The following is a 228147-nucleotide window of genomic DNA, read 5'->3' as shown; positions in this document are numbered from 1 at the left end:
CATGTTCTACCCGTTAGAATAAGGGGAAATGGACATTCTAACACATTACTGCCGAGAATGCAGAATGTTGCTTTATTAGAAGGTAAGTTTAACAATATTGAAAAAAGCTACATATGCACTTAACCTTTAACATGGTAATCATATTTCCAGAAACTTGCCCAGAATACACACTTCTAGCACTACAAAAATACATATATAAAAAGTTATGGCCTTACTTGTAATTGTGCAGTGTGGAAATATCTTAATTATTCATATATAGGAAACTCTTAGACTATGATAAATTCACAGAGTGTAAAAAGGAATAAGAAGGGTCTCTGTGAACTTATAGAAAGAGATCTGTTGTCTATCATGTTAAGTGGGGGAAAGATGGTACAGAATATAAAAATATAAGTTATATAAAATGTGCTGACTTTTGTGAAAAAAGATGGAGAACTATACATATATGTACACTTTGTTTTTCAAAAAGAAACAAAAGGAAGGAAAACCAAAAATTACAAGTGTATGCTAGGACAAAGGAGGGTAAGCAAGATAAAGGAGATGAAGAGGGAATAAAAATTTTCTAAATATTTCTTTTTGTAAAGTCTGGGATTTTTGAACCACATTAGTGTTGGAATAAACCTACCTACGTAGGCAAAAGACCTGTACTCAGAAAACTATAAGACACCAATGAAAGAAATTTTAAAATGACAGAAACAGATGGAAAGATATACCATGTTCTTGGGTTAGAAGAATTAATATTGTGAAAATGACTACCCAAAGCAATCTACAGATTTAGTGCAATGCCTATCAAATCACCAATGGCACTTTTCATAGAATTAGAACAAAAATTTTGCAATTTGTATCAAAATACAAAAGACCTTGAATAGCAAAAGCAATCTTGAGAAGAAAAACACAGCTGGAGGAATCAGGCTCCCTGACTCCATGCTATACTACAAAGCTACAGTCATCAAGACAGTATAGTACTGGCATAAAAACAGAAATGTAGATCATTGGAACAAGATAGGAAGCCCAGAGATAAACCCACACACCTATGGTCACATAACCTATGACAAAGGAGGCAAGAGCATACAATGGAGAAGATGGCCTCTTCAATAAGCAATACTGGGAAAACTGGACAACTACTTGCATTAAAGGCCTAAATGTAAGACCAGACACTATAAAACTCTTAGAGGAAAACATAGGAAGAACTCTGACATAAATCACAGCAAGATCCTTTTGACTCACCTTCTACAGTAATGAAAAGAAAAAGAAATAAATAGAACCTAATTAAACTTAAAAGCTTCTGTACAGCAAGGAAACAATACACAAAACAAAAAGATAACCCTCACAATGGGAGAAAATACTTGCAAATGAAGCAGCTGACAAGGGATTAACCTCCAAAACATACAAACAGCTCACGGCAGCTCAATATCAAGAAAACCAAGCAACCCAATCAAAAAATGGGCAGAAGACCTAAACAGACATTTGTGCAAAGAAGACATACAGATGGCCAACAGACTCATGAAAAGATGCTCAACGTCACTCATTATTAGAGAAATGAAAATTAAAACTACAATAAAGTATCAACTCACACAGATCAGAATTGCCATCATCAAAAAATCTGCAAACAATAAATGCTGGAGAGGTGTGGAGAAAAGGGAACCCTCTTGTGCTATTGATGGAAATGCAAATTACTGAAGCCACTATGGAGAACAGTATGGAAGTTCCTTAAAAAAACAAAAAAGAGAACTACCTTATGACCTAGCAATCCCACTACTGGGCATATATCCTAAGAAAACTACAATTCAAAAAGACCATGCACCCCAACAATCATTACAGCACTATCTACTATTTACAATAAATAGTCAGGGCATGAAAGCAAATTCAATGTCAAGTGAAAGATAAATGGACAAAGAATACATAGTATTTATAATAAGTGGAATAACAGCCATAAAAAGGAACAAAGTAGGGTCATTTGTAGAGACATGGATGGACCCAGAGAGTTAGAGAGTAAAATAAGTCAGAAAGGGAAAAATAAATATCATATATCGAAACATGTATATGGAATCTAGAAAAATGGTGATGAACCTCTTTGAAGGGCAGGAATAGACATAGATGTAGAGAACAGACCTGTAGACATCGGGGGAGGAGGGGTGGGATGAATTGGGAGATCAGGGTTGCCGTATATACACTATTACATGTGAAATAGATAGCTAGTGGGAGCCTGCAGTATAGCAAAGGGAGTGCTCTGTGGTGACCTAGAGGGGTGGGATGGTGCAGGGAAGAAGGTCCAAGAGGGAGGGGATATATGTACACATATAGTTGATTCACTTCATTTTACAGCAGAAACCAACACAATATTGTAAAGTAATTACACTCCAAAGCAAATGATGCTATGCAAAGGACATAACAGAAAACTGAATAAATGCATGTTGATAAATTGAATAACTAGAAGAATTGGGTGAATTTATAAAAACATACAGCCTACCAAGACTAAAGAAATAGAATAAACAGAAAATCATGAAGAAATAGAAAATCTGAACAGATCAATAACAAGTAAGGGGACTGAATCAGTAATCAAGAATCTCTTTACAAACAAACACATTGGACCAGATGGATTCACTGGTGATTTCTATCAAACATTAAAGAAAGAACTAATGCTAATTTTTTCTCAAATTCTTCCCCAAAATTAAGGAGGAGGGTATACTATGAAACTCTTTTTATGAAGCCAGTATTACCCTGTTACCAAAGCCACAAGAACACCCCAAGAAAAAAATTATAGGCCAATAATTCTAACGGAAACAGATGCAAAACTCTCAACAAAACACTAACACACTAAATTCAACAAGACGCCAAAAGGAATATATCCATGACCAAGTGGAATTCATCCCTTGGGTGCATGGATGGTTCAATATATGCAAATCAATGAATTGTGACACATGACATTAACAGGATGAAGGATAAAAATTATACAATCATCTCAAGAGATACTGAAAGGCATAAATGAAAGACTTAAACATGGAACCTGGAACCATAAAGCTCCTAGGAGAAAACGTAGGAAAAAGCTACTTGACACTGGCCTATCAGCAATGATTTTTTGGATATAACAGCAAAAGGACAGGCAACAAAAACAAAAGTTAAACAGTGAGATCACATCAAACTAAAAATCTTTTGCACAGCAAAGGAAACAATCAACACTAAGGGAAAAAAAATATCTAACAAAGGGTTAATATTCGAAATATACAAGGAATGCATGCAACACAATAGTAAATAAATAACCTGATTAAAAATGGACAAAGGACATGAATAGACATGGCTCCAAAGACATACAGATGGCAAACAGGCATATGGAAAGGTACTCAATATCACTAATCATCAGGAAACACAAATCAAAACCCTAATGAGATGTTACCTCCCATCTGTTAGGATGGCTATTATGAAAAAAAAAAAGAAAACAAGAACAGTGAGGATATGGAGAAAAAGAAATCCTGGTAAACCATTTGGTGGGAAAGTTAAATTTGTATACCCATTTTGGGAAATAGTATGGAAACTACTAAAAAATTAAATATAGAATTACCATATGAGCCAATAATCTCACGTCTGTGTATTTAGCAAAAGAAACAAAAACACTAACTCAAAAAAGATATATCCACCCCCATGTTCACTGCAGCATTATTTATAATAGCCAAGACACAGAAGAAACAGCTTAAGTGTCCATCTATGGATAAAAGAAAATGTGATAGATAGATACTATATAGCCATGAACAAGAAGGGAAAAAGAAGGCAATTTGATTATATACTCAGTGTAAAGACGAACTACAAAGAAAATCTGAATTCCATTTAGCAAAGTTGCTGTCAGTGATGGTGAAGAAGTATTCTGAAACTACTTTAAGTGTGTGATATAATTTAACAAATGTGTAAACAGAGTGTGTGTCAGTCATCCAGTCAAACTCAACTTTTGCAACCCTATGGACTCTAGCCCTCCAGGCTCCTCTGTCCATGGGATTTCCCAGGCAAGAATACTCAAGTGGGCAGCCATTTCCTCCTCCAGGGGATCTTCCTGACCAGGGATTAAACCTGGGTCTCCGGCATTGCAGGAGGATTCTTTGTTATCTGAGCTGGAGCCAAGGTCCTCACAGTCAGAAAAAAGAGCTACAAATAAGGAATGCGTGTGCTAAGTCGTTCAGTCATGTCTGACTCTTTGCGATCCTATGGACTGTAAGCAGTCAGGCTCCTCTGTCCATGGGATTCTCCAGGCAAGAATACTGGAGTGGGTTGCCATTTTCTCCTCCAGGGGATCTTCCCAATGCAGGGATTGAACCCATGTCCTCTGTGTCTCCTGAACTGCAGGTGGATTCTTTACCCACTGAGCCATTGGGGAAGCCCCCACAAATAAGGAATGGGGGAAAGTAATGAATAACCTTGAAGTGGCTTGGACTGGAATTAGAAGTATCCATATGAGGAGGAAAGAAAGGAAGAAAGAGGATCATAAAGAGAGACAGAAAAAGAGATAAATAGATTTCCTATCTTATTCTGCACATACACACACACACATTTAAAAATAAGTGACACTGCAATAGCCATAAGCATAGCAAGTCCCTAGATCTTGGTGTACAAATATCTTCCTCTACTAACAAGAACCAGAGATCCTTGGAATATAGCATTCCAAGAATGCCTTTTTTGTTCCACAAAGTAAAGAAGTTCTCAAAAACTATAGAAATACGAAAAAGAAAAGAACTTAGGAATCAGCTTAAAGGGGCTCCCATCAGCCAAATCTGGGACAATTCAAGCATTAAAATGAATAGTGTTAGCAGTTGATTATAACGAATTTAACTTTAAAAATTTGTAAGATCATATTGCTAATGACATAAGATGATAGAAGGAAAATTCTTCTATGTATTAAAATGCCAGTTAATAACTATTAAAAGACTGATTTTGTTATAAAATATTATTTTACAAATATCATAGAAATGACTGATACACATAAGAACCACAAATAGATGCTAAAGTGAAAGCTTAAAGGGGAATAGAATATCTACAATGTCTTATATTATCTCCCCACAGATAAATTATTAACTAAAAGAGGGAACACCATAACTACACAGTGGAGAAATTAATAAACATCACATTAACTGACCAATTAAATTAATATCAGCAATAATGATACAAACTGACACTGTGCATCCCAGTGTGATACAGTGGGGGACACAACAACAGATATCATACTTTCGATAAAAATGCATAACTTAGACATGAGAAAACAGTCAGACAAATCTTAACTTGAGGAATATCCTTCAAAACAACTGGACTTCCGTCTTCAAAATAAATGCCCATGTTGTGATAAAGACTGAGTCCTGAATCTATACTAGGTTAAACCAAGCTGAAGGGACCTGATATCTGAATGCCATGAAAGATTTTGAATTAGATCCTGAATTTGAAAAATTAAGGCTATTATTTAATTAGCTGACAAAATGTGTATATGCTAGATAACAACATTGTTTCAACATTAAATGTACTGAATTTGATCATTGTACTGTATTTTTCTAAGAGAATTTTCTTATTCCTCAGAAGAAGAGGTTGACGTTTTAAGAAATACAGAGGAATGATAACTGCAATGTATTTTCAAATTGATCAGAAGAAACTATACAAGCAGTAATAAAATACCTGTGTGCACTTGTGCACGTGTATGTGTGTGTGTGTGTATGTGTGTGTGTGTATATGTCTGTAGACAGAGAGAGTAATAAAATAGAAGGGGCAAATGGTAACAATTGGTAAAGCTGGGGAGAAGTTCTACATGAGATTGTTGTATTATACTTACCTTTTTCAGCTTTACTGAGGTGTAACTGACAAACAAAAATTGCATATATTTGAGGTACACAATATGATGATTTAATAGACTTCCCTGGTGGCTCTACAGTAAAGAATCTGCCTGTAATGCAGGAGACACAGGTTCCATCCCTGGGTCAGGAAGATCCCCTGGAGAGGAAAATGGCAACTCACTCCAGTATTCTTGCCTGGGAAATCCCATGGACAGAGGAGATTGGTTACAGAGGGCTACAGTCCACGGGGTCGTAAGACTCTGACATGACTTAGCGGCTAAACCACCATACATTATGAAATGATTACCACAATCAAGCTAACACACGCATCCGTCACCTCAGACACTTACTTTATTTTTGGTATGTACAGCTTTAAATTTACTGTGCACTTGAATTTTTCAAAATAAGCAATTACTTTCTAAAAGAAAGCAATCACTTTCTCAGAATGATGGAAAGATGTTAAATAATTACACATGAGGAATGAGAAAGACACCGGGAAGAAAGAAGATGAAGCAAGACAGTTGTTGTTGTTTTTTTTTTAATCCACTCCCCCTCCCATGAAAACAGACACAGAAAATAGAATGGCAAAACCAAAGGCCTATAGACGACATCTACAACAAAACTACGTGATAAGGTATCCTCAGGAACTCCAAAAGATGAGTGGGTGTGGGTGAACACCATCACTGTAACATCAGCTACGGGATCCCTGTGGAATCAAACACAGTCTAAGGAGAAGCAGAAGGAAGGCCATAGGGATTCTCAGAGCTTCGGATGACAAGACTCTCCGACTTTCCCAACAGTAAATGCAGTGGGGAAAGATGAGAACAGCCACTGAAACGGGAAGCGTGTGCTACAGAATCCAACTCGAGGGTGAATGCAAACAGACAGCAGGAAGTTCCGGTGGTGCTAAAACAGTCTTGGCCCAACAAACTATCAAAATTAGTATACCGGATCTCACTTTCAGGACAAAAATCCCACATCAAAAAAACTGCTTGGAGTAGAATCTAACTGAGCAGGATACAGATCATAAGGGCAAAAAATTAAGAAGGACAAGATAAAAGTGTGGCAGATGAGCAGAAGAAGAACTCAGGAAGTATGGAGAGATCACAGTAAGAAAAAACAGAATGCTCAGAGCAGTGAAGTTAGAACAGATATCAAGTACATAATAAAGTCTTGAAATTATAAGAATATACCATAAAAAAGCAGCAGTAAAGAGTCATGCTCAAATTTCTTTTATGGAAAGTTATTTTATGGAAAAAATAATAATAAATAATCAAAGAAAGCATGCCAGAAATATATGTTGACAAAAGAGATAAAAATATAGTAGAGTAAAAGGAATTAAAAGAAAGGACAGACATATGCTTGAAAAACAAATAAGAATTAGGAAACCACACAAATGAAATGACTGAAGGAAAGGAACATTTGAAAAGAGGGGTAGCAGAATTTGGGAAAAAATTAGAAAAGGGAAAAACTGAATTTTTAGATTTTAGAACATTAGACACAAAGGCTAAATTTTAAAGGATGCAAGAGTGGGGGCTTCCCTCATGGCTCAGTGGTAAAGAATCTGCCTGCCGATACAGGAGACACGGTTCAGTCCAAGGTCTGGGAAGACCCCACATGCCTCAGGGCAACTAAGCCCATGTGCCACATCTACTGAAACCGCGTGCGGCAACCACTGAAGCCCGTGCACCGGAGTCCAGGCTCTGCAGCAAGAGAAGCCACTGCAATGGGAAACCTGCACATGGGAACGAAGAGCAGCCTCAGCTCAGCAACTAGAGAAAGCCCACACAAAGCAAGGAAGGCCCAGCACCGAAAGACTCACAAATAAACAAATATCATATGGATAAACATACTTGTTGTAAAAGTATGATGAACTGTATCGAAATAATAACCTCAGTTTCAGAACTGTAGCCACCTTTGGGATTAAGAGGAGAATGCAATGGAGGAGGGATACTCAGGATTCTGTAATATTTTATTTCTTAAACTGAATGACGAGTACAAATGTATTCTGTAAATTATCATTTTGATATAAATTAAATATTTTGCCACTCATTTTAATTTAAGAGGGGGAGGCTAGACTGAGTGATTCCAAATCCAGAGGTTACATCTGATGAACAGGCAACAGGAAGTCACTTTCCATCACAATGTAGGGATTCTGGGAGACAGCAATGAGCAGAGCTCCCCAGACAGACCTCAAACGGTGAGGTTCTTCCCTAGGGCTTGAGAAGTGAAAAAGAAGAGAAAACTCAAGACAGTTCGTGGCCTCTGTCCTTTTACTTGTACCGCTGAACTCTTCTTTACACTCAGAAGCACATTCTGAGGAAAACTCAGCCAAGGGGACACTGGATAAACTTCACATGCCAAAATCCAGCAGGGCTGTCTCATGTCATTTAAAAGTTGCCTCAAGGGAACACTAACAAATAGGAAACTTCTCTGCTCCCTCCAACCTGGCAAACCTCAAGCTTTAGACTGTGCCCTTTTTATTTGGGGTGACAAATATGTTGAGTTTTATTACTGCAGCGCATGACTTTTCTACTCTGCCAAGCACATAATATTAGTTTATTTTATACCTAACCAGTTGGTAGTGACTTCTGTTCTCAGCACGGCTGACTAAAATTGAGAGTTCATGCAGAGTATGTCTCTCCCACCCAAGCTAGCCTCTAGCATTCCTGCTGTGAATTCCCATCTATAGAGACATTTGCCTGGGTCTTTGCTTTCTCCGTATTAGAGTTGTATGTATGTGTGCGCTCAGTCATGCCCAACCACATGTGACCCCATGGACTACAGCCCACCAGGCTTCTCTGTCCATGGGATTCTTCAGGCAAGAATACTGGAGTGGGTTGCCATTTCCTTCTCCAGAGGATCTTCCCAACCCAGAGATCCCACCTGGGAAGCCCACAGAGCAGTATATGTAGTTATAACACATAGTTCTTTTGCTATGAAAAACTTAATAGTGTTAGACTTTTCTCATCTTTGTAGTTAGAAGGCTGGACTTGAATTAGATGTTTTAAAAGGTTGCATCCAGCATGAAAATTATATTTATTAATTTCTGAACTCTGCAGTTTATAGTTGTCAAAACATTTTAGAATGTATTCTCTCATTAAATCCTAACAATATGCCTGACTAGGCAAAGAGCACTTATTATCTCCACGGTCCTCATGAGAAAACATGCTACAACCCACTCTGCAATGTGGACTGAATTACAGCATAGAAGAGCCTGGAGCCCACCATTTTCAGGTCCTAGACCCAGATCTTTCCACCATACAGAAATTTATGTATTGAATTCTGGGTCTATACAGAGACCCAACAATCAAGGAAATGTAGCTTTACCAGTATTCAGTGCTTGCAATTGACTTAGATACTAAGATTAGACAGTCAATAGTCAGGGCTGCTGAGAGACTGTTCTGGTGGGGGCGGGGGAAGGTATGTGTCTTAAGGGGTGTGGGAAACGCTGTACCCCGAGGAAGAGGCTGAAATCAGAAACATGAAGCCAGATGTGGATTGATACTCAACATCATCAAATCAAGCCAAAAATTTGTACCACCGGCCCTGATGCCCTAACTGCACCTTCCTCCCATACAAACACCTGCAGACAGTGTTCTCTGCGCATCCTCTAAGCAGAGTTCCAAGACATCCTGTACAGAGGGAGGAATGAGTGAAAAGCCAAAGCTTGGGGGATGCAGGGAATAAGTAAGGAGCATTTGAAAACATTTGGTGCTCTGTGTAAGAAATACAGTGAGTACTTGCAAGTCAGTACTGCTGCAATTAAAGTTTGCTTTCTAACTGTGTCCTTAACAGCTGATGAGTGTGTGAGTGCTAAGTCACTTAAGTAGTATCCAGTTCTTGCAACCCCAGTGGACCACAGCCCTTCAGGCTCCTCTGTCCATGGGATTCTCCAGGCAAGAATATTGGAGTCGGTTGCCATTGCCCTCCTTCAGGGGATCTTCCCAAACCCAGGGATCCAACTTGCATCTCTTGTGTCTCCTGCATTGGCAGGCAGGTTCTTTACCACTAGCACCACCTGGGAAGCCCATAGAGATGTATATGTAGATATAATACATTTGCCAACAAGTGTCTGTTGACAGTGAAAAAGTAGGTTGAAATTTTATGAGGTCTTTTTAGACTGCTTTTGAGATTAAAATAAACTTTTGTTATCATGAGAAGTGGACGGTTTGTTACCTATGTTTGATTTTAAAATTTAAATAAGTAATGGGCAGTTCAGTCACTCAGTTGTGTCCAACTCTTTGAGACCTATGGACTGCAGCACACCAGGCTTCCCTGTCCATCACCAACTCCCAGAGCTTGCTCAAACCCATGTTCATCAAGTCAGTCATGCTATCAAACCATCACATCCTCTGTCATCCCCTTCTCCTCCTGCCCTCAATCTTTCCCAGCATCAGGGTCTTATCCAATGAGTCAGTTCTTTGCATCAGGTGGCCAAAGTATTGGTGCTTCAGCTTCAGCATCAGTCCTTCAAAGGAATATTCAGGGCTGATTTCCTTTAGGATTGACAGGTTTGATCTCCTTACAGTCCAAGAGACTCTCAAGAGGCTTCTCCAACACCACAGTTAAAAAACATCAATTCTTTGGCAATCAGCTTTCTTTATAGTCCAACTCTCACATCCATACATAACTACTGAAAAACCATAGCCTTGACTAGACAGACCTTTGTTAGCAAAGTAATGTCTCTGCTTTTTAATATGCTGTCTAGGTTGGGCATAGCTTTTCTACCAAGGAGCAAGCGTCTTTTAATTTCATGGCTGCAGTCACCATCTGCAGTGATTTTGGAGCCCCAAAAAATAAAGTCTGCCACTGTTTCCATTTCCCCATCTATTTCCCATGAAGTGATGGGACCAGATGCCATGATCTTCGTTTTGTGAATGTTGAGCTTTAAGCCAACTTTTTCACTCTCCTCTTTCACTTTCATCAAGAGGCTCTTTAGTTTGTCTTCGCTTTCTGCCATAAGGGTGGTGTAATCTGCATATCTGAAGTTATTGATATTTCTCCCAACAATCTTGATTCCAGCTTGTGCTTCACCCAGCCTGGAATTTCACATGATGTACCCTATATATAAGTTAAATAAGCAGGGTGACAATATACAGCCTTGACATGCTCCTTTTCCTATTTGGAACCAGTCTGTTGTTCCATGTCCAGTTCTAACTGTTGCTTCCTGACCTGCATATAGGTTTCTCAAGAGGCAGGTCAGGTGGTCTGGTATTCCCATCTCTTTCAGAATTTTCTGCAGTTTATTGTGAGCCACACAGTTAAAGGCTTTGGCATAGTCAATAAAGCAGAAATAGATGTTTTTCTGGAACTCTCTTGCTTTTCCGATGATCCAGCGGATGTTGCAATTTGATCTCTGGTTCCTCTGCCTTTTCTGAATCCAGCTTGAACATCTGGAAGTTCACAGTTCATGTACTGTTGAAGCCTGGCTTGGAGAATTTTGAACATTACTTTGCTCACCTGTGAGATAAGTGCAATTGTGCAGTAGTTTGAGCATTCTTTGGCATTGCCTTTCTTTGGGATTGGAATGAAAACTGACCTTTTCCAGTCCTGTGGCCACTGCTGAGTTTTCCAAATTTGCTGGCATATTGAGTGCAGCACTTTCATAGCATCATCTTTTAGGATTTGAAATAGCTCAATTGGCATTCCGTCACCTCCACTAGCTTTGTTCATAGTGATGCTTCCTAAGACCCACTTGACTTCACATTCCAGGATGTCTGGCTCTAGGTGAGTGATCACACCATCGTGATTATCTGGGTCATGAAGATCTTTTTTGTATGGTTCTTCTGTGTATTCTTGTCACCTCTTCTTAATATAATCTGCTTCTTTTAGGTACATACCATTTCTGTCCTGTGTTGTGCCATCTTTGCATGAAATGTTCCCTTGGTATGTATAATTTTCTTGAAGAGATCTCTGGTCTTTCCCATTCCATTTTTTTCTCTATTTCTTTGTATTGATCACTGAGGAAGGCTTTCTTATCTCTCCTTGCTATTCTTTGGAATTCTGCATTCAAATGGGTATATCTTTCCTTTTCTCCTTGCCTTTAGCTTCTCTTCTTTTCTCAGAAATTTGTCAGGGGACTGGAATGCAAAAGTAATAAGTCAAGTGATACCTGGAGTAACAGGCAAATTTGGCCTTGGAGTACAAAATGAAACAAGACAAGGGCTAATAGAGTTTTGCCAAGATAACTCACTGGTCATAGCAAACACCCTCTTCCAACAACACAAGATAAGACTCTACACATGGACATCACCAGATGGTCAACACCGAAATCAGATTGATTATATTCTTTGCTGCCAAAGATGGAGAAACTCTCTACAGTCAGCAAAAAGAAGACTGGGAGCTGACTGTGGCTTAGATCATGAACTCCTTATTGTCAAATTCAGACTTAAATTGAAGAAAGTAGGGAAAACTGCTGGACCATTCAGGTATGGCCTAAATCAAATCCCTTACAACTATACAGTGGAAGTGACAAATAGATTCAAGGGATTAGATGTACACAGAGAGTTAGTGCAGCTAAGACCACCATCCACTGGTTGAGTAGTGGTGACAGCTGATGAAGGGATGACACCTTGAAAGGCAATTTTGTGTGTGTTCTGCCGCTCCGTCATGTCTGACTCTTTGCAAGCCCATGGACTGTAGCCTGCAAGTCTCCTTTGTCCGTGGAATTTTCCAGGCAAGAATACTGGAGTGGATTGCCGTTTCTTCTCCAGGGCATCTTCCCAAACCAGCAACTGAACCGAAGTCTCTTGTATCTCCTGCACTGGCAGGCAGATTCTTTACCACTACGCCACCTGGGAAGTCCAAAGGGCAGGTTGACCCCTAGTGACTGGACTAAGCCACACCCCACCCTGCCACCCTACACTGTAAAATATTCAGCCTTCAGCACCTCAAGTTAGTACATTGATGGTGTATTGATTATGTTGATCTAACAATCACATGAAAATAGGATGATTTTTACCGTAGATGAGAAAACCAGAATCTAAAGTGTTCTATACCACCTGAAATGATGGCCCTCATGCAACAAAATTTTGTTTTATTAGGGATAAATGCAAACTCATTTATCCATCAAACATGCATTTCCTAGATACCTTGCACCACACCCCCAGTGCCTGTGTTGAGGGAAATCCTGATCTTCACTGCTGACATTTTCTTCCCGGTGGAGGCACATTCATTCATGTAACATCTCTGATCTCCCTCATCTCCTGCTGGGTGGCTGAGTTACTTTTCAGTCTGATGAGCTTGGAAGGAGTCTCATGTTTCCTGCATTGGCAGGCAGGTTCTTTACCACTAGCGCCTCCTGTGTAGGAAATACAGTGAGTACTTGCAAGTCAGTCAGGTGCAATTGGTTTGTTTTGTGTCCTTAAAAGTTGATGAGTAAATCCCGGAATGAACGACTGAGGGTTCAGGGCATCTTCCAAGTCAAAGGAAATATTTAGAGTATCATGATCATGATAATATCACTAGTTTGCAAAGGATATCACCTGCAGGCCTTTCTTCTTAACCAATGCTCTGATTAAGATAAAGGTGATTAGAAAGTAAACTTACTGGACTTTCATAATGGTAAAAATAAATAAATAAAATATCATGTTAGAGGCATATGGAAAGCAATACATGGCATCCATACCAATAAAAAAAAAAAAGCTGCACATTTTTGCAAAGACTTCTATATAAAATGGGAATGCACATTACCATTTTTTAAATGTTTTCAAATACACTTCTCACAGTGATCTCATGAAATAGCAGGAATTTGAGGGAAGTTTTTTAACTGAGCTACAAATATAACCAGGAAAGTACCCAGATTACTGGGGCATCATGCAGGCTGAGGAATTTTCCCAAAGGAAACAGAACTGTGTAAATCACCACCCCAGTCAAGTAAGAGACCACTGGCAGCACCCCAGAAGCTGCACAACAACTCAAGTGTCTCCCGACACTTCCACACCCAGTAATTCCTGTCCTGACTTCTCACAGAACAGCTGCATTTTGTCTTAAAACTGAGGAAACAGGGATTCAGAAAACTGCAATGCCCTTTCCACAGCTACACAATTCTTTAGCCACCCAGACCTGTGATTCCCAGCTGCCGCTCTGCTTTTTATACTGTCCTGCTACATTTCCCTTCAATTTCCTAAAAGAGACGTCATTCTTGTACCCTTTGTTGCTCATGTGCACTCAAAAGGAAAGGCAGCTGCAACGATTAACATCAATATGGATGTCAAAATACGATTTGTTATAATATTCCCAGCAGCAGACACCACTCCTGGTTGCCGCCTTTCTGGTGGTGGTTTAGTCGCTTTAGTTGTGTCTGACTCTTTGCAACCCCATGGACTGTAGCCTGCCAGGCTCTCTGTCCATGGGATTTTCCAGGCAAGAATACTGCAGTGGGTTGCCATTTCCTTCTTCAGGGGATCTTCCCCACCCAGGGATTGAACCTGGGTCTCCTGCACTGCAGGCGGATTCTTTACCAACTGAGCCTTTCTATTCTATGTTATAAATGGACTCATACTGAAAAAATAAAATATCTTACTAATTTTCAGCCCTAGGTCACACAGCTAAATAATTACATTCATGTCATCTTCAGAATGCCACATGTTGCCAATATATTCTTCTTTTTCAAATTCTGGTGAAATAGCTATGAAAATGTTCTAAATTTGATTGCAGTGATAGTTGCAAAACTCTGAAAATAATCGTTGAATTGTACAATTGAACTGGGTAAACTACATACTATGTGAATTATATATCCATAAAGCCATTACACCCCAAAAAATCCTGGTGAAATAACTCTAATATTTTCTAAAGAGGAAAGACTTCCTAGCAAGTACAAGAGAAACATAAAAATAGCATAATCCTGATACCTACTGATAATAATAGTCTCTATAGAGAAATAATTCATTTCTTTAGAAAAGTTAATGCAGGGATTCCCTGGTGGCTCAGTGGTAAAGAATCCTCCTGCCAGTTCAGGAGACATGAGTTCAATCCCTGGTCTGGGAGGATCCCACATGTCATGGAGCAACTAAGCCTGTGAACCACAACTATTGAGCCTGTGTTCTGATAAGCTGGGATTCCCTGATTGCTCAGTTGGTAAAGAATCTGCCTGCAATGCAGGAGACCCCAGTTCAATTTCTCGATTGGGAAGATCCCCTGGAGAAGGAATAGGCTACCCACTCCAGTATTCTTGGGCTTCCCTTGTGGCTCAGCTGGTAAAGAATCCTCCTGCAATGCGGGAGACCTGGGTTTGATCCCTGGGTTAGGAAGATCCCCTGGAGGAGGGAAAGGCTACCCACTCCAGTATTCTGGCCTGGAGAATTAGATGGACTGTATAATCCATGGGGTCGCAAAGAGTTAGACATGACTGAGTGACTTTCACTTTCTGATGAGCTGACATTTAAACGAGTTGATCTCTCTCTCTCTGATTTTCCCTCAGTGTGATGAAAAAGAATTTGCTATGACATGATGGTTTTTCAAAGTTATCACCTTACAACTTCCAAGTACAATAGATAGAGTAAGCTTGGTCCAAAAATCACTTTAAAGAACCAAAATATTTTGTTTGGAACCAATTTATTTTGTTTAGAGCAATTCTGATACCTCAGAATTCAGTCAACAGATCAGAATTCATCTAAGGCATAGTTTTTTAAAAAGAGAAATGATGGCTGTTCTGCTAACACATTTCACACAACCGCAGATAACAAGCCTACAATAGCTGAAGACTATTAAGATTATGCAGGAAAAAATCTCATCCCTAAAAGAGTGGGGAAGCAAAAGGCTTCACTTCCTTTTTAATGTTAGCATCAAAAACCAACTGGAAAATAGAAAAAGTCAAAACAACTTCTGAATGAGGTAATATAGAAACACCATTCTTACTATTGCACTGAATTATTCAAAAATATAATGAAATTCCAGGAAACATCAGATGCTGCAGGTACATGAAGATAATTTTGTTTTTATAACCAATTTCAGGCAGATAAATACTAGAATCCTTTCCAATTTCTCCCCTATGAAACTGAAGTGTCACCAAGATTTACAGCCCCTCAAGTTCCCTTTTCAGAGGAACATTCATTTACATAAACAGATAATCCTAGATAAAAATTTCCATTAGACAAAGGTGAAATGGATCAATTTTCTCTGCCAAGACAAATCTTAAATCTTGAACAGATAGGGTCATTATTACACCAGCCCCATTTCAGAAATAATGTATTTTTAAAAAATCAGCCGATAGCAGCCATTTCCAGCTTTCCAATTATCTTTAAGAAAAGCTTATTCTGTGGACAATAAAGCACATTACTGCACAATATGATACAGTCCATAAAGATCACAATGTTTTATGAAAGGTTAAAGAAAGCTCAGCACATTTAGGGGAATGTCATAACCCACAAAGTCTTTCAAGACTCAGCTACAGCCATGGGCAGGCTGTGCAAATATTGTGATAGGCAATGCCGTATTCCTTTTTCAGTATCAAAACAGTGAAAAAGAAAGCATATGCCAGGATGATTCTATTGTGAAACCTGGGATTCCTACAGATAAGATGAGAGAGGCAATCAAATCACAAGAAATACCTCTCCTCATTTTTGAAGCAACCAGATTGTCATAGGAGAGTTATTGCCTGACAACAAGGCAACTCCATTTTCTTGGTACCCAGTGCCCGCTTTCTTGTTTTCTCTTCAGGAAACTTTTTCATGCTGCTTCATGAATATTAATTAAAAAAAAAAAACTATAGCTATTAAGAAACAGTCTCTGATTTTTTCCCATTCTTTAAAAAATGTCTCAGCAGTTTTAAATGACTGGGAAGTAAGGGATGTGTGCAGTGATATTCACTGTTTTAATTAAGTTGTTTTTGCAGTTTAGTCACTAAGTCATGTCTGATTCTTTGCGATCCCACAGACTGCAGCTTACCATGGGATTTCCCAGGCAAGAATACTGGAATGGGTTGCCATTTCCTTCTCCAGGCGTTCTTCCTGACGCAGATATTGAGCCCATGTCTCCTGCTTGGTAGGCAGATTTTTTTTTAACCACTGAGCCACCTGGGAAGACCAATTATAATTAAGCAAATGTAGTCAAAAATTCTTGGATGCATCACTGAAGATGGTTTTGGTATATGAGCATGGAGATTTGGAGACCAATCCATATTTTCTTCTGTACTAACCAACAACCACATGAAAAAGTTTCAGAGGTTAACATTCTCTTAAATTGAGAGGAAGACCTCACTCTACAGAGAGAACTGACCACCTATTACGGGCAAGGCTACAAGAGGGAAAGGGCATAAAGAGACTTAGTCTCAGTCCCTTGAGAAATTTACACATTTCACGGAGGGTAGGAGTGGACCACTTAAAGGAATGCTGTATTTAGCTTCAAATTAGAATGTAGAAAAGAAGATGGAAAACAATCCAGTCAGATTCATTCCATGTACAAGCACCCTAAAAACAAAGTGACCCTGCAAACACCCAAAGTTATAGTTTAAGGTAAACACTTTCAAGAATCTTGAGATAGTCATTGATACTTATTCCACATTATCCAGGGATGGGAAATACAGCAGCATCTTTTACTTTTATTTTTTATTAATGTTTATTGGCGTATAGTTGCTTTACAATGTTGTGTTAGTTTCTTGCTGCAGAGAAAAGTGCATCATTCGATTTCCTCCCCATTTAGGTCATCACAGAGCAGTGAGTAGAGTTCACTGAGCTATACAATATGCTCTCATTACTTATCTATTTTATACATAGCAAGGTATATATGTCAGTCCTGATCTCCCAATTTATCCCACCTCTCCTTCCTCCTTTGGTAACCATAAGTTTGTTCTCTACTACTATGAATCTTACTTCTGCCTTCCAAATAAGTTCATCTATACTATATATCTAAATTCCACATATATGCAGTATTATATGATCCTTTTTTTTCTCTTTCTGACTTATTTCACTCTGTATGACAGACTCTAGATCCAGCCATGTCTCTCCAAATGGCACTGTTTCATTATTTCATTCCTTTTTATGGCTGAGTAATATTCCATTGTATTCAGAGAAAGCAATGGCACCCCACTCCAGTACTCTTGCCCGGAAAATCCCATGGGTGGAGGAGCCTGATAGGCTGCAGTCCATGGGATCACAAAGATTCGGAGACGACTGAGCGACTTCACTTTCACTTTTCACTTTCATGCATTGGAGAAGGAAATGGCAACCCACTCCAGTGTTCTTGCCTGGAGAATCCCAGGGATGGGGGAGCCTGGTGGGCTGCTGTCTATGGGGTCGCACAGAGTCGGACACGACTGAAGTGAACAGCAGCAGCAGCAGCAGCATTCCATTGTATTATATATATTATAGATATATATTACACCTTTATCCATTCATCTGTCAATGGACATGTGGGTTGCTTCCCTGTCTTGGCGACTGCGGTACAATGAACTTCCGGGTGCCTGTGCTGTGTGTGCTAAGTCATGTCCAACTCGGTGCAACCCTGTGGCCTGTAGTCTGCCAGATTCCTCTTTCCATGGGATTTTCCAGGCAAGAATACTGGAGTGGGTTGCCATGCCCTTCTCTAGGGTATATTCCCAACCCAGGAATCAAACCCGGGTCTCCTGCACTGCAGGTAGATTCTTTACTGTTTGAGCCACTAGGAAAGCATGGTTCCCCCTTGATACATACCTAGAAGTAGGATTGCTGGGTCATCAGATCAGATCAGATCAGATCAGTCGCTCAGTCGTGTCCGACTCTTTGCAACCCCATGAATCACAGCACGCCAGGCCTCCCTGTCCATCACCAACTCCCGGAGTTCACTGAGACTCATGTCCAATGAGTCAGTGATGCCATCCAGCCATCTCATCCTCTGGCGTCCCCTTCTCCTCTTGCCCTCAATCCCTCCCAGCATCAGAGTCTTTTCCAATGAGTCAACTCTTCTCATGAGGTGGCCAAAGTACTGGAGTTTCAGCTTTAGCATCATTCCTTCCAAAGAAATCCCAGGGTTGATCTCCTTCAGAATGGACTTGTCAGATCTCCTTGCAGTCCAAGGGACTCTCAAGAGTCTTCTCCAACACCACAGTTCAAAAGCATCAATTCTTCGGTGCTCAGCCTTCTTCACAGTCCAACTCTCACATCCATACATGACCACAGGAAAAACCACAGCCTTGACTAGACGAACCTTTGTTGGCAAAGTAATGTCTCTGCTTTTGAATATGCTGTCTAGGGTGGTCATAACTTTCCTTCCAAGGAGTAAGTGTCTTGTAATTTCATGGCTGCAGTCACCATCTGCAGTGATTTTGGAGCCCAGAAAAATAAAGTCTGACACTGTTTCCACTGTTTCCCCATCTATTTCCCATGAAGTGATGGGACCAGATGCCATGATCTTCGTTTTCTGAATGTTGAGCTTTAAGCCAACTTTTTCACTCTCCGCTTTCATATTTCTGGACTTGCTATCTCGTTGCATTGGTCTATATTTCTGTTTTTGTGCCAGTACCATATTGTTTTAATTACTGTACTTTGTGGTATAGTGTGAAGTCAAGGAGCCTGATTCCTCCAGCTCCGTTCTTCTTTCTTAAGATTGTTTTCACTATTCAGGGTCTTTTGTGTTTCCATGCAAAGTGTAAATTTTTTGTTCTTATTCTGTGAAAAATGCCCTTGGTAAGTTGATAGGGATTGCACTGAATCTGTAGACTACAGTAGTATAGTCATTTTCATGATGTTGATCCTTCCAATCCAAGAACATGGTATATCTCTCCATCTCTCTGTGTCACCTTTGATTTCTTTCATCGGTGTCTTACAGTTTTCTGAGTACAAGTCTTTTGCCTCCTTAGTAGGTTTATTACTAGGTGTTTTATTCTTTTTGTTGTGATGACAAATGAAACTGTATCCTTAATATCTCTTAGTGTATAGGAATGCAGGAGATTTCTGTGTATTAATTTTGTATCCTGAAACTTAACCAAATTCATTGACAAGCTCTAGTGGTTTTCTGATAGCATCTTTAGGATTTTCTATGTATAGTATCATGTCATCTGCAAATAGTAACAGTTTTACTGTTTCTTCTCTGATTGCTGTGGCTAGGATTGCCAAAACTATGTTGAATATAAGTGGTGAGAATGGAAATGCTTGTCTTGTTCCTAATCTCAGAGAAAATGCTTTTAGCTTTTCACCACTGAGTAGCATCATTTAAAAAACACTGAAAACAAGTTGTCATGGGAAGATCCACTGAAGCCTAAGTTATCATTTTTAAAACTTGGTTGTTAAATAAAATTCAGTTCCTTTATAACAAGTACAGTCTTTAACATTATATAATTAAAACTAGATTTGGTTTGGTTTAGGCTTAAACTAGATTAAGTTTAGGAAATAAATTACCCTTGATATCATAATCCAAGTAGATATTCACGCTATATTTGAGTATTTCATTTAGAGGAAATAGCAGAGCCAAATATGTTCAGTTTATTATTCTAATAACATAAATCACTTAGATGTACCTTAGTCCATTTTGGCTGCTATAACAAAATACCAGACTAGACAGCTTGTAAACAACAGAAATTTATTTCTCACAATTCTGGAGGCTGGAAGTCCAAGATCAGGGTACCAACATGGTCAAATGAGGGTCTGCTTTCAGGTCACAGACTTCTCACTATGTCATCATATGGGAAAGGGGTAAGGAAGGTCTCTTGGGCTTCCTTTTTAAGGGCATTAATGTAATTTACAAGGACTCTGCTCTCATGACCTAATTACTTCCCAAAGACTTCACCTCCTAATACCATCATGCTGGACATGAGGATTCAAACATTTGAATTTGTCAGGAACACAAATATTCACGCTACAGTAAGATGTGAGAAGAAAACGGTAGGTATAGGAAAAATCACTCTGCTCTGTATTTCCAAAAAGCCTTGTGGATAAACTTGGACAAAAGCCTTGGACAAACTTGGACAAAAGCCTTGGACAAACTTCCAAAAGTTTCTATGTGATGGGCCAAAGTAGCAAGGGAGATAGATAGAATGAAGCCACTTGGTTGTCATTTGGATGATAGAGATTTACAAGTTTTAAAACAAAGAGAAAAAAAAAAGATGAGATTGGATTGCGTGTTTCCAGGATTGGCCCAGTAAGACTGACCAAAGACAAATCACTTCTCTTGATTGAACATTCTCACGCAGTGCTAGAGAGAGGAAACCAAAAGACCAGCATTTCCCCTTCTAACAGCTGTCCATCCGAAACTTCCTGCTAGAGTACTATTCTTCCTTCCCGCCTGCCTTCCTTTCTTCACTTGCCCAGAAGAGGTACCACCAGGGGAAAGTTCAGGAGAACTTTCCCTTCATTATAACTGGTGAATGCCTGTGAGCAAACTTCTTAGCAGGAATAGAAAATATAAGAAACTATAAGTCTTCAGTGAGAAGGGAAAAATAACTTTTCACTTAAATTGGCACCAGACTTTTTGTCTGAAGGGGAAAAAAAAAACACCTTGAAAAGTACTTGGAATAAGAGATGAGTCCCCAGGGGGCCAAGCTGTGCTCTGAAAAAGACAAGGAAAGAAATGTGTTTGTTTCAGTGATGGGGGGACACCAGGCTAGAAGGGAAGCAAGTAGAGCCAGGGAAATGGGAGAAGGCGGTAAGGTGCACAAAGTGACTTAGTCTTCCAAATTCTTAGTAAAACCCACAGGAGTGTTAGTTGCTCAGTTGTGTCTGACTCTTTGCAACCCCGTGGACTATATAGCCTGCCAGGTTCCTCTATCCATGAAATTCTCCAGGCAAGAATACTGAAGTGAGTAGCCATTCCCTTCTCCAGGGAATCTTCCCGACCCAGGGACTGAACCTGGGTCTTCTGCACTGCAGGCAGATTCTTTACCACCTAAACCACCAAAGAAGCCCACAAAAACCACACCACAAGTTTAATGTGAGCAGATTCCATATAGAAACCAGTAAAAGAACAAAATAGTAACTTGCAAACATTGAAGGCAAAGGTTGGAACAGACCATATACCAGTGAGCCAATGAAATTAGCAGATACCTTTAGGAAGCCTGAACTCTAAAGGCCTGTGGGTTTGAAGGTAGAAGGCAAGCCCATCTTGCTCTCAAGGTTGAAGAGGTCCCAAGGATCAGTATGGAATAAGTTTTGTAAGCTGCCTTTTGGTTTGTAAGGGATCTTTACAGGATAAGTCAATATGGGAAAAATGAATGAGGAACTTGTGGTATAACTTTTACAACCTCACTTTTCTAAGTGTAGGTGCACCTTAAATGTCATTTTCACTTTTTATGCGCATGTAAATAGCTATTATTTCAGTTGCTGGAATATTAGTCATAACATCTAATGATGTGGAGATTGTTGCCTTATAAAACTCACAGCTGGGTGGCTACATGGCTCAAGGCAAAAGCCTATTTTAAAACCCATTGCTTTAGGAGGAGAATGTTTATTAAAACATTATATCTATTAAAAATATATGATGCATCATTGGTCATTCTCTGTGTTGCAATGCCAACCAGTTTTTCCAGCAAGGCATTTTGAGTTGATACCTGGAAACCTGGCAAGGTCCACAGCCTCATAATTTATCAGTCCATCAAAAAATAAATAAATTCCAATAACCAGAAAGTAAATCACCAAAGGCGCCTGCATAGCAGCCCATAAACTCATGTTTACACAGCTCCAGGGGGGTAGCTCTTGCTGTCAGTCAACTATTTCTAAGCTTGTCGGGAAGTAAATGTTCACAAAGGAATAAATGTTTGATCTCTTTGTAACAGAAGTTGAATGAATTAATAATAAAGATATAGGAGATGGGCTTGATATTTGTAAAATATAGAAGTGAGATGAGAAAAAGACAAAAAGCTAACAACCAAAGTGACAAGGGCTAAAAAAACATTTAGAAATGCTGGAAACTCTGTGTAATTAAGCTAGTTCTACCTTAAACAGTTCTCACAATGTTAAGTTATGGAAGAAAATTGATTTTTCATCAACTTGACAGCAACAAACTATGAATAACTTGCATAAAATTAATTTCCAGAGAAACCCCTGACTTCCTTATTGTGCCATCATTCCAACCCAGCTGCCTCCTTGTACTTAAAAGGAGGTCTTATCCATGGATTTTCTAATACCTAAAATAAATATTTCATGAAGATGTATCTGGTCTGGACTTAGTAGGAGTTCCATAAACATGTCACACTGAATCCAGGTCCTTTAATTGCACTGATTTTCTTTCTGCTATCCAACTTTGTACAATTATGTTTGCTTAATGCTATTTCCTTCCGGATAGACAAAGGAAGGCAGAGATGAAAATGTTCAAAGAAGGTAAATGTGACAAGGCACATGGATACTTTTTTTTTCAACAAGTTTGAAATTTGAGATTTAATGTCAGGTTTATCTTTGGCTTTCAGCTATCTCAATTCTCTATTTTACACCCTCAAGGAGATGCAGAAGCAATGAAAAGGGTTATTACTGGAAAGTGAAACTAAGTAAGTAAGCAACTTTCATTAAGCCAATGGCATAGAAACTATGGGCTTCCCAGGTTGCACTAGTGGTAAAGAACCTGCCCGCCAATGCAGGAAACATAAGAGACAAGGGTTCAATCCCTGGGTCAGGAAGATCTCCTGGAGGAGGGCTTGACAACCCACTCCAGTATTCTTGCCTAGAGAATCCCCACGGGCAGAGAAACCTGGTGGGCTACAGTCCATAGCATCACAGAGTCAGAAAGAGTCAGATATGACTGAAGTGACTGAACACGCATGCACATAGAAACTTATAAACCATTTTTCCAGAATCCAACTGAGCACTCGATATGGTGCTGATCTCAGTCCTCTGCTTTTGCTGTCTCCACATTCACTCACTGTTAAAGGACAGCTCTGGTGCACCACCCAGGTCCTTGCTTCAGGACTGAGCACTCATTTCCCCTGCTCCTTGGATGTGCTGGCTGTGCATACTGCCCTCAGAAAAAGGGAGCTGCATCACCCCAAATCAAGCAAACTTCCCTGGGACATCCACATACCCAGCAACTGGTCAATACAGGAGTACCAAGGCCCAGTCCCTTCATTCCTAGTGGTTCAGATGATAAAGAATCTGCCTGCAATGTGGGAGACCCAGGTTCAGTCCCTGGGCTGGGAAGATCCCCTGGAGGAGGGCAGGGCCACCCACTCCAGTATTCTTGCCTGGAGAATCCCATGAACGAGGAGCCTGGCAGGCTACAGTTCACAGGGTCACAAAGAGTCAGACATGACTGAGCGACTAACACAACACCCCTCACCTCAATTTAGGACCCTCTCTAAAGGGTTTGTCAAGCTTCAGAGTTTCCTGTGGCATCAGCTGAGGGCTCTGTTGAAACTGTATCACAGTTCAACTCTCTTTCTGCCCAACCCTACTTCTCAAACAAGTGTTGTTCCTATAAGACTCTTACAAAATTTGCTGCACACAAATCTCTGCCTCAGAGTTGACTCCCTAGAACCTGATCTACCTGGACTGAAACCTAGAGAGGAAAAACCTCATTGAGAAATACCCAATGGTTATTTTTTTATTCCTTACCCCCTCCTACTGTTCCATCTAAGAGGCGCCCTTTTGCTAACAGCCACCTACCTTTACCAAGGGTGAGAAATCATATTGAACTTTATAGAAAAGTCAGGTTGGGGGAAGGAGATAAGGAATAATGCAGTAGAACAGTAAATGTCTCAATATCACCTTATTCAATACTCAATAGTCTTTCTGGAGCAAGCTTGATCATATTCCTGAAACAGGAAGAGGACATAGAGCTGAAATTGAATAATTCATGAAGATTCCCAACAGGAGACAGATTCATTTCCACCAATTTCCATCTCACTGAATCAGTAACTCCCTCAAGTGAAGCTTTCTGCTTTATCTAGGACCCCACAGTGAATGAAAATTTCAAAGCTTTCATACATCAAAGTGTTGGAAGGTCCAGGTCACCTCCTCCCATCAAGGCTTTTCTCCAACTACTGACTGAACCCAGGTGTCCTGCTTTGCAGGCAGATTCTTTACTGTAGGCACCACCAGGGAAGCCCACTAAGCTGTAGTGAGTAAAATTATCCTCCCATCCTTTGAGTTATTCATCCAGACTTATTTGGGAGGAAGAATAAAGGACTTAACATGTAGAGTTTTTGTTTTGGTAGTCGTGGTAGATTAGTTTCCTATTACTCTTTTACCAAATTACAAACATAGTGGCTTCAAACAATAGAAACTTATTATCTTGCCATTCTATGCTGCTGCTGCTAAGTCGCTTCAGTCGTGTCCAACTCTGTGCGACCCCATGACGGCAGCCCATCAGGCTCCTCCGTCCCTGGGATTCTCCAGGCAAGAATATTGAAGCGGGGTGCCATTGCCTTCTCTGCACCATTCTATAGAAGACTTCATTCATTCAGAAGTTCATTCTGTAGACTTCATTCCAATTGGACTTACAGGCTAAAATGAAGGTGTTGGCAGGGCTGTATTCTTTCTGGAGGTTCTAGGAGAGAGTCCATTTCCTTACCTGTCCAGCTTCTAGAGGCTGCCTATGTTCCTTGGCTTGTGGACCCACCCTCCATCTTCAAAAAGAGAGTGTAGCATCTTCAAACCATCCTCTCTCTCTGCTTGTATCACTACATTATTATTTCCTTCCTCTGACTCTTCTGGTTCCTTCTTACAGTGACATTTATGGTTACATTAGGGTCAATAGATAATCCAAGATAATCTTCCCATCTCAAAACTCTTAACTTATTCACACACAAAATCCCTCTTGTGGTGTAAATTGGACATGTTCACAGGTTTCAGGCATTTAAAAATATGGATATCTTGGGGGAGGAAGGGCATTATGTGGCTGATCATACATGGCTCTTCATTTTTCCAAGGAAATGAAAAAGTATGATCTAAATCCTCCAAGAGAACTTGTTTTAAAGTTCAAGTCACAGTTTCACCTCATTAATACCAGTTCAGTCTCTCTCCCCAGTGCTGCAGCTGCATAATCAAACATCACTGTGCTAATGGAAAGTCATCCATTCAGCTGCCTGGATTCTGTGAACTCAGCTGGGAACCTATAAATTTAGTCAAACTGTTTTTGTGGAAATTTCTCCCAGCTTTACAGGAGTGGAAAGCTAGGGTCACAACCTTCTCCTGGACAAGCAAAAACTGGAACAATTTTGTGACTAAAATTACACTCATTTTCAGGCATAACTCAAGAATCAAAATGATGGATTATAGAATTTGATAACTTGTAGGACTTGTAAGGGGTCTCTTTAACAAATTCTTTCATTTCACCAATGAGAAAACTAAGGAGTAGAAAGATTAAGTCAAGCTCAGCAGTCTCTGGGTGTCAAACCTGAGATATGGCCTCTATACCTTCTGCTCCACTGCCAGGAGGCGATGAAGGGGCGAAGGCAGGAAAAAAGGCAAGCAGGCCAGAAGGAAGGAAGGAAGGGAGAAAGGGAGGGTAAAATGGAGAGAGGAAGGGAAGTTGGAATTTAAAATGATTTTGGTATCCACCCTGTACTAAACTTCACACAAGTCACTTTTCTGCATATTATCTATGTCATCCTTAAAAACATCCTGAGTGACAGAGGTATTGCTTCATTTTTCATCAATCAAGAAAACAAAGGTCAAAGCAATCTGGTATGTCTACTCAAGTTCAGACACCATCAGCTCTTGATCAAGAAGGATAAAGGGAGAGACAAATCAAAGTCATGTATAAACCAAAACCCTGATTAAAACAGAGCTCTTCAGAACCTATTACCAAATGGATTTATATAAACATATTTCCTTGTAATTATTTCTAATATTTAGGAATGCACTTAACACTCCACAGATGTCCAAAAATATAAAAATAATTTTAGTGCAACTCATTAGGAACACTAAACACCACATGTATCACTTGATGAGAGATCACTAAAAGCTTGTTAAAAATCTAATTTCTACTTGCTTCCTAGTTAATCTCTTTTTTCTACATATTAGAACAGAATCAAGTTAGGCAGAGAAGGAGTCTCAGGGCTTCAGTCTCCTCTTCCTTCCCTTTCTGAAATTCCTCTACCCTGTCTTTGTAGTACTTGAATCCACAGCCATCCAGGCTCCCTTTGTCTCTGCTTAAACTACAGTTTCCTCTTTAAGGATCCATTGGCTAAAGATTAGGGTCCAGAACTAATCTGACTGTCTAACTAGTGGGCAGAGGGGTAGGAGGTAATGGTTACCTAACAGCTGCAAGCAATGAAAGCCTTCAGATATGCATTTTCAGTACACTTTCTATTTGATAAAAAAAAGAGAGACCACAATCCCAAATAATTATGAAACGACCATGACTATGTAGCTGACTATTAAAAGACACTTGCTCCTTGGAAGAAAAGTTATGACCAAACTAAACAGCATATTAAAAAGCAGAGACATTACCTTGCCAACAAATGTCCATCTAGTCAAAGCTATGGTTTTTCCAATAGTCATGTATAGATGTGAGAGTTGGACTATAAAGAAAGCTGAGCGCCAAAGAATTGATGCTTTTAAACTGTGGTGTTGGTTTGGAGAAGACTCTTGAGAGTCCCTTAGACTGCAAGGAGATCAAACCAGTCAATCCTAAAGGAGGTCAGTCCTGAATATTCATTGGAAGGACTGATGCTGAAGCTGAAACTCAAATACTTTGGCCACCTGATGCAAAGAACTGACTCATTGTAAAAGACCCTGATGCTGGGAAAGATTGAAGGCAGGAGAAGGGGATGATAGAGGATGAGATGGTTAGATGGCATCACTAACTCAATAGACATGAGTTTGAGTAAGCCCCAGGAGTTGGTGATAGACAGGAAAGCCTGATGTGCTGAAATTCATGGGATTAAAAAGAGTCAGACCCTACTGAGCGACTGAACCGAACTGAACTGAACTAAATGAAGCTGAGATGCGAACTTCACTTTCCAGGATTCCCAAATCTTTTCTTCTTTACAATTCACTGCCTAAAAAGCAGGAAGCAGAAGACGTATGTGCTCAACAGCTGGCTTCAAGGCACATACAAACTCAGCATCATTTTGAATCATGCAACAAAATAGAATCTGAAAGTTGTACACAAAGTGAATTTTCATTAAAAAAAAAAATCACACGTTGCCACTGACTTTGAAGATGCTTACAGAGATACTTCTCAACAAGCCCTATTAATGAGCTTCTCCCTTGGCCTGGAATGCTTCTTCAGCTTCTCTGCCAGCCAGCCCACCCTTCACACGTGCACACATACACATACACACCTTTCCTTGGCAGTGTCTTTGTAGCCTTCCTAATCACTTCATCATGCAAGGCTTCCAAGACCCTCCATATTGAGTTCAAAACCCACCTGATCCTTTCATTGTCTCTACAGTTCTCACAGATGTTAGTTGAGTCAGAATTTGTTAGTAGACTAGAACAGTATTTGGGCACCAGGTTCTGGAGCCAGTCTTTCCTAGATTAAAACATCAGCTCTGTCATTTATTAGCTGTGTGATCTTGAGCAAGTTTCTTAACCTCTGGTGCCTCAGTTTCCTCATCTGCAAATTGGAAATCAGAGTATACACCTCCTAGGATTATTGGGTGGAATATGTGAAATAAAGCAAATGGAAAAATGTTCACCAATGAGTTCAAAGTGAAGACCTTGGGAGGAATGAGAAACTTGATTATAAGGGCTGTTGGGAAAGTCATGTCAGAGACCTAATTTGCTTGTGACTTTCCAGGCTGTAATCCAGGCAAGCGCTTACGTGAGGAGACTAAGTATCAGTAGAAGTTCCCCATAGGCTGCTTGGTCAAACGAAATGAATGCCAAAGCAGCAATACAATGGAGTAGCTTAACTAAACTCTGGACAGATACTTCTCCATTATCTTAAAGGACTGGTAAAGAGGGTTCTCCAAACATATGTTGTGTTCACACCCACACACACTCTTTTCCCCACCTCTCATTATCACTACACTTTTAGATAGTAAGTACACACTGTTTCCGTCCTTTTCATGGGGCTCTGGTACAAATCCAAGGACTCGATCTGTTGCTCTGTCCCTCAATGTGACTCTTAATCCTGTTAAGACAGCATCTTGTACCAAGCCAGGCATCACTACCATCTATTCAATGCAGAATACCCGGCAGCCTCAGCTTTTCTTCTCAATTGAGGCCTACCTATGAGCATATGAGCTTTCTATTCATATTTTTTAATAAACACACAAACATCAATCATTTACCCACCTTATAACTCAATGGTTATCAAACATGAATACATCTGCAAATCTACAGAGTTCTACAGACTCCTGTTTAAGAGCCATATCCCAAACTTTAAATGAGTGAAAAAACTTCAACTGGTTTTAAAAATTAGAGCTAATTAAGATTTATAAAATCAGATTCAATTTTCTCTTTGAAATCTCTTTCATTAGTTCACTAACTATCCATTTAATGCCTCGCACATGGGCTTCCCTGGTGGCTCAGACAGTAACAAATCTGCCTGCAATGCAGGAGACCCAGGCTCAATCCCTGGGTTGGGAAGATCCCCTGGAGAAGGGAATACCTACCCACTCCAGTATTCTTGCCTGGAAAATTGTCATGGACAGAGGAGCCTGGCAGGCTACAGTTCATGGGGTCGCAGAGTTGGACACAACTGAGCGACTAACACAAACACACACTCATGCTGGTTAGTTCGCTCGGCACTGAGGATGCAATGGTAATCAAATACAGACCTGGTCTTAGTTCATGTGGAGCTAAAGGTTTACTTTGTGAAGTGGGCATGTCCAGAGAATAGTTTATCCAAGGCTACAGACAGTAACATGTAGAACTCTGTCTGAAAACCCATTCTTCTGACTTGAATACATGCTTGCTTTAAAAAAAATTTTTTAATTAATCAAGAAGATTGAAATTTAGAAATCATGGAGATGACTGTTCAAACTTAAGACTAAGGGAAAAGCCAGATAATATACAAAATCATAGCTTTTTTTAACCTATCGTGAGAACTGAAAACATAAAGCTAAATTAATTAAAAGTAAGTATGACCCTATTCTAAGAGAAAGGAGACCAATAAATGCTTTCATCTGTGGAGAAGTGGTAGGCGGCAGAATGCTTCATAGAGGGGAAAAGGAGAAACTAGCTTAAAATTAAAATAATAAAAACTATTTAAAAAAAAGTCAAACTTGGTTCTTTGAAAAGATTAATTCAATTGATATATGCTTAGCAAGTCTTATCAAGTGAAAAGGAAAATATATATTATTACTACTAAGAACTAAAGAAGGACTATCAGGATAGATGCTCTAGATTTTAAAAGAATGATACTGGAATATTATAAAAACACTTATGTCAATAAAATTTATATCCTTAGTGAAAAGGACACATGTCTTCAAAAACATGAACTTCAAAATTTACACTGGAAGAAACTGAATACCTAAACAGGCCTATATCTATTAAAGATATTAAATAATGTACTTAAAATCTTTCCACAAAAAAAACTCTAAGCAAAGTTTCCCTGACAGGTGAATTCTACTAAATATTCAAGGAAGAAAAAAATACAAATACAAAAACTCAGAAAATAGAGGTTAACATTCCCAACTCTTTTTGTGAAGAGTTGGGAAGTCAGCACAATTCTGGACCAAAAACCTGACAAATATATTACAAGTAAAGAAAACCAAAGGACTAGATCCTTCATAAACTTAAAAAAAAAAAAAAAAAAAAACCTGAAACCTGCATCAAAAAACAAAAAACACGGTCAAGTAGGGAGTATCCAAGAAAATCAAACCTGGTTTTATATTTAAAAAATAAATCAGCATAATCTGCTACTGGCCATTACAGATTAACATTGTTAGTTACTCAGTCATATCTGACTCTTTGTGACTCCATGGACTGTAGCCTGCCAGGCTCCTCTGTCCATGGCCTTTTTCAGGCAAGAATGCTGGAGTGGGTTGCCATGTCCTCCTTCAGGGGATCCTCCCAACCCAGGGATTGAACCCATGCCTCCTGCGTCTCCTGTATTACAGGCAGATTCTATACCACTGAGCCACCAGGGAAGCCCCAAGAGAGTAACAAGGACTAGATTTATTCTCCTACTTGAAACAAACTATAGACAAAATATATAAAATATATGAAACAATGGTTTGAAAGACACTCAACATCAGGTAATAAACAGGGACTCCTACAGGGGGAAAAGAGGCATGCCCTAGGATTCAGCTATGTCTTAAGACTCAGAATTTTTAGGAAGAGAGACCCCTGGCAGAGACCAAGAGACTCACTGAGTAGGAAGACACTGCTGAGGGGTCAAGACTCCCAAGGCAGCAAGAGTTTGCTGCAGAACACCAGAGAGGAGAGAGCTGCACAAAGAGAAGACCTAAGAGATCTACCATGAGTCATTCTTGTGTATTTATCAAAGTACTTACCAGCACAGACACATAAGGAAACTACCCAAGTTCCAGGAAAAAAAACACACTGAGGCAAAAATGCCTGGTACCTACACAGGACTGTAAATAAAAATGCCTATTCCCGCCAACCAGACTGGAAAACTTTAAGATCCATGGGGCTTTGATTAGACTATATAGAAGGTCTTACCTAAGCAGTGGTAAACAATCCTTGAATGAACACTGTTCAAGCTCACATCTAACAATTCAAGACCCAAAGGATCAAACAGTTTCCAAGTAATTTAATGACATCCCAGAACAACAACCAGGTATATTTTAAAATACCCATTATGCAACAGGATAAAACTCATACGAAATTAAAAAATTCCAGGCATATAAAAAAGTAGGAAATTATAACCCATAATGAGGAAATAGCTGAATCCTAATAAAAAATAACATAGATCATAGAATTAACAGACAAGGTCATTACAAGAGTTATTTAAAATGCATTCCATAAGTAGGAAAAGTTAAGCAGAGACATGGAAAATATAGAAAAGAACCAAATCAAACTTTTAGAGATGAAAAATACAATATGGAGGGTAAAAAATACTTTGGATTGGACTAATGCGGATTAAACATAACAGGGAATAATAAGATTAGTAAACCTGAAGGTATAGATACTATCCAAAATAGAAGTAGAGAGAAAAGAGAATTTTAAAAGACACAAATAGAGCAATAGTGAGCTGTGAGACACCTTAATGCAGTCTGCTGCTGCTGCTAAGTCACTTCAGTTGTGTCCGACTCTGTGCGACCCCATAGACGGCAGCCCACCAGGCTCCTCCATCCCTGGAATTCTCCAGGCAAGAACACTGGAGTGGGTTGCCATTTCCCTCTCCAATGCATGAAAGTGAAAAGTGAAAGTGAAGTCGCAGTCTAGTACATGTAAAATTGGTGTTCACAAAAGACAGGAGAAAGGCATGGGACAGAAAGATAGTTTGAAGAAATTATGGCAAAAATTTTCCAAATTTGATAAAACTTATAATCTTATAGCTCCAAGCAGCTCAAGAAACATAAACAAATTCAGGCATAAGTAACATGAAAAACTACACCAAGGCACATCAAAATCTCATTGGTCAAAATCGGTTTTATAGAGAAAATTAAAAAAACACACACACACTAAATGTACACACATACAAACACACACACATTACAAAGAGTGACACAAAAATAAAGCTGATGACAGATTTTCTGTGGGAAACAGTGCGAGCAAGAAGACAATGAAGCAACATCTTCAAAGTATAAAAGAAAACTGTCAATCTAAATTCTGTATCCAGTGAGCATATCTTCCAAAAACAAAGGTGAAATAGACCTTTTCAGACACAGGAAGGAATTCATTACCAACAAACTGAAAGTTTGGTGATGAAAAAATTTATCACCAACAAACTCACACCATAAGAAATGTTAAAGAAAGTCCTTCAGGAAAAGAAAACTGATGCAATATGGAAATATGGCTCTATTAATACATAAGGGAATGAAAAGCACAAGAAAAGTAACTACTCAATTGAAGCTATTAGATATTTTTCTTATTTAAATCTTCTTAAAAGATAATAGCAATGTAGTGTGCAGTCTACAGAATACATGAGAACAAAATATATGATAACAATAGCATAAAGATTGGGGAATACAAGAAATATACTATTTTCAAATGCTTATACTATATGTGAAATGGTCTGAAAGTGAAAAAGGCAAACTTTTATAAGTTAAAGATGTGTACTATAAACCTTAAAGCAAAACTAAAATTGCAAAACAAAGAGTTATAGCCTTAAGCCCAAACAAAAGGAGATAAAATAGGTTATGAAAAAATGTTCAATTAATTCAAAAGAAGGCAGAAAAAGAACAAAGAACAGGTGGGACAAACAGAAAATATCAAGATAATAGGGTTAAATCTAACCATATCAACAAACTTAATGAAAATAAATGGTCTGGACAAAGTTTGTCAAACTGAATTAAAAAAAAGAAAAAGCAAGACCAAATTAAAACATTGTCAACAAGAAACAATTTATCAAATATGAAGACTTGAATAAGCTAAAAGTAAAAGAATGTAACAAGATAAAATTACTAATAAAAATAAAAGCTGTGTGAATACATTGATATAAGACAAAATAGGATTTAGAGGGAAGAAAATTATCAGAAATAAACTGTTATTTTGCAATGATAAGCAGATCCAATCAGCAAAAGGACATAATAATCCTAATATTTATAGATTTAATAACAGAGGCCAAAATACATAAAGCAAAACTGATGAAACTACAAGGGGAATTAGACAAATACATACTTATAGACTGAGATTTTAATACTCCACTCCCAATAACAGAAAGGGAAATTATATTGAAGATTAGGGTAAGTACAGAGGAAATTTGATCATGGATGAATTTCAAAATATACTGTATGAAAGAAGCCAGACCAAAAAAAAGAGTACAAACTATATAATTTTGTTAAAGCAGAACTTGGGGGAAACTTAAAGTAATTAATATGTATATTACAAACCAATAATCTAATCAATAATCTGAGTTCTTACCTTAACCAACAAAAAAAAAGAGTTAAAATAAAATGACTTAAATAGAAAAAGAAACACTAAATATCAAAAAGTGACATTATCAGTGATGCTATGCATATTAAAATAATAGGGGAAAGTCTAAACAACTTAATGCCAATAAATTTCTCAAGTTAGATGAAATGAACCAAAAATTTTTTAAGATATGACAACAAAAGCTCACTCAAGAAGAAGCGGATAACATGGGCAGCCCTATATCCATTAAAAAAATTAGATTTGTAGTTAGAAACCTTCTGTCTAAAGAAACTTCAGTTACAGGTGGTTTCGCTGGGGAATTTTACCAAGTATTTAAGACAGAAGAATGCCAATCCTAAATAATCTCATCCAGAAAATTGAAAAAGAGGGAATACTTCACAATTTATACTATGAGATCAGCATTACCCTGATATCAAAATTAAAAACATTACAAGAAAATTGCAGACCAATATTTTTCATGAAAAGAGATGTAAAAAATATAAGAAAACTTTAGAAACTGAATCCAATAATATTAAAAAAGATTATATACCATGACAAACTTATATTTATCCCAGGAATGTAACACTGCTTTAACATGAGAAATCTATCCATGCTATTCAGTCTATAAACAAATGAAATAAGATCTTTGCAGAATAGGCACATAAAGCATTTGACAAAACTCATCATCCATTCGTGATAAAATCAAGCAGCAAAGTAGGAATTGAAGGGAATTTTCTCAACCTTATATGATGCACCTATGAAAAACTTAGAGCTAACATCATACTTACAGATGAAAGTCTGGAACAAGACAAGAATATTCACTCTCATCTCCTCTATTCAACTCGGTAATGAGATTCTAGCTAGTGAAATAAAGTAAGAAAAAGAAATAAAAGGCATACAAACCAGAATAAATAGCATATAAAACTGTCTCTATTCACAAAAAACATGATCATCTGTGTAAAAGTTTGATGAAACGTAGAGTAAAAGCTACTAATAAGTGAGTTTATGAAAGTTTTAGGACTTAAGCTCAGCATACAAGAACCAATTGAATACCTATACACCAGCAACAAGTAATCAGAAACTGAATGTTTAAAATGTCATTTATGATAGCATTGAAAATACACAATACTTAGGAATAAATCACACAAAAATGTAGAAATCTCGAACACTGAAACCCTGAAAACATTATTGAATAGAATTAAAGAAAAACAAAATAGAAAGAGATAACACATACATTGATCAGAAAGTATCAAGACAGTGTGTTACTGACTTAAAATGAATATGAACAAACAGAACAGACAGTTCAGAAATATACCTACAACATATATGGTCAATTGATTATCAACAAAGGTGGCACATAAATTTACTGAGGAAAGAAATTCTTTTTTGCAAATTATACTGGAATGATTAGATGTCCATGTGAGAAATAAAAAGGTAAACCTCACCTCCTACCTCAATGCATGCACAAAAATTGACATGAGATGTAACACAGATTCTCACGTAGATACTACAACTACAAAGCTTCTAGAAGAAAGCCTAGGACAATATTTTCATAATCATAGACTTGGTAAAGATTTCATAGAACAAATAAAACTGCTAAAACCATAAAAAGAACGTCTTGTTCTTTTAAAGTAGGAAACATTATGTTAAAAGTCCCTTTACTGCCATCCACAATACTGTCTCCCCACTCTCTTCTTCAATACAATAAGCTCTTTATAATTAATCATTGCTGGTAGTGGCATCAATATTGTGTGTGGTGGTGGCTGTAGCACTGGTGGTACGAAAGAAAGGAGTACTACTAGAGGAAGATACAGAGGAGGAGGGCAAAGAGAGAACAGGAGTTCAGCTGTTCCTCTACTAAGGACTATGAATACTTCCAGCTTCTTATCATTGCAAACAAGCTATAATAAACAGCCTTGTACATGTTTCCTTGTACATTTGAGCTAGTATATCTTTTACAAAAGTGGGATTTAGGGATCACAAAAATTGCTCTCAAAGAGCTTATACCTAATTAAAGTCTATGAGTACCGAAGGTATTTGCTGTTGGGGGATGGAGATGGAGCTTCTGTAATACCACTGCAATTGATTCCCTTCTTAAGAGTATAATAAACGCTTAGCTGTGGTTTTGAAAAGTGAAAGTATTAGTCGCTCAGTTGTCTCCAACTCTTTGTGACCCCATGGACTGTAGCTCACCAGGCTCCTCTGTCCATGAAATTCTCCAGGTAAAGATGCTGGAGTAGGTTGCCATTCCCTTCTCCATGGGATCTAACCAACTGAGGGACTGAACCTGGGTCTCCTGCATTGCAGGCAGATACTAAACCATCTGAGCCTGTGGTTTTGAAAACGTCCACAATTGTGAGAGATAGACAAAGATGACGCTGTGAAAGTGCTGCACTCAGTATGTCAGCAAACTTGGAAAACTCAGCAGTGGCCACAGGACTAGAAAAGGTCAGTTTTCATTCCGATCTCAAAGAAAGGCAATGCAAAAGAATGCTCAAACGACCGCACAATTACACTCATCTCACACACTAGTAAAGTAATGCTCAAAATTCTCCAAGCCAGGCTTCAGCAATACCTGAACCGTGAACTTCCGGATGTTCAAGCTGGTTTTACAAAAGGCAGAGGAACCAGAGATCAAATTGCCAACATCCATTGGATCATCGAAAAAGCAAAAGAGTTCCAGAAAAACATCTATTTCTGCTTTATTGACTATGCCAAAGCCTTTGACCATGTGGATCACAATAAACTGTGGAAAATTCTTCAAGAGATGGGAATACCAGACCACCTGACCTGCCTCTTGAGAAACCTTTATGCAGATCAGGAAGCAACAGTTAGAACTGGACATGGAACAACAGACTGGTTCCAAATAGGAAAAGGAGTACATCAAGGCTGTATGTTGTCACCCTGCTTATTTAACTTCTATGCAGAGTACACCATGAGAAATGCTGGGCTGGAAGAAGCACAAGCTGGAGTCAAGATTGCCAGGAGAAATATCAATAACCTCAGATATGCAGATGACACCACCCTTATGGCAGAAAGTGAAGAGGAACTAAAAAGCCTCTTGATGAAAGTGAAAGAGGAGAGTGACAAAGTTGGCTTAAAGCTCAACATTCAGAAAACTAAGATCTTGGCATCTGGTCCCATTACTTCATGGCAAATAGGTAGGGGAACAGTGGAAACAGTGTCAGACTTTATTTTGGGGGGCTCCATTATCACTATAGATGGTGATTGCAGCCATGAAATTAAACGACGCTTACTCCTTGGAAGGAAAGTTATGACCAACCTAGATAGCATATTCAAAAGCAGAGACATTACTTTGCCAACAAAATTCTGTCTAGTCAAGGCTATGGTTTTTCCAGTGGTCATGTATGGATGTGAGAGTTGGACTGTGAAGAAAGCTGAGCACCAAAGAATTGACACTTTTGAACTGTGGTGTTGGAGAAGACTCTTGAGAGTCCCTTGGACCGCAAGGAGATCCAACCAGTCCATCCTAAAGGAGATCAGTCCTGGGTGTTCATTGGAAGGACTGATGCTGAAGCTGAAACTCCAATACTTTGGCCACCTCATGGAAAAACTGACTCATTGAAAAAGACTCTGATGCTGGGAGGGATTGAGGGCAGGAGGAGAAGAGGACAACAGAGAATGAAAAGGCTGGATGGCACCATTGACTCGATGAACATGAGTTTGGGTGAACTCCAAGAGTTGGTGATGGACAGGGAGGCCTGGCGTGCTGCGATTCATGGGGTCGCAGAGTCGGACACGACTGAGTGACTGAACTGAACTGAACTGAGACAAAGATACAAATGATCACATATGACAGAGTAAAAATTATAGTATAGGCATGTGAAGTAGGAGTAAAAAGTAGGAAACTGTCTGAGAAAGCCAGGGAAGTTTCTCTTTCTCACACACACACACACACACATGCACAGAAAGGTATCTGAACTGAATCCTAAAGAACAAGTGCAATACTGAGAAACAGAAAAAAGAAAGTCTTGGAAGAGGGAGAGGGCAGAACATGTCATGAAAAGGGTGCCTACAACTCTGTCTTCAAATGCCACCTGGATACGGGTTCCCCAGAAACTTCAGGAAAATGTTAATAGGGGTAGATATATCCTTCAACCAATTTTGCATTTTACATATGATGTGTCTGAAGCTCAAGCCCAAACTGATTTTCCCCAGATCATAAGTAAAATTGTTAGTGAAAAACTCAAGTGCAGAATTCAGGTTCACTTATTTTTAGCTCACTATTTTTCCGCTACAATGAGCTTTCTCCATTAAGCAACAAAGAGAACTTAAAAAAAAAAAAAAAAAGTACTTCTTCTGTAATAAATATCCTTTTATTCCAAATTCTTCAGATTCAAAAACTACTACTTTCAAACAACATACCAGCAATTAATACACATATGTGAAATCTAGAAAAACGGTACAAACTAATCTATTTGCAGGGCAGGAATAGAGATGCAATGTGGAGAAGAGGCCAACAGACATGGTTAGGGGAGAGGGCTGCCATGAACTGGGAGATTAGTATTGATGTACATGCACTGCCATGTGTATAAGAGATAGCTGGTGGGAACCTTCCCTGGGCTTCCCTGGTGGCTCAGACAGTAAAGAATCTGCATACAATGCAGGAGACACAGGTTCAATCCCTGACTGGGAAGATTACTTGAAGAAGAGAATGGCAACCCACTTCAATATTCTTAGAGAATTCCACTCCAGTATTCTTGCCGGGAAATCTCATGGACAGAGGAGCCTGGCAGGCTACAGGCCATGGGGTTGCAAAGAGTCAGACATGACTGAGCGACTAAACAACAGTGGGAACCTGTGGGTTCCCACAGGCAGCTCAGCTCAGTTGCTCTGGGGTGACCTAGAAGGGTGGGATGGGGTGGGGGAGGAAGGTCCCAGAAGGAGGGGATCTATGTACACATATAGCTGATGCAATTCGTTGTACAGCAGAAACTAACACAACATTGTAAAGCAATTGTATCTCATTTTTTTTTAAAGCCCTATAAAATTCTAAAAGATTTCTGATTCAGAACATGTTTTATTACTAACAATGACTCGGTTTAATTTTTAAAACTGACAATCCATGAATACTAGTAGAGTAATTTTAGGTTTACCATATTGTTAATAAGTGAAATTTTAAACTATTTATAAAATCAATGCACTGTATTGCATACAGTGTACATTTACTATGTATTGGGTTGGCTGAAAACTTCATTTGGGTTTTTCTGTAAAATGTTATGGAAAATCCCATTTGGATTTGTTTTTTTTTTTTTTTTTTTCCCTGAAAAATCTGATCAAACTTTTTGGCCAACCCCTTATAAAATCAATAAATTACTGGGTTGGCCAAAAAGTTTGATCAAATTTTTCAGGAAAAAAAAATGGGATTTTCCATAATATCTTACAGAAAAACCCAAACGAACTTTTTGGCCAACCCAATACATAGTAAATGTACACTGTATACAATACTGTGTTGGGTGCTCTGGAGCACAGATGATGCAATTTGTCACCTATTACCTACCCTGCAGTTTATTTGTGCTACTTAGTGGTTAACTCATATGACATTCGAAATATCTGGACTTGATGCTGGCTCCACTTACTTGCTATGTGATCTTGGCCAAATAACCAAACCTCTTGAGGCTTTGATTTCCTCCTCTATAAAATGAAGTAACAATGTTACCCAGTTTATGAGCTGTCATGAGTATTAAGTGAAATGAATTCAAAGCAGTCATCATATTGCTTAATACACAGTAAGTGGTCATCAATATGTAATGGCTGAGATCATTGTCATCACCATTTTTATCATTTTAATCTTGCCTGGGTGATTAAGGTCTACACCTTAGCTTGGGTCTCTAGAAGACAGATACTGGATCAAGATTAAGTGCTGGTGCTTTCTTTGGGATGTAAAAAATTAAAACCAAGCCAGTGAAAGCCATACTGGGCTCCCTCAGATGAGCTACGTGGCTGTGTGGTTGGAATTGTTCATGGGAAAGCAGAAGAAGAGGGCAGGGATGTTTACTTTCTCCTTCCCATCTTCAGTTTCCCATGGCTTAAGTTTGTTCCATGGGAATTAGCACATCACACTTCTGGACTGTGTCACCCAGCTCTTTAGGTGGCCACTTAAGATGGGAAGCGCCACACCCAGGACAGTGGGATTCCATTCAAGTCTAAAGTGACGCGAGGAGTCAGAAACTCAGAGTTGTAGCCAGAAAACCTGATTGTACTGCAGCAACCACAGACTGTGACAGCAGTTTCTATCTGAGACTGTACATATCTATGTCAGATAATCTCTGGTTCTCACATACCAACAGGATAAAATCAGATACCTCTAATAAAAGTGCATTAGTTAGGCTTTACTGCAATAATGCTGCATAACAAATAATCATTAAAGTTTAAAACAAACAAAAAAAATTATTTCTTCCACAAGTCTGCAGGCTGGGAGTGAATTAAGTTCAATTTCCAATGGTTATGTATGGATGTGAGAGCTGGACTGTAAAGAAAGCTGAATGCTGAAGAATTGATGCTTTTGAACCATGGTGTTGGAGAAGACTCTTGAGAGTCCCTTGGACTGCAAAGAGATCCAACCAGTCCATTCTAAAGGAGATCAGTCCTGAGTGTTCATTGGAAACACTGATGCTGAAGCTGAAACTCCAATACTTTGGCCACCTCATGTGAAGAGTTGACTCATTGGAAAAGACCCTGATTCTGGGAGGGATTGGGGGCAGGAGGAGAAAGGGACAACAGAGGATGAGATGGCTGGATGGCATCACCGACTCGATGGACATGAGTTTGAGTAAACTCCAGAAGTTGGTGATGGACAGGGAGGCCTGGTGTGCTGTAATTCATGGGGTTGCAAAGAGTCAGACACGACTGAGCAACTGAATTGGAACTGGGAACTGGAAGCTCAGCTTGGCCAACGTTCAGGCTGGTTCCTTGCATCTCTGATTCTTGGACCCAGAAAAAGGGCTGTTGCTACCTATGACCTGTTCTTCTCATGACAGATTGCGGGTGCTTAAGAGAGGCAGAAGGAAGCCTGCCATGCCTCTTAAAGCCCTAGCTCAAAGCTGGCACACTGTAGCTTCTATGATAAACAGAGACGATAACTCACAAAACCAAGCTTATAACCCACATTGTCCTTCTAAAATCCCTAGCAGTGCCCCTAATCAAACCAATCCCTATCTTTGATATTTCCTATTTCTTCAGGATAATCTGTATTTATTAATACCGACAGTTGCATGGGTATTTAACAAATTTGGTTTCCATAATCACATTCTGAATCCTTTGAGGTATCGCATCATCATCTTCCTGGTACTGAAATTTGACTATTGAACACAACTTGAATTTTGCTTCATTAGCCACACCATTTGTTCTTATTAACACCCCCAGAGATAAAGGGCATCTAGAGAAATGCAGAACTCCAAGTAGGATGTATTCATGAACTGGAATTCAAAGTTCCTAAGCAATAGGGTTCTCGATACCAAGAATAGCCTAGCTGTTCCCTAGCCTTCTTCCAAGCCCCATGTGTTTGCTTAGCTAACACACTCAACTTTTTTTTTTTTCTTTTTACTACTGCCAGCATTGCAAAGTCAAAATAGCTGTGGAGGAACAAGCTGTTCTGCCTCATGTCTCATCAACATTCCTTGCTCAGTGTATCAAAACACAGAGAGCACACAGCGCAGAGGCAACAACTCCAAAAAGTTCCCTATTGGGGATTTGCTTCCTGTGAAACTATCCACAGCTGCCTACTCAGAACAGAAGAAGAAAGGTGGGTCTCCCAGTTAAATCCAAATGAAGTCACAGCAAGCAAGTATGGATTAGTCTCACTGTGTCACCTGAAAAACAAAAATCATTGTGTAGGCCCGCATGAACTAACAGCAAGTCAAAACGTGCACAAAGTTTCCTTTCCAAAGAATCAATTTAAAATTATTCAATTCAGTTCAGTTACTCAGTCGTGTCTGACTTTTTGCAACCCCATGGACTGCAGTACACCAGGCTTCCCTGTCCATCCCAACTCCCAGAGCTCCCTCAAACTCATGTCCACTGAGTCGGTGATGCCATCCAACCATTTCATCCTCTGTCGTCCCCTTCTCCTCCTGCCTTTAGTCTTTCTCAGCATCAGAGCCTTTTCCAATGAGTCAGTTCTTCACATCAGGTGGCCAAAGCATTGGAGCTTCAGCTCCAGCATCAGTCCTCCCAATGAATATTCAGGACTGATTTCCTTTAGGATTGACCGGTTTGATCTCCTTGCTATCCAAGGGACTCTCAAGAGTCTTCTCCAACACCACAGTTCAAAAGCATCAGTTCTTTGGCATTCAGCTTTCTTTATGGTCCAACTCTCACATCCATACATGACTACTGGAAAAACTATAGCTTTGACTAGATGGACCTTTGTCGGTAATGTCTCTGCTTTTTAACATGCTGTCAAGGTTAGTCATAGCTTTTCTTCCAAGAAGCAAGTGTCTTTTAATTTCAGGGTTGTAGTCACCATCTGCAGTGATTTTGGAGCCCAAGAAAATAAAGTCTGTCAATGTTTCCATTGTTTCCCCTCCTATTTGCCAAGAAATGATGTTAGGGGAAGTTATATCTGAAAGTTCATTTTTTTAAAAAGTCACTGAACTAACATTCTAACCCAAATCACCTTACAAACCTCAGAAGGATGTTCATTTCAAATAGCATTCATATTGTAAGCCATCCTATGCCAAGTACATAAGTCCATTTAAAGAGAGCTAGGAAGAAAGATTGATAAGATGATCACTGCCATTTTCATTCAGGCCACAGTTAAGCTAATCAACTTTGCCTTTAAGACAGAAAAAAAATCAATGGGAGAAAGACTAATCTATTTTTCCATATTTGAACATATGCACACATGCATGCTCAGTCGCATCCAACTCTATGCGACCCCATGAACTGTAGCCCATGAGGCTTTGCTGTCTACAGAATTTTCCAGTGGGTTGCTGGAAAATACTGGAGTGGGTTGCTATTTCCGACTCCAGGGGATCTTCTTCACCCAGGGATGGAACCCACATCTCCTGCATTAGCAGGCAGATTCTTTACCACTGAGCCACCTGGATAGCCCATTTGAACATATATAAAATTAAATATTCAATTTATAGTCTTTCTCTTATACATGATCTTATAATTCAATGAATATCTATCCCAACAAAATAGTTTCTATTAATATGCATAGTTAAACATGAAATCAGAGTTAGAATTAGGATAACACTTGAACTAATACTTAATAATTACTAATACTATAATTTACAGAGGAGTCACAATGAAAATAGCCAGAGAGAACATTTGTGAGATGGCAGTGATTTTTATAGAATACTGGCAAGAAGTCGCTGCCTTCCCAATAAAAGCCAAGGTGATCTAGACCACCAGTCCCCTTTACCTCTGCTTCTATCTTCCTACATCATACAGAAGAAAACTTTCCCTGGCATTCTTTCCAAACGGCTAACGTAGACAATTGTGCTAGACACACGGGCGATAGCCACATGCCCTACATCAGTCATGCATTAAGGCCAGAAAATGAGAGAGCTATAAGAAGAACTGTATGGTAGGAAAGACAATACACTAAGCCTAAAACTTGTGCAACTGCAGATAGAGAAAATGATAATTCTCTGACCACAGAGGTCATGTTTAACACAAGAAAACATCTACTCAAAGTAGACTATGAGGATTATTATTTAGTACAGTACTCACAAGAGAAAATGGTACAGAGCCAGGTGACAAAAATAAAGAGATTATGAATAAGATAGACCTAATCGTATCCATATTCTCTCTTTGCTCTAAAATGTTTTGCTTACATTTTGGTGATGAAATATTAAGAGTCAATGCTAGTACTTCATAGTGGCTATAACAGCATTTTTGAAATTTGCTGTTTTAGTCATTATGTGGAGAATTCCTCTATTTATTATGGCTAAAAGCTATGCTGCTATAATAAAAACACCTGCATACTCAGTTGCTCAGTCATATCCAACTCTTTGCAAGTGCATGGACTCTAGGCCACCAGGCTGCTCTGTCCATGGGACTTCCCAGCCAAGAATACTAGAGTAGGTTGCCATTTCCCTCTCCAGGGGATCTCCCCAACCCAGAGATCGAACCCACGTCTCCTGCAGCTCCTGCACTGACAGGCAGATTCCTTACCACTGAGCTACCTGGGAAGCCCAATAAAAACTCCTAACAGCGTTTTTATTAACAGCGTTTAATAGCCATTTGTCTTCCATTAAACAGCTCTGAGGACAGCAATGCATTTTGATGGGACAGTTCTGTTCCATTCCATCATTTGAGTTTCCAGACCCCTTTCATTCTGCTATCTCATCATCCTCCAGGGCATCACTGTTACCTGGCATGGTTGAAGCTGGATGACCTGGGATTCCAGTCAGAGGAAAAGGAAAGGCATGAAAGAGGCGCACCCACCACTGACTTCAGGACTGGGGTAAGAGTTTAGACACCTCACCCTTCTTTATCTTCTGTTAGTGAGAACTTAATCACATACAAACGCAAAGGAATATGGGAAATGTGGTCTGATCTTGTTTTTTTAGAGTCACTGTATTATTTGTGGATCACTTCATTATAGAAACTTATCCTTTTACTCTAATTTCTGGGCATGCGAAAGAAGAGGAGAATAAATTTTGTTGAACAACTAGAAATCCCCATATTTATAAAAATAGCATGAAAACAAGATGATTTTTATTTGTACCTTTAAAATCAATAAAAAATCAATTCTATTCACAATCTATTCCTAAATCACAGGGAAAAATTCAATGGAAAGAATTTCAGAGATAACCAGGTTTAAATCTCTAACACATGAGAAATTGAGGCCCAGAGGTGTGAAGTTGCCTGCTTAACTAGCAGTTAAGAAAAACTAGACTGGAATCCATGTTCATACAGTCTCAGCCCAACATTCCTCTGAGAATGGCATGAATTAGCTAAAATATGCACTTGACTAAGTCAGGAGACTTAAGAGATGCAGGTTTGATCCCTGGGTCAGGAAGATCCCCTGGAGGAGGGCATGACAACACACTCTAGTATTCCTGCCCAGAGAATCCCATGGGCAGAGGAGCCTGAAAGGCTACAGTCCACAGGGTTGCAAAGGGTTGGACACAAGTGAAGCCACTTAGTACACACACAAGTCATTTGAACACCTCTAGTCAATTAAAAAAGGTCGGGGTCCAAAGTAGATATTTTTTTCCTCCTAATTCAGTGGTTTGGCTATCTAACAAATTCAGAAGATCCAATAAATGCTATGCATTTACATATTTTATATTTTAATGTAAATAATTTACTTACATGAAAGAGGATTTGGGAAGGACTGGGGACTGTTCTCTATGCATTTAGCAGCATGCTGGCCTCTACCCACCAGATAATAGTATCAACCCTCCAACTCCCCAGTTGTGACAACCAAAACTGTGTCCAGACATTTTTAAATGACCCCTGGGGAGAAAATTACCTCCAGCTGAGAGTCACTAATTGAGCCTGTCAGAGGGGTTACAAAGAAGCAGGACATGGACAAAAGATCTCAGAGAAAGCTGTAAGAATGAACAGGAATTGAAGTAGGCTAGAAAAATAATCCTCAGTAACTGAGTAACTTAAAACAACAGAAACGTTTTCTCACAGTTCTGGAAGCTAAAGTTCTGAAATTAAGATGTCAGCAGGGCTGAAGTCTCCAGGGAAGAATCTTTTTTTTTTGCCTCTTCCAGCATCTGATCGTGGCCAGCAAGGCTGTCCTTCTTTGACTTGAAGATGCATCTCTCCAGCCTCTTCCCCTGCCCCCATATGCACGTTACTTCTCTGTGTTCACATCTTCTACTCTGCTTATTAGAGCTTCCCTAGTCTTTTGACTGCAAGGAGATCAAATCAGTCAATCCTAAAGGAAATCAGTCCTGAATATTCATTAAAAGGACTGATGCTGAAGCTGAAACTCCAATAGTTTGGCCACCTGATGGGAAGAACCCACTCATTAGAAAATACCCTGATGCTGGGAAAGATTGAAGGCAAAAAGAGAAAGGGGTGGCAGAGGATGAAATGGTTAGATAGAAGCACCAACTCAGTGGGTATGAATTTGAGCAAACTCCAGGATAGTGAAGGACAGAGGAGCCTGTGGTAGGTACTGCAGTCTACGGGGGTCACAAAGAGTTGAACACAACTTAGCAACCGAAAAACGACTAATCCAGTATGACATCATCTTAAGTCGATTATGTCTGCAAAAACCCTATCTTCATAGAGGGTTCAACTCAGTTACAGGTTATAATAGTAGTCAAGCAAGCTTTAGAAAAATGAAATTTATCTTTCATCTGCCTGAGTTTGTGGCTTACAGTTTGTACCAATCACAGTCAATAAAGAAAAAAGTAAAGGCTAAAAACTGTATATTCCAGATCTTGACTAATAAACTATGTCTCTACTATGGCTCTGAGGAAAATTTAGAATCTTCTTCCAGCATAAAAGACAGCTATATCCGAACATGTGCTAAAACCATCCACTAATAAAGGAAAACCACTGACAGACATAATTGACCCTTAAAACCTTTTTTGAAAAATTAACTAACTTGAGTTAAAATAAAAAGAAGAAAGTATGAAGAACTTTCCCTCACTTTCTAGCAGAAACTTTTCTGCTTCAATGTGCTTTTCTTCTCCTGTAAAACTGATTGGGAATATCATGGTAACAGCACTAACAGAGGGCATTCACATCTAATATGTGATTTTGAGCAAAGCCCAAAGAAAAAGAGAGAAGAGCAAGACACAGAAAATGATCCTATTAACAAAAACTACACGTTCAGATAATTCATTGGTGGACTCAAAAATATGCCCACATTTACAGAAATTCATATTTCCTTCTATTTGACTCACATCATTAAAAAAAATCATGCACTGTTGAGAATGTCAGCAATGCACCAAGCTGAATTTGATGTGAAAACTCTAATGGAAAAAACACAGGATTTATTACAGTATCCAACCTGTCTTTTTGTCTAGTTTTTAAAATTGTTTGTTGTGGTTAAAGTCACATAATATAACACATACTATTTTAACCATATTTAACCGTGTGGTTCAGTGGCACTAAGTACACTCACATGATAGAACAACTCTCAACGACATGCATCTCCCGAATTTTTCATTTTCCTAAACTGAAACTCTGTCCCCACCCATTATGCACCAACTCCCCATTCCCCCTCCCCACCGCCCATCCCCCAGCCCCTGGCACTTGCTAACGTACTTTCTGACATATACACACTACTATGTATAAAGCGGATGACTAGGGAGAACGTACTATTATAGCACATGGGGGAAAAAAAGAAGGTACAATCTGTGTGTAGGGCATATATATAGTAAGTTAACCTTAAAAAAGGTGAAAAGTGTTAGTTGTTCAATCATGTCCAACTCTTTGGGACCCTATGAACTTTAGCCCACCAGGAACCTCTGTTCCTGGAATTTTCCAGGCAAGCATACTGGAGTGGGTTGCCATTTCCTCTTCCAGGGGATCTTCCTGACCCAGGGATGGAACTTAGATATCCAGGGATCAAACGTGGATCTCCTGCATTGCAGGCAGATACTTTACCAATTGAGCCACCGGGGAAGTCCTTAAAAATGCCTTCCAATATACATTGAAAGTGCGAGTCGCTCAGTCTAACACTCTTTGTGACCCCATGGCCTGTAGCCCGCCAGGATCCCCCTGTCCATGGGATTCTCCAGGGAAGAATGTTGGAGTGGGATGCCACGTCAAACTCCAGGCGATCTTCCTGACCCAGGGATTGAACCTGGGTCTCCCACATTGCAGGCAGATTCTTTAACATCTGAATACACCAGGGAATACATTCGTTCAGTTCAGTCGCTCAGTCACGTCTGACTCTTTGTGACCCCATGGACTGCAGCACGCCAGGCTTCCCTGTCCATCACCAACTCCCTGAGCTTGCTCAAACTCATGCTCATTGAGTTGGTGATGCCATCCAACCATCTCATCCTCTGTCGTCCCCTTCTCCTCCTGCCTTTAATCTTTCCCAGCATCAGGGTCTTTTCCAATGAGTTAGTTCTTCGCATCAGGGGGCCAAAGTATTGGAGTTTCAGCTTCAGCATCAGTCCTCCCAATGACTATTCAGGACTGATTTCCTTTAGGATTGACTGGTTTGATCTCCTTGCAGTCCAAGGGACTCTCAAGAGTCTTCTTCAACATCAGGCAATATATTAGGCAGGGAATATATTAGGTGCAGACAAATACTGTTTGATTCCACTAATTCAAGGTACCTAGAAGAGTCAGATCCTTCTTCTCTATCTTTGGACACAAAGAAGACAAGGCTGAAGAAGACAACTGTCATTCCCCCGCCACCAGGCAGACAGGCGGTGCTGAACAGAACCACCTGACCAAGCCACGTGGCTGAGGGATGCAGAGATCCTGGTCCCCTCCCAGCTCTGCCCTGGCTGGCATGTGGCTAACACCTCCACCACCAAAGACACGGTACATCTGTATGTACATGAGCACAAACTACACAGAGAAGATATGCTTCACACACAGAAGTTTTTGAGTTCCTACTATATACTAGGCTCTGTTTACATAGCTGTAAAAGTGAATATCAGGATGACAGCAACATAGGAAAGAATCGGGCACAGGAGAGGTGGTATGAAGATTGAGCCAGGGACACTGTTGCTTGGCATTGACCCTGAGTCCCCTCACCATTACCTTAAAGAGTTGGGGGTGAGAAGACTAATGTTGTTGGGGGGGGTCAATATTTCAGTTGAATATGAGCCACACAAACCTTTTTTAATTAAATTATTTATTTGTATTATCATAAACTGTTAGCTGTTAAATTCAAACCTTTCATTTTTAAAAAAAATTTATTTATTTATTTTTGGCCATACCACACCACACCGCATGTGGGATTAGTTCCCCGACTGGGGATCAAACCTCTGCCGCCTGCACTAGAAACACTGAGTCTTAACCACTGAACTGCTAGCGAAGTCCCCACACAAACCTTTTAAGGACTTTTCTTCTCCCCTTACTTCTTCATCCCTGATCAGGTATTGCTCTAACCACATGACTTTCTCCCCAAAGGGCAAAGAAATATAAAGAAATCTAAACATAGATGGTTGTGGAGATCATGTCATTTGATAAACCCTAGACAGGATTCTAATAATATTTAGGAGTAATAAATCCTGGGGAACAGAGTTACATAAAATTTCTCGATCATATTACCATTTATTTTTGGTAATCCATCAATCTGGTAGATTGTTGAAAAATGTGGCAAGCTGAATCAGTTTTTAATTCATCCAATCATAACATCTAGATCAATTCCCAGCATCTAGTTGTTTGATCACCCCCAATGTGTTCTTAGTACCCAAAGTATTTACTAAATGGTAACTTAAGATAACCATCTACTCAAAAAGAGAAACACTTACATGATTTATTAATGTATCCATCAATCCAGCAAGCCAGCCAGCCAACAATACTTATTAACCACCTATTATATGCCAGACACTGTGCTAAGCAATTAGGGATATCAATAAGAAACTAATGAGCCAAGTCCATGAGGAATTCATAATATTGTACACTGGTCTCAAATACTTTTTGTCATACACCACAATCAGGAAAGGGCTTCCTGGTAGCTCAGTGGTAAAGAATCTGCCTGCAATGCAAGAGATGCAGGTTCGAGCCCTGAGTCATGAAGATTCCCTGGAGAAGAGAATGGCAACACACTCCAGTATTCTTGCCTGGAAAATTCCATGGACAGAGTAGCCTGCCAGGCACAGTCCATGGTGTCACAAAGAGTCAGACTCAACTTGAGCATGCACGGAACACAACAATCAGGAAAAAAATTTTGAGCACATATACCCAGTACCAAAAATGTATATTTCCTAATTTATAAATTATGAACAAGTATTGGAAAGACTGATGTTGAAGCTGAAACTCCAATGCTTTGGCCACCTGATGCAAAGAGCTGACTCACTGGAAAAGACCCTGATGCTGGGAAAGATTGAGGGCAGGAGGAGAAGGGGGTGACAGAGGATGAGATGGTTGGATGGCATCACCAACTCAATGGACATGGGTTTGGGTGGACTCTGGGAGCTGGTGATGGACAGGGAGGCCTGGTGTGCTGTGGTTCATGGCGTCCCAAAGAATCGAACGTGGCTGAGCGACTGAACTGAAATGAACTGAATACTATAGTAGTAAAGTATGTGTGTGTATATAATACATACTACTATATTCACAGAATGTATATCTATATGTAGCTAGAGAGATAAATTATATAAAAAATCAATTAAAGATAATGAAACAAAAAATAAATAGTTCTAAACTGAGTAAAAGAGAGTTCAGAGGAAAGAACCAGGCCCTTGAGTTAGTAACAGCAGGGGCTAGCCCTGCTCTTTCACAAAGGTAGTCCTGAGCTCTTCTAAGCACTCAGGGGCCCCAGTCTGGCTCCATCCACGTTGGTCCCAGCCATTGCTCATGCCAGTCTGCCCTGTTCCATCATGATGACTGCAGCCTATAAGATGCCCAAGTGTGGGAGGGTAGTGTCAGCCAGTCCTACATAAATGGTTTGGAATAAAATTTGGGGGACAGAGAAAAATAGTTTTGCTTTGGAAAATCCAAAGCCACCTTAATTTTAACTTTGTGCAAAAATTTAAAAGAGATTTCAGGTTACTAACTGGAAGCTTAAGTAGAAAAAAAACAAAAAACAATTTTACCCATGAGCTCTTTTTTGTAGTCATTAATAACACAACAATGAAAAGCCAAATTCTGCCACATTATTGGCAACCATCCTTATATCACTAAAAAGAATGATCTTATCATTGACAGATGCTAAGACTCAGTGGTTTGAATCGCACCATGTGTTACAAATTAAAAGGGCTAAAACCACAATAATGCTAATCTAGAAAAGAACAGGAGAAAAACAATTGTTAGAGGATGCAGGACCAGCATTTAAAAGTAACCACAAAAAAGTTGTGCATAAACATATTAGTCCAGTATGCATTGAGCAAGTCTTGGTCTAGTCTGCACAAACCTTTCAATGGAAAAAAGTATCCATAATATGTTTCTATTTCTATTAAATATTTATAATATGTTTATACATATGAAAACGTATAAGAATATATTGTTGTTATTATTTAGTTGCTAAGTTATGTCTGACTCTTCCAGACCCCATGGACTGTAGCCCACCAGGCTCCTCTGTCCATGGGATTTCCCAGGCAAGAATACAGGAGTGGGCTGTCATTCCCTTTTCCAGGGATCTTCCCAACCTACGGACTGAACCCACATCTCCTGCTTGGTAGGCAGATTCTTTACCACTGAGTTACCTGGGAAGCCCATATAAGAATAAATACTGAACTGTTATCATTATTTGTACATGGAAGGAAGTTGGGAAAATGGAAACTTCTACCTTCTTAAATATCCATGTTTCTAAGTTTGAATTTTATAAGGATAATTTTACTGTGCTTGTAATCTGGAAAAATATGTAATTATTTTCAACAAACAAAACCTATTCAAAGAAATCATATTATGGTGTAATAAAAGACATACTGAACTAGAAATCAGTAGGGCGTGCTTAGTCACTCAGTCATGTCCAACTCTTTGTGACTCCGTGGAGGGTACCTCTCCAGGATCCTCTGTCCGTGGGATTCTGCAGGCAAGAATACTAGGAATACTAGAATAGGTTGTCGTTCCCTTCTCTAGGGGATCTTCCCAACCCAGGGGTTGAAACTGCACCTCCTGTATTGGCAAGTGGTTTCTTTACCATCTGAGCCACCAGGAAAGCTTTGGGTTCAAAAATCAATGCTGTCACTCAGCAGCCATGAAATAGATGGTCATTAATACTGGTGCTGGTGCTAGTAGTGAATGCTGTTAGAGCAAGAAAATTAAATCAATTGACTCCAAAGAACCCCTTACATTTGCCTGAGTCACTTCTTTTGTAATTCAGCCTCTTTAATATATATTGTATTCCAGCACTGCCCTCTACCCACTTATATGCTACATTACAACCTACTCGAAAAGATGGGCTTTTCTTCCACCTGTGATAGAGTAATGCATGTATTAAAGATATCATATAATGAACTTTCATCTTTACAAGACCTCATAGATTTTTCGCTAGAGTATGGGCAAGCAAAACCGCTTGGTAGAAGATAAAACAAAGTAAAAGCTTTAGTCACTCAGTTGTGTCCAACTCTTTGCGACCCCGTGGTCCAAGCCCACCAGGCTCCTCTGTCCAGGGAAGTCTCTAGGCAAAAATACTGGAGTGGGTTGCCATTCCCTTTTCCAGGGGATCTTCCCAACTCAGGGATCAAACCCTGGTCACCTGCACTGCAGGTGGATTTTTTACCATCTGAGCTGTGAAAGATGACATGTATGCACTGAATGGTCATCTCTGGAAAGTGAGAACTATCTTCAAATCCTCACTGGGAGGCTCCCCAGCCAGTGACTCAGGAGAGCACTGCATCTCTCTGTTCTGTTGCAGAATGGCTCCTCCAAAGACCTGAGAAACCCTGGGTTCTAGTCTTGAATCCATTTCTACCCTGTGCAGCACCCAGGAAAGTCCTTTAACTCTGCCTGGGAGAACATTCCAGGTGCATATGTAAAAGTGAGGGTAACTTTTCTGTACCACATGAGTTCATGGAAAGAGATTCCTAGGGAGCTTCTTGAATTTTATTTCAGCAAACATTTAGCAAGTGCTTTTATATGCTAGGTATCATGTCAAGAACTGGACACGAGTGAGACACAGCCCCTCCCCTTAGTGTTCCCTATCATAGTATCTCAAATTGATACATGGAAACAGACATGAAAGACATGCATTTCCATTCATAGATTCATTTCTTCACGTTAAAGATGAAGCATCCCTGGGCCTTATCCTCAAGGAGGTATTTATTATTAATATTTGGTTTACACTGATTTACAGAGATAGAAGTGAGAGTGGGATTTTTGAAACATCGTTTTGTGAGTCAGCATATAGGAAGCACCTACAATGCCCGAGTCACTAGGCTCGAGGCCAGGAATACAAAAAAGATAAAAGTTACTTCCAAGAAGCTGACAGGAATCAAATTAGAGGGTAAGGCAACAAGTGCTGGACTCTGTGAGCAATCAACCACTCTCCTGGTAGACTTGAATTTGTCCCTGAGGAAGGACACAGGATCAGATCTTAAGAGATCATTTCTTACTCGGTAAAGAACAGAAGAGAAGAAGGGTAGCTAAGAATACCACTTGACAAACGGGGCAGAAAAGGAAAAAGGTTAAGAAAAGGTCCTGACTGTGCCAGGCTTCACCTAGCACAAGCATGCTGGAATTTAGGTTTCCCCTGACACCATCAGTTCATGGGAAATAGATGGGGAAACAGTGGAAACAGTGTCAGACTTTATTTTTGGGGGCTCCAAAATCACTGCAGATGGTGATTGTAGCCATGAAATTAAAAGACGCTTACTCCTTGGAAGGAAAGTTATGACCAACCTAGATAGCATATTCAAAAGCAGAGACATTACTTCGCCAACAAAGGTTCATCTAGTCAAGGCTATGGTTTTTCCAGTGGTCATGTATGGATGTGAGAGTTGGACTGTGAAGAAGGCTGAGCGCCGAAGAATTGATGCTTTTGAACTGTGGTGTTGGAGAAGACTCTTGAGAGTCCCTTGGACTGCAAGGAGATCCAACCAGTCCATTCTGAAGGAGATCAGCCCTGGGATTTCTTTGGAAGGAATGATGCTAAAGCTGAAACTCCAGTACTTTGGCCACCTCGAGCAAAGAGTTGACTCATTGGAAAAGACTCTGATGCTGGGAGGGATTGGGGGCAGGAGGACAAGGGGACGACAGAGGATGAGATGGCTGGATGGCATCACCGACTTGATGAACGTGAGTTTAAGTGAACTCCGGGAGTTGGTGATGGACAGGGAGGGCTGGCGTGCTGCAATTCATGGGGTCGCAAAGAGTTGGACACGACTGAGCTATTGAACTGAACTGAACTGAATTGACACTAGCAGTGGGGGCTTTATTCAACCACTGTCTTCTGGGAGAGTCTCAGAACATCTTTAGTGAATAAAGCCTCTGGGGATAAATTTCAACTGAGAACAAGGAATGGGGGAAAGCTCTGAAGATACCCACATGAACAGGGATAGCAGTGGATGCCTAGGACCAAATCAGACTTGTAATCTGGGCTCAGGAACTGAGGGGTCCTGGGAGCACTGCTTCTGAGTGTGTGTGCTCAGTCACTCAGTCGTGTCTGACTCTTTTCGGCCCCGCGGGCTGTAGCTCACCGGGCTCCATTGCCCATGGAATTTTCCAGGCAAGAATACTGGAGTGGAGACCCATTCCCTTCTCTAGAGGATCTTCCTGACCCAGGAATTGAACCTGCATCTCTTGCATCTCCTGCATTGACAGATGGGTTCTTTACCACTAGAGCCATCTGGAAGCCCTGCACTGCTTTTGAGTATTTCTCAAACTTCAGTGCAGAAAAAAAATCAATATAATTTCTTGTACATCCTCCAGAGAATCTGGTTCTATAGTTCTGGAGAGAGGTAAGTCAAAGACTTTGCTTTTTCTTTTTTCCCCTTAACTAAGATCCCCTAGAGTCCGATGCACATGATCAACAGACCACACTCTAAGAAGTACTGCCATCAGAGCTGGTCTGATGGAAGAGGTAAAATTTCCACAGCTCTGAGATATGAAACTCTACATGTTTCAAAAGTGTACAAGAAAATCAGATGCTGTCTCTGTGTATGACACACTGCCTCACCAGAGCTGCAGGGGTAAAAATATTTTGCGCATTTGCCCAGAAGCAACAAGAAAGTGATGGAAGCCTAGAAGAGTGTTTTTGTAAATACCATGGGATAGTCATTTTAAAATTGCTATTTCTGGGCATGCTGCTAACTCTGCTTTACTCTTCCATCCTGTCCTGGCATGTCTCTGAAGGGCTATACCCTGAGCATGGGGCTTCCCAGGTGGCACTAGAGGTAAAGAACCTCCTTGCCAATGCAGGTAGATGCCAGAGACAAGGGTTCAACCCCTGGGTTGAGGAGATCCCCTGAAGCAGGGCATGGAAACCCACTCCCAGTATTCTTGCCTGGAGAAACCCATGGACCAAGGAGCCTGGTGGGTCCATAGAGTTGCAGAGTCGGATATGACTGAAGCGACTTAGCACACACACATAAATCTAAGCACGACTGGTAAAGAATCCTCCTGCCAATGCAGGAGACGTGAGTTTGATCCCTGGGTCGGGAAGATACCCTAGAGGAGGGCATGGCAACCAACTCGGGTATTCTTGCCTGGGAAATCCCATAGACAGAGGAGCCTGGTGGGCTACAGTCCACGGGGTCGCAAAGAGTTGGACACAACTGAGTGACCGAGCATGCACGCACGCTAAGCATCTGCCGCAGCACACGCTGGAAGGTCAAGCTGAGGCCCAGGTGGAGGTGAGTAAGGCTGATGAACTGTGCCTCTACCCAGGAACCAATCTGATTTGACCAGTCATTTTCCCAAGCTCAGTCACACTAGCCCTTCCGAGAAAACATAAATGAGGTGGAGAGGACAGTTCAAAATGAGGCATAAGCAGAGGCCAGAAGCTTTTCATTCATCTGAGCTGGAGCTTGCCTTTCAAAAAAAGTCTTTGTTTCGGTTTTCCTAAAGAAAATAATACAACAAATTATCTTCTTTTAAGCTAAAGGTAAGGTCAAACTGCAAAGCTATTCAAAAAGTATGTGAACTTAATCATCAAGGTTTCTTTTTTTTTTTTTTAATGCCGTTAATTTAACTTTCTAAGGGCTTCCCTGGTAGCTCAAATGGTAAAGAATCTGCCTGCAATGCAGGAGACCTGGGTTCAATCCCTGGGTCAGGAAGATTCCCTGGAGGAGGAAATGGCAATCCACTCTAGTATTCTGGCCTAGAAAATTCCATGGACATGAGGAACCTGGTGGGTTACAGTCCACAGGGTCGCAACTAACTTTCTTAACTTTTAATTTTACCTTACTGTCAGGCTGATTCATATGTAGGAAATCAGCTCAGATATAGGTAATAAATAAATCTTTTTTTTTTTTTAACCTTAGAGTACAAACTTTAAAAACCACTGTTTTCTCAGGCCCTATCTCAGAACAAGGCTCAAGTCAAGGGCTCAATGGGTAACATTCTGCAGGGAAAGACTGACACCTGCAGGAGTACTGTGTCACTACATGGCAGAATCCACAGGAATTCTCAAAAATCTGCCAGTTCCGCAATGTTCAGGTTTCATACTCAGCGTGCTGCCTGGCATACAATGGACTCTCAACAAATGATGGCTGTCATTTGCAAGATGGTCATGTTAGTCATAAATGCATTTTTGCACTTCTTGAAATTAAAAAACGAAAATTTAAAAATCTCAAAGATGAAAAGAGTCAGAGGTTCATCAAATTATTCTGATCATTCTTATTTTTTCATAGAAACCCTTCCAGACAGACAAGAATCTTGTTTCTAAAGATATTACAGAAAGAATTCCATAACCTCATCCATCCACACTGTGGCTCGACAATCTCCAGCAGGGCCAGGCTCAAGCAAACTTTGGTTAGGTACATAAATTTAAGAAGCTCCAGTTCTCTTTTCAGAATAGACACACCTCCCAATTTTAGAACAGGCTTCCCAGTTGGCTCAGCAATAAAGAATCAGCCTGCCAATGCAGGAGATGCAGGAGATGTGGGTTCAGTCCCTGAATGGGAAGATCCCCGAGAGGAGTAAATGGCAACCCACTCCAGTATTCTTGCCTGGGAAATCCCATGGATAGAGGACCTGGCGGGTTACGTCCATGGGGTCACAATGATTCAGACACAATTTAGCGACTAAGCACAATTTTAGAATATCTATTCAATAGATTTGCTGTGCACCTACTGTGTTCCAGGCTTCTCAGTTACCACTAGGTAAAGTACCCACTTGCTAATACAAGAGATTTAAAAGACTTGGGTTTGATCCCTGGGATGGGAAGATCCCCTGGAGAGGAAATGACAGCCCACTCCAGTATTCTGGCCTGGAAAATCCTATGGACAGAGGAGCCCGGCAGGCTACAGTCCATGGGAACAAGTTGGACACGACTAATGCAACTTTGCACATGCTACGTTCCAGGCACTCTGGTATTCAGTCTGTGGTATTCATCATGGTGTACAATGGGAACTAGACATATTTCATGCTCTTGAAAAGTTCCCAGTCTGCTGATCCTGCAAGACCCCAGGGGGCTCCTGCTTCCTTTTCCCTGTCTCCCACCTCTTTTTTTAGCTCCTCATTTGTTTTTCCTTATAAGCACTTGATGCCAGCTTCCCGTAATCTTCCTCACTTTCAACAAAACTAAACTTCCTGTACTTCATTTTCACAGGGCTCCAATCTAGGTAGATACTAGCTGACCTGGTAAACTACTCCAGGTCAAGGGCTAATGGATCCTATCACCAAGGTGATTTGAACATATATTTTAGTGGGGTCTTCCTGCTACTGCTAAGTCACTTCAGTCGTGTCCGACTCTGTGCGACCCCATAGACGGCAGCCCATCAGGCTCCCCCGTCCCTGGGATTCTCCAGGCAAGAACACTGGAGTGGGTTGCCATTTCCTTCTCCAATGCATGAAAGTGAAAAGTGAAAGTGAAGTCACTCAGTCGTGAAGTCACTCAGTCGTGTCTGACTCTTAGCGACCCCATGGACTGGAGCCTACCAGGCTCCTCCATCCATGGGATCCTCCAGGCAAGAGTACTGGAGTAGGGTGCCATTGCCTTCTCCAGGGGTCTTCCTGAAGAAGACTAAAATCACTTAGACCTTTGTGTTGGGCTCATGGAAACAAGTGATGCAGTCCTATCTCACCCATGTGCTAACTAGTTGCCAGAGGACAGAGTCAAACCTTGATGTTTTTGGTTTAATGCCACTATTTAAATCTATTTCTTTATTAGCCTCAATAGAGTTGAAACACCCAATCACTTTTTATCGTAGAGTAGCTCCTTTCTGTTCCTGGTCAATGTCTCTTCTCATTCTTCTTTATGACATACAGAGGCCCCTCAGAGTAATGCAAAGCTGCCATTGAAAAATACAAAATGAGGTCAACTTGCATTTTTCATCAATTACACTTATTTTCCTAAATTCTGCAGAGCAAGTAGTCAGATGGAATGGCTACCACTATCAAATGTATCAATTCAAATCAGATACAAAATGATCGGAAAGCTACTATTCCTGCTTGTTATACATGGTGATCACTCCAAGCAGGTCTTGATCTGTGCTCCTGGCCATTTGCCAAGTGGGTGTTTGTTTAAAATTTTGGCTCTGTCAGTGTTGATCTTGTTTCTGATAGCATGTAATTATTCAAAATAAAAATATATTAGTCCAAATTAAGAAACACAACTCCTTCACTTAGTTGAACTGAATTATAGTGGATATATATTCAATAACAAGAAAAAGAAGTCAAGAAATATGAAAATAGAGTTTGTGTCCCAAGAAGTCAACTTTTTCAATGGTACATAATTGTTTTTCTTCATACTAATATCTACCTTTAATATTAAGAAGGCCCTTTAGCAGATTATACCAGCTACCCTTCAATATTTCCTTGGATTTGATTTTTTTTAACTTACTCTCATATCTCCTGGACAATATGAACAAAGTGTATAAATAAACCTTAGGAATTTACACCTCAGGAAATTAAAAGTGCCATAAAAGAGTCTGGGATTAGCAGATGCAAACTATTATATATAGAATAGATAAAAAAGGTCCTACTCTATAGCACAGGGAACTATATTCAATATCCTGTAAAAACCATTATGGAAAAGATATGAAAAAGAATGTATGTGTGTGAAGCACTTGCTGTATAGCAGAAATTATCACAATATTATAAATCAACTATACTTCAACAAAAAAATTTTTTTAAGATAAATCCAAATTTTTTTAAATGCCATAGGAAAAAGGAACTGAACAGTATTGATGCTTTTTACATAGTACACTTTGTACATGTTATTTCATGTTTCTCTTGAGAGCCCTGTCAAATCACGTAGATTGCTTAGAATTATCCTCACCTAACAGATGAGGAAAATAAAAGCCAGGAGAGACTCTGAAACTTGTCAGTAAGTGACATTGTTCATATTCAGCCTCATGTCCATCTGGGTCTAGATCACAAGCACCTTCCATGACACCCGAAAAACATTATTCTAAGTGCAGGGTATGAATTTCAAATGAAAAGACAGACTTGGTATGAAATGAGAATGCTATCAAGGATGTAGCACCTTATGGTGTCCAGTAGAACACAATAAAAATAGAAAAAATTTAAAGGGCTTTGTGGTTACACATTTAATGTACATTAGTGATTAACAAACTGTGTTGATCATTTGTGGAGGCTTTTAAATGTAATTTTCAAAGAACAGCCATTTAGAGATTAAACATTATAGTGCAGTGTGTGCACGTCATTGGTGAGAAATTTAACCTCACTATTGCTATAAACAGTTTAGGATAAAAACCCTGACTCTGAGAGTAATGGAGAAGCTTATCACATTTAAGCTTTATTGATTTCTGCTCCACAGTATGTTTCAGTGTATTTAGAATATCGTTCTTGTGGCTAATATGATTGATTGTGCAATTAGTTAAAAACAGATTTATTTGATCCTAATCTTCACTCTAAAGATTTTGAACAATGCTATTAGGTCATTCCTTTATCCATTAAAAATTTTTGTAAAACAGATTGGGGTTCCATGCTGCTGCTGCTGCTGCTAAGTCGCTTCAGTCGTGTCCGACTCTGTGCAACCCCATAGACGGCCTCCTACCAGGCTCCTCTGTTCCTGGGATTCTCCAGGCAAGAACACTGGAGTGGGTTGCCATTTCCTTCTCCAATGCATGAAAGTGAAAAGTGAAAGTGAAGTCGCTCAGTCGTGTCCAACTCTTAGCGACCTCATGGACTGCAGCCTACCAGGCTCCTCCAGGTTCCATATAAGCATGCAATTGCCATATGACCATGTCAAACACTGCATTTGGGAGCATTTACGCCCAGTAAACAAAAAAAATATGTTTACCTGAAAATCTGTATACTATTGTTCCTACAGCTATATTTGTAATAGCCCCAAACTGGAAAAAACTCAGATGTCCTTCAGCTGGTAGCTGGTTAAACAAACTGTGGTACATCCATACTATGGAGTACTATTCAACCATAAAAAGAAACAAATTATTGCTGGGTAAAACAATCTGAATGAATCGCCAGGGAATTATCCAGAGTTGAAAAAGGCAACTCTAAAAGGTTACACAATGTATGGTTCCATTTACATAATATACTTAAAATGACACAATTGCAGAACTGGAGAACAGATTCCTGGTTGCCAGAGGTTAAGGAGAGGGTGAGAATAAGAGCGAAGTAGGTGTGGCATTAAAAGACAAGAGGAGAGACCCCTGTGGTGATGAAAACATTCCATACCTGGACGACTTTGATATTATAAACCAGTGTTATCACTGAAGAAATAATACTATTATTTCTTACAACTGCATGGGAGTCTTCAACAATCTCCAAAAAAAAAGTTTACTGAAAAAAAAAGATGCTGAATACCTAAGGCACTGGAACTACAGAAAGAATAAAGATTCCTCAAAGGACACTAAATACCTACAAGAAAGAAGGTAATTCCACAGTTGTGTGGTAAATTCTCTATTCTGCATACATGTCATGGAGATACAGAGACAAAGCACTGTTGAACTTATACATGGAACAGGGTAAATGAAAAGATTTCCAGAGAAGGGGATGCTACAGCAGAGGCTTGAAAAATTACTAGGAGGTATTCTGGCAAAGAAAGGGGAGAAATTGGTGAAGGGCATTCCAGCCAGAGGGAGCAGCAAGTGCCAAGGCAAGGAGATTGGAAACAAAGTAATGCCTTTAGGAAACTATGAAGTTCGGGATGTCCTGTGTCTGGTGGGTCAAGTTGCCGGGAGAGACAAGGCTCGTGTCAGTCCTAAAGCACAGTCCAGGTCTCGAGATATATTATTTTAAGAGGCTTGAAGTATATCCTGTAGGGCATAGCTAGAGATTATAGGTCTGTCTGTCTGTTTATAGCAATAAATAAGATGTAGCTTTTAAAGGCCATGGAGGTGGAGACTGAACTGTGGGCTGATGGTGGGGACCAGAGGTAGCCAGTGATACATGATAAAGATTTAAAATACAGCAGTGACAGGACTTCCCTGGTGATCCAGTAGTTAAGAATCTGTCTTCTGAAGCAGGGGATGTAGGTTTGATTCCTGCTCAGGGAACTAAGATCCCACATGCTGCAGGGACAACCCGGCCCACCCGCCACAACTAAAGAAGTGCACGTGCCACCACTAGAGAGCCTGTGCAGCACAACTACTGAGCCCACATGCTCTAGAGCCCGTGGTTCACAAGAGAAGCCTGTGTGCTGCAACTGGAGAAGTGCCCGCACGCTGCAACGAAGACCCAGCACAGCCAAAAAAATAATCAGATCAGATCAGATCAGTCGCTCAGTCGTGTCCGACTCTTTGCGACCCCATGAATCGCAGCACACCAGGCCTCCCTGTCCATCACCAACTCCTGGAGTTCACTCAGACTCACGTCCATCGAGTCAGTGATGCCATCCAGCCATCTCATCCTCTGTCGTCCCCTTCTCTTGCCCCCATCCCTCCCAGCATCAGAGTCTTTTCCAATGAGTCAACTCTTCACATGAGGTGGCCAAAGTACTGGAGTTTCAGCTTTAGCATCATTCCTTCCAAAGAAATCCTAGGGCTAACCCACAGAGCTTCCCTGATAGCTGAGTTGGTAAGGAATCCACCCGCAATGCAGGAGACCCTGGTTTGATTCCTCGGTCAGGAAGATCCCTTGGAGAAGGGAAAGGCTACCCACTCCAGGATTCTGGCCTGGAGAATTTTATGGACTGTGTAGTCCATGGGGTCACAAAGAGTCAGACACAATTGAGGGACTTTCACTTCACTTCACAGCAGTGACAACAGGAATGTAGAAAAAGGGTGGATCTGAGACACTAAACAGAGACATAATCCAACAGTATATGGTCACCGAGTGTGATAAAGGAAAACTCTAGGCATGACTGAAAATGAGCAGGGTTAGAATGTTGCTTCCCAGCCAAGAACAGACATCCCTAATGAATAATCATGCAAGTGTTGAAAAGTGAAAGTGTTAGTTGCTCAGTCATGTCTTGACTCTGTGCAACCCCATCGACTGTAGGCCCCTGGGCTCTTCTGTCCATGGAATTCTCCAGGCAAGAATACTGGAGTTGGTTGCCATGCCCTTCTCCAGGGGATTTTCCCAACCTGGGAGCAGTGTGTGTCATGAGACATATCCAAGTGGAAATATGTAATAAGAAACTGGATATTTCAGTATATAACTTAGGATGAAAATTGGGACCTGGCATTGTAATAGCATATATGTGGTATTAATAGCATATATGTGGAAATTAAATCAAGACAGTTACAGTCTAACTATAGTATGTAAAAGGACAAGAAAAAAAAGATTAAGAGCAGAACCCTTAAGAACATGGATACAGGAATTTCCTTGAAGGTCCACTGGTTAAGACTCCACACTGCTAGTGCAGGGGACATGGGTTTGATCCCTGGTCAAAGAACTAAGATACCATATGCTGCTGCTGCTACTGCTAAGTCGCTTCAATCATGTCGGACTCTGTACAACCCCATAGATGGCAGCCAACCAGGCTCCACCGTCCCTGGATTCTCCAAGCAAGAACACTGGATTGGGTTGCCATTTCCTTCTCCAATGCATGAAAGTGAAAAGTGAAAGTGAAGTCGCTCAGTCGTGTCCGACTCTTCACGACCCCATGGACTGCAGCCTACTAGGCTCCTCCGTCTATGGGATTTTCCAGGGAAGAGTACTGGATACCATATAAGAGTGTGGCAAAAAAAGAAGAAAAAATGGCAAAGGCCATTCTTTCAAATAAGGTCATATTCACAGGTTCCAACAGAATAAAAAATTTATATGCTACCTGATAATAAAATTATTTTCTGTTAAGTGAATTCCATGTTTCATTTTTAAGTGAACCCATTCACTTACAAAAAAGTAATGTCTCTGCTTTTTAATACACTGTCTAGATTTGTAAGAATATACAAGAAGGAAGGAGGGAAGGAAAGGAAAGGAAAAACATCTCACTCATCCACAATGCTTCATGGAGCCCCAATGTCTCCCCATTCCAGATCACGGAAAGTCATCCTATAAAATAAGGCACAATCTGAGTTTCCCCAAACTTCAAATGCCCATGTGATACGACTTCCCATCCTGTCCCTTCGAGGGCACTGAGATTTCTGCTAGATGCAGCTACGGATGTCCCCACCAGGCATTATTCCTCCATCCGGCATGCCACTGAAGCCTTCTATCAAGCATCATAACTAAAGAGCCAGAGTCCTCAAAGTACTAAAAATCCACTGCTACGTGAGGGGAACTGTGCCCTCTCCCCTCCCTGTTGTCACTGTTAGAGGTGCTCCCAATGCAGCGCTGCTCCTGTTTCCACTGCCTTACAGACCCGAGTGAAAGAACGCTTTCCCTTTTTTTTTTTTTTTTTAATTCACAGACTTCTTTTTCTCTCTAGGATTCAGACATAGATTGTTGTATATCTATCTTTTTATATTTGTCCATTCATTTCAAAAGTGGGTGGTTAAGTATTTAGTGTTAAAGAAGGCTTAATTTAAAAATCAAAACACATAAATATTTAATTAGAACTGACATGAGTTATAAATTATTGAAGTCAGTCCAGAAGTCATTTTGCAGCAGGTCTCATGACAATCAACATAGCTTCCATTCTCAGTGTTTCATTCCAGTGGTCCCACTATTACCATGATACAGTCCTCTGCCTCTGATGATCTCTGGGCATCTTCCTACTTCTGTTTCAAATACTGGGCTGGAAGCACTCTTCCCACATCTCCAGGCCAAATTCCCAAGAAAGAAACTGACTGAAGAAAGCTAATTACCATGACACTTGCATGGACATTTGTGTTACATCTCATGGGCCACTGATCCACCTTTGGGTCAGCTGTGGCCACATGGTAATCTCAGGTGGCACCAGCATGAATACATTCAGAAGAGCCTCCCAGAAGGGGGGCGAGAGGAGAGATGGTTGGATGGCATTACTGATTCAATGGACATAAGTTTGAGCAAATTCCATGATATGGTGAAGGATAGAGAAGGCGATGGCACCCCACTCCAGTACTGTTGCCTGGAAAACCCCATGGATGGAGGAGCCTGGTGGGCTACAGTCCATGGGGTCGCTGAGGGTCAGACACGACTGAGCAACTTCACTTTCACTTTTCAGTTTCATGCATTGGAGAAGGAAATGGCAACCCACTCCAGTGATCTTGCCTAGAGAATCTCAGGGACGGAGGAGCCTGGTGGGCTGCTGTCTATGGGGTCGCACAGAGTGGGACACGACTGAAGCGACTTAGCAGCAGCAGTAGAGAAGCCTTGTGGGCTGCAGTTCATGCAGTTGCAAACAGTCAGATGCAACTTAGCAACTGAATAGCAACAATACACAGAAAACTTCAGCAGAGCTAAGGTACTGGCCACAGAGTAAGTTTTTAAATATTAGTTTTAGCTTCATGGCTTAAAGAAGATTCCCCACATTTCCTTTTACACAATGTTTAAGTCCATTTAGGATTTATTTAAATTTTTCTAGTTTTACTTATAATATATCTTCCCTTGAACCCTAATAATAGATAAAGCTTTTGGGGGCTAACAATATGTTTGGCAGTTTTCTAAGAATGTTTTATGGATTCACTGACTTAACCCTCACAACACAAAGTTCTGTTATTATCCCTATTTTACTAGTAAGAAAACTGAGACACAAAAAGGTTAAATACTTGTACAAGGACACATAGCTAGTAAATGGTTGAATTTAAATTCGGGTAGTTTATAAAGGCTTCAAAGCCTAGAAGTTATAAGTAAACCATACAGCCTTTCAAACATCAACTTATACTACTTGTACAATAACGATACACAAATCACTGGCATCATGAGTGACTGTTACCATACATGTAGCAAAACACAGGCTAAGGATTCTACAAACATGGATGCAAAACTGACGTTCTCCCCAGTTGCCATTATAACTAAACATTCGCATTATAATTTGAAGTCTGTGACGAAGATATAACATTTGCTCTAAGCATTATATAAGCTACACCCCAAATTTTGATATATTCCACCTTTTATCGTTCATTTCACTAGATTTTCTCATTTCATTGCAATTTCTTCATCAATCCACTAAACATTTAGAAGCGTTTGTTTCAATTCCAGACATCTGGGGATTTTCCGTTTTCTTGTTAATTTCTAGTTTAAGTCTATCATGGTCAGAGAAAATACTCCGTGGTTTTGGTGCTTTGAATGTGTTAGGGCTTTCTTTACGGCTCAGTGTATGCTCGATTTTGGTAAAATCCTATGTACATTAGATTTCTCTATCTCTAACTATTTCAAAAGACTGACCTTAGCCGAGAAAACCTCGAAGGTCCCTTCTGACACCAAGTGTGTGAGATGCCAAGAATAAAGTAACCGGTGAGAGTTACTTCTAGTTCTTGTTTTTCTTCTAGTTAGTCTTTTCTCTTTGATTTTCACAATGAAACATATATTGCTTCTAATTAAACACAGAATAAGAAAAAACCCGCTGTACTTGCTATACAGTTTTGCACTCTTGTCAACGATAAGTAGACGCGGCCCGCCGCCCCTACGCGCTCAGGTAGCGGAGCTCCTACGGAGACCCACCTCCCCGGCACAAAGGCGCGCCCGCGCGGACCCTGGCCCCGCCCCCTTTCCTTCATAACCACGCCCCTACACTCCCCAACCACGCCCCCTCCAGTCGCCAACCACACCGATCGAAGCCAGGGCCGAGGGGTGGAGCCCGCAGCGGCGTGCTGACGTCAGAGAGGGCTGCGACACCGCCCGGTCCGCCCGGGCGCTGACGGCAGTGGACGCTCAGTTCGCGGAGCCGGGCCTGGGTAGCGGCGGGGCCGTAGGACCTCGCGCGGTGTCCGCGGGCTCCGGGGCGGGGGCTGCGGCGGCGGCGAAGCCCCCTCCCCGGGGAGGCGGGGCCTGGGTGAGCTCCCCGCTTGGGGAGCGGCGGCGGCCGGGAAGGATGCATCAGAAGCTGCTGAAAAGCGCACATTATATCGAGCTGGGCAGCTACCAGTACTGGCCGGTCCTGGTGCCCCGCGGCATCCGCCTCTACACCTACGAGCAGATCCCTGTGTCCCTCAAGGACAACCCGTACATCACCGACGGCTACCGGGCCTACCTGCCTTCCAGGCTGTGTATCAAAAGGTACAGACTGGCCGCCTCCGCTGGGTGCGCCAGTGGGGAGCGCCGGCGGCTCCTCCTCCTCTAAACCCTTTTTGTCTGGTCCGCCTGCTGCTTTCCCCGCTGTTCTCCGCGCCCCTTGTTCCCTAGCTGCTCCATCCTTTTCTGCCACCTCTCCTCTCTTCGTGATCTTTCTTTCTCCCCCGCCGGGGTACTTGATCCATGGACTAATGACGGTAACAATGATCATAGTCACTAACTCCAGTGGGGCTTTGCTGTTTACAAAGGGTTCACATCCTTTATTCCATTCGGTGTTTATTGGGGGTACATGTTGGAATCGACCCCACTGGCAATGGCGAGGACATACTTGCTCCTATGTATACCTAAGCTTTGTTTATTTTTAAGGCAGCCGTATGGAAATTCAGATATTTGGGGCCAGATAAATGCTGGTATAATAAGAAACAAGTTCACATTGGCATAGAAATTTTTAAAAATTCCTGATTCATGCATTTAGTAGATAGTTTGGAGCCCCCTCAGTATGGCCCTTGTTCTCGTGAATCTACTGAACTCTAGCCTGGATGACACACATTAAAGAGCTAATTACACTATTACGTAATAACCATTGTGAAAAACGCTGTGTGGGAAAAGCACAATGGCAGAGGGGGCCTATAAGGTGGTGCCGCCCTCCATTAGAGCACTATAGAAACATCTTTAAAAAAAGGAGTGTCTTCATCTACATTCTTAAAATTGAGTCCCTTGAAAGCCTGAGTTTAAAAAGAAAACAAAACTGAAAAATTAGCGTTCTAGTTCTTAGACTAGATTTCTGTTAAAACTCACTTGCCTGCATGCTCAGTCTTTAAGTCCTATACAACTCTTTTGCGACCTTATGGACTGTAGCCCACCAGGCTCCTCTGTTCATGGACGTCTCCAGGCAAAAATATTGGAGTGGGTTGCCATTTCCTTCTCCAGGAGATCTTCCTGACCCAGGGATCAAACCTCCATCTCCTGCATTGGCAGGCAGATTCTTTACCACTGAGCCACCTAGGAAGCCCTACAACTCACTATATGTACTTAATTACAGGACCCCACTTTAAGACAATTGAGATACTGATGTTGGTTAGCTCTAGGTCAGTGTAGTGACAGACCCCACTGCTGGAATGTGAGCTATTGAGTTGCTTAAGCAGCAACCACGTGTTTGATTCTTGATCTTCTTTTTGGCACCGTCTTTCTGCTGTTCCTTCACCCTGCCTGTCTTTGAAGTTCTTCTCTAACTCAGAGTCACAAGGTGACATCACTGTCCATCTCTGCTTGGCTTCAATAAATGGCCCAGGGCATTTGACAGTTTGAATCCTGAGTGCCATTTCCTCCCCATCACCTTCTTTGCATAAGTTATTACACAAGAAATCAGAGCTAGCCCCTGCTGTGGATGTGAAGTTCCACATGGATAGAGCGGGTAATGAACTATCTTAAATAATAGCTTTAAACCCACCTCTGCATTCTGATGTTAAGGTCTAAATCTCATAGATCAAGGAGTGAAAATACAGTGCTTTAGATCTCAGGCCGTTGAGTGAAAAAGACTTGAGTATGCAGATCTGCCACTTCACAGCTGTGGGACCTTGAACAAAAGTTAACCTCTCTCTGCCTTACTCTCCCCGTTTGTAAGAATGAGGGTAATTATAGTATCTGCTTCAGAAAGTAGTAAGGACTAAATGAGTCCTTGTGTATGTAAATACTACACCCAGCCTGGCACATAATAAACACTCAGTAAATGGTGACTTGTTAACACCATGACCTTTGAATTTGAAGCCGGATAGATGCTGATGAAGAAATTGATTGTTGATTTTGCAGCTGATCAGAGTATGTGTCTAACTTCTCATTGATTAAGAGTAGCTCCCCTCCTAGGGATATTCTTCTAAGTGCCCTTCCTACCAGCTTGGTGTTTTCCAGGTTCAGCTTTTGCCCTCTCTTCTTTTAGCTGCCTAGAGGGCCAGCTGTGTGTCTATATCTATATAGATACCGATATCTATCTCTTAGATATAAGGAGAGGTTTAGTAGGTCACAGCTGTTCTGCCAGTACTCTGTTAGTTGGAAGGAACGTGCCATGATTGTGCCTCTCTGCTCACTTAACCAGGTTACCCTGGGTTTCACCACATGAAAAGTTCTGAGGTAACGGATGTGTACTGGCTGTCAAACAGTCCTGGGCTTAGATATGTTTCCTCACATTCCTGAATCTCTTCTCCCCCTCCCCAGTATAAGTAGTGTTTATACTTGGAGCTTGTACAGGATAAAGGCTGACATTAATGATACGAGATCCACTCTATCCTTGATATAGTTTGATTGTGTGAGACTCCGCTGTGTTTATGGCATGGGAATATGGGAACCATGGTGACTGCTGCAAATTCTGTGTTAGAGTTATACATTTGCGTGCGTGCTCCCTCATGTCTGACTCTTTGCAACCCCACGGAATGTAGCCTGCAGCCCCTTCTGTCCTTGGGATTTCCCAGGCAAAAATACTGGAGTGGGTTGCCATTTCCTCCTCCAGGGGTTCATCCTGACCCAAGGATGGAACCCAAGTCTCTTGCATTGGCAGGTGGGTTCTTTACCACTGAGCCACCTGGGAAGCCCTATTTAAACTCAAAACCAGTTAGGGCATATTGAAAGATGACAACAAGTACTGATACTAAAAGTTCAGTTTAGTTCAGTCGCTCAGTCGTGTCCGACTCTTTGCGACCCCATGAATCGCAGCACGCCAGGCCTCCCTGTCCATCCCCAATTCCCGGAGTTCACTCAGACTCATGTCCATCAAGTCAGTGATGCCATCCAGCCATTACATCCTCTGTCGTCCCCTTCTCCTCCTGCCCCCAATCCCTCCCAGCATCAGGGTCATTTCCAATGAGTCAACTCTTCCATGAGGTGGCCAAACTATAGAGTTTCAGCTTTAGCATCAGTGTTTCCAATGAACACCCAGGACTGATCTCCTTTAGAATGGACTGGTTGGGTCTCCTTGCAGTCCAAGGGACTCTCAAGAGTCTTCCCCAACACCACATTTCAAAAGCATCAATTCTTCGGCGCTCAGCTTTCTTCACAGTCCAACTCTCACATCCATACATGACCACTGGAAAAACCATAGCCTTGACTAGACGGACCTTTGTTGGCAAAGTAATGTCTCTGCTTTTGAATATGCTATCTAGGTTGGTCATAACTTTCCTTCCAAGGAGTAAGCATCTTTTAATTTCATGGCTGCAGTCACCATCTGCAGTGATTTTGGAGCCCAAAAAATAAAGTCTGACACTGTTTGCACTGTTTCCCCATCTATTTCCCATGAAGTGATGGGACCAGATGCCATGATCTTCGTTTTCTGAATGTTGAGCTTTAAGCCAACTTTTTCACTCTCCTCTTTCACTTTCATCAAGAGGCTTTTTAGTTCCTCTTCACTTTCTGCCATAAGGGTGGTGTCATCTGCATATCTGAGGTTATTGATATTTCTCCTGGCAATCTTGATTTCAGTTGTGCTTCTTCCAGCCCAGCGTTTGTCATGATGTACTCTGTATAGAAGTTAAATAAGCACGGTGACAATATACAGCCTTGACGTACTCCTTTTCCTATTTGGAACCAGTCTGTTGTTCCATGTCCAGTTCTAACTGTTGCTTCCTGACCTGCATATAGGTTTCTCAAGAGGCAGGTCAGGTGGTCTGGTATTCCCATCTCTTTCAGAATTTTCCAGTTTTTGTGATCCACACAGTCAAAGGCTTTGGCATAGTCCATAAAGCAGAAATAGATGTTTTTCTGGAACTCTTCTGCTTTTTCCATGATCCAGCAGATGTTGGCAATCTGATCTCTGGTTCCTCTGCCTTTTCTAAAACCAGCCTGAACATCAGGAAGTTCACGATTCACGTATTGCTGAAGCCTGGCTTGGAGAATTTTGAGCATTACTTTACTAGTGTGTGAGATGAGTGCAATTATGCGGTAGTTTGAGCATTCTTTGGCAATGCCTTTCTTTGGGATTGGAATGAAAACTGACCTTTTCCAGTCCTGTGGCCACTGCTGAGTTTTCCAAATTTGCTGGCATATTGAGTGCAGCACTTTCACAGCATCATCTTTCAGGATTTGAAATAGCTCAACTGGAATTCCATCACCTCCACTAGCTTTGTTTGTAGTGATGCTTTCTAAGGCCCACTTGACTTCACATTCCAGGATGTCTGGCTCTAGGTGAGTGATCACCTCATCATGATTATCTGAGTCATGAAGATCTTTTTTGTACAGTTCTTCTGTGTTTTCTTGCCACCTCTTCTTAATATCTTCTGCTTCTCTTAGATCCACACCATTTCTGTCCTTTATCAAGCCCATCTTTGCATGAAATGTTCCCTTGGTATCTCTCATTTTCTTGAAGAGATCTCTAGTCTTTCCCATTCTGTTGTTTTCTCTGTTTCTTTGCACTGATCGCTGAGGAAGGCTTTTTCATCTCTTCTTGCTATTTTTTGGAACTCTGCATTCAGATGCTTATATCTTTCCTTTATGGCTTCCCTGGTAGCTCAGCTGGGAAAGATACTAAAAGTAACCTCCTGTTATTCCAACAAAGAATAAACTCATGCCACCTGGAAACTAGTTTGATTTCAGAACAACCTCAGCAAAGTTGTTGGAGCATGCCTGTCTTAAAGAACATCTCCGGTGGATCCATTTGTATTTATCCTGCTTGTCTCAAGTCCATTTAACTTTGCACTTGCCTGTTATATATACTGAAGTGAAAGTGTCAGTTTCTCAGTCATGTCCGACTCTTTGTGACTCCATGGACTGTAGCCTGCCATGCTCTTCTGTCCATGGAATTTTCCAGGCAAGAATACTGGAGTGGGTAGCCATTCATTCCCTTCTCCAGGGCATCTTCCCAACCCAGGGATCGAACCTGGGTCTCTTGCATTGCAGGCAGGTTCTTTACCATCTGAGCTGCCAGGGAAACCCAGTGTATACTAAAAAGGTATTTTGAAGTATGCCTAAGCTTAGCAGGTTTTCAGATGCCTATTACTGAATGTCAGACTGTGTTAGCTCGCACCCAGTTTTAATCTGTATGTTTATTTCTGTAGACACGTAGCATCTAATCTGAGCAGGACCCTGTGCTGAGAACAGTGGTATCATAAAGATTAATGGTGCCAGTTGTCAGGGAATTGATATGCTAGAGAATGAGATGGAATTTATACATAAATAACTGAAATGGTAAATATAATAAGAGATGGGAAGGGGAAAAAAAAAACAAAAAACTGTAAGATCCCAGGATTGATGGAGTTGTGGAAAAACTTAAACTAAATGGTACATCAAATTTAAAAAGGCCAAGATGGAGTTAAGGGCTTAAAGTAGCGAGTATTTGATAACGTCCGCCACCAACCAAATTGTCCCTACCCTTATAAATGCCTCCAGTGAGCCAGCAGATCTGAATCTGAGCTGCATGTTTGTCTGTTTGTTTTTCCAGTTTGTTCATTTTATCTAATGAGACAGTAAACATCTGGAGTCATTTGTTAGGTTTCTTCCTCTTCTTCACGCTGGGAATATATGACATGACATCTGTGTTACCTTCAGCAAGTGCATCCAGAGAAGATTTTGTAATTTGTTCCATTTGTCTCTTCTGCTTCCAGGTAAGTCTCGTTTCACAAGCACTATTGTTGCTAAAGAGAACTTTGGTCCCACAGGCTTGGGCAGGTGGCCTTACTCCACACCCACCACTTGCTACAAAGAGCCCCAAAGCAGCGTGTAAGCTAGCTTATTCGATTTCCTAATAGAAGCACCCAAAGTATGTTTTTCTGAGAGTGTATTTGAAATCCATGAAGTTTGAAAGATTGAGAAAATTTCTTTTTTCTTCCTTTCTCTAGACATCTGTGCTATAAGATTAATCCAGAGATAGAAATCTCTCATTGTGTTCTATTTGCCAACTGAAGTAGAACCCTATTGTGTGCTTAAAACTTGTTTGGGAACATTTCTCACCTTTTATATGTCTATGACTTTTGTACTTGTTTCCTTATTGTCTTAATTCTGTTGCCTCGTTTTGCTGGTATTAATCTTTTCTCTCACTTTAATGTTAATCTCCTTTGGGCCTTTTGCACTTTCCTGATTTGAAATACTTTGTTTCTTCTCTGTGCCGTTTCCTCCATTGACCTAACGTGTTGGTCCCTCAGCACTTTTACTTTTCTTCAGCAATCTGTAAAAAGGCCTTTAAAAGTCATGTTTAATAATTTTTCAAACACGAGTTTCTAAAGAAGAAAGCTAATATGGACCAAAATCCAGATGATATTTTTTAAATTAAAAAAAAAAAAAAAACGCAAAGTACAGATAAAACATAAAAATGGAAAGAAAAAAGTATCATCCTTCCTCCCCAGACATAGGCCAGCACTTCCAGCAGTTAACCTGCTGCTGCCTGAAAGGGGAATCCATAAGTCAACCACACAGCTGTGCTTTCGTTGTGTGTTAATCCATTTCAGGCCTTCATCATCTGACTCAAAACTTTGGACTTAAATGATTAAGAAACACAATGGAAACATCCCCTTCTCCCTTTTCTTCTAATTCTAGTTTCTAGAATAAGATTTTAATTTCTTTGAGGGAAAGAATACTCTGTATTTTCGTGTTATTATTAGAAAATTATTTTTTCTTTTTTTTTTTTTTTACAGTATACTCATTCTCAGGTTTAATTTTTGTCCTGATCAGAGCCTAAACATCTCTTTAAAACCTATCTCTATTTTTAAAATGGAAATGAATCCATTTGCCCATACTTACCTGTCTCAGATGGTAAAGAATCCGCCTGCCATGCAGGAGACCCGACTTTGACCTGTGGATCAGAAAGATCCCCTGGAGAAAGGAATGGCAACCCACTTCAGTATTCTTGCCTGGAGAATTCCATGGACAAAGGAGCCTGGTGGGCTACAGTCCATGGGGTCTCGAGTCAGAGTCAGACACGACTAAGTGACTAACACACACGCCCACTATTAAGATGCTCTTATAATCAATAATCAGAAAAACTGGTTTATGCTCTACTGCTAGTTATATGGATACTATCTCCTTTGAGGATCCCACAAGCTTTCCTCTGACCCTCGGCCTGCCCGTTATCCCCCCAGCCACAGCTGATGTTAGTTCAGGGAATATATGTTTATTTTCATAGTGGTTTAAGAAAGTACTGCATTACAAAACTGAGAAGATGAAATAATTAAAACACCTGCCAATGAAGAAATGCCTAAAGTGTTAGAGTCACTTGCTCAAGGCTGTTCAGTAGGCCAGTAAAGTCCTGTTCTCCTAACTGCTGGTGCAGTGATCTTTCTGTTACACACAGCACAGCTTGCTGAAGTCACATGAGCACACCTGCCCTACTTACAAATACCATTTTTGTTATTTTTATGATATAACTTGTTCACCCAGTTTCTCCAGATTCTTCGAGTCAGCAGGCAGCATGGTAAATCATCAGTGTATGTATTAATACTGATATACATTTAATTTTTTAAAGACATATAACATTTTTTTTCTCTTTCCTGAACTTTTTAAATGCTCATGCTTTCCTACCAATAAGATTAATATAGTGCATTCTAAATAGTAGAGTGTAATTTCAGGGGCTTTGCGCTTTCTCAGAAATCTTTCTATCTTAGAGAAAAATAAAATTTGAGAATGCCTTTCCCTATATTCAGTTCCTTAACATTCAGTTCCAGAAATATTTTTTTCATATCTCCTGTCTATATCCAGGCGCTAAGCCAGGTATTGGGACTCTGGTGCAGAACAAAACCAGCCTGACATCAAGATCACATCCCAGAGGGAGAGTGAGGCAGGGCATTGAAGCATGAAAAATGTGTGGACAGGCCCGGAAGCAAGAGACAGCTTAGCACTTTCTGGACTTGTAGGTGGTGGTTGTCTGTCTACCTGGATGGAGTGAGATATTCCACAGAAGGAATTCCCAGAAAACAGACATACTCAATATGTCAGATAATTTTTCAGCCAGTTTTTTTTAAGCAACTCTAACAACATGTCCCTTTCAAAACAGAACATACTTTAGTTTAGGCTAACTCTTCAAACATTCACATGTCCTCTGTGAATACCCTATATTTTATTAATCTTTTCCACTTGATACTGTTATATTTCTCTTTCCAGTTTTACTTTCCTTTTCACAATGAAAGTAGCTTTCTTGTTGTTTCTTTTTATTACTATAAGATACGCTCATGTAGAAATTCGAGCAAACAAGTGGTATTTGGAAGAAAGTATTATAAAAAGCCATTTGAAATTCCACTTGCACGGTGGACATTTGGGGTAAAATCGCTCCAGATGTTTGTGGATGCACACGTGCCTCACACTTGCCTGCCTACCTTTCTACCTCCTCCTGAGAGGCATCGACTCTGCTTATGTCACTCAGCACTGTGGCAGTGAGTTCTTTTCCAGGCAGTGAGAAGGTACCCCTTCATGTTCTCTGGATGTATCCTTTTATCTCAAGGATAATAGAAAACATAACTTCTTAAAGTTACGTTTAATTGGGTCAGTGCACTCTGACTTGCAGTTTAGTAGCCAAAGCCACAGAGCATTAAGGATTTTAGATAGCAGAAGAAGAAATCAGACTCTAGTTAGGAACCTTGTTTTGAACGTTGATATTGAGGCTGTGGGGACTGATTTGTATATTGTTGTTTGTTTTTAGTTGCTAAGTTGGGTCCAGCTGTTTGGAACCCATGGACTGTAGCCTGCCAGGCTCCTCTGTCCATGGGATTCTCCAGGCAAGAATACTGAAGTGGGTTGCCTTTTCCTTCTTCAGAGGATCTCCCAACCCCGGGATCAAACCCACATCTCTTAAGTCTCCTGCATTGGCAAGCGGATTCTTTACCACTAGCACCACCTAGGAACCCCATAGAATGGCTGCTGCTGTTAAGTCATGTCAGCCGTGTCCGACTCTGTGTGACCCCATAGACGGCAGCCCAACAGGCTCCCCTGTCCCTGGGATTCTCCAGGCAAGAATACTAGAGTGGGTTGCCATTTCCTTCTCCAGTGCATGAAAGTGAAAAGTGAAAGTGAAGTTGCTCAGTCGTGTCCGACTCTTCGTGCCCCGTGGACTGTAGCCTACTAGGCTCCTCTGTCCATGGGATTTCCCAGGCACGAGTACTGGAGTGGGTTGCCATTGCCTTCTCCAATAGAATGGCTAGATGACCATTTATCTGGCCCATTTTCCCCATCCCCACTGTCCTTGCCTTAGTGTAGGCTCTAGTCATTGTTTCCTAAGGCTAGTGTTGTAACCTCTCATGTCAACCTTTCTATAAAGGTGCATTAAAATCTTCAGTAGTATCACAGAGTCCATAATATTGAAGTTAAGACTCCTTGATGTATAGGACTTGTCCTAATCATATCATGAAGAAGACCACATGGCATTCATTGCTTAGGGTGTTGTGTTCAATATGCTGCTTTTGCTGTGGACCCACCCGTAACCCTGCGCACACCTTTGTTTCTGTCCTTGATGAATGCCAGAGCAACTGAGGTGCCGCTCAAGCGGCAGCCCTCCTATGAAATATGTGACTTTCTTCCTCCTGCAGCTCCCACCCTCCAGGGTACGCATGCACCCACAGACCCAGTTCCCTCCCTCCTCTGTTTTCTAACTGTGCTCTGCACGGTTCCTATAGGACTTCCAACATCACCATTTGCTCACTTGCCCCAAAAAAATCTCTTTGATAGTAGAGGCTTCATCTTTGTATCCCCAGTACATGACACACAGCTGGTATTTAATGACTAGAGGGAGTTCAGCTACAGAAACCTTATCAATCTTCACAGCACCCGATTGAATTAGATAAGCTTTGCTCTCAATTTGGCAACATATAGTCAGCATAAGTCACAATTATTTTTCCTTGAATGCACCAAAGCCATGTTTAACTTTAACTTAAACTCTATACAATGAAGTCTCATACAGGCATAAAAGATCTTAAATTAAGTGAAAAAAAACAAATAGCAGAGCAAACTATATAATATGATTTTATCTGATTAATTTAAAATGTGTTCTCATGTGTGTATATATAGACTTCTGTATCATAGGTGTTTGATATGTTCGTTGAAAGTATCTGGACAGGCACATAAAAGGTATTACCAGTGGCTATCGCTGAAGAGTAGATTGGGTGGGGCTTATTTTTTTATATCATCAAATTGCATTTTTTTCTTTTCATCTTTCTAAGGACATGCCTTACTTCTATAGTAAGTAGTTTTTAAAAGGAAACTTATTCATGGGTCAAAATAAGATGCAATAGATAGATTTCCTTCTATTGTACTACTCATTTAAATTGTTTGTCTTATAAAATAGCTATCAGTATAGATTTCTTTCTTTATGGTTTTTGTCCCCATTTTACCCATGAGGAAACTGAGGCTTAAGAAAATGACACATAGTCACGCACAAAGCCAGCGTCCGCGTCTAGGTCTGTTTGGCTGAAAAACCTGGACTTCACCTGGCCACCTCCCTGAACGTCATGCCTGAGTTGCTTTTATCATTTTGTTTGTTTCACTTTGATAATGTTTGTTTTATTTTCCCTAGGTCTGTATGCTTTGCTCCGTGGGCTATCATCTCTTTTCCTGCCATCGATCAGAAAAAACCTGTCGAAGATGGATGGCATTAGATTATGCAGGAATTTCTATTGGAATACTGGGCTGCTATGTCTCCGGTGTATTTTATGCATTTTATTGTAATAATGTAAGTAACTTAAAAACATTTTACATACTCCCTTTCAGGTATAGGTCTTTTATCTTTCCATGATTCCCTTGAACTTCTGAATAGACACATAATTAACTAATTGAAGAAACAGTAAAGTCTAGTGGAGTCATAAACTCATTTTTCAAAAGGGACCCATGATCTCTAACATCTGTTATCAGCTCCTACTCCTTTACTGATTTTCCGTGGAAAATATATATATGTTGTCTTCTGAAACTTAAACATTCAGTTCAGTTCAGTTCAGTCGCTCAGTCATGTCCGACTCTTTTCGACCCCATGAATTGCAGCATGCCAGGCCTCCCTGTCCATCACCAACTCCTGGAGTTCACTCAGACTCACGTCTATTGAGTCAGTGATGCCATCCAGCCATCTCATCTTCAGTCGTCCCCTTCTCCTCCTGCCCCTAATCCCTCCCAGCATCAGAGTCCTTTCCAATGAGTCAACTCTTCGCATGAGGTGGCCAAACTATTAGAGTTTCAGCTTTAGCATCATTCCTTCCAGAGAATACCCAGGGCTGATCTCCTTCAGAATGGACTGGTTGGATCTCCTTGCAGTCCAAGGGACTCTCAAGAGTCTTCTCCAACACCACAGTTCAAAAGCATCAATTCTTCGGCGCTCAGCTTTCTTCACAGTCCAACTCTCACATCCATACATGACCACTGGAAAAACCATAGCCTGGACTAGACAGACCTTTGTCGGCAAAGTAATGTCTCTGCTTTTGAATATGCTATCTAGGTTGGTCATAACTTTCCTTCCAAGGAGTAAGCGTCTTTTAATTTCATGGCTGCAGTCACCATCTGCAGTGATTTTGGAGCCCAGAAAAATAAAGTCTGACACTGTTTCCACTGTTTCCCCATCTATTTGCCATGAAGTGATGGGGCCAGATGCCATGATCTTCGTTTTCTGAATGTTGAGCTTTAAGCCAACTTTTTCACTCTCCTCTTTCACTTTCATCAAGAGGCTTTTGAGTTCCTTTTCACTTTCTGCCATAAGGGTGGTGTCATCTGCGTATCTGAGGTTATTGATATTTCTCCCACCAATCTTGATTCCAGCTTGTGCTTCTTCCAGCCCAGCATTGCTCATGATGTACTCTGCATATAAGTTAAATAAGCAGGGTGATAATATACAGCCTTGACATACTCCTTTTCCTATTTGGAACCAGTCTGTTGTTCCATGTCCAGTTCTAACTGTTGCTTCCTGACCTGCATATAGATTTCTCAAGAGGCAGGTCAGGTGGTCTGGTATTCCCATCTCTTTCAGAATTTTCCACAGTTTATTGTGAAATATTAAATTTTACTATTTCCTCACTAAAACCATATAGCTATCTGAGTCCTCAGATGCGCATTACACATCTTTTATTTTTGTGTTGCTGGAGTTGAAGATCAAGTTAGTACTGGTTAAAATTATGAAGCTAGGTGCTACTTTCCATTTTCCCTTCTTATCCTTTATTCCTCTCTCAATGGAAAAAAAAGAAAAGTATACTTTGTGAATGTGTTGACCAATATTCTTATACAAGAAATATATTTTCCTTTCCTTAGTCTTATAGTTAGAGTCAGACCTAGAGACAGACCAGATGAGTGGTGAGTGTTTTTAACATGTGTCTGCTCTGAATTCTAACATATCTTGTAGCTCAAATGGTAAAGTATCTGCCTGCAACGCAGGACACCCGGGTTCAGTCCCTGGGTTGGAAAGATCCCTTGGAGAAGGGAATGGCAACCCACTCCAGTATCCTTGCCTGGAGAATCCCACGGATAGAGGAGCCTGACAGACTACAGTCCATGGGGTCGCAAAGAGTCTAACACGACTGAGCAACTAACACTACTACTACTATCTGACTTCTTGATCACCGCTGCTTTCTGAGCCTCAAGTTAGAAAAGTCAGTTTTTGCCTTGGGTAAGCAGCATTTGAAACACTGTGATCAACTTATAGAGCAGCTGATCTGAATTTATTGGCCAACTCCCTCCTCATCTCATGTCTCAGTCAAGTCCATCTCAAGACCTCCCATTCAGAAAGTCCCCATCGACCCGCCTCTCTTTTTCTCCTGCCCCCCACCAAACCATTTTCTCTTTTCCTTTTATCCTTTTAGTTCCTTCCCTTTCAGAGCCAAAACTGAGCCACTCTCCCAGGAACAGCAGACCTGCTAGTCACAGGACGAGAGTCTGTCCTGTCTGAGCCCTCCCCTTGGAAGGAGGGGTCCAGACCATATCCCCAGCCTTCACTCCCTGGGAGGGTAGGCTGCAGCACAGGAGACCTCTGATTGTTGGGAATTCTTAAGTAGGATCTTTGTCACTCCACAGTAATGGAGAAAAATGGCAACACTGCTAGAGTGTAAAACTAGCAATGTGAAAAATCAGAATTTGGTTTGAATGTAAGAACATTATTAATGATAGCCACTTGCTCATAAGCCATTTGTTCCTCAGGCCTGATTACATTGGAATGGAAGCATATAATTAAATATATATGCCATTTACCCTGTTGTAAATTGATTTGATTTTAGTAGTAAACTGCCCATATCTGCTCACCTTTCACAACTTACTCATTTTACATGAAAATGTTGACATCTTTAAAAATAGGCTTTTGAGTATGTAATACTAGAAATGTTTTGCTTATCTTATTCTGTATTTCTCTGAAACTGGTTTTTTGTTTACCTCTTCCCAAGCATTCTGATCATCAGAGAGACTAGTGGGAGGACTGTAAATCTTTTTTCAGGAGAACCAGAACTCCAAGGTAGATTAAAGAGAAAAAAAACAAAAATCTGCTAGAACTAATATAGTCCATAATCATTTAAAGGAAAAACTGTTTTCTTACCTCTGATATCTCATCATTTAACCAAATATTCAGTTGCTCTAATGGCGCTTTACCTTTTAAGGAACACAGGCTGCTTTGAGAATGAGATTGAAAACTGTGGACCCTCCATCCCAGATAATATGCATTTGGGTGCAGACTGACCAGTCATTTTGACATGTGAGTTTCAGCAAGTTGTAATGGTCCCAGAGAAGTCCTTGCAGCCCAGGTTAAGAATTCTGTGCTAACTGAGTTGTTAGGACAACTAACAACTTTTGAGCTTTAGGACTAGCTTTTCAACCTCTCGTTTAGATACCTAAATAATTCTGTAAGCCCTTCACACTTGATGTATTTTGAAATGAATGATATTTCATGTTTCACCATTTTCTACCCCCAGTACACACACACCCTCATGCTGGGTCACCTGTTCATTTGCTCCACTAGTAGAAGCCATCTGCGTGGCCTTTTCTACAGCAAACAGTTGACCCATCCTCTGCTGCCCTATCCCATAGACAGTCAACCATTAAAATTTTAGTTTACTTCAAAAATGCCTCCTGAATCTGGTGCTCACATCTGTCTTTCTTGTTCAGCAACAGTCCAAGCCATTTTCTCTTTGAATCAAATATTTAATACCCTCCTAGCTAGCTTCCTGTCACCTCTTTTTTTTTTTCTTTCTTTACACTGATGTCAGAGTTATTCTAATAAGTTAGTTTGAAAAATAACCACATCATCTTTTTCTTCAAGAGCTCTGCTACTCCCTCAGCGCCAGCTTGGAAAAGTTACAAATACATAGCCCAACAGCGTATCTGCCTTTCAAGTTCCCTTCACAAAGCTTCCTTGCTCCATTGTGCTTCCTTTTCCTTGAGAGCTCCCTCCTCTCACAAAATCTTACATATTCCTCAGGACCCAGATTAGTTGTCATTTCCTCTATGAAGCGTTTTTTAACTCTTTCAGGTAGCAATTGCTCCCTCTTCTGTGGTCCTACAACATTCTGTTCATAACTCAACTGCAGTCCTTATCCTTTGATTATAATCATCTCGTTATACGTCTGCCCCCCTCATAGCCTGTGAGCTCGCCCATTGAGCTTTGTCTTTGTTTCCATAGGACTTTAGTTGCCCCTGGCATATAATAGGCAATGGCACCCCACTCCAGTACTCTTGCCTGGAAAATCCCATGGACAGAGGAGCCTGGTGGGCTGCAGTCCATGGGGTCGCTAGGAGTCGGACACGACTGAGTGACTTCACTTTCACTTTCCACTTTCATGCATTGGAGAAGGAAATGGCAACCCACTCCAGTGTTCTTGCCTGGAGAATCCCAGGGAAGGGGGAGCCTGGTGGGCTGCCGTCTATGGTGTCGCACAGAGTCGGACACAACTGAAACGACTTAGCAGCAGCAGCAGCATGCTTTTGTGTGAATAAATGTGTTCTTTACCGCCTTCACTTTGGGGTCTGGTTTGTCATCCTAAGAGACCTAACAATTGTATGCAACGTGCATTTTTTTAAGGAAGGAAGGAAGTTAATTGTGTTTGGAAGTGAAAATACCAAAGTAAGTACAGTTTGGAATGCATTCCTTAGAAGCCAAAATTGAAAATTGCTCATTCCCTTCCCTTATTGTCAGTGATAATTGAAATGCGATGTCCTTTCATTCTAGTATTGGCGTCAGGTGTACCTGATCACCGTGCTTGCTATGATCCTGGCCGTGTTCTTTGCTCAGATCCATCCCAATTACCTCACACAGCAGTGGCAGAGGCTGCGTTCTATCATCTTCTGTTCTGTTTCCGGGTATGGAGTCATCCCTACTCTCCACTGGGTGTGGCTCAATGGAGGAATTGGTGCTCCTATCGTCCAGGTAGGCTGAGTGTGGTCAGTATGTTCCCGTTCTTTTTGTCCTTTTAATTTCATTCCTTCGGGTAAAATAGTGTACTCCGGCCAAGCGGGTGGGTCTTTGTCATTTGAGGGCACATTTATAATTGCATAATGATGCAGTAATTTTTCACATCTATAGTTAATAAATAAAACATACTCTGCAGCATAGATTCTAACTACTATTTTCTTCTGAGATGTATTTCTGTAAGATGATACATTCTTAACTGTTTTCTGTTCCCCTTGGAATGTAAATATCCAAGTCCTCCCTGTAGAGGAGGACTCCTAAGTTTCCAGCTTTGTCAGCTGGGGCAAGGTCAGTGCCAGGAGAAGCAGCTGATTTGCTTGTTTGTGGAAGGGAAGGAGTTGGGAAGGATTTATTCTTGGACCTCTTGAGTCTGCAGTACCTGTGGGGTGTTAAAGTGGAGATCAGGTGTGGATTTAGCTCAGAGATTGAGACTAGTAATAGAGATTTGAAAATCTCTTGGCAGCTAGAGCCATGGGACCATATTCTACCCCGCAGGGAAAATATATTGAGAAATAAAAGACCATTAGTTGTTACAGGGAGAGCTGGAGTACATTAGGGAGAACCTCAGAATTCCTCAGCATTCTTGAGAAGGGAGTTAGAAGTAAGATCTAAATTCTTAGAGATTTGTATATAAATGCTCTAAGTATGTGCTAGGGAGTAAACAAGAATTTTTAACATAATTATGCTGAGAAATCTAGAAGAAATTGCATACACTTGTTACAATAGGACCTTTGAAATATGGAGATTTAAATGCAGGTTTTATTCAAAAGAATTATATTTTTTTAGAAGAGAAGAGTAATGGTAGGCTTATATACTATTGCTAACAGCATGGTGGAAATCATCTGCATATAAAACTAAAAAGAAAGGAAGTCTGGTGTAGTGAATTGAGTGATATGATTTGGCTGTATTGCCAACTTGAGAATGAGGGTGATGCTTTATAAGACTAAAAAATTGGGATAAAGGTGTGATAGTGGTGATAAGTAACTTCAGTGATCCTGGTATCTGTGAAAACATCATTTTTGTGACAGTTTTGATGCCCAGGAAATAGAATGGAGAAGTGCCACTCTCTTAATAGATTCAATCCTAACCAGAAGTGAGTAATTGTTGATACAGAAGTGAATGTTTTGGGATGAGGGAAATGCATCTTTTTAAGCTTATCATATGGAGAAGGAAATGGCAACCCACACCAGTACTCTTGCCTGGATAATCCCATGGATGGAGGAGCATGGTAGGCTACAGTCCATGGGGTCGCAAAGAGTCAGACACAACTAAGCCACTTCACTTTCACTTTCAAGCTTACCATAAGCTTATCTTGTTATTAAAGAAAGAGAACCAGACCTATTAGGCCAGTAGATTTTTAAGAAATTGAAAAAAATAAGTGTGGGGGAGGGCGGGGGGACACTTTCCTGTGTTCAGCAGTCTTGAAATATGGCTTAGGAAGACTGGTTCTCTAAGATGGAAATCTAATATAAACAGAGATCATCCCAGTACAGAAACAAAGGGAGACTTCCAGAGAAGTTCTCCAGTAAGGTCTAGTTTTAAAAAGATGGAGAGAGAGGTGCTTGACCAAAGATGCAAAGTTCCAAACAGCTATCCTGGAGGTACAGTGGAGCTTTGTTCTAGAATGTTTGTAGAATCTGAGGTTGATTGTCTGAGAACATAGGTTTCAGGGGAGAGGGGCTCCATGATGGTTCTCGAATATGTGTAGAGGGGAGAAAAGTCATTTGTTTTATTTCTTAAATGGCGTCTTAGTAAATTAGGTTTATAATCAGAATTAGGAACAGGGTGTATAAATTAGAGCTGGCTGATTTTCTTAGGACAAGGAAAGCTTTCCAAGAGATCTTTGCACAGTAGTATTCAAGAGAATCATTTATCTGGGATGGTGGAACAGATATCACTGTTGGGCTGAGCCTCTTGGGTCTTTTCCAGCCACAGATCCCTGTTTAGTCTCTTTGCTTATTCAGCTGGTTACTCCATTCCCACATGTATTCCACGCAGGCACCCATGTTGTAAAAATGGGAGTTGGCTGCCCTTCGCACTTTCACCCTGTTGAAGGTTTAGCTGCTCTAGTGCCCTGACTCTTAGGGCAGTCTCTGTGTTCCACTCCTATGAAACGCTTCCTAAAGTATTGAGAGCTAGGTTTCTATTACTGGAGACTGTCTGTAAGATTCAATAGACTTAAATCCCACCTATGAATTCTAATTCTCTGTGTTTAATTATATTAATTAGATTTATAATATCAGTAAGTTGGAAGTTCAGTCACAGTCGGGAGATCTGTGAAAAACTGTGTTTTGCTTTTCAGGACTTTGCACCCCGTGTAGTTGTGATGTATGTGATTGCTCTTCTTGCTTTCCTGTTCTACATTTCCAAAGTTCCAGAAAGGTATTTTCCAGGTAGGTATATGTTTTTAGAATGGATTTATGACTTTAGTCTAAATGGTGGAGGTATATACGTCAGAGTATCAAAACAGTTTTTTTTTCCAATATTACTGATTATAGAATGGCTTTTCTCAAATGTTATCTAAAATTTGAACTCTCTGATGGCTTTCACAAACTTTTTCTTTCATTGTCACAATAGAAGTTGAGTCCAGTAGATAGGGTTACCACCATTTCACCGCACCATTTCACGTCACCATTTCACGTCACCATTTCACTTCACCATTTCAATAGTGAGTTCTCAACCACTGCTTTTTTGTGGAGCGCTTTGTTCCACAAAAGTTGCTTATGCTTAAAAATTAATTTATATATGCAAGATTCATAAAACAAACTAGAAGCAAAGGAAAATAATAGGATAATGGAAATAAGCCAGGTTTAGGATTACTTCATAAGTATCTGTGGTAAGTTTCTATATAAGGCCCATCAGTCTGACTTTCAGCTTCCTGGCACCCAGTGGTGAGAGGAAATTAAGGATCTTCATGTCCCCAAGATTTACACAAGCCAGGAACTTAAGGACAGATTTCCCTGCTTCAGTTTAGGTAAAAAAAAGCCTTCTGATAGAAAAGAGCTAAGAGGACACTGGGTAAAGAGAATAATGTTCACCAAAGCATGTATTTGCTTGTTTCGGAGCTTCAGCTCTAGAGTCAGATGCTGCTGCTGCTGCGCTGCTGCTAAGTCGCTTCAGTCGTGTCCGACTCTGGAGTGTCCCCCTGGAGTGGGTTGCCATTTCCTTCTCCAATGCATGAAAGTGAAAAGTGAAAGTGAAGTCGCTCAGTCGTGTCCAACTCTTCGTGACCCCATGGACGGCAGCCCACCAGGCTCCTCCATCCATGGGATTTGCCAGGCAAGAGTACTGGAGTGGGGTGCCATTGCAGTCAGATGACTTAGGTTGAAATCCCCGGTCAGCCCCTCATTAGCTGTTTGCACTGAAGTCACACAAGATTTCTCAGGCCAGTTTCCTTCTCTGAAACGTGAAGATGATGCTTTTCTCTCGTGGGTATTAGATGAGAACGTGCACGTGAAACATTTAGCTCAGTTCCTCAACAGGTAGTGAGCCCTCAGTAAATGTTAGCAGCTGTAGTTCCAGTGCCCCCGCCCCAGCCCATAAATGAAGTAAGTGCCTTAGGAAGGGACAGAGTGGGGCAAGCGCAGGTGAGCTTTGGCGCCACTCAAGAATAACAGGAGACAGAGCCTATATAGTGGTTTTCTGGTGTGGGGGCTGGGAGTGGGGAGCTGTTTAAGTTCAAATTGAAAATTGTCCTCCCTCTCTCTTGGGTTAAGAACCTCTTCCACAGTGAATTGAAGATAGTGTGCCATTTGTCACATGAGTTGGGGAAGAAAAAAGGAAGAGAAACCATGAAGTAGAGAATGAATAGACCGCAGAACCTCAGGCATTCCTCTGTGCACATGACCTTTCGCTGTTTTAAATAAGGGTGGAATACAGAGAACTTATGTATAAACATTTGGATTTGGGAACATAACTCGGACATCTCCCTGAATTGAAGACCCACCCATGTTCTAGGCAGAGTCAGAATTCTCCTCAGAAAACCGTTCTGGTGAAATACATTTTCATATCACTTTATTAATAATGATTTTATTATGAATTTCTTCTTTTTCATACATACAGGTAGAAAATTAACTAACGAAAGTTCTCTACACTAGTGATTATAGCCATCATGTTTTTACGCCCTAAAATATTCAGATCAAAAGTTCTCAGTTGTCTCATACAGGACACCTATAAAAGGTCAAATGTTATGTAACTTAACTTTTCTCAAGATGAGCTTGACATAAAACGTGCCCCATGTAGCTGAGTGTGTGCTACATTTGTGCAGGGGAGAAAACAGAGTCCATGAAAAATGAAAAGTCTCTACAGATAAAAGTGTCAGGTGTTCATGAATGCATGGCTTAGAAACCTTGTCTGGCTGGTCCTCACTGAGGACCTGGCTCTAAAGAGAAGCACATTGTAGTCGTGGGGAGACGGGGGGTGAATACTGTGAAATCAAAAACCTTTCAAACCTAAGAGCTTCCTCTCAGCTTATGTCGGTTTGTTGTTGTTGTTGTTTTTTAATGTAAACATCACAGTGGCATTTGTTGGGTTCAACGATCCCCAAGTTCTCCATGGACAGAATTCAGTGAATCTGTGATATTTGCATTACAACCGATCAGGTTTATGATCCTCAGTATTTTATGCTTTAAAAATGAGTCTGCCTTCTGATGCCTATGTCAGAAGCTTTCTCTATCTCCTTTATACTTTAATAAAACTTTATTACACACACACACACAAAAAAAAATGAGTCTGAACTTCACTAGGCTGTTAAACGGTTCCATGGCACCAAAAATAAGTAAATAAATAAAAGTCTAAGAACAGAAAGGATTCTGTTGACTTACACTTTAAAATCTACATACTATACTGATTATTGTTCTTGGTAGAGAAGACAGAAGGTTAGAGAATATTTATGTGACCATAGATGCACCAGGAATTACATTTCAATTTCTATAGTTCGGTATTTTGTTATTTTTCAGTATGCTTCTTACCTGTTATTTAATCTCCTTGGAATTTATACTGTAACCAGAGAGAAATTAATTCTCCTAAGTTGTCATTCTCTTTTCCAGGGGATCTTCCCAACCCAGGGGTCAAACCTAGGTCTCCTGCACTGCAGACCGATTCTTTACTGTCTGAGCCACCAAGGAAGCCCATAGAGAAACTAACCAGCCTTAGTTAATTAACCTATTTTTTGTTCTTGTTAATCAGTTGCTCAGTCATGTCCTACTCTTTACGACCCCATGGACTGCAGCACGCCAGGTTTCCCTGTCCTTCACTATCTCCCGGAGCTTACTCAGACTCATGCCCACTGAGTCAGTGATGCCACCCAACCATCTCATCCTCTGTCATCCCCTTCTCCTCCTGCTTTTAATCTTTGCGAGCATCAAGGACTTTTCCAAGCAGTTGACTTCGCATCAGGTGGCCAAAGTATTAGAGCTTCAGCATTACTAATTAAATTTTTCTATTTGTTCCATTTGTCTGATAGTACAAGATGCAGGTCTGAGCTGTCTCCTTACATACCTGCTTAAAATTAAAATGCTTCAAACAGACTTACACCCAAAAACAGCTGTGTCTCTGCTTCATGCCTAATCAACTCCATGATTTGTAGCACTAATTTCCATTGCTTCTCTTACATGTTGTCTTTTCCTCACCAGATATATATGTTGAGACATGGGAGACAAAAGGTCAAATTCCTGAAATTAACCACATCTAGATTTTGAAAAGACATTTAGAATAGTATTTCTGAAATTCACCAGTACTCTTCATGAATACAACCTTAAAGTCAGACTCAATATGAATTAATCTTTTTTTTAGAAAACATTTGGGTCTGAATTAATCTCAGTTTCTGAGACTGCCAAAATCTTTTTGCTGCTCAGTCATATTTCCAAGGTGAGAGATGGAAGTATATTTTTATTTAAAGTCAAAATCAGTTCAGTTCAGTCATTCAGTTGTGTCTGACTCTTTGTGACCCCGTGGACTGCAGCATGCCAGGCTTCCATGTCCATCACCAACTCCTGGAGCTTGCTCAAACTCATGTCCATTGAGTCAGTAATGCCATCCAACCATCTCTCATCCTCTGTTGTTCCCTTCTCCTCCTGCCTTCAATCTTTCCCAGCAACAGGGTCTTTTCCAAAGAGTCAGTTCTTTGTATCAGGCGGCCAAAGTATTGGAGTTTCAGCTTCAGCATCAGTCCTTCCAATGCATCGTCACGACTGATTTCCTTTAGGATGGACTGGTTTGATCTCCTTGCTGTCCAAGGGACTCTAGCCTAATCAGTACTCTTTTCTCTTTACCTTCCCTTGCAGGACAACTAAACTACCTCGGATCAAGCCACCAAATCTGGCACATCCTTGCAGTCGTGATGTTATATTGGTGGCATCAGTCGACGGTGTATGTCATGCAGTATAGACACAGCAAACCCTGTCCTGACTATGTTTCACATTTGTGAATTCAGGTATGGCCGCCTGGGTGTATTCAGTTGTTAAGCAATATATAATGGGGAGCTCTAGACCCCACCATTTCTAAGATTCCCATTCATTTTTCCTTTTCCCTCTGATTGGGTAATATCGTGAGTAATATTTTATAAATATGGAAATATATACTTGGGGATCAGTAATAGTAACTGCTTTGTGGGCCCTTAAGACTACTAACTTGCTGCTTGTACAGAAAGTGAAAATTTTAGTTGGCATTCCCTAAGAATCATCTGAATAACCTGAATGTGAAGCCAGTACTCTCTTTCCTGAGCACCAGCTTAACTTCTTAGGAAGGGCTCACCTCTGTTATAAAGTGGAGTTCTCCTGTATGGTTCCTTTAATAGAAGACAGAGTAGATGATCAAGTTTAAGTGCCTAATCAAGGCAGTGTTTGTGATGGCCTGTGCTCAAAGCAAGCTGATCGTGATTCTGAGTAATCACTAGCCTTTCTATGGCTGGTTTGTGAGAAACCAGCACTTCAGATCTTATTTCCGGTAGGTTCTCTTCTTAGGAGCACTAGACTTTTTAGTTTGCTAGAACAAAACTTTAAACCTCTTCTTCAAGTTGAGAGAGGTGTTGAGAAAGGGAAAAGAACTGCATTGTCATTTCCCATCCAATAAAAATCATACTAAGAACCAAGTACATGACCAGGTGACAAATTCTGTGGTCTAATTACCAAGTTATTGGCCATTTAAGCTTTTCAGTTTCCAGTATTATGATTTAATCCCATATAGAAGAGTTGAGCTCCTGCCCATAGATGGCAGATTTGGGGCTCCAGAATTCCTATAACAGCAGACTTTTCACCTCTCTGTTTGCGGTCTTAATTTCTTGATTGATGGGTATTCCCAGGTATATGGTGCTACTTTCAAGGCCACAGAATCCACATGGCCCAGTTCTTGACACTGAAATGAACCTTAAGCCTTAGAACAAAGTCATGCAGATGCCCCATTTGATGACATGATTAATCCACCTGCGTTCTGGCCTTTCCCTCTGTATGCATGTGTTAGTATTGCGCTGAGAACTCAAACAGTATTGATATACACTAGCTAACATTTGGGTCTGATACTTTATTGTATATATTAAAAAATAGATCTCGCTGCCCTATACCACAGCTTCGCACCCTTGTTTTCTGGTCTTCTCATTTGCATAAGTTAAATCCCTTAAAGCAGTCATTCATAAAAACATGTTGTTTTTTGGAATATAAAATATTATCCAAGTTTCTGAATGGGTTGATATCAGCTGCTTTAATTACTGGTGTATATTCAAAACATTGAACTTTCTAAGTATCAGGAAGTGTTGATTGATAGTAAAGTTTATTCCCAAAATGCCACTTAAACATTCGATATTTAGAATGTTACTTTAATGTGCCCTAGTTTATGCATCTGTAAAATTTTGTATCTCTTTTCAGTGTAGTGTTGCTGGAATATGAATTTCCCATGCTAGTATCTCAGCAAGGCAAATTCTCCCCCAGTAGACTAAGGGCACACCACATTATACCCATTATTCTGATGGAACACCACTTTGAAAATGGCTATTTTAAAAGAACTGGCCAAAAGAAAATGGCCAGAAATTTGATCCGTATGCTTAGTGAAAGAAGATTTTGGTGAAATGATAATAGGATATATTTTCTCTAAAGTATCCCTATTGACTTACATGATACTATTGCTTTTAAATAGATATTTTGTCATTTTTGCTAAACAATATACTGAGTAGTTATAATTAATTTAAAAATGAAGGAAAAGTCTACTTTAGGTCTGGCACCATTTTTAATTACAAAATCTCAAAAACATTAAAGTTTCATTTTTTTCCAATTTTTAGAAAAAGTCCTTTTTTGTTACAGTGTATGAGTTATTTAATCCTTGACTTCTGAATTAATTGATAAAAATGACCAATTTTAAGACTTCTTGAACTTAAAAAGCATACAGGTCTGACTGAAAGGAGAACTAAATTATACCATTGTAAACATTTCATCTTTTTATGAAAATATAAAATATTTTAAGAAAGTTTTTTTTATCTTTACTATGATGTACTTACTATAAAGTAGGGAATGAACAAATGTGGATTGCTGTCAACTATAAGCACTTCTGTATATCAGCATTTATTGACCACCTACTGTGTGCACATCACTACTGGCAAAAATTTTAAGACATTGTAAACATTAAAGAATAAATATTTAAAAATTGCCTATGAATCTGAGCCTTGTAATAATGTATATTTTTGTTTTTGTAGATTTATTAAAATAAGATTTTAAAAGTACACTAGTCAGCTACAGTATTAAAAGTAGTAAAAAAGACTGCTTTTAATTTTACCAATGTGTAAACTATAAAAGCTCTTTACGTATAGACTTTACATTTTAAAATTATTCATGGCTGTTTTAAATTGTCTATAGTGATTTGTAAGGTTGTAGTTAACTCATTTAAGGGAATTATCTTTCTACATAAAACCGCTTTCAAATAGCAAGATAGTGCTTGTCTTTTTTTGTTACACTAAGAGCAATTCAGTGAGCTGCATGGCAAAATGTGTAAATAAACTGGGTTTACTAAATATATAAGTGCTGTTTGTCTTTTTTTATAATACATAACAGCTTCACAATCATGTTTTAGAATCAGGAATGAAGCTTCAGGGAGTATGTGTCACATCTTTGGCATCCCACCTGGACAGAGTAACCGATTTGAAGATTGGCATTGACTGGCATAAAGCTGTACAGCTCTCCACTTGGCAGGTACCGACCTAGAGATAACCTTTGCTTGCCCTGCATTAAGTATCAAGGGGCATAGCCTGCACATCTAGATTCCTGGTGAGCCGAATAGATCTGTATTCCCTTGTAATGATCATTCTGGGCAGTTTCACCCTTGCCAGAATATGTGCAATGAAGAGTCAGCTCAGCTCTTTGGGGAGGGGCAGAAGTGTCTTTTATTTATGTGCATTATCACAGTAACTGTGTTTATACTGAGAAGAGGTACAGATGCAATTGGGTACCAACATCCCCTGAAATTCTTTACCATACTTGCTGAGTAGGAGAGTGAGAGAATGATCCCAAACTTGAAACTACCTTTGAGAAAACATTTTCAGGAAGGAGAAGCAGTAACACTGTGGGTGGGGGTCTCTTGTGAACAGTGAAACTTCCATCCTTAGAGGGCAGGCATGATAGCACTAAAGTCTAGTTATACTCTGCAACCCCGGGATCAAAAACACTGCAGAGCACACATGTAAATTCAGTAGTGTCAACAATCTGCAGCAAAAGTGAACTGTCTTTCAAATGTGCAACAAAGAAAACTTCAAAAGCTCATGCTTTCAGTAGGAAAATATTAACTTCATCTTACATATGATGCTGGAGTTGGACTTTCTTAAAACAAAATTAGCTTGCTCAAAGTAAACAGCTCTAACTGAAGCATATATTCTTCTCTTAAGTTAAAACTATAACCAAATTTGCACAGTGGCATGGTCCACACTATGCATTTTATATAACTTATATGTGATATTTTGCTCCTTTGTACCATTAATTTATTAAAAAGAAACAGGACCCTTATTTTTCCATATAACCTTAGATAAATGTTACAGTTTCTGAGGGCGGGGGGGAGTGCATATCTAACAAATAAGTTGAATCTTTCCACAAGCCACCAATCTGAAACTCCAGTTTGTGGACTAATACATAATATTGTGATCTCAACACCAAACTTAGTCCATCAATCCAATAAATAGGTTTTCTGTTTAACATGCCAAAGCCTCACATCTGTAATCAAGTTATTTTATTTAACTAAATACTTATTAACAGTGAAAAATGGTATCAGTTTTTAAAGAGTTTAAAAAATAAATTTTATATAATGCAAAAACTATGCTAAATATTCAAAAGTTACTTCAGAGTCTTATGTTTTTACCATACCTTCATCACTGTATCAGTAATTATAATCCTTGAACAAATTGTATGATCATTTTGGTTGTGCAGATGCTAGGGCAAATGTACAAACACAAAATGTATTTTCTTACTTAAATCCAAAACTGGGAGCTCCTTAGACCAGAGATCTAATCTTACTCATTTTTCTCCTCCGTTAGCTCATGCATAATAGATGCTTAAATGTCTGTGGTGTGAATGAAGGAACTGACTAGAAGTTGGCATCCAAAACTTTTAATAAGACGACAAATAATGAAAAACTCAAAGTCACTGATTATAAAGAATATGCAATCCATTTGGGATTTATTGCATTTAAAGAAAGCAGATTATTAAAACAGTAGGTATGATAAATACAGTAAGAAAATAACTTTAAGTTTCAAACAAAACAAAGTGAATGAGGGATAGGATTCAGTCAATAAGAATAAGCAGTGTAAAGGCAATATAGTACTAAAATCAGTTAGTGCTTAATTAGATATAGGAAGGAGGGAAAAAAAGCAACTGATGCTGTTTCATAACAGTTTCCCAGCTGTATCTGAGGATTGAAGTTAACTTTAGAAAGTATGATCTTAACAATTAGAAATATAATAAAGATGAAAATCAGGTTTATTAAAAGTTAAAATTATTTGCTTAGTGGTACATAAAAGGCTTCAGAAAATTCAAGTTTAACAAAAAATGGAAGTGTAATCAAAGAAAGTGCACTTAAAGCTGTTTGCCAGCAATTAAAAAGTAGCCTATTATTATTACTATACTGCTTACTATTAGATGACTTTTCAATCACAAAAAGAGCATAGTCATAAAAACAATTCTCTTTCAAAAGTAGCACAATAAATTTTTAAATAAAAATAACCCCAAATGATGGCCCTTTGCATTTTCATCTGTCTACCTTATTCTTTTAGTGGCTTTTGTAAACCCTCACGAGGAGTGAATGTTCTTTTAGCAATGATTGTGGTTGCAATTCCATTCAAAATGTAAAAATTCACATTAACTCCACACTAGAGAGATGTGACATGTGCATGCAAGTGCGGATTTATATATTTACCCTAATGTGTAAACCCCACTGTGTATAAAAGTTTTCATATAAACTATCGTTATGTTATTCTCACAGTAGATCTGTCAGTTCATTCTCACAGTAGATCTGTCAGCTCAACACTGGACCTAAAATGATAAATGATAAGTAATTTTGCTTAAAAAAAAAGAAAATGTTTACTGCACAGTCTACACATATTAAAACAAATGTACCCAAACTCCTCAGAACCAGTGATAAGAATACACATGTACCTTCTCTCAATGCTGATATGAAGTACCACAACCTAAAATAAGCTAAGCAGAGAGGAGGAAAGGGCTCTGCCTGCTGCACACCAGAGTAGAGGAGGGTTTCCCACCAGAGTAGAGGAGGGTTTCCCACCAGCAAGATGAGGACAGCGGTCTGTCCCTGTCACACGACAAATGGGAGGATCCAAAGCTGCTTCTGTCTACGATTCCAAATAATGGCATAACTGGGCCCAAGTACACACACACACACACACACACACACACACACACACACACACACGGGGCGGAGGTCACATCAGTGGAAGAATCACACTTTCCTGATGGAAATATTCTAGTCAGTTTCACCCAGCCCACCACCTTTTCTCCTCCACCTAAAACATATATACCAAGCAACTTTTGTGTCCTAGCAGAATGTCTAACATTCCTCAGTGCCATAGAAGCTGGTCTTTTCAACACTTAACATTTTGCTGAAGTGGTAACATTAAAATAATTAAGCATATGGTCCGCTTTTTAAAAGATAATTCAAAACCAAGAAGCATGATTAAAGCTGTTAGGACAGAAATAACTTTGGCCTCAGACTTTTGCTAGCTTTGTAATATGTCACTTCCCTTTGTGATGTTCAAGTATTACAGGTTTAGAGTTATGACGACTTTACATGCTAAAAAAGCACAGAGGATAGCTGATTAATAGAGACATGATTTCTTTTCAGCGTTCCTTCCTTATACAAGAACTGGACCATCCCATAATAGAGCCAAACCGAGTGCTGTGTGCCAAGTATGCATTAAGCTCTCTCACACGTCTTGGGAGCTTTATTCTCATAAGGGAATTAGCCAGGCATCAACTGTGTAGAGTGACCTACAGTCTAACAGTAGTGGGAAAACATGATGGGAAACAGAAAGCGACCCTAATCCTATACTCCTTGGGAAAATTCCTCCACTTCAACACAAAGGAATCTCCCCATTTCTATCCCATTGGGTCCCCTATAAGTACTAAATGTTTCCTCTTGGCTGTAATCTCCAGAGGAAAGTCATTTGTGATATAACAAACGTATGACTGTCAATATTTTAAACAATGTCAAAGTGTTTCTTTAGAATTTATCCAGAATTATAAGCCAAAGTGTCTGTCAGTGTCTAAATCATTTAAAATTATTCAGTGTATTGAAAATGAGTGTAAGCAAGGCCTTGGTATCTGACAGACTCTAGATATTTCATATTACATCCCAAGGGGACCACACTGATTCATCTGTACCCCTTCTAAATTATGAAACTCATGAGGTCTAGCAGAGACAAAGGCTAATAAGGACTAAAATAGTCAAAGAAGCATCTTGTATATACATCAACCAACAGATTTTCATTAACAGACTGTTTGATACAAACCTACTGTAGTTCATGAATTAACTATGTGTAATCATCAACTCTTCACTTTTAAAAGAAAGTATCACTTGAATCTACTTTGTAAAGTTTTAAAGAACATCTACTTGAGCATTTGCATTAGCAGTATTAATCAACCTGAGAATCAGAAAGAGAAAAAAAAAGGTGCAAACATAACATTTGCCTTTGGCACAAGGACAAGTAAAACTGGTGCAGCTGGGCTCTAACGTTTACGCAGAAATGACTCTCATGATCGATCTGTCTCTGCTACACATCATTCACACATTGCTTTCCTGTTTGTCCACAAATCTGTATCTGATTTAAAACATAGAAGAGAGAAGCAAGAAAACATAGAGGGTTTAGAGGGTTTAGTTACAGATACTTTGTTTCTTTCCAAGTTTAGACTGTGAAAACAGGCAAATAGCTCATCCCAGTTGGGGCACTATAATTGAGATTCTAATAAGATTACTGATAAAATTTTAATTGGGCTCAAAGCATTAATTTAAAATACAGCAATCAAGGAGAGTGCAAGCTGATAGGAGTTTCTACCCTTTTCTGTAAATAGCTTTAATGGTTCTAGAAACTTCTAAGTGTTCACTTGCAAGGCAGGGACAGTTGGAGACACAGGAGAAACAGACTGTATTCACATTAATGATTTCTACCTTATTAAACAACTTCTATAAAATCTCAAGTTTCTAATTAGGATTTGTAATGTAAAAATCAAAAGGCAATTTGGTAGCTGGGTTCTTTTCACTAAAGTCACAATCAGCTAACTAGCAGAGTTGAGATGCTAGCCCCTCATCACCTTGACACCTTACAGCCACTCTCAGATCTCAGGTATTAGTGCAGAGGTACTTGCGGCAGGATGTGCAAGGCCTGCCCATAAGGCTTTGTGGGATTTGCTCTTCTGTTCTCTGTATTAAAACTACTCCACCCTTCAGACCTAACTCCAACACTGCTGCTCACCAGACAACTTGGGGAATAGTTGGTGAAGGTGGTTATGTAATAAAGCACATTATTAAATGCAACATGATTTTACATTGTAAACGTCTCAGAAACTCAGGGTTTCAGCTACATATTTTTCCCTAGAATAATATTTCTCTATGAACCTTGTCCTCACTCCCAGTTTTCCCAATAATTGTTTTACTAGAGACATGATAAAAGTTTTGAGCTAGAAGCCATTCAAAATCAGAACATAAAGTGTTCCTGAAGTACTACTGAATGTTTTTTCCTCTCCTCTATATCATTCCTTTTTTCTCTCCATTTTTCTGCCCATCAACTAGCTATCTCTAGTTTTTGTTCTAGGCTTCTATGTAATAGTCCATATTAATGGCACTTGTTTTTTTTTAATGAAACAGTTTTAGGCACAACAGTCAGTGACTTCTGGCTCCTCTTTGTGGAGAAAGGTGTAAGGACAAAATCTCTGCACTCTCTGGATAACTTTCTCATTCTTTATGAGAAATGAATTTTTTTTTTTTTAACCTCGTGGAAATTAGAAGAGATATTAAAAAAAAATCCACAAATGCAATTTGTGTATATACAAGTAACCTTAGTTTTAAATGCTAGATTCTGGAATGAGCCTGGGATGTGCGCACAAAAGTGATTTGTTATAAAAGTAACACCACAGCTCCCGGTCACTTTTCAGGGGCCACACGCGTTCCCTAGATTTCTGTGCGGTCAGGTGGGGAGCTGAAACCCCAGGTTAGAACCTGCCACCTTCGCTTCCTTTGCGCCTGCGTGGAAAGACGTGGAGTCACTACCCTGTGCAGATACTTCCTTTTTCTATTTGGTTTATTTAAAAATCGCCTATTCTGATTGACCTGTAAGAATGAATGATATAAAGAGCTATACAAATAAATTTTCTTTCAAATTCATAAAACTATTCATACTTTTTTTTTCCTTTGAAACAGGAGTTAATACCAAGAGTCCGTCAGAAGTCCTCTACTGTTTAGAAGGAAACGGAGCAGCACCGAAGGGGTCTAATTCGACGGGCTGGGGCTGTTGGGGCTGATGGGAGGTGATGCTCTGCACCACGAGTTCTGTGAAGGGCACGGCACCAAAATCATCCATTTTCAACGCCTCTGCCCCATGGAAGGAGCCGTGCAGTGAATTCGGCCGGGGCCTCCCGGGCAGGACCGGGTTGTGGTCGGTGCTCAGGCCCTGGTGCGGGGAGTGCCATGGCAGGTCCGGAGGGTGGAAAGGCTTGGCCCCGAAGGGGTCCAATAGACCCTCCTCGGCTTGCAGGACGTGCCCGCGGTCCTTCCCATCGGTCAGGGCCACGCTGATGTTCTCCTTGGAGTCCGAGATGGTCAGGAACTCGTTGCTGCTCTGCGAGTCCCGGCGGCCCACCCTCCTGTGCCGGCGGGCCCGCTCGGGGGTGCGGAAGGCGGGCTTGGCTGGCTTCTTGGCACCGGTCGGGGTGCCGTGGTGCCGCTTCCCGTTGCTCTTGGCCGCGTCCTGCTTGGTGCGCCTCTGCCGGGAGGACAGTTTCTGTAGGCTGCGCTGCTTGACTTTCTGTTGCGGACTCCCAGTTATCTCCTCGAAGGGCACCAGCCCAAAAAGGTCCTCGCCGCTGTCACTTTTACTGGCAGACGGAGGGAAGGGCTGGAACGGCGTGGAGCCAAAGACATCCACGCTGGGGGGGCCAGCTGGCGCGGCGTGCGCATCGCGCGCCATCACCTTCTTGCTGAAGGGTGCCTTGGTGAAGACATCGAATTCCTCCGGTTCGAGCCCCGTGGCGGGAAGCCGGCTGTGCGGAGAGAGGTCCTTCTGCTCCCCCTGGCGGGGCAGCTGAGCCTGCGCTGCGAAGAAGGGGACAGCGCCAAAGACATCAAACTCGGGTCTGGGAGTCCCTGCTCCCACATCCGAGGGCGCCCAGGCGGGCGTGAGGAGTGCTGCGCTAGGACCCTGGACCGCTCCACCGCCGGAGTCCCTGTAGCCCGGGCTCGTGTCGCTGTACTTTGTTTTGGCCTGTTCGTAGTCTGAATCGGAGCTGTGCTTCTCCTCCTCTTCCTCATCTTCAGAATCCATGAGCAGAGGCCTGTGCCCCAGGTTTTCCGGTTCAGTGTCGTCGTCATTAAAATCTCCTTGTTCTCCCTGGAGAACTTCCTCATCCTCCTGCTCTTCCTCTTCGCTGCTCTTCGGAGAAGGGGGATCGGACTCAAAATCACTCTCGGATTCGTCGTTCCCCTTTTGCACTTGAGCACGTACTAATGAATTCTCTGAGGTTTTCTTTCCAGTCCGGTGGTCTTTAGAGACTGGACTTCCTTTTGTATTCTTGATAGGGTTTGCAGTGCCATTTTCTTGATTCATGGAGGGATGTTCAATTTTCTTTTCAGGAGAACCTGCCAATTCAAACGAAAATTGTATCATCTCAAAGCATCTCAAAAACCATTTGCAGTAAACATCATGTACTAATACAAAGGCCTTACAGATCGCTCATATCAGTTCCCTTACAGGAAAACTTACTGGCACTTGGTCATTAGGCTCCGGGGGAGGGCGGGGGGATGATGCACTTGGCCCCTAGTTGATGGTTAGGTCCTTCAAGTGCAGACCGACTGACTTGTGTCTCTACCCTACACACTACCTACTCACCACAGGTGGTCACTGACAGCTGTCTTACTTATAGTACCCAGAATAGGACTCTGAATATGGTACACAAGCAAATTTTCTTCTCCCAGCTTCAAAATAAGATTTTCCAGCCAATTGCCCTGCCCAGATCCCCCCATTCACCCCAACCTTATGCTTCTATTTCGACTCTGTTATAAAGTTTTCCTGTGGAGATCAACAAGCATGAATAGCTTATCTGCTTAGATATGTTTCACTGTACTATTTATATTTGGCATTCTGGGATTTTATTGTGAACAAGTATCTTATGGGCTGGGTGAACATGAGCACATCCCCATAGTCTGATCCAAGCTGAGGTACTGAACTGAGACCGTATCGAGGACATCTGCCTTCCCAAGAGGATACATCTTCCTTTAACTGTCATACCTGTACTAGTAGACCCTGTATTAAAAGCACTCTACCTTAATGAAAATCTTAACTGTCAGTATGTTTACTGTATGGTAGGTGACAAAAATGCATCAAACACGGTGTTCTCCAATTTCACCGCATGCACATACATAGTAAAGATAGAGTGTGTTAGTTCATATGAAAATATATGGCCCTCCCAATACACGGGTGTACTGATTTTCCAGAAGTAGGAAACAATTTGAATTGATCCAATTACATATCCATTCATCCCTTCCCCTCTAACATCAGATATTTTCAAGACAATTAGCTAGGCTTGGAAGTAGTCTTCAGTCATGAAAACTAAATACCTTATGATGGATGGGCTACTACTCTCCCATGATTAAATGGTGGTCCCCATGGCACAGGACACCTCTGCGTTATTTCCTTCTCTTTGAAAGTCAGCACTGTTGTCTTCCTACCTCTCTGACTATTCCCTCTTGTTCAAATTTGTTAGCAACTTCCCTTTCACAAACATCTCCTTAAACACAGATGCTCCGCAGGGTCCTAACCTTGACTGCCTTTCTCCCTCTGTATGTCCTGCCCTGGGTCCTAACTACTTGTATGTTAATCAACGTTTGTACCATGATGACTGGATCTCTAATAGTTACCATACATACTCACCTACCCTAGTCACCTAATACTCTTTTATATATATATATTCTACCATTACTTTAAACTCAGTAATTTCAAGAGAGTTAATCTTTTCTCTTAAAATGTGCTCCTCACCAGTTCCCTCTAAAGTAATGAATAATATCTCCATCTACCAAATTCTGCAAACTAGCAGAAATCTGGAAACCATCTTCCCCTTCCACCAGTGTTTTTAAAATCTCAAGGATCTGGTCCCTCTTCTCCCTCCACCAGCTGTGCATCCCACCCACCCTCTCCTTATTTTCACTTACCAACTCCTCAGGCTCTCAACTTGCCTGCCTGCCTCCAGTCCCATATCCCTCAAATCAGATCCTCTACACTGTCACCAGAATGACCTTGCCGAAGTACTCATCACGTGGCTACTACTGAAAACCCTTCGGTGTCTCTCTAAAGTCTCCACCCACAGCCCAACACAGAGGCCCTTCTCTACCTGGCTTCTGTCCTCTGACACCATGAGCCTCAAACCCTGATGTCTCCCATGGGTATTCCTCATTATAGCCACACCAAAACTCTCCCTGCTCAAATTCAGAAACGGAATAGCTGTGGACAAGGGTTTTGGGGCTCTTGCTACCTAAACTGTTAAGGTTTACTCTCAAAAACCAAGGAAACGAATAGAGCTGGGGATCAAGGAGCACCATGCTACTTTAGCCTCTCACACATAATACTGGCCCTTGGCGTGAACGCCCTTCTAGCACTCCACTCCCACCTGACTTGCCCAGCGTGCCTGGCTGTGTTCTAAAACCTAGCCCATGTCAGAGCCCTTTTGAGGCACCCCTTGAAAAACACCCATATTTGGTGGTCCTGATGAACCTCGTACAAGCCTTAATTGTAGCACCTACTTTAGACACAGGCCTATTTATCATTTACCTCATAGATCATTCCCTAATGCTGTGCTGAACCAATCAATATATGTTAAGCAAAACAAGTAACTACTGTAAGCTCACAGCTACAGACATACATCAAATACATTCAGGATACAATCAAGAAAGCTACATAGAAAAAGAAACTTCACGTTCAGAGTTCTTAGCTTCGAATCCAGTCACATTTTTTTGATTCAACGAAACATTCTATAGGGTAGTTGGTTATTTAGTCGCTAAGTCATGTCCCACTCTCTGCGACCCCATGGACCATAGGCTGCCAGGCTCCTCTCTGTCCATGGAATTTTCTGAGCAAGAATACTGAAGTGGGCTCCCATTTCCTTCTCCAGGGGATTTTCCTGACCCAGGGATCAAACCCATGTCTCCTGCATTGGCAGGGGGATTCTTAACCACTGAGCCACCAGGGAAGCCCTTTACTATATGATATATACTGAGCATAACACTGGTGAATAAAATAAACTTGGTCCCTGCCTTCAAGAATTTCAGAGAGTATAAAGAAACCTAAACTGTGACTAGCACTCTGAAATAATAGAGCAGAGGTGTTAAGTCATGGGGCAGGGGGCAAGGGTGCATGAAGCTAGTCTGGACAGTTGCCCAAGGCCTCCCTAAGAAGATGACAGTTAAGACAGTTATGTGAGAAGCCGGCCACACAAAGTGCAGGCAAAGAGGTGCTCCAAGTAACAGCTACGGCATGTGTGAAGACCAAGTCAAGAAAGACGGTGGCTGGCATGTTTGAAGGACTGAAAATAGACCAGTGTGCTCAGGGCACAGTGAACAAAGGCGATACTACTCAAGATGAGGAGGGAAAGAAAGGGGAAAGGACCAGATCATGAGGGTCCCTCTAAGGCCATGATAAGAAATCTGGGTTTTGTTCTAAATTCAGTGTGTAGTAGGGAACTGTCATGAATTATTTAAAGTGCAATGATCAGATTTAGATCTCAAAAAGATTAAGTGAATACCATATAGAAAAAAGACTGAAGCGGGTGGCTGCAAAAGTACCAATCAAGGAGAGGAAACTGTCATTTAAGTTAGAAGTTGGGTTTCCCTGATGGCTCAGACAGTAAAGAATCTGCCTGAAATGCAGGAGACCCAGGTTCAATCCCTTGGTCAGGAAGATCCTCTGGAGAAGGAAATGGCAACACACTCCGGTATTCTTGCCTAGGGAATTCCATGGACAGAGGAGCCTGGCGGGCTACAGTCCATGATGTCACAAAGAGTCAGATGCAACTGAGCAACTAACACCAAGTTAGAAGTTATGGTGGCAGGGAAAACACAAGTGGCAGAATCAGAGACGGGCGGAAAACTCTGGATGGATGGCAATGCCTTTAATACAGAAAAGAGTCAAGAATACACTGGGAAGTAGAGGAGAATTTGGTCTGGACACAAAGTTTGAAGTATCTGTGAGACACCTGAGTGTGAGCAAAGTATCTGTGGCTTGAGCACCATGATTAGTTTCTGGCTGGAGAAAACAGACTCGGGAGTCATCACTGTACAGAGAAAGGCACAAGTCTGAAGGAAATTGCTGATGAAGAGAGTACAAGAAGAAAAGGGATCCATCACTCAGGTATAAAACTTTCAGAAGTCAACAGAGGAACCTGCAATGCAAACAGGAAAGTGCCAGAGAGGAGGACCACAGCCAGCTGAGTGCCATGTCGCCTAAGCTGGAGAGAGGAGAGTGTTCCCAGGGGAGGGAACTGACAACAGGGCTGGGTGATGCAAAGAGGCCCAACAAACTGAGGATGGAAATGGCCGCTGGCTCTAGTCAGCTCACAAAGGTTGTTGACAGCCTTGAAGTGGGGAGTGGGGAGGAAGCCTAGTGGGGCTGAGCAGTGAGGGGGAGAGAAGATGCGGAGATTTCCATCAGTTATACTTAAACACAAATATAATCTTCATGCATTATTCATCTGCCAGTTCCCTGAAACCAGCCAAGAGCTATATGCTGTATCTTTACATATTCATAATAAGCTTATCTTAAATCCTAACAGATTAAAATCGAGTCAAATGAGGATTCTCACTTGACTTCTCCATATAGCAGACTTCTGATATTAAAAAGAAAGCTTGCTTTTAGATTAGCCAGAGCATTTATTTCCATGAATTTTTATCTCAAAGCAAAAACGTAATGGCAAAGACTTGCAACCATCCCTCACTATCTTTAGTGAGATAGTCCCTCTAAGAGACATGCTAACATATTACTCCTCAGGCGACTTGCCCACCAGAGCCACAACACGCACCCCTCATTCCTGCTCGTGGACACCTCCAGGGACAGTCCAATATCTTCCCTAAAGTGTCTTCTGCAGAATGCTATTCCCATAAGAACCTAACAGTTCTGTGGTCTCAAGCAACTGAGTGTACATTTATAATGTAACCCCCCACCACCACTCATCTGCAAAGTGCTCATCAAACCAAAGGTGCGGACGTGTCGTACACAAAAGAATGTGACTTAATGAAACCTAGTTTCCCCAACTTCCTTCACTACGAACACTTTTGTTTACACGTTAACACCTATTAACCTTTATATACAATTCTGCACAAAGCACTCAGGGAAAATGCTGCTCTGTTAATTCCCCTGGAAAATTTTCCATTTCTAGGGCACAGAGTTCTGTTCCTAGAAGTCTTCTGGAACATTTAACACAGGACAGAGGTCCTCCCACTGACCTTCTTTGGGTACTCTTACATTAACTCTAGTCTTCTAAATTGTTTCCTTTACCCAAATTGTCAACACTGCTTTCCAAAACACATTTGTCACCTACTTCCTACTCTGCCTTTTGTCAGCTTCTCAATGGCACCCCACTCCAGTACTCTTGCCTGGAAAACCCCATGGGCGGAGGAACCTGGTAGGCTGCAGTCCATGGGGTCGGTGAGAGTCTGACACGACTGAGCGACTTCACTTTGACTTTTCACTTTTATGCATTGGAGAAGGAAATGGCAACCCACTCCAGTGTTCTTGCCTGGAGAATCCCAGGGACGGGGGAGCCTGGTGGGCTGCCGTCTATGGGGTCACACAGAGTCGGACACGACTGAAGTGACTTAGCAGCAGCAGCAAAGTTGTATTAATACAGACTGTGGATTTCTTTGTTGTAAAGCGCTATACAGATCTACTTTTTAAACTATCAGTATAGATATAAATTTGTGGGGATTTCCACTTACCATTTTTAAAGCATCTTTACAGGTTTCGATATAGTCCATTAGTAATTCTGATAGAGATGTAATAAAATATTGTATAACATTTAACTATAAACCTATAGAATGAACCTCTAGGTTGTTTCTAGTTATTCTGGATTTTAAATAGAACTATGAAAGTGAAGTGAAAGTGAAGTAGCTCAGTCATGTCCGAACCAGGCTCCTCCGTCCATGGGATTCTCCAGGCAAGAATACTGGAGTGTGTTGCCGTTTCCTTCTCCAGGGGATCTTCCCAACCCAGGGATTGAACCCAAGTCTCCCACATTGCAGGCAGACACTTTAACCTCTGACCCACCAGGGAAGCGGGGGTGGGAAGCATGTTTTTACTAATAATTTCAATTTAGTGATTTACTGTTATTCCTTCCTTATGCATGTTTAATACACAGCTAATAAAGTTAACCTAGTTACCAGGTTAACTGTTAACTACTAAGACCACAGCTAAATCCTCTGGTCTGTTCCCGAGGGAACACATATTATCATATTACAAGAGAATAATACAGTAATAACAGGCTCTGTGTATAGGACTACTGTAAAGTAAGGACTTAAAATAGTGCCTGACACAAAAGCACTAAAGTGTTTAACTGCCATCTCCAGGACAAGGCCAAACTCAATAATCTCACACATCATACTCCAACTTCCCACCTACTTCTCTGGACTCAATGGTTGAAGACAGACCTAAATGAGAGGAAGAACAGGGAGAAGATACAAGAGGGTGCAATTCTATGGATAATTCAAGAGTGACTCTGGTCCAAACAAATCACCAGGCAAACAAATGTATATTCACACACCACAAGGGTACATTTCGGATCCTGGAAACATTATCTCTGGTTTTTAAATAGCTATAGTTAAGAGCACAATATAGGAAATTGAAAGGAATGCTTTCAAAAAGAACATGAAAAGACACATGCAATGATCTATACTAGCTTTATGGCTTCAGGTTACATTTCTGCAAAGTATGGGCAACTGGGGAAATTTCTGGTTGGTGTAGACAGACTGGTTTTATTTCTTTTATCGTCACCTCTTCACAAAACTAAAACAAGCGATCAAAAATATTTTCCAAATTCCTTTTTCCTCCCATATGATCATAACCCACCCTGACCCTGCTGAAATGTTTCTCTGCTTCTTCATCCTTCCATTCCTTCATAACCTAGTGTGGAGACAAGAGCAGCAACAGGCCTCTCTGCCAGCATCCTAAGAGCAACGCAAATACTAAGCATCATGAAGCCCAAAGTTAAACACAAGTGGTCACTGCTCTGCACCACCCCTTGCTAGGGAAAAGGTAAATTCCAAAGCTTCAAGTTTCAACCATCCCAGGTAAGGTTTTACTCTCTGTAACAACAGCCATCTACTTAATTGTCCTCTCTTTGATGCAAAACGATAAAAAAAAACTGAGAAAGAAATGGAAATTAAAGGAGGGAGAGATAAATGAGAGATTGGGATCGACATATTCACACTACTATATATAAAATAAATAACTAATAAAATCTTACTGTATAGCACAGGGAACTCTACTCAATACTCTGTAATGGTCTTTATGGGAAAATCTAAAAAACAGTAGATGTATGTACACGTGTAACGATTCACTTTGCTGTGCAGCAGAAAGTAACACAACACTGTAACTCAAATACACTCCAATAAAATTTTTTTTAAATCATTTCAATATATTCTAAGACTTTTAGTCCTGTTCCACAGGCACAAAAGACTCAAAATAAGAATTACCAAGTTATAAAATTGGTTACCAACTGTACAATTTACAGTACTTTAAAATGTAACTTATAGCTGAGTGCCATCAACTTTTTCAACCCATTTCTTTGCCTAAACATATTCCTGTAATTAAAAAAATTCAGATATTCCTACTGCTTGTTCTTGGTGCCAGATTGCTTTTTCCAAGTTGTTAGAGCAAATATTACACATTTGATTTGCTATAAAATTTAAATCAGGATTATTCCACTGCTTAAGTTAATTTCCCAAAAGGACAGCCTAAATATGTTGCTTTATAATTCAATATATCCCAAATCCTAATAATCCCTTTACTTACTGAGATTTGTATGATTAATGTAAAAATGGCTGGTTTTCAGGTAGGAAGAAGGGGAGTTACAGTATTTTTAATAACCACCAGGAACATGTATTTAAAGCATAAACAAATGTCTACAATGTGTTCAGTATCACATCTCAGTTACATTCTTCTTCATTAACTGATATCAGTAATACACTGTAAAATGTCATATACTGACTAATTTTCATTTTGGGCTCTGAGTAGCACAGTCTTCTTTGCTTAAACTAAATATAGTAGATTTGCTGGCTTCCAGTCAAGGTACTTTTTTCTCCGCTTTGTGCCTTGGAACTACAAACTGTAAAAATTTCAGCTTTTTGAGTAATCCTCATCTTTTGAGGTTGGGTTTGATTACTGGAACCATCTAAAATCTGACTGGAGCCCAATCCTGAAAAGAGGGTGAGTGACTAAGACAGACAGGGCAGATACAGGTAAAGTATGAAGAGCAGCAGTGACTCTATAAAGTTAAACTCTCATGTGGCATATGAACTTGTCTCCTCGGGGAAATTCCGTCCATGTATTGGGGGAAAAAAAACCATGGAAGTCACCGAAGTATCAACAGAATCAGCGCCTACTGACACATAAATTCTCACTGCTTTATGGCTTAATTATGCATCTCTGTATGAAATGTCAAAACAGTAATTCAAAGCTAACAAACCGTGCTTCAATTATTTAGTACTATGCATAAAATAACAAGTATTTACTAAGTAAGTTAAATACCAAATTAACCATTTGGCAACTGCCCATATCAAAATATACAGCATACTTCCCTCCCTTCATCAAAGTGTCATTTGATGACTCAAGTTCTCATTTGGAGTCAGGTATGACTTATTGTTTCAGTTTCCTCATCTGTAAAGTAGGGACAGCAGTAGTGTCCGCCTTAGGGAACTGCAGCAGAGATTAAAGCGAGAGTACAGGTGAAGAGCTTGCAACAGTGCCGGCACATTGCAGGCGCTCAGTAGAGGGCTGTCTTATTGTGCTGGCTTACACCATCATTTCATGAGTATGGAGTACCTACCACACACTGCTAACGGTCCTGAGAAACCAATCAGAGAAGATAGTAACTAATACTGTCCTGAGTGCGAATGAAGTGCCGAGGGGTTTTCACACATTCTCTTAACTCCCCACCATTTAAGCTCCCACAGTAACATTAGGGTGAAAATGCTCTGTAAGCTAGCTCTGCTACAATCTTTCCCCTTCAGCCTTATGAACCACGTCTTCAAAAATGTTCCCCTTGCTTTCTATGTCAGCTTACTGTCATGACTTCCTACCATTTTGAAGATACGCCACGTTACCAACCAATGCTCATTCCCTGGCTTTCTCGTTTCTCTTCTTGTTTCTTTCTTTTGGTGATCTTAATCCTATTTCATAATTTCAACTATATGTTGAAATCAAAAAAACAAGAAGAGATTTTTAAAGACAAGTCCAATCTCTTTTAACACAAAAGTAATTTGAAATTAGAGAAAAGCTGAAAGACCTGTCCAAGTTTAAGGCCGATGACACTAATCTAAAACTCTCTTCTGTAAATCCTATAAACTACCAGGAGAATATCATCACCAGCAAACATTCAGTACAGCTTAGAACCGACCCCTTTCAAAACATAACCACAGGCTTGCCTTACGTTTCTTTTGTATCCCCCTTTACAAACCTATGCCTGAACATTTTTAAAAAAGAAACAAAAAACTAACAGAATGAGAATGATATTGCTTCTATTTCAGCAAACAGTGTTTGTTGAACACTATCATAAATATCTTAATCATACAGGGCTTCCCTGGTGGTTCTGCTGGTAAAGAATCTACCTGAAATGCAGGAGACCCTGGTTTGATTCCTGGGTCAGGAAGATCCCCTGGAGAAGGGACAGGCTACCCATTCCAGTATTCTCGGGCTTCCCTGGTGGCTCAAATGCCAAAGAATCTGCCTGCAATGTGGCAGACCTGGGTTTGATCCCTGGGTTGGGAAGATCCCCTGGAGAAGAGAACGGTTACCCACTCCACTATTCTGGCCTGGAGAATTCCATGGACTATATTGTCCATGGGTTCACAAGGAGTTGGACACAACTGAGCGACTTTCACTCACCATAGGGTTAAGTTCTAGAAATACTATAAGGCTTTATCAACAAATGAAAGCACATACAACTTTACAAAATCCATGGAAGACAGACATCCAAAAAAGTCTCAACTTCCTCACATACGGAATGAGGAAATAAAGGCAATAATGGAACTTACCTGATAGAGCTAAACATTTATAAAATCCATCTTATCTAGTGAAAACTCAAATATTAGGGTATGTGATAGAAAGTTTATATTAGATTACCAAAGTACACTTCAATAGTGAATTCATTCAACAAGGTATTATACAGCATGCAAAGATATGATTAATTCCTAACTTCAAGGAACTTATCATTCATTTAAACAGTTGCGAAAGTGTGTTAAGTTGCTCAGTTGAATCAGACTCTTTGCAACCCCATGGACCATAGCCTGCCAGGCTCTTCTGTCCATGGAATTTTCCAGGCAAGAATACTGGAGTGGGTTGCCATTCCCTTCTCCAGGGGATCTTCCTAATCCAGGGATTGAATCCAGGTCTCCCACATTGCAGGCAGATTCTTTACCATCTAAGCCAACAGTTGTGAAAAACACATACTAATCTGATTCTAGTGATCTGGAAAATGACTGAACAAGGTAAAAACTATTAAAAGATTCTGGAAAACAAGCTTACCTAAACAAATGAATTTAAGAACATGAATTCATCTATTCCAAGCTTGAATTTTCATAAAAAGATATTTCTAGGTATTAAAATTTCAAAGACATCATGGTCTTTCAGTGTCCAAAAGAGGATTCCAAACTCAAAAGCTAAAATTTCTCAATTTTCATAGACTTTCATACAGTTTATTAGTATTTTTAAAACAAAAAATTTATATAAAGAATGAACTCCTAGTTAATGCCACACTATATATACATTATATATATATATATATATATATTTTTTTTTTTTTTTTTTAATTTCTTGACTGAGCCACATGACATGTGGGATCTTAGGTCCTCAACCAGGGATCAAACCCACACCCCTTGCATTGGAAGTGCGAAGTTTTAACCCACTGGACTGCTAGGAAAGTCCCAATGCCACACTATTTTAAATAAATATTGCAAATGTATTCCTAAATCACATAAATGAACCTTTACATAAACTGTGTCTTTAGTTTTATATATAAACTAATATATATATTTTATATATAAACGAATATATATATTTTATATGTATAGTTTATATATAAAACTGCCTATATATATATATGAATAATTTTAAAAACTTAAAATATTTAGAATACGTCCAAACCAGTGTGAGGAGAGGGGAATATTTGCATCTTACCATTCATGTTACCACTCTTTTAATCAGGTTTCCATCTTCGAGAGGACAGTTCTTTTACTTATAAAGCAGGTGGTACTTTTTAATCATATAAGAAGCTTCCAGTTTCAAGAAAATTTTGATGTTCTTTTCCTTGCTATCGGATTATAGAGGATGAATGGCTTGAAACTGCTATTGTAATTACATGCCTTCTGTTGTCTCATCATTTAGGGTATAAAGGAGGGGCTGTAAGACTTGGAATTGGAAGCATACTGCCTGCCATCATTTCTCAGCAATTTATCCCACCAGACTCAAGGATTACTGGATTAGAAGGTTTTATCAAAATCTGTACAATTTCTCAGAACACGAGCCAAGCAACAAGGCCTGAGTATAAGAAGAGAATCATACTAGAGGTGGGTAATATTTGCCAGCCAGATTAAAAATGCCATAGAACTGACATTTCTATTATGTTACTCCTCTTACTGTAGGTTTTTATTTAGAACAAGACACTTGACACTTGGGAAATCAAGATGGTGGAGAATTAGGACATGGAGTTCACTTCTTTCCACAGTACATCAAAAACTCATCTACAAGTGGAACAATTCACACAGAACAGAATATATACTGAACACTGGTTAAAAAAAAAAAAAAGTCATGCAACAGTTTCATTTTGCTATTTTTACAGAACAGAGTTTAGCATCAGACAGAGCTGGATTATAAACTATCTGACCTTAGGCAAGTCACTTGCCCCCGCTTCAGAGCCTCAGTTTCCACTGTGTGTATACAGTAGTATACACACAACAATAGTAGCCACTGCTGACACTCTAGAAGAAGAAAATCCTTGATCTTCAAGAATCAGTAGAATCTACAAGTTCTAATTAGAACCTGAAGGTAGGGAGCATTCCAAGGAAGTGCTCAAAATTAAAGACTGTGCTTGATTTCTTAAAAGTTGTTCATACTTATTCATTATAGAATAACTTCATAACTCATATTCATATGTGGAGAAATTAAGAGCATCAGCCATGAAATTAAAAGACGCTTGCTCCTTGGAAGAAAAGCTATGACAAACAGACAGCATATTAAAAAGCAGAGACATTACTTTGCCAATAAAGGTCCGTCTAGTCAAAGCTATGGTTTTTCCAGTGGTCATGTATGGATATGAGAGTTGGACCATAAAGAAGGCTGAGTGCTGAAGAATTGATGGTTTTGAACTGTGCTGTTGGAAACAGACTCTTGAGAGTCCCTTGGACTGCAAGGAGATCAAACCAGTCAGTCCTAAAGGAAATCAATCCTGACTATCCATTGGAAGGACTGATGGTAAAGCTCCAGTACTTTGGCCACCTGATGCAAAGATCTGACTCGTTAGAAAAGACCCTGATGCTGGGAAAAGATTGAAGGTAGGAGGAGAAGGGGATGACAGAGGATGAAATGGTTGGATGGCATCACCGACCAGATGGACATGAGTTTGAGCAAGCTCCAGGAACTGATGATGGATAGGAAAGCCTGGCGTGCTGCAGTCCATGGGGTCACAAAGTCAGACATGAATGAGTGACTGAACAACAACAACAATTTCAAGGAAAAAACTTAAAAAAAAAAAGAATCACTAGACTCTAAAGGTATAAATGATACACCTCATCATGGCTTATATAATGATCCAGCATTTGGACTGACAATCTGTAATAATTTATGTTTCAGTAAGTATTTGCTATATACCATGTGAACTTTCCCATCCTTAAATTCAATTTAACTTCATATTAGATAACAAGATCCAAGAGGTAGGTTAAGGTTAGGGAGAGTAAAGGAAGTTCACCAAACCTAATTAAAAATGAAATGCAACACAAGAAATCCAGAATTTCATTGACAGAACTGTTCAAACTCTGTATGTTTCAGAAGTTGAGGGTGTTTATTAAAATGAGATAGTCCAAGCTGTAACTCACAGAGTCACACATCCCATGTTAGTATACAAACTAACAACCATGTCTCAGGGAGAAGGAAAGCTGGGTGCATTTCAAGACCAGGAACAAATACCATGCTTTTAACAGATATGTATATATGTATACTGTACTGAATACTGGTAGTGAATGCTTTAATAAAAATACAAATGGCACTGTTAAAACTGTCCTTGGTGGAGGAGCAGCTTCATAACCTGGGTCTACACTTTATGAAAAGATTTCATTCAGTAGTTAATTAGCTTATTATTATTGGAACTCTGTACTACTACTAGCTGGATAGCAGCTACAAAACTTACTGAACACTAAGATTTTGGAATTCAGTAGTAAGTAGTAAAAATACTATTTAATAACATACCAATAACAACAGCCACAACAGCAACCAACACGGAGGAACTTTGTGTTTTCTATAAACATGCTCTCATTTAATCCTTTCAATAATCTCATCAAGTATCTACTATCATCCCCAATATAAGATAAAGAAACCCTCCAGGAAACACTCTTAGTTACTGTGTTGTGTTCTGGATAACCAAATCTGAAAGGCCGTAACACTGCCTCGGTGCATTATCAGAAATCCTGAACACCTATATCTTATTTTGGTTTTATATTCACGTTTTTCTTTTGTTATTGCTCTCTCTTATATGAATTTTTCTAAATGGCTGTGATGAAGTCACATATGTAACTTGCCTGAGTGAGAAATAAACAAAACAGAACCAAAGAACATGGTCAACAATTACCTTGAATACATTAAACAAAATCTTTACCTTCTGGTAAAGCGTGATTTCTTCTACTGCACTTCCTTTCTCTAAGATTAAACTCAGTTTTTCCACTATAATGTAAGCATACACACAAATTCATTTATGCCAAAGTGGGATCCTATTCCATCCTTGTATTTTCAACAGTGTTAACTAGGCAATCACTTTGAAAATATTATTACAAGTATTCTTAAATGGTGAATAATAACAATATTTAAATTCTGGATTGAAATCAAAGAAGGAATAAGAAGAAAAGAATAGGTAATTTGTTACAAGTTGTGACAAACAGAAAATCACTAATACTTTTAAAATGCAGCTACAAGAGAGCATGTATCAACTAGGAAAATGGGATTTTTAAGCAAAAGCTAAGTATAAAAATGTCTTTAAAAGTATTTCAAGTATATAAAAGTGGAGACAGTTTCATGCATGAAAACAGTATCCAATGATAAAGGTAGAAAGAAAGAGTTAATATTCTACTACGCAAATCAGCATTTTTAGGTGTCAGCAAAAGGCAGATATTAAATAACCCAGTGGAAAAAACATTAGGAAAACTAGGATAGCTAGAGGCTAAAATAATTTTCTGTTCTATTTTCTGTAACTAACATCTGATTTCGACTTCGACTTTATAATAAGGGTTTTTGCCTTTGTTACTACTGTTGTTCTTGTGTGTTCTTTTTAATGATAGTGATGATGTTCCATATGTAACTTGCCTGAGTGGGAAATGAAAGGAACAGAACCAAAAGGATCCTCTGGAGGATGGTTATATGGAGCAGAAAGTGGCTCTACATTCTTATCTGAGGCTGCTCTTTCCTCGAGCCTGTCTGCAAAAATAAGATGAACAAAACAAAAAATAAAATAAAAACAAAATGATCTTTAAATTTTAAAAAAAGTGGCACACAGTACAAATAAAAGTGAAAATTAAGCAAAGCAACAGCTTTCTTGAAAAATATGAGATTCAAAGTTCATTTGTTTAAGTATCAGGGGGTAGTCCTGAGTTTAAATACGTATCTGTTTCTACAAAGGCAAGTTTAACAAAATAATCACAGTGCTAGATTTCACTAAATATAATTAACCTAACAAATAACTTAGGTTGACTTATTTAAACAACAGTTATCTTTTAACTTGTAACATATTAGGTCTGAAGTTAAACCCCAATTATTAAACAAAGACATATTTGGCAAACTTTCTCTAAAAATACACACAGAAAAAAAACAGTCATTTATTCATAAAAGAGATAAATCATATTTTTCAATAGCAATAAAATATAATTCACTGTATGTTAATTTGTGTTACTGTTCATTTCTCATATTACTTGGTTAAACCATCCTCATACATACAAATATATAGACATTTCTCTACTAAATTAAAAGACTTAACAGAATTCATTTTTTCCATTCAATAAATAGCTGAGCATCTAGTATGTGCCAGGCACTGTTCTAGAGCATGGGCATACAACAGCAAACAAAAAGAAGACTCCTGCCCTCATGGAGGTTACATGCTAGCATGGAAGAACGACTAATAAGAAAGAAACACGAGGAATACCGACTTAAAAACAAAGTGAGAGAGAAATATGTAGAGCACGATAAAAGGAAATAAGGGAGCAGGCACAGGTTGCAGTAATAAATAGAGTGAATGGAGTGATGCCAACAGGTGCCTGGTGAGAAAAGATTCCCAGGAGGTGGAAGTGGATTCCTGGGAAAGAACAGACAGGCAGAGAAAGTGCCAGAGCAGAGGCTCAAAGGTAGAAGCAGGTCTGGTATGTGTGAAGATTTAGTGTATCCTGATTCCCTAGTAGTGATTATTTTTCCCTGCCCTTAAACTCTGCACAACCCAGGCACTTTATCAGTTGACAACTTCTGGATTTCTGTAAAATGTCTCTTTATCCTCTGATTCCTGATAATCAGATCCACTCTACCCTTACAGATATTTTAAGCATTCCCAGGACTATTCTTTTCATGTTTGAGGAATTCTGTGGGTAAACTGGCTTCTTCCCAGGCCAGGTGGCTCAACAGTAAAGAATCTGCCTGCCAATGCAGGAGAAGCAGGAGACATGGATTCGATCCCTGGGTCGGGAAGATCCCCTGGAGAAGCAAACAGCAATCCACTCTGGTATTCTTGCCTGGAAAATTCCATGGACAGAGGAACCTGGTGGGCTACAGTCCATAGAGTTGCAGAGTCAGCCAGGACTAATCGTCCGCACACATGCGCACACACACACACAATGGGTAAACTATGCTGATTTCATGTGAGTTCTAAGGGATGGCAGGAGGGGAGGGGAAATCCAGATCGAATTAGACTTCTCTAAAAAGACTATTAACTGCAGAGTGAGGTAAAAAGCCCCAAGTTAAAGCAGCAATCTCTTAGGACAGTGCTTCTCAAATTTAATGTGCATTCTAAACACCTAGGGAGTTGTTAAAATGCAGATCAGACTGGGTGGTTCTGCAATGGATCTTGAGATTCTCAATTCAACAGGCTCCCAGATGCCAGGACACTGCTGGTCCAGAGAGTGCAGGTTTGAGAAGACAAGGCCCTAAAGTCTAAGGTATTTTGAAAATACTTAATTATTGCTATGGACAACTGACCCTTGGAACACCTTTATGATATAATTATCAGTTTTATGGCTAAAACTAAGTCTATTAATATACACATGAAACTTCAGGTTGTTTAAATTTTTACTTAAAATTTTGAATGAAACACTAATATTTTAAGGCAACAAACCTGACAACTGATTTATGTACAAATAAAACTTTCAAAACTCAAGAGGTTATTTTCAAATCCAATATAGAAATAGAAAGCAATGAAAATTCAATTTAGATGTTCTTTTTCAAAATAGTCATTGTATCCTTAATTCAGGAAATCAGTAACAAATGCTGTTTGTACTATGAAAAAAATATAAAGGCTACCATGTAGGAGTAATATTTTTTTATATATGGGGTCCCCACAATTTAAAATATGAAGATACTGTTCTGTACAAAGTTCATGTATCCAATTATTTCAAAACAGGAAGCAGAATAAACTCACTATCAAGTGAATCATGTTCTCATTGTTCCACAAAATAGGATAAATTTTTCCAAGAAGGATTTTTTTTTTTTAATCATTTAGATTTCTAAAGTTCTCATGATAATCTGAATCCCAGGGCACAACTATGTATAAATAAAAACTAATGAAATGGTATGTAGAGTTACTTTTCAAATACAGTCACCCCTAAAATGTATTTAAGCTCCATTTTCAAAGAACTTTTGTTTTCTTTTTCTGAATTGTTTTCTTTTCATTAGAGTAAAACTTAAGCTTGATTTGTAACTTACCTCTTCCTGCCTTCCCAAAATATTTGTGCTGAATGAAGACAGCATTTTTTCAAGAATTTTAATAGATACAGATGGCAAAAATAGACAATTTTAAAATTTTAGAATCAAATTATATTCCATAATATCATCAGAAAAATGAATATACTCTAAAAAGTTAATTCAACAGCTTATATGGATGGATAATGGCTTGAATAGCCAAAAGGTTAAAGAATAACATTTAAAAGTAGAGTCATCATCTGATACTTTGACACCATTCTAATATGCCTGAAAAGTTCTGTTATTCTGCCCTAAAAGAACAGCAATAGGTCTGAATCAGGTTAAAATGGTGAGAGGTAATGTTTTACCACAAACTAACTTTATATACTGATACTAATATCTACTTCATACTGTGGCTTCAGTCAGAGAAAAAAAACGCACATTCAGTAGAATACGCAAAGGAGCCACAGACTTTAGTTTTTTCGACTCTTCCTTTTAGTTATTTTGATGCAATTTTAAACAGAAATAAACAATAAATCCATAAACAAGAAAATATATCAAGTACTACTTGTAATTAATGTGTAGAGCTATACGACTATTCAAAGGCAAGTTAAATTTTCCCAAAGCAAACACCCATATTCTAATTAGTGCTTAATGTATTAAAGATTATGACAATTAGATTTCTAAAGTTAACATATGAATCTGAATGTTTTGATACAAAAGACCATGAAAAATACAAGTTTAAATTTTAAAAAAATATTGAGACTAGCTTTATTAATAATGCTTAATTTCAATGTAATATTTTGGTCTTAAATAGGAACAGGTTAAAAATCCCAAACCATAAATACTGTTATACTGAAAGCAAAAGCAAGAAGATTTTGACTCATATTTTATGTTAACTCCCTTGGCCAGGTGGATTCCACTGTTTTCTTAAAAATGATTAAAAAACGGGTTTTTAAATTACCAATTATGAATATCTTAGAATTGTAACATCTCAAAATTTTAGAATTACTGCCTGCAAAATACAAGTAGAGTATTTCCTAGACAGTACATCTTTTTTCTTTTTTTTTAAAATAAATAACCACATACTATTTTAAAAATAAAACTTCAAATGGCAATGTTTTATTCTGAACAATCATTATATGGGCAATGCCAGTATTTTTAAGGTCCAAACATAAAAGTATTCAGTTTCTCACTGGAAAGCTTTCATAAGCCAAATATAAAAAATCTTTAAAAAGACTTTGAAAATTTGTTGATAAATATCTGTGCTGATAAAAAAGATAAATTTGGCATTTCATATTCATTGGTAATTTATTTCTTCAATTTGGAAAATGTTGATAGAGACAGAGGAACCAACCAGTAATGACCAACAATCATTTTCCACTACACCATTAGTGTATTGAAACTCAAGGTTCTAGAAGAGATCCATCTGTGTAATTTAAATCTTATCAAGTAGATCAAATCTTAGATACCTTATTGCTTGTGAGTGAAAGGAGTGCTAACGATGACTCAGCTTTACAATTAAGTCAAATGCGGGAGGAAATCTTTCTAAACTATATTCTATACATTACTGATTTCTTCATAAACTTTATTAAAGACATTTCACTTTTTTTGAAGCCCATTACTGTGCCTATCAATTATTAGAAGCTTCCCTGGTGGCTCAGTTGGTAAAAAATCTGTCTGCAATGCAGAAGACCTAGGTTAGATCCCTGGGCTGGGAAGATCCCCTGGAGAAGGGAACGGCAACACACTCCAATATTCTTGCCTGGAGTAGTCAATCTCTTTCCATGCTGTCATAAATCACTTCTGCTGTTGACATGTTTGCCCACAAAACCCCTTCCATTTGTTTTTTTAATTGCCAGCTGAGAAACCTGACAGCTTAGATATAATTTTTAAATGATTTTTATAGAAAAAATAACCTCAGAAATAAGACCCCAAAGACTTACACAGAAGGTAAAAAAAGTGGAAGTGGCATTTATGGAGTGCAGACTATTGAACCTTCTTGACAACCCTATGAGATAAGCATCATTATAACCAGTTTAGAAATGAGCAAGTGAACAGCAGTTAAGTAACTTTACAGAGTTACACCTAGTTAAATGGCACGGCCAGGTATCAGAATTCATGCTTTCTGCTGCTATGTGCTAACTTAAGTAAATCATCCTTGTGACAATGAGTTCAATAGCTCAGGAACCATCTAGGCGGTTTTCCAAATGGCTGAGTTGTTTCCAAGTCTGACCTTTAGATAAAGTTCCTCCTGCACTTTCATTTGGAACCTAATATCTTTTCATAACTAATACTGCAGTGAACTCTCTCTTTGGCATACACATGTATACAAATACAAACACAAATTACACATGTGAGCAGACCTTTAAGTTTGAAAGCAAATATTTAGCTGGTTAAGAGTTTTACAAGCTAAATCCAATTTTTATGAAGTATATACCTGTATGCCATTCCTGCCTGTGCAAAGTAACTAACACGTGGTGTTATCATCAATTCTAGGGAGCTTAGAATAACATTTTTATGAGGTATAGAATAATGTGAATACTTTACCCATTCCATAAACTGATTGATGTTTTTAAAACAGTGTGGACAGGAGTTTTCACCCAAAGAGTAGAAAATACTGATTTAGCAAACCTTTATTACTATCCTGCTTAGAATACATTAAAATGAATACTTTAATTTTATCTTTTGCTTTAAAAATAATCCTATAAATTACAATGATTGGTTACCCCCTATATCTCCCTACCATCTCTCTAAAGGAAAGAGATACTTTTCTTTTTTAAAAACCCTGCTTTTTAGCCAACTCAACATAAATTGTAGGAAAAATGCCAAACAAAAAATGTTGTGGTTTAAAAATAATTTTTTTAATGAAAAAATGTAAATTGGTTTTACCAAAGTTAACAAACCTTTATTAAAGGCTCAGAACTCATTTTTATATCTGTATTTAATCAATTTAATTTTTCATAATCATATAACCAATAAGTAAAATACAAATTTAAATTCCAAACAACTATTCTTACATGAATTCAGGGCATTTATAAACTTTAACATAAAATATATATCAATTTGAAACAAAGTACTTCACCTAATAAATGTTCTCATAAGGCCAGCTATCGAAAACAAAATAGAAACTAGGAACTGTAACTAATGACCTTTTCACATGCAAAATGGGGAAAAACACTTGGCACAGGCACTCATGCGCACACACACACCCAAGACTCAGAGAACTGATCATTAAAATTTCAGGAGCGAGTTTTCACTACTGTTTCGCAAGCTCCTCAAAACACTCCACATATCTCTTTTCCAAAAAATAATTTCTAAAATATGTACGGTGAGGTTTGACAAATGTATTAGGTAGTTTAATAAAAGGCAATGACTGCAAGTAAAAACATTGAGATATCTGATATAAGATGGAAAAGAATTTATTTCACTTTTGCCATACCAGGATAACAAAGCAGCCCTTTTATGTCACCACTCATTCAAAGGGCATTACAAAACATTAACATAATGTAGTAGCCCATGTTTTCTTTCAGGCACTTTCAAAGGGCATCTCAGACCCACAAAATCTTCTAATGAGTGTGCAAGAAAACAGAGCTGCAAAATGATTAGTAAGGCAAGATACTAATGTCTCCCTTTTTATTTGAACATTAACTTTCCATTTTTTGGAGGTTTCTGAATTAACATTCAAAGATATACAGTATTTAAGTGTTAGGAATCAACATATTATCAGTAATCTTAGGTTTAATAGCTACCATCAAGCAACTGATTTCTAGTGCACACAAGATAGTATGATAGTATATGTAAAAGAAGATGGCCTGAATTTTGCCCTCAAATGCGCAAAAAGAATTTTCTCTTTACCATCCCAAAACAGTCTTTGGCCTTGCTGAATAATTACAGAGCTGTTATTTTACTGTGAAGCAAAATAAGCCTTCAAGTGTCCCTTACTTGATCTGAGAAGGTCAAATTCTCTGTCCAACAGTTCCTCTTCTGTTAACTTGGAGAAATTGTCCTCTCCAAAAGGATTCCACCCTGACATATCAGGTGGGTTACTGATGTTCTTCTGATTTGTCATATTTGCAACTGCCTCTTTACCAGCAATTGACCTAGAGTAAAAATTAAAAGACGAAAAAAAATTATAACTGAAAACTTTTAAGTGTCCTGGTTCATACTTTATAAATACTTGATAAAGCAAATCATTTTATTATGATGGAGGTGGTAGATAAGGACATGCATTGGGAGAGGGACCACATGGGATTTGAATCACCTCCATAAAGGTCACTAGCTGTTCACCCTTGGGCAAGTTCCTTGACCTCTGTAGGTCTCAACTTCCTCATCTGTGAAACAGAAGAAGCAGTATCTACCTCATAGGGTTACTGAGAAGATTAAATGATTTAATACATGTAAAGCAAAGAGAACATAAATAAGTAAGCCTTCAATAAATATTAACTATTATTATCAGAGTGAATAAACCTTAAAGTGAAAATCAGCTGCCATAACAAACAGTACCACTCTAAAATCACTACTTAATAAAGTGATTTTATGCCCTGGTTGTGCTGAGACACCACAATAGCTTTGCTTTTGACAATAATTTTCCTTTTCCTTTTCTTAGCCTTAAATGCTGCTGGATGTTGCTAAGCCTTATCTGCAGATAGCAGTTAGCAGAATTAACAGATGAAAATGGAAAGGAGGACAGAGACGCACAGGGACCAGAGGAGAGGACTAGTAAGAGAAAAGGGGGAACTCGAAAAAAAGATGGGCTCCAAATTCAGGAGCCACTTGAATTGATGAAATGACTCCAACTCCATGATAACACCCATTCCCACAATGATTTCCTTTGTATTCAGTGGAAAAATACTTGCCTATTGGCACTATAAGAGGAGTCCATCATGGGTCCAACCTGAGCTGGAAGTGACGAAGAGTAGGACACTAAGGCTGGGGAGAACTCTTGAGGGGAGGTGAGATACTCTGGTGATGCCTGTGGTTGAGACTGCGGATGCTGAGCGAGCATCTGCTGCTGCAAGAAAGCCTGCTGGTACTGCTGCATCTGAAACAAAACATGCCATCATACAAAACAACGCCCAAGGGCACTAAGCACCATCAGCAGTGCACCTATTTACTTCAGTGCCCCTATTTACTTCACTCCTTCCTTTTAACACTGGCAACAAATCAGAAACTGGAAAATCAACTTTTATCTGAAGGAGCAGCTTCTGCAGAACACTACAACAAGGTAAAATAAATCTATTTAAGAAGCTGTTTAACTGGACTTATTGTAGTGATCATTCTGTAATATAGACACACAACAAATTATTACATTATCTACCTGAAACTAACATAATCTTATGTCAATTATACCTCAATTTTTAAGAAACTGGAAAGTTAGGCTCACCTAGCAGGATTCAAAAATTCTCCTTTAAATAGTTTAAGAAAAAAACAATACAGTAGTTTAAAGTCACTTGGTATGGTGGTTGCTATAAAAAAAGGTCAAACTATTTCTCTGAAGCAAATGTAATTTTCCTTTGGGCTTCCTTCCTTACTTTTTTTTATTCAACAGACATTTGTCAAATGAAAGAAACATATGACAAGATATCCTGGGTGAGCAGTCATCTCCTTATACTATGAGATAAGAGAAAAATACTATCAGTCAATTATGATCTGCCAAATCCAGGTTCAACCCAATGTAAAACTGCTTGAGCATACATAACTGGCTTTGATAAAATATACGTTCATTAATTAACTTGAGTTAATTCTGAATTATTAAATTCTAGAAAATACTATTCACACTGTGAATCCCAACACTGGAGTGTATACTCCAAAAGCAACCTCTGAAAGTTATGTAACACTTACCATTGCAGGATATTGTGATGCAGAAGGTTGTGGCTGATACACCGAATGCACTAACAACTGCTGCTGAAGCATCTGTTGCTGCTGCACTGCATGCTGATACTGCAATTTGAAAAACAAATTCAGTAATATTACTCATGCCACTTTTGTCCCATAGCCTTTTATTCTGAAGTATTGATCCTACCGTAACAATGACTTGGGTATTCAATAGTCAAACACTAATGTGAAATACCTATAATCAGTAAGTGACTGGAACTTACATCTGCTTATTGGAACTGGTTTCAAAATTATCAATGCAACATAATAGATTCAACTAAAAGCAACTTCCAGCACAGTTTAAGGATGTCTGGAAGAAACCTAAACCCATTTACTAGTTGATGAAGACCCCTGAAGTGATTTGTCTGCAGGAATTATAACGGTAAATTCCCACTCTCCTCTGTCTCCCCTTCAATGATATCTTCTGGCCATCCAATGGCACCCCTATTTAACTCCTCTTCACTCTGGGTCTATCAGTCAAGAGCAGACCACAAGTACACCCATAAGAAGTGTTATGCATACAATTGGCTCAAAAATAGTTCAGGAAATGATAGAAAGATGATAACAACAGCCATTAATTTAAAATAGCTTAGTGACACTAGAAATCTGCAGGTTCTGATGAGGCAAAGGACAAAACAGAAGTCAAGGTCATTTTTTTCTATGTCCCTTCTAAATGCTGACCCCCATACACCTACACACATACATAACACACACATAACCCAACACAGGCAAAAAAAGAAAAATATAAAAATAAGAACAAGAACCCAAGACAATGCTACCTCTGAAAGCCTAATACCACCTTTTCAACAACATTATTAGTCTATATATATATATATATATATATATATATATATATGAACTCAAAAGATACTGCTCATCATAAACTGCAGTACTTTTTTGTGGTGCCAAATGACTGGGTGAACATTCTTTGCTTCGTAAAGCCAAAATGCAGCCTATTTCCACAGAGCATTCTGAAGTATCTCACAGAATGCAAATAAAATGCATTTTCTTTAATAAGCAGGAAACTGAGCAAACTGTTTATTTCAGTCCACCGTTTAACGCACCCATGATACAAAAGGGAATTCACTGCTTTTTACAATTGGCAAGAATCTCACAGCTATATAAGCTATATATACAAAAGATACAGATACTTCTGCATCTCAAGTAACAGAATCACCTGCTGCATATAAGCATCCTGAAGAAGCTGCTGCTGCTGGTGAGGATGGCGGTGCTGCAGATGAAGCTGCTGCAGTCTCCAGTCTCCCTGCTGTAGCTGCTGAAGGACTCGATGCTGCTGTGGAGGCTGCTGAGTGGGCCCCTGACCCAGTAAAATCTCAGGGCCATTTCCAGGTTTCAGTGGTCCTAAAAGAGGTTTTCAAAAACTTATATGAATATAATCATGATTTCAAGGGGGTAGGATGGATAGGAAAATTGGAACTGAAATACATACACTATCACGTATAAAACAGATAACTAATGAGAAGCTACTGTATAGCACAGGGCACTCTGCTCAATGTTCTGTGCTGACCTAAATGAGAAGGACGGCAAAAAAGGGCCGATGTATGTATAGGTAGAGCTGATTCACCTCGTTGCATAGCAGAAACTAATACAACACTGCAAAGCAAATATACTCCATTTCATGGAGTAAAAATGAAAAATACTCATGATTTCAATAAAATGGTTGGATTTCAAAACACTCATTTCAGTAGTCATTAACCAAGGCATTATATCCTTATTTTATAGAAACTTCCATATGAATGTAGTCTAAATAGATTATTTACTATAGCAAAAGAATTCATGAAAGTTAATTTGGACAGTTACAACTCATGAACAAGTCGCTATCTTAGAAACACGTCATTTTCCACTCTCTCTCCATGGACACACCAGCCAGGCCAGTTTGAAACGTTCCACATTTCTCAACTGTATGATGAGTCTGAGTCTGCATCCTGAGTCTGCGTGTTTGCTGACAGGATTCTCTAACCAAAATGCCAGTTTCCACACACTGCAACTGTTGTTATCCTTTAAAATTATCTCAAATCTCTCCTCCTTGTTCTTTCATCTAAAGCTTCCACTTGGTTTTATAACATTTATTTCCGCACTGCACACATTAACTGTTTACATGGCTATTTCCTAACTAGTACCCCTGAGAGATGGGGTGAAGTCTTATTATTTATTTTAGCGCCCCAAAGAACTTTTTAAATAACAGATATTCAAAATTAAATGCTACTGTAGAAAAATCTACTAACACTGGCTCCTAAATAGGCATTTATTTATAAGCTTTATAAACCGTACCACAGGAAAACCCTACAAATAAACTTCGGAAATAACCTAAAGAGGATGAAATACACAACTTCAAAAGAGGAAATGACGATAATTTCTATATTCTCTTCCAACAAGTTACTGTAAATTCATATGTGACTATTCAATCCTAAGGGGGAAAAGGAGGGAGCATGCAAGGAGAAAGAGAAGAACTCTTTCTCATCAATGTTAATGTCCTCAAACCTCCATAGGCCTTAAATACAGCATCTCTATGAAGATAGTTTTATGACTATTTCTAACTCTTCTAAAGAAAAGTTATGACCAACCTAGATAGCATATTAAAAAGCAGAGACATTACTTTGTCAACAAAGTTCCGTCTAGTCAAGGCTATGGTTTTTCCAGTGGTCATGTATGGATGTGAGAGTTGGACTGTGAAGAAAGCTGAGCACTGAAGAATTGATGCTTTTGAACTGTGGTGTTGGAGAAGACTCTTGAGAGTCCCTTGGACTGCAAGGAGATCCAAGCAGTCCATCCTAAAGGAGATCAGTCCTGGCTGTTCATTGGAAGGACTGATGTTGCAGCTGAAACTCCAATACTTTGGTCACCTGATGCAAAGAGCTGACTCATTAGAAAAGACCCTGATGCTGGGAAAGATTGAAGGCAGGAGGATAAGGGGATGACAGAGGATGAGATGGTTGGATAGCATCACCAACTCAATGGACATGGGTTTGGGTGGACTCTAGGAGTTGGTGACGGACAGGGAGGCCTGGTGTGCTGCAGTTCATGGGGTCGCAAAGAGTCAGACACGACTGAGCGACTGAACTGAAATGAACTGAACTCTTCCAATTATAAGAAAATGCATGTTTCTTTTAATTATTCTTGAAAATGTTTATAAAATACAAGGAACCTGTATGCACCTTTGGCCACGTGATGCAAAGAGCCGACTCATTAGAAAAGACCCTGATGCTGGGAAAGACTGAAGGCAGGAGGAGGGGACGACAGAGGACAAGATGGTTGGGTGGCATCACCGACTCGATGGACATGGGTTTGAGCAAGCTCTGGGAGACGGTGAAGGACGGGGAAGCCTGCCATGCTGCAGTCCATGGGGTCACAAGGAGTCAGACATGACTGAAAAATGACTCTTAAAATTATAAGAATATGCATGTTCCTTTTAAATTATTCTTAAAAGTGTTTATAAAAATACAAGGAAGCTCTATGCACTATGCATACAGATTTATGCATAGCTCTCCAAAGTTTATTGTTGTTACTGAATCTCTAAGTCATGTCCCACTCTTCTGTGACCCCATGGACTATAGTTGGCCAGGATCCTCCGTCCATGGGATTTCCCAAGCAAGAATACTGGAGTGGGTTGCCATTTCTTTCTCCAGGGGATCTTCCCAATCCTGGAATCAAACCCAGGTCTCCTGTATTGGCAGGCAGATTCTCTACCACTGAGCCACCTGGGAGGCCCCCGCAAAGCATACTAAGTTTATAAAAAATCAAGCTGTATCAAGTATGAATGCATTTGTATTTAACCCAACATGAATTTTTTACATCTGTGTTGACACATGCAAAAACACAAAAAGGACTGGGAGGAGGTACACCAAACTGTTGCTAGTCTACTCCAGGAAGAAAAAGAATGGAGATATCTACAGTTTTCTGAATATTACTTCTTTGTATGAATTTTTTTTTAATTTTATTCATGTGTTACTTTTATGTAAGATTTAATGGGAAAAGAAATCTTAAGAGATGTATACATATGGGGGAAGGGGTTTTTTTTCCCCAACTTAAACTGGAAGCATGTAAGAAGAAGTACTGCCCCTGACATGGGGAGACAAGCCTGACACCCCTGCATGGAAGATTCTCCTGATAAATGTGAACAGTTTTACAGAACAGCAGCATCAGACAAGGCTATCCTGTGACAGTGATGGATCATGACAAGCCCACTCCATAATCATGTCTCAACACTGGCAAAATCAGGAACACTGTCCAAATCACAAAAATGACCAAACTTCTCTCAATCCTGGTCAATGTGACTGAATGCTGCTTCATTTCCAAATGAGGCTTTTCCATCTCTCCTTCTACATAATGATATTATATCCCTACCTCCCCCAAATTACCAAAAACAAGCCCAACCCCTTTCATAAGTCTTTTCAGATACCTTCTTACTGAGATACTCCCACAGATTTCCAGGGTATCTGAGTAATAAAATTTATTCAAATATAAGTGTGTTCCTAGTGGTCTCTGGCTGAAGGGCTGAAATAAATGATAAGTAGCATCCCCAACCCAGAAAGGTATAAAAAGGGAAATTAACATTGAATGCTTACTATGAAACAGAATTTTCCAAGATACAATACACCTTGTTATTTACTCTTTAAAACAGAATAGCTGTTTTCCCATTTTACAGAAGAGACAACAGTGAAGCTAAGAAATGGTAAAACGGGAATGAGACATAAAGACTTCGTATTTCCCTATTTTCCCTTTTCAATAGAATACTCCTCCGTCGGGTATACCTGATCACCACAGGCATATGTGACATCAGATAATATACTGTCTTCTTGAGCATATATTTTACTTAATAGTAGTAATAATAGTTAATAGTGAACATTTCTGAAGGACATATTACATGGCAAGCATTACAATGAGCAGTCATTTAATCTTCACAGCAATCCTATATTTTCATAATACATGTTACTAAAAAGCAGAAGATACAGGACTGAAATTCAGGTTCACGAGACTCCACACGTGGGTTTTTAAGCACTGTGTGTGAGTGCTCAGTTGTTTAGTCATGCTCGACTCTGCAACCTCATGGACTGCAGCCTTTCAGGCTCCTCTGTCCATGGAATTTTCCAGGCAAGGATACTACACTGGGTTGCCATTTCCTACTCCAGCAGATCTTCCCAACCCAGGGACTGAATCCACATCTTCTGCATCTCCTGCACTGGCAAGCAGATTCTTTACCACTGCACCACCGAGGAAGCCCGTTAAGAATATCCTAATTTAAAACATACTGGTTGAAAACAATTTTACACAAATGCTTTGTAAGGCTAGAGTTTCAAATTCTTCCTTTCCAATATAACACAAGAACTTTAGTATCAACTTCAAACCCTACTAGTTGATGATGACTCTAGGGATGAGCAAGTTGTAAGCTTTTTGTACCATACTTTTATACTGCCAGTAACTTAACATTGCTGAGAACATTAGGAAAATAACTAACAGAGTTTATTACACATTAGTAGCTTTATGTTTTTTAAAGTACTATGTAATATACCTGCTTCACAATAAGTCTGCCAATAATTTACACTGCTAAGTAACCAAGCCATAAAAGGTTTATGTAAACCAACTATAAAGGGGACGAGGATGGCAGGGCTGTATTACCTTTTGGTCTGTGATTACCGAATTCATCGGGAGCAGGGACTTTAACAGGTGTTGCTGAACTTTGAATGGTCAGCACACTGGGAGTGGCAGTAGTAGAATTGGCCTTTGGTCTCTGCCTTGGTGCAATTGAGGTTTCTGTTGGTCCAATGGTGTCTGTTATTCTACAACAGAAGAGGACATGTCATTCCAAATACTGGGATTATTTCTAACTTACTATTTGTTCTATGAAGCATCTATTTCAGCAGGTGCATATTTATTATTATTGATGATCATGTTAGTCCTCTTGGCTTCTTCCTAAGTCTCATTATCAAGTATTAAATGTTAATAAAGATAAGGAAGTAAATGAAATAAAATGAACCAACTTCCTCAAACCAGATTGCTTCCACTCATAGTCTGCCACTGAAGCTGGCAGGAAAAAAAGACCTCAGGATTGCTCTTAAGGAGATAAAATAAACACACAGAAGCCTTCTCAGTAAGGTTTTAGACAAAATTGAGAGCCAACTTTCTAAACCAGTCAGAAAAATAAAAATAAACAACAAGTAACAGTCTTCCTTAGCTTGGACTCGGCCTAAGAAAGAAGGAATATGCCCTAGGGCACATAAAACAAAAGAAACCAAAACTTGTAACAGGTGGAGCTACCGGCTCACCTTCATCTTTTTGAATCTTTATCGTCGCTTGACTTAAAACACTGAATGGAAATTATATAAAAGTTTTCACACTAGAACCTAGTTTAGGTCACAGATTTGAGTGGTTAAATGGAAATCAGGAAACACTAAATATAATCTGAGAAGACACTTCTTTTTCCAAAAAAGCCACAAAAAATGTTTAACTTACGTAATTATCAACTCTGCTTTTTATAAATTCAGTACAAAAACTCATACTTTTTAATAGGTCTAAGTTCATTTTTCAAAAGGACTGCAATAAAATCTCTTTACCAAGTTCCCTTAGCACATTTTCAAATGACCTGACACTTAAAATTTCTGCGTATGAATGATTCGTCAAGGAGACATCTGCGGCATGTAGAGAAAGTCCTGTCTACCTTACTAAGCTAAGTCACTTCAGTTGTGTCTGACTCTGTGCAACCCCATGGACGGCAGCCCACCAGGCTCCGCCGTCCCTAGGATTCTCCAGGCAAGAACACTGGAGTGGGTTGCCATTTCCTTCTCCAATGCATGAAAGTGGAAAGTGAAAGTGAAGTCGCTCAGTCATGTCCGACTCTTGGCGACCCCGTGGACTGCAGCCTGCCAGGCTCCTCCATCCATGGGATTTTCCAGGCAAGAGTACTGGAGTGGGTTGCCATTGCCTTCTCCCCTGTCTACCTTAACAGACCTATAGATCTGTCTACTGCACAGATTTGTCATTTTCTCCTCTATCTGTAGACACCACAAGAGGGAGCCCTGTCAACAACTATCTTCTCAGAAAGAAAGGAAGTGAAATTGAATAGAAAGACTTTGGAAAATCATAGAAACACATTGCATACGGGCAGTTTTCTGAAAATAGTATTTATGTTTTAGACGGAATGCAGATGATACAATGAAAACTGAACTAAACTTAAGGCAATAAAAGATCATATGTGCATATAACCAATTATCTCATTTAATCTAAACAAGTATTTATTGAGTTCAAATTATGGATGTGGCAGGCACTAAAGCCCATGCTATACTCTCTAAACTCAAGCAATCTGGTGGAAATATTATATACAGTCTTTCTATTGTCTAACCATTCTTTATTCAGGGGTAGTATAGGCAAAGCCTCATCCTGCCTTGTTCTGATTTTATTATAAATCACTCCACAGAGGATTCACAACACACACAAGCACAACAAACCTCTAAAAACCATATCGAAAAGCTGTGCAGACTTCCCTGGTGGCTCAATTGTTTTAGTCTAGCGTTGCCTAATTTATTTCCCTAATGCAAAGAATTGATGCTTTTGAACTGTGGTGTTGGAGAAGACTCGAGAGTCCCTTGGACTGCAAGGAGATCCAAGCAGTCCATTCTAAAGGAGATCCGTCCTGGGTGTTCTTTGGAAGGACTGATGCTAAAGCTGAAACTCCAGTACTTTGGCCACCTCATGAGAAGAGCTGACTCATGAGAAAAGATTCTGATGCTGGGAGGGGTTGGGGGCAGGAGGAGAAGGGGACGCCAGAGGATGAGATGGCTGGATGGCATCACCGACTCGATGGACATGAGTTTGAGTGAACTCCGGGAGCTGGTGATTGACAGGAAGGCCTGGTGTGCTGCCATTCATGGGGTCGCAAAGAGTCAGATACGACTCAGAGACTGAACTGAACTGAATGCACCAGTATCTATTATACAATCACTGTTACTGATACCCTGCAAACATGACAGTACCCAGTCTTCAAAGAATTTATAGTCTCCCTAGGAAGATATGGCACATGTTCATGAAAATAAAACACAGAAAAAATAATTAGCACTAACACTAGTAATGTCAAGAGTTCGACAGAGGAGTTATTCTACCTTTAACCTAACTTGGCTAGAGAAGGCTCAGGTGAGAACTGGAGGTACAAAAATAAATACGACTTAATCAGATAGTAAAAGACATTAAACAGCCTGTGAAAAAAATGGGAAGAAAATGCCTAGATGAATTAGGCAAAGTGAAAATACAAATTTAACTGAAATGAAAAACTGAGTAATTATTGGTATCAACACTGCTATACAACCTCATTTGCACTATTGTAGTTGACACAGAGCTGATTTTTCTTTTGTTTTGCTTTCTTTTCTTTCCTGCTCACTAACCTGAACAATCTTCCTAAAATATAAACTCCCTCTTCTCTTAAAATCCTTCAGTGTTTCCATCTGCCAGGACAGTGATTCTCAACCCTGCCATCCTGAAGATACAAATCATATAAGTTTCACATGTGTAACAGTCCCAAGAGCAGATGCAAATTTGGGAGGATGGAAAGGAACTTTTAAGAAGTAAAACAAAAAGTTCACAGATTGAAGGTAGGGCAGGCAGATAAAAGTTTTAAAACTTCATAAAAGTTTTAAAACATGTAAATAATACTGGCTATTTAAAGACTCCCCTTCTTCCCCTCATTGGAATACGCCTTTTACATGGAAAAAAAAGATTAATTTTTTACCATTTATAATTTTTCAAGTTCTTTACTGATACTATCAATAAAAAGTAAATTTATATTATTGACCAGTAAGGACCAATGAACCCTATTATGTAGTATACATAATATATAGTTTAACATACTATGAATAGCACTGTGAATTTTTGTTAACTATTTCATTTGTTTGTAACTATATAGCTATAGCTTGTGTCATGGTGAAAAGACATTCAAAGCATTATTTTTCAACTGACTCATGCTTTTTAAAAAATTTATACTTACTTAAAGATTTAATCATTGACAAAATAATTATTTTAAAAGACAACAATAAAACTAGCTGACAAGTCTGACAATAATTCATAATGACCATTCAACTATAACAGCAGCTGTTAACTCCAGCTATATTATGAGTAAGACAGTCAGTCGTGCTGGATCCCTCCCTGCAAGTTAGATGTAACTTTACTCCTTTGTCTCTTACTCAAGAGTATTTTAAATTCAAATGAATGAGATAACAGTTTTAGAGTGATGCTATATCTTTTTTAAAAATTAAGTCATTCCCAATGGATATTTCAACAATTTACAAATAGCAGATTATTTCTAACACATCTCACAACCAAGTTCCAAAAAGCAAACTGATTATAAGGTTGAAAATTCACCTGCCTAAGGGCCAAAATCCAAACTTCTCAGAATAAAGTTGCTCATGACTGACATTCACCTACCTCCTCAGCTTCATTTCCCAACCTCCTGTAGATGTGCCCTTATTATGCTCCAGTCTTGCAGCTTCACAAAGGCTATTCTCACCTGAAAGGTCTGCCTGTCATAGCTTCCTACCCATTACTCCAAATGACTAGACTATTCATTCTTCAAGAAAGAGTTTAGCAACCCCCACCCCCAGGGAAAGGATTCCCCTGTGCTCCTGTCCTCCGTGCCCAGTCTTTCCCTTCCTCCACTCTCACAGCTGCCTGATCACCTGCAAGTTGTAACTGTTCGCTGGTGTATCTTCACTTGATTATGAACTCCTTAGAAATACACTGCTGCTTTTTCTTTGTGTTCTCCATATCTAGATCCTGCATATAACAAGTGTGTGACAAATGGTTTTATGTATTTCATGTCAAAATACTTTGCATAAGTGAAATACAATACAAAAATCAGCTGTGATCGAGAAATCTCCCCAAATATAAAACTATACCTATGTGATAATCTAAAATACAGTCCTGTCTATTCACTTTTAAAATCAAAAAAAAAGCATGAGGAGAAAAAGTTATCATTAATTCAATCATTACTCAAATTTAGGCCTTAACCTACATAATCTGATCAAACACTAATGCAGTGAATAACTATAAAATTATTCAAAACACTGTAATATTCCATGAGTCTCAAAGAGTCAGACACGACTGAGAGACTGAACAACAAATATTCCTCTATTGGTCTTAAAAATGTTGCCACTGTAACTATTCATTGTAAATTACATACAGCTCTTCTTTTCGTAAATCAATAAAAGGTCATTGCAAATAAAATGAAACATAATATTTCATAAATTAGTTGTCATGTGATGAAATAATGACAAGTGCCACTCATAAGATGACCCAACATAACATCACCAATTACACAATCACCTCATGAAGGTGGAGAGGGAGAAGTTCAAGTGAAACTACTGTCAAACCCTGTTATCTCATACAAAAAAGCTTATTTCGAACTTGCTGTCTCAACATCATACCACATGCAGTAAGGAATACAGTATTTTTTGTGGGTGAAGACGCTATTTAATCAATGACATCTGCTAGGATTAAAAATGAGTACTGTTCCCCCTCCCTTTTTTTTTTTAATAAATGCCTTTTCAAATTTCAGCATAGCTTTGCCTACCTGGCTTTTATTTGGCTTTTCCTAGAAGCTGCTTCACTAGCAGTCATCGGCTCAGGAAGAGTTGAAGGAATAGGAGAATTCTTGGAAAAAAAAAATAAAACTTTTCATTTGTTTTCATTTCAATTGCAGAAAGTTTTACTGAAACACTACAAATATATTCTTAAACTTTAAGAGCACTGTCTGTGAAAAACTATTTCTTCACCTCTTCACTTTGTACAAATTGACACATATTTTGCCCAATCTAATCTGCAAACATCACTATGTGTTACACACAAATGTCACTTCCTTATTTGTGTTCCAGAGAAACCCTTGGAAAATAAACAGAACGATATTATAATATATATTTAGTATACCCACTTTACCAATGGGTATAATATATATACCCCATAATCTGGGTATAAAGGATCACACAATGACTATTTCACACACTGGAAAAAGCAGCAAACACCAAGGACATGAATAAAGTGTTGTTTCACAGACTGGTGGTAATTTTCATGACATTGCTTGTCAAGTCCAGGAAACAAGAGCAGAGGCTTCACTCATTTGCTTCTGCTCTCTAGTGTTCAGTTTACAATAATTACTCAAAAAATGTCACAGTAAGTATTCAATAAATGTTTGCAGAGTGAAAAGCTAAAAATCCAGGCAAATGTTAAATAAAATTCATTACTAGAATGTGAGCAACGACTTTCAGCTTCAACCAAGAATATATTACACTGACATAACAAGAATTTCAAAAATCGAAAAGGAAAGGCACCAAATTTCTTCTTTTTTCTTAGTGGAGTGGATTAAGTTATTCACAAAGGACACCTATAAGAAAAAGGCCACTCAAGTTGAAAACAGTTTAAAAATCAGTGTTTGATTCTAGACCTTTAATAAACTTACCAGACTTGCCACGTACTGTTAATCCAATATAGTTAAGGACAGGGTGCAGACAACAGATACAATTCAAAGCCTTTTAATGGTATCAGCTATAATACATCTTCCCTGAACTACACACTGCGTTTTATAGTTATTATTTCTAATCCTCATAATTACCATCCTTGTTTTACAGAAAAAGTAACAAAAGTAACTTCCCAAAATATACAAAACCAGTCACTGATAAACACAACCAAGCCCAGTTCAGTTCAGTCCCTCAGTTGTGTCTGACTCTTGGTGATCCCATGGACTGCAGCATGCCAGGCCTCCCTGTCCATCACCAGCTCCTGGAACTTGCTCAAACTAATGTCCATCGAGTCAGTGATGCCATCCAATCATCTCATCCTCTGCCATCCCCTTCTCCTCCTGCCTTCAATCTTTCCCAGCATCAGGGTCTTTTCCAATGAGTGAGCTCTTCGCATCAGGTGGCAAAAGTATTGGAGTTTCAGCTTCAACATCAGCCCTCCCAATGAACACCCAGGACTGATCTCCTTTAGGAGGAACTGTCTGGATCTCCTTGCAGTCCAAGGGACTCGCAAGAGTCTTCTCCAATACCACAGTTCAAAAGCATCAATTCTTCGGCACTTGGTTTTCTTTCTGGTCCAACTCTCACATCCATACATGACTACTGGAAAAACCATAGCTTTGACTAGACAGACCTTTGTTGACAAAGTAATGTCTCTGCTTTTTAATATGCTGTCTAGCTTGCACACAGCTTTTCTTTCAAGGAGTAAGCATCTTTTAATTTCATGGCTGCAGTCACCATTTGCAGTGATTTTGCAGCCCATGAAAATAGTCTCTTACTGTTTCCATTGTTTCCCCATCTGTTTGCCATGAAGTGATGGGACTGGATACCATGATCTTAGTCTTCTGAATGGAGTTTTAAGCCAGCTTTTTTACTCTCCTCTTTCACTTTCATCAAGAGGCTCTTTAGTTCCTCTTTGCTTTCTGCCAAAGGGTGGTGTCATCTGAATATTTGAGGTTACTGATATTTCTCCTAGGAATCTTCATTCCAGCTCGTGCTTCATCCAGCCAGCATTTCACATGATGTACCCTGCATAGAAGTTAAATAAGCAGGGTGACAATATACAGCCTCAATGTACTCCTTTTTCAATTTGGAACCAGTCTGTTGTTCCATGTCCAGTTCTAACTGTTGCTTCTTGACCTGCATACAGATTTCTCAGGATGCAGGTCAGGTGGTCTGGTATTCCCACCTCTTTGAGAATTTTTCCAGTTTGTTGTGATCCACACAGTCAAAGGCTTTGGTGTAGTCAATAAAGCCGAAGTAAATGTTTTTCTGGAAGTCTGTTGCTTTTTCTGTGATCCAACAGATATTGGCAATTTGATCTCTAGTTCCTTTGCCTTTTCTAAATCCAGCTTGAACATCTGGAAGTTCACAGTTCATACACTGTTGAAGCCTGGCTTGGAGAATTCTGAGCATTACTTTGCTAGCATGTGAGATGACTGCAATTGTGTGGAAGTTTGAACATTCTTTGGCATTGCCTTTCTTTGGGACGGGAATGAAAACTGACCTTTTCCAGTCCTGTGGAAATGAACCCACTTCTCTCCATTTACAATGCCTATGCTCTGTACACCAAGGGCAACCAAACTTTCTCGGTTTACAGAATACTGAGTACCTCAGCCATTTTTCATGACACCCCCGGCCCCACTATGCTCCTCAAAAATCTAACAGTCCTGCTTTTTCAATAGTTAATAATAGTCTGTGCTATTTCAGAGATGTCACTGCGATCCCCTCAATGATGTAAAGTGTCCTGCAGTGCCATCAAGTCCACTGTAGCTCCCCAGCACATATACTTTGTATCTGCAGCTTTGCATCAAAAGTACTAATTACATATATACCATTAGGTCACCTGTCATGAAACAAGTGACTTTGAAAGTATATATACCCACACATGATGAAATGGATTTTAAATTCATATATACTTATGATACTTATAATACACAAACTACTTACATTGATGTTGGAGACTGGACAATCCTTTTTGGCAAATTTAAATGCAAAATATGACACCTGAAATATATCGGGTCTCCGCTCTGGATCTGGTTCAAGCATGAACCCTACAAGAATAAATCAAAATGTTAAGAAGTTTCACTGAACACAGAAGCAATTAGAGGTACATTAAAAAGACATATACTCCCATTCTAAGATTAGTGATGCTTCCAGTAAACTTTGGGAATGTTTATAGAAAATACAAAAATGGTTATTTTATACATTATCCTAAAGATCGGAGAAGGCAATGGCATCCCACTCCAGTACTCTTGCCTGGAAAATCCCATGGATGGAGGAGCCTGGTAGGCTGCAATCCATGGGGTCGCTAAGAGTCGGACATGACTGAGCGACTTCACTTTCATTTTTCACTTTCATGCATTGGAGAAGGGAATGGCAACCCACTCCAGTGTTCTTGCCTGGAGAATCCCAGGGATGGGGGAACCTGGTGGGCTGCCGTCTCTGGGATTGCACAGAGTCGGACACAACTGAAGTGACTTAGCAGCAGCAGCAAGCTAAAGATAAATGAGTCCCTAGGACAGGTCAGTACTGAAAGCATGAATTACAAATATGAATACTCTTCTGAGACTCTGACACAAAACAAAAAGCGAGTTTAGTCAACACTGGGGAATTATTCAAGAAAATTTCTGGGCTATAGTAGGGGTCCTTATTTTCACTATTATCTAAAATAATTTTTACATATCTACTAATATTTTTAGATATCTATTAATTTTTAAGGGCTTCTGAATTATGAAGAGAAGACTAAACTGTATGCATTACAATCTATTTAACAAAGTAGTATAGGGAAGTAGCACAGGGTTGGCACTATAGTTTTCTTAAAACACATTTTCTTCCCACACTGATGACAGCAATATTCATCATAACCTCAGATATGCAGATGACACCACCTTTATGGCAGAAAGTGAAGAGGAACTCAAAAGCCTCTTGACGAAAGTGAAAGTGGAAAGTGAAAAAGTTGGCTTGAAGCTCAACATTCAGAAAACGAAGATCATGGCATCCGGTCCCACCACTTCATGGGAAATAGATGGGGAAACAGTGGAAACAGCGCCAGACTTTATTTTTCTGGGCTCCAAAATCACTGCAGATGGTGACTGCAGCCATGAAATTAAAAGACGCTTACTCCTTGGAAGGAAAGTTATGACCAACCTAGATAACATATTCAAAAGCAGAGACATTACTTTGCCAACAAAGGTCCGTCTAGTCAAGGCTATGGTTTTTCCAGTGGTCATGTATGGATGTGAGAGTTGGACTGTAAAGAAGGCTGAGCGCCGAAGAATTGATGCTTTTGAACTGTGGTGTTGGAGAAGACTCTTGAGAGTCCCTTGGACTGCAAGGAGATCCAACCAGTCCATTCTGAAGGAGATCAGCCCTGGGATGTCTTTGGAAGGAATGATGATAAAGCTGAAACTCCAGTACTTTGGCCACCTCATGTGAAGAGTTGACTCATTGGAAAAGACTCTGATGCTGGGAGGGATTGGGGGCAGGAAGAGAAGGGGACGCCAGAGGATGAGATGGCTGGATGGCATCACTGACTCGATGGACTTGAGTCTAAGTGAACTCCGGGAGTTGGTGAGGGACAGGGAGGCCTGGCGCGCTGCGATTCATGGGGTCGCAAAGAGTCGGACACGACTGAGCAACTGATCTGATCTGATCTGATCTGATCCACAACATGTTTAGAAATACAAGCATAGTTTGACGGTTCTATCATGAACCGTTTTCACACCAATCCTACAGCACTGCTTGAAAGGCCTGACATTTTTTCTAACCAAAATGGCCACTACATTTCTTGAACTACTTGCTAAATTACAATTTTACAAGAAAGCCGACATTTATACTCCATCCTATACATGAAAAAACCATATTTTGTTATGGTATTCTTCATGTTCTAACTCTGCTTCATTGATTAAATTCTTATCGTGTTCTAATCATTTGTAAACCTATTTGCAATGTAAAATTTACAGCATTAATTAGACAATATTCTGAAATTTGCTAACAAAATTGTGTTCAGAGATAAAAGTATATAAATAACTACCTTAATATTACAAATCAAAATTATATCCTCCTTTCAATCATAAGTAATATTACAAATCAAAATTAAATCCTTTCAATCATAAGTAACATTTGAACAAATAATGTGTAATACATCTCCGACAGCATGATAAGTTAACTTGGTTAAAAACACGGTTGTATGGCAAGTGACACTAAGCACAATTTATTTGGGAGATTCTGAATTCAGTTTTATTATATTCTGCATGTCACTTGGTTTTATACACTTAAAAAGGCTAACATATACCACTTATAAAATTGATATTTTATTATTTTATCATCTGTTAGAATGAAATAACTCAAAACATTTAATTCTAATATTTATTAGTTGATATTCAACCTCATTCCAGAAAAGATCTGAAAAATCTACAAGGTTTATTTTATCGGCCAAAATCATATTTTATCTTGATAGCAACAGACATTGTTTAAGAAGCAACAACAGTACATGATATGGGAATACATTTATACAAACTTTTATACATGCTTATCCATGTAATTTGTAAAAATGAAACAAATCACAAGAAACTTATAAAATTCATAAACTTATAACTTTCTATCCTAATAATTCAGTTTATTTGGCCTTTAAAATCTTATTTCAATACTAGCTAATTATAAATATTTTCCTATAGAGGACTTGAAGTGGCATACAAAACTGTAATTCTTTTTTAGTATGTGAGAAAATTAAGACTAATGAAAAAGTAATGGCTGAAAGGGAAAAAAAAAAAAGAGGGATAATGTTGTCAGTAAAGAAATTACATATGTTTGGTCCTACAATGCGGGGCCAAAACTGGCAAAACTTAGCTCTCTAGCTGTCAACACAGATAGGGCAACATGATCCATTATATGAATTGCAATATTCTTAAAAACAAACCAGGTGCTAAGAAAAAGCACCACGTCTAATACTGAAAGCAAAGCGTAAATTCTCCTTTGATTCTTTCTAAAGATGGTTCACACTGAGTGAACAATGTCCCTAAGAAGCTACAATGAGTGACATACAGTCAGGTCTTACACCTGCCTTCGTGCAGACCAGTGACACAACAACAAAATGCAGTTCAGGAGAAGAAATTCTACAGGAGTAGAGAACAGTGAGGGTATGAAAATACACTTCCCTGGCACGGCATAATCTTGGGAAAGGTTTGTTGAGTATCTAGAGAGGAATGGCAATCCTTTAGGCAATCCTATATATATTTCTTTTCTTTTACAGTAGATGAGAAGCATTGAAGAGAAATAAATAAATTTGAGCTTTTATGTTTTCTAACCAATATCTGTACAGGTAACTCTCTCTCTCAAGTTAAGCATAGCATATCTCCTAATGATCAAGTAACCAGGCTGTCGGTGGATTGACATCATCTTACAAGCAAACAAAAGGACCTCTAACTCCCCTAGCTCATGTTTTCATGTGGGAATACATTTTCTGGAGGCTGTTTAGTTTGTCTGTTGTTGTTGTTGCTGTTTACTCGCCAAGTTGTGTCCAACTCTTTTGCAATCCCATGGACTATAGCCTGCCAGGCTCTTCTGTCCATGGGATTGTCCAGGCAAAAATACTGGAGTAGGTTGCCACTTCCTTCTCCAGGGGATCTTCCTGACCCAGGGATTGAACCCAGGTCACCTGTTTGGCAGGCGGATTCTTTACTGTCTGAGCCACTAGGGAAGCTGTCCCTGGTAACAAAAAGGTTGGGGACTGCTGATTAATGAATACACACGTCTAATTGATCTAAAAGTGAATCAAGTTACTAAGTTTTTTAGAAAAGACAAAGAAGCTAGAATATACCCCTGTTTACCCAACTTAAAATGATCATGTGAGTCACCACAAGACCACTCCCATTAACTTTGCTTCTATTGCAGATATAAAATCAACTTTTAAAAGTATACATGTATGTGTGTGTTAGTTGCTCAGTCATGTCTGACTCTCTGTGACACCACAGATTGTTGCCTGCCATGCTCCTCTGTCCATGGGATTTCCCAGGCAAGAATACTGGCATCGGCTGCCATTTTCTCCTCCAAGGGATCTTCCTGACCCAGGGATAGAACTTGCATCTCCTGTGTCTTCTTGCATTGACAGAAAGATTCTTTATCACTAAGCCACTTGGGAAGCCCAACAGGTGTTGGTAGAATGCGGAAACAAGGAAACCCTTGTGCAATGTTGGTGGGAATGTAAATTGGTACAGCCACTATGGAAAACAGTATGGAGGTATGTCCAAAAGTTGAAAAAAGAACTACCATATAATTCATCAATCCTACTTCTGAGTATGTATCTGAAAGAAACAAAAACTCAAAAAAATATGTGCACCCCTAAGTTCGCTGCAGCATTGTTTACAATAGCCAAGGCAAGAAAGCAACTTGTGTCCATCAATGGATGAATGCAAATAGAAAATGTGAAGTGTCTGTGTGTGTGTGTGTGTGTGTGTGTGTGTACCAATGGAATATTATTCAGTCATTAAAAAAGAGAGAAAGAAATCTTGCCATTTGCAACATGAATAAACATGAGGGTAGCATAATATGCTAAGTAAAATATGTCAGACAGCACTGTGCTGTGCTTAGTCACTCAGTCGTGTCTACTCTTCGCAACCCCATGGACAGTAGCCCGCCAGGCTGCTCTGTCCATGGGATTCTCCAGGCAAGAATACTGGAGTGGGTTGCCATGCCCTCCTCCAGGGGAATCTTCCCAACCCAGGGACTGAACCCAGGTCTCCCGCATTGTAGGCGGATTCTCTACCAACTGAACCACCAGGGAAGTGGGTAGCCTATCCCTTATCCAGAGGATTTTCCTGACCCAGGAATCGAACCAGGGTCTCCTGCATTGCAGGCAGATTCTTTACCAACTGAGCTACCAGGAAAGCCCAGGTCAGACAGAGAAGTTCATTATGTGAGTAACATAATGATTTTATGTATATATGTATTATGAAATGGGTCACTACAGTAGATATAGTAAATATCTATCACCTCACAGAATTAAACATTGTTTTCCCTTGGGATGAGAACTCTTTAAGATCTACTGTCTTAGCAACCTTGAAATATACAGTACACAGTACAGTATTTTTAACTATAGTCACATGCTGTATATTACATCCTCAGGACTTACTTTATAACTCTAAGTTTATACCTTTTGACCACCTTCATCTCTTTTGCCCATCTCCCACCTTTGGCAATCAGCAGACACTGCAAGATTCTCAATAAAATCCTCAGTCCAATTGTGATAAAAACATTATACTTAACAACAAAACCATGCCACTGATAAGGTGATTTATAACAAGGGCTTCAAAGAAAGGTTAAATTTCAACTGGCTAGAACACTCAACAGCCAAAGGAAATTTCTCAATCTATTTTTTGAGCATTCCAATTAATCAGAGTTCTTTCATGCTTCTAATGCCCTAAATTTTGCAATGAAGGAAGAAAGCAACTGGTTAAGACAAAGCAGCTGATGGGTCTGATGTTTATTCATATATACTCAAAAGGTATACTTGTTCTTTAAAAAAACATTCTGCAAAATGGCAAGCTAAAAATAACAAGGCTAATGGGGAAAAGAGAGCTGGGACAAACCACTGAAAACCTATACAGCTCAATCACCAGAACACTGACAAAAACATCAATTGGTATCTGAAAAGGTAACTTGGACTGCCCAGGCAGGTAGCTTATTTGGCTGAAAGCTGTCAGAAGGACAGAAAAACATATCAAAACAAGACTAGGAGGTTCTCCACCAATCAAGATAAAAGTGCAGTTCTGAGCCAGCAAGGATGCTCTTCAGGAGGCCATCCATTAGCAGAGAGTCACACAAAAGCTGAGAGGTAGACCTCTCTGTGAAGGAAACCCCAGGTGCAAGCGCTCATGTTTAATATTCTCCAATTAGAGCTGAAAGTTCAGGCTGGCAGTGAAGCAGCCAAGCTTAGGGTTATTTCCTTTTCCCTGTAAGTTATAACACCACCTCCCCTACGCCATTACTCTGGTTCCCCTCACCTAGGAAAAACACTCTATGTGAAGCAGTGTAATTTTTGTGTTCAGTTGACGCAGTGTAATTTTTGTGTTCAGTTGACATAATCCTCTAATTTCCAACATGTATGAGCAAATCCACATTAAAGAAATGTGGATTTCTTTAAAGAAACAAAGAAGATTATGCTTTAAATAAGTTTGCCAAGTGAAGCAACATATATCCTTTTATGCTCCATTTTGATTGCTTTTCTTTTGGAGTGTTTGCTCTGTTTTTGTTTTTTTTTTCTTTTTGAGTTAAATGAGCCTCATAAATTACAAAAGTTAGTCAATCACCAAATGTATAACAAATTATCTTTTGCAGAAATTATACAATGTGCATAGTCAAGAAATTAAGTTACAGTATCTGTCAAAAAGGAAGAAAAAACTCTTAAAAGAGACTATAAGAAAAACTGAGGCATTCTTTTGGAATGAAAGGTCCACAAGATTATGCCTTCTGATTATTACACTTTAGGTTGCTTTCTTGTTTTATAATCAACAAGGAATAAACAGTAAAAAAAAAAAAAGTGGCAAATAAACTACAATTTTAAATTGGAAATAGTTTGATCTAAAGAAGAAACAGATCAGGTTATTTTGACTTCAAAAGTACAAAGACTGAATAATGAAACGTTATGCTGTTAAGTTTTTCCACAAATTCCAGTTTCCTTAATTACATAATCTCTATGTTCTATAAAAGCTTATCTAGAGCTTAAAAACATCCATATACTAATCAGTAATTAGGCTACTTTCATTCCTATAAAAGTCTTATAAGCATCTTTTCTTGAAGTTTTTTTTGATGTAGATAAATTTTAAAGTCTTTATTGAATCTGTTACAATATTGCTTCTGTTTTATGTTTTTATGTTTTGGTTTCATGGCCCTGAGATATGTGGAATCCTAGCTCCCCAACCAGAGGTCAAACCAGCACCCTCTGCATTGGAGGCAGAGTCTCAACCACTGGACCACCAGGGAAGTCCCTGAACATCCTCTTCAATGTATTTCTTCACTATAGTAGTTTTACAAAATTATAATAACATGAAATTAAAAGACTAGTTTTAGGTAAAGGAACGGAAATATCAGGCCCTACAATATAGTACCTTACAATTCTTTTCATAAATTGTCCAAGTACTTACTTATTAAGCAATGTATGTTATGGGAGTAACGAGAGTTGTCTGGGATGGTAAAGCTGCCGTCACAGATGGCAACCTGGCTCTCACCAAAAGGAAGAGTGAAGAAACAAAGTTTATACAGTAAACATCCCAGGGCCTGGAAAACAAAGCAGGAATATCATCAGAACTCAAGTATCAACTTAATCACAAGAGCAAACAAACAAAAAAAAGCCACAAATGAAAAACTAAATATCTTATTAAAAAAACAAAAGCTTAATGTTCCTATATTGGCTCAATCTTTTCACAAATTACAATTTAAATTAATGCGTATGGCTAGATGGCTGAATTCATGCTCTCATAGAACACTAGATCATGAATGACAGAACTAAAATTAGAAGTGACTGCTTCCCTTTGGGAGAAAAATTACATTTTTATTTCTTTCACAAAGAAAATATATATTTAGTACACAGCTAACATGTAACAACCAACAAACCAAGCACAAAGCTCCTTGTAGTAGAATATTTTAAAAATTCACTATAAAACACATTTTAAAATTCCAGGTTTCAAACAGGAGTTAGCCAGCACAGTTAAATTTATCAGACACCCATCAACAATGATTATTCACTGTGCACATGTCATTATTTTACACTATAAAAATTAGTTCTCAACTTCTAAACATAATCCTACAATTTCCATTTGACATTATACTAGTCATATTTGTACCTGAGTAATCTATATAAAATTCAGAAAGAAAGGGCTCTGTCTGCTTTGCTTGTACAGATTCATAGTCATCACAGTGCCAATAAATCTACTTTCTGACAACGAATATAAAACACCCTAAGGACACAAATTGTGTCTGGAAAAGTAGCACAGGAAATTTTTAGCTAAACTGCCAACAGCTCAAATCTGAGATGTGGTAATAAAATGTGATTTTCTCTCAAGAGATCATTATGCTGTCACAAGAAGTGTCGCCTACAAAGCGTTATGAGTGTAAGGGACAATTCTAACTCTTAATTGATTATATAAAATTATCCAGTAGTTACTATACAGTTACATTAGCCATAACTGAAATCTAGCCTATCTAAACACTAGCACATCAGCTTTCCTTTGTTGGCTTTTTCTTCACACAGCAACCTGGCAAGCCAGTTAACAAATACACTAGTTATAACTGCTACAAAGATGACAAAATACAGAATTACCTTTCTGAGTTCAACAGTATTAATTTATAAAACATTATTTTCAATATTACAATAGTCCTTTAATGAAAAAAGTTTAAAGACTCTAGAAATTTCAATATATTAGCTCAAAAACATTACTAGATTATTTACTATGTGACTAACAAAACTACAAAGATTCTGAATGGAAGTAACGAGTTCAATGTGGCTTTAAAAAATTTATGATGCATTTTTCTCTAAGGAAGATATTCTCAGCTTCTATACTGCAAATTGAGCATAAGGCTTCCTTAACAGCACTAAAAAAATGACTATTAATGGTGTAATATCTGCATTAAATTACACCTTTCTTCTGCCCAGATGACAGTGAGGCAAAGGAGATCTGCCTTTTAGCCAGTTTTATCTTGTCAATCAAACCTTCAGTAATGTGTCTTTTGTTAAGAGTATATGTTGTGGGAGTTCCCAGGTAACAATTTTAGATAGCAATGCCAGTGTACTTCAAAAACATTCATCTAAAACACTCCACTTCACAGAGTATGAACACAAGGAGGTGTCCTAATTTTTTTCACACCAAAGGCATTTCCCTCTTTTTCCATTTGATACAATGAGAACTGTTCAGGAAACAGGAGGGAATGAATGACCTCATTTTGAGGGTTGAGTATCACCATCTTCCATTTTCCCCATTAAATGGTAACATGAAGCATCTCTCACTGAATTTCCTATTGGTCAATAAAATCAGCATCCTAGTTCTCAGGATAAAAATAACCTACAGTAGAAATTTCAAAGTAAAAAATAAATTTCTCCAAAATACACATGCTAAATGAATACTTTAACCTCAATATCGTAACTCTCTAAATACTATTCTGAAATAAGATCAAAATATAGCTCTTAACTGCTATGAACTGATTTTTTTTTTCTGAATAGTCTCAAATTCACACCTAAAATGTTGTAGGCATTTCATCTGAGCTATGACAAGCATAAAAATGGTATCATGGAAATTAAAACTCTATCTCTGTCAAGCATATAAATATACATTCTGTTTTCTGATAATTTTTCTGGCTTCTTTTTTATCTTTGAGTATCTATTTGTCATCCCACAGCTATATCCAGTTACCCATTACAGAAATGCTACTCCATATAACTAACCTGTAAATGGAATACATTTTAAACTTATTGCTGTTTAGTTGCTAAATTATGTCCGACTCTTTTGTGACCCCATGGATTGCAGCCCTCCAGGCTCCTTTGTCTATGGGACTTCCCAGGCAAGAATACTGGAGTGGGTTGCCATTTCCTTCTCCAGGGGAGCTTCCCTGACCCAGGGATCAAACTCATGTCTCCTGCATTAGCAGATGTACTCTTTACCACTGAGCCACCTATCACTGACAATTTAGCCATCCTGGCACAAATTCTAAGCCTGGGGAAAAACAAAAAAAGACTCCCTCCTTTTTGTTAAGACACTGGGTAACAAACATGTTCTTAAAAGACTTTTTAAAAACCAACCCTTGATGATTTCAAAACAGTAGTTAAGGTATGAGTCTTGTTTCCTCCACTGTTGAAATACTTTTAGGTAATGTGGGTTTCAACACTAGTCACAAAATTAGGCCAGGAAAAGACTTCCACAATCACCTCCTCTCATTAATACCTTCATTTTATAAATTAAGATTCAACTGAATTTGTTTTCTATATTATACTACAAGCCATTTACTATAGCCATTTAATGAATCAAATGTCAATGCTGAGAAGAACCAACTGAATTTGAGTCATACAAGCTGGGGATCTGTAAGCAGGAGCAAATTAACTAAATCAAACCTATCTGTGGTTTCATTAAATTACATATATGGTTAAAAATTCAACTACCACAAGATTTAAGAACCACTGATGAAAAAGTATATATTAGTAGACAGAGGGAAAAATATTGTAGATACTCTTTTTTTATTACCTTGCAAGAATACTTCCCAATCTCTATAAAAATTCTGGCCAGGCGACGAGCACCAAGAAGATACTCTGGTTTCACCCGTTACGCTTGACTGCTTTCTAAATATTATGCTTTAAAATGAAACCAAATGACTTTTCTTGTAAACTCTAGAAATACTTCTGAATGTTTTTCCTCAATTCCTAATATGGCCACTGGTGGCAGATATGGCTGAATGCTTGTTAAATTTAAATGAATTCACATTTAAAATAGTTTCCTGCCAGTTTATTAAATACAGACAAAACACATTTTACTTATGAAATAACCTCAAAAGAGGTATTGACATTCTAACATAAAGTTCAACTCTATAGAAACATGTGTTTGTTAGTTACTCAGTCGTGTCCAATTCTTTGAGACCCCCTGGACTGTAGACCCCCAGGCTTCTCCATCCATGGAATTCTCCAAGCAAGAATACTGGAGTGGGTTGCCATTTCCTTCTCCAGGGGATCTTCCTGACCCAGGGATTGAACCTGGGTCTTCTGCACTGCAGGCAGATTCTTTACCATCTGAGCCACCAGGGAAGCCATAGAAACATGTTATACCTCAATAATTTAATCTAGATATAGATGCTAAAGAACCTCAATATACAGAGGTTAGTCAACGGTATGTTTATATTTTTTAAAAAATTTTACTCATGTTAGTTTCCACTAAAAAGATCCTAAAATACTTGAGAAAATTATAAGCATAACCAGTTAAGAGTTATGGCCAGCTTTTCCAAAACTGCACTCAAATCAAAAAAATTTTAACAATCATATATAATTTAAATTCTAAAAAATACTGTGGTAAAAAGTTGCATTATGTGGAAACTGTTTACTTGCTTTTTTATACCTAAGTTTTCCATCTCCGGATCAAGAAGGTATGTGCTAATATTTTTCTTCTGCTATTAGTAAGCTTTACTGTCCACCACTCTCTTCTACTTATTAGGAAATAACCTTGTGGAGGACAGGGGGAAGATAATCAACTGAACTCAGATTTTGTTAATTTGGTTAGTGAAAATGTCAGCCTTTCTTGGCCTTACCCAGATATCAGCCTTGGTGGTGATAGGCTTCCCTCCATAAAGGTTGATCATTTCAGGGGCTCTGTATGACAGAGTTGTATACCTGGCAGTAAATAAGTAAAATGGAGTGGAGATATAAAAAAAAAGACATACTACATTGTTTCTACATAAAATACTACAAAAACTTTTAGGTTCAATAACATTATAGAGAAATAATACTATTTTAAAAGCTCATTAAAAGCCCATCAAGGATTAAACAATACAAAGCATTATACACGTTTTTATTCAACAAGTGCAATTGCATCTTTAATAATAAACACAATTTTTAATAGAAAAAATTAAATAAAGACAATGTACTGGAAACATGGTTTTCCTTGAATTTCTTAGATGAAATAATACAATTTAACTATAAAAATATCCTTATCAAAATATTTTAGTCAACTAATTTAAAAGTAAAACTTCTACCCTCTCAAAAAATTAATTTATATGTTTATTAAGCAGTTTGCTTTTATGAATCCTAACATAATTCCTTACACATGGCAGTAAATGTCCTCGAGGTTTGTTTTTATAATTATTCTTTTAAAAGTAATCTAATTGTCATAATTAATTATTAATTACATTAAGTACACTTCCAAAACTGTTAGCATAAGTAGTCTGGAATTAAAAGATACGGTGAATAAATATTTACAAGTATAAAAACTCCAAATCCACTATGAACAGGACAAAGTATTGCTCAATTTCATGGGAGAAATTATTAGAATATCAAGGAATTCCTGTATTATGGCATAATTTAAGATTCACTTTAAGTGCTTTTATGTTTTATTTTACATGAAGTATCTTAAAACTCAATATTCTACCATCTTATTTTTTTTCAAATCACCCTAACTGTGATACATTCTGAATGATACTACTACAGAGGAGTGATCTAAGAAACCAGAATATAAACTACATAAGGACAGGCCTTTTTTTTTGTTCACTGCTATACTGTAGCATCAACAACAGTGTCTAATATGTTGTACACCCTGTTAACTGAATAAACAATTAGACCATTAATTCCTGTGAGCCACTAAGTACAAGAACCCATGAGCTTATTACGTTCATCACTAGTGTACAATTCTGCTAAACTTAAGCTATACTTCAGATCTGAACAGCAAAAAATTAAACTTTCAGCAAGCCAAAGATGCTTGAGCAGAATTCTGTAACAGTCATTATATATCACAACCCAGTAACTTTTAAAATTATATGTATATACATATACCCACAAGAAGCCAATTCAATACTTCATTGTTCTGGTGTTCTTCAGGATGTTTATATGTTTACTAAGGAATTTGTTTTTATGAAATCTTAACATAACCATCAGAGGCTGTTCCTGAGTAGAAATACACAAGTCTAGAAAACCATAGTTTTATACAAATGGACCAGAGTAAGACCAGCTCTGCTGCTGCTGCTGCTGCTAAGTCGCTTCAGTCGTGTCTGACTCTGTGCGACCCCACAGATGGAAGCCCACCAGGCTCCCCTGTCCCTGGGATTCTCCAGGCAAGAACACTGCTCTATTTGAGCCTATTTCAAAATACATGTCGTAGTTCAAACAAAAGCTCATAGGTAGCCTTAAACAAGCGAGAATCTGTGAGGAAGTGAAGAAAAGTAACTTAGAAAAAGGGAGCTACTTAGAAAATCTTATTCTTACAGATCTTTCTGCATTCTGCTTCATTTTATTAAGATGATCAAAGATTTACAAACAGTACTATTTTCTAAAACTAGAAAACAGAAAAGCCAGGGAAAAGTCCTTACAATACTCTAGCAACCATGGAAAATACAAGGTTAAGAAAACATAAGGCAGATATGATTTATATTTCTACCAAAGAGTTCTCCAAAACAGCATTAGAAAGTAACAAGTTTTCCACACAGTTTTCAATGCAATAATATCAACTTCTTAATAGTAAATACAAGGTCAAAGTTTAAATATTTTTCCTAACAAGCACAAATCCTCACTCAGTATCAATAAACACAAAGATGTTTAATTGAACTCAATAATAACTTCAAACTCCCTTTAATGAGTCCACTAATTACTACAGCTTATTTAACAAATTTGTTAAATTTGACTAATTTGTTTACAATGTAGATGAAAGTTTGCTTCCATGGTAAAATGTATTTCCTATTGAACTAGATGAGATGTAAACTAATCAATTATATCACACAGAAATATCTTAAAGAGATCTATTAATGGAATACCTAAAGTTTAAGCTAGCAAAGCTGGTCACAGACTCAAGTTACCTAAAATCCTCATGAGACAAAACAAAATTAACACTTACTTTTTAATTTCTTCTTCTACTGTATTAACTCCATCTTTTTGAGGATTAAGAAATTTATTTGTGGCACTGCCAAAGTCACAAAGTACATAGTTTCCACCATCATTCAACAAAATATTTTCTACCTTCAGAAAAGAAAATCAATAATTAGTAGTATTTTCTAAGTGAAATTGTCTTTTTACAACAATGATTTGACACAATAAACACCAAAGGACTTGTTTTATATACATACACACACACCCCTACACATACACATACACAAGTATATAGAGAGAGAAGGTACCTCAAACTGTGAGAAAGGACAAATGATTCAGAACAAAAATACATGTTACTTTATCTACTGCTTCTCTCACTAAGAACAGAGGAGTGCTTCTTCCAACCCAGGATAACTTTTGCAAGAGTCAAGTAACCCTTTTTGTTGTAACACGTTGAGTGACTAAGTTGTGTCCGACGATTTGTGACTCTATGGACTGTAGCCTGCCAGGCTCCACTGTTCATGGGATTTCCCAGGCAAGACTACTGGAGTGGTTGCCATTTCCTTCTCCTGGGGATCTTTCCAACTCAGGAATCAAATCTGCGTTTCCTGCATTAGCAGCTGGATTCCTTACCACTGAGCCATCTGGGAAGCCCTCAGTAACTGTAAGTCCTCTCTATAACTGCTTCGATAAGAGAGAACAGCTAGTGGGAGTGAGCCTATACCCTACCTCCAATTTCCTTCTTTTCTGACACTTCAGTTTTTCTACAGAAAAAACATAAACCATTCCAATTCTACCTCTGATTAACTCCTAACTCCATTTTTATCTAAAACATTACACTGAAAAACACAGATCTAACTTTGTGTCTTAACTTAAGAGATCGCAGTCGTAATAACTTAAAGTTATGTGCACAGTTTCTAAAACAGGAGAGTGTGGGTTCACAGCCCAACTGTGCTACTTATTACCACATGTACCCTGGACAATTTGCTTAACCACTCTGTGCTTCAGTCTCCTTACCTATAAACTGGGGGAAATAACATCTGCTACATGACATTGTTGTAAAAACTGTAAAAGCTGAATGTATTAAAACATGTAAAAAGCTTAGAATACAACTGATACAAGGTAAGCATTCAATAAATGACACTATTATTAACTTTTTTACAGTATTTTTATGATATAGCCTTGAATGAGTAACTAAATTTCTCTCCACACTACCAAAATACATTAGTTTCTTTATAATTTTTATTCTATATTTCATTTTAGTTTACTTTTAAACATACTTGTAAAAAATAAAGATTTATACAAGAAATCTACTTAAAAAAAGCTACTTAAGCAGGTATGAATAAATTTCCACATGTAAAAAGAACTAACTCTATTCAATATGGTCTATATAAAAGTATGCAATTCAATGACTTTGTTTTAAAGCCAAGGAAGACCTGGCTGAAAACATCAACTTTACATTAAAAAAGTTAATGAGCTAAAATAGCACAAAAACATCTGACCAAATTATTAGGGAAAATATAAAAGAGCTACATATCCAGAAGAACTGAAATGAAAGATGCTACACTGATTATCCAAATTAAGTGACAGATGAGGAGTCAAACACTGTGATCTTACCTTAAGTTTGTATTCTTTAGCATAAGTTTCCCTAAAAGATGCTTTCATGGTTAACAACCTATATTATGAGTAACATCTTCTATTTTCTTGTATCTTAAGAGCATTTTATTATCACTTTTCAAAGCTGTATGTGCTAAGTGCTCAACTGCTTCAGTCGTGTCTCACTTTTTGCAACCCTATGGACTATAGCCTGCCAGGCTCCTCTGTCCATGGGGATTCTCCAGGCAAGAATACTGGAGTGGGTTGCCATGCCTTCCTCCAGGGGATCTTCCCAACCCAGGGATCAAACCCACCTCTCTTATGTCTCCTGCACTGGCAGGCAGGTTCTTTACCACTAGTGGCACCTGGGAAGCCCAAGAATAAGTCAGAACTGGGATTCATTCATTCAGTAAATATTTACTGAGACTCTGTTATGTGCCAGACACTGTACTAAATGCTTGGATACATCATAACAAAAGAGAGAAATCCCTGCTCACAGAGAGCTTACCTTCCAATGGATGAGGACAGAAAATAAAACAATAGTCTTAACACATAAGCAAATTACATAGTATCTGAGAAACTGACAAATAATAATAAACAGTAGAACAAGTAGAAAATGGAAAGATTATGTTGTAATTATAAATACGGTGGTACTAGCACAGGACTCTGAGAAAGTGAATCTGAGTGAACTTGAAGTGGGGGAAAGGTTTACCTTGGGATATCTGGGCATAGAACATTTCAGGAAGAGGAATTTTTGTAATCCTAGTGTTTGCAAGTATCAAAGAAGACACCTATGTTTCTAAAGAATGTAGTGATAGCTCAAGCAATATAATTCCAGGAATATTCAACCCCCTTTGGGCACTTTTTCCAGTGTAACAGGTGGGTACCATATACGAAAGGTCAGATTCCATGAATATGAAAGACAAAGTAACCTTAAAGTGACAATCACCACCAAATTATAAGAAATTATCTAAAACTGTAGTGAATTATAAATAAATCAGTAAAGAGACCCATTTACAGTGAGCTCCAATATCTCTGGAAAATTCCTTGATGCTTAAAATGAATTATAGGAAACAGGAGGAGTGTTGGAAGGACAGTGTGGAGAGACATCCAACCTGCGTCAGTGACGTTCATATTCTTGTTCATATGAAACCTTTTAAAGAAGCCTGCTCAGTACAACAGAAGCAGAGTAGGCAGTACAAAATCCATCTCTACAACCATGCGAGAAACTGTCAGGGTCATGGAAAGCACAGTTTCAATTCTAGAGTCAGTCTCTACATGGCCTCAGGAAACGCAGCAGAGAATGGAGAGACCGATGTCAGTCCTGGTACAAGAACTGCTTTAGATGAAGACAGTCCAAGGACATTTTAACTCCAAAGTTTAAAAGGCAGTAATCCATAAGGAGTCTGAAGTTCATACCTTGAGATCCCGGTGAATTATCGGAGTCTTACACTGATGCAACCTTGCAACAGCTTCACAGGTATCACAGAATATCTGTAACACTTCTGCTTCTGTAAAGCCAGTCTGCAGCTTCTTATTCATCTGATTCACTACCTGCCCAGCTAACCAAAAAAAGTAATTTTGATGACATTTTTAATAAACGAAGACTACCACAGACAAAGAAATTAAGAAATGACTTTATGGTCTCAGGTAATGGGAAACTGGCTTTTTAATAATTTTCCTGTAAGGATGCTTATTATACACCATATTCTGTTGATTCAATGACATACTTTTTTTTTTCACTTTTTTCATCTTTGAAATGAGAACATCTGATGTTCTCATTTCAAATAACTGATGTTCTGCTAATACCATTGGCCATATTTTAACATTTTAACAATTCCAAAATCAAGATGTACCTTGTAACTGACGGCATCATAAATTTGAAGCAACAGTTATTCAACTATGCTAATTTTGGGGGTAAACATAGTGAACGAAAATAGTCTCTACTATCACAAAATTTGTAACTGAAGGCAGAGATAAATTACTAAATAATCACACACATAAGTATTTATCAAAGTTACATACAACAAGGATAGTATAAGAAAAACCCAAATTTAAATTGGTAAAAGATAGGAAGAAGAGACTGGCAGAGAAGGCCTATCTAAGGAAGTGATTATTTATGTTTAAACTGAAGGTTAATTACAAATTAACCTGGCAGAGATTTAGGAGAACACCCTAGTGACAGCAAGTGACATGTAAAAAGGCCTCTAGTTTGGGAAAGAGTTTGATGATTTTGAATAACTAAAAGAGAACCAATGTGAGTATGGTCTAGAAAGCATCAAGAAGAGAGTAAAATAAGATGATACTGATGAGAGAGAGAAATTTTAGATTTTATCTTGAGAATCAAGAAAACTTCCTGATCTGATTTTGAAACGATCTCCTTGACTGGGGGATGGAGGAATCTCAAGAGAGAAAAAGAGATGTATAAGAGTCATGTTCTAAACCAGGTTAAGAGATAACTTACCAGGGCAGAGTAACTTACCAAAGTCAAACAGCCACACCAACAAGCCCTGAGAGAGTCGTTAAATAAGTATTGAGTGGACTACAATAACTGATATCATAATGGTGACAATTCTTATACTAAGAGAAAGTTTACTATCATATTCTCAGAATACAAATACATGATTCATTCAGAAAACATTCTAACCTAAATAAAGTTTGGAAATTTAAAAAGGCAAGCTTGTGTTTAAGTTTGAAACTTTCTTTTAATAAGTTTGAATAAATGAATGTCTGTTATTTTGTGATGTGTAAGAAGGTGCATGGAACAACACCAGGTTCCAAATCGGGAAAGGAGAACATCAAGGCTGCATATTGTCACCCTGCTTATGTAACTTATACGCAGAGTACATCATGAGAAACGCTGGGCTGGATGAAGCACAAGCTGCAATCAAGACTGCCGGGAGAAATATCAGTAACCTCAGATATGCAGATGACACCACCCTTATGGCAGGAAGTGAAGGAGAACTAAAGAGCCTCTTGATGAAAGTGAAAGAGAAGTAAAAAAGTTGGCTTAAAACTCAACATTCAAAAAACTAAGATTATGGCATCCGATCCCATCACTTCATGGTAAATAGATGGGGAAACAATGGAAACAGTGACAGACTTTATTTTGGGGAGCTCCAAAATCATTCCAGATGGTGATAGAAGCCATGAAATGAAAAGACACTTGCTCCTTGGAAGAAAAGCTATGACAAACCTAGACAGCATATTAAAAAGCAGGACATTACTTTGCCAACAAAGGTCCCTCTAGTCAAAGCTATGTTTTTTCCAGTAGTCATACATAGATGTGAGAGTTGGACTATAAAGAAAGCTGAGTGCCGAAGAATTGATGCTTTCAAGCTGTATGTTAGACAAGACTCTTGAGAGTCCCTTGGACTGCAAGGAGATCAAATCCCAAAGGAAATCAGTTCTGAACGTTCACTGGAAGGACTGATGCTGAAGCTGAAACTCCAATACTTTGGCCACCTGGTACAAAGAACTGACTCATTGGAAAAGACCCCAATGCTCGGAAGTTGAAGGCAGGAGGAGAAGGGGATGACACAGGATGAGATGGTTGGGCAGCATCACCAAGTTGATGGACATGAGTCTGAGCAAGCTCTGGGAGTTGGTGATGGACAGAAAGCCTGGTGTGCTGAAGTCCATGGGGACACAAAGAGTCGGGCACGACTGAGTGACTGAACTGAAGAAGGGGCATACACACTTGTTCCTTCTATTATTACTATCTAAACAGCATTCTCGTATGTTTTCTGAAATAGCTAGTTTTTCCTTAGAACTTTAAAGCAGAGGGAAAAAACATTAATTTTGCCCATGAATCCTCAATTTTGAGAAAACTCAGGTCTATTTGGTTATAATCTGTTCAAAGTATCTCATATAAGACTGAGGCATCTGACTATGAAGCAATTTTCTCCATACTTTGTCAAATGTCTTGGTTCATTTTACGCAAAAATTAAACAGTAAAAGAAGTGGTTTATTGGTGTTTATTCATATTATTCAAGCTTCTCTGATGGCTCAGATGGGAAAAAAATCTGCCTGCAATGCAGGAGACCTGGGTTTGATCCCTAAGTCAGGAAGATCCCCTGGAGAAGAGAATGGCTACAGACTCCAGTATTCTTGCCTGGAAGAACTCCACGAACAAAGGAGCCTGGTTGGCTACAGTCTATGTGGTCACAAGTCAGACATGACTGAGCAAGTCACACACACACACACACACACACACTCTTAAGAGTCCCTTGGACTGCAAGGAAATCAAACCAGTAAATCCTAAAGGAAATCAATCCTGAATACTCATTCAAAGGATTGATGCTGAAGCTCCAATACTTTGGCCACCTGATATGAAGAGTCAACTCATTGGAAAAGACCCTAATGCTGGGAAAGATTGAGGGCAAGAGGAGAAGAGGGCAGCAGAGAATGAGATGGTTAGACAGCATCACCGATTCAATGGACATGAACGTGAGCAAACTCCAGGAGATGGTGAAGGACAGGGAAACCAGGCATGCGTAGTTCATGGTGTCACAAAGAGTCGGACACAACTTAGCGGCTGAACAACAACATTCACGTTATTCAACTATCAGTTCACAGTTAAACAAATCATACCCTTGAATTCATTCTGCCTCTTGCAAACTTTCAATGTTTCAATGAGTAGAATAAATTTTAAACAAAGAGTATTTTTTCCCTTTAGAGATCTTTGGGTTAGAAGCCCTGAATCACAAAATCTAAGTTCCCATAAAAAGCTAAAAGCTCTATCTGAGCTACACTTCAAATGTAGAAACAAATGAAATTTAATTATTCAAAACCGAAGTCTTCTAAATAGACAACGTATTAAAAAGTAGAGACGTTACTTTGCCCACAAATGTCAAACAGTCAAGGCTGTGGTTTCTCCAGTAGTCATGTACAGATGTGAGAGCTGGACAATAAAAAAGGCTGAGCCCGAAGAATTGATGCCTTTGAACCGTGGTGCTGGAGAAGACTCTCGAGAGTCCCTTGGACAGCAAGGGAATCAAACCAGTCAATCCTAAAGGAAATCAACCCTGAATATTCATAAGAAGGACTGATGCTGAAGCTGAAACTCCAGTACTTTGGCCACCTGATGCAAAGAGCTGACTCGTTCACTGGAAAAGATCCTGACGCTGGGAAAGAGTGAAGGCGGGAGGAGAAGGGGACGACAGAGGATGAGATGGTTGGATGATAGCACCAACTCAAGAGACATGAGTTTGAGCAAACTCTTGTGAGACAGTGAAGGACAGGGAAGCCTGGTGTGCTTCAGTCCATGGGATCGCAAAATGTCAGAAACAACTGAGCAACAATAAGACATAAAGTAAAATTATTCTAATGAAAAATTTAAAAATCATATCCTAAAAGCAAATATTGCCGAAGACTGAACATCTTTTAAAGTAAGATGTGGGTAACTTCCAGATCTTCACATATTTTTCAAACAGATATCATCCCCTAAACAAAACTTTTATCCTCTGCCCAATTTCATGATTAAAATTTAAACAGTCACCATTTTTCTGGCCTCAACAATCTTCATATCTCTGAGATTGCACTCATTACCATTTAATTTAAAATGCCAAACAGTGCAACCTACCATCTTATTTAAATGCTGATACGACTTTATTTTTTACAAGATAATTAGATTTCATCTGCCACAGACTGTACCATTGCCCCCCTCCCCAAATACTCACTTCCTTAAAAACTGAAGCTCATTTGGTTCCCCTTTTCAAATGTCCTCTGAATGACAATTTTAATTAAACTCATTCAGGGTTATGATTATGTTCAATTATTTTTAAAAAGTTATCAATAGTCAAGGGCTATTAGTCAACTCTAATCGAGCTAAGAATTAGTATCTTAAATGCTAGAATTCAGGAAAGTAAGGAAAATCAGTATTGTCTCCTTCAAGGGATCATAATGCTTTACAGTAGAAAAGATAAAAATAAGGAAGAACGATCACAAAAATATCTAATTGTTTATGTAAGTTACAAACATATCACAATAGATATTATAATACTGATTCACTTCATTTTCCTCTGTCCTTCCCTTCTTACAAGACTGGAGTAAAATAAGACTAAATCTTTTCAATTACTATCACCATCCTCCTCCTCTTCCAAACTTCAGGAACTGACCAGAATTCCTGGTATGATAGTTAACAATCATAACTGTCTTGCTGCTGCTGCTGCTAAGTCGCTTCAGTCGCGTCTGACTCTGTGCGACCCCATAGACGGCCGCCCACCAGGCTCCTCAGTCCATGGGATTTTCCAGGCAAGAACACTGGAGTGGGTTGCCATTCATTGCCTTCTCTGCATAACTGTCTTAAGAGAATCTAAATATAAAACAGGTCTCCCTAGAACCCAATCTGCCAGTTACAGTCTGGGGGGGCCAGGTGTGAGTGGGGGGAAGAAGGCAAGTTTGCAGGAAAGTGACTAATTGACCCCTTCACACATGTTAAAGTTTAAAAAAAAAAGTCAAGACTTTAATTCTTAAGCATATGCTAGAAGTAAATATTTCTTTGAAAATACCACATTAAATCCAAATAAAAAGTAGTTTTCTATCTTCTGATGTTTACAAAAGACCACATAAATTTATAAAAATTATAGATCAAAATGTATCCTTTAAATTTATTATACTCAATACGCTCAAGGATAACACAGTATAATACTAATACGGACACAGCATGTTCTTCCTGGTTAGGCTGTAAATGAAATGTACAGGGATCAGGAAATGTGATTGCTTAGATTTCCTATTTTAAACCCAAAGGCATTTTTCTATTTGTCCATTTACATGTGCTCATATCACCAAAGCAATAATATTATAAATTATTTTTCAACAGCATTTCTTAATTAGGCAAATAATTAAAACTGAGGTGCAATGAGTGTCCAGAATTAGATAACAGCTGCCCAGGGAGAGACCAAGACACCTAATAACCCATTTTATGAACAAATTCTTTTGGCATAAAACAAATGCAGAGAAATACTTACCTCGACAATATTCCATTAAGATAAGCACTTCCCATACATTATCACTAATTGAATTTACAGCACAGTCCAAATAACCCACGATATTTTTGTGACCAGATAGCTCTTTCTGCAAAAAATAAACAAAATTTTAAAAACTGGAAAACATGTATTTTAAACATCTATTGTTAATGATTTGAAGTTTAAACTAATATATTTAAAGAATTTCCAAAATTAAGATTTAAGTATGGAATGTGACATGTTTAAAAAATTTTCTGCAGTTTCAATGGAAAGTTTAGTTACACATGACTGTCATTTTCTAATAGAAAGTTAATGAATACTCATTTTTAAACTCAATAGAGATGAAAGACATCACTTTTGTTCATTCAAAACAATACTCTTCAAAAGTGAATACACAAGATAGCACTTTGGGACTCAAGAATAAAATACCAGATTTTATATGGTATTTTAAATTCATATTTTATTTAAAAATATGAATTGTTAGTTCATAAACTAACAACTATACTCTTATTTGTCTGTTTTCTCTGCAAGAGACTGCAATTTATATCCACCTAGTTAAAAGAATTTATGAATGTACGTACTTTCAACTAAATAACCTAAAAAATAAACAAGTAGCTAAATAGGATTCCTATAAAGAAACTACAGATTAAATATAGTACTAGCATAATGAGTACAAGGAAATAAGAAGAAAATGGGAAATCTGACACTTTGCTCCTAGTATAAAACAATCATCAATATACAATAAGGTTAAAAACAAAAATTATCTAAATTCATTTTGTCTTTAAATTTTAAAACTCTTAAAGAATTCTGTTTAAAATAAATTGCATCCACTATCATTAAAGAAAAAAATCTAGTTTTAACTATGCAATATAATTTGAGATGTTAGCTAATGGCAGTTGAACATGTGAATAATTCACAAATAAACATAAATAATGGAGGATTAGTCATCAAAAAACAGTTGGAAGACAACTGCTCATCTTACCAAACTATCTTCTTTCAAAGCATAAGATCTGAGTGTTAACTGAGATTGATGATGACTACGTCTTATATATCTCAAACTTAAACAAATTCTATTGAAGGAACTATTACAATATAATAGTAACGTATCTGGGCTCAAGCTAGAAAACATTCTAAGGTTTCCTGTTATCTCAGAGTAAATCTTTTCCCTCTGTGACAGCCTTACCTGAAAAAAAGCAAGTCTCAAAGTCTAATCAACTCTAGTCTAGCTGAGGGATAGGGACGATAAAAGCAGAATTCAGGTAAGTCATATTGTATAAATGTGCCTGTCTTAAAACACAAAGGATCAAACCACATGTGTGTTGATAGAGATGTTGATCCAGAATAAGAAAATCTCCCTCTTAGCAGTTGGGGAGGACTGACAATAACAAGCGTCTACAAGGAAGTGAAAAAACTAGAACCCTCCTACACTGCTAGTGTGAATATAAAATGGATCAACTGCTGTAGACAACAGTTTAATGGTTCCTTAAAAAGTTACACATGGAATTATCGTATGACCCAGCAATTCCACTCTTAGATATATAGCAAATGAACTGAAAATAAATACTCAAATACATATATATACATATATATAGCAACAATCACAATAGCCCAAAAGTACAGAGTCCAAATGACCATCACAATGGTTTTTTAAAAGTCCATCAATAGATGAATAAACAAATGTTGATATATATGCATAGCATATATTATGGAATATTATTCAGCCATAAAAAGGAATCAAGTGCTAATAAGTGCTACAATGTGGATGAATCTTAAAAATATACTAAGTGAAAAGAAGCCAGACACAAAAGGTCACATACTGCATGATTCCATGGATATAAAATATCCAAAAGACACAAATCCATAGAGACATAGCATAGACTGGGTGGTTGCCAGGCCTTTAACAAGAGTGGGATGGGGAGTAACTGCTTCATGGGCAGGCGTTTCCTCCTGGAGGGATGAAATGCTTTGGAACAACAGGAGCAGTCTGTACACACACTGTGAATGCGTTCAATACCACTTAATTGTTCACTTTAAAGTGTGAATTTTAAAATGTATATTGTGTGAATTTTGACACAATATAACAAAAACATTAAATATATATATATATATTAGCACTTGATAAAGAATGGATGAGGAGGAGGAAGCAGAGGAGAACAGAGAGAAGGAGTGGGGAACAAGAATAAGAAACTACCCAGAGCGATGACAACAAGCAACTCTAGACAAAAAGGAAACTTTTATTCTGTAGTTTCCTTGAACTGGTTAGTCTAGTTAACTGAATTACTGAAATTTTCTTTAATGGCCTAGTAAAGTATTTTTCACTTTTCCTAATATTTAAGAAGAAATTTTTTCCTTACTGAAGCATACCTTACCACATAACTAAAGTACACACCTACACAAAAATATCAATTCTACAGCATGACTTTTAAAATGAAAAGCAAAACTAACTTTTGCCTGTGAATACAAGCACATACTTTTATTAAATACCCATGGGGATGGTAAGCACCAAATTCAGGATAAGGGCTTCTTTCTGGATGAGCATAACAGTATAAAGATGACATTGGAGAGGAATACACAGAAGGCTTCAACTGTATCTGTAAGCTTTTAATTCTTAAGTTGAGTAGGGGGTGAAGGGGTATTCACCAGTCCTCTCAATTTTTCGATCCTCAGAATATTCCATAATTAAAATGTATTTTAAATAGAAAAAAAAAGAAAGCAGAGAAGCCTCCCTGTTGAACTTCTAAAAGCAAGGAAGAAGAGGCAGGAGTTGGCTGTATTTAGCCCTGAGTGTGGCTTTAAAGAGTACACTTCAAAAGTTTTCAAGATGTGCGTGAGCCAATAAGCAGCTTGCCTAAAAGCTGGTTAATGTTATGCTGCAAAACTGAAAGAAAATACAAGTTTTTCCAAATGGAATTAGTCTCACTTACCATAATTGTAATTTCCCTTTTACAAATGTTGAGGTCTGTCGTGTTATTGACATACATTCGCTTCAATGCATAACGGTGTCCACCATGAGTCCGCACCACGAAAACAGTGGAGAAGCCACCTACGAGAACAAGTACCAATTAAATATAAAGAATTTGAAACTACCACTAAAATTATGTAACATCACTGGGGAGCTTAATCTCAGAGGGAAACAAAGTGACTGTACACAACACAAAAGTAAGGACAGTAAGCAACTAATATATTAAATTATAGCCAAAACACTGGCTTCCTATACCAATCACAAACTAGCACATATAGGATAATATGCTTCTCAGGTTACATGCTTCTCTTTTAAAGGCTAAAATATTAAAATAGCATCTGAATGGGAATATTCCTTATATGGGATATGGAAAATATTACAACATAACTATATCACTGTATCTGGCATATACTACTGATAGTCTACCCATCAGCCTCCCCCTCTCCATGATGACAAAACACTGACACGATCCGATACAAAACACCAACAGGCTCACATGAGTGGGTCCCTCATCCACTCCTAGGGGGTGAACTGACATTGTATTAAGGCGATAACGAGAACCTCATTTCCTCTTGTCAGCAACTGTTTTAGGATTGACTGTGCTAATGGGACATATGGGAAAGTCTGCTGAGGGTTGCAGGAAAGATTTTCCATCCAGGGGGTGGGGGGTGGAAGGGGGGTTGGGGAGAGAGTTTTATGAAGAATGCCTTTCTCTTCCTTCGAGCTTTTGGATTTTGTTGTGTAAGACGGTAATGTTTAGACCTAAGGCAACCATACGTGGCTATGATGGAAAAAAGAATCAGAGAAAAAAATGACCCAGAATACTAACATAGTTAGGCTACTGAATTAGACAAGCCTTTGGGATCTCTCATGCTAGATAACAAATGCCTTCATTATTTATGCCACAGTCTGTTCACTGTACCTGAGAAAGCATCAGTATCTGAAATATACAGGTATTCTAAAGAACAATTACCTCTGTTACATTTAAACAAAGATTTCCACCTTAAGTTTTTAAAACTCACTTTGGCATAGGATATTTTATGTCACTTTCATCAATTTGATTGTCCTTCTAAAACAACGCTTCCCTTGTGGCTCAGCTGGTAAAGGACCCACCTGCAATTCAGGAGACCTGGGTTCGATCCCTGGGTTGAGAAGATACCTGGAGAAGGTAATGGCTACCCACTCCAGTACTCTGGCCTGGAGAATTGCCATGGACAGAGGACAAGTAATTAATGTGTTTAGAACATAACTGTTAAGTCACTTTTGAATTAACTAAGTGCTCTGCGCAGGGGTGGTGGGGCAGGGGGGGTGGTATTTTTTAGTCCCTTGTTAAATCTAACATCTAACATTATTTAACTTACATGCAGAGTACATCATGAGAAACGCTGGGCTGGAGGAAGTACAAGCTGGAATCAAGATTGCCAGGAGAAATATCAATAACCTCAGATATGCAGATAACACAATTCTTATGGCAGAAAGTGAAGAAGAACTAAAGAGCCTCTTGATGAAAGTGAAAGAGGAGAGTGAAAAAGTTGGCTTAGAGCTCAGCATTCAGAAAACTAAGATCATGGCACCTGGTCCCATCACTTCATGGGAAATAGATGGGAAAACAGTGGAAACAGTGGTTGACTTTATTTTGGGGGGCTCCAAAATCACTGCAGATGGTGACTGCAGCCATGAAATTAAAAGACGCTTACTCCTTGGAAGGAAAGTTATGACCAACCTAGACAGCATATGAAAAAGCAGAGACATCACTTTGTCAACAAAGGTCTGTCTAGTCAAGGCTATGGTTTTTCCAGTTGTCATGTATGGATGTGAGAGTTGGGACTATAAAGAGGGCTGAGCGCAGAAGAATTCATGCTTTTGAACTGTGGTGTTGGAGAAGACTCTTGAGAGTCCCTTGGACTGCAAGGAGATCCAACCAGTCCATCCTAAGGGAAATTGGTCCTGGGTGTTTATTGGAAGGACTGATGTTGAAGGTGAAACTCCAATATTTTGGCCACCTGATGCAAAGAGCTGACTCATTTGAAAAGACCCTGATGTTGGGAAAGATTGAAGGCAGGAGGAGAAGGGGACGACAGAGGATGAGATGGTTAGGTGGTATCACCAACTCAATGCACCTGAGTTTGGGTAAACTCCAGGAGTTGGTGATGGACAGGGAGGCCTGGCGTGCTGCAGTTCATGGGGTGACAAAGAGTCAGACACAACTGAGTGACTGAACTGAACTGAAATCTAACATGCACTAATTTATTTGACGTAACCTGATTACAAGTATAAAAATTTTCCAATCACTACCAAGAAGTCAATTTATCAGACATAATTTGTTAATTACGTCTGTCAGCTCCTAATCAGTATTTTCTTTCCAAAGAACTGAAAATCCAACTTCAAAAGTGACATAAAATTAGATACCATTATCAGTTTCCTGTAACTGAGATCCTCATTTTTTTGCCCAACACACTGATGGACCCTACTCATTCCCCAAGTGACAGAGATTGTCAATGGAATTGTGAGAAAGGCATCAAAGCTGAGAAATATGATATTATGAAACTGATTCTGCAAGGATCATCACTGTATGCTAAAATCCATGAAAGGTTTATGAAAAATAGGATATTCACATGGTGTCGAAGCATCAAAAGGAAAAGCATTTCTTTTCACAGAAGAAATTTGGGGGTCACTAATACTGGCATTAATATTGACATTACATGCTTCCTGATGTGATAGAAAATGAATTAAACAGCATCACCTGTGAAATATCTTTAACCTAATAAACCTTAAAGGCCTAAATTCCACTTTACAGATAACAGGGGCTAAAAGAATATGGAAAACAACACCAAGTGACACCAGGACAAAGTCTGGGATCCTGACTCTGGTTAGTTGTCTTGTACAGTATTCCATATGTGGAGTACAAAAATGGAGCAGAATCACATTACAATCAAGTGTAATACATAGTTCTTGATTAATTACTAGTTTTAGAAGAAACTATAAAACATGATTTTTGTTGGTCAACTATGTGAAAGTTGTTGTTGCTGTTATTGTTTAGTCACTAAGTTGTGTCTAATTCATTTGCTACCCTATGGCCTGTAGCCTGTCAGACTCCTCTGTCTATGGGATCTTCTAGGCAAGAATATTGGGAGTGGGTTGCCGTTCCCTTCTCCAGGGAATCTTCCTGACCCAAGGACTGAATGCATGTGTCCTGCACTGGCAGGTAGGTTCTTTACCACTGAGCGACCAGGGAAGCCCATTTGAAAGTAAGGTCATTTTCTTCATTAGTGGGTAATGGGCACACCCAAGTCTTTCTGTGAAGGCGGCCTCTTTATTTGTTCTGGAGCTTCACCCTAAGGGGCAATCTTCAGGTGTGACCCACATTTGGTGGCCTACAAAGGAACACAGGCTTTGGATGCCATCTTAGCATTCTCCCTCTGCCCTGCTCCAGCTCACTGGTATCACCCAGAGAAGAGCTTATACCCTCATCTGGAGTCCCAGTTTCTGACACTGCTACTCAGGGGAGACTTCCAGATCACCTGGTTCTGGTGGCCAGCAGAGCTGATACTTTTAGTCTCATAAGCTTGTATATATCTGCATACTTTTAAAAGCTGGTGTCTGAGGATTTGACTTCCAGGAAGCCTGCAGCCAGGTGCTGAGATTCTGCCCTTTGGGACAATGACAAGTCATAGCACACCCACAACTACTGGTAGGTATTAAAAATGTAACAGGCTACCTGGACAAGGACAGACGTTTAAAAGATAAGCAAAAGCTGAGGCAGGATTGAATCACAAAGTTCATCTCTTACACAGGGCCACTCTTTCCAAACTGACCGGCTATTCATCTATGGTATAGAGAGACAAGCAAAATGAAGAAACAGAGGAATATGTTCCAAATAAAAGAACAAGATAAAACCTCAGGAAAACAAAAACCCTTAATGAAAGAGAGATAAGTAACTTATTTGATAAAGAGCAATAATCATAAAGATGCTTACCGAACTGAACAGATGAACTGTGAGAACTTCATCAGAGATTTTAAAATTTAAGAAAATACCAAACAGAAGTCACAGACCTGAAGAATACAATAACTGAACTGAAAAATACACTAGAGGGGTTCAACAGCAGACTGGATGAAGTATAACAGAGAGTTCAGTCAACTCTAAGACAAGGCAGCGGAACTCAGCCAATCACAGCAGCAAAAAGAAAAAAGAATGGAAAACAGTGGAGACAGTTTAAGAGGTATATGGGACAACATCAAACGAACTAAAATTCACAAAACAGAGCTCCCAGAAGGAAAAGAGATAGAAAGGAGCAGAAATCTTATTTGAAGAGATAATAGCTGAATTCTCCTTAATCTAAGGGAAAAAACAGACATGCAAATCCAGGAAACCCAGAGTTCCAAATAAAAGGAACCCAAAGATACCCACATCAAGACACATTATAATTAAAATGTCAAAAGTTTAAGACAAGGAGAGAACATTAAAAGCACCAAGAGGAAAACAACCTGTTGTTGTACAAGAGAACCTCCAATAAGACTATAAGCAGATTTTTCAGGAGAAACTTTGCAAGCCAAAGGGAGTGGCATGATATATTCAAAGTGCTGAAAGAAAAAAACTTCTAACCAATAATACTCTACCTGGCAAAGTTATCACTTGTAAGTGAGAGAGATAAAGCAAAAGCTAAACATGCTTATTACCACTAAATGGATCTTAGAAGAAATTTGCTAAAGGGACTTCTTTCAGCTGAAAAGAAAGGGTACTAATTAGTAACAAGAACACATAAATGAACAAGTCTCACTGGAAACATACATTCATAGTAAAGGTAAAGGTTTAATTATTTATAAACTAGTATGATGCTTGAAAGAAAAAAGTAAGAAAAATAACTATGATTACAATAATTAGTTAAATGATACACAAGAGAAAAAGATGTAAAATGTAAGTCAATAATATAACATGTGGAGGGGAGGGAGCAATAATGTTGAGCTTCACAATGGGATTAAACTTCAGCGTTTTCAATTTAAAATAGACTACTGCAGATATAAGTTGTCATATGTTAAGACTTGGTAACCACAAAGCAAAGAGCCTATATAGGCATATCTTGGAGATATTGCACATTCAGTTCCAGAACACTGTAACAAAGCATACTTCAATAAAACTAGTCATACAAATTTGTTGGATTCCCATTATATAAAAAGCTATGTTTACTAAACTATAGTTTATTAATAGTAGAGCAGCATCATGTCTTTTAAAAATGTGCACACTAATTAAAAAAATACTTCATTGTAAAAATATACTAACTACCATCTCAGCCTTCAGGGAGTCTTACTAATAACAGCAAATAACACTGATCACAAATCATCAAGGAAAATATAATGATGAAAAAGTTTAAAATATTGAAAGAATTACCAAAATGTGACACAGAGATACAAAGTGAGCAAAAGATGTTAGAAAAAATGGTCCTGGTGGGCTTGCTCAATGCAAAGGTGCTACCAATCTTCCATTTGTAAAAAAAAAAAAAAAAAAAGGCAGTATCTGGGAAATGCAATAAAACAAGGTATCCCTGTAGTAAATACAGACAGAAAATACAAAGAGAAATATAAGCACACCATTAAAGAAAATCATCAAACCATAAAACCATCATAGAAGAAAACAAGAGAAGACAGGCACAAAGAACAAAAAACATGAAAAAAAAAATTAGTGAGATGGCAGTAAGCACCTACTTAACTGAAATGTAAATGAACTAAACTCCCTAACCAAAGACACAGAGTGGCTGAATAAATTTTTTAAAAGACCAACCTATATGCTCTCTACTAAAGGCTCACATTAGATGTAAGGACACCCAGAATCAAAGTGAAGGGATTAAAAAAATATTCCATGCAAATAAAAACCAAAAGAAAGCTGGAGTAGCTACACTTACATTAGACAAAACAAACTTGAAAACAAAGACTGTAATAAGAGACAGTGAAGGATGCTACATGATAAAGCGGTCAATCCAATAAGAAGATATAACATTTGTAAATATTTCTGCACCCAAAATAGGACAGCCTAAATATATAAAGCAAATATTAACAGACTTAAAAGGAGAAATAGACAGTAACAAAATAATATTAGATGACTCATAGCTCAGTTGATAAAGAATCTGCCTGTAAGGCAGGAGACCCCGGTTCAATTCCCGGGTTGGGAAGATTCCCTGGAAAAGGGAAAGGCTACCCACTCCACAGTTTTCTGGCCTGGAGAATTCCATGGACTGTATAGTCCATGGGGTCACAAAGAATCAGACACAACTGAGGGACTTTCACTTCACTTCAAAAGTCAAAGAAAAGTTGAAAGCTCTTCCACTACGATCTGGAATAAGACAAGGATGTCCACTCTCACCACTCCTATTCAACATAAAACTGTCACTATTCACAGATGATATGATATTATATATATAAAAAAAAACCCTAATAAAGACTTCATTTAAAAAATTGTTAGAATAAATGAACTCAGTAAAGTTGCAGGATACAAAATCAATATATAAAAATATGCTCTATTTCTATGCACTAATAATGAATTACCAGAAGAGAAATTAAGGGAACAACCTCATTCACAACTGCATAAAAAATAAAATACCTAGAAAAAATTTTAGCCAAGAAAGTGTAATATCTGTATCTTGAAAACTACAAGACATTAATGAAAGTAACTGAAGAAAGCACAAACGGAAGATACTTCATACTCATGAACTGGAAGAATTAGTACGGTTTGAAGGTCCGTACTGTTCAAAGCAATCTACAGATTCAATGCAATCTCTATCAATTCCAGTGGCATTTTTCACAAAAATAGGACCAAAAATTCTAAAATTTGTATGGAACTTAAAAGTTTCCCATGGAGCCAAAGCAATCTCAAGAAAGAAGAGCAAAGCTGGACACATCAGACTCCTTAATTCCAAACTATATTTCAAAAGCATCGTAATGAAAACAGTATGTTATTGGCATAAAGACAAATTAAGCAGTGGAACAGAATAGAGAGCCCAGATTAATTAAATAAACCCAGACATGCATGGTCAATTAATTTATGACAAAAGAAATAAGAATATACAATGGGAAAAAGTCTCTTCAATAAATGGTGTTGGGAAAATTGAACAGTCACATGCAAAAGAATGAAACTGGACCACTATCTTACACCATATACAATAATTAACTCAAAATGGATTAAAGACTTGAACGTAAGACCTGAAACCGTAAAACTTTTAGAAGAAAACAGAGGCAGTAACCTCCTTGACATAGGTTTTGACAACAGTTTTTTGAACCTGACATCAAAAACAAAGGCAACAAAAGCAAAACTAAACAAGTGGGGCTGTATCAAACTAAAAAGTTCTCACAGCAAAGGAAACTATCAACAAAATGAAAAGGCAACATACTGAATAGGAGAAAATATCTGCACATCATGTGATAGAAGCTAATGTCCAAAATACATAAAGAATTTGTACAATTCAAGTTTTTAAAAAATCTGATTTTAAAATGGGCAGAAGATTTGAATAATCTTCATTTTTCTAATGAAGACACAGACGGTCAACAGGTACATGAAAATATGCTTCATGTTATTAATCACAAGGGAAATGCAAATCAAAACCATGAGATATCACCTCATACTTGTTAGGACATTATCAAAATGACTAGAAATAGCAAGTGCTGCAAAGAATGCAGACAAAAGGGAACCCTTGTGCACTGTTGGAATGAATAAAAATTGGGGGCAGTCACTATGGAAAACGGTATGGAGGTCCCTCAAATGATTAAAAATAGAACTACAGTATAATCCAGCAATTCCACTTCTGGGTATTTATTGGCAGTAAATAAAAACAGTAATTTGAAAAGATATAGATGGACACAACTTAGCAACTAAACCACCATACTACATGTATTCCCATATCCACTGCAGCATTATTCACAATAGCCAAGATATGGAAACAGCGTGGCCATTGATGGATGAATAGATTTAAAATCTGAGCCACACACACAAACACAGAGAAATAGTACTCATCCATGAAAAAGAAGGAAATCATGCCATCTGTAACAACATGGAGGAACCTCAAGGGCATTATGCTGAGTGAAATAAGTCAGATGGAGAAAGGCAAATACTATATGATCTTTCTCACATGTAGAATCTAAAAATATTTTTTAAATAAATATAAAAAAAACTAAGCTCACAGACAGAATAAATTGGTAGTTGCCAGAAGTGAAGGGTGGGGGATTGGAAGAACTGGGTGAATCACTTTGGTTTTGTTTTTTGTTTTTTTGTTTTTTGTTTTTTGTTTTTTGTTTTTTTCAGTTTAAAAAAACTGAATTTTTTTTAATGAGGGGGGTATGGTTATCCTAGATTTTAAATGAGATTATAATCAAATACATAATTCTTGATTAAACTCTATTTTGAAAGAAATCATAAAACTTGCTTCTGGCTAGCAGTGAATTACTTGAAAATGAGTTGTGGATTCATGTCATTTTATTCTTACTATTAATATTTCATGAGTATTTAAACACATATACATTCTTAAAATACATACATTATCCTATATAATATCTTTGTTCCACCTAAGAAAATGAACATAATTCTTCTAATGCACAGTCCTGACTCAAAATTATCCATGTTTTTAAAACATGTATAAAGAATGGAATGGTAAAATGTTATCAGTAGTTGAATCTAGATGATTTTCATATGCTTATTCACAGTACTACTCCTTCAAACTTTCTGTACATTTTGAAATCTTTCATAATAAACTTGGAAGAAAAAGAACAAGAGACTCAGGATGTTTTTCTCCAAGTAATTCCTCTCTCCCTTGCCACCCAACAACCCCACCACCACCACTGAGAATTATTATTTTACAAGAATAACAATGCTGCTGCTGATTAGCCAGACTCACAACTTCCCCAAAGGCACCATAAGTCTCCTGCCACAGAAAATGTTTATGGTATCTTAGATACCTACGGTTCCAGTATCCTGATACACACAAGCACTTCATGTTTATGACAGACTGGGCTTTAGCAGTGTTTACTTCTATCAAGTTTGTTTCCCTGGGGCATGGAGAGAGCTGAGAGGAATGGGTAAAATTACACATGGACTTTTTCTGTATTGTGTGTATCATCAGACATCATGCTCGTCAACAAGATAGAAAAAATACTAAGCTGTCAGCAACTTCTGGTTTCAACCACTGCCAAAGAAAACAATGTCATTTGAAAACTATCTTCAAGTTAAGTGGAACAGGCATTTATTTGGCTGCAGGATTTGAGCCAATGACCACTGGCCTATGATACATCAGACTTTCGTTACTCTAGGTTAAAGCAAGGACTCCAGAAGTTTTATTTTTAAAAGTGAAAATATCTCTAAAAACAATTACTAACTTAAATTCATGCTAAAGTTATCATATCCGTTTGTGCTATCTGGTACAAGGTAATGAAAGAATAAGTCACTTACATTTGACTGGCTGGAGAAAAAAGGGAGGGGGGAGTTGGAAAGAGAAAAAGCAAGAGCACTACATTCACACAGCCCTAACCACAGACAGCATTGCTAAGTGCACTATCTTACTTGGTTCTCGTAACGTTATGAAGCAATTTAACTTGTGCCCATTCTGCAGATGAGGAATACGCTAAACACTGAGAAAGAAGGTAAGCACCTGGCCCAGTTACACAACACTGGTAAGATGAAGCCAGAGGGGGTTTTCTCAAAACCTCACGTTATGATGTTTTTATATCCACACCTGTCTTTGTTACTCCAGAAGAAAAGTCTATGCAGGATCTGGGAATAACATTACAATTTAGGAGGAACAAGAAAAACGGGGTTACTGAGAGGAAATAATGTCCTCCCCGCCAATACCCAGAGTTTTCTTCTTGATATACCTTACTTAATAAGCAGTATTTCTTACACAGAAGAGGCTTGTGAGTCAAAACCAGGTTTGCTTTGGACTGCACAGTACCTCAGAAGGTCGGTATATTTAAGATGACAATCTTGATTTTCCTGTTTTTCTTGAAAAATGTGGAAATGAGACAGAGGATTTTTACTCCTATATGATGTCAGTCAGTTGCCACTCCTTTATACAGGGCATGTGCTCTGTAGCTCAGCATAGCTCCCTCTCTTCTTGAAGTTTCGATGAGGTACTGGCCCACCCTGCTCTTTTACATTAAGCGCCTGGCTTGTGTAGGCATCTGAGTCTGCAACCCCTGCAACATTGAACTTTTAAAAATTTACCCATCACAGTAATTATACCTATTATACTTAGTGCCTCTCCCTTCAACTGGGTCATAAGCTCTATAAGGAAGAAACTACATACACCTCACTTATCCCAGCATCATCAATGCCTACCACCTTGCCTGGCACTCAAATATTTACTGACTGAATGACTTCACATTAATAAACTGGTTCTGCTGGAAACAGTTTAACTGACAAATTACAATTACTACATTGATCTTCTGTGAATAAAAAGCAATTAACCGCTGATTCATCATTTTCCCTTGGTGTTGACTGGACTTTTAATATACACTACAAATTTAGAAAACAGAATTTCACTTCTTTACCATGTAAATCATTCATTCATTGGACAATATATATTAATCGCTCACAAGGTGCCAAGTACTGTTTTATGTGCTAGAAACAAAACTATAAGTAATTCAAAGAAATCCCTGTACCCTTTGTGAGCTTATGTCCTAGAGAGGCTGAAACAAGATATACAAGTAAAATACATGCCATATAAAAGATGATGACACATTCTGAGGAGAGAAAAAATTGAAGTCGAGATGGATGGTAGACTGTAAAACTGTGTTGGGCGGAGGGAGGGATGAGGTTAAAATGCTTAATCTAGATGCTAGATGCCTATAGAAGGCCTGGCGTGACTTTGAATAAAGATGGGAAGTGAGGGAATGAGCCACAGAGATAACAGGGCAAGTTCATTCCAGGGAGATAAAAGAAGGTATGCAAAAGCCCTAAGGAAGAAGCCTATTGATACATTTGAAAAATAGCAAAGGGACCAGAAAGCCTAGAGCCGAATGGACTAAGGGCAGTGTAACAGAAAAAGAGGTCAAGGGTTAAAAGAGAGCCAGATCACACAGGCTCTTGGCACCCAGTCCCATCACTTTATGTCAAATAGATAGGGAAAAGTGGAAAAAGTCACAGATTTTCTTTTCTTGGACTCCAAAATCACTGTGGATGGTGACTGCAGTTATGAAATTCAAAGACGCTTGCTCCTTGGAAGAAAAGCTATGACAAACCTAGACAGCATATTAAAAAGCAGAGACATCACTTTGCTGACAAAGGTCCATATAGTGAAAGCCATAGTTTTCAAGCAGTCACGTACAAATCTGACAGCTGGACCATCCAGAAGCTGAGCACCGAAAAAACTGATGCTTTCAAACTGTGGTGCTGGAGAAGACTCTTAAGAGTCCCTAGCACAGCAAGGAGATCAAACTAATCAATCCTAAAGGAAATCAGTCCTGAATTCATTGGAAGGACTGATGCTGAATCTGAAGCACCAACACTTTGGCCACATGATGCAAAGAGCTAACTCACTGGTAAAGACTGATGCTGGGAAAGACTGAAGGCAAGAGGAGAAGTGGGAGACAGAGGATGAGATGGTTGGATAGCATCGCTGAATCAGTGGACATGTTTCTGAGCAAACTCCGGGAGACAGTGAAGGAGAAGGAAGCCTGGTGTGCTGCAGTTCATGGAGTCGCAAAGAGTCGAACACGACTCAGAAACGGAAAACACCACCAAAGGGACCAGAAATTCTGCAGCAGAATGAACAAAGGTAAGTGTAACAAAAAAAGAGGCCAAAGGATTAAAAGGGAGCCAGATCACACAGGCTCTTGGGTAGGGATGAGGGTAAAGACGTTGCCTTTTGCTCTAAGTAAAATGGGAAGCCACGGAGCAGGAGTGACGTACCTGGATCCGTATTTCAACATGGCTGCTCCAGCTATCATGTGGAAACCGAATGAGACAGGCAGCACTGGAGGTAGGGAAGCCAGCTGGTAGGCTACTACACTAATTCTGCTGAAAGATAACAGTGCTTTTGAGCAGGGCAGTGGGACTAGTGAAAAATGGAAAAAAAAAAAAAAGAGAGAGAGAGAGAAATCTAGATACAATTTTAAGATAGAGCTGACAGGATTTCTTGACAACCCTGGATGTGAGAAAAATAGGAGCTAAAAATGACTTCAAGGTTTTTGGGGCTGAGAAGTTAGAAGGATGAAGTCACCGCTGAGATGGAGAAGACTGTGCTGGAAAACAATTTAATACGCATCTCTCACATTTCTGCCTATTTGCAGGCAGAGGCACTGACTGTCTTTGCTCTGGACAATCTTTTCAAGACTGTCTATATCAGGAACAGCCTCAGAAGACAAGAGCCCCTGTATCTCCTTTGGAGTAAAGGGAAGGTTTGTTTACTGCCCAGCATAATAATGATAATACCTGGCCCCCAACTCTCCTGGAGCAAATACAATAACCATTATAAAAACATCTGGTTCCCTAAACTCAGTGTTCCTCTCCTGTAAAACTGAGTTGGCCAAAAAGTTCGTTTGGGTTTTGAACCTTTGCCAACTCAATGCAATCGCACCACATGCACAGGCATCAGCTGGCCCTTTCACGGTGCCCTGTGGGAATGGAGGCTCTACAAAGTGGAGCAAACCCTGGTAGTCTGGACACAGAAACTGCAGTAACAAAATCCTTTCTCTCATGTCTTCTGCCAGAATCTATGAAACTATAGCAGGCTAACTCAACTGGTTGTTTAGTCACTAAGTCATGTCCAACTTTTTGCAACCCCACAGACTGTAGCCTACCAGGCTCTGTCCCGGAGATTTCCCAGGCAAGAATACTGGAGTGGGTTGCCATTTCCTTCTTCAGGGGATCTTCCCAACCCAGGGACTGAACCTGCATCTCCTGCATTGGGAAGTTAGCTCTTTACTACTGAGCCACCAGGGAAGTTCCAACTTACAAGTAAGGTAAATCTCAAAATCTTAACAGTTCTTAACAGACAACAGGCAAGGTTTGAAGTAGAATAAGTTCTCAGTCTGGGACATGTTAAGTTAGAGGTGCCTGTTGGACATTCAGTTGAGATGTGGAATTGGCAATTAGATTTCCAAGTATAAACTCCAGAGAAAGGATCAAAGGGAAAGAGATGTATTTAAGAGCTATCCTTATTTATACCTTAGTTTTTAATCAATCTATCATTAGCTATAGACAAGGGGATAATTGTGTTCCTGTATCCTAAAAAAATTTCCCCCACACAAAAAAAGGATTATTAAAAAGTAAAGCCTCCTTAAACTTGTCATCAAGGATGCTCTAAAATCAATATTTTATATGCTCTTGGTGGATGTGGAAATTAGTAAAATATTTCCACCATAACCATACTTTAAGATTATATATCATGTATTAAGAGCCTTAAAAATATTTATATTCTTCTTCTCATGATTTTATTCATAGAATTCTACCATAAAAAAATTATTAGTGAAGAAGCAGAAACCTGTATTTCAAGCAACATGCAAATAAATATGCAAATAATGTCATATAGGACAACAGTTTGTGGAAGCATTAAAGATGCTTGTAATAACACTAATATAATTTTAAACATATAATAGACAACACTAGGCCCTCCATATCCACAGCTTCCACATTTGCAGATTCAACCAACCACAGATTGAAACATCCCGCCCCCCAAAAAAACTCCATAAAGTTCCAAAAGGCAAAAGTTGAATTTGCCACATGCTGACAACTATTCCCACAGCATTTACATTGTATTAGGTATTATATCTAGAGATGATTTAAAGATTACAAGATGTACATAGGTTACATGCAAATGCTATCTCCCATTTTATATAAGGGACTTGAGCATCCTCAGATTTTGGTGACTCCAAGTGGTCCTGGAACCAATCTCCTGTGGGTACAAAGGATTACTATATATACAAAGCAAGCTCAATTGACTTCAGGTACAGATGCTTTCAGGACAGTCTCTTGTCTTTCAAAGAATAAAATTCCTTTTTTTAGTACACCAAGTTGAGATGTGTTCAACTGTAAACTTTTGTTTGTAGTTAAGAGAGTCCTACATAGGCATCAAGTACATGGGCAGTAGGATCAAGCTTTAGAAGCTAGCCCTCATCTATAAGGTTATTTCTATAGAATGCAAAGATCATGCATTTCTCATTAACTAAGAACGATATAAAATGTTTCCAAAGCAGAAGCTTACAAACAAAAATCAGTGATTTAGCACTGTGATACTCCTGTGTTCGGGGTGTTAGGTAACAGTAAGATAAAGTGGGTTAATACCGTATGATGTGAATGAAGCTTGCTCAGTTGTTTCCAACTGTTTGCGACCCCACGGACTATACAGTCCATGGAATTCTCCAGGCCAGAAGGGAGAAGCCTCTCCCTTCTCCAGGGGATATTCTCAACCCAGGGATCAAATCTAGGTCTCCCGCATTGCAGGTAGATTCTTTACCAGCTGAGCCACAACAGAAGCCCACCATATAGATAGTTCCCTGCAATACTCAATACCACTTTAAGATCCAGCTTATACTAAACAAAAGAAATTATATTTTGCAGGTATAGACATTATATACCCAGACTCAAAATATGAATATTGTCAAAGTTACTAACAGTGATTTTTTTCCACAACATTGCTAAAAATGTAACACAGTCCTCTAATACAGTTTGAAAAAGACTTCAGAGACCCATCATAAATTTTTTTGATAACTATGAGAAATTTCCCACTTTTGAGATGGAACAGAATTTGAAAAATAGTTACAATCTGCCCCTAACCAAGTCAACTAAATTAAAAGTCTTTGATAGGTTTCAATGTTTTGAGATGGAAAGAAAAAACAGTATGTGGAAGCCAGTACATGAAAGGTTAAAAAATTAATGTGTATTTTATAAAATGGTCCTAAAATTTTTAATGACTTCTGAAACATGTTAAAAGAAAACTACTTATCAATGGATGAAACATTTATTTATAATTTTCATCAAAAAGATCAAACTCATTACTTATACATATACACTAATTTCTAAACTATTTTTATGAAGTTCAGAAAGAAAGAAGCTATTATGTTTAAAATTAACTAGCCTTATATTTGGAGAAGGAAATGGCAACCCACTCCAGTGTTCTTGCCTGGAGAATCCCATGGACGGAGAAGCCTGGTAGGCTGCAGTCCATGGGGTCGCACAGAGTCGGACACGACTGAAGCAACTTAGCAGCAGTAGCAGCCTTATATTTGTCATCTCTTAATCTTATTTCACATGTATATATGAAATTCTAATAAGATAGACTTGTTTTCACCTACAAATATCCAGCAATGCATAACATTATATTACATAATCCTATATAATATTAATAGTTAAGTACATAATGATTATATACTGCACAAATAGCAGAAGTGGGTTTTAGAAACATACTTAGTTAAGTATTTACTCTCTTACCCTTCTAGGCCTGTATCATTTATAAAATTATGTTAACAGTTACAGATAATCTCCAGGGATTCTTCAACTTTCAGGAACATGAGATAAAAAGTAGTCTCAAATACCCCACAAGCTTGTAAGAAATATGGATAAACAAACTATTGTAACAAGTGGGATAAAAACACTATGTTCAAAGCATATGGAAACCAATAAAGTTGTAGTATATGGAGAAAAATCAGAATAGCTGTCACTGTAGAAGTAATAGGGCTTCCCTGGTGGCTAAGCAATAAAGAATCCGCCTGCAATGCAGGAGACATAAGAGAACGAGGTTGGATCTTTGGGTCGGGAAAATCCCCTAGAGAAGGGCATGGCAACCCACTCCAGTATTCTTACCTGGAGAATTCCACGGACAGAGGAGCCGAGTAGGCAACAGTCCATGGGGTCACAAAGAATTGGACACGACTGAAGCAACTAAGCAGAAGAAAGAAGTAATCTATGAGCTGAATACTGAAGATGTGTAGTAGTTCCCCAAAAACAAGTATAAAAAACAAGTGGGACACTTCCAAAAGAGAAAGTTAAGAACCTTCAAAAATCTATACCTCCATAAAAGCAATAAGAACACTGGCAAAAATTGTCAACACCTATATTTTCACAACTCAGGAAATTACACAAAGACTTGCAATAATTCAAAGAGTTTTTATTCAAGAAAAATGACAATCTCAGTAAAAAGAGTGAGCTTTGTGACAACTTATCCTATTCTCATTATTCTCTCCCAGCTCCACAGCAGTCTTGAAAAGAAAGCTCACAACTACAGCAAATGCAAAACTACTAGCCTTGCAGTCCTGAAGACAATGGAAGAAATAAAACAGGCTTAGGCAGGGGCACAACTGAGGGACTCTGGAGAGGCTGCTCCTCAGCATGTCCCAAGGGCGCTATCTGCTGAGCCCCAGTAGCTGTTTACCCAAGCCGGTGGGGGTTCTTCTGTCCTTTCTCTTCTCTGTGCCAAGGCTCAGACCAATGAAATTGTGAGCACCAGTCAGATGTTTAGCAAATTTTCCAGTGGGCTATGAAGGGGATTCCTTGGCATGTTTTTCCCACTGCTTTTTCCTCCTGTCCTTCAGCTCTCTCCAGGGACTCATGCCCGGCCAAAACTAATGAAACTCAGGCTCTGATGTCTCATTGCAAAAATTCATTTAGAGACAAAGCAATAAGAGGTGGATTTGTTAAGATCCAGAAAGAAGCCACTCTTCAGGGAGTGAACCATTGCTGAGGGCAAGGGCTGGGGCCATGCAATTAGGCCTGGCTAGGTTTTGTGGGTGGCTTAGATGGAGCATCTGTCTACAATGCGGGAGACCTGGGTTTGATCCCTGGGTCGGAAAGACCCCCTGGAGAAGGAAATGGCAATCCACTCCAGTACTATTGCCTGGAAAATCCCATGGACAGAGGAACCTGGTAGGCTACAGTCCATGGGGTCGCAAAGAGTCGGACACGACTGAGTGACTCCACTTCACTTCTTCAGAGCTACCAAAAAGCCCAAGACTCCTCACTATCAGATCTGTCAGGTAGCTCTCCGGAAAAGCTCCATTCTCAGGGTTTGTTTTTATTTAACCCGACTCATTCTAGTTCTATAACTAGAGAGCTTGTTTAAAACAATCAACAGCAATTGTATAACATTGCAGCCATCTTTGGCAGTGAAACAAGTTGGGGATAATAAGAAGTTGACCAAAAATATTTACACAGAAAAATTGGAAATGAGATGTCTATAGAGGGCTTTGAAAAGCTATTACACATTCATGAGAACTGAGAAGGCCACACACATACAGAGTAAAATGGCACACCAGGGCAGAACTGAGAAGGCCCTAGCCTCTCATCCCTTATTATCCCCAACTAGCCCTAGCATTCTATAGAACGCTGAGGTTCTATAGAAGATGGAAGACCAGGTTAAAGTAGAGTAGAGTTGTAAATTGCATGAGAGAACTGAATTTATGCCAACACATACATAAAGTCCTTTGGCAAAAGCTGGAAGACTTATGGATTCCAGGTGTTTAAGGAAATATCTGTTCTATCATTATCTGACTATTTACATAACAGAGCAAAGACCAGTCTTTTTCTCATTAAAGAAAAAATAATTCAGGCTTTATACAATTACTGAAGAAAAGTCACTAAATGAAAAAAAAAAACCAGTAAATCCTAGGGAGTGGAGGAATCTGATTTCCACAATTGCCACCTATGTCATTTAAACATGTAGTTTTCCACAAAAATTTATCAGCATGGGAAGAAACAGGAAATTATGGCCCATATGAAAAGTTATGGAGTGGGTTGCCATTTCCTTCTCCAATGCATGAAAGTGAAAAGTGAAAGGGAAGTTGCTCAGTCGTGTCCAACCCTCAGCAACCCCATGGACTGCAGCCTTCCAGGCTCCTCCATCCATGGGATTTTCCAGGCAAGAGTACTGGAGTGGGGTGCCATTGCCTTCTCCGATGACAAACCTAGACAGCCTATTAAAAAGCAAAGACATCACTTTGCTGACAAAGGTCTGTATAGTCAAAGCTATAGATTATCCAGTAGCCATGTACAGATGAAAAAGTTGGATGGTAACTACAATTACTGAAGCCCATGTGCCTAAAGTCTGCGCTCTGCAACAAGGTAAGTCACTGCAATGAGAAGCCTGCACACTGCAACAAAGAGTAGCTCTGCCCACACATAGAAACGAAGACCCAGCACAACAAAAAATAAATTAAAAAAAATAATAACTGTAGCAAATAAAGATACTGCCATCCATCCATGTCCATTCTCAGTCACTAAGTCACGTCCGACTTTTTGTGACCCCATGAACTGTATCCTGCCAGGTCCCTCTGTCCATGGGATTCTCCAGGCAAGAATAGTGGAGTGGGCTGCCATTTCCTCCTCCAGTGGATCTTCCTGACCCAGGGATCAAACCCGAGTCTCTTGGGTCTCCTACATTGATTGGTAGATGGATTTTTTACCACCATACCACCTGGGAAGCTTCCAAAGATAACTGCATTAGTAATCAAAAAACATCCAACCAAGAAAAGCCCATGACCAAATGACTTCACTAGTGAATTGTGTCAAATATTTAAAGATGAATTACACCAATCCTTCACAAATTCCAAGAGGAGGAAACACTTTTAATGCATTCTATTAAACCAAACATGTCACAAGAAATTACAAGCCAATGTCCCTGATGAATACAAATGTGAAAATTTTCAACAAAACCATAGCAAACCAAATCCAGGAATGTAAAGGATTATACACTGTGACCAAGTGGGCAGGTGTGCAGAAGGCTGGATCAACATATAAAAATCACATAATAAAACATGTTAATAGAATAAACAAACAAACAAAAAGCACATGATCATCTCAAAAAAAAAAGAAAACCATGTGAAAAATCCACTCAATAGTGAAAGATGAAAACTTTCCCTGTGCAATCAGGAACAAGACAAGAACGTTTGTTCTTTCCACTTCTATTCAATATGGTGCTGACTCTAGCCAGGGTAACTTAAGTAAGAAAAATAAATGAAAGATCATTCAAATTTAAAAGTGAAATTATCTATTTGTAAAGGACATAATCTGGTACACAGAAAAACCCGAAACACCCACACAAAAAAAGAGCTAATAAACAAGTTCAACAGGTTACATGATACCCAATCATTATTGTAAAAATGAATTGTATTTCTATACACTAGCAATGAACAATCTGAGAAATTAAGAAAACAATTCCACTGACAACAGCAGCAATAATCTTTAAAAAAAAAAAAAAAAGTAAATTTAAGAGATGAAAGACTTGTATACAGAAGAGTACAGAATGTCACTGAAAGAAATTAAAGATCTAAATAAGTGTCAAGGCATCCCTCATTCATGGACTAGAAGAATGAACTCTTAAGACAGTAATATTCCCCAAGTAGTATCAAAATTTCTATTAAAAAAGAAAAAACAAACTCACAATATCCCTATCAAGCCCCCCCCCTTTTTTTTTCAGAACTAGACAAGTTGATCTTAAAATTCATACAGAAACTCAAGGGACTTAAAAACAGTCTCGAAAAGAAAAAAGTTGAAGGACTCACTCACACTTTCCAAATGCAAAACTACTGGACTTCCCTGGTGGTAGAGCTGTTGGGAATCTGCCTGCCAATGCAAGGGACAGAGATTCAATCCCTGTTACAGGAAGATTCCACATGTGGTTGGGCAACTAACCCCATGTGCCACACTACTGAGCCTGCCCTCTAGAGCCCGTGAGACACACTTCATACTGAAGCTCACACCTAGAGTCGTGCTCTGCAACAGGAGAACCACCATAATGAGAAGCCTGCACACTGCAAGGAAGAGTAGCCGCTGTTCATGGCGACTAGAGAAAGCCCACACACAATGAAGACCTAGCATAGCCAAAAAAAAAAAACGTTTTAGAATAAAAAAATTTAAAAACTATCTACCAAGCTACAACAATCAAAACAGTGTGGCACTCGTAGAAGGACAGACATATATAGATCAGTGGAACAGACCTGAGAGTCAAAAATAAGCCCATACATTTATGGTCAATTGATATCCAGCAAGAATGACAACAGAATAAGAAAAGTCTTTTTGATAAATGGTGCTAGGACAACTGAATATTCACATGTAAGTGAATAAAGTTGGACTTCCACCTCACCCCACATAAAAGTTAACTCAAAATGGATGAACGACCTAAACGTAAGAGCAAAAACTATAAAACACAGAAGAAGAAATTCCCTGGCAGTCCAGTGACTTAGACTCTACCTTCTGACTCAGGGGATGTGGTCTGATCCCTAGCTGGAGAACATGCTGCACAGTGTGGTCAAAAAATAACTAAATAATAAATAAAATCACTTCATAAAAAAAAAAAAAAACTCAAAAAATAAAATAAGGTAATATAGGTGTATGTCATCATGACCTTGGACTAGGCAATGGTGTTAACATGACACCAAAGTACAATCAACCAAAGGGGAAAAAAATTGGAAATTTATCAAATTTTAAACGTTTATGCTTCAAAGAACACTATTAAGGTAAAAAAGACAACTGTGCTGTTAATAAAATTATTCAATTTGAAACTCTCAAAAAATGTGAAAGATAATCCAAAGAAAGGGAGAAGATACTTACAAATCCTTCACCTGATAAAAATCTAGTATCTAGAATCTATGAAGAACTCTTACAATTGAACAATAAAAGACTAATAATGCAATTAAAGAGCAAAAGATTTTAACAGCAGTTTCCCCAAGTGAAAGTCACTCAGTCATGTCTGACTCTTTGCAACCCCACGGACTATACAGTCCATGGAATTCTCCAGGCCAGAATACAGGAGTGGGTATCTGTTCCCTTCTCCAGGGGATCTTCCCAACCCAGGGATCGAACCCAGGTCTCCCACATTGCAGGTAGATTCTTTACCAGCTGAGGCATCAGGGAAGCCCAAAAGAAGACATATAAATGACTAATAAGCACAGGAAGAGTTGCCCAGGACCATTAGTAATTAAGGAAATACAAATCAAAACCATAATGAGATACCTCTTCACACCCTCTGCTGCTGCTGCTGCTAAGTTGCTTCAGTCGTGTCCGACTCTATGCAACCCCATAGACGGCAGCCCACCAGGCTCCCCCGTCCCTGGGATTCTCCAGGCAAGAACATTGGAGTGGGTTGCCACTGCCTTCTCCAATGCATGAAAGGGAAAAGTGAAAGGGAAGTCGCTCAGTCATGTCCAACTCTTAGCGACCCCATGGACTGCAGTCTACCAGGCTCCTCCATCCATGGGATTTTCCAGGCAAGAGTACTGGAGTGGGGTGCAATTGCCTTCTCCTCACACTCTCTAGGATGGCTTTAATCAAAAAGACAATGCACTGGTGAAAACACAGAAAAACTGGAAACCTTCATAAATTTCAAGAGAATACAGTCACTCTGGCAAACTCTGGCAGTTCCCCAAGAAGTTAAACATGGAGTTATCATACAATCCAGTAACTCTATTCCTAAAAATATACCCTGAAGAACTGAAAATATACATTTACACAAAAACTTGTACACAAATGTTCATAACAGCATTACTGATGATAGCCAAAAAGTGGAAACAACATGTATGTCCATCAACTGATATAAAATGTAGTATTACCCAAAGAATGTAATATGATTCAGCAGTAAAAATAAATGACATAGGATACGTGCTAAGACATGAATGAAATTTGAAAATATGCTAAGTGAAAGAAGTCAGACACAAAGGCTACATATGACCCCATTTGCATGAAATGCCCAGAACAGGCAAATCCATAAAGAAAAGAAACAGACTGCTCACTGCAAGGGTTTGGAACCAGGAAGGCAAAGTGGGAAGTGACTGACCATGAGTACAGGGCTTCTCTGGGGTTGATGAAAACAGTCTAGAATTAGACAGTTGTGGTGATCCAAATACATTAAATATACAGACAGTCCCTGACTTACTATGTTTCAACTCAGGACTTTATTTATGACGGTGCAAAAGGAATAGACATTCAGTAGGAAACATATTTCAAATTTCAAACTTTGATATTTTCCTGAGGTAGGGTTATACAGGACATTCTTTTGTGCTGTAGGACAACAGCAGGGAGTCCCAGATCCCAGTCAGCCCAATGATCACAAGAGTAAACAACCGAAACACTGAAAACCATTCAATAAATTACACGACATTCAATACTTCATTACAAAACACGTTTTGTGTTAGATGATTCTGCCCAACTGTAAGTGCACAAATGTAAGTATTTTGAGCATGTTCAACGTAAGGCAGGCTAAGTTATGATGTTTGATAGGTTAGGTGTATTAAAATACTTTCAACTTACATTTTCAACATACAATAGGTTTACTGGGACACGGCCCTGTTGTAAGCTGACAAAGATCTATATACTAAAATTTACTAAACTTCATTAAATCATACATTTTAAATTAAATTCAATTATATGTAAATTATATTCCAATAAAGCTTTTATTTTAAAAACCAGAGTATATTCAACGAATTACAACTAGCTCCTTACAGCTGAAACACAGGTCCCAAAACATGAAGTTATGGGTGAGGCATGGTAAAGAGTCAGAAATAATCCTCATCATGAAAGATTATTCCTAAGATCATTATGCTAAGATGCCTAAACCCTGCCCTGCAGAAGATAAAGAAACCACAGAAGGATTTTAGGCAAAGGTTTCTATTCATCAGATTTACATCAGAAAGTAATTCTCTAGTAATTATATTCCTATACAGGAGCAACTAAGAGAAAAAAAGATATTATTTACGATATCAATAATATAACCAACAAAAGCACCAAGGAATAAACCAACTAGAAAATGTGTGCGAGACGTATGAGGTAAATCATAAAACATTAATACAAGACACAGGAAACTTAAGTGCAGCTTTCTATATAAGGCTCCATGTTAGAAAGCTTTCAATTTCCCACAGATGTGATAAATTCAATATCATTTAAATAAAACCTTAATAGTGTTTCATGGAACTAGATGTCCTGATTCAAAGACTCACATGAAGTACAAAGAACTAAGACTAGCTAACAATTATTTTTTAAGAAATTAGATAAAGGATTGGGGTTAATCACTTTCCCAATTATCAAAATTATAAACTCTGATGATATTATATGGTAATGGCATAGAAACAAAGAACCACTGAATAACAAACTCAGAAACAAATCTACTTATATATGAAAGCTATCTAAAAAATGCATAAATGGCATCAGAAACACTGCATATATATCACTGGGAAAAGGATACATCAATTAGAGCACTATCCCATAACACATCAAATAGAAGTTTGATAACAAAGATATAAATATTAAAAAATAAAACATTAAAAGTTTTAAAAGAATATGTAAGTAAAGGTATGTATGATTGAATTTCTTACGTTAGCTATTTTAAAGACTAAAAAAAAGAAAACTAATAAATTTTACAATATTAAAATTTAAATGACAATTTCTGCTTCTAGCAACATGTTAGGCAGACTACAGAGGCAAGGTAGATGACCTTTCCTAGTTATCAGTCCACTTCAGCCGCTCAGTCGTGTCCGACTCTTTGCAATCCCATGGACTGCAGCACGCCAAGGCCTCCCTGTCCCTCACCAACTCCTGAAGTTTACTCAAACTCATGTCCACTGAGTCAGTGATGCCATCCAACCCTCTCATACTCTGTCATCCCCTTCTCCTGCCACCTTCAATCTTTCCCAGCATCGGGGTCTTTTCAAATGAGTCAGTTCTTCACATCAGGTGGCTAAAGTACCGGAGTTTCAGCTTCAGTTTCAGTCCGTCCAATGAATATTCAGGACTGATTTCCTTTAGGATGGACTGGTTGGATGTCCTTGCAGTCCAAGGGACTCTCAAGAGTCTTCTCCAACACCACAGTTCAAAAGCATCAATTCTTCGGCACTCAGCTTTCTTTATAGTCCAACTCTCACATCCATACATGACCACTGGAAAAACCATAGCCTTGACTAGACAAACCTTTGTTGGCAAAGTAATGCCTCTGCTTTTTAATATGCTGTCTAGGTTGATCATAACTTTTCTTCCAAGGAACGAGCATCTTTTAATTTCATGGCTGCAGTCACCATCTGCAGTGATTTTGGAGTCCCAAAAAATAAAGTCTCTCACTGTTTCCACTGTTTCCCCATCTATTTGCCATGAAGTGATGGGACCAGATGTCATGATCTTAGTTTTCTGAATGTTGAGCTTTAAGCCAACTTTTTCACTCTCTTTTCACTTTCATCAAGAGGCTCTTTAGTTATTCCTCGCTTTCTGCCATAAGGGTGATGTCATCTGCATGTCTGAGGTTACTGATACTTCTCCCAGCAATCTTGATTCCAGCTTGTGCTTCCTCCAGCCCAGCATTTCTCATGATGTACTCCGCATATAAGTCAAACAAGCAGGGTGACAGTATACAGCCTTGACATACTCCTTTCCCTATTTGGAACCAGTCTGTTGTTCCATGTCCAGTTCTAACTGTTGCTTCCTGACCTGCTTACAGATTTCTTAAGAGGCAAGTCAGGTGGCCTGATATTCCCATCTCTTTAAGAATTTTCCCTAGTTTGCTGTGACCCTAGTTTCCTAGTATAGTACAGTTTATAGTATGTTTAGTATACTATAGTATGTTTCCTGGTATGCTGCTGCTAAGTCGCTTCAGTCGTGTCCGACTCTGTGCGACCCCATAGACGGCAGCCCACCAGGTTTCCCCGTCCCTGGGATTCTCCAGGCAAGAACACTGGAGTGGGTTGCCATTTCATTCTCCAATGCATGAAAGTGAAAAGTGAAAGTGAAGTTGCTCAGTCGTGTCCAACCCTTAGCATGGACTGCAGCCTACCAGGCTCCTCTGTCCATGGGATTTTCCAGGCAAGAGTACTGGAGTGGGGTGCCATTGCCTTCTCCAGTTTCCTAGTATAGTAGTCCTTAAAATGCTGGAACATAATCATGGAGAAAGATCAAGACAATTCCTTGAAGCAAAAAGAAACAAGAAAAATGCATGAATCCATAAGCTTCACTGGACACAGGCCCACACTGGAATAAAGCAGAAGGCCACAATGGGACCACCACATAAAGCCTGGATCCATCCACAAAGCACCCTCAATGTAAAACAGAAACCAGTGCATCCCACAGATGATGCTAAAGAGATACATGCACTGGCCTTAGTTAGCCTCAGCTCTGAATAAAGTGGGAGAGTCGCCTGAAACTTTTCAAGAAAAAAAAATTCTAAACCAACAATTTATTAATAGCTCAGATGGGTACACCCAGAATTCTGGCAGAGAGAAACTCATATTCTCTAGAGGAAGGCACTCAAACCTCAAAAAACTCTAGCCAGTGAGATTCTACAGACTGTGAGCACAGAACAAACAAACATTTTTAAAAGAAGGAAGGAAATCACTGAGCATTCAAGAAACCAGCCACCATGAACAAAAGTCAGAAGGAACAATCAAACTACACAATGAGACCAGAAAAGATTAAAAAATACTGGAATTACCAAACATGGTATATCAAATAACAATGTTCCACTTTTTATTTTGTTTAAAGAAACAAAATAGGAAAATAAAAGTATAAAAAGGGACTAAGAGATTATCAAAATTGACAAGGCCAAAAGAACTGACCAGCCAATTTTATAATACAAATTGAATTTCTAATATGAAAAATACAGTAACTGAAAAGGGGAAACCGCAGATGAAGTACACATGAAGGAGCAGAACCGGGAAGAGAAGCTGAATGCACACAATGATGGCACTACCAAAATGCAGGACAAAGGGTCAAAGATGGGAAATGAGAAAGAGAAGTTATGAGACTCGGAGGACACGGTGAAAAGATTCAACATACATCCATCACCTAAGAGAACTGAGAAAAGGCATTATTAGAAAGGATATCATTGAGAATTGTCCACAACTGATGAAAAACACCAATCAGCAGATTCAGAAAACTCAAGGACTCCACAATAACAGAAAACCAAACTTACACCATCACAGTAAAAGAACACAGCAACAAACAGAAAATATCAAAGCCACCAGTAAGAAAATGCAGATTACCCACAAAAGTGATCACAGTGACTACCAACCTCTCAAAAATAAAAGGAAGAAGGCAGAGAAATGATACCTAAATGCTGAAAGAAACAAACTATCTGCCTATAATTCTGTATCAAGTAAGAGTCTTTTTAGAATGAAGACAAAATAAAAAATTTTTCAAGCTAACAAAATGACCTTGATTAAAATAACTTAAAAGGAAGAATGTTTCAGAGTAAAAGCAGCTGAGTCTGGATGGAAACCCCAACATACAAGAAAGAAAAGAAGAGGGGAAAAAAAAGAAAATAACTGTTAAACACTAACAGGCAAGTTTGGCCTTGGAGTACAAAACAAAGCAGGACAAAGGTTAATAGAGTTTTGTCAAGAAAACACAATCGTCACAACAAATACCCTTTTCCAACAACACAAGAGAGGACTCTACACATGGACATGACCATATGATCAATACTGAAATCAGATTTATTATGTTCTTTGCAGCCAAAGATAGAGAAGCCCTATACAGTCAGCAAAAACAAAACTTGGGAGCTGACTGTGGCTCAAATCACGAACTCCTTATTGCAAAACTCAGGCTTAAAACTGAAGAAGTTAAGGAAAACCACTAAGCGATTAAGGTATGACATAAATCAAATCCCTTATGATTATACAGAGGAGGTGACGAATAGATTCAAGGGATTAGATCTGGTAGACCGAGTGCCTGAAGAACTATGGACAAAGGTTTGTGTTGCGGTACAGGAGGCAGTGACTAAAATCATCCCAAAGAAAAAGAAACGCAAGAAGGCAAAGTAGTTGTCTGAGAAGGCTTTACAAATAGCTGAGGAAAAAAAAGTTAAACGCAAGGGAGAAAGGGAAAGACAGACCCCATTGAGTGCAGAGTTCAAGAAAATGGCAAGGAGAGGTAAGAAATGAACAATGCAAAGAAACGGGGAAAACAACAGAATGGGAAAGGCTAGAAATCTCATCAGGAAAACTGGAGAGATCATGGGATCATTTCATGCAAGGGTGGGCATGATAAAGGACAGAAATGGTAAGGACCTAACAGAAGCAGAAGAGATTAAGAAGAGGTGGCAAGAACTATACAAAAAAGGTCTTAATGACATGCATAACCACAACGGTAGGGTCACTAACCTAGAGCAGGACATCCTGGAGTTTGAAGTCATGGGGGCCTTAAGAGGCACACAGTCAGTGTGAACACAGTCAGTGGAAGTGACAGAATTTCAGCCAAGCTATTTCAAATCCTAAAAAGATGCTGCTGCTAAAGTGCTGTACTCAATATGTCAGCAAATCTGGAAAACAGCAGTGGCCACAAGACTGGAAAAGGTCATTTTCATTCCAATCCCAAAGAACGGCAATGAGAAAGAATGTTCAAACTACCAGACAATTGAGCTCATTTCACATGCTAGCAAGGTTATGCTCAACATCCTTCAAGCAAGGCTTCAGCAGTACCTGAACCGAGAACAGATATACAAGATGGGTTTCAAAGAGGCAGAGGAACCAGAGATCAAATAATCAATATTCACTGCATCATGGAGAAAGCAAGGGAATTCCAGAGAAACATCTACTTCTGCTTCATTGACTACACTTTAGTGTAGCCTTTGATTGTGTGGATCATAACAAGCTGTGGAAAATTCTTCAAGAGATGGACATACCAGACCACCTTATCTGTCTCCTAAGAAACCTGTATGTGGGTCAAGAAGCAACAGTTAGAACTGGATGTGGAACAACTGGTTCAAAATTCAGAAAGCAGTATAACAAGGCTGTATATTGTCATCCTGCTTTTTTCACTTCTATGCAGAGTATATCATGTGCAATACGGGGAAGGATGAATCACAAGCTGGAATCAAGATTGCTGGGAGAAACATCAACAATCTCAGATATGCAGATGCTATCACTCTAATGGCAGAAAGTGAAGAAGAATTAAAGAGCCTCTTGATAAGGATGAAAGAAAGGAGTGAATAGGCTGGCTTAAAACTCAACATTAAAAAAACGAAGATCATGGCATCGGTCCCAACACTTCACAGCAAACAGAAGGGGGAAAAGCAGAAACAGTGACAGATCACTGTGAACACTGCCTGAAGCCATAAAATTCAAAGACATTTGTTCCTTGGAAGGAAAGCTATGACCAACCTGCAGAGTGTATTAAAAAGCAGAAACATTACTTTGCTGACAAAAGTCTGTACATTCAAAGCTATAGTTTTTCCAGTAATCATGTATGGATGTGAGAGTTGGACCATAAAGAAGGCTGAGTGCAGAAGAATTGATGCTTTCGAACTGCAGTGCTAGAGAAGACTCTTGAGAGTCCCTTGGACTGCAAGGAGATCAAACCAGTCAATTCTAAAGGAAATCAACCTTGAACATGCACTGGAAGAACTGATACTGAAGCTCCAATACCGAGGCCACCTGATGCAAAGAGCTGACTCACTGGAAAAGACCCTGATGCTGGGAAAGATTGAAGGCAACAGAAGAAGAAGGCAGCAGAGAATGAGATGGTTGAATGGCATCAGCGACTCAGTGAACATGAATTTGACCAAACTCCAAGAGATAGTTGAGGACTGAGGAGCCTGGTGTGCTGCAGTCCATGGTGTCACAAAAAGTCAGACACAACTTACCAACTGAACAATATAAAATACTAAGTATAATTCCAATTTATAATGAAAAGAGACAATAGTTGCAAAATCCTGGACAATGACATCATAAATCAGGAAGAGATAATGGTGATACTATGTAGGAGTTAGAGCATTCTACAGTTCTCATAATATTCGTGCATTAAAGAAATATTAACTATAGTCTTCTGTTGTTGTGCCCAGTTCCTCAGCCATGTCTGACTCTTTGTAGCCCCATGGGCTGCAGTCCGCCAGGCTCCTCTGTCCATGGAATGTTCCAAGCAAGAATTTTGGAGTGGGTTGCCATTTCCTACTCCAGGGGATCTTCCTGACCCAGGATTCGATCGGCGTCTCTTGGATCTCCTTCATTGGCAGGCAGATTATTTACCACTGTGCCACCTGGGAAGTAGTCTTCTATTAAACAACTACTAAAAAAATAGAGGAAAGAAAATATATATAGCTTCCAATTAATGGGAGGTGGGAGAATAAGATAGAGAGAACCTAAATCAGTCCAAAAAGATAAAAAAAAGAGTTTTTATAAAAGATAATAATTAACCAGCATTGTTTGACGAGTGAAGAGAAGTCAAGAGCAGAAGAGACAAATTACAAAGGAATTTCAGGATGGAGCCAAATTAGAAAGGAATTTCAGTATGAAGAAAAAAGTCTCAAACAGATACAGGAAGAGGATTAACACAAGGTTACTGGGACATTCATACATACACTCTCACACCCCCACAGAGCTACTTTAACAGTCCAGGCAAAAAAGATATTTATAGAAAGGAGATGACAAACTCATCTCTTGTTTCTCACCTGGGTGACTATGAGTGGGCTTCCCTTCCAATGGAGTCAGAGAAGTTGATTTGGGGAGTTCAGGTTTTTTAGATCATGTCTACAACAGAGGCAAGGAGGAGTATACTACAGAGATAGAGATTTGGGGAATTTGTGTTTGTGAATAAATCCATCACACAGATACTGAGGGGGAGTAAAGGACAGGTAAAATAAGAACACTAGGCAAATGAAAATGAGCTCTATGGAATGTTTTAACTCTATCTTAAAATATTTTGGACAACTGCCGTTAGGAAAAAAAATACTAAAACTCTTTTTTTAAAAAACTTTTGAAATACTGTTTGTGTTAGTTGCTCAATTGTGTCCGACTCTTTGCGACCCCATAGACTGCCAGGCTACTCTGTCCATGGAATGCTCCAGGCAAGAATACTGGAGTGGGTAGCCATTCCCTTCTCCAGGAGATCTTTCCAATCGAGGGATCGAACCCAGGTCTCCTGCATTGCTGGCTGATTCTTTACCTTGAAAGGTTTACAAAGTCTTTAAAACACTCACCCTCGGAAAACTTGTTTATAATTCCAGTATCAGATATTTATTGTAGATAAGCAAGGCAATTCAATCTAAACTCCATTAGCAAGTGAATTCTTCCCCATTTTTTATTTTCGATATTTACAATATAAATTATTTTTTATTAAATGAAAACAGCTTTATTTCCAAATTTTGAAGACAGCTGCAGTTCAAGCCATTACAATTTAAGACGTTAACATGAAATGATGAGAGAAGGCAAAACCCATTTTTTTCAACACATAGAAATTAAGCTAACTTAACACTACACAACTTATATCCATAACTACATTCCACTATCTGGTTCATTAAAGCAGAATTAAAATCATACATAACAGCTATGGTTAGCAAATAAAAACCACAAAAAAATAGTTATGACTGTGCATGACAGTTGGGAAGCATGGTAATTCCACATGATTCAAAACAAGAGAAACATCTTCTTTAAAGTCACAGAAGATAGAGTGTACTGAACAGGATATGTTAACTTCTCCTGGTATTATCCCTTATCACTACACTGGCCCTAACATGTTGATGCTTATGCATGCACTTTGTCTAACGAGTTCAAAGTGTGCCAAGTAAACACAGCGCCTTCTGTAATTACTTCAGAAGAGGAGGAGGGAACTGCTGAGAAAAATCACCCCATGGAGCCAAAGTATCAGCAGAGGGCCAGTATCTATTACTTCAAGGCCTGATAGCAAAACCTTGGCTCAGAAAACAGATACATATTTAAACATTCTGTGTAAGGCTAAGAAAAGCATACCCTACAAGTTTGAAGTTGGTTTATCTTGATGTTACTAAACACAAACAAGACTCAAACTGAAAGACTAGCCTGCATAATTCCTCCTTTTTAAAGACAGCTCAAATTTATCTCCTGATTAATTAGGCCTGTCAGGTCGAGTGGAGCATATTTTCCTCACGGGCCTCTAACACTCCCTGGGCTTAATATTCCATTGACTGAATCCGTATTTATCCTACTAATAGAAAACCATCCAGTATTATTATCCAACTCAGTGCTTCCCAACCACCTGGCCAGCGCCCTGGGGAAATGATGTGAATGACAGAGTCTGCTTTCAGTCTGAGTTGACCAGCAGGGACCTCCAACCACAACAGGGCCACTTTGAGGGCTGAGGGGAACCATCTGGGCACACCTACAACCCATCTGTGCATACTGTTAATGACCACAGCACATCGGTAAGGAAGAATTTGGTCAAGCTCTTCTGATACTCAGCGAAAAGGTTGAACACAGCCTTACAAATATTTTACGCACTTTTAATAGAGTGGCCAATCTTACTGAGAGAAACTGTACACAAAACTCTTTAAATACAGACACACACACACACAAATATTGGCATCAGCAGCAGAATCTCCTCCTCAAAATCAAGTTAAGTGTATATAGGTTAGAAAAATGAATTCTCTATATTCTTTGACTTTATTTTCATGTATTAGTACCTATAGCCACTACTATCTAAGCTACTAAAACACAAAAGCTTGAATACATTTTTAAATTATAAAAATCAAGGAATATACCACAGGGGTAATTTGCATAATACATATATACTCTCTGAAATCTGCACAATTTGTATATATGCAAATTCTCCTGAGGAAAGTATCTATATAACTTCTCAAAGAAATGTGCTATCCAAAAAGTTTTGGTTTTTTTTTTTTTTTTTTTTTACTACTTCTACTGGAATATACAACAACTATAACTTTTTCAAATTCTGGTACGCTCTGTGTGTGTGTGTGTGTATCTCCCCTTCCTTACACTGTCTATGAACTGGCTTCTAAAGGTACCTGACCTTTGTTAGCCTCACATACCTTCTCTTTAAAAATGGACATAGTTATGTTGCCCTGTCTACTTAAGAACTGGTGAATACATTAAATTTGGCTATGTAGAAGAAAGTTCTCTAGATAATTAGAAGTCTCTATCAAAATATGTCAATATGAAATAACTTTATAATGTTTATCATTGATATTTTTATGTTACAATGGTCTATAAAAAGATATTTTAAATTTCATTCAGAACAAGTACTATTAAAAAATTAAAACAAGTTTTGTCTTAAAAGCACTGATACCAAGTTTTCTCATACAGATTGTGGATCTTTAAGACATGTAGGTTTATATTCGAATATACTTTATCTGAAAGAGCATAATAATGTGTACTTCTGGTTAACAATGACTAAAGTGAAACCCTCGGGTAAGAGATTTCAGATACCCACTGGAACTTTCCTAAAAATATTCCCACCTGAAGTAATCTGTTCAGAGACTACTGTTAGAAAGTCACACCTTTGAAAGTATATGATCACAGCTTTTCTAAGAACAAATTCTTTTCAAAGTGAAATAATTTATAGAAATGCAATAGAAAGAAAGCTAAGGAAAGAAGTAAAACTAGTTATTTCCTTCCATGGTGAGGTTCTATATATACTAACAATAGTTCTAAAAAATTTCCCCATAAACCATAAATTACTTAATGCACTGTCCCCCTTGACCTTAAAGGACCTTTGTTATAAAGATCAGCCTTTCAACAGTCTAGGCAAGTTTCCCATAGGCACCCAACAAGTACTATGTCCCCTTATCCTTTGTTTCTTTCAAACAAAATCTAACAAGGTTTCTAGTCATTCTCACACATATGACTTCAATAAAATAGAGATGCTATGCTCTTGGAAAGGAATGCTCAATACTATCAATATGCTCAACCCCAAGTTAACAGGCAGTTTTGAGTAATGTCAATCAAAATCCCAACACAACAGAATTATATGGAGTGCTTATTAAACTTGATGTTTTCCCAAAAGATCTCTAAACCTAAGATTATATCTCTGGGATTTATGCCCAGAAATGTGTTCAATAGCACTCCAGGTAAAATTTAAGAACCCCTGCATTAGTCCTGCTGTCTCCTAATGATCAATCTGAAGGCCATTAATAAAACAGATATTCATCATGAACTGCTTTGATCACTTCAGAGGGTATTTTTTTCTCTCTCCCTCTCCTAGGAGACTGGCTAAAGGAGAATGTGACCTGTGGAAACAGCAGCACTGGCATCACTTAAGAGCGTGCTGGTAATGTAGAACCCCAGGCCCTACCCCAGATGCTCTGAGTCAGAAGCTACTTTTTAACAAATCCCCAAGTGATTCATATACTTATTAAGAGTCTGAGAAGCAGTATATTAGAGAATAAGACTCCTCAAAATTACTTTTAAAAAATTAATACACTTAATATGAACCGGGCTTCCCTGGTGGCTCACCTGATAAAGAATCCTCCTGCCAATGCGGGAAATGCAAGAGATGCTGGTTCACTGGTTCAGTCCCTAGGTTGGGAAGATCCCCTGCAGAAGGAAACGGCAACCCACTCCCATATTCTTGTCTGGAAAATTCTGTGTTCAGAGGAGCCTGGTGGGCTACTGTCCATGAGGTCGCAAAAACTCAAGACACAACTGAACGTGCACACACACACTCTAAAGTGAACCAGCTATTTGAGTCCAAAGGAATACTTCTTTCAAACTTCCCTGCTCTGTCACCGGTACCTCGGACACCTCATCACAACTCCTGTTCATAAGACTGTAATGAAGTAAAGATAGAGGACTATTTTAATAGGCCTTTCACATACCTATGGATATTCTTCTCTGCTATTGTAGCAAAACATAACAATTACTTCTTAAAGGTCACTGCAACATGGTATCTCAAACCACATCACTGAATTCTTTGCCCTCTTACATTAAAATCAAATGGTCAATCTTATATTAGTAACATCATGTATTAGGAACATAACATTTCACCGAGTTTAAGAAATCATGTTACCCTTTTTAAAAATTGTATTTGTAAACATTATCACCTATCTCCTCAGAAAAGCCTTTAAGGGGTAGGAAGCTATCAAGTTCAAACCGGCAGATACAAGTTTTCCAAAATTCTAACTTTCTTTTGAAAAATCAAATTCTGTCATTAATAACACTTGTCTTCCTTGAAGTGACAGTCTCACTTCATTTTTTGAGAAAATGTGAGCCAAATATCCAGATCTAATGAATACCCATAGTTTGTCAATCACTTTCAAATAAAAAGTGTTCCACGAAAAAAGCAGCAGGTTCAGCACACAACTGAATCACCTAAGTGCTTTTCCTCAATTATACCACCATAAACTTCACCATGCAGCAAGTGCTTGATGTATACTTCCCATTTCTTCACATATTAAAAAGATGTCAACTTATGAATGGCCAATAATAAGCACATGAAAAGATGTTCAACACCACTTATCTTTGGGAAAATGCAAATCAAAACCACAGTGATACACCACTTCATACCCATCTTGGATGGTCATTATAAAATTTTAAAAAGAAAAAAGCAGAAAATACCAAGTGTTGGTGAGGACATGAGAACTTAAAATGATATAGCTTGCCACTATGGAAAACAGGAGGACAATTCCTCAAAGAATTAAACATAGAATCATTCATACATAATGCAGCAGTTCTGCTTCTGGGTCCATACCAAAAAGAAATGAAAGCATGGGCTTGAGTAGATATTTATACACTTATATTCAGAGCAGCATTACTCACAATAGTCAGAAGGTGGAAATGACCAAACCGTGTCCACTGATGGTGACTAAACAAAATGTGACATTCCACTCATGGATTACTCAGACTTAAATTCTGATACATGCTACAACATGCATGAACCTCGAAAATGTTATGGTAAGTGAAACAAGCCAATGAAAAAGGGGCAATTATTGTATGATTCCAGTTATATGAGGTACTTATAATAGTCAAATTCATAGGGTCAGTAAGTAGAGTAGTGGTTACTGGGACTGGGGAAAAGGAAGAATGTGGAGTTAGTGCTTAATGGATACAGAGTTTCAATTTGGGAAGATGAAGAAGTTCTGGAAATGGATAGTGGTGATGATGGCCTAACAATGTGAATGCCACTGAACTATAAACTTAAAAATAGTTAAAACGGTAAATTTTATGTGTATTTTACCACTATCAGAAAAAAAAAAAAAAGACACGTACTTTTGAGATTGAGAAAAGACTTTTTCCAGCTGCATCAAAGACATTAAGAGAAAGCAGCTTTAAAAACAAAACAAAACAAAACTGAGCGCATGTGACAGTGAAGAACTCAATGACTACTAATACATTTTGGTGCGAACTGCGCAGATTCATGTTAAAGCAGTTTTAACTAGCATTGCTTTCAAACTGTCAATGAAAATGCCAATGAAGTGTAAAAGGCAATTATGTCTTAAAAGTATTATGAAAATAATTTTGACCTGATAAACCCCATCAAAAGGTTTTGAGGACCCACCCCCCTGGAGCCCACAAACAACACTTTGAGAACCATTACTGAAGCCTGTTCTTTCAGAAGTCAGTGATGGAAGAAGGAAAGACACACAAAAGACCATGAAAAACCTTTATTCTTGTTTTGTCTTTTAAAATGAGATAAACAGGCAGATATGTTGAATAGAAAGAATAAGTAATAAGGCACAAGTAGAAATGGGGGAGGGGGAAGTCTCAAGTTGGAAGTAAAGGAGAGACCCATATTAGAGGTAGATGGGGGATGGGCAAGGTTGTATTTTGGCTTTAAAAAGGCTCTAAGTGCTGGGAATGTAATGTACAGCCTGCGACAACAGTTAATAATCCTGTATGTATATCTAAAAGTTGCCAAGAGAAGAGATCTTAAAAGGTCTCATCAGAGGGAAAAAAATTTGTAACTATATGTGGTGATGGATAGACATTCTGGTGATCATTTCACAATGTATACAAATGTGGACTCATGTTGCATATCTGAAACTAATATAATGTTATATGTCAACTCTATCTCAATTAAAAAAAAACTCTTTACTTAAAAAAATACAATGTTTCTTGATAATGATGTTGACAGTCCCATAGTTTAACAAAAAATATTAAGAAATTTTCTTTTAATATTATTAAATCACAGATCAAGGACCATTCCATTCTAATTTTTGACTTGCATGGGTATAAAAATATGCCACATATATCACAGAAGTAATGTCATGTCATTTTTAATAAAATTCATATGACATCACATGATCTTATTTCCTGCAAAGACTCAGAAGTGTAGTATTTTCAGGTTTAAGACAAATGTATACATGCTACTATCTAAAGATGAAAATTTGAAAGATCCTGTGTCTTTTCATTTTGAATAAATGTAGCACAAATTGGTTAAGCGAAATGCAAAAGGGGATTTGATACTATAGCACATTAGACTCTAAGCTTTAAAGTTCCCATAACTTTGAACTAGGAACAGAAGGAAGTAGGGGGTAAGAATTCATCTGTTTCTCTTCACTTTCTTTCCTCCCTACCAGGAGGTCCCAGATATTGCTAAGCTAGATTCACAAGAAGATGCTAAAGTAATGTGAATTTATCTTACTTCACAGTTCACAAATACATTATTTCACTCAGGGCTGAATCTTTCTAAACTGAGATAAGACTAATTTGGGGGAAAGTGTAATTTTAAACCTTTTAATGTTAATTCTGACACCTTAAACAACTGCAACACATGGTTTCATGGCCTTAGCAAAGAGCAAAGTGAAAAAATTCAAAAATGTTTGGGAATACCTCCTTCCACCTCAGACTCCTCAGGTACCCACTAATACTCCAGCTGCCTCCAGAATATTAAAAGTCCTCTGATCCCTTAAGTCTGCTCAAAGTCCCACTCCAACCAAAGGCCAAAATTTGAATGTGAACAAGTGCCAATTAAAGAGCCCACATGTAGTGGAAAGAGTGCTAAGTTAAAGTCCTGAGACTGAAGCCCTCCACAACCAACACTAACAGTGTGACTTGGAGGGCTCATCCCTTAATCTATTTTCTCATAGTTAAATAAGGGAGCTAAAATTGGATAACTGCTGCAATTACAGGAGATTTAATGAGGCTCTAACATTTTAAAAGATAGACTGTTAGTCCAGCACCACCAACTCCAATTAATAGACCACTGGGAATATTCTCTGAAGGAAGCTGAGAAGGCCTTTGCCTTCATGCAGATTCTTGTACACCACCCACCACTCCATCCCTATATTTAGTCTTCCAAAAGAGCAAAACTCAACAGAATTGACCTCATAATATCCATAATGGCCCACCGTAACCTTTTAAAATACCTGTAACCTTTAAGACAGCTACTATTTTAAAGTGAGGACAAATGTGAACCTTAACTCTGTAAACAGGAGTTTCTCATGCTAGAAATTTATGGGCCATCAAAATGGTTACATCCAACTCTGAATAAGATGGATTCATACAGCACCTTGCAAACTCACTTCTAACATGATACTACGGGCAAAATGCCATATACAAACACATGCTTTCTTTCAATCCATGGATTTGCAACATTTCTCAAGTCCCCACTTCAGTGAGCTGAAAAACAAAGATGTAACAGCTAGTTCACCGGATTTTAAATACATACATATAACTATCAATATGAATTGAGATCCTCAGAATTTTATAAATAATATATTGAAAGATAAAAAATGAACAAAGATTTAACAATCTAGTTAACTATTCACCAGGATTTGAACTAGGCTAGTTGGAAAACAAAATCTTCTTTTTTAGGTCTACATTTATGCACTACAGCACTAGTTAACTGTCTTACAAACTTCTCTCATTGATCACAAAACAGACCATTAAAATCCTAAGCACAGCTGAATACATACTCATCCTACTTCTGGAAAAATATCTCAAAATCCATGTCCTACTGGTCATGAGTCAGTGGCATCTTTTTTGTTGCTGTTACACAAAGAACAGACAGACCATTAATATTCAGAAGGAGAGATTCTGTTATGCAGGAAAGAGAATGGAAAAGTGGGTCATGGTCAGTGATGCATAATCCTACTCCCTAGAAAAATAGTCCTGACAACATTCATTAAGTAAAATAGTTTACGTATTATAAGTACTAATATCTTAATGATTCCAGAATGAATATCAAAATTTAGACTAACCACTGACCACCTCATTCAAAAGACCATAGTTAAGTATGTAAAAAATCTCCATCAGCTCAAACAATGGCCCAGCCACACACACACACACAAAATCTAAGGAAAACAAGTAAATATAGCAATTAGGCAAGGGAAGGAACCTCTCTTCCAGAAAACCAAAGAAGAAATACAAGAATGCTAAGGGTGGTAATGATGAGTTACTAAGAAACCTGCATAAAGACTTAGTTTGCTACCCTCTGATCTGTTATGCTAACGCTTACAAATTTCCCAATCAACAAAAAGTCAATGCTTCTCTGCTAGAAAATGAGCACCTCCAATATCACAGACTAATTAGAGAGGTCCTTCAAAGAAATGATCATATGTTCCTCCAAGCAAAGCATTAAGGAGATGCCCCTCTTGCTAATCTCTCCTTCTCTTAGATTCCAGCTGTCACATTAAACCTTGGTACTATCAGTCACTGAAGAGAAAGCCTTAGCCTTTTGATCATTTCCAACACTGATACCTCCTTAAAATTTGTTACTCAGAGCACATAACATTAGGCCTCTTCAGCTCACTCTCTGTCCTACAGTCGTGGCTTTCTTAAAGATGACATGGGTCAGGGAAATTTAGGCTAGAGTATTTGAGAGTCATACCTAATAAGGGCAACGCAGTAGCCACGAAATAAAAATGCACTATTTGTGTAATCATAACAGAAGTAAAACAGGCTAGAAATTCCAAAATTAATCTGGTTGTGTTTTTTTCATCTACTAGACAATATTGTACCTACATTATTATAAATGCATCTACTTATTTTAATTTCTATAAAGGGACATAACTTGAAAAACAGGGCCAATCTGTTCCTAAATATCAACTGAACAACAGGATACGTCAAGTCTAGTTTGCTATCCAACTGTTTAACAGTAAATTTTTACAGGCCTTCAGACTGTTTTCAATTCAAAAACCTCAATCTCTTATATGTATCACAAGTATAGCACTGCAAGAGATAAATGATGAATATAAGCCAAATTTTATTTATTTTTTTTTTAAGCCAAATTTTAAAGGAGCTTTTAATCGTGCAGTAGAGGAAACTTTTTATCAGCCATTTTCTTGGAATAGAACAAAGCCATGTAAAGTAAGTGCAACATGAGAAACAGCTGCTACACAAGGCATCAAAGGAAGACATAACTGCACTCATTTGGTTGCACATAGGGTTTCATGGAAAAATAAAGATTGCAATTAACTGACTGTACATTAAATGAGTGCTGCAAGATCCCGTTTCAACAGACCTGGAGAGGCAGGCATCTGCATTCCGGCAAATGTAACAACATAAACTGAAAACCGGGAATGAAAGCATGACAGAAGTGCAGGAGACAGAAGCACATGCGCAGTAGTGACACACACCCAGGGGTACAGTGAGAGATGCAGGTGGAAAGGGCTTTCGAGTCCCGTCACAGAGGACCTTGAATCCCAGAGTACTGAGTCCGAATTTCATTTACTTAAGCAAATAAGAGGGTGACAAAATCAGAAGTCCACTTCCAGAAGAACAAATTAGAAGGAATACAAGAGTTGCTTTGATGAGTAAAGAGCCTAAAAGGGGAGGAATAGCCCACATGAGAATGTATTTTTTTAAGAAGTATTGGGGACCCAAATGGAGAAGGCAATGGCACCCCACTCCAGTACTCTTGCCTGGAAAATCCCATGGACAGAGGAGCCTGGTGGGCTGCAGTCCATGGGGTAGCTAGGAGTCGGGTACGACTGAGCGACTTCACTTTCACTTTTCACCTTCATGCACTGGAGAAGGAAATGGCACACCACTCCAGTACTCTTGCCTGGAAAATCCCATGGACAGAGGAGCCTGGTAGGCTGCACTCCATGGGGTCGCGACTGAGAGACTTAACTGTCACTTTTCACTTTCATGCACTGGAGAAGGAAATGGCAACCCACTCCAGTGTTCTTGCCTGGAGAATTCCAGGGCCGTCTATGTGGTTGCACAGAGTCAGACACAACTGAAGCGACTTAGCAGCAGTAGCAGCAGCAGGGACCCAAACTAGAGCTGACAGCAATGGAAACAAAAAGTAGCAAGTTCTTCACACATACCACAGTTAAACTTTCTAGCCATAAGCTTGCTCAGAGAAAATATTACTATAACTCTTCCTCATATATTCTTTGTAAGCAAACATTTGTAAAACGAGTTTACTTCCAGATACTCTTCAAAAAACATATATAAACGAATCACTTGGAGATAATAAATTAAAATGACAAAAGCAGCAACTAAGGTGCCTCGGCCCTTGAAATTGAACTGGGCTCTGAAATGCCACGTTATTTCACCTGAGTATCAGTCCTCTACCTTGAGGCTAACACACAAGGTAACTTCTTATAAAAGAGTCTTTCCCAATGCTTAAGAAATAGCTTTATACTATGTAATAAGAAATAAATTGCTACCCTATACTGAAGTTTGCCAAAGAACACAAATGTATAATAACCACGCACAATCCTTTCATTACAGTCTCAATCCTAAAACTGCTCACCATTAGCCCTCCTTTCCCATGCTCCACTCCTATGGGCAGGAGCAGTAAGATTCAGTTACACAGGTAGAATCAGCAAAAGTCAAACAGAAAAAGATGTTACAGATTTATCTTAACCCACTTCATTTTTTTCCTTGAGGGAACTGAGGTCAAAATGTCACAATGTGAGTTAGTGGCATTAACTGGGATTAGCAGATGGTCTAAGTTCGAAGTTTCCCCTTTTTTAATAGTTGCCTCCAAGAAGGCACCATTTCAAAATCTAATTAAATTTAAAACAGGAAAACTAGTAACAACAAATATTTCACATTTTAAAACAATATCCATTGCAAAGTGCCTCTCCAAAAGTTACATCCCAAACTATGCCCTCAAGGTTACTGGAATTCTAGGACAAACCCAAAATTCGATAAACAAAGTCCCTCTATAAAAGGTCTGACAACCACTTTCCTAAGTCTTGAAACTTAGCAGAAATGTGCTGACTGATCTCAACTGTAAACATGATACATACAGACTGAGAATCTCCAAATTAACTAAGCACCCAACTATTTAAAACAGCTCAGTCATTAACCACTCAACGTCCCAACCGAGTCCCCTAAAAATAGTGGCTTGTGGGTACATAAATGGCTCACCAGATGGATGCAGGATAAAAATCAAGGAATAAGCAGCCTCAAGCCCTTGCAGATGAAACCTTGTGAAGCTCTGAAACTGCCATTCAGACTCTTAATTTCAGAATTCCAGATCAAGGCTTTAATCACTTGATAGCTATCAAATGTGTTCTAATAAATATGTATGTTCTACTTTGAGTTTTGACAACAAAAGGAAAAAAAACAAGGAGAGAAGGGTGAAAGAGAACCCCAGATAATACACAAGATCAGTAAAGAACACCAAAGAAGATCAGGAATCAACGTAAGGACAGACATCAATTCTACCTCCTAGTATGTTACTTAATACTTCTAATACAAATTTTCTATTTTTCTCTCTTGCAAACTCCATAATGGAAAGATACTAACAAATATTAATTTATTCCCATTATTTTTAAAATAACCGAAGACAACCTTTCCAATTTGCTCAGCATGAAAATGTCAGTACTAACCCCACAAAGTTGACTACAGCTAAAATCACAGAAATTTGACGTATCAGTGTAATTTAGCACCTTTACTGGAGATAAATGGGCTTCCCAGGTGGTTCAATGGTAAAAAATCCACCTGCCAATGCAGGAGACATGGGTTTGGTCCCTGAGTTGGGAAGCTCCCCGAAGAAGCAAACGGTAACCCACTCCACTATTCTTGCCTAGGAATCCCATGGACAGAGGAGCCTTGCGGGCTACAGTTCATGGGGTCTCAAAAAACATGACAGCGACTGAGCTCACACACATTGGAGGCAAATGTACAATTTCCACTACGTATTTTTGAAGTACTGGAAATTTAGCATTAGTATCTTGTCCTTGAATAAACTGCCACATCTAAAGAAAATACATCAGCGATCAAAATTACATCCTAGGAGCTGTCCCTACAATGATAACATAACCCAAAACAGAAGCATGTGTTAACAGGATTCTATGTAATACCCTTTGCTGCAAATTACTTGCACATTATTGTGAAAGCACATGCTGCTATCAAGGTCAAAATTCTATACAGCTAACAGGAACCTAAAAATTATATGTGGCTGAATGCCATATAATAATTATCTGATCAAAATGATTTGGAATTTTTACAAACATGTGGCACTTACTTCAGGATAAATGTACAACCTAATCTAAAAGCAAGTTACTACAATGCCAGAATCAGATTTCACTGAAAGCTTACAACTAAATCTGAACCAGAAATTAATCCATATTTATTGAGAGATTTGGCATGCACTGTTAGGTACTGTCACAAATTATCTTGTCAGTATCACACATTATCTATTGATTTTCATACTAGGTATTAGCTATGTGTTAACAGAAAAGGAAACAATGTTTCCTGACAGTTTAATTTCAACAACTGAAAATTACTGCACAGAACTAAAGATACAGAGATAAATAAATAAGACACTGTCCTCAACATACTCTCCATCCAAAAAAAAAAAAAGACTGTCAAAATCAACTGCAGAATATAAAGCAGTTTCACAATGGCATGTAAAAATGCTTTTCTTTTTTTTTAATTCGGCCACTTTTGCTAAATAAAGAAAAATATAATGTGAACAGAGAAAGGTGACTTAAGAGGGTATCCATGTTGTTCTTTCTTTGCTGTTTCAAAGAAGCTAAATGAAATGCCACTTTGCAAATGTGTCTTCACCAAAAGTAGAAAATTCAGGGTCCCCAGCCTAAGCAGAAGACCTCTGAGGGGACAAGAACTAAAGAGTCCTCCAATGGTACTTCTTAATTTGCAAATTAGGTCCTAAATTCTACTGAAGAATTCTGGTTTCCCAAAAAAAGTCAAAAATCATTTCCTTTGAAAAGTATCTGAATGCCTATGGTGAGGCAATTTTTGTGACACAAAAAGCAATTAACGGAGTGTCCTTCTGCCTCCAGAATTTCACTATCTGCTAGGGGCATTGAGACAGGAAGAATAATTAATCACCTGTTTCCAAGTGCTTACATAATTTTATCTCAAAAGATTAAATGTGATAAGAGAAGAAAAAGCAAACAGCTACAAATGTCCACAGGAAGAAGGGCGTGATCAGAGCCAGCAGTTCGGAAGCTAAGGTTAGAGAGGCAGAGTGAAAGGCAAACAGGAGATTCAACCCCGGAACCAGGAGGCCAGAAGCACACTGTGGCTGGAGCAAAGAGCATTACCAGAAAATAATCACAGCTACGTTTCATAAGGTAGGTGAATGACTGAGCATGCATAATCATGAACTTGTTGTTTAGTTGCTAAGTTGTGTCTAACTCTTTGCAACACCATGGACCATAGCCTGCCAGCCTCCTCTGTCCATGGGATTTCCCAGGCAAGAATACTGGAGTGGGTTGCCATTTACTCCTCCAGGGGATCTTCCCAACGCAGGGATTGAACCCTTGTCTCCTGCACTGGCAGGAGGATTCTTTACCTGAGCCACCAGGGAAGCCCATTATAATCACAAATGCCTGACCAAAAAAATATAACCAAGTAAGATGACTTCTCAGCAACACAACTGTTCCCTCCCTCCCTTCACTCCTCAGTTTCAAGGCATCAGATTCTCCTGTATTCCCCTGCCTCCCTGGCAGCTCCTTTTTATAGTCTTCTCAGTCTCTGCCTACTCTTAAATCTCAAGGCATGCTTCCTGGACCAGCAGTATCTGCACTGATGAGCAAGTTGGTAGAAATGAAAATTACGGGCTCTGCCCAGCCATACAAAATCAAACTCTGGATGTCAGGCTCAGCAATCTGTGGTTTACCAAGCTCTCCAAATAATGATTCTAATAAACTCTAATGTCTGAAACCAATGTTCCACAGGAGTCCTTCATGAGAGCCTTGCCCTTCTCATTCTACACGCTCTCCTTCACCCATCCTCTCCCAGGGCTTAAAATAACAGTCAAATAAATGCTCACTAATCATAAGTACCTGTCTCTAAGCCCAAACACCTTTGCTGAGTACCAGACCATATATACTCAGCATCCCACTTGACAAGTATTTCCTCCCAGATTTCTCAACTAAACATGTCCAGAATTACTGGATATTCTTCCAATCTCCACCCCCAACTCCCAAATTCTGTTCTCTACTCTTCCCACCTCAATAAAAGCACGTCCATCCAAGAGGTGCATAAGCAAGTCATTCTTCAGACTTCCTACAACACCCACCTCCACGTAATCCACACCAGGTCCTCCCAGTCAAGCATCAGTAACATTAGGCTCTGTCCCCGCTGCCACCCTCTTAACTCATCATCTAACTTGTATACCTCTCAGTCACCACACAGCAAACACCATGATCTTACGAAAACACAAATCAGATCATGTCACAGCCCAAATTTAAATCCTTCACTAGCTTCCCACCGCATTTTCAGATAAAAATCTAAATGCCCAACATGCCATACAAAGACCTGGATCCTAAGTCACCACTCCGAAACCATCCTGGTTCTTCTTTCACATGATTCATTCACTATGGTCGATGGCTCTGATGTACTTCAGTTTCTGAAACTCTTCCCTACAGAGGAATTTCTCTTCATGACATACTCCACACCACCCCCACCTTCACACCTCTGCCTTTACTTAACTCTCCTCATACTTCAGATTTCTGCTAAAATGTCAAAAAAAAAAGGGGGGGGTGGGGGCTTCCTAATCCACCAATATAAATGGAATCAGTTATTTGCTCATAAAACCCTTTCTTGTCACAACAATTATCTAAACTGCTAACTACATTAACCTGACTGATTTTATCATCTACACTAGATTGTAAGTTCCATAAGGCCAAAGAAATATGTTTTGTTCTCCTAGTACAGAGCTTGTCGTTTTTTTAAAAGAAGGCATTTCATAAATAGGGAATAGGAACAGTTGTTGATATCTTTATTAAATCCTCCCCTTCTGCTGTCTCTCTTAGGAACTTTAACTTACATGTTACTGGGTAGCTACAGAAATTCCTACATGAAACATCATGCTTAAATACATCATTTTTCTTACTGATTTATATTGCAAAATCAGACGTACTTTAGCACCTTTCTGTAAAATTAACATTGAGAATTAACTGGCACCTGGGCTAAATTCACCCTACTCCAAGCAGTTAACTCTGAAAGAGTTACTGAGCTACTTTTACAGAAATCTGTAGTAAATTCCTGGCCTCCAATTTCTGACATGCCAACAACCCCCACCCCCCACCATGCCCATGTCAGAAAGTCCTATGCACCCAATTATATTCAAAATATCATTCCTATCCAGCCCCATAACCTCAAGATTAGATTACGTCAACAATTTATGGATGGTGTCCTGCCCTCTACACTGCTCCCCATTTAAGTCCACTTTTTACCAAAGACATTTAAAGGGAAAGGTCACCTACTGGAGAACCCACTCTTCCCATTATCAATCAACATTAAATTCTTCTGACTAGACTGAAGTCATGTTATCCAAAAGTGGTCCTATGTTTTAGTAAAAAGTTGGAAGGTGACATTGAATTATATGTGCTTGACAATTTGATACTGTTTCAAGCTAAAATTTACATATGGCTCTAGCTCATTTCTACAGCCTAACCTAAAACTGAACTTGCATTCCTGAAACTAAACAAAACTGTTTTTTGAGGAAAACCATGAAAATGCCTGTCATATCAGCTGTTTCGACTTTTAGTGAGAACTAAAAAGGTGCAAGTTCTCAGCATCTTCCAACACATATATTCTTAACTCGAAAGAGATTATGCTATCAAGTGTATAACATTTCAGAAAGGAAACTACATCAACACACAAGTATACCCCTAAGAATCTGGTTTTTAAAATTACGTATACTATATAAAACATATATGTACATGTATATATTCACACACAGCTGATCTTCATTATTTGAGTTCATATTTATAAACTTGCTTACTTGCCAAAATTTATTTGTATCCCTGAAATCAATACAATATCCCAAAATCAAAACAATGGCACTTTCATAGTCATTTGCAGACTGTGCAGTGGCGAAAATTTTGAGTAGGCCAGCTGGCATCAACGAGGTATTACTCTGCCTTCTTTCAGCTCTCATACTGTAAGCAAGGGCCCTTTTCAAGGTCTATATAGTGTCATGTTTTTCTCATTTTTGTGTTTTTTACTGACAATTCTCAAGCATAGTGCCAAAATGTTGTCCACCTAGCATTCCTTAGAGCAAGAAGGCTATGATGACCCTTACAGAGAAAATCTGTGTGTTCGCTAAGCTTCATTTAGGCACGAGCTACAGTACTGTCACCCTGCTTATTTAACTTCTATGCAGAGTACATCATGAGAAACGCTGGGCTGGAGGAAGCACAAGCTGGAATCAAGATTGCTGGGAGAAATATCAATAACCTCAGATATGCAGATGACACCACCCTTATGGTAGAAAGTGAAGAACTAACGGCCTCTTGATGAAAGTGAAAGAGGAGAGTGAAAAAGTTGGCTTAAAGCTCAACATTCAGAAAACGAAGATCATGGCATCCAGTCCCACCACTTCATGACAGATAGATGCGGAAACAGTGGTTGACTTTATTCTTCTGGGCTCCAAAATCACTGCAGATGGTGATTCCAGCCATGAAATTAAAAGATGCTTACTCCTTGGAAGGAAGGTTATGACCAACCTAGACAGCATATGAAAAAGCAGAGACATTACTTGATCAACAAAGGTCCGTCTAGTCAAGGCTATGGTTTTTCCAGTGGTCATGTATGGATGTGAGAGTTGGACTATAAAGAAAGCTGAGTGCCGAAGAATTGATGCTTTTGAACTGTGGTGTTGGAGAAGACTCTTGAGAGTCCCTTGGACTGCAAAGAGATCCAACCAGTCCATTCTAAAAGAGATCAGTCCTGGGTATCATTGGAAGGACTGATGTTGAAGCTGAAACTCCAATATTTTAGCCACCTGATGCGAAGAGCTGACTCAATGAAAAAGACCCTGATGCTGGGAAAGATTAAGGGCAGGAGGAGAAGGGGACAACAGAGGATGAGTTGGTTGGATGGCATCATCGACTCAATGGACATGGATTTGGGTGGACTCAGGGAGTTGGTGATGGACAGGGAGGCCTGGCGTGCTGCGGTTCATGGGGTTGCAAAGAGTCTGACACGATTGAGCGACTGAACTGAACAGTACTGTTGGCCATGAATTCAATGTTAATGAGTGAATGAACAATATACATACTAAACAAGGTGTCTTTAAACAGAAACACACATAAAACAAGGTTTATATTGATTGGCAAAAATGTGAACAGAGACTTGTGGCACCCTAATACTGTATTTCCCCTAGGCACAATGATTCCATATTTGCTAAATCACGGTTGACGACAACTTTAAAGAACGTAAGTTCTATGAATAATGAGAATCAAATACGTACATGGGAAGGGAGACAGGTAGCACTCCCACCAGGTTGACTGAAGACTCAAAGACACTGCAGAAGTCATTCTGAGCAGTAGCATGGCAAAACACTCAGGACACAGCATCCAGAGTCCTGGCTCCATTTAAACAACACTGACACAAAACAAAAATGTAAAACCCACTAAGCTTGTTTTTTGCTATCTTTGCTTCTACCTTTTTCCCACTCAATGGTAAACCTCTCCTCAATTCAGGTGCTCTAAACGCTAACACCTTTTCATAAGCACTTGCCATAATCTTACAACTGGGCAAATATATCTGTAAATTAAAGGAATGATCATTCTTGAATGTAAACCACATTTGTGCTTAAATATCTACACTGTGGCATATCTGGAAAGAAGAGATCATATGAAGCATATGAAATGACAATGTATCGCCAGAATCAGAGAAAGCCGAATATAGATAATTTCAGTGGTGTGTGTGCTGGAAAGAGAAGAAATACACAAGGGAACAAGACCAAGGACCCGGCCTTCCCTCCACAGAAGGCCAAAAGCCTAGGTTCAGGAGCTGGGGTGTTGGGGGCAGGGTTGGGCTGGGGGGTGGGGAGTAATGCCATCTTTCAAGAGTTTGTTCAATGCTTGCTTCCTCCTAACACTTGACTGCAGGTTTTTCCAAGAGAAATGACAAATAATGGCAAAAGGCAGCAGAACATTAACAGTGACATTAGTGACTGAAAAAATTTTTCTTTTAAATTTTTTTGTGTGTGGTTGAGCACTCCCCTTTTGAAATTTTTTTACTTGCATTTTCCAAAATTATTTTGTTGAAAATAGCTTGCTCAGAAGTAATCATAGGACATGCATGGAGCAGTGGCAAAAGCTACAAATCCAAAGTCCAGTTTCATGAAATGTTGATGATTTCCTTCTATTAAATAAAAGACTCATCTAGGGTTTAGTGAAATGAAGTGAGTGTAATATTACTCAAGTCACACTTGAATTAGTTACTACAGTTCAAAAGACAGAAGTACAGCATGTGAGTTAACAGCCATGTCTTCTGAAAACCTACAGCTCCAGCTACAACTCAAACATTTGAAATTCCTGTAAAATAATGTGATAGCAACTTTCACAGCGTAGTAAATCTGTCTGTCAACACCCATTACCATACACTCATTATTTGACAAGCTAAGGATCCTCCTCCCACCTCTCTAAGATTCAGCCAGGCTCATTACTAGGGGCAATGGCTTGCCGAACAATGCATCCATCCCTGAACCATTCAAATCTTCTTTCCCTTTAGAGTATTTAATAGACAATAACCTTTCATTTTTCCTCTTGTACTCATTTGCTATTGTTTACAGCATTTCAAAAGGCACAAGTGGAATCTCAGTCTACTGTCTCCAAACCACATCAACAACTAGCTCTCAGAGAACCAAAACTGTCTTTGATTTCTTCCCTCTTAATCTCGGAACTTAAAAGGGCCATTTACCAAGAAATCTGAAGGAGGAAAATGGCAACCCACTCCAGTATTCCTGCCTGGAGAATCCCATGGACAGAGGAGCCTGGTGGGCTACGGTTCACGGGGTCACAAAGAGTCGGACACAAGTGAGGGACTGAGCACACCAACAAATTATTTCTTGAGAAGTATTTAAGTATTTTTTTTGGTAATATCATTCTGCGATTAAAAGCTCAAAAGCCAGTGAAACATGCGACAAAACAAGAGTTATCTCCTACAAGCCAATTATACACGATACACAAAACTAAAGTGTAGAATCTTTTTCTTTTTTTTAAGAGAGTAAACTTTTTTGTAAGCAGCCTTGCAACTGTTGACATAACCCGGTAAAGATTATGAGGGTTCCCAAACAAAACTTCTCAAGTGAAAGTTAACCTTTCCTACGGCTTTTTAAAGTACTATCAAGAGACGTCCTGCAAGGATATGACTGGTCTCATAGAGAAGATTCTAAATAACAAGGCGGACTTCCAAGTTTACCTGTTCCCCCAATGGCAACCCACTGACTGAAATCTGGGGCAAAGCATCACCTCCAGCGCGCGCACACACAGAAATAAATTGTTTTTCAACTGATGACTGAGCAGGAGCAAACCCAGGCGGAACACCCGGGGCTGCAGGGTCCTGAGCCCTGCGGCGCGGGTGGAGAAGCTAGTGCAGGACAGCCGCCTGAGCCACAGCGGGGAGACAGGAGACCCAATCCTGCTCGATATGAACCTCTAATGAGTCACTGGTTCAATCATGACACCGCAGCCCTCGCTAAGACGTTTCCTATTTATCTCCCAGCCTCAAGAGGGAGTGAAAATGACAAACTCGTACAGAAAGAACTGTGCACGGGTCAGAGCTGCCGGCGGCAAGAAAAGCCGACTTAGGCGCGAGCCCCCGCCGGCCTGGCCGAGGAAGCAGGAGAGGGAAGAAGAGTGAGCCGCGAGGGCGCGGAAAGAAGCGGGAGAGAACGGGAGAAGCTACCGCCACACCCCAGCCCTCCCTCACCTGCCTGCCCGAGACTCCCCGGGCGCCCGTACCTTCGGCCAGCGACTCCTCCAGCGTGACCTGGTAGCGGCCGACCGCGAACACCCGGACCCCCACGGACGAGCTACCGGCCCCGGCCCCGCCGGCCCCGCCACCCGCCGCTCCACCGCCGCCGCCGCCGCCCTCCGACTTGGGCATTCGAGAGAACTTCTTCATGGTCCCGCCGGCGCGCTGGAGGGCGCGGGACGCGCCTAAGGGCGAGCGAGAGGGCGAGTGCCCGGCCCGGCGTGCGCGGCCGGGGCGTCCGCGAGGGGTCACCGCCCCTCGCCTGTCCGAGCGTCCGTGCGCGCTGCGGCCCTCCGAGCCTCACATTCCGCGCGCCCCGAGCGCACTGCCCCGGCCCAGCCGCCCGCTCCGCGGCTCCGCTGCAGCTGCCGGGCTCCTGCAGAGGGCGGCGAGGAGGGCGGGGACGGGGCGGGGCGCGAGGGGGCGGGCCCGAGTGCGGGAGCGACGCGGCCGCCTCCGCCAGTGCCTCGGGAGCCCTCGCCGCCGCGCTAGGCGCCCGAAGCGCGAACCCCGGAGGAAGGCGCCTGGGAGGGAGAGGGTCAAGGGGGCGGGGCGGCCGGTCCCTCCGGGGAGTGGGCTGGACCACTCAGGCCTCACACCCGCTGGGCCGCACCACCGCCACCCCGGCCGAACCCGCGCCGCCCGCCACTGGCGGCCGTTGGCGGCGCGGCGCCCCTGCCAACCGCTCACTGAGGCAAGGCGCCCCGCGCAGGCGCGTTGCCTGCGCCGCCGGAAGTGACGGTTCCGGCTCTTGTCACGTGGAGGGGGGGACGGGGGAGGCGATAGTGGGGGTTGGGGACGAGGGCGAGGTCCGCAATCCCGGGTCGGGGGTCCCGGCTGGGACGATTCAGGCCGATTTCCCGAGGTCCCTGCTTCGAGCAGGGAGGTAGTCAGGGGACCGGTTTTGGCTCCGGCTGTGCGGCGAGAGATTGGTATGTCACTCGGGGGCTTAAAAATGCCGCCAACAACTTCACCCCTGTGAAGGGACTTTTCTCCCTGCATTTCGAAGTCGTTTTTCCAGAAATTCTCCCCTGAGAACCTTCTTCCGCTCGCCCACCCTCGAGCGTGGGAGGTGGGAGCAGCATAGAACTAGAGCGGATTTCAGTAACCTAACTTCTAAAGCTGTGGTGTCGCACTCTGTGTAACAGCCGCTTGTGCTGGGAGCGTTTTGCGGTTTACAAATGACTTAGGAGTACTTTCAGAATCTCGTGTGTGCTCTGCAACAACCTTGCGAAGTGTTCAGAACAGGTATTCAGTCCGTTTCAAGACCTTTCATCACCTTTGGGCAAGAGAGTTTAACGGCCTTGCCCAAGGTCACATGGCTGGCTTGTGACAGAGCTGCGACTGCAAGGGCCATCCTTTGATACTTAGTTTCATACTTCGGGCCATTCGGGAAAAGTAGGTTAGGCTCAGATCGTTGAAAAACGACAGATTTAGGACTATTTGCAAGCAAAACCAGTCATTGGCCCCCCGGCCCTTAACAAAGAGATTTGCCCATTTAAAAAAAAAAAAAAAAAGACCCGTTGCATCCATTTCATAAACTGCAGGAATCTCAGTGCCTGCGGCGTGAGGCAGGCAGTGAACGTTGATGTAAGGCGTTCAGAATGGTAAGGAATGGGAAATCACAGAGCTCAGTCTCAAATCCAGCCTGCTTCCCATCCATCCCCACCCGCGCAGCACCACCACCCTGTATGAATACAGGCCCACTGTGGCCAAACGTTCCATTTGTAAAGGAAACATCTAGATTTTTTTTTTCCCTTAATACGGCATTTCCCAAGTTTTTTAAATGTAGGCCAAATAAATTGTGCCTGCAATATGCACCTTCTGTCAAATGAGATACTGTGGTTCTGTCCCCACCACGCCCCGCCCCTCATTTCTTAATCCAGCTTTTTAATGAGATACAGGCAGAAACGTTAGGAAATGTACTTAGGCAAAAGTTTTGGGGCTTAAAATCTTCCGTTTTTTTTTCTTCCCGTCTGCTATTTCGAGAGAAGCTCTTTCTGCCAACACAGTGCTCTGGATTTGGGGCATTTTTACTGCATAACACTAAGATTCTTCATCTAGAGATGTGTCCTTTGAAGCACATTCCAGCTCTATGGAACTCAGATTTATATGCAGATCATTGATGTGGTGTGACAATAGGGGATTTCCATTTAGAAATAAGCAGACCATTCTCCTAACTGTGGGGGTTCACTATGGAGTTTCATTCCTACGGTATTCGAATTACAGTTTTTCAAGCTGAATAATTGAAAATTTTAGTTATTTCATACAATGGCAAAACTGCAGTCAGCCTGATATGCAAAGTTTGGGCCTAATACGGCTTCACCTGATGACCACACAAGAGTAAGTGAGGTCTCTTGTGATCAGTTTGGCAGCCAATTGACCACAATGCTGTGGTTAAAAAAAAAAAATCACTTCTGTGTACCCAAATAACCTGACTTCTGACGTGGAAGTTGATCATTAAAGACATAGGCCCCGTCTCAAAACTTATGGGTAACACTAAGCAATATATTCTTCAATTTTTCACCAAGCACATAATAAAAAATAGGAATATTGTTTGATCTCTGTTTACTCCACAATATTCTGTGACAAATAAAAATGCAGAAACATTGTGTTACTAATAAGAATGCCAACATTTACAAACAGTACCAAAAGATGTTGATATTAACTGTCAGATTGTATACTTCTAGCAACTCTAAGTTAAAATTGAGTGTCCTTAAACCAATTTGTAGGCAGAAAATGAGATACTAATCAGTGGAAAAACTATACTGAGAATTCTAGTCTTAGTTTTGCACTCCTTTCACTTGGGCTACCTGTTGGAAAATCTCTAGGAAAAAAAACTGTGGATAATGTACATTCTGACCATGCTAACCACTGTCATCAAGGTGTCTTAACAGAACACAGGTATAAAATAGTTTAATAAAAGTAAAATTTACATTTCAGGGTTTTTTTTGATACGTATGTCAATCTTTCAAATGTTCATAGTTGTACTGCAATGAAAATAGTTGGAAACTAGCCACATGATAAAGACTTTTTTAAAAAGCAGATTGTTTCAGCTTGCAAGGTTTCATGTTACGGTATACCTATAAAGTGAACAAATCATTGTGGCCAAATGAAGCATTCTGAGATCCTCAAATGGGAAGGAATTTGACAAGGGATGGGGGTGGGGGAGATTATTGTTATATTTTTGTCTTCTTGAAAGTTATAACGCTTCTTGTTACTTTGATTCTCATCTTTTTTGTACTAAGGTGGCTCTCAAAGACATATGTGAAGAAAGACTGGCATGAACAAAGTATGCTCATCCCAAAAGGCTTATTCATACCAGTGCCTTAATTACTTTTATAAGTCATCTCTTCCAAAGCCTGATTGATCATTTTTCCTCCCAAGTCAATGTTTTCCTTTGATGATGTGTCTTCAATCATTATTAGCCTCATTATGTTTTACTAGCAGGAAAAATTATCCTCCCTGCCTAACAATTATTTTATACCTATGCCTGTATCTTTGCCTTCCAAAAAAAGGTAGTCCTAAAGTCCATTGGAGAAGGAAATGGCAACCCACTCCAGTGTTCTTGCCTGGAGAATCCTAGGGACAGAGGAGCCTGTTGGGCTGCCGTCTATGGGGTCGCACAGAGTCAGACACGACTGACGCGACTTAGCAGTAGCAGCAAAGTCCATTAAAAGAATATATGCATATATATATTGGAGAAGGAAATAGCACCCCACTCCAGTATTCTTGCCTGGAAAATCTCATGGACAGAGGAGCCTGGTGGGGTACAGTCCATAGGGTCACAGAGTCCACATGACTGTGTGCGTGTGCACATGCACATGGGTATATCCATTTAAAAAGCAATTCTTTTAAAGTATCAGTAATATTTAAATCCTCTGTTAAGACTACTCAGCATCATGAATATACCTGTAAAATATGTATATATGCATGTAAGAAAGATCACTCTCATAGCTTAAAATACCAAGATGCTCAAGAATATTCTTAAGAGAAATGACTCGTGTGACATATATTATTTTTCTGTGATAGAATTTTTCCTATAACTGTTACTATGCTTTTAAAAAAGACTGCAAGAAGTAGGCAACTTTACCACCAAGAGAGGTACTTTGATCCCTGACAGTATGGTTGATGTTATGATCATCAAAACTTCTGGGAACAGAAAAACAGCTCTTCTGGATTTGGAAGCAGGTGGGCAATTCCTATGGACACGTAGTGAATTGTGTCCCCATGTATTGAACTGATGCTGAATCTCTGCATTTGCACAATATTCAGATTTACTCAAGCAACACTCTTTAGGTTACTATAGAGGAACACAGAGAAAGAAAAGATTGAAGCTAAACTCAGCTTTTGCATCAATCCCTTATCAAAATTCACTTCTTATTTACCCACACTTCTGTCATCTGTGATAGAGACTATTCATTGATACAATGTGCTGCTGCTGCTAAGTTGTTTCAGTCGTGTCCGACTCTGTGTGACCCCATGGACGGCAGCCCACCAGGCTCCCTGTCCCTGGGATTCTCCAGGCAAGAACACTGGAGTGGGTAGCCATTTCCTTCTTCAATGCATGAATAGTGCTAAATATGAACCAACATACAATAACACATACAATATTGTAAGTCACGGAATTTCAAGCTGGAAGGTGATATAATAAATGAAAAAACTGAAGAAGGAACAGGAACATTTATTGAGCACCTAGTATGTCTCTGGCATTGTGCTTAACACTGTATGTATTCAATCCTTTCACAAGGGAAGTAGGTACTACTTTGCCTGACTTTACAGCTCTCTCACTCCAGCCACCCTGAACCATTTTCATTTCTTCCAAAGCTGTTTTAGGCCCCAAGGCTCATGCAAGATAGAATGTCTTGTTCTTTCTCACAATCACCTGATTCAGAGGATGACTATATGGAACTCAAGGGCCATGTCCCTGTGAAAGCTTTCCTGACCTCTGCCATCTGCCAGTCCCAGGTAGAAGGGACTCATTTGTCCCCCACACGACTCTTCACAGACATCTAGAACCACACTGATCACTTAATTATAAAGGCTTCATGCCATGCCTGTCACCCTCTGCTGCCGTTGAAGAGGTTTAAGGAAAGGCACTGTGCCACATTGTTTTCTTAAAACCCAGGTCCAAGTAACATGCTTATAGTGAGATTTGAATAAATCAGTGAATAACTTAGCCAAAATCTAGTAAGTGGTAGGGTTAGGGGGTTGAGGCCAGGCTCAAATGTCAAGTGTGTCTGAAATCCCAAGCGTCTTAGCTGTTCTACACCTGAGTCTTATTCATCTTTAAAATAGGAAGAATACGGGTTGTGGGGGATATTTTTTGGCTCTGCTGCATGGCCACAGGATCAGTTCCTCAAGCGAAGTCTAACATACTGTGTCCTTTAATTGCAGAGTGTATATAAATCTTACTGTCAAATAAAATATAGTTTTCATGTTTATTTCCATTGCATAAATAACCCAACACCAGGCACATTACAGGTATTAAATACTTACTAAGGACTTTCCTGGTGGGGCAGTGGATAAAAATCCAACTGCAAATGCAGGGGACGCGGTTTCGATCCCTAGTTCGGGAAGATTCCACATGCCACAGAGCAACTAAGCCAGTGGGCCACAACTACTGAAGCCCATGTGGCTAGACCCAGAGCTCTGTAATTAGAGAAGCCACTGCAATGAGAAGCAAGTCCATCGCAATGAAGAGTAGCCCCTGCTCACCACAATAGGAGAAAGTCCACACAAAGCAACAAAGATCCAACACGGCCAAAAATAATAAATAATTTTTTTTTATTTTTTAAAGAATAAAAAAATACTTACTGAATTAAACAAAGTGCCTGGAAAATAAATGCCACTTTGGATTGGTATTTTGAAATGTTTTTTAAATTACATTTTGGATTCACAGAAAGGAGTAACAGACAGATGTTATGAGGGAAGAGTTGCAATCAGTGTATAGGTAAACAAAGACAAATTTGACTGTACTTTGGTTTAAAGGTAAAATAGAGGTTTCCTATTATAGATCTTTCCTTGGAAAAATCTTAATGAAGTGTAACCCAATGTTACATAAAACCTATTTTTTTATCATTTATTTTCATCATGGGGAATATCAAACACCACCTTAGTGCATATTTCAAGATAACATGGAAAATTTTTATGTACCCACTTCTTAAGTTATAATATTTATAAACTGCTTTTTGTTGGCCTTATCCAATTATATAATTTGCCTTTTGCTCTAAATATATTCAAGGAAATCATTCTTAAAGGATAAGTGTACTTTTTTAACCTTTTAATTTTTCATACTTCAACAGACACCTTGTATCTGTTCTGTCTTATCAGCTGACAGCACTGGGCCCGCTTATAGGGACCGATTAAAAACATTTTTCCCATTTACCATGACAACACCCAGCTAATGTTTGCTGATAAACTAGTAGCAAGTCAGAACATCTACAAGATGCAAGAGGAAACAGCACTCCTGAGTAAAAACTTTAACTCAAAAGTGGAAAAAATATTTATAGCTAAAATAAATTTATACATTGTTAACATTTTATTAAAATTCTTGTCATTTTTATCCAAATGAAATTTTTTTTATAAGTCCCCATTTACATCCTTTTCATAAACTAGTACATTTTTATAAATCTAAACATAAATTTGACATATGTGTGTGTATTTAAGCAGCTTTTTGCTAAAATGTTCATTTGGTATTGACAAATATTAAACTCAAATTTTGCACACATATGTAAATAGGCTTGGTCTTTGAAATATGTCTCACAGTACATTTTAAGCAAAATAGTTATCATAAGAGGTATTTTATACCAAAGAGGATTAACCAACTATAAATTTGGCCCATTTAAACTTGGAACTTTTTTATGTCGATATGACAAAAAATACTTATCAAACCTTAAAAAATTAAAACTGAAGTAATATTACATAACAATTTTTTTTAATTTATCACTTGTTTTGATAGCATTTACACACAGCCTCAAAGAGTTATTTTAGCAACTTGGCTGTCCTTTATATAAAAAATTAATTAAATAGAGCTTTTTGCAGGCCCATACATACACATGCACACAGCCTTATAGTACTCACACAGGAAAACAGAGTTAAGACTTAAGATCCAAACTTTACGCCAGACATTGAATCTCGTGGGTATAGGCATGTTTTCTTGTGTTCATGCTCATTGTGTGTGTTTTTTTAAACATTTCTTCTGTTCTGACCTGCACGTTTTCTCTTTGACTCACCGTTGTTGCCTTCCTCACTTACAACCCATCGGCTTTCCTATAGTAGTCATAATGAGTAGTCAATCCCTGTTTCTCTAATAATGAAAATTCTAATTATTATCCTCTATAGTGATGCCCTGCACATCAGGGTAAATTTTAATTGAAATGCACAGTATATGTGCATCTCAGATAAAAATAATGACCTCTAAGAGAAACATCAATGTGTCAGTCTAATAAAAATTTCAAAAATGTAAGCACATTCCCTTATTTAAAAGAGATTTGTTTTAAGTTCTTCTTCATCAGAAGAATCCATCATTAGCAATTCCAGTAGAACATTCATTAATATTTCATGTCGTCACATCTCTATTCAAAAAAGTGACACTAATTCAACCAATTCAATATATCTGAATTACTGAGATTTTATAAACACCTTACATTTATGCACTAACCAAATCTAAAACTGATTTTTAAAAAGAATTAAACTGCAAAAACTATATGTACTTTTAGTTATATGAATGTTTAGGTTTATTCATACCTACTGATTAGAATACCTACAGAATGTATAATCAAAATCAAATTCATAGCTATCTATGCTTTATTCAATACTTATGAATGTAGTAAATATTGTTTATAACAGCACATTCAAGATGGTATGTTATTATGTTGTAAAAAATACATTTCTTAACCAAGCCCTATTGGTTCTTGGACATGTAAAGCAGTATATTTCATGAAAGAAACAGAATATAGCTTGATTATTTCTGTGTTTTTAATTGATTGGCAAAAAGAGAAACGAAAATTGACAATTTTACATAAATCTTATTTTCTCAGAGAAGTGTGTGATATCATATAAGGGCTATAGTGTTGGTTGAGTTGCCTAAATTCTAATGTATAACAGTTAATTTATGGATTGTGCATAATGCATGACAGCTCTGAAGACAAATTTAGGGTTTTCACCATGCCACTATTTTGCTTGATTTCAGTCTGTTAATATGTGGTATTTGTTTTATTAGAAATCCAGCAAGAGCAGAAAATAAAGGCTTTCTCCAACAAAACTGAAAACCTTCTCTCTAGCCACATAGGTTTGGGCAGAAGGGAATAAAATTAGCATTGACAGAACATTGGCACCCAATATCCACATGCTGAATTTATATTTCTGAATTCTAATATCAGGATTACCTTTTATAAACAATCTGGGTCTTTGTCAATTCATTTAATTTAGCCTTCACTATTAAACAAATGCTTATTACGCCTACCACCACATGTGATTCTTTTAAGATGTTGATGTGATTAATAAGGCACATTCTCTTTATTCAGGAATTACAGCCTAATGAAAAGAAAGATACTTTTATATCTTACACAAGGCAGAATGCTAAGTGCTGGAATAGAGATAGGAAGAGCTAAAGGAACATAGCAGAAAAGATAAATTTTAGCTAAGGTATTAAGGAGGGCTTCATAGAGGAGGTGGCATTTGAAATGGATATTGGAAAAGAGTTGAGATTCCATCAGATGGTTACAATAGATTCTGTAAGAATGACTTACCTCCCATCTCATTCCCCTTTAACCGGTACTACATTTTCTTTTTTTCATAGTATCCATCTTCTAATTTATTATATTTTATATATATATATATATATATATATATATATATATATATATACTTTTTTTTTTTTACCATCATTAGAATATAAGTGTTCAGACACAGATATTTGTTTTATTCACTGATGTACTTTAGTGCCTGGCTCATTGTAGGCACTAGGTAAATAAATGTGGAATGAATGAATTAGAGGGAAAAATATAAGTTAATCATGGAGTCAGAAAGTCCAAGGTTGTTTTTTTTTTTCCAAAGTTATGTGGCTGACATGACTATGAAAGACATTTAACAGCCACATGATGTAAATCAAAAAGAAACTAGATGTAGAATGAAATGACCTAAGTTTTTTTATTTTTTTTTTGTTTTCCCATTAAGTAATGAAGCCAGTTTCTCTGTAGCTCAGTTTCTCACCTGAGAAATTGATGGTTAAACTGTAATAACATGAGTTGATAAATACTTGTGGAATAAATTATACAGCAAGAAGCTCTAGTTCTAAAATCTTTATGATCTTTAGCCATTTTACATTTATTTGTATATATTTTATCTTTATTTGGGCTTTGCTGCCCTGAAATTGTACTCTCTTGCCAAAGTCATCTCTGTATCATTTCAGCTTATTGTTTTAAAAAGTTGAATTCTAGGGCTTCCCTGGTGGCTCAGTGGTAAAGAATCTGCCTGCCAAAGCAGGAGATATGGGTTTGATCCCTAATTCGGGAAGATCCCACATGCCGCAGAGCAAGTAAGCCTGCTGGCCACAGCCACTGAAACTGTGCTCTAGGGCCCAGGAACCGCATGAGCCCACGTGCTGCGACTACTGACGCCCACGCGCCCATGCTCTGCAACAAAAGAAGCCATTGCAATGAGGAGCCTCTGCACCACACTAGAGAGCAGTCCTCGCAGCAACGAAGACACAGCACAGCCAAAAATAAATAAAATAGAAAGGAAGTCACATGATCTTTAAAAAAAACTGACTCCTAAGAAGTAGATGTAACCTCTCTATCAAATAAAATGATATTGAATGAATATGTCCAGCATTTGCTAAAGTCAGATATATCTCAGTGTAACATAACACACAATGTCAGGGTCAATACACACTGATCTCAGCTGTCACAACAATTAGCTTTACTATTCCAAATTGCATCAGCTCATAGAAAAAGGGATTCTTTTTCTTTTTTAGGGACAGACCCATGCAACTAGAGTCGCTAAAAATTCAGTCCATGGTATGATAGTATTAATAGGTTGGTATCTATTTTGTAGATTTTCCTTTTGAATAAATCTACATGTTTCCTTCCCTGTAATTCATAGTGTTCATCATTCACTCATGTCCGACTCTTTGTGACCTCATGAACTGTAGCCCACCAGGCTCCTCTGTCCATGGAAATATCTGGGCAAGAATACTCGAGTGTGTTGCCATTTCCTTCTCCAGGGGATCTTCCCGACCCAGGGATCAAACCCAGGTCTCCCGCATTTCAGGCAGATTCTTTATTTCTGAGCTACCAGGGAAGTTATTCATAGGTTCATTTATTTATCTTCCTCATATTTTTGTTCTTTCCCTTGTATTTTAATCAATATTTAGTATCATCAACCATTTTTCTCACTGTTTCACCCTTTTCCAGTAGATTTCTGAGATGTTCAAATGTTCTGTATCTGACAGTCCAATATGATAGGCACTAGACACATATGGCTATTATTGAGCACAGGTTTAAATAAGCTCAAGAATACAAAAATATTCAAGTTTCATTTTTTAAAAATGACTTACCACACCAAGAAGTGGGAAGAACTCAAACTGATACTGTTCTTTCAGAGGTTCCATAATGAATGAAACTAAGTTGACTGAGTGAATCTCAAACTTGTATTTCAAAAATAAGACAAAAGATGCCAACAGTAAGGTGACAAAGATATTAAAATTATCTAACAGAGACTTTAAAACAGTCATAATTAAAAGCTTCAGTGAGCCATTAAAAACACTCTTGAAACAAATGGAAGGATATAGAAAGTCTCAGAAATTAAACAGAAGATACAAAGAACCAATTGGTAATTTTAGAAAATTGTGGGAAAATATGATAACCAAAATAGAAAATGCAGTAGATGGATTCAACAGCAGAAATAAGGGCACAGAGGAGAGAATTAATGAGCTGGAAGATACAGCAGTAGAAGTTATTCAATCTGAACAGTAAGGAAAAAATAAATTTTAAAAAATGATCAGAGTCTCAGGGACCAGTGACACTAAAACAAAAGACAACACTGTGTCATTAGAGTCCCAGAAGGCTAGGAGAAACAGGAGCCTGAAACAGGACTTGAAGAAATAATTACTGAAAACTGGCCACATTTGGAAGAGGCAAAAACCTGTAGATTCAGGAAGCTCAGCAAACTCCAAACAAACTAAGCTCAAAGAAACCTATACCACCACACAGAAAACTTACACTTCTAGTAATAAAAACTTTTGAAAGCAGCCAGAGAAAATGACATTTTACTGTAGAGGGAAAATAATTCAAATGATAGCAAATGTGTCATCAGAAATCATAGAGGTTGGAAGAGTAGTCTATCATATTTCAAGCGCTAAAAGAGAAGAACTGTCAATCCAGAATGCTTTAATATCCCTGGGGAATTAAGGAAAAAGGCAAGAAATTCTCAAATAAAGGAAAACTAAAAGAGTTTATCATCAACAAACCTACTCTAATAGAATGACTGAAGGAAGTTCTCTAAACAGGAAGGGAATGATAAAAAAGAAAACTTAGACCATCAGAAGAACACGATAAGCAAAAATATACAGTAGGTTTTCTTCCTCCTCTTGGTTCTAAATTAAGATTGATGGTGGAAGCCAAAAATTATAACACTGTCTGTTGTGGTTCTACATAGGAAATATTTAAGTTATGTGTACTGTAAATAAGGAAGAACAAAGGAACACACAGGGAGGTAAGTCTCACATAATACACAACAGTCAACTCAAAATGGATCTTGGAGTCAGATAGAAAGCTTAAAACGATAAAACTTTTTTTTAAATGTAGGAGAAAATATTTGGTATGTAGGGCTATGCAATGTGTTCTTAGATTTGACACCAAAAACATGATGAATCAATGAAAAACTGATGACTTGGACTTCGTCAAGATTTTAAATTTTGCTTGGGAAAAGCCCTGTTAAAGATAAGCTCCAGACGGGAAGAAAATATTTGTAAACCACATATGTGATAAAGAACTAGTATCTAGAATATATAAGGAATGTTCCAAATTCAATAGTAAAAAACAAAATAGTCTGATTGAAAAATGAACAAAAGATACGAACAGACATCTCATGAAAAGGATATGAAAATGCACACACATGATAGATATATAATTTTATAAACCATCAGGGAAGTGTACATTTAAACCACAATGTAGGTAAATACCTACCTACTGGAGTGACTAAAATTAAAAAATAGTGACAACACCAAATACTGGCAAGAATGCAGAGAAAGTAAATTACTCAGTACATTGCTGGTGGGAATGTAAAATGGTACAGCCACTCTGAAAACCAGTTTGGCAGTTTCTTTAAAAACTAAACATGCAACTACTATACAACCCAGCCTTTGTGTTCCTGAGCAACTATCCCAGAGAACTGGACTTTACATGAAAACCTGTACATGAATATTTATAGTAGCTTTATTCATATTTTCTGAAACTGGAAATAACCAGATGTTAAAGACGTCCTTTAACATGTGAAGCTATCAGGGCTTCCCTGATAGCTCAGTTTGTAAAGAATTGGCCTGCAATGAAAGAGACCCTAGTTCGATTCCTGGGTTGGGAAGATCCCCGGCCCCACCGCGAAGGGAAGGCTACCCACTCCAGTATTCTTGGGCTTCCCTTGTGGCTCAGCTGGTAAAGAATCCGCCGGCAGTGTGGGAGACCTGAGTCCGATCCCTGGGTTGGGAAGATCCCCTGGAGAAGGGAAAGGCTATCCACTCAAGGAGAATACCAGAATACTGGGTCGCATAGAGTCCAACACGACTGAGCAACTTTCACTTAACATGTGTAAGGTAAACAAATTATGGTACATCCATAGCAAGGAGTATTATTTAATAAAAAAAGGAAGGTATTCTTGATGCATTCAAAGACCTATATGAACCTTCAGAGAATTATGCTGAGTAAAAAATGCTGATCCCCAAAATTGCAAACTGTAACCTTAGAACAAATTATTCTATTTATGTAACATTACTGTGAGTTCCTTTGTAGCCTAGTGGTCAGCATTGCAGCCTTTCACTGCTGGGACCTGGGTTTAACCTCTGATCAGGGGTGTGATCCCACAAGCTGCATGGCACAGCTGAAAAAAATAAAGTGTGCGTGTGTGTCAGTGTGTGTGTGTTTATGTAACCTTATGGAAATGACAAAATTATAGAAATGTAGAAGGTACTAGTGGTTCCCAGGAGCTGAGGAGAGTTGAGAGTAGGATGAAAGTAGATGTGGTCCTGAGGGTTCCCTGTGGTGATGGAAATATTGTATGAACTGACTGGATCAATGTCAGTGATAGCCTACTATAGTTTTGTAAGGTGTTACCAAAAGATACATGGGATCTCTCAGTATTATTTCTTACCACTGCCTGTAAATTCACACTTATAAAAGTTTAACTAAAAATAAACAATTGTATGAGTCAATTCATGTTCAGCATTAAATTATTTAAGTTTAGGATTTATTGTGAAATAAAATGGGACTTTATTTTAGCTTCTAGCTGATCAATAAAAATGAATTCATCTTAGTTTCATCCTTTCATTCTTAATGCTGTAGTTCAGATGAATGTTTTATTACTCTCAGTAGAATTACTACTCTCTTGTTTACTAATATAACTAATCTGACAATTGATGATTAGTTTTCCTTTAAAAGATGTTGATTTGAGAAGTGCTCCTATCTTCAAAAGCTCTTGGAATTTATATATTATTCAAGTCTTTGAAAAATATTGTATCTTACTCTAATTTGTCAGGCAGAGAAAAGAACCACCGTATTCAATGGTTTGTCTTCTATCACTGCTCTGTTTTTACTTTTGGACTAACATGTTTTAGATTGTTGGCTGTTTTTACTTCATCATCCAGGTTTGTTTCAATAAAAGCAAGAATTTAAATATAAATAAAAACTACTGCAGTGTCTTCATGAGAGCAAAACTTTCCATACTATTCATTCATTCAACAAACGTTTACTGAGTGTCTGTTATATTTCGGGCACTATTCTAGAGGTGGGGGAAACAGTAGACAAAAAATTCCTGTCTTCATGGAGTATTTATATTATAGAAGGAAAATGGAAACAGGTAACTGAAATATATAGCATGTCGGATAGAGATAATTGCTATAGAGAAAAAGGCAAAAAAAGGGACTAAGGAATGTGGGTTAGTTAGGTGCATGATTAAATAATTTCAGCAGGGAAGCTCTTGTCTTATTTATAACAGTGAATAATCACACTGTAACATGTTTAAATGTAAGTTTCTTAACTGCTGCTGCTGCTGCTGCTGCTGCTGCTGCTAAGTCGCTAGTTACTAGTTAACCAGTCAGTCCTGTCCGACTCTGCGATCCCACAGCCTGCAGCCTGTCCAACTCTTTTGTCAATGGATTCTCCAAGAGTACTGGAGTGGGTTGCCATTTCTTTTTCCCAGTTTCCCAAAGGTACTTACAATTCTCAGTAAAAGATTATGGCTATAGAACAGGAATTTGCAACCTTTTGCTCTACTGATGACTAATGATATTCGTATGTGTGACACACTCCCATAAGTGAACCAGTGACGAGTGACTTCTTGTGTGCCATGAGTAATTCCTGGTACCTGGCTATAATTCCACCTTTCACTCAGGAAAAGCAACTCAAATGTCATTGAGAATGAGTGAGAATATATGCTTCTGGGATTGTCTTAGATTTGAATATGCATTTAAAATACTTTGGATCCCCTGGAGAAGGGAATGGCTACTCACTCCTGTATTCTTGCCTAGAGAATTCCATGAACAGAGGAGTCTGGTGGGCTACAGGCCATGGGGTTTCAAAGAGTTGGATACGACTGAGCAACTAATTTTTTTTTATTTTTAAAATGTAGTCCTTTATTGCTTGCAATACACAATTTATTTCAACACATTTTCATGTTGAATCATCGACATTTAAAGTAATAGCAATTACATGTAATTTCTAGTTGGTAGTTAGTAATATCTAGTTGGTAACTCATAAAACTTCTACCTATTTCTAGGGAATAGGCAGCTACAACGTTGATTTTACAAACTGGAATGTTGAGTCAAAGGGCAAAAATTATAAAGTCAATAGTTTTAGAATAGTTTCAGAGGAACACTCCTGATGGATACATCAATAGAAGCTGAAATTTTGGCATTAAAGCAAGCAAATACTCAGTAGGCTGAATGACTAAATTTGCTGCCTAAGCAGGCAAATATTTGTAGCTTAGAAGTTAAGTAAATCCATTGTTATTCTATTGGTACTCAGTATTACTACTCATTGGTTCAAAACATTTCAAATGAGAAAATACCAAAAAATAACTCCATCCAGCCAAAAAAGATAAAGGTAAAAGTCCTTGCCATAGGAGTTATTTTCAATGCAATAAGCATTTATGAAATGTCCACTATGGAATAAGCCTGTGCTATGCACTGGAGGCCAAAGAGAATTCTTTTACTGATTTAAAATAGATCTAGTTTTTATTGATTAGTATATAGTCTAACGGTGTTAGCCTTGATATGTCCTATATGGTAGACGTATCATGAGATTATGTAATTAGATCTTGGCTTAGAAATTTTCAAGAGGAAAAAAATCCAATAAAAATGAATATGATGTCAAATGCCTCATTTATTTGGGGGAATGAGTGAAGTACAAGACAGGGATTTAAGTAAGGAATCACTTGGCCCCATACTCAGCGGAGCGTGTGAACTATGCTGGTTATCACTCACAATTCCAAGTCCTCATTTCATCCCTAATGAAAGGAATCTTGAAAATTACCTGTCTCTGCACATTTTCAGGAATCAGATTCAGTTTGATCATGTTTCTTATGCAAACCCAAGCCTTAATGGGAAACTCCTCAACATGGAACATGAATTCCCATCTTAATATGTTGTATCTTGGTCTACAGGGTAGATGAGGGATTCTCTGAGGTTCCCACCTCCATGCCTGCCTTTCAAAAGCATTATATGGACTTCTTCAGCATTTGGGCTGAATCCACAGAACACCATTCTCTTTCTGTTCTCCTCACCCTCCAAAAAAAATAAATAATTAAATGACTCCTTACTCATTTTTCTAGTCAACAGGAGATGCAATTATAGATACAGAAGTATCGAGTTGGCCAAAAAGTTCTTTCAGATTTTCCATATGCCGTTACAGGAAAATCCGAACGAACTTTGTGGCCAACCCTATACTTGGAAATGCTGAGAATATCCTTTAGTCTTAATTCTAATTCTTGGAAGTGTGTTCCAGAGCATGCATAAAGAGAGCTATCTGCCAAGGTTATTGTGGTTAATAAGAATTTTCACCTCCCCTCATGAAGTTAGCATAATTCTGGACTTAATTGAGCTCCCTGGTGGCAAAAAGGCTCAGTAACATAAAATTTTTTTCAAATGCTGAGTCTGGAAAAAAGCCAAATGAATGATACTCATTCTTAAGACTTAATCACTACATGTACTATGTCTATAGTAGCATTTTTGAACATTTTCATTTCACATCTATATTTAATGGCAGGACTTAGTTGACCAAAATGTAACCTTGTGAGTTATCTCATGGTTAAGCATTTTCATAGGTCTTCAGGATTCATTTCTTGAACAAGAAAAGAAGCATGTTTCCCATGTGATGATGAGTAACATAAAATCAGGGATTCATTCATTCTTTTAGTACTTGACTGTTGAGTGCTTACTACATACAAAAACACTGAAATGAAATTAACTGTATTTTGGGGTCTTTATTCCTATTTATTGTTCTTCATTTGTCATGGATGATTGAGTTGACTGAGCTAGAGTTTGTCACACTCAGGTACTTTGCTGGTTTGATCTGGCTGTGGTTTCTTCTCTTTTTCTACACTGGCAATAGTGGCTATGTCCTATCTTTTGCTTTAAGCAAACACTTCTAGGGCTAGAGCAATGCAAGCATTTAGAATTTTAAGTCAGACACTACCTCTAAGTTTTCTCATTTACTAAAAAGAAGATAAACTTTAAGACTCTTTTTGCTTAGCCGTTTAGGATTTTATGATGTTAGTTTATAAATGCTGACTCTAAGGGGAAATGTTTTTGCAACCAAAGTTCCAGGGAGCCTATGGGTTTCCCAGGTGGCTCAGCAAGAATCTGCCTGCCAGCACAGGAGATGCAGGAAACACAAGTTCGATCCCTGGGTTGGGCAGATCCCCTGGAGAAGGAAATGGCAATCCACTTCAGTATTCTTGCTTGGAAATCCCATGGACAAAGGGGTCTGGTAGGCTACAGTCTATGGGGCAGCACAGAGTTGGACATGACTGAACACGCACACATGGTAAAATTAAGTAGGTGAAATTTATCTTCTGTTATCCCGTTCCTCTGACATTTCTCTCTCTCTTTTCAGCACCCATACCTCCCACAAAGGCTTTGGTATTCATGCCCTAAAAGTTGGGAATAAGGAGGACAAATTACCTCCTGCTACTCAGTAGCTATATAACCTTGGGTAAGTTATTTATCCTCCAGGCCTGAGACTCCTCATCTATAAAGTAGGAATTATCACAGTATATTCCACATATAGTCACTATGGAGACTGAATAAACTATTGAATGTGAAGTATTTAGCATATGTGTATGTACACATTAAAGATTAACAAAAAGTTGGCTAGCTTTTTATTTTGCTAAGTAAAGACATGAAGGAAAAAGCAGAAGCTCCATCTACTATCACAATCATTTCATAAAAGAAATGACATAGTACCATCCAAAAAGGAGATCGTAACCTCAGAATTTACAATTTTAATTTGAAAAGTTACTACATTGTCTTTGTTGCTCATGTTTCACCATAAATCAATGAAAACTTCACCTTGTGCCAATCTCAGTCTACAGATCTGTATTTGGAAACCAGTGTAGTGACTTTCCAGTTGTCTTATTCATCAAAATTTACCTACCATGGTCTCATTCCCTTGAAGCCCAGTTCTCTTTTCTAACATTATAGCTCACTGGTCTATAGTGGATTCAGATGGATAAATGTATTCATCTTTTCAAGAACATGTGCATGTTCTAACCAATTTTGAAAGGAGTGGTAAGAATTTCAGACCAGTTGTCAGTTCTAGGGAAAAACACTGTGGATTCTGGTGCCCTTTTCAGCATCCTGAAAGTCCACCTGCTTTATTCATGCTTACATCTGGCCCTATGCTCAACCTTCCTTGTGTTGAGGAAAGTTACACCTGCCACAGATAGTCTGGACCTTTGAGAGGTTTTCTCAGCAGCACCTGAGCACCACACTTAACTATCACTGTAAATGAAATAATGATCAGACAATTTTCCTAATTATATTTCAATTTATGCCACTTCTGATCAAAGCTAATCATCTTTAGTAGATCTTTGACTATCATGGCCCTAATGGGAAAACTTATCTGGGGGTAGTTTTCTTCCAAGGATTAACATGAATGAGGCCTGTCATGCCCTAGGAACTGGTCATTGGAGGTGGCAAATGATGGGCTTTTTTAGGGGCTAAGGCAGCAGCACTGAGGCAACAAGACTGGGTTTCATTTCAGATGTCATGAGTGGAAATGACAGTATAGCCTACAGGGCCCTATGATGACAAGTATGGATCTGGCATCAGAAAGCATTAATTCAAACCTAAAGTTAGACACCTATCACCTATGGAAAGTAGTTAATCTTTCTATATTTCAGTTTCCTGAAAACAGGTTAAGAATAGTACCTACCTCACAAGTCTGTTAAGAGGATTAAACAAGTTAACTCATGTGAAACGTTTCAGCACGGTGTCTGCCGTGGTGAACGTTGGTTAATGTCAGCTCTGTGTTGTTATGCACACTGTAACAGGATGTGCCCACTTAACTGCCAGCCTCATTAACCACTAGTACTGAGTATGTTTGCTGTTTTAGTCAGAGCCTACCCTGAAATCACAAAATATGCAAACTCAGGTCCAAATCTGAGCAAGTGCAAGACATCTCTTGGAGTTCCCCTTTTAATCGGTTCCACAGAAATATCCCAGCCTTTTCTGAACTTTATTTTACTTCCGCAAATCACCTCTCACTTCTCTTTTGTTGCTAATGTCAGTCCTATTTCACTTAGATTGTTTCTAAGAGAGGACTTTCTTTGTTGTTGTTTTCGGTTTGGGGTATTGTGATTGACAGCACCTTCTTCCATCATGAGCAATATTACTTGGATTGCCTAGTGGATGGAACATCTCAGTCCACATTATTTCTCGAGTGATGCTCAACAAGTTTGTCTTCAGTGGTCAGATTTCATCATTGCAGCCAATTTTGAATTATCAACATGAAAATTTGTTGGCCCAGATAACAGAAAATTACAGATCCTAAAATTATGATTAACCATGCAATAGAGTTGCTATGACCAGTGCATTTTCTTGGCAAAACTCTATTAGTCTTTGCCCTGCTTCATTCCATATTCCAAGGCCAAATTTGCCTGTTAGTCCAGGTGTTTCTTCTCCAGTACTCTTGACTGGAGAATCCCATGGATGGAGGAGCCTGGTGGGCCGCAGTCCATGGGGTCGCTAAGAGTCGGACAAGACTCAACGACTTCACTTTCACTTTTCACTTTCCTGCATTGGAGAAGGCAATGGCAACCCACTCCAGTGTTCTTGCCTGGAGAATCCCAGGGATGGGGGAGCCTCGTGGGCTGCCATCTGTGGGGTCTCACAGAGTCGGACACAACTGAAGTGACTTAGCAGCCAGGTGTTTCTTGACTTCCTACTTTTGCATTCCAGTCCCCTATAATGAAAAGGACATCTTTTTTGGGTGTTAGTTCTAAAAGGTCTTGTAGGTCTTCATAAACCATTCAATTTCAGCTTCTTCAGCAT

At 39.0% G+C, this 228147-nt stretch overlaps 2 protein-coding genes across 8 annotated transcripts; one reads left to right on the top strand and one right to left on the bottom strand.

Annotated features, from left to right (window-relative positions):
• Positions 1–65387: 65387 nt before the first annotated feature.
• PAQR3 (progestin and adipoQ receptor family member 3) lies at positions 65388–98125 on the top strand. Of its 5 annotated transcripts, none has more exons than XR_807452.4 (8): positions 65388–65770; positions 71208–71370; positions 76260–76415; positions 80868–81065; positions 83410–83500; positions 87392–87540; positions 90143–90280; positions 96003–96335. XR_807452.4 is itself a non-coding variant. In XM_010806259.3 (7 exons), exons 1-6 carry the CDS (start codon positions 65586–65588, stop codon positions 87532–87534), a joined length of 936 nt encoding a protein of 311 aa, XP_010804561.1. In that variant the 5' UTR covers positions 65388–65585; the 3' UTR covers positions 87535–87540; positions 96003–96085. The 5 variants fall into 5 exon arrangements, 2 of the variants coding, with proteins under 2 accessions (XP_010804561.1, NP_001421753.1); NR_198864.1 differs by having other exon boundaries at positions 65428–65770; positions 90162–90280; positions 96003–98125; XM_010806259.3 differs by lacking the exon at positions 90143–90280 and having other exon boundaries at positions 96003–96085.
• On the bottom strand, positions 90454–208737 carry BMP2K (BMP2 inducible kinase). 3 transcript variants are annotated; one of them, XM_024993098.2, is made up of 17 exons: positions 208370–208448; positions 205870–206003; positions 158614–158732; positions 155693–155798; positions 150141–150283; positions 147154–147275; positions 144863–144944; positions 140726–140858; positions 133533–133636; positions 130643–130722; positions 125707–125867; positions 121247–121431; positions 120037–120135; positions 119052–119236; positions 118138–118295; positions 111622–111732; positions 91725–97436 (listed from the first exon to the last, which is right to left on the bottom strand). In XM_024993098.2, the coding sequence occupies exons 2-17, from the start codon at positions 205991–205993 to the stop codon at positions 96034–96036; spliced, it is 3315 nt and encodes a 1104-aa protein (XP_024848866.1). In that variant the 5' UTR covers positions 205994–206003; positions 208370–208448; the 3' UTR covers positions 91725–96033. The 3 variants fall into 3 exon arrangements, with proteins under 3 accessions (NP_001291194.2, XP_024848866.1, XP_024848867.1); NM_001304265.2 differs by lacking the exon at positions 205870–206003 and having other exon boundaries at positions 90454–97436; positions 208370–208737; XM_024993099.2 differs by lacking the exons at positions 111622–111732; positions 205870–206003 and having other exon boundaries at positions 208370–208709.
• Positions 208738–228147: the final 19410 nt, after the last annotated feature.

Source organism: Bos taurus, chromosome 6 (genome assembly GCF_002263795.3).
Source record: "Bos taurus isolate L1 Dominette 01449 registration number 42190680 breed Hereford chromosome 6, ARS-UCD2.0, whole genome shotgun sequence".
In the NCBI taxonomy this organism is placed as follows: domain Eukaryota; kingdom Metazoa; phylum Chordata; class Mammalia; order Artiodactyla; family Bovidae; genus Bos; species Bos taurus.
The sequence above is the reverse complement of the archived record's forward strand: the minus strand, read 5'-3'. Positions and strand labels throughout refer to the sequence as shown.

What these genes read in the sequence shown, in the direction of transcription:
- PAQR3 (XM_010806259.3), top strand. Translation starts at nt 65,586, where the DNA reads ATGCATCAGAAGCTGCTGAAAAGCGCACATTATATCGAGCTGGGCAGC. An exon ending in TTTGTCTCTTCTGCTTCCAG is followed by an intron (nt 71,371 to 76,259) that starts GTAAGTCTCGTT and finishes TATTTTCCCTAG; the next exon opens with GTCTGTATGCTTTGCTCCGT. An exon ending in ATGCATTTTATTGTAATAAT is followed by an intron (nt 76,416 to 80,867) that starts GTAAGTAACTTA and finishes CTTTCATTCTAG; the next exon opens with TATTGGCGTCAGGTGTACCT.
- BMP2K (NM_001304265.2), bottom strand. Translation starts at nt 208,532, where the DNA reads ATGAAGAAGTTCTCTCGAATGCCCAAGTCGGAGGGCGGCGGCGGCGGC. An exon ending in GGAGGAGTCGCTGGCCGAAG is followed by an intron (nt 158,733 to 208,369) that starts GTACGGGCGCCC and finishes TTGTTCTCGTAG; the next exon opens with GTGGCTTCTCCACTGTTTTC. An exon ending in CTTAATGGAATATTGTCGAG is followed by an intron (nt 150,284 to 155,692) that starts GTAAGTATTTCT and finishes TTTTTTGGTTAG; the next exon opens with CTGGGCAGGTAGTGAATCAG.